The sequence below is a fragment of the Eubalaena glacialis genome, chromosome 1, assembly GCF_028564815.1.
Source record: "Eubalaena glacialis isolate mEubGla1 chromosome 1, mEubGla1.1.hap2.+ XY, whole genome shotgun sequence".
NCBI classification, from domain to species: Eukaryota; Metazoa; Chordata; class Mammalia; order Artiodactyla; family Balaenidae; genus Eubalaena; species Eubalaena glacialis.
In genome coordinates this window covers 127,700,478-127,988,835 of record NC_083716.1, presented here as the reverse complement: position 1 = coordinate 127,988,835, position 288,358 = coordinate 127,700,478, and the positions used below count along the sequence as shown (strand labels likewise).

Genomic DNA, 288,358 nt, shown 5'->3' with positions numbered 1-288,358 from the left:
TCCCTTATGAATGGGGCCCTTGAAGGTCAGTAATGTAGATCCAGTTGTATAATGGAAGCTAAAATATTTAAATTGTATGCATGCTGCCAATAATGGCGTAAATATGACATCTGAGTTATTAATAACATTAAGCCTGTAACTGGGGAGGAAAGTGGATGTTTTTATCTTGCCAAGCCTTTGTTTTCCTAAAATTCCACTTGGCAATTCAGCTCTCCCTACTGTGGGCTTCTCAGCCTCCTTTTGTGGTTATGCCTACATTCAAGTAATCATTCTGGGGTACTCTTTTAAGAGGATAACCTACAGGCTTTACTTTAATAATTTCAACTAAGTGTCTGTGACTTTCTCCAAGCTTACTGTCAGTAAATAAAGGCACCACAAACAGAATTGAGTTGTCATTATTCCCAGGTAGTACTCACTTAAGAGGGTCAAGGACCACTGGAGACAAGATTCACATTACCTTAGAAAATAATCTAGGCGGCCCCAACACTTGGAAATGTGGCACTGAGCCTGGCATTGTGGGGATTTACCCAGCCCACTTTGAGGAGGTCTCCACTTGGCTGCCAAAGTGGTTTATCTGGTCAGTGCTGGAGAGATCCAAAAGTTAGCCAGAGGAATGGCCTAAGAGGAATGTTGGAGCCTCTGGGACCCATAAAGTAGTGGAGACAAATCCTTTCAGAGCAGTGGTTCTCAACTGGGGGTGATTTTTGCCCCCCAGGGAACATTTAGTAAGGTCCGGAAACATTTTGGGTTATCATACTGGGGGGGTGGGTGGGTGGGTAGGAGGGTAGGTGAGGTGCTACTGGCATCTAGTGCGTAGGGGCCAGGGATGCTGCTAAACATCCTACGATGTACAGGACAGGCACCCACAACAATTACCCAGCCCAAAGTGTCAACAGTGTTCAAGACTGAGAACAAGTTTTTAAGGTGAGGGCCATGGGATGAAAATTATTATCAAAATAAGGATACATCCAACCAGCATAATTTCATGAAATTATCACTGGACAGGATCCCAAGGTCTCCCTTTAGCCTCCTTTATTCTGTCTCATTTCAATGCTTTTTTACCCCCACTTTACTCAACTCACACAATTCTCTTTCACCCTGATTTCAGTGTTACTTTGTCATAACGAACATATCTTTCTGTTTGTTTTCTTCTTTCCTGCCATTCTGAGAAGACATCCCACAAAGGGAAATACACGGTAAAGGGTGACTGCTGATGACCCTCTAGTTCCCACCCAATATCTGTCGCTCTAAAGACCACGATGTTTACTCATTTAATCCTCACCACAGCCTGTGACTCAACTAGGAACGCTTCCCATCTTTCTCCTTTTATTTGAAAAATAAACAAGGAGTGATTGAGGTACCAGCCCATTGTTCCATTGTCTGCAACTGATTTGGATTAATTTAAATCAATCCTGTTAAGTCCCATAATTAAAATCTTCTAAAACCTTCTGAAAATCCTTCTTTCAACTGAAAATGCTAAACTGCTTACAGGCTGAGCTGAAGGATCCACAATGTTAAGAAAGCCACAAAAAGGGAAAGAATTTTTCAAAATCAAACAAATAAAGGTGCTCAACCAAACCATACCAGGTGCTGGGTGTTTATCTGGCAGAGCTGGTCCGCGATTAAGTTGATTTACATATTACAGTTCAATTAACTAGAACTCAACTCATCAACACTCTTAATCAAAGGGAATTACTTCCTCATATTTGACTCTGTCAGAAGGAAAGTAATATTTATTGAGAGCTCACTAAATTCCAGGCACTCTCATACATGTGATCCACGCACAAAGGGCCCATCAGTTAGATGATATTGCTATCTGCATTTTCAGGCGAGGACCCTGTCAAAGAGTTAAACTACAAATAAAGGGGTTATGCTCTTTCTGCTATGCATACTATAAATGGCATTCAAACAGAACCACCAAGGTCTGGGGCATGTCCTCATGTTCTCAATATATTCAGTCCAAACATCTCTATCTTTTCTAGGCCGAATCCTATGTGATAACAAAAACAGTTACCATTCACTTTGAGGGTTTCCTACATTAAATAATACATTGATTATTTAATCTCACAGCAGCCCTATATAGTAGGAAATATTATTTTCCTGTTTTACAGATGGAGAAATTGAGGCGAAATTAACCCAATGCCATATATTTAATGAGTGGTAAAGCTTTGACCCCAGGCAGTCTGACACCAGAGTGTGCCTTCTTAAGCATTATAGTAACTTTATTATTTTCTATGACGTTAGCCAGGGTAATAACCATGAGGTCAAAAAGATCCTCCATGCTCTCCAGTCCTCTTTAGGGTTCAATACCGGACACTCGCCTGGTTGTACTTTTTAAAGCAACAAAGCAGACACTGACATTTGAGAAAGGTTTTCACTATTAGTCATTGAAATAAAATGGGTTTCAGTGCCTGGCACATAGCAGGACCCAATAAATACTTGCTGAATGAGCTAATGAATGAACACCCATAAATTTGTATTCCTGAGAGCACACTATGCTCTAAGCATTCTGATTAATGTTTGTGTGTGACTTGACTTCCTTCCTTTACTCTTTCAGCCATTCTTTTTTTCTTTATTGAAGTATAGTTGATTTACAATATTGTGTTAGTTTTAGGTGTACAGCAAACTGATTCAGTTATAAATATATTTTTTCAGATTATTTTCCCTTATAGGTTATTATAAGATATTGACAGTTCCCTGTGTTATACAGTAAATCCTTGTTGCTTATCTATTTTATGTATAGTAGTTTGTATCTGTTAATCCCATACTTCTAATTTATCCCTCTCCCCCAACCCTTTCCTCTTAGGTAACCATAAGTTTGTTTTCTATGTCTGTGAGTATGTTTCTGTTTTATATAGAGAGTCACTTGTATTATAGTTTAGATTCCACATATAAGTGGCATTATATAATATTTGTCTTTCTCTGACTTACTTCACTTAGTATGATAATCTCTAGGTCCATCCTTGTCACTGCAAATGGCAATATTTCATTCTTTTTTATCAGCCATTCTTTTATTGAACCATTTATTGAACAAAACCCTGGGCCATGCAGGTATGAATGTTGCTCATGGTATAGTGGAAGAAGTAATCCTTTGGTGTTCTAGACATGCTGGAAAGTTAGCTAAAGGACTCTCAGACTTTCCGACTTCTTTACATTTTAAGAAATCAAAGTTTTCGCCCTCCCACCCAATTTTTCTATTATTTAATACCCATCCCCCAAGTCCTGCTTCCACTGATTCCCCATTTAGGGGAGAGCAGATCCCTGCCCACCTCACAAGCTGGGTGAGAAGCTCCCAATCCCGGTCTTCCTATTTTACCAGCCCAAGGGAAGCTGTCCATTCACACCACGAGGATAAAAGCAGAAATTCTGCCAAACCATAGGATATGGGAAAGAGCCTCAAAGGCAGTTTCTTGGACTTCTGTCCATAGGAGACAACTTGTTAGGCCCCTGGGATTGAAGAATGAAATCATGACCATCGTTTTGGACAACATCCTACTTCCTCTGGCAAGCCTACTCAGTCTCTATCAGTCCAAAGTGAGCTTTTCCACCCTAAATTCTTAGCTCATGAAGTCTGCAGTTTGTAAGCTAGCACACATAAAAGGCTTTTGAAAAGTTAAAAGCAGCTATTGTGTGTCATTACCATTATTCTTTTCTTTCATTTTTAAACAAATTTTGCTTCCCAACTAGTTTAATGTCTTAAGTGCAGAGACCTTTGCAGTCTAACATAGTTAATTGATAGACTTGATTTGATTTGATCTGACGAGAAACTAATCAGATTCCATAGGTTGTGCCAATGTTGGCTAAAATTACATAAGTTAGCTCAGTTGGTTAGAACCTGATGTTTCTAAAGCCAGGACCAAGGGTGAGTCCCGCCAGGGCCATCTTTAAAGTGATGCTACACATGAATGTAAGCTCTATGAATGCAAAGACTATGTCTATGTTGTTTATAGCTGTATTTCCAGTGTCTAGAACAGGGATCGAAAGCTTTTTCTGTAAAGGGCTAGATAGTAAATGTTTTAGGCTTGACAGGCCATGCAGTTTCTGTCACAACTACTCAACTCTGCCATTGTAGCAGGAAAGCATCCAGAGACAACACATGAATGAATGAGTATGTCTGTGTTCCAATAAAACTTTATTTTTGGACCCTGACATTTGAATTTCATATAATTTTCACATATCACAAAATATTATTCTTCTTTTAATTTTTTCCAACCATTTTATAAAAATGTAAAAACCATTCTTTGCTCCCAGGCTATGAAAAACAGGGACAGGTCAAATCTGACCTGCTGGCTGTAGTTTGCTGACCCCAACTGAACAATGCTTAAAATACAGAAGAAATTCAATAAACATGAATGAATATGTGAAACTCTCAATATGAGACAGTTTACTCTTTAAGTTTTAAGGCACCAAGAACCCCAGTGAACCTGTGACCTTTAAGTATTTGCAAAAACACGACACCTACCATTTATAAGCACTTTACCAGCCACAAAATGCTTTCACAGGTAGGACCTCAGCGTGGGTCTCTGTGCCAATTTGTGCCCTATTGGTTGGCCAAATCCTGCTGCTTTACTGGGTCTATTATTTGGAGAAGAAAGGCTTGGGATAGGAGAGTTGCCTTTTTTATCCACTTTTTGTGCTCTATCACTCTCATCTCCAGGAGTACAGATGAAGGTGGCGTCTCCTGTTATAACTCCCTGTAGCTAGAACAGCAATGGTTCACTCATCAGAGTTGTTGGGATACACACGGACTAACCTTCCTCAGGCGTGAGCAACATGAGATTTGCTTCTCCAAAGTGATAATCACCAGTCACAACTTTTGGCAGCAACTCTCCAGCCAGTAAATAGGACAAAAGAAAAAGCCATAATCCACGGTGATGAATAGTGTTTCACAGCCACAAGCTGAGCCACAAAAGCCCAAGAAAAATCAATGGTGCAGAAAGCCTTTTTGGACCTGACCCCAGCTTTGGAGGGAATGAGGATAATTCTGCTATTCCCTTTTAGCCTTCAGGTGCCTCATGGGAATGTCAAAATTAATCTCCAAGGGGCTGCCGCTATTATGTCGCTTACTAAGAGAGTTTCCAAGTGAACTTCACTACTTTATAGAACATTTTTCCCAAGGAGAGAGGCCCAACTTCTGTCTCAGATGAGAAGGCATGAGAAGACAATGAAGAAACTGCGAAGTGCTTTCTGTTTAAGATGGGCTTTCTGTTACAGCTGTGTGACAGTACAAAAATAATTGATCAGTCACCATGGGTCCTGAAAAAAGGAAGACAAGCTGTATAGGCTAAAGTGGCCCTGGAAAGAAAAACCCTGGCTGAGCTGAAATCCTATCTGTAAGGAGTGGAAAAGAAGAGCAATGTGGAAGAAATAATAAATAAAATGAGAAAGGACACAAAGTGCCAGTTCATAAAAGAGGAAATAAAACTGATAAACAAAATATGAGGACACGTTCAACCCCACTGGCAACCAAATAAATAAAAATCAAAACAACAACACACTGCTTCTCATTTATCAAACTAGCAAACATTTTCAAAGTAACAGTTTCCCAAGCGCAAGGACGCAGTGAGCCAGGCATCACTAAGCACTGCTGGTCAGGCGTAAACTGGCCAAACCCTTCCAAAGCCCTGGCAGATGCCCTGGAAGCTTCAATGTTCATCCCCTTGCACATAGAGAGACCACTTCTGGATATTTAACTTCAGAAAACAGTCGTAAATACTAAAAATGTTTTGTGCGCAAAGCTGAGTTTTTCAGGTAGAATAACAAGAAAATAGGAAATCATCTAAATATCTCGCAGCAAAATGAAGATTAAGGAAACTATGGTGAATCTACACAGTGGAATATTATCTAGCTTCTTCAGTGATGTTTACAAAGGCTACTGGAAAATGTTTATGAGGTGTGACATGAAAGAAGCAGGTTTCATACAACTTCTACTGTACATACTATCTGATTATAAATTTTTTTAAGTCTATGCATATAAAAAAGATAAATAAAAATGTTATTAGCAGTAGTTAAGTGATAGGCCTTTTGATTGATTTTTAAATATTTTTTTTGATTTCTCTGTATTTTCCAAACTTACTATAATGAATAATGAAAAAATAATCAGCTTATTTTAAAAGGTGTAGGGCAGGGAGAAAAGAAGTATATAAGCTCCTTCCTAGGCTATAAACACTCCAAGATAGGAACCCAGTCTTGTTCTTTCTTTTTTTTTTTAAATCGGCTCAGGGCCCAACTAAGTACTAAATAAATGATTGTTGAACTGGACAGAACTAGGCATTTGCAGTGTTAAATTAATTAAACAAGGAGAAAATTAGACTGAGGCTCTAATGCCCTGGCACCCTACTAAGCAAAGCAAAATCTAAGCTTTTAAATGCCTCAAGGTTATAAAATCAAAATGCTAAGGACAGTCAATTAAAAAACAGCCACCGAGGCTTAAAGCTATAGCCAATCAAATTATTTCCTTTCTTTGCTTCTGTGCCTCTTCTAGGTAAGTCTTTTCCCTTGGCTCTTGTGGAGGAGTGGTCCTAACCACTTCCGATTTGGTGCTGCCCAATTCCAGTCAAGTTTGTTCAAATAAACTCTTAAAATTTTTTAATATGTCTCAGTTTATCTTTAAACAGTTTGATATTTTTAAAATATCAGATATTTATATTACCCCGAAGGTATTTACAATGTAGTAGTAGAATTTACCAGTAGCAGAAATCTTAACATTATATTCCAAGTAGAGCCTTTGATAAAGTCCAGTGTTTCTGAACTGAAGGTTATGATCTAACGGAAGCATTCTAGAGAATTCCACAAGTACAAGAGAATGGAATTCAGAGCTGTGTAGTAGTAGCCACAGGCTGGACTGAGCTTATGGTGAGTGAAGCTATTTCAAATCAATACATAGTCATGGCGGCATCTTTACAAAGCTGTCCAGTTAAGGCTCTAGTAGAGGTGATATGGATCTGGGGTCTCTCAAAGGACTTCTCCCAGAGAGGTCAAGTCTTTCAAAACCCACAGGAAAGTAAACATACGAGAAAACCTAAAGGAAATTTCTGAAAGGTTAGGCATTCATACATGACGGCAATACTGTGGGGCCTGAAATGGGAACAATGTGTAAGTGGTCAACCCTAAATACTCCATTTTTGTATTGTATTAGAAAGGAAATGTCATGTTGGGGAAGAACTTCCTTCATTCTAATAAGTCCCCAAAACACAGCCACACACAACAATGGTGGTTTACAAGACGTAACATAATGCAAGTTTCTGAGGTAGGAAATGCCAGGAGAAAAAGACCAATGTTCACTTTTGTGGAGAGGATACCACAAGTTTGTTACTTTTATTACTTGAGATAGGCTGAGGAACCAAGTAGACAAAAGGACTAGAAAGGAAAAAATTAACATTTTTCCTACTGTTAAAATAAAATTAATATTTTAATAAGTAATAATTCAATAATTTTTATTATGTCCTGGGAAATAAATTTTCCTAATGTGGATATAAGTTCAAAACAATATATGTTTTAATGATAAAGATATTATCTGGTCTGATTTGGATTTTTTAATCCACGTAATAAAGAAATCTCCATTGGTAGTTTCAAGCATATGGTCATTTATGAGTTGTAACATTTCTTTTTCAAGATAAATCATGTATCTTGAACATTACAAGTCCACTCAGGAATTACCAAAGCATTTTGGTCTTTTTTTTCTTTGGCTGTGCTGGGTCTTCGTTGCGGCACGCAGGAGCTTCTCTCTAGTTGCGGCGCAAGGGCTTCTCATTGCGGTGCACGGGCTTCTCTAGTTGTGGCACATGCAGGCTTCTCTTCTTGTGGAGCTTGGGCTCTAGAGCGCGCGGCCTCAGCAGTTGAGGCGCACTGGCTTCTCTAGTTGCGGTGCGCGGGCTTAGTTGCCTCACAGCATGCAGGACCTTAGCTCCCGACCAGGGATTGAACCCGTGTCCCCTGCATTGGAAGGCGAATTCTTAACCACTGGACCACCAAGGAAGTCCCTAGCATTTTGGTCTTATACCTCATTGTCTGTTTTTTAGATACACTAATATAACTCTTTGGCTATAAATTAGACATTTGAGGAAGGGTATTAATTCTTTGCCTTTTTAAATATAATTTTTATTTTTCATATTATTTTATTGTATTTTTATTTCTACTTCCATTGGTGTCCAAGACAAGCGAAAACACTTAAAACCAAAGAGTTGCTTTACAGACCTCTGTTTATAGGCTAACTTGTGCCCCTGAAAAATTCATATGTTGAAGCCCTCAGAATGTGACTGTATTTGGAGATAGGTTCTTTAAAGAGATAATTAACTTAAAATCAAGTTTCTAGGGTGGGTCCTAATCCAACATGACTGGTGTCTTATAGGAAGAGAAAATTAGTACATAGGTACATACAGAGGGAAGATCATGTAAAGATACAGGGAGAAGATGGCCATCTATAAGCCAAGAAGAGACCAAAGAAGAAATCAATCAACCCTGCTGACACCTTGATTTCAGACTTCAAGCCTCCAGAACTGTAAGAAAAGGAAGTTCTGTTCTTTAAGCCACCCAGTCTCAGTGCTTTGTTAAGGCAGCTTTACCAAACTAATACAGCCTCTATCTAAAACACTATTATAGTATGCCTTATTCTTGTCTCTTCTATTTAATAGAAACCAAAAAAAAAAAAAAAAAAAGATTGAATATACATCCAATCATTCAACAAATATTCATTGAGTACCTCCTATGTGTCAAGTGCTGGGATACGACAGTAACAAACAAAGTCTCTGGTCTCATGGACCTTACAGACTAGTAACAAAGGAATTATTCTCCTTCTAGAATTATTCTTCATTTCAGAAATAGGCCTTATAAATTGAGCTACTAAACATCTTCAGAGAGAATGAACTGGGAAAGGAACATGGAAAATCAAAATAAATAAAATCCTAACATTTTAATTGCATATCATTATATTACTGGAAGCCCTCTGCATTGGTTGGATTTTTTGAGAAGCAGATGCTGAGACAGAGTTAGGAGTGCTAGAGGTTTATTGGAGGGTAGAGCCCATGAAAGAGCAAAGAGTAAGGAAGGGGATTTGAAAGAGAAAGCTCTTAGACTGTGATTTTGGGGAGAAAGCAGGATTGAGAGAGCCTCAGACCACCGTGCAGATCCAACAAAGTCTTGGCCAACCCAACGGGGAGCTCCAGAGGAAGGGGTGCCTTTTACAGAAGTCCTGCATGAGGCAGAAATGGCCAGGTGCTGGTGCTCCAACGGTGCTCGTCATTGGCTGGCAGCTGCCTGGGAGGCCTCTGCTAGAAAGCTGGGGTGGGGTCCTGAAGGCGCCCACAGCTGGAGACTGTCAGCTTAGGGGAATCAAGGCAGGTTTTCTCCTGAAGGGAGTTCTGAGTAGCACCTTCATGACTATTGCAGCCTTCAAAGGGTAAAATAGGAAGCTGCTTTTGTAGAGATTTTTTTAAATTCCATACAAACAATTTCTCTCCTTTTAAAACATAGGAATGTGTCTCAGCAAGCGCTTTAATAGCCAAAATCTAGGTCTTTAAGGAAATGCATTTTTAACACGTGATATAACTTTAACTTGTCAAATATTTATATAGTGGAAAGAAGACTTAAATTTTAAATTTTTGTTAAAGTGCGATATGCCACTATAGGGAAAAGCAGGTTTGGGGGAAAAACGGGGAGGGGGGAGGGGGGAGGGGGGTGTACTTTTGAATGCAACATTAGGATTTGGAATCAAACATTTGGAGTTATAACTTTCATTCATTCATTCATTCCAGGTTCTGTGCTAGGTGCTGAACACAGCAAAACATACATAGTCCCTACTCACATGGAACCTAGAGTAAGAGAATTAAAGTTAAACAAATAACCAGGGCAACAAATGCATATTTATGAATTGGGCTTAGTGCTCTGCAAGAAACCAAGGAACCTGACCTAAAATGACTTAGTCCTAGGCAGGGAAGAAATCCCTAAGAAGTGTTGACCGTGCTGGCGTCTGAAGGATGAATTTGTGTTTGGACAGAGTAAGGGGTACAGGAAATGACAGTATGGAGGACATGCGCAAAGGCCCTGGGCAGGAAGAAGTCAGCAAATATAAGACTGTGTGGCCAGATCTCCAAGGGCAGGGGGAGAAGTCATACCAGGTGAGGCTTGGAACTCAAGGCAGGGTTAGATCTAGCCAAATCTCATAAGGCACACCACTTTGATCTCTGCCTAAGAGCAATGGAAAGTATTTTAAAGCAGGACTGGGTAACATGATCAGGTTTATGTTTTGAAATGATAACTCTGACTGTAGTGTGGGAAAAAAAAAATTAGAATGGGCCTGAGTAGATTTGGGAAGACAACTTAATCAGAAAGTATGTGGTCCAGGTGAGAGATGAGGGTCCCAGTCACTGGTCACCATTTCTTCGACCTCCACAATGTGCCTTTCAAATTGGGCACACTGGGGAGAACACCGTGGAAGAGGAGACACTACCCTGTCCATCATTAAAATGAAAAGATGATGGGGGCCTCAAAATAGACACATAAAATGACTTATTTCTTCCAGGTTTATTCACCGAAGTTTTAGTTTTCCACTGTCACTTCAAACCCAATATACCCAAAACAAAAAGGTGTCCTCTAGAAACTAGATCTGCATCTAATCCATTTTCTCCCACTTGCCACACCACCAACGTCTCCTGTCTTTTACTTGTGAAACCCGGATGCTACCGGCGGCACTTCCCTCTCCTTTGTCCATATGTCCAGTCTGTTGCCCAGTGACCTGGGCAGGACAGAATTACACCCAGATCTCCTGGCTCCTTCCACCATGTCCTTTGTCCCTCATCCAAGGACAGGGCCACACAGGGGTTCTCTGTCCAGAAGAACTTTGGTTTATCGCAACAAAGACAACTGAACTTTGTTTTTTTCATCATATTTCACAAGTGTGGTCACTAAGTTTAAACCTCTTCTCTTTCATGAAATTTTCCTGTACTACTCTGGTTGCCTTCTCCCCACATTCTTAAATCCAACAGTCCACACTATGCAATTTGCTTCTGAAACACTGTCTTGTTCTTTGACTGACTGCAATTTCTTGATCAGCAAAATGAGAGATTTAGACAAGACGTATAATAAAAACCAATTTTCAACAAAATCTTATGTGGACACCCAGCCTGTGAAACATAAAATTATAAATGTTCAGATTACACAAACGGTAATAGACCAGGAAAAGCTTCCCTATGCCCCCCACTTTCTAGCCACCTCTGAGGTTCCTTATTTGAAGGGTATAAGAAGCTTAATTTGAAAAGCTTTTTTTTTTTTTTAAATTAGAGGCTTTGAATGCCTCTAAGGTCTCTTCCAGCCCTAAAATTCTATGGTCTGTTATTTCATAAATGTCATTTGGTCTTATCCTTTCCTCTTGATTCTCACTGCAACATTGTTCAGACCTTTTTCACCTCCTGCCTGGAATATTGCAAATTGGTTGAATGGCTTCCTCCCCAAAATACTCATGTTCACCTGGAACTTCGGAATCTGAGCTTATTTGGAAACAGGGTCTTTGTAGATGTAATCAGTTAAGAGGAGGTTATATTGGAATAGGGTAGGTCATAAAGCCCATGTGACTGCTGTCTTTCTAAGAAGAGAAGAGATATAGAGAAAGAAGAGGCACACAGGGAGAGGGCCATGGGACAACAGAGGCAAGATTGGAGCAATGCTGCCACAAGCCAAGGAACTCCAAGGATTGCTGGTAACCACCAGAATCTAGAAGAGGCAAGGAGGGATGCTCTCCTAGAGATCTGGCCCTGCTGACACCTTGGTTTCAGCCTTCCAACATCCATAACTGTGAAAGAATGAATTTCTGTTGTTTTAAGGCCCCCAGTTTGTGATAATTTGTTACAGTAATGCTAGGAAACAAATACATCCAGTCTCTCTCCAGCTAAAATCCCCTTTACGTATTTCTTCCAGATAAAGTTTCCCTAATCTCTGCTCTCATCAGATTCCTCTCCTACTTAATTCCTTTGAGGAAGTCTCTCATCAGATTCCTCTCCTACTTACTTCCTTTGAGGAAGTATTAGATTTATTGAGCAACTACTATGTGAAAGTCACCATGATAATACTGAGTGTATGGAGGTGAACAACACCAACATGGCCCCTGCCACCATGGAGCTTCAATCATAGCAGGGAACAGAGCTGCCATCTAATGTATAGTCATAAATTGTGATGTACTATACATGAAAAGATTAGGTTGTTATGAAATACAGTTGGAGAGCTGGGGAAGAGGGGGTTAAGCTGACGCCTGCAGGATGACTAGGCACCAACCTGACAAAGAATGAAGGAAAGAACTTTCCTAGTAGAGACAACACATGATCAAGAGGCCCGGAGTGGGAAAGGGCTTGGGGTGTTTAAGGAACTGAAATGGAAAGATGGCTACTGTGGCTAAAGACTGGTGAGCGAGGAGAAAGTGACACAGGATGAGGTCAGGGAAGAAAGCAGAAACCTAATCATAGTGGATCAAGTTCAGGACTTAGCACTGTATCTTCATAAAAATGAGACGGCACTGAGAGGTTTCAAACAAGAACATGACATAAAGCATTTAAGTTCTTAAAGCTGTCTCTGGCTGCAGTCAGGAGAGGGGTATATGGGGTCAAAACCAAAATGAGGTGATCAGTTAGGAGGTAATGCAGTAGCCATACATGAATTTGGGTTGTAGATGAATTTGAAATATATTTTTTAGGTTCAACCAGTAGGACTTACTGATAATTTGTATTTGAAGAAGAAGGATGGAGGATCAACAGATTTCTGGCTTGAGAAATTAGGTGGATAAAGATACCAGTTACTGAGATGGGGAAGACTAGGTGGATGAGTTAGGGGTACAGTCGAAGCTGCTATACAGAATGGTCTCAAAGCACAGTGGCCCACAGAATATGGAACCATTTCTCTCTCACGTAATAACCCATAGGTAGAGAGTCCAAGGCTGGTAGGACAGCTTTGCCATCCTAAATGCAAGGTTCCTATCTTTGGATCTAACTTAGCTGTTCTGGCTTCAGCCCTCACTATAGCATCCCAGCCAGTACAATTTGGGGACCACCAGCTGGAAGTGGCACACGTTACTTCTGTTGACCTCTCATTGGTCAAAGCTAGCTACACGACCCCACCTAACTGAAATGGAGACGATGAAATGCAGTCTTTGGCTGGACAGCTATACGCCAAGCAAAAATTGGAAAGTTCTTTTACAAAAGGAAGAAGAGTATAAAGGTTGTTGATGGATAACCGGCAGTCTTAGCCACACTGAAGGGTGATTAATATTAAGTAGGAATCATAAATGTGTAAGTGGAAGCTTCCTGTAGGACACCTAAGTGGAGATGTCAGGTAGGTAGATGGGTATGCGGTTCTGAGAAGTTCAAAAGGTAGCATGAGGCCAGAGATATATATTTGAGAGTTATTTCCATGCAGATGGTACTTAAAGTTATGAATCTAGATTAAATCAAGTACAGTACCTAGAGAAAAGGGCCAAGGACTGAACCCCGGGGGCCTCTAACACTTAGAGGTTGGATAAAGGAGGATAGGCTTGTGAAGGAGACTGGGAAGACCAGTGAGGTAGGAGGAAGACCAAAAAAATGTGTGGTCTTATGGGAGCTAAGAGCAAAGAGCATTTCCAGAAGAATGGCCCACTGTGTAACATGCCAATGAGAGGCTTAGTAGAATGAAGATATAGACACTTATAATGTTATCTCTGTTGCCTTTTCTACTTTCTGTTTTCCTTCAGAGTAGTTAGAATCTGTTTTTAGCCTATCTATTCAAACATATTTCTACTTCCCATTCTAAAATCATGTCCATATTCTCAGAGTCCCCAAACATATCAGCTGGTTCCCACTTTAACCATACTCTTCCTTCAACCTGAATTGATATTTCTCCCCATTCTCTAGTTACCCAAGTTATCCTTATTCTTCAAGGTTCCCCATTCATGAAGCCATCTTTGACTCTTAGAGCCCACACTAGGTGAACATTAAACTGTTTTCTCATTACATTTTATGTGCTATTTTTTCTGACTCTTAAGGATGGAGACCACATTACATTTATTCCATAGCCCAAACAAGCTAATAGGGTTAGTGGAGTATGGGTACCCAGTATTTATTGACTAAGGCACAAATATAATACTTTCTGGAATAACTGGGAATACAGTCTTAGCATTTTAGATGTAGAAGGACCTTTGGAATTATATGATTCAAAGCTACAACTTACACATGAAAAATCTAAAGTCAAAGAAACATGAAAATGTTTTCTCTGTATTTAAAACAGAATCCAAGTTCATAGTCACCATCCTCATCGATGAGCATCATTGAACCACTGTGCCTCACTAATTGCAATTTTCACCAACTATCCCCTTGCTTCAGTTCCTTCTATAGATCCCCATAAAGCATCTATTAGACACCTGCTAAGTGTCAGGCTCTGTGATTATGAGCAAGATGAAGTCTTGCCTTTGGGGACTCTAGATATAAAAGCTGGAGACTGCATCAATTTCTCCCTTCCTGATTTCCAGCCATGTGCAGTTTCCCAAGGAACATTGAAGCATATGCACAGGCATAAAAGAAAGCTCCATCTTGACTGATTCTGTTGATGAAAACAACAAGCTCCCCTGCAGGAGCTGACTTTTACCTCCTCATTGCAACCCTTCCATTCATATGCTGTAAGTTATACCAAATTTAGTGTAAACTATTGATATATTGAGTAAATAAACACATTTAACATTTGGAGGTATTTAGTTCTTTTCTAATTCAAGTAGCCCTGTATGAATCTTACTATGATGTGTCAATCACCCATATGATGACTTATAAATGTTTGTGGTGGAACAGAGAGATTCTTAACCGGCGTTTAACCACCTTGGTGTTTGTTTTCAGTACTGTGGGAGGGCCATTGGAGGGTAGGTGTAGCTCAGAGGTGAGAGAAAACTTATTAACCACTGGAAAGGTGCCAAGGAAGGGCCAAGGAATCCTTTCAGGGAAATCTTTATGAACACGTTAAGAAGCTACTCAAAAACTATGTAGTGCCATTTTACACTGACCCAGCTGTGCAGTTCACAGAAAATAGACAAGAGGCTAACAGAGTGGTAGGTCTGAAGTCCAGCATCGCCCTTACACCTGGGCTACTGGAACCCCCTTCCCTGTAGAGGGCCTCACTGGAGAGGAGCCCGTGAGGGGAACAAAAGGAAATGCCCAGCAGAACCTGTGCCTCAGGTGCTCTCAGGATCCAGGTGCTGGTAAGTCCATGGCCTAATAGTCTTAGGCCTACTGCCAGGGTCGTGAGGGCCTATTCTCTGGGTCACCCTCCTAGGGGCAGAACATATCACCAATATGCACCTTCTTGTCCCAAGGGACAGCTTTTTGTGGGGGAGGGGATGGAACTTGGATATGCCAGCTGGGTGTCCCCCGCTCCAAGCAAGAAGAAGCCCTTGAGGTGTAAGATGGAGCTAGAAGTGGAAAGAAAAGGGTGGCTCAAAGCCTCCATTTGCATTTTGCTCAGACCCCTAAAGGTCAGGGGTAGGCCAGCTCAAACTCTTGTAAAAGGAGCTGCATTATAAAAACTCCTCGTGCTCCACACCATAAGACTCTCTGCAACTAATTCCCTGTGGTGATGGTCCAACAGGTGACAACAATGGCAGAGAGTCTGCTGAGAAAAGGCTTCCTGAGATTCACCTGCTTTGGTACCTCCTCACTGGTGAGGGTGGAAAGGAGACTATCTGGCATGGAAACATCTGGGATGTGGGTTTTTGTTCAGGGCTCAAAGTCACACATTGATCTTCACATCCACTCAGCCCTGCCCAACAAGCACAAATCCAACAAACTGGAATGGATCTTCATGTGGTAGAATGTTATTTGTATGTTTAAGTGTTTTCTTTAAAAGTTTTAAAATTCAAAGTTTAGAATTTGAATTAGATGTTTAAACCCTTACTTTCAAAATGAATATAAATTTTGGTCAAGGTGCTTATTCTGCTATACTTGGAGGTAGCACGAGATCGTTAGCCCTCAAAAGCAGCCTTTTAATTGTTCCAGAAAAAATATATATACTTAACACATACATTATATATTTGTTATTACTATTATCTGAAAATTGCTACTTTTTTTCTTTGTTCTTCCCCCAGCCTTCTCCCTCATTTCTTTTCCTCTACTGACTCCGTACAAGTGGCTAGAGTACACATGCTAATGAGTTGCCCCGGCACTTCAGGATCCTAATCCCAAATCATAAAGACCCTAAGAAGGACCTCGGCTGCCATCCATAAATTTTTATTTAAAAGCAAGATAAAAGTGGAATTAATTCAGCACAGAGCCAGCGCAGCAAGGGAGAAAAAAAATTGTGTTGTTTCAAAATACTTATGTGTGTCCCTACCCTTCCTGAGCTCATAACTTGTGCACATGCTTAATAGGTCACGTCATAGTTAATGCTTCTTCCTTCTAGGAACGGCTTCATAAACCCCCCTTAAATCCAGTCATCGCAGATGATTGGGGAATCTAAACGCAGAGGCAACTCCCTACTTTCTCTAATTGGAATAACTAATTTGGCCATAACAGCAGTTCCATCCAGATGCTCAGATTGGTTCAGAGTATGGAAGTCTGTAGTGAGGGGATTTACTCAAGATGCTGAACAAAGAAAGCCATCATTATCTGTGGTCAGGAAAAAGTATTCTAATTAGTGTTAATATCCTCCTGCTGAGCTCCTGTCATCCACATTTTGATCCCTGTCCTTGGGCTTTCCAGGATCTGATGTCCTGGCTACATGCAAGCAAGGGTCAGGGCGCTGATATAGGCAGATGGGAAGCAGAGGCTGGGTGTGCTGTCCAGAGCAAAAGAGTTACCTTAAAAATTCACTTGCATTGATTTTCCGGAATGAGATCTTTATAAAAATTTGCTCAGCAAGTGTCAGTCTAATGCACTCAGTTTACAAACTCATAATAACAGCTAGTAGTTGAATAAAAGCATGAGAAGAATTTGTGGAACACTGTCTTCAAACATTTGAATTACCCTTAAGGCTCATCTGCAAATCAATCTGAAACAACTGGAAATCCATTAAGGTCTGAGATTTCTCAGCAATAAATTTAGACTCTAGGGGAGATTAGGCACAAGTCAGTGCTTAATAAATCCCTTCTGAAGATGGCAGTGACAGGAAGAGATGCAGGTGGGCCTTCCTCCGGATTCCTTTCTTTTCACTCACCCCCTGAAGTCAGTGCCCTGATGGGCTGATTTGAAAGCCAAATAAATGGCCCAGAAACAGACTAAGGAAAAGAATCTTGATGTGCTTAGCCCCATGTGGAAAAGAGGAATGTAAAGAAAGAGCCTAGCAAACCCAAACCATTAATTTCCAAGGGAGACTTTTAAATAGTGAGAGATTTAACTGACCCAGTTGAATCCCTCCATACAAGGTTTTCTGAGCACTGGGCACTCCGCCAGCCACATATCTTATGTCACATATGACATGCGTGGCTCACGGTCAGAGACAGGATTGAAGAGAAGCCAGGACGGCAGTTATCCACCACCAGTAATCCGAGAGGTGAAAAGGAAGTTTCTCCGCCCCTCTACCCCCTTCCCAACCCCCTGCCCCGGCCCTGCTTCTTTTCCCTCCTCCTAAAGTAAAAATGACTATAATCTGTGACAATGCCAAAAGTGTGTGAAATGTCTAATGACGGGGTTCAGCCCATGCTACCCCAAAATACAGCACATTGGCATATTAAATATTTTAAGTAGAAGGACTTTGGGTGTGTGTGTGTGTGTGTCAAACATTCCAAGTTTAATATAAATATTTTAAAATATTTGCTCAGTGCATACATTCAAACATATCCAGAAAACTCATCCAGTAAAAATGATTTATTATCCCTCAGTGAGCTTTCCAGTCTGAGTCATGAACCTCATAAGAGGGACACCTTACCTAAGTGAAAGGACTTTTGAAATCAGCAGAAGCAGGAAGGTCACTCTGATCTCCACCTCCCATTCTCCCCAGAACAGGTCATAAAACCGTCGTGTCAGAGGTGCCCTCCTGTACCCAGAAGAAAGGAGCAACCCTGTCTCCAAAGCCAAATGGACATCAAGAAGGATCTGAACAATCAGGCCTTGCTAAGTTTCCCCCAGTTTACTGTATTTACCTCATACTGTTTGACCTGTCATGTTCCTCCACAACTGTCCATTCTTCATCAAATCTAACATAAAAATACTCAGGTTTAATTATTGCTTTGGGTCTTCATTTCTTTATGAAGGCTCCTGTGTCATGTAAAACTTACATTAAATAAACCTGTACGCTTTTCTCTTGTTAATCTGTCTTGGTCAGTATAATTTTCAGACCCACCCAGGGATCCTAAAAAGATCAAGGAAAATTTTCCTCCCTTGCACTACACTAGAAAGTAATCCATTCACTGACTCCTATTTTTTTTCAACCCTAGAGGTGGAAGATGACAGATTTAAAAGCTTTCTGTGAAAATCGAGATTCATCTCGTAATTCCAACTGCTGGAGTCCCTGACCATAAAGGCAAAAGGAAACCTACCAGATGTTTGGCTATTTTACACTAAGATTCCAACCCAAGTCCAAATCTGCTCATTTATTGTGGTATACTTTTTTTATAATGAAGTTGCACAATAAAATATCAATTATACATTTTGATCCTTACAAAACATAAACGTTAGCTCACTAACAATAGTTGGTGAGAAATAAGAGAAACACTTCACTTCGTGTACATCACATTATAACAGGGTTTTTTTGGTCTTATTATTGATTCAGAAGTGAATAAATATAATTCTGATTTTAAAGTGCAAATCTTGTCTCTGTTATCTTCCGTGTAATTTTTCTGTCCATTGAGATCTAAAGTAGAAGACAAATATAAGTAAATAAAGGAAATGTTTAAGGTAAATACCAAGAGACCAAGACAAATAGCTGAGGTAAGAGCAGGGGAAGGAAGAGAAAGGAAATCTCAGAAACAGAGCTTTGTTTTTGTTGCTGTTGTTGCTGAGGATGCCACAGATGGTGGTGGTGCAGCTGCTCCCTTTCTTTTTTTAATTCTTTTCATTTTTTAATTGCTAAGGATGTAATTGTTAGCACCATGAGGGTGGTCTCCACTATCAGACTCTGATCATCTCCAAAGAACCAGTCTTTAGAATAAGAAAAACTACCACTGTATTCTCTTTTTAATATCATTCTGTAGGGGATGAAAAATTCTTTTTCCTACTGTCCTCCTAGGTTCTCTGGCTGGGGCCCTGAAAATTGGACTGACAAGACATATTAACAAGAGAAAAGCATACAAATTTATTTAATGTAAATTTTACTGGACACGGGAGGCTTTGTAAGGAAATGAAGACCCAAAGACACAGTTCAACTTGAGCATTTTTTATACTAGGTTTGATGAAGAATGGAAAGTAGTGGGAAAATGGGATAGGATGAAAGGGTGTGAGGTAAGTGTAGTAAACTGGGGGAAACTTAGCAAGGCCTGTTTGTTCAGCTTCCTCTGGGTGTACTCTTGTCTTCAGGGATAAGGATGCTCCTTTCCTCTGGGTGTAGGGAGCGCACCTCTCACATGAGGGTTTGATGCCCTGCTTCAGGTGAAAAGGGGGAAGTCAGAGAGTTCTTCCTGCACCTGCTGTTTCTCAAATTCCTTCAGCTTAAAATATTTAATATGCCAAGGTGCCATATTTTGAGGTCATATGTTCTGAACACTGTCAATCCCAGTAAATCTCAGCCATATTTCTTTTTTTTTTTTATTGTGGTAAGAACACTTAACATGAGATCTACCCTCAACAAAATTTTCAAGTGTACAATACAGTATCACTAACTATAGGCACAGTATTGTATGGCGGATCTCTACAACTTATTCATCTTGCTTAACTGAAACTCTATACCCTTTGAATAGCAACTCCCCATTGGTGGTGTTTTTTAATGGAGAAAATCCAAGCAAACCAAAGGCTTTCCTCATCTAAATGCAGATAATTAAAAACAACTGGGGAAGGGCCTCCCCAGTGGTGCAGTGGTTAAGAATCCACCTGCCAATGCAGGGGACACGGGTTCAAGCCCTGGGCCAGGAAGATCCCACATTCCGCAGAGCAACTAAGCCCATGAGCCACAACTACTGAGCCTGCGCTCTAGAACCCATGAGCCACAACTACTGAGCCTGCGCACCACAACTACTGAAGCCCGCATGCCTAGAGCCCATGCTCCGCAACAAGAGAAGCCACTGCAATGAGAAGCCCGCACGCCGCAGCAAAGAGTAACCCCCCCTCGCCGCAACTAGAGAAAAGCCCGTGTGCAGCAACGAAGACCCAACACAGCCAAAAATAAATAAAATAAATTTATTTTTTAAAAAAATTACTGGGGAAGGGAAATAGGGGTCTAAGAACTGAAGTAGAAGAAAGGAAATATAACAATATCTCCACAAATGGAAGTTTCTTTATTTTCATCTGCCAGGCTTCAATTAGTGCTAATTTTCAAAGAATTAAGGATGAAAGGGTTCAGCATACACTACCCCAAAACATGGCACCTTGGTTTATTGAATATTTTAAGCTGAAGAAATTTGAGAAAACAGCAGAAGCAGAAAGGTCACTCTGACCTTTTCCCCTCCCGTTTCTCCCCTGAAACAAGTCATAGAAACCCTCCTGTAAGAGGTGCCCTCCCATACCCAGAAGAAAGAAGCATCCTTATCTCCAAAGACAAAGGGATGCCACAAAGCGATGCCAAGAAGAACCTGAACAAATAGGCCTTGCTAAGTTTCCCTGAATTTACTGCATTTACTTCATACTCTTTGACCTTTCACATTTCTACATGACTGTCCACTCTTCATCAAACCTAGCAAAAAAAATACTCAGGTTTAACCATGTCTTCAGATCTTCATTTCCTTATGAAGGCTCCCGTGTCATGTAAAATTTATATTAAATAAATTTATATGCTTTTCTCTTTTTAATCTGTCTTTGTCAGCTTAATTTTCAGACCCAGCCAGGAACCTTAAGAGTGTCAAGGAGGGACTTCCCTGGTGGTCCAGTGGTTAAGACTCCAAGCTCCCAATGCAGGGGGCCCAGGTTCCATCCCCGGTCCGGGAACTAGATCCCACATGCATGCCGCAACTAAGAGTTCGCATGCCACAACTAAGGAGCCAGTGAGCCGCAACTAAGGATCCCACACGTCGCAACTAAGAAGCCAGCGAGCCGCAAATAAGAAGCCAGCAAGCCGCAACTAAGGAGCCCGCAAGCTGCAACTAAGGAGCCCGCAAGCTGCAACTAAGGAGCCCGCCTGCCGCAACTAAGACCCGACGCAACCAAATAAATAAATAAGTAAATATTTTAAAAAAACAAAAAAAGTGTCAAGGAAAACTTTTTTTCTCCCCTACAAGGAAAACACACAAAGAGCAAAGGACACCTCAGCCAATACATGTGATATCCACTTCCCAAGCTCTTTTCTCTCCTCACCTCACTATGAGTGATATTAATGAAATCCATTTATTCTTTTATTCAACAAATATTTACTGAGAGCCACTGTGTGCCTCATCTTTCATTCAATATATATTTACTGAGAGCCCACTCTGTGCCAAGAACTGTTCTAGGTCATAGGAATTCAAAGGTCAGTAAGATAGGCAAGATCTCTTATCCTCATGGTGCTCACATGATAGTAAAGAAATAAATCAATAAGAGAACAAGATAATTTCTCTTTGTGGTAAGTGTTAGAAAGAAAGTAAAACAATAGTATAAAAGAGGGTGACTGAGCAAGCTATTTAAGATAGGGTAACATCTAATCAATAATCCACCCATCTCTCAAAAATGTACATTGGGTGCTTAATCAATTAGCTTTTACAGCATAACAAACCACCCAAACTTAGTGACTTAAAACAACCACCATTTTTTAAATTCACACTTCTTTGGGTGATCATTTGGGTTGGGCCCAGCTAGACAATTATTCTGGTCTCAGCTAGACTCACTCATGCATCCGTGACCAGCTACTGGCCATGTAGGCAGCTGTACATGGGGGGATGGCTGGTTGTCAGTTGGAGTGATAAGAGTGACCAAGCCCTGTCTCTCTAACTCTCTAGTAAGCCATCCTAAGCTTGTTCAGGTGGAGGTCCTGTGGGGTCCAAGAAGGAGAGAAGTGTGGAAGGCCTCTTGAAGTCCAGGCCCAGAACTGACACCATATAGCTTCCGCCACATTTTATGGCCAAAGCAAAGTCTCAAAGCCAGAAACTACAGAATCATATTGCAAAAGGCAAGGTTAGAGGGAAGGGAAGAATTATTGGGGTTTTTTTTTTTTTTTTTTTTTGGCAATCTAATACAGGTGCTTGGAGTAAGCCAGGCAACTGAGAATGTAGTGGTAAACAACACGGGCATGACCCCTGTCTTCTTGGAGCCTACAGTCTATCCATCTATGACCTGTGCTACAGGGGGAAATGCCTGCCCACAGCTCTAAGAGAACGGACACAGAATGGTTGTTAACCTGTGGGACCTGAATGTTGGTTTCATTAATTGGCACTTGGCACCTGAGACAGGGGATTCTGCCTGCTCACCATGGGACCTATTAACACGTCTTATTGTGAAGAGAACTAATTACTAAAATTGGATTCTAACCAAGCCATTCTCAGTCACTTCTCTACAGAGTGCCAATCCTATTGAGCAAAGGACAGACACAGCTCTGTTGAAATCTTATTTTCTTTTAAGACAAAGTCATTTGCTCAGTTGTTCATGGTATCAGACTCCCTATTGCATCTGGTGCCCCTGGACAAGAATTATTTGTCCAGAAGGTGACCTTCACTGCCGTGGCTTTCTCCTAGAAAACGGCTTCCAATAAACATGTGGTGAGCTTGAGGGCCAGGAGGCCCAGCCAAGTCCTGTTGGTTGTCCACCTTCCAGATGTCAAAGCCCAGAGACAGAAGGTGATTGTCTCCAAATGGCCTCATCCTTTGGCACTGCAGGGGGTCAGCCATGTGGTAGACACGACAGGGTCTGCGCTGCCAAGGCCATGCAGAGCTCGCCATGGGCCGAAATGGAAGAGAAAACTTGTCAAATTCTGGCAGAAAGGCTAAGCAAAGCTCTTCGTGTGCTTTGTCTAATTTTTCTTGCTGGAGAATGGGGCTGCAACCACTTTATTCTTATTCCCAGACTTTTTCAGAATACGTGCCCTGATGTATCTGTTCACATTAGTTGGTCAACGAACTTTTATGAAGCACCATATTAGGGTTACAAAAATAAATAAGACCCAGTCCCTGTTCTCAAGGCGCTTGTTGGCTTAGAGAAGTGTACAAGGAAGCTTATTAATGTCTGAGACTGCTATTATAAGATGGTTGTATTTAGTGTCACACAGAGCAGACTCATACAAAACATGGGTGGTGCTAATTACAATGTTAATACTTGCTGTAACTTAAAAGGAAAGACCTCCTTTGAACTGCAGGTTTTAATGTTGCCATGGCTATCTTGTTGTGTCAAAATTCTTCAGCCAGTGGGTTAAACGTTTTGGAAGAAACGGGCTATACAGAGATTACCCCTCCAGAACTGGAGGAGGGGAACGTTTCATGCAAAGCAATGGAATTCTCATGGCTGAGTGAGATTTTATCCATCCCCTAAGAGATGGGGGAAACGAAGACTGGCCAGCCTCTGTCGGCTCTGACACCTCGACCTCCACCCCACTGGGGATACATACCACGGTCCCCACTTTCATGTCCTTGTTTGGGCTATGTCCTTCACTTCCTTTCTGCATATGCAGATTCCAGCTCTACTGTTAAACTCAGCAGAGAAGACCCCCTCTTCCATGAAGTCTTACCTGATCAACGTGCCTGGTCATCATAGCTCTCCAAAAGTTCCATAGTGTTTATCTAAAACCCTTGGTGGCATTTTTAATTTGTTTTCCCCACAGTGCCTAACACATTGCCCCAGAGGCATAATAGATTCTCAATAAATATTTGCTGGAAATGAAAGGGAAGGAAGAGGAGGGGGAGTGAAAAGGAGAAGTATCAGCGGGATAGAGAGAAACCGAGAGAGAATGGACTGACTACACAACGATTCCTAGGAAAGAGCCAGCACCACCCCAAAAGGAAAGCAGAAGAAGCAGACTCCCTGACTATTTAGGGAACTACCAAACCCCATCTCTGGTGGCACTGCCTTTCTCAGTGAGCAGATTTGAGATCTGGTCATCCAAGGAGGAACTTCATTCTTTCCCTTTTGTTCTGAAATGTGTGATGACCCAGGGACCAGAGATGCCACTGACACAAAACAATCCAGCTCAAACAGCTGAAAACTGAATATGACCACTACCAGCCCCAGAAGTCCCCCAGTCTAATTCCAGACAGTCCCCTAGCTTGCTGATTTCAAAGTAATAGGGACTCGGGTCCTCAACTGCAGCATGATTTCCTCTGGGTCACAAAACATGATGATTTCAGAAGGTCACCCTTAGAGCTGAAGCCAGGAAGAGGAGGGAGGGGACACTACAGTATAGAAGCTGAGACTCTCCCACAGTGTCCCATTTTATCCCCAATCAGCTTTTTTCTCTTCTGTTGGGCAGTAACACACCACAAAATTGCTGCTAGGCTCAGAGGAAGGGAGAAGCGGCAAGATCACCCAAGACACAAGAGAATTGTCATCCAGCAGGCCCCAGGTCTTGCTGCCCTGTTAGTCACTAAATCAAGGCTTCTACTTCCTACTGTCTTAAGGTCAAGTCCGTAAGCTCCTGACAACACTTCTCAAGTGCTAAAAGCATGTCTATACTCGGTCTCGATACGATCTGCAAAACTCACAACCTGTTTAGTAGAGAGAACTGGTAGCGATATTTCCATCATACAGATGGGGAACTGAGAGGCTGAGAGGTTAAATGACTGGGCCAAGGTTACAAGCAAGTAAGTGGGACCAGAACCAGGACCCAGTACCTGCAGGACACTCATCCCTTTCTCCCAAACACCCTCTTCTTCTTCCTTGAGCTCCCACAGTACCCTGTGATTACCTCCACAGCAGATTTCCAGTTTTCAGTCGGTCTCTCAGCCAGACTCTGCCTTACCCATGCTTCATCCCCAGCTCATAGAAAATATTCAGTGACTATTTGTTGAGCTAAACTGTACTAAAGCCCGAGACTTCTGACTCCAAACTCATAGCTCTAGAATCTATTCCTCCCTAAAAGTGTAATTCACTGGCTGCAAAAAGAATTATGTATTCATTGAAGACTGCTTGGAAAATAATGACAAATATTTAAAAAATAGACTAGTTTCATGATCCAGAGGTAATTACAAGTTACATTTTTATTTCCTCCAACTTTTCTTCCCATGAACATACATATTTTATAGATTGAGTTTATAAACAATTTAACACTGGATTGTGAAACTTTTTCCTCATTATCATATTTTGGGGGAAATCTTTATTTCCAATGGTTCTTGAAATTTTTATTCCAATATTCAAATACATTCTAATATTATAATATTCAAACATATAAGTATATGAATTTATTTAGTTTTACTTACTGTTTTTTATTTGTTTCTGACTTTTAAATTATTATTAACAAACCTAAGATAAATGTAGTTGTGAATAAATCTGTTTAAATTTTTGACTATTTCTTTAGGACAAAGTTCTAAAAGTGAAACTATTTTTAAAGTCTTTTATTGATTATTGTTAAATTGCTTTTCAGAAAGAGTATAGCCTGAGGTTCTTTTGTGACATCAGACAATTAGAAATATAATGCTGAAAGTTTAGGCATTCTCGCCCAAAAATCAAGTCACTTTATGGATAGGGAAACCAAGGCCCATGCATGGTTTGTCCAAAGTCATACTGATGATAGCTTAACATCTTTGAGAAGAAATCAGCAGAAAGGTTAAGGGAAATTGACATTCTTAACGACTGGTACAGTCACAAAATATGAAGGAAATTGGTTTAAAACTTGCCCAGCTGGCCAGGGGGCAAAGAGCTCATTCAACAAAGCTCTCCATTGCTAGCTGTACATTTCACTATTATAATTGATTCTTCCTCTGCCTCTGACTGACTCTCAAGGGAGTCCCTTATAGTTTCAATATCCCCACTCTGACTCCTGGCCAATTGTTAGTCAGCAAACATTTCAAGTCAAGAAGACTTAATTGAGCACCTACTATGTGCCAAACATTGTAATAGGTACTGAGGATACAGTGACGAGTAAGGGAAACAGAGCCCCTGCCCCCAAGGAGCTTATATGCAGAAAACAGACCATAACACATAAATAAATGATGAAAGTTTAATTACCAATACATGCCATGAATAAAATCAAAAAGATATACGAGTGTGTGAAGGAGAGAGCTGCTGTATCCAGAGTGGTCAAGGATCACTTTTCTGAGAAAGTGATACTTGAGTTAAGACCCAAATGATGACAAGGAACAGCCAATGAAAGATCTGGAAGAAAGCAGTCTGATCCAATAGCTCCAAGCCAGGAGCAAACAGCCTAACAAATGGACAGAAAGAAAACCAACACAGACAGAACAGAGGGAGAGGTAGGCAGTGGCTATCTCACGTAGGGACTTGAAAGCCACAATAGGAGGGACCTTGGATTTTATTCTGCGATGGAAAGCCGTCAGAGCGCTTTAAGCCCGGAGCTGTGTGCTGAGCTTTCTGCTTTCTGGCCATTGAGATGACCTGTAGAGAGTGCAGATACCTAAGACAGGAGGTCTGAGGACCAAGCCCGAGGGACCCAACCCGCCATGAGAGGTCTTATTGGAGAGAAAGGAGTAAAGGAGACTGCCGTGTGTGTCATTTAGGTAGGAGGAGAACCAAGACAGTGTGGTCTTCCAGAAGCTCGGAGAAGAAAGTGTTGGAAGGAAAGTGTGACCAGCGGCATCCAATGCAGCTGAGAGGCTGGACAAGGTGAGGACATTGACCACTAGCTTTGGCAAAATGCTGGATCATTAACGACTCTGTAAAGAGTGAGTTCCGTGAAGTGGTTGATGTGAAAACCTGAATGGTGCGGACTCAGGAGAGAAAGGGGGGTGGGGAAGTGGAGATAACAAGTAAAGAGCTGACTCTTTCAAGGAGTTTCGCAGGGAAGAAGAGCAGAGAAATGGGGCCATCACTAGCATGGAGTGTGAGTCACGGGAGGTTTTGTAGCAGTGCTGCCCAATAGAATTTTCTGCGATGATGGGACTGTTCTGTATCTGCCATCGGGCAGTTGAGAATTGATGGAACTGAGGAAGTGAATGTTAAATTTTATTTAATTTTAGTTAATTTAAATTTAAATGGCTACATGTAACTCTTGGCTACTGTCTGGGGTAATGCAGTTTGTAGTTGTTCCTTTGAGAAGTGATATTAAGACACATGTGCATGCTGATAGGAATCATTACATACATTAATCAGTTGGGTACCTGGGTAACTCTGGATTCTGGGTCGCCTTTCTACCACCACCTCCCCCATGTCCTTAAATCTACTGGTGTTTGACTCATAGTTTGTCTTTTACAGTAAGAAAAAAAAAAAAAAATCCAGGACTTCCCTGGTGGTCCAGTGGGTAAGACTCCACGCTTCCAATGCAGGGGGCCCAGGTTCCATCCCTGGTCGGGGAACTAGATCCTGCATGCCGCAACTAAGAGTTAGCATGCCACAACTAAGAGTCCGCATGTCGCAACGAAGACCCGGTACAGCCAAAATAAATTAAAAAATAAAATAAATATTTTTTTTTAAAAAGGAAAGAAAAAAATCCATCTCTCATGGTCAATTCTGTGAACCATTATAGTTCTATGTGAGTTACTTTAACCTCTATGTCCCTTAGTCCCTCCATCTAGGACTGAGGTTTAAAATGAAAATAGCTCAGTTCCCATTTTCTAAGGAAAAGGGAAATGAAGTCAATGCTGGGTCTAGTTAGAATGGCAGCATGATAAGCGATTAAGAACAGAGGCTTTGGATATGGCGAGCCGTAGAGGTCCAGCTCTCGGCTCTATGACGTATTAGCTATGAAACTTTAAGTGAATTACATTAACTTCTCAGGGCCTCCGTTCCTACATCTGGAAAATGGGATAATAAGAGTCTAGGGTGAGGATCAAATGAGATCATTTGGGCACAGTGCCTGCCTGGCATATAGGAGGTATTCAATAAATGTTAACTATTATCATTAACAGCAGGCGTGAGAGAGACCAGCCTTGGAAGCACCATTATGCCCCGTATGGTAGTGGTTTGAGGAACGTAATGTCTCTATGGATTTGTTTCTTATCTAAAAAGTAGATACAAGGCTTATATGACACCAGGATAGCTTCATTTCCTAAACCAGGGATCCAGGATTAGGAAAGAGCTTCTCTAACTTACAACAGGTGGCTCCTTCCTGGAAGTGGGTGCAAGGACAGGAGGGTTTGGAGGACTTCTCCAATAAACATTACCCACTGCGTGACTTGTTATTTTTCCCAGACCCTTATCTACCAGTGCTGCCCACTTAAACCAAGAGACTCACTGATAGTTCTGAGCCCAGCTGCCAGGCCAGCAGCCATCTGTTTAAAACTTCAGATGAATGCCCCCCACACCCACCTACTTTCTCCACACAGCATTACAAGATGCCTCCCCTGGCTCCTGATAACGGCTTTGAAGAACATCTTGCCTGTTAACAAACAGCTTTTGATTATGCCTGGGTTTGATCTTTATTTTGTCCTTATTCATCAGACCTCTTTAAATGGATTCTTTCACACTCTTCAGATTAGCCTAAAGGAAACCCCATGAAACAATGGGTCCAATTCTCCCTGGTGCAGCGAGTGGGCTGTCAAAAGACCACATAGGGCCCTGCAGGGCTGTGAGAGGAAAGAGGGGTTGGTGATGTAGCCGGCGCCAGTGAAGAGTGAATTAGGCTAGCTTCAAAAGCGGTTAGATAGGATGGGAGAGCAGAAACACAGCACACAGCCCTCTGGCCCAGGACAATCTTCACTCACTTTCAAAGAAAACTTGCTTCCTTTACACACAGGCAGCTTCTTCCTCAGAAAGCCCCGGATCATCACTAGTGTCCAGAACACCAGAGCTGACCTCCCACTGGCAGAACAGGAAAATAGCCAGTGTGATTTGGAGGGGTGGAGAATATACCGCCCCGGCAAAGCTGGTGTGTTTCTAAAAGCATTCCGTTGAAACACTTTTTTCTTTTGGAGAATTGGCATTCCCTGACCTAGAAGGACTGTGGTCACCTTTCCCACCTTAGTAGCTGATGCACAGCCCTGGCTGGCTCATTAGAATCCCATCCATCTAGACACTGATTGGTCCAGTGAAGAACACATGATTCATGCAGGACCGACCAGAGTTCTGGAGAAACAGAGAGAGAGAGAGAAAGGGAGACTCTCCATTTCTTTCTCCTTCAAAGGTCAAGTAGCCAGGGTCTAATCTTTGCTGGCACACAGAGGGAGTTGGGACTGAAGAAGGACACAGCACTAAGGACATAACTTCAGCCCCTGAATGCAGCTGTGCCTGAATGCCTGAAGTATTATCTACCCCTTTAAACTTCATAGCTATTTCAGCCAATCAATGATCTTTTTTGTTTACGCTAGTTGGAATTCCTGTTCTGCCACTTGCAACTGACAGATCAAAAAGCTAAGATCATTACATCCAAGTCTTGCTAAGAATTTGTAGACAGAGATAGATAAACATGATGAAAGCAGTGTTTTAGGAATATGTGTTTGACAATGGTTTTTAAGATAAATTGGTGTGTAGGCACCATGTTGGGAGCCTGTTGCCGTAATATAGGCATCAGGATTTTTAATTTCAAGCAGTGGAAGTCACTCCAAGTGGTTAAAAGAAAGGGAGTTTATGTAAAGGGTATGGAAGACCCAGGCTCTACAACTTCGTCAAGCCGTTTCTATTATGTAGATGACCTCAACCACAAAGATGTTTTCTTATTCTTGAAAGTATCCAAATCACTATAATTTCAATGAGAATAAAAAATATTTGAACAAAAAACCTTCTACAGACATGTTCATGACGTACAAGCCATATTGAATAACTAATTATTTATACCAAATAAGCTACAAGAGGACTTCCCTGGCGGTCCAGTGGTTAGGACTCAGCATTTCCACTGCAGGGGGCAAGGGTTCGATTCCTGGTCAGGGAACTAAGATCCCACATGCATGCAGTGAGGAGGGAAAAAAAAAAAAAAAGCTACAAGAACCACGTTACTTTACTTATGTACCATAAACATCATAAATATCAGGCAAAGCGAATTGTTAGAAAGACCGGAGAATCACCCTTGAAGTTCAACTTCTAGAAATAATGCCCAACTCACTGCAGAAATGGTCTAATGTGATAATCATGACTGCTACCACTAAGCACCGGGCATTTGTTTGCACTGCCATTTTTGTGCCACTTCTGAGTAACTTTGGAGCCTAGAACTCAAATTAGACCAATCTCTACTGCTTCCAGCCCCACTGTGACTTCTGAACCAAGAGCTCATATGGCCGTGGCTTCTGCCACTGCTGCTGGCATGGGATCCTTCCCTCACTAGGCCCCAATATGGGTGATTGGTAGACTTTTATGGGTTAAGTTGTATCCTTTCAATTTCCTATTTTTACCCCCCAGGGAACTGTATTTGGAGAGAGAATCCTTAAAGAGATAATTTAGGTTAAATGAGGTCATAATGGTGGGGCCTACTCCAATAGGACTGGTGTCCTACTAAGAAGAAGGAGAGACACCAGGGAGGTTCACACACAGAGAAACGACCATGCGAGGACAGAGTGAGAAGGCAGCTGTCGGCAAGCCAAGGAGAGAGGCCTCAGGAGAAACCAGAACTGACAACACCTTGATTTTGGACCCCCAAAATCAGCCTCCAGAACTGTGAAAAAATTAATGTCTATTGTTTAGGGTACTTCATCTGTAGTATTTTTCTAGGCAGCCCTAGCAATTAAATACAGTGGATTTATTCATATGTCTTTCCCTAGCTGCTAGGGAGGATGGGAAGTGGCAGGTGGTAGCACTAAGGATAAACTCAAGAGACTTCACACATGAAGATATAAGAGGATTTGGTGACTAATAAGAAGTGGGGATGAAGGTAGAGAATGAGTCAAAGAGGTCTCTCAGATTTAGAACTCAGTGGCTAGATAATTGATGATGACCTGGTAGAGACAGAGAAGTTGCACGAAAAATTAACTTGGGAGGAACTCAATTCCACACACATTGAAAAGGTGGAGGTAGATAGTGGAAACTGTAAGTGGGAATCTGAGGCAGGGCATACAGCTGCCCTCTAACTCTAGTGTGTGCAGGCAAAAGTTGAAGCTGTAATAAGGATATACTGTTTGAGGGAGAGACAGCAGGAGATCTGGGATCTTGAGGAAAGCTCAGCTAGGGGTGGTGAGAGGGAATATATCAGCTAGATCTGTTAGGGTGATCTCAGTTATGCTCCAGTAACAAACAACCCTAAAATCTTAATGGCAATAAAGGTATATTTCTTGCCCTGATTCACATCCATTGGGTTGGCCGGTGGCTTCAGTCACCATAATTCCTCAGGGACCCAGGCTGACAGAGGTTCCATCTGGACATGTGCTTCAGTGATCACCAACCACATGAGGGAGAAGTGAGTATGGCAAATCAGGCACAGACTCTTGAAGCTTCCACACAGAAGTCACGTCCATTCTCTTTTTATTCGCCAAAATGAAACACATGTCCACACTCGACCTCAGGAGGATGAGAGAGTATAATCCAATCCTGTACCCAAAAGGGACAGAAATGAAATTATTTGGTGAACAGCATTAATGACAATCACAGAGGACAAGAGGATGAACAGGAACCAGTAGAAGAGACAGCGACAAATCATTTAGAGATGGATTGTGAAACAGGGCAATGTAGAATCAAAGAGGCCCATGCAAAATACAAACAGGACCACACACTGCTTTGACTGCTGGAAGAGTAGTCATGGATGTGTGTGTGTGTATGTGTCTTCTGCTATTTTGTTTGTTTTTGGCCCTTTCTGTGTGGGGGGATTTCCCCTTAATGTATAATTTTAGAGAAAAGGAGAGCCTGAGACCAGATTTTCCCTCAGGAATCAAGGCACAGGCAAAGTGGCCTGGCAGGCTCATGACCTTTAAATCTTCACTAAGAAGAGGTGGTAGTGGAATCCACAAGAGTCCAGCAGCCCCAGGGGTGATGTCGGGGCCTGACCATTACTGCTGAAACATCAGCTTCTCAGCACTCAGGGATGCTTTGTTTGCTGCCCACTCCCAAATCTGCACTTTTGGTCCCCTGTTGGTTCTGTAAGCCCTGCTGTACCCCCAATTAATTAAGATAGTTAGAATTGGTCTCAGATTCTTGGATCTGAGAGCATCTTCATTCAAGTCCACACCAGGATGAGGCCTGTAGGTACAGTGGGAATTTAGGCAGTTTTTCTTCTTCTTAGCCAGAGCCCTGATGATGGTTTCATAGTTATTGGGACATAAGAAAATAGAATATAAAGATTGTCAAAATCATTGTTTCTAAAACAGCAAGATAAGACTTCCCTGGTGGAGCAGTGGTTAAGAATCCGCCTGCCAATGCAGGGGACACGGGTCCGATCCCTGGTCCAGGAATATCCCACATGCCACGGAGCAACTAAGCCCGTGCACCGCAACTACTGAGCCTGTGCTCTAGAGCCCGCAAGCCACAATTACTGAGCCCATGTGCCACAAATACTGAAGCCCGTGCGCCTAGAAACCGTGCACCGCAACGAAGAGAGTAGCCTCCACTCGCCGCAACTACAAAAAGCCCGCGTGCAGCAACGAAGACCCAACGCAGCCAAAAATTTTAAAAAATAAAAAATAAAAAAAAACCCAGCAAGATATACAACAATGGGAGTGGAGGTGGAGGGAAAGTGACTTGGAATCACCCAGGAAAGAATTCTGCCTACCTACCCTTACATTCCCTTGGGTTGGGAGTGGAAATATATGTAGTATTATTTCTTTGACCGGCCAATATCTGAGTCCCCTTCCTCTGCTTGGGAAATTCCCCATCACGTGTCTTGGTGGAAAGTAGGGCCTGCATTCCACCACAAAGCTGAATATGCCAGGTGCTCATTGTCTGGTCCCCTGGTAACCGTGGCACATGAACTAGGCTCAGTCCATGGGGTGCTCCTACCTAGGATGTTGAATCTGAAACAAGCGGCAGAGAGCCAGAAACAGTACAGCGGGTTGGGTGTTCAGTGTCCTGGAGCAGTGACAGAGGCAGTGGCAGCTGCACAGTTAGGCATGAGTTGGGAATGCTGACTCCCTAGACTACATCAGTTCCTGCCCAGTTTCCAACCGGGTTCTTCGGTCTTCCCAGGGATCAGGGGAGGTCCGTGATACGCATTCGGGAAGTACCTTTTCTGCTTAAGCTAATGTGATTGTTAATTTTATGTCAACTTGGCTGGGCCACAGCACCCAGATATTTGGTCAAATATTGTTCTGGATGTTTCTGTTAGGGTGTTTTTGGATGAGATTTACATTGAAATCAGTAGACCCTGAGTAAAGAAGATTGCTCTTCCCAGTGTGGGTGGGCCTTATCTAATCAGTTGAAGGCCTGGCTAGCATAGAGACCGCTCCCACCACCCACATGCCGGCAACACGAAGGAATTCTGCCAGCAAACAGCCACCGGACTTGGGCCTCAGCCTTGGCTTTTCTTTGGGTCTTCATCCTGCTAGCACCACCCTGCAGATTTTGGACTTGCCACCCTCTATAAGGGCATGAACCAATTCCTTAAAATAAATCTCTTTCTACATATATACCAGCCCTATTGGTTCTGGTTCTCTGGAGAATCCTAACTGATACAGCTAACCAGAGTGACTTCTATTATTTGCAGTCAGGAATCCTGATCTGCGTATTTTGAAAAATACGCATCCTTAGGGAATTCTAGTATATTATCTGCTTTAAGAGTTACTTTTTAAATTTAATTCTCTACCCACTTTACTCCTTATGTATTCCTCTACAGAACATTCTGGAGGAATCCAGGGGCAGTGGATCCACTCATAGAACTTGCCCGACTTGGGAAATAAGTAAGTCCTCCAACCTCTGTGTTATGGTTGGTAACAATACTTTCTGTTTTTATCATGACTTTTTAAAATTGTGGTATAAAACATAAAATTTACCATCTCAACCATTTTTTTAAAATTTATTTGTTTATTTATTTTTGGCTGTGTTGGGTCTTCTTCCTTGCTGTGCGTGGGCTTTTCTCTAGTTGCGGTGAGCGGGGGCTACTCTTCGCTGCGGTGCGCGGGCTTCTCATTGTCGTGGCTTCTCTTGTTGCAGAGCACGGGCTCTAGGCACGCAGGCTTCAGTAGTTGTGGCACGTGGGCTCAGTAGTTGTGGCTCGCGGGCTCTAGAGCTCAGGCTCAGTAGTTGTGGCACACGGGTTTAGTTGCTCCGTGGCATGTGGGATCTTCCCGGGTCAGGGCTCGAACCCGTGTCCCCTGCACTGGCAGGCAATTCTTAAACACTGTGCCACCAGGGAAGCCCCTCAACCATTTTTAAGTGTACAGTTCAATAGTGTTAAGTATATTCACATTGTGAAACAGATCTCCAGAACTTTTTCATCTCGTAAATCTGAAACTCTATACCCACTGAACAATAATGCCCTTTTTTCTCCCTCTCCCCAAACCCTAGAAACCACCATTCTACTTTCTGTTTCTATGAATTTGACTATTTCAGCTACCTCATATATAAGTGGAATCATATAATATTTATCTTTTTGTGGTTTATTTCACTTAGCATAATGTCCTCAAGGTTCACCCATATTGTAGCACGGGAGTGCCTTCCTTTTAAAGGCCTAATAATATTCCATTGTATATGTATACACCACATTTTGTTTATCTATTCATCCACTGATGGACATTTGGGTTACTTCCACCTCTTGGCTATTGTGAATAGTGCTGCTATGAACATGAGTGTGCAAATACCTCTTCAAGACTCTTCTTTGCATCCTTGTGAAGAAATACCCAGAAATGGTACTACTGGATCATACGGTAGTTCTATTTTTAATTTTTTGAGAAACCTCTATCCTGTCTTTTATAGCAGTCGTACAATTTTATCTACTATGCTTTAAACTCCTCAAAGTGTTTTTACATTTACAGTTTTGTTCTGACAACCCTATGAAGTCCATAGAATATAGATTATTATCTCCATCTTGTAGATGAGGTAGTTGAGGCATACAGAGGTTAAGTGGCTTGCATAATATAACAGCTATTTCATAACAAATTGGCTTCCTAGCCCAATGCACTTGTGACTGACCAGGGACACTCAATCAGAGGTAGGGGGTAGGAATGGCCTATGTGCTAAATCTAAGGAAAGATTTTTTTCAGATTTAACCCCTGACCCTTTCCTAAATAAATGGGGGAAAAAAATCCTTTTAATGAGAGCTGTTACTGATGGGCATGGATTGTGCACACGAGTGGTACAGAAGTGGGGAAAAAACGCAGAACCACTGTTGCAGATAACACTGTCTCTCTGGGACTCTGCCTGGTTTATGCATGTGTTTATTCGGCTTTCACCCAAATCCTCCTCTAAAGAAAGAGTACCTGCCTGAGGATTGAAATAGACCTAATACTTCTCAACACGGGTATTTGGAAATGTGGGAATGACTGGTTTGGTTTTCGCAATGGCTGCCCCCTCTTCCCTGACATTTAGTGAGCAGGGCAGGGAACACTGAAAGTCCTGCAGCACAGGGTGGTCCCCACATAAAGAAAATGGTCCATTCCAAAATGCCAGTGGTGCCCACTTCGAGAAACACAGACTCAGGACAAGGTCAGCTGTGATGTCAGGGGGAGGTTTAGGGGCTTTTGCTTCAATGGTTCTTCAAGCCATTGTACAATCTAAGTGGCAACAGCGTGCCTGCTACACAAACACAGCCTCAAGCCAGGTCCCCCTGCCACCCCTATTCTTACAGCTCTCTGCCCCTACACCCTCCTGTAAAGAAATTCTAGAGATGCTACTGAGCATGCTCAGAACTCAATCCCCAGAAGTTCTGGAATGTCATTTTGACCGCCAAGTGGTGATTTCCCTTTAAACAGCAACAAAAAGACGATTTTTAAAGGAGCAGTTAGAAACAAAACCCACTTAACTTAAACCCACTTGCCGTTCCAATGGAAACGTGAGATTCCCAGTTTCAGTTTAGTCATCTTTCAGACTAAACGAAAGGAATCCCATCTCCTGCCAGCCTTCTCCTTGGTAAAGACGCTTTTATAAAGAGAAGGCCTCTCCCTGGTTGATGGGCATTTTGCAAATAACAAAATCTTTGAAAAGGTAACACAGCCCTTTTCTGAAATGTGCGTTCCCAGGCTTGGAGCTGGTATTTGTCCCACGCTTCCTGTGGCGTTCACTCTGCATCCACTGTGTACAGAGCCTCTAACCTGCATGGTGCTGGCTCTGGGCATCCCGGAGCCTCTCAGCTTGAACAGATCTAACTCCAAGAGGAAAGAAAGGAAAGAGGGGCAAGGTGCTTTCATGCTCATTAGCATTTCCAATTTCCTCTTTCACTGCTCCTCCTCCTCCCTCAAATCCTGCGTGGCACAATGAACTAATTCTTTGTGATTCATCAGGGCCTGTAGATAACAGCATATACTTTCCTGCTTTCATATTCCCTTGTCTGTCACACAAAGCAACCTATATTGCTGTCTACAAGGAAAGCTGGCATAAATCTGAAAAATTTAAATATTCATGTAGAGAGTGTTTGCAGAGCTCAATTTCAAGTTACTTTTTTGTCTCCTGTTTTCGTAAAAGGGGGGGCGGGCAGGGGGGTAGGAGTGGCAGAATCTGACTACTTCAGCCTAACTCTTTCAGAATCGCAGTCAGAAAAGATTGTGAGTTGTTTGGAAATGAGTGCTTAGCCCGTTCCTATCACACTCTGGAAGCTATGAACATTTTCATTGCACGTACACTGGTGATCAATTTCTAAGCACACCTTTGTTTTTCCTAAATAGCCGCATTATTTGTCTGATGTTGTAAATGGCATCTGTACTGTATGTAATTTCCATACTCACTTGGCACCATCAACTGCCTTTGATGACACTCAGGACTGTTTCTTTTTTGTCTCCTTCTTCCCTCCAGCTGCAAGACCCAGATGTCAGGTTCAGGAATGCATTTTCTCTGGCAGAGATATCTGGCTTCTCTCGGCAGTCCCTAAGTTGGTAGCTATTGTGGAACTGCCGGCCAAAGAGGACAAGATCGTACTAAAGACGGGATTCAGATGTTTTTGTGAAAAAGAAAAAGAGTTCGAAACTGGGAGGGAAAAACACATTTCTTATGCCTCTAATTATAAGCCAGGCAAGTGGCAGGCCGTGCCTGAGCAAATTGCCGTTCCCCCCATTTATCTGCTGCTCATCCATTTTCCCCTCTTGACAGTTTTTTATCTCCCCAGCCTGCATCTGAAATCAGCAGCTGGGTACAATGAAGGGTTTGCCTAAGTTAATCAAACCTGGGGTAGTGACAGGGTCAGGCCCTATGTAAAATATGTGGATTAGAAAAAAAGAAAAAAAATAGAAAGTAAGGAAAGAAGGAACAGAGGGAGGAAGGAAGACAGCCTAAAGGAATTGGTAACTGAAGCAAAGGCAAAGGACAGAAGACCACCCAGAACTGCTGTGCCCAAGGAGGCCATTTGTAGCAGCCCTCACGTCACCTGGGTATTGGGATGCCACAATTAGCTTTTCTTTTTTAAGCAGCCTTTGTAAAAAACGAATGGAGATCAAGCTACTACCTGCCCTCTATCCCAGCCTGGCTTCTGCTGAGTCTCACTTCAAAGACTTCTTGAATGAGGCAGAAACTCAAAGAACCACAGCCCAAAGCACCACATACCGGTGGAGGTGCCAGGAGGTGAAGAGAATCTTAAGCCATAAGGGAGACCTGTGGTGTCTAATTATTTTTGTCTTTTCTGAGCTGCTGCTCTAGGCCAAGCAGTTGAGTGCAGGGCAGACTTTGGAAGCTTCCCACGGCCAAGTCAGTCTGCCGGATGCCCACCAGCTGCCCCTTGTTTGCTGCCTTGAACACTCCCGACAGTTCAAAGAAGTTTGCTGAAACTCCGTCAGTGAGAGTCTCTCTCTCAGGCCAAAATTCAGGTTATCCAGTGCTTTTAGAAGTATAAAGCAGTGTTGCATCTTAATGGAATTTAGTTTCCATGAATTCACTCATCCACAGTATGTGCCACGCCATGCATAGCTCTGCCATTTCACTGTGTGGCCCCCACGTGGATCTGGATTATGTCTCTGTTTAAGGGCGGTCCACTCAACTGCAGGCTGACTCTTCTGCTGCCCTCCACAGGCTAGGTCCCTGCGACATCCCAGCTCCTGGAGCTCAAGGCCGTCTAAGTGCGGATGTGAGTCTTTCTCCATCCTCCATCCTTGAATCTGGAGATTAGATCAATGCTCAGGAATGTCAGCCAATCAGAGTAAACCAACACCAGCAGTTTGCCCTGAGAGTTCACACCCAACCACGGCTCCTCCTGCACCTCACCCTCACTGATGGAACTCGAGGGTTATTTTGATTCAGTGTGAACCCAAATGGCAAGCCATTTAAAAGGGTTTTGAAGGCAGGTCATATACTCCAGAGCACAAAATATTGTAGCACATCCACATTAACTCTGCAGGGGAAAGTGGACATGGTGAATTTGTTGAAAGAAGGTACATTCCTGTCACAGGGCATAAATAAGAGCATGGGGACTTCCCTGGTGGTCTGGTGGTAAAGAATCCACCTTCCAATGCAGGGGACGTGGGTTCGATCCCTGCTTGGGGAACTAAAACCCCACATGCCGTGGGGCAACTAAGCCCGCATGCCACAACGCCTGAGCCCGGGCATCTCAACTAGAGAGCCTGCGGGCCGCAAACTACAGAACCCATGCGCTCTGGAGCCCACGCACCACAACTAGAGAGAGAAAACCCACACGCCACAACTAAAGAGAAGCCCACGCACTGCAACAAAGAGCCCTCGAGGAGATCCTGCACGCCGCAACGACAATCCCGAGTGCCGCAACTAAGACCCAACACAGCCAATAAATAAATAAGAGCATGAACTCTACACTAAAGTCTCTTCTTAAAAATCTCATGCTCCCACCAAAAGACACAGACTGGCTGAATGGATACAAAAACAAGACCCATATATATGCTGTCTACAAGAGACCCACTTCAGACCTAGAGACACATACAGACTGAAAGTGAGGGGATGGAAAAAGATATTCCATGCAAATGGAAATCAAAAGAAAGCTGGAGTAGCAATTCTCATATCAGACAAAATAGACTTTAAAATAAAGACTATTACAAGAGACAAAGAAGGACACTATATAATGATCAAGGGATCGATCCAAGAGGAAGGTATAACAATTGTAAATATTTATGCACCCAACATAGGAGCACCTCAATACATAAGGCAAATACTAACAGCCATCAAAGGGGAAATCGACAGTAACACAATCATAGTAGGGGACTTTAACACCCCACTTTCACCAATGGACAGATCATCCAAAATGAAAATAAATAAGGAAACACAAGCTTTAAATGATACATTAAACAAGATGGACTTAATTGATATTTATAGGACATTCCACCCAAAAACAACAGAATACACATTTTTCTCAAGTGCTCATGGAACATTCTCCAGGATAGATCATATCTTGGGTCACAAATCAAGCCTTGGTAAATTTAAAAAAATTGAAATCGTATCAAGTATCTTTTCCGACCACAACGCTATGAGACTAGATATCAATTACAGGAAAAGATCTGTAAAAAATACAAACACATGGAGGCTACACAATACACTACTTAATAACGAAGTGATCACTGAAGAAATCAAAGGGGAAATCAAAAAATACCTAGAAACAAATGACAATGGAGACACGACGATCCAAAACCTATGGGATGCAGCAAAAGCAGTTCTAAGAGGGAAGTTTATAGCAATACAAGCCTACATCAAGAAACAGGAAACATCTCGAATAAACAACCTAACCTTGCACCTAAAGCAATTAGAGAAAGAAGAACAAAAAAACCCCAAAGCTAGCAGAAGGAAAGAAATCATAAAGATCAGATCAGAAATAAATGAAAAAGAAATGAAGGAAACAATAGCAAAAATCAATGAAACTAAAAGCTGGTTCTTTGAGAAGATAAACAAAATTGATAAACCATTAGCCAGACTCATCAAGAGAAAAAAGGAGAAGACTCAAATTAATAGAATTAGAAATGAAAAAGGAGAAGTAACCACTGACACTGCAGAAATACAAACGATCATAAGAGATTACTACAAGCAACTCTATGCTAATAAAATGGACAACCTGGAAGAAATGCACAACCTGCCGAGACTGAACCAGGAAGAAATAGAAAATATGAACAGACCAATCACAAGCACTGAAATTGAAACTGTGATTAAAAATCTTCCAACACACAAAAGCCCAGGACCAGATGGCTTCACAGGCGAATTCTATCAAACATTTAGAGAAGAGCTAACACCTATCCTTCTCAAACTCTTCCAAAATATTGCAGAGGGAGGAACATTCCCCAACTCATTCTACGAGGCCACCATCACCCTGATACCAAAACCAGGCAAAGATGTCACAAAGAAAGAAAACTACAGGCCAATATCACTGATGAACATAGATGCAAAAATCCTCAACAAAATACTAGCAAACAGAATCCAACAGCACATTAAAAGGATCATACACCATGATCAAGTGGGGTTTATTCCAGGAATGCAAGGATTCTTCAATATACGCAAATCAATCAACGTGATACATCATATTAACAAATTGAAGGAGAAAAACCATATGATCATCTCAATAGATGCAGAGAAAGCTTTCGACAAAATTCAACACCCATTTATGATAAAAGTCCTGCAGAAAGTAGGCATAGAGGGAACTTTCCTCAACATAATAAAGGCCGTATATGACAAACCCACAGCCAACATCGTCCTCAATGGTGAAAAACTGAAACCATTTCCACTAAGATCAGGAACAAGACAAGGTTGCCCACTCTCACCACTATTATTCAACATAGTTTTGGAAGTGTTAGCCACAGCAATCAGAGACGAAAAAGAAATAAAAGGAATCCAAATCGGAAAAGAAGAAGTAAAATTGTCACTGTTTGCAGATGACATGATACTATACACAGAGAATCCAAAAGATGCTACCAGAAAACTACTAGAGCTAATCAATGAATTTGGTAAAGTAGCAGGATACAAAATTAATGCACAGAAATCTCTTGCATTCCTGTATACTAATGATGAAAAATCTGAAAGTGAAATTAAGAAAACACTCCCGTTTACCATTGCAACAAAAAGAATAAAATACCTAGGAATAAACCTACCTAAGGAGACAAAAGACCTGTATGCAGAAAATTATAGGACACTGATGAAAGAAATTAAAGATGATACAAATAGATGGAGAGATATACCATGTTCTTGGATTGGAAGAATAAACATTGTGAAAATGACTCTGCTACCCAAAGCAATCTACAGATTCAATGCAATCCCTATCAAACTACCACTGGCATTTTTCACAGAACTAGAACAAAAAATTTCACAATTTGTATGGAAACACAAAAGACCCCAAATAGCCAAAGCAATCTTGAGAACGAAAAATGGAGCTGGAGGAATCAGGCTCCCTGACTTCAGACTATATTACAAAGCTACAGTAATCAAGACAGTTTGGTACTGGCACAAAAACAGAAATATAGATCAATGGAACAGGATAGAAAGCCCAGAGATAAGCCCACGCACATATGGTCACCTTATCTTTGATAAAGGAGGCAAGCATATACAGTGGAGAAAAGACAGCCTCTTCAATAAGTGGTGCTGGGAAAATTGGACAGGTACATGTAAAAGTATGAAATTAGAACACTCCCTAACACCATACACAAAAATAAACTCAAAATGGATTAAAGACCTAAGTGTAAGGCCAGACACTATCAAACTCTTAGAGGAAAACATAGGCAGAACACTGTATGACATAAGTCACAGCAAGATCCTTTTTGACCCAGGTCCTAGAGAAATGGAAATAAAAACACAAATAAACAAATGGGACCTAATGAAACTTAAAAGCTTTTGCACAGCAAAGGAAACCATAAACAAGACCAAAAGACAACCCTCAGAATGGGAGAAAATATTTGCAAATGAAGCAACGGACAAAGGATTAATCTCCAAGATTTACAAGCAGCTCATGCAGCTCAATAACAAAAAAACAAACAACCCAATCCAAAAATGGGCAGAAGACCTAAATAGACATTTCTCCAAAGAAGAGATACAGATTGCCAACAGACACATGAAAGAATGCTCAACATCATTAATCATTAGAGAAATGCAAATCAAAACTACAATGAGGTATCATCTCACACCGGTCAGAATGGCCATCATCAAAAAATCTAGAAACAATAAATGCTGGAGAGGGTGTGGAGAAAAGGGAACACTCTTGCACTGTTGGTGGGCATGTAAATTGATACAGCCACTATGGAGAACAGTATGGAGGTTCCTTAAAAAACTAAAAATAGAACTACCATATGACCCAGCAATCCCACTACTGGGCATATACCCTGAGAAAACCATAATTCAGAAAGAGTCATGTACCAAAATATTCATTGCAGCTCTGTTTACAATAGCCAGGACATGGAAGCAACCTAGGTGTCCATCATCGGATGAATGGATAAAGAAGATGTGGCACATATATACAATGGAATATTACTCAGCCATAAAAAGAAATGAAATGGAGGTGTTTGTAATGAGGTGGATGGAGTTAGAGTCTGTCATACAGAGTGAAGTAAGTCAGAAAGAGAAAAACAAATACAGTATGCTAACACATATATATGGAATCTAAGGGAAAAAAAAAAAAAAAAAAAAGAGGTCATGAAGAACCTAGTGGCAAGATGGGAATAAAGACACAGACCTACTAGAGAATGGACTTGAGGATATGGGGAGGGGGAGGGGTGAGATGTGACAGGGTGAGAGAGTGTCATGGACATATATACACTACCAAATGTAAAATAGATAACTAGTGGGAAGCAGCCGCATAGCACAGGGAGATCAGCTCGGTGCTTTGTGACCACCTAGAGGGGTGGGATAGGGAGGGTGGGAGGGAGGGAGATGCAAGAGGGAAGAGATATGGCAACATATGTATATGTGTAACTGATTCACTTTGTTGTAAAGCAGAAGCTAGCACACCATTGTAAAGCAATTATACTTCAATAAAGATGTTTAAAAAAAAAAAAAAAAAAAAACAATAGCAAAAATCAATGAAACTAAAAGCTGGTTCTTTGAGAAGATAAACAAAATTGATAAACCATTAGCCAGACTCATCAAGAGAAAAATGGAGAAGACTCAAATTAATAGAATTAGAAATGAAAAAGGAGAAGTAACCACTGACACTGCAGAAATACAAACGATCATGAGAGATTACTACAAGCAACTCTATGCCAATAAAATGGACAACCTGGAAGAAATGGACAGATTCTTAGAAATGCACAACCTGCCGAGACTGAACCAGGAAGAAATAGAAAATATGAACAGACCAATCACAAGCACTGAAATTGAAACTGTGATTAAAAATCTTCCAACACACAAAAGCCCAGGACCAGATGGCTTCACAGGCGAATTCTATCAAACATTTAGAGAAGAGCTAACACCTATCCTTCTCAAACTCTTCCAAAATATTGCAGAGGGAGGAACACTCCCCAACTCATTCTACGAGGCCACCATCACCCTGATACCAAAACCAGACAAAGAGGTCACAAAGAAAGAAAACTACAGGCCAATATCACTGATGAACATAGATGCAAAAATCCTCAACAAAATACTAGCAAACAGAATCCAACAGCACATTAAAAGGATTATACACCATGATCAAGTGGGGTTTATTCCAGGAATGCAAGGATTCTTCAATATACGCAAATCAATCAACGTGATACATCATATTAACAAATTGAAGGAGAAAAACCATATGATCATCTCAATAGATGCAAAGAAAGCTTTCGACAAAATTCAACACCCATTTATGATAAAAGTCCTGCAGAAAGTAGGCATAGAGGGAACTTTCCTCAACATAATAAAGGCCGTATATGACAAACCCACAGCCAACATCGTCCTCAATGGTGAAAAACTGAAACCATTTCCACTAAGATCAGGAACAAGACAAGGTTGCCCACTCTCACCACTATTATTCAACATAGTTTTGGAAGTGTTAGCCACAGCAATCAGAGAAGAAAAAGAAATAAAAGGAATCCAAATCGGAAAAGAAGAAGTAAAGCTGTCACTGTTTGCAGATGACATGATACTATACATAGAGAATCCAAAAGATGCTACCAGAAAACTACTAGAGCTAATCAATGAATTTGGTAAAGTAGCAGGATACAAAATTAATGCACAGAAATCTCTTGCATTCCTGTATACTAATGATGAAAAATCTGAAAGTGAAATTAAGAAAACACTCCCGTTTACCATTGCAACAAAAAGAATAAAATATCTAGGAATAAACCTACCTAAGGAGACAAAAGACCTGTATGCAGAAAATTATAGGACACTGATGAAAGAAATTAAAGATGATACAAATAGATGGAGAGATATACCATGTTCTTGGATTGGAAGAATCAACATTGTGAAAATGACTCTGCTACCCAAAGCAATCTACAGATTTAATGCAATCCCTATCAAACTACCACTGGCATTTTTCACAGAACTAGAACAAAAAATTTCACAATTTGTATGGAAACACAAAAGACCCCAAATAGCCAAAGCAATCTTGAGAACGAAAAATGGAGCTGGAGGAATCAGGCTCCCTGACTTCAGACTATATTACAAAGCTACAGTAATCAAGACAGTTTGGTACTGGCACAAAAACAGAAATATAGATCAATGGAACAGGATAGAAAGCCCAGAGATAAGCCCACGCACATATGGTCACCTTATCTTTGATAAAGGAGGCAAGCATATACAGTGGAGAAAAGACAGCCTCTTCAATAAGTGGTGCTGGGAAAATTGGACAGGTACATGTAAAAGTATGAAATTAGAACACTCCCTGACACCATACACAAAAATAAACTCAAAATGGATTAAAGACCTAAGTGTAAGGCCAGACACTATCAAACTCTTAGAGGAAAACATAGGCAGAACACTCTATGACATAAATCACAGCAAGATCCTTTTTGACCCAGGTCCTAGAGAAATGGAAATAAAAACACAAATAAACAAATGGGACCTAATGAAACTTAAAAGCTTTTGCACAGCAAAGGAAACCATAAACAAGACCAAAAGACAACCCTCAGAATGGGAGAAAATATTTGCAAATGAAGCAACGGACAAAGGATTAATCTCCAAGATTTACAAGCAGCTCATGCAGCTCAATAACAAAAAAGCAAACAACCCAATCCAAAAATGGGCAGAAGACCTAAATAGACATTTCTCCAAAGAAGAGATACAGATTGCCAACAGACACATGAAAGAATGCTCAACATCATTAATCATTAGAGAAATGCAAATCAAAACTACAATGAGGTATCATCTCACACCGGTCAGAATGGCCATCATCAAAAAATCTAGAAACAATAAATGCTGGAGAGGGTGTGGAGAAAAGGGAACACTCTTGCACTGTTGGTGGGAATGTAAATTGATACAGCCACTATGGAGAACAGTATGGAGGTTCCTTAAAAAACTACAAATAGAACTACCATACGACCCAGCAATCCCACTACTGGGCATATACCCTGAGAAAACCATAATTCAGAAAGAGTCATGTACCAAAATATTCATTGCAGCTCTGTTTACAATAGCCAGGACATGGAAGCAACCTAGGTGTCCATCATCGGATGAATGGATAAAGAAGATGTGGCACATATATACAATGGAATATTACTCAGCCATAAAAAGAAATGAAATGGAGGTGTTTGTAATGAGGTGGATGGAGTTAGAGTCTGTCATACAGAGTGAAGTAAGTCAGAAAGAGAAAAAGAAATACAGTATGCTAACACATAAATATGGAATCTAAGGGGAAAAAAGAGGTCATGAAGAACCTAGTGGCAAGATGGGAATAAAGACACAGACCTACTAGAGAATGGACTTGAGGATATGGGGAGGGGGAGGGGTGAGATGTGACAGGGTGAGAGAGTGTCATGGACATATATACACTACCAAATGTAAAATAGATAGCTAGTGGGAAGCAGCCGCATAGCACAGGGAGATCAGCTCGGTGCTTTGTGACCACCTAGAGGGGTGGGTTAGGGAGGGTGGGAGGGAGGGAGATGCAAGAGGGAAGAGATATGGGAACATATGTATAACTGATTCACTTTGTTATAAAGCAGAAGCTAACACACCATTGTAAAGCAATTATACTTCAATAAAGATGTTTAAAAAAAAAAAAATCTCAAAACTTGAAAATGATTGGATTTTTAAGGGCATTTTCACACAAAGTATGACTCTACCCCAACTGGTGTTAATGCTGTCCCTCTGGATCACTGCCCTTAGGTCAGATGAAGCACTACTGTCAAGGCCACACAAAGGCAGGGCAGGATGACGATGTCCTTTCTGGCCAGTGTGCTTCCCTAGTTCCCTCATCATCCGCCTTCTCCCTACCGTCTGGTCCTCGACTAGACTCCCCTGCTCACTGCTTCAGCCAGACTGGCCTCCCAGCTGCCCTGCTACTGGCTTATGCTGAGTTAGCTTCAGAGACATCTTGAATCCTTCTCTCTGCTCTGTGAACACAACAAGCTCTTCAGTAACCCAGAGGCTTCAGGTGTCTTCCCAACTGGAAGATGCACACAACCTCTCACGTAAACTGCACCTTGTGCCCCTAGGTACCCACATACTCCAGAAGACTTTTCCAACCCGATCCTTCTTATTCGCGTGCTGTCTCCCTTCCCCATCAGTACCAGTTTTGTCTCCATCGTGCATTTTGACACAATCTCATGCTTCCACGCTGGTATTGAAGAGAGTGAAGGTTCTTACAGGGCAGTGCCTCTTGCTGTTGTATTTCTCCTAGCTGGTTCCAGGGTAACACAGCTGGTGCCAGAGCCGTACCTGACATCTGTGGAACAGGCGGCCTAGCAGCCTCCAATGAGGCTGTCCTGCCTCAGCACATACATCAGTGCTGGGTGGTGAGTTGAGTCTACCCAGCTTGGGATGTCTGGTTCACAGTACCTGAGGGGCTTCTTTAACTTAAGATTTAAGAAGCAGCAAAATGAATGATGTGAGAAGGAAGAGGATGAATGACCTACACATGGGCTGTTTAACAACTTACTGTCCTAGATAAATTTTTCATATGTGTAATAAGGTAGAGAAAATTCCATTTATGGTCCTCTTGTCAGGAAGACTATGTGGGTGCTTGGGAGAAATATTTTATTTGAGTTGGGGGCGGAACCCCTAAGGGCCTTCTCTGGCAGCAATAGATGTTCCCTAAACTGCCATTCGAAGAGGGTCTTTGCTTTGCAGACTGAGTAAGTAGACAAGTTGGGGACTGAACTGAGCTGTCTGGTGGAGAAGGTAGAAGAGGTGGAGAAGGAGAAAGGGATTTGGACAAACTTGTCTGGTAACCACATTTGCAGTTGTTTACTACGTAGTGTGCAATAGAAATTGCTTCTTCTGTTTTCCCTATAGAATCTTCCATAGGGTCCTTTTAAAAATCATAAGATACAAATATGATTAAATTTTTTGGTGTGGAAATGGTTAAGGCACCAGGTCTGCCTACCAGAAGCTATAGTGCCAAGCCTATATAGATGAAGGGGACCCTGTACACCCCAATCATGGGTGTGCCACAAAAGGGATCCAGTTTGTCTGCTTCTGGCTTTTTATGCTAATATTCCTGATGACTATGGGGCTCTTGGGGTCTCTCTGTGTGTTTTGATTTCTAGTGATTATAATGCAAGAACTTTCTCCTTCTACGAGCAAATTTTCTCTGCTATAACTACTGTTGCTGTTGCAGCTGGCTGCTTTTTACACTCTCAGCACATTTGTATGTCCTACATAATGCCATAGTTGGCTGAGTTTGGGGGGACTGCCTTGCCTACTCTGGGCTGAGCTTTGTGTCCAGTTTTGCCCACTTGCTCCTGAAGATGGCTATCAGATTTGCTGGTTCTCCTAGTGGCTCCTCACCCTTAAGCACATGGTCCCAGGGTCATGACCTCACAGATCACACCTTGCTGCCCATCTAACTACATGCCCACATGTCATCCACTCATTCACTTTAAAATGTTTACTGAGCACCTTCTTTGTGCCTGGCACTGTTTCAGTTCCTGCTTCCACAGGGCTTACAATCTAATGGGATAAAAAGACCATCAACGAATATACAGATAGCTAACGTGTGCTAGACAGTCTCTCTTTTCTACTCCAGCTCCAGTCTCCATCCTTTTCCACCTTGCTCTGTGCCCCAGGAGGCTGACCTCTATCTCTTGCTTCACTTGGGCTTCCTTGACCATTGACTTCCAGATGGGTTTGGCCAATGTGGGGCACCAGCAGGAGATAGGAGGTCAGAACAAAAAACAAGGCATTTCTCCCCTGGCCCTTCCTCTATCAGGTAGTCATTTGGCAGTGGCTATGTTCCTCTACCTAAGGCCACAGCTCCATGGAAGGCCTCTCCACCATGGCAACAGCTCTCTCTGGGTTCCAGTATCAGCTTCCTTCCTTGTCCTATAAGGGCCACCAAGCTTTCCTTAAAATAGCTTCCCACTTTGCCAAACCCTGATGCTTAACCATCTCTGGTTGGTTCTCTTAACTCTGCCCACATCCTTGAAAATAGTTCTTTCATTAAATTACCCCAACGAATGTGTCATCTATTTCCTACCAGGATCCTGTTCCATACAAATGTCAAATGATAAGAGCTATTAAAAAAAAAAAAAAATATATATATATATATAAAGCAGGGTAAGGGATAGAGAGTGAGAGAAAATGAGGGGAGGAGAGCTAATTAGTATAAAGTAGACAGTAGTCAGGGGAGGCATCTCTAAAAAAACATTTGAGCAGATGCACAAAGGAAGTAGGGATTTCAGGGGAAGAGCAGTCTTGGCAGAAGGAACAGCAAATGCAAAAGCTTGAGGAGGAGGTTTTCTTAAGAGTGTTTAAAGAGCTATAAGAGGTCCAGGGTGCCTGGAGTAGAGTGAGGACAGGGACAGGGACAGAAAATGAGATCAGAGAGGTGACATCGGCCAGATTAGATAGGGTATTTGTTATCGACTAAATGTTTGTGTCCCCCCCAAAGGCATGTTTTGAAATCCTAACTCCTAACGTGATGGTATTAGGAAGTGGAGCCTTTAGAAGGTGATTAGGTCATGAGGGTGGAACCCTCATGAATGCGATTAGTACCCTTATGAAAGATTCCGAAGGGCTCCCTCACCCATTCCACTATGTGAGAAGTCGGCAGTCTGCAACCTGGAAGAGAGTCCTCACCAGGACTCAACCATACTGTCACCCTGATCTCGAACTTGCAGCCTCAAGAGCTGTGAGAAATAAATTTCTGTTCTTCATAAGCCACCTAATCTATGGTACTTTGTTACAGCAGCCTGAATGGACCAAGATAGCCATGGTAACGACTTCAGAGTTTATTCTGAAAGAAATGGGAAGCCATTGGAGGGTTTGAGCAGAGTGTTAAAAAACAAAGTTCAACTGAGTAAATTTGAAGATCTAAATTGTCTTTATTAGGCAATTCATTAATCAGGCAGTAACCCATTAGCAACTAGAAGGGTGCTCTGAGAGGTTGTACAAAATGGAAGGTTTTTAAAGAAAAAAAGGTGGGGCAAGGGGTCTGTGAGCAAAAGAAAAGGAAGGACTGTTTTTAGGTCAGGACATCTTCTTTTGTGGGGCAAGGAACCTGCAAGGGTTTTAACATGCACCTGCCTCTTATCCCTCTGAGGGATGGAGAGGACCTGCTTGACAGATTACCTCATTGCTGCTGATCAGAAAATTCCAGACTGGTTGATTAAGATTACATTTCTGGGGAAGTAGAAACTGAAATTAAGTCAGGTAATAAGTCTAGGTTTGGTATCATCAGTTTTAGCACAAGTGATGCCATTCTGGGGCCTGTGGTTTTCTCTTTAACAAGAAAGATAACAAGATCTGACTTCATTTTAAAAAGCAAATCTCTGATTGCTACGTGGAGAATACACTGCAGAGGGGTAAAAGCGAAAGCAGGGAAGACCATTAATGGGCAATTCCAATTGTTTAGGCAAGAAATGACAGCAGCTTGGACTGAAATAGGAAGGCAGTGAGATGTCAGAAGCTTGTTTTTGTAAATGTTAATTTGAGATGCTTATTCCGTATCCAAGTGGAGATGACAAGTAGGCAATGGATTTTCCACACTACAGTCTGGAGGAGTGGTCAAGACTTACAGATTATGGAGTCATAGATGGAGGAGAAGGAGTTATCGATTAGGGAGTTATCAGCCTATACATGGCATTTAAAGTCATGCACCTGGATGAGGTCATCTTGTGAGTGAGTGTCAATGCAGATAAAGAGGTCCAAGGGCTGAGCACAGGGCCTACCATCAGAGAGTTCAGAGGATCCAGCAAAAGTGACTGAATGAGGTAGGAAGGGATTCAGAGAGTGTCCCCAGTGGCTAAGTAAAGAAAATGTTTCAAAAAAGAGGGAGTAATCAACCATGTTGACATCAGATAGGGCTGAGAGTTGATCTCTGGATTCAGCAACATGGAGCTCATTGGTGACGCTGAAAGGAGCTGTTTGGTAGGGTGGTATAGATAAAGCCTTGTTTAAGTTGGTTTAAGAGAGAGAATGGGGGGAAAGGAAGTGGATTCAAGGATGAAATATAACTCTTTTGAACATTTTCCTATAAAAAGAAGCTGAAAACTGAGGAGGTAGCTGGAAGGGAACGTGGGGTCAAGGAAAGCTTTCTTTTGTTTTGATTTTCAGGCTAATGGGAAAGTTCCAGGAGAAAGGAAAAACAACAAAAAACTAATAATGTGGGAAAGAGAAAGAGGCCAAATCATGCAGAAGAGAGGGGCTGGCCTTCCTTAGATAGGAGCAGAGTCAGTTCATTCCAGATCACAAGAGGGAAGACAGGGAAAATGAATGCATATAGAGATGGGTGGGGAGTTCGGGTGGTGGAGGCTTATGGAAGTTCTCTTCGGATCACATCTATTTTCTTAGTAAGAAATAAGAAGCAAGGTCATCAGCTGAGAGTAAGGAAGGGGGAGGTGTTGATGATTTAGGAGAGAGAAAGTGTAGAATGGACATCTAAGAGAATAGTGAGTTGACTGGAAATTTATCACCAGGCAACATTAAGTATCCCTTGAGCTTTGTGGTCACACTGACCAGTGAACTTTAACTGACCATACATCTTTATGACCAACCCTCACATATGGCTCTGTGTCCCATCTTTTGTATAACCTGACACTTGGAAAGCACCCTTCTCTCTGCTTTCATCTCTTGGCTTACTGAGAGGCCATTTTCCCAGCACCATGACTTTGGAAAGGATGACTGTCCCCCTGAAAACAACAGAGCCTTCTCTATTCTTCCTATTTCTCTCATTCAGACTGTCTTATCTGGAAGAGATAATGCTGCAACTGTGCTTTCACTCCCCTAGGCATTGTGTAAGGTGCTTCAGGAATACAAAGCCTAATAAGGATCCTGCCTGTTCTCAATGAATGTGTAACTGGGTTGGGGAGCAGAGATTTGTACACAAGCACCTATGTACAATAGCTAAGCCCACTTGATCATGAGCACTTCCAGGCCTGGAGCTGTGAATAACTGAGTAGGGGTGTGTGATTCAGATCAGATGCTAGAGGGGATCAGAAATACAAGAGATCAGGAAGGGCTTGGAAATGTATGGGGAAGCTCTACGGAGGCAATTGGACTTAAGTACAGTCATTAGGCATGCAAATCATCTTGTGGGCTTTCCAGTGTGTGCACTGGAATACTTAATGAGCTCAATTTCCCCTGTGCTGAAACTCTGCTCTATGCCTTTAACTGACACACCCTGTCAAAATATGTGGAAATTAAGTACCTTGAGTCCAAACCTCCCATGGAGAATCTAAAGGGAAGAAAGAAGTACTCACAAATTGGCTGCCACTACCTCACTCCCTCCCAGGCAGCTAGATGTAGGAGCCTTTTCCCATACTTTTCAGCTCATTGCCTTTTCAAGATGACTTTACCGTCAATGTTTGTTTTAACCAGAGTTTACCCATATTTGGGGGTGGGAGAGGCATCAATGGAGAGATAGAGTCCCACCCTCCCAGGACGGCCTCCTTCCAGTTCCTAAGAGTCTGGGATGTGTCCATCATCTGTTTAAAATAAACATAATTCAACTGAGTAATTTTAAATATCTAACTGGCTTTATTTAATGATTCATGAATCAGGCAGCATCCCATCTAGCAGATAGAAAGGAGCTCTGGGGAGCTGTACAAAATGGAAGGCTTTTATAGGCAGAAGAGTTTGGAAAAAAGGAAATTTCTGGCAAAGAGTGGATTATTTCAGGCAAGGTCACCTTCCTTTGGGGGAAGACAGGGGTCTAGCCGGCAGCAGGTCTACTAGGGCTGACCAGGTAATTCCAGATTGATTGATTAAAGGCCACATTCCTGGAAGAAGCTGAAACTACAGTTAGGTTAGGTGTTAAGTCTTGGTGGGGCTTAGCACAGGTGACTCCATTTTGGGCCTCTTGTTTCTTTTTTAACACATCCCTATTCTGGATGGCTACAGTTGGGGCAGGAATTAGCTCATTTTGCTTATTTAAACTAATAAGCTGGAAGAGTGCTGTTTGTCTCAGAGCGACCATGTGGTTTGAGTGACAGATCTATGCCTTTGCCTGATGCTGAGACTCCATGAGAAACAGCATGTATTCTTGCTGAACTCTGATGGAAAAAGATAAGAGCCACAAACCATTTAATTTTAGATTGTACCTGTCATTCACTATACCTTCTCAGTGCTTCTCAGTGATAAGAAATTCACCTAACATTTGTCATTCCACAGACCCTAAAACAAAGTTAGTTCATTTTGTAACCTTAAAGAGGTGGCAGGAACTGCATTATAGTGAGTAATAAAAATACTGGTGCAGAGTACCCTGGGGTAAGCATTAGAGATTAGTGAGAATATGTTTAGGAATATCATGAAAAATAAAATGACTAGCTAATAAAAGAAAAGTGCATAAAATTGATGTGGTTTGGGCTTAAAGGGCAAACGAGAAATACCTGAAATCAGCAACCTCAAAGACAAAGAGCAACAGAAAAGACAAAAATAAATTTAGGTTAAACACATTTAGACCATAGAGGGACTTATTTCCTGACTAATGTCAAAAGCTTATTGTCCTCTGCCACAAGTGGGACAAATAACACCCCCTTCATCCAGTACCCTGCTTTTTTTGTTGCCTTTATAGTGTTTATATGTTCAAAATATATAAAGAACTCATACAAATCAGTAAGAAAAACAGACAACCCAACAAGAATAATGGGCAAAAACACCTGAAGAAGAACCCCATGAAAGAGGGTCTCTAAACAGCCAATAAACATATGAAAAAGCACTGAATCAGTCTTTGAGCATGAGGAAAATTCAAATAAAAATTGTAACGGGAAACCCCAATACACCTACCAAGATGACTGAAGTTAAGACTAACAGTACCAGGTGTTGGAAAGAATGTCAAACAAGTGGAAGTCTTATACCCTGTTGCATTTCATCCAATGTGTTATCTCTGATTTTCCACTTCATTTATGGAGGAACTACAAATGGTTTAAAACATATATATTTTTTTTTAATTTGATTCAACTGTAGTGGGTGAAACAAAAACACCCCCTACAGAAAAAATAGATTTTCTATTGCATGACACTGTCCTGGCAAAAACCAGTCAGCCCACCACATCCAGCACCCTGCTTTCTAATTGGTGTTCTCAGGCCGACGTCTATTCATGGCTAGAGCTGGTTACAAGTTTTTAGTAAAGAACAAAAAAGAATTTTGCTTCTGGCAACTCAGGGAGCAACTTTCTCATTGGAGAAGCATATGTCAGAGCAGGTGGAAGAGGTTACTTGTCTTAGAAAAGGAGAGATCTGTGCGGTTGAGAGGACAGTGGACACCCCAGCCTTGAGGCTCAAGGCTTGGCCAGGAGTGCTACTTGCTTAGGCAGAGCTGGGAGCAGATGGGGTCTTTGGATGAGCTGGGAGTTCAGCCAGTGAGAACTCTGCAGGAGACTCTGACTGGTCTGGGAGTAGAACAAAAACAGGACTGAACAGAGAAAATCATTACTAAACGAGAGAGAAGGCCTAACTGCTCCAGAGTGTGTGTCATCCATACACTCACTTGGCAACTCAGTTCTGTGCTGTTATTTAACATTATTTAGAGTCAATGTTGCCCAACTAGACCGTCATATTCTTGAAGGCGAGTTTTTTATTTTGAGCATTTCATCTCTATGGCAATTTATGCAATAAATACTATTACCGGCTCTATCTCGCATAGGAAGAAACTGAGGCAGCTAGAGATGGGTAAGCAACTAATCCAGGATGACGCAGTCAGGAGTGGCTTCTTACATTTTTGTTGACTAAAACGGTGAATCAATGAAGAGCAATGTATACATTTTCAAAAATATCCTTTTCAACTTCCTTAAGCAAGTTTAAGATGCCATTTGTAATTCATAATTAAAGTACTGGAAGCAAACTGTTTGAAGGGAGCAATCAAAGTGAGTGCACTGAGATAGCAAAACAGTCAAAGGGTGATCTTTAACTAGTTTACTTGACTGTAAAATACAAAACAGTGAAGACTGTTATCTAAAGCAAGAGATAAAAGACAATGCAAAGATAACAAATTTCAGCAGTTACAGATTTCTCTCTCTGGAAATCACAGCTATTTTTTGTATCTGCCAACCAACTGGAACTCATCAGATGACATTTTTTTTAAGTAAATTTATTTATTTTATTTATTTATTTTTGGCTGCGTTGGGTCTTCATTGCTGTGTGCGGGCTTTCTCTAGTTGTAGAGAGCGGGGCTACTCTTCGTTGTGGTGCACGTGCTTCTCACTGCGGTGGCTTCTCTTGTTGTGGAGCACAAGCTCTAGGTGCGTGCACGCTTCAGTAGTTGTGGCACGTGGGTTCAGTAGTTGTGGCTCGCGGGCTCTAGAGTGCAGGATCATTAGTTGTGGCGCATGGGCTCAGATGCTCCACGGCATGTGGGATCCTCCCGGACCAGGGATCGAACCCGTGTTGATCCCTGCATTGGCAGGCGGATTCTCAACCACTGCACCACCAGGGAAGTCCGCAGATGACTTGTTGAAAGCCCACAAGGTCCTGGCAGGGCACATAAGAGCTTGCAGAAGACATGGGCTGTCTCTCTCAGGGCCTTACATTTAAAAAGCTATTCAGGGACTTCCCTGGTGGCACAGTGGATAAGAATCCGCCTGCCAATGCAGGGGACATGGGTTCTATCCCTAGTCCGGGAAGATCCCACATGCCGTGGAGCAACTAAGCCCGTGCGCCACAACTACTGAGCCTGTGCTCTACAGCCCACGTGCCACAACTACTGAGCCCGCGTGCCTAGAGCCCGTGCTCCACAACAAAAGAAGCCACCGCAAGGAGAAGCCCGAGCACCGCAACAAAGAGCAGCCCCCGCTCAGCACAACTAGAGAAAGCCCACGCACAGCAATGAAGACCCAATGCAGCCAAAAATAAAATAAATAAATAAAAATTTTTTAAAAAGCTATTCAGGGGGAATCAGAGAGTTCAAGGGGAAACTGACCAGGTGAGGGTGAAAGGACAAGCTTCGGAGCATGTTTTCACACACCCTAACATTTCTGCCAAGGAGCGCAGCCCCTGGCTACTCTGTACAACAAGGAGGATACAAAGACACCAGGAAGTCTGTATGCACTAAAAGGCTACTATTGATTTTAATATTTATAATTAAGGGTAAATTCATGTTGACAGTCATCATTCAGTCAGTCAACAAGCATTTGGGAGGACCTACTTTGTACTGGGCTCAATGCTAGTGACAGGTTTGCCAGCACAGAGAGTGGTCTCTAGAGTCTGTGCAATCCAAGGAACCTCATTCCTCTATAGAAACCAACAAACTCAAGTTGCATGTTGACTCAAGTCAGCATCAGAGGGCCAGCTGGCTAGCAAGTCATCAGACCAGCTCTAATCCAACCAACAAGTTGCCTCCTTGCTCACTTTGCTGTCACCAAGGCAACAGAGGTAGTCCTGGAACTGTTTGCCAAGTGTTCCCACTCCCAGCCCTCTGTCCCTTTGGTGACATTTCCCTCATCTCCACCACCTTAACAGCTTGTGTCCCTCACAACATTTCTACCCACTGCTCTCCCTAGTGAGACAGATCATCCTGATCAAGGCTGCCTCAGAAGTTTCGTTTTTACTAGGTTTCATATGTCTGCTGCGTCACTGGGGAGTGGATGCAGCCATCTTATTCTCAGAATGAAGCCCTGCAAACAGTTGCTACGAAGTGTGCTAGCTGAGATGAAAGGAAAAATTGGGTTAGTATTTACCGAAACTGGTCAGGCTGAAGTGGAAATCCCCGAAGAGAAAGATGCAAAACACTCTGTTTCTAGTAGTGATAGAGAGATTTGTGGAAGAAAGCGGGAGTGGGGGTGGGAATACGGTGCAAAGTTGCTTATATGGATGGCAAGAGAAAATAAACTGGGGGCAACGTCTCTCTGGGTAAAAGATAAAAAATTCTCAAAAATGCAGAATAGTAGAGACAAGAATCTAATAGTGCACAGATTAAACAAGAGTTAACATTATGCCTTTTTGCTTCAACTCCTTTGCTTTAAGAAATAAGATGTTATAGTCTAATTGAAGCCCCCTTTGTAATCCTCTGATCTCATTTTACCCCCTCCACAAACTGCAGATAATTTTCAAGAATGAGAGCTACTGAGGCATCATATTGGGGTCATTTTTTATAGCCTATCGTTGGTTTTTGCTTCATATGAAGTATAATAAAGCTTTGTTCAACAACTACCAGTTTGTTTAAAATGTGTGAAAAATAAGGCAAATTCTATTCCTTACATACCCCACTGTTCTCAAATGAACCAGACCTGGTTCATGGGACATTTCTTAGAGAAGGTCACTCCTTACAGGTTACAGCCTTAAAGAAATAGAGATCAGCATGTCTTCTCCTAAATATCCCCTATTAGGCCCTGGAAAAGGATCTGTCCCTCTGAGCCCCATTTCTAAAATTCACCTCTTGCAACATACATTTTTTACACGTGGCCTGTATCACTTCTGCTAGCTAGCTAGCTGGTACCTCCTTCGAAGAACATTTCTCCATGCGTGACATATGAACCAACAGGGATTTGTCTAAGCACTTTACATACATAAACTCATTTAATCTTCACAACAACCCACGGAGGTAGATATAGTTATTGTCTCCATTTTACAGATGAGAAAACACATCTGCAGCAGGTACAGGACTTTGTGTACTTCGGCAAAGGAATGATGTGGCAGTCATGAGCTCTTGTGTGCAGAGTAAACTGTAGCCCTTGTCAAATTTGATGTTGTGCTATGTAATTACTGGGGCTTTAATAGCCTAAGGCTTCAATCCATCCAGTCACTATGTCAATGCCTACTGGTATTGTAGCTACTCCCTTAAGTTTCTTCAAATACAGAGTTTTCATTGCTTCCTTGAGAACTCACTAGAAGACAGATGTCTCATTGGACCCAGATCACCCATTTTGCACACAAAAATATGTTAGCCATCCATCTTCTTGGGCCTAAGGAAGGGCTGGGACTTAGAGAGGGCAAATCAGAGGCACTTGGCGGCAGCAGCAGGACACAAGCCATAAACAGATGCAGGGGGAGTGGAAAGATGGTGCCCCTTTAGCCACAATGCCTCTCTGCCCTCTCTTCCTTTCATTCTACTTCTGACCATCCTGCTGGCCTGGCCAAAACACAATCATTCTTCAAGGTCCAGCTTAGTCCTATATCTCCAGGGAAGCCCTCCTGGACAAGGGCAGCCCACACTGGTTCCTCATCACATTGACCCTTACCATTGTATAATTGGTTCACATTCTTCTCTGTCTCTCTCTCTCCTTCTCTCTTTGGCCAATAAACTTCCAAAAGACAGGAATATTTTATACTTATGTATACCTAATAACAATTATTATAAAACTCTTTGGGGTGCCAGTTGTTTCCTGGCTTAAGAATATGGAGGGAAACATATGGAGGAGACTGGATGGAGAAAGAGAGGTTATTATCATGGCAACCCTACCATGATAGGAGGCAGATGGTGTTGCTTGGGGACTGTATGACTACAAGCAATCTTCCAGCCATAGAAGGGGCAATATTCCTTCCTTCTATTCCAAGCACAAAATAATAGGGACATCTAAGAGATCTTCACATGCCTTCATACCCTGGTTTACAGGAAGTTCAGCAGGACCCATTATTAGATTGTATCTGATAAGAGGAATTAAACACAAGGAATTAAACAAAGGTACCAGACTGAGAGGATTAAGAACATGGACTCTGGGGGCTTCCCTGGTGGCGCAGTGGTTGAGAGTCTACCTGCCAATGCAGGGGACACGGGTTCAAGCCCTGGTCTGGGAAGATCCCACATGCCGCGGAGCAACTGGGCCCGTGAGCCACAATTACTGAGCCTGCGCGTCTGGAGCCTGTGCTCCGCAACAAGAGAGGCCGCGACAGTGAGAGGCCCGTGCACCGCGATGAAGAGTGGCCCCCACTTGCCGCAACTAGAGAAGGCCCTCGCACAGAGACGAAGACCCAACACAGCCAAAAATAAATAAATAAAATTTAAAAAAAGAAAAAGAACATGGACTCTGGAGCCAGATTGCCTGGAATTAAAGCCTAGCTCTGCCACTTACTAGTTGAGATACCTTCAGTGAGCTATTTAATCTCTCCATGCCTCTGTTTCTTAAGCTGGAAAATCAGGGTGATAATAATATCATGTGTCCCTAAGGTTGCTATGAGCTTTAAATATACTTCTATTCATAAAGCACTTAGAACAGTGCCTCATACAAAGTGGCACCATACAAGTGTTTGCTACTATTTTTCATGTCCCTACCCTCTCTTCTAATGTTTTTTTTTTTTTTCCTAAAAAAATAGGGCTTTCATTCAGACTGTTTAACTTTAGTTTTTCATACCATGGTTTGGGTCCAACAGGCTTCCTTAATGTATATGAATCATTTTTGCAAAAATGGTTAGCAGAAATGCCTCTCAGCCTGGCATAATGCAAGGAGTCTGGCAGACCTGAGTTCCTATGCCTGTGCTACCCCCTAGCATTTCTGAGTGTCAATTTTTCTATCTGTAAAAGGGAACTAATAATACTTTCTTCATATCATTGTTATAAAAATTAGAAATAATGCTGGATAGTAATCAATTGACACATAGTAGGCACTCAATGATAGCAATTTTTATCATCATTGTCATTATCATGAATTGTGTTTCTCTCATGTTTCATAGAGTACTAAGCAAACTGCTAGAACTTATTTTTAAAAGACAGTTATTACTTATATTCTTGAGGTTTTAAAATTTTCTACAAAAGAACTCACAGCTTCTCTTATGAAAGCTAACAGGGGCTCTATAAACATGTTATCATGTAATTCTAACGCTTCCTACCAATTAACAATGATATGACAGAGAAATCTAAAAATAATTTTTAAACCACTTTACTGAGGTATTATTGACACATTAAAAGCTGTACGTATTTAATGTATACAACTTGATGAGTTTAGGGATAAGTATACACCCATGGAACCATCACAATAATGTACGTCATAAACGTATATATCACTTCCCCCAGTTTCCTCCTGCCCCCTCTAAAAACAATTTTTGCATCCTGTTTATATTTTAAACAAATCTCTAGGTTTCATTATAATATATGCATTGGAACATGATTGTAAAACCATTTTCAAAAAAGAAAGTCTTGATTTCAGTACTATCCTTAAAATGGTTATCATATTATAGGCAGTGGCAGGCATCACTATTTTAAATGAGAAACCAAGTACCAAAGGAATATAGTGGGAGCTTGTTCAGGATGTACATTGCCTACAGAAAACATTGTGGTGAAAAAGCAATTACTCAAAAGCCTTTTGAAGTTACAAGGGATTTGTTCCCTGGAAATCATTTTCAGAGTTTAAAAGAAAATTTTTTTTCCTAATGGAATAGCCTTACCTTTATTTGGAAGACTCAATAGAATCATGGCATGTTAGAGCTGTAAGGAATCATTCTAAAGATAATTTTAGGACAGTTGCCCCACTCTAGATTAGCCACTCAGGCCCAGAGAGGTGATAAAAGTAGCTCAGGATCAGTCTTTTATTATCTTTCCTACAACTGGTCAACCCTGGGCCAGAATTCTTACATTTGCACTAAATTCAAGAGCTACCGCATCTCTTCTCTGACTGCAAATTTAGATAAATGTGGGAACTGACATACACACACCCAAGGGGAGAGAATTTATACCTCTGTGGGTACATGAGATTAGCGAGAAAAAAGGTAAAAGGGCAGCATGATTGAGAAATATTCCTTTAACGTAATTTTGTTTTATCAATGACTCGGACTATCCATCATTTTTTAGACATTATTATCTAAAAACTATCTAGCCAAAAACTCATTTTTTGGTGAAGCTTAAGAGGCTTTGACTAATCAAACATACAAACTCACCAGAAGGCATACACTGAGACCTCACATCAGGTCAGGCAGATTACAGGAAGAACCCCTGAGAAGAGTTGTATTAGTCAATCTGATATATATGGTTATAACGCACGTTTATGGAAAGCCCCGTTATTCACAGGGACTCAAATAGAGCAAATCCTTCACAGATGCTGGGGTACAAATCCTGTTCTCAAGTGGACTTACACTGTCCCTCTCGAAGCTACTGAGCGTTCTGCCTCCCAGAGGCAGCCAGCAAGTACCCAATGTGGGCGGCTTGAAAGTGGCTTTGAACAGGTGCTTCCACAGTCTCTTTTCAATTCCATTTTCTTGGACTTTGTAAAGGGCTATCAGACACCAGGATTAGAGACACAATGCAAATACAAAACCAGATTTATTCCCCCATTGTCCTGATGTGACCTTCTTCACTGAATACTCCATCTTGTGTATGGAAGCTACCCTCCTCCACAGATTATGTAAAAGTTATTTGGGGAAGGGTGTTGTCGTCAAGGCTGAAGTTGTTTTATAGGTTGGAGAGAGTGACTCACTAAAATTCTTGTTATAGTCCTGCTCAGTAGCCTCCTCAGTCTCCTGGGAATAGGGAAGGGAAATGGAAACGATCATCTCAAGGTACCCCAGTTTCCTTGGTGCATTTTCCTCATCATTATTTTCTAGTTATGTTAACTGCGGGGTTTTTTTTTTGAATTTTATTATTATTTTTTTAATATACAGCAGGTTCTTATTAGTTATCTACTTTATACATATTAGTGTATATATGTCAATCCCAATCTCCCAATTCATCCCACAAACAAACACCACCACCCCTCCCCAACTGTGGGTTATTTTGAAATCTTCATCTCCTACTTTTTTGTGTCTCCTATTAATTAGCTCTATTGTTATTTCACTGTTCATTAGCACCTCCACAAGAGAAGACAGGAAAGGAAATGAAACTCCCTGTAATTAGACAATACCAAGAAGATATTTGATTTGGTCAATACTGGAGGAAAAAGAACCATAGAACAAAGTGACTTTAGAAATCATCCCTTTGTAGTGGTTAAGATGGCTTAAGATGGACTTTGGCTGCAAGGAAGAGAAAATCTGACTTTGCTGAAGAGTTAAATTTGACTTTAAGAACTAAAGACATGTGATTTACTTCATATGCACTAAGTCCCCTACATACGAACCTTCAAGTTCCAAACTTTCAAAAATTCAAACATGGAGCCTACTAATGAAGACCTGATGGAATTGGAGGCCCCGAGAAAGAACAAAGAGAGACAAGAGGAAGAAGTAATTGAAGAACTGAAGAGATTCACGATGCAGGAAATGGCAAGGGGATTTCTTTATTTGAGGAGGCACTGTTAGTTTTTGAGGCACAGGACCCGAATGTAGAACAGTAGCAGATTGTATTAGTTGGGTACCTAGGCTAACTTTGTTGGACTTACGAACAAATTGGACTTACAAACGGGCTCTCAGAACGGAACTCGTTTGTATATAGAAGACTTACTGTAATAAGAAGTCCATCGGTGAACAGTTCCAAGGTTGATGCAACAGGCCAAGGGCCAGCCTCTTCCCATCTCCAGGCCCCGCCATCCTCAGAGTGTTGGCTTTTCATCCTCATGCTTGTTTACACATGGAGGCAAAGCAGTTGTCACAATTCCAGGCATCTCCTTCCCCCACAACTGCTTTCAAGGCAGGAAGCAGAAGGCAGGGAACAGGCTTTCTCCCCATGTCTCTGCCACTTTCTCTAGGAAAAGAACCCTTCTCAGAAATGCTCCAGGGCTTCCCCAGTGCCACAGTGGTTAAGAATCCTCCTGCCAATGCAGGGGACACGGGTTCGATCCCTGGTCCAGGAAGATCCCACATGCCGCGGAGCAACTAAGCCTGTGCACCACAACTACTGAGCCCGTGTCCACAACTACTGAAGCTCTTGCGCCTAGAGCCCGTGCTCCACAACAAGAGAAGCCACTGCAATGAGAAACACGCACACCGCAACAAAGAGTAGTCCCCGCTCGCCCAACTAGAGAAAGCCCACGCACAGCAATGAAGACCCAACGCAACCAAAAATTAATTAATTAATTAAGAAAAAAAAAAAAAAGGAAACAGGTCACGTGAGCCAGGCCTAGCTGCAAGGGAGGCTAAGCGAAGTCATATTTCATCTTCCAGTCTCTATTCCATACTGAGAAGTAGACAAGGAAAGGGGGGTTTGAAATGATTACAGGGTTAGCCAATCAATAGTATCTGCCATAGGAGAAAACCATCTGATTTGTCAAATAAGAAAATTGAGATCAAGAGAATTTAAGAAACTTACATTTAACAGTTTTTGAGCATCCAGTGGATGCTGGACCCAAAGCATTTTTTTGCCAAAGCAAAAAGCTGGGTCAGCCTGACCCGCAGTTCTATGCATGTGTATTAGGTCACACCACAGAGGAGAGGACAGTGCACACTGGTGAAAGAAGCAAGCAAGTTTTCTGCATTAGGTAGATGAAATTACTTTTTTAAAAATGGTGAGGTGTTATTTGATTCTTCTTGAAGAGTATAGACACAAACACCTCTAGGGAATCCCCTGGCAGCCCAGTGGTTAGGACTCCACACTTTCACTGCTGAGGGCCTGGGATCTATCCCTGGTTGGGGAACTAAGATCCCACAAGCCATGGATGGCGTGGCAAAAAATAAATAAATAAAAGATATATTGGGGGAAATTTTGAAACTACTGGCTAGTAGTAGTACATTGGGATCTATGATCCCTGTGTATTAATGACCATTGTCAACACTGATGCACCTTTAAGATTTGGAGGAATTAAATGTAAATTTCTTCTGTAACAGGTATCCACAAAAAATTGAGAATCTACCATTCAAAAGACTAAAAAATAAAAATATGAAAACACTCCACTGTTTTGGAAACATTTTTATCAACCCTGATTTCATGAATGAAGAAGCTAAAGCTAAACAAATTTCAATGACTCGTGTTAAGTTTCAAGGAGACTCAATGACACAGTGCAGATCAGTGATCAATGTAATTTTTGTATGATCTCATGCAGTAGAGCTTAAGTCATACATTTAAATAAAAATACATATTTTATTTTTCTGGAGCATGTCAGCTCTGTCTAACTTCCCAGACAACTCAGGCAAAGGCGGGGACATTCACCTGAATCACCTTTGGAATTCATCACAAAGTTGAGACTATTTCCTGAATGACCTGGATAACTATAGCTATTGTCCTATTCACTATGGAACTACAAATAGCTTTACATGGATACTTCTCATGACAACTGTAAATTGTCTAATTTGTAGCTTACATATGGAAATGAGAGTTTCAAAATCATACTCTGGTAAGAATATTAACAACCCCAAATTACCAACACAAGCTTTGGCCTAAATAAATGGTCACAATAACCCTACACATCGAGGGCACTGACACAGGTCCGATGAGCTAGAAGTGTCCTTAGATCCTCCAAGGGAAGAAGGGGGATGGTGTCACAAGGCTGAGGATCTGGGAGCCAAAAAAGACCAAGTCCAGGCCAGATCAGGAGCAAATGGGTGGGTCTCTACCTCTGCTCAGACTACAGGCAGTTCCCAAGAGATCCTGTGTGACTACAAGCAACTACAGTAGCAAAAGCATTGGCCTTCTACTCCATGGAAATTTTCTCCCACCTTGGGCAGGGCTTGGAGGGAAGGGGGATTTCACTCTCTTCACCCTATTCCCCGACTAAGACATTGTCTGGTCTAACCAAGCCCAGTTTTTGGAGAAAGACAGTGACCTCTTTGTTATATCCAGGGGAAATCCACACTAGATTTAGCATGGAGGTCTATTTTTTTACTAATTATGTCACTGTGTAATTCTATGCATATGAAGAAGCCCCAGAAAAATACGAATTTATAATCATGGTCTTGTTCTATTGCATACAAATGTTTTTTGTTCCCTAATTCAAACTATTTACTGTAGAGAGATAGTCAGTGTTAGGGACAGGAGGGGCTCTAGAGATGATCTACTTAGACTCCATCCTTCAACAGAACAAAAACAGATGCCCTAACGGTGCTAAGAAAACAGCCACGCCAGAACTATAATCCAGAACTCCTAACTCTTTGATTTTCTTATGTAAGAGATAAAATGCCGCTTTCTCTTCTGTGGCTCTCTTCCAGATCACCCACCGTGGGAGACATGTCCTTTCCTAGAATCCAGAATGTATCTTACTGTGAACAAACAGTTTTATAAACAGCAGTTGGTAAAGGTGAAATCATACTACTACTTCAGATATGTTGTGGTATTTTGTGGGCTTACTAGTCAACCTAATTATTACTATTTCTATGGGGAAAAAATGTATTTAAGGTTCTAAATAACCAACTTGCACATGCTATTTTGGAATAAGGACTGTTCGTAAATAGCCTAAGACTAAAAGCCCTGTAGTATATAGTTCTTGGAAATTCTTGCGTGTCGCAGACACCCCGTGACTCTGAGGTGGCAGCAATGATTGGTAGGGAGTTCCCCAGGCATCTTCACTGGGGTCTCTTCTACTGTGCCCTTCCAAGTGTCAGAATGGCTGCACCTCCTGCAGCAGCTGCGGCACATCTCCATGCCCATCACGGAGGTTCCCTGAGGTACACAGTGCTGGTGCAGTGGACATGGAGATGCACCACCCAGATCCCCATCAAGGAGGGACTTGCCACCCAGCTGCAAGGAGCGTGGCTGGTAGATGGTCTCCTGCTGTCAGCTTCTCCAAGGCCAGCTTCAGCTAGAGAGCCACTCTGCCCGAGACTGTGCCTTCCTGGCATATTCTGAGTCTAGTGACTGAGCGAGGCAGCAGGATAAAGGCCAGACATGCAGATGGGCAATACTGTCTCCAGAGCCCCCCCAGTGGGCTGGCCAAGGTTCTGTTGGGCCTGCACTGCAGTTCAACATTTTCTTCTGCCCAATGCTCTTACCCACCCCCTGCCCCTTCTTTTGATGGGTGTTTGTTCGTTTTATAAAATACTTCCTTTTTTAGAATAGTTTTTAATGTACGGAAAAATTGACAAGATAGTAGAGAGTTCCTATATTCCCCACACCCAGTTTTCTCTATCACTAACATCTTATATTAGTATGATATAGTTGTCACAATTAATGGACCAATACTGATACATTACTATTAACAAAAGTCCATAGTTTTAGATTTCCTTAGTTTGTACCTAATATCCTTTTTCTGTTCCAGGATTACATCCAGGATACCATTTTAATCCTAATAAATAACTTGCATCCCAAATTCTATTTTATATGTTTCCAGAAAATCTAATCTGTGATAGTTGGTTGCCTATTCAACACTCATTCTCCCTTTTTCTTGCTAATATCATTCCAATTTCTTACCGGCAACAGTGGGCCCAGCCTCAGGACATGAATCACAATGGTTCTAATCCAGTAGGGTAATTCCAATCTAATTTGCTGGTGACTGACCCAGGGGTGGCCATGTGACCCAATCATGACCAATGAAACACAAGGACACTTCTGCCAGGAGCTTTCTGGGAAGATTTTCCACCCTGATAGAAATTATCATAAAAGTTCAAAGAGATGGGTTTGTTGTTTTGTTTTGTTTTGTTTCCTCCACTTCTCTCCCTATCTACTGAAGGTTCTGTCCTGTGAGGCAACAAGGCAATGCAGAGAGCAAAGGCTCCTGGATCTTTCTTGACATCATGAAGCTGCAGAACCAACACTGGAACTGGAATTCTTGTTACATAAATAATAAACGTCCTTACGTTTAAGACACTGCCGGTTGAGTTTTCTGTTCCTTGCAGCTGAAAGCATTTCTAACATGTACTCACTCAGGGTGGCCCTAGAAAAGGCCTTATTATAAGGATTCACACAGCTAACAAGGAGATAGAATCTCATAAAACTTTAATAACAGGTCCAGGCCTCACAGAGCCTGAATTAAACAGTAGTTCTGATAGGAATCCTCCCTTGCAATTTTAGAGGTCTTTATGCCAGCACTTGACTCTATGTATCTTTTCTCTTCCTCATATCTTCTGCTTCCTCACAAATACAGCTCACTTAGGGCATCTTAAGTCTCTCTTAATTTAATGATCTTTCAGCTTCAGCTCCCACTCGAAATTCTCAATATATCTCTGTTGAAAATCTTCATGGAGAGAATATAATTGACCCAGCACATCTTTTTCTGCCAGGTCATACTACAGGTCACGGGCCAGTCTACAGATTGTCTTTGGCATGTCCGATCAACTATGCTTGGAGGAGCAAGGTCACATGGTATAAAATCAAGCCATATAGAGCTGCCCCTTCAAGAGGACTGTGCATGGGACAGTGGGTTGGTCAGGCACAGTGACACATGGGGTCTGGCAGAGCAGCAGCTGGGAGCAGAAAGGTAGAGATATCAATGCCCTGCACTCTTATCCCTCATCTCCGTCCCTCCCCACCAAATTAGTCCAGTTCTAAGATTTTTTGTTTGTAAATTACTGGAAACCTTCCTATCTCACACAAATAAAAGACAAGGTGTCTCCAAATAAACTTTGGTTACTACTATTAGGAAAGCCAGCAAGCAAGCAAGAGGGAGAAGGAAGGGAGGGAGGGAGGGAAGGCGGAAAGAAAAAAGAAAGAACAGAGCAAGGGGCTATTGTCTTTGACAGGCACACACAAGTGTCGATGACAAAGACTTGGCACATTAGCAAGAGAGGGAGACAGAAAGCAAAGCCATGGACGAATGAGGTCCAAGTCAGCTTCCAGCTCAGCCCAGAACCAATGGGAAACAGAGACGGTTTCATGGAAGAGAGAAGTTTTAATGGGTGACATAAACTAGACTAATCCAACAGGCTCCTGCGGTACAATTCTGCCCCATGGAAAGCATTCCATGGATTCAGTCATACCATGGGTCATACCATTCTTCCCACAAGAGTGTCATCTCCTTTCCCTGACATCGGCATTGTGATACATTTTTACTGCACATTTCATCAGAGAGGCCCAAATTAATTCCATTTACAGAAAGGCAAAAGTACCCAATTTACCCCTAAGAATAAGACATACAACAGGAAACACCAGCCCAATGTATCTAAAAGCAGAGAGTGAACTATGAAAATGGGATTTTACTCCATGACTACCAGAGGTTTCTTGCAAGCATTTGCTTTAAAGAAACCTTGGCTTTCATTCTTCTCTTGATTTTTTTAAGCTGGTCTTTGAACACGACTCAGTAGGTAGTTGGCCCTTTTGATGTTTGGCACTGGCATAAAAAGGATGAGTTATTTAATTTTCTGCAAAGGCGACCAAGCCTGTTCTATATGTAAAGAGGCAAGCCATTCAGGCATATGTGACTGCAGGAGTGAAAGCTTTTCCTCTTTGAAGGTTCAAAGTTAACATGTCAACTGAATTCCAAGAAATTGTGCACCAGACCCTGAAATGTAGAAACTAAGTCAGGCAATTTGAAGTACAGCATTAAAGCAATAATCAGGAACATTAAGAGGAACTGAAGTACTGCTCGTGGTAGAAAAATGTTTTTTCTTTTTTGTCCTCAATTATCTAGGTTGGCTGTCTTCTTACCAAAGAGAATACTGGCAATCCAAAGGAAAATCCAAAAGGAACTGGAGTTTGCTATACCCACAAAAGCAAGACAAATTAGAACTCTGGCTTGATTTATAGGATAGAACACAGACTAGTGGGAAGGGTTCCTTTAGCCTGAATGGCCCAGATTGTTCACTTGCATGCAATTGAGTTGATGTGTTGTGATACACAAATTTTTATTTGTGTATAAACAAGGCTTGAGGGGAAGCAAACAACACTCAACAAACATTTTTTTTTTAAGGATCTTTTTGAGGTGGACCATTTTTTAAGTCTTTATTGAATGTGTTACAATATTGCTTGTTTTATGTTTTGGTTTTTTGGCCGCAAGGTATGTGGGATCTTAGCTCCCCAACCAGGGATCGAACCCGCACCCCCTGCATTAGATGGCAAAGTCCTAACCATTGGACCACCAGGGAAGCCCCTCAACAAACTTATTGAATGCCTATATGAGCTAGGTTGTGTGGTAAGTGCCGGGAATACAGAAACGAAAAAGACAAACATCCACCAAAAAACTTATTCCATGAAAGAAGTGTAAAAAGGATAAAGTGGAAATAAATTAAAATAGATGTCCATAGAGTTTATGGGTTTGGAGGATGGTTAGGCACCTTGAGTTTTATGAGCTTTCCAAAGCCTCCAGACTACGTGAATCCAATCCAATCACCTTAACATGAAACTAAAGACCTTCTACAATTTGGTCTCAAATACTTTTCTATTCTTCTCCCCTACCAAACGTCTTCAGCCCCCATCATGCACTTTGGGGTCAACAAAACTGTTTTCAAATGCACTGTAACTCTATAGTTTCAGTCAAGCCATTCTCTCAACCTGGAATATTCTCCCTGCCTGCATTCCTCATGTCTCCCTTTCTCCCTGCCACCGTTCCTTCTGCCTTACCACTCCTGCCGGACTGCTGAAGCCCACTGTTTTTAGCCTAATTAAATGCTAAAGCCTCCATGAAGAATATCACTGATTCCTCTTGATCCAATTTCCATGCACCCTTCTTGGCTCCTATTACATTTTGTTTATGCCTCTAGATTGGTGGATACTGTTTATACCTAGCATTACAGTCATAAACATAGCTACATCCCTCACTAGATTGTTGTTTTTCTGCAGGGAGTCATGGTCTTATTCATTTCTATAATCCTGCTAGACTACAGAAGTAAGTCTCAAACACCAAGTCTGAGTACTTACACCAACTAAGTACTCAAACATGTTCTTTAATGTACTGAACTGAGTTGAAGAAGGACAAACAAGATGCATGAATGGGTTCTTCTTAAATAAGCAGAGCCAGTTTGTAAAGTCCAAATGGCCTATGAAAATTCATGTACGCCTTTTTTTAGTATCTTTTGTTATTTCCCATATCAGCAGGTTGCTTTTTCCATGGGTTTCCCCCCAAGACTTCTGCATTTCTTGATATTTCTCATTTTTAAAACTTATTTTTGTTCTGAACCAGTCTTCCTTTGTGTCTCTATCTGTACCAGGAAGTCAGGCCACTTCAGGAAAGCATGGACCAGTACACACTGACAGAACTTCCTTATCATCAGAGCATGCCCCTGCCCCAGACATGTCAAGGAAATGTACATTCTGAAGGAATATTCACAAGACCGTCAGCTGGACGGGGTTTCTTTATTCCAGAGCATGTCCGTCAGGTACACGAGGCAAGGCATGCAGACAGACAAACCTCAAATAAGGAGCTTCCCATTTGCAACCAAAACTGATTAGATCTCTGCGCTAATTTTAGTTAATTCTTCCAAAGACTAAAAGAGGAAAACAAGGTCTAGAGAGAGGACTGTTTTATGTCAAGAACTGTAAGAGTTCAGGATAGACAGAGGAGAAGGAGAAGGGACAACAGGGAAGGTGTCCCTTAAATGAATCAAGTTGCTTCTGGCTTCATGGACTTTTGAGGTTCCAAGGAGAAGGTGGTCAACATTACTATTGGCAGCTCAGAGACAGGGTCACTCATTCAATCAACCGTTCAATAAATATTTGCTGAGTGTCTATTAGGTGGCAGGACTGTTTATAGAACTGAGGAGAGCAGACATGGTCTCTGCTCGCAATGAGCTTTCAGTCTAGTGAGGAGGCCGGATCTTAAATAAGCAATTGCACAACTAATTGTGAGAAGTAGTACTATAGGAAGTGTAGGGTGCTATGAGAATGTATAATGAGGGTGTGTAATCTAGTCTGTGAGGTCAAGGAATGTGGCTCTGTGGAAATGACACTGAAGGGCTCAGGAAGACAAGTGGATATTTGCCAGGTAAAAAAGTAAAGAGAATGTGTTTCAAGCAGAGAGAATGTGAACATAGATGCAATCAGGCCTGGAAGTCAAAATAGGAAGGGTAGACTTGAGGGATGAGAAAAATGGGGTGTGGACTTATATGTTGGTAGAACCCTTCTCTGACTGCACCCACTAACCAGCCTCCCTATGGTATGTTCTTATAGCACCTTGTCTCTGTCCTCCAGAGTTCATAACTGTGTGTAAGATTTGTGTGTGAGTGTGTTTGTGTGTGTGTGTAAGATCAATGAGGGTGAGAATCATTTTATGCTTTATTCACTATTGTAAGATTGGTGCCACCACAGAACCTAGAACATCGTATGCACTCAATAAGTATTTCTGGAGTGAATGAATGACCAAGTGAATAAATGATTGGTATAGTAGTAAAAACACCTCAGAGTGTTGAGTTCCAATTCTGGTTCCAGCGTTAACTCTCTATTGATCTTGGATATTTCATTTAACCTCTTTAGAATCCATTTTTTTTTCTATGAGCAAAATTAAAATGTTGAATGAGATCACCTACAAACTCTTTTCCAATTCAAAATTCAAATATGCCCTGTTCCCACAGGTTTTATTTTTGTGTTCCTTTTCTTGTTTTCATATTTTCCACTAAATAGTGTATGTTTTTCCCCGTACTTATTATCTGCCTGTTCACAGGCAAAGCCCAGCATTCCAGGTGCTGCCACATAAAGTTAGAATTTGAAAGTTTATCAGACCCTGGTCAATGGAAGCAAATTCTGAAGAGCTGGCCTTTCCTCTACCCCAAATTATTTGGGTTATCAAAAGACTAACATCAAAGCTGATTACTAAGAGGTTCCCAGCCAAGTAGGCCTTTGATTTTCTTTTCCTACTTACACACTAAGATAACGTTAGTTAAAAAACAAAATTCAAAAGCTCTTTTCACTTATATTTTTGGCTCTTACAGTAAAACAGACTATCTAAAACTAATTAACCATCAGAGGGGTACCATTACCCCTACTATATCCTATGCTGAAACACACACTCACACACACATACATAGGCAGGATAGATTCCCAGCAAGGCATTTTTTCCCTAGAATTAACATGATTCAATTTCAGGGGTTTATTAACATTTGGTTTTTAAAATGCCTGTCTTAAAAATAAATGCGTATAAGATAGCATATTTATTTTTATATCTGAAAAATATCCCAATTAATAACCTAAAGTATCCCTAGTGGCAACAGTTGAAATAGCTTATGCTTTCACTCTACTGATTATAACAGAAGGAGAGAATATGTTAAGTGCCTAGTTATTTACACTAATCGTGGTCATAATAATATCAAAAAGTTGAATTATAATATTTTAAATACCTAATCAACTCTACCATTCTTTGGGTATATAAAGCTCCTTTCAGCAGAGAACAAGATTATTTTTTAAATTGGTTTGGAATCCTCTGAAACACTGTTCCTATTTCTCTTGAGTGTTTCCACCCATGAAACTCAAGACATAAATCTACTGCAATTTGCACAAAGAACATCTAACATATAACCGTGCATCAGAAGGAGGAGAGCCTATTCAGGAGAATATGTCTCTTTCCTCTCAGGAAAGAGAGGGGTATATCAGATCTAGTCTTCAAGGCTGCCTCTTAATTATTCTGCCTCAAGTATTTGTTCCTTATGCAAGTAAAGACTACCTTATTTAACTCAGGATGATCATATAATGAACGCAGAAAGTAATGGCTATTCTGGTTACTTGAAAAGACCAAAGACAAGCCTTGGGTGCATAATCTAATAATAGAATAAAAAATATAGTAAAGGGGAGTGCTCAGGTGGAACTTTTATCAATTTTGTGAGAAGCGGTAACATGCCGAAGCTTAATAACAATGTGCTGAAAAGGACAACATCTTAGCAAAATAAAGTGGCATCCATCCTAGTGGAATTCATCTGTTTAGTCCACAGGAAGATTTGTGAGAGCTTAAGCAATTTTCTTCTTGCCAAGAAAACTGCCTTTGCTGTCCAGCTGTTTTCCCACAGAAAAGGGCTTTTATTTTTCATCAAGATAATTTATATATATTGATATTTCATATATTACAAATTTTAAAATTATTTATTTCTCTTTTGAATCTTAATTACAGAAATACACTTCTAAAATAGTTTGAGATATAATTCACATACCATACAATTCACCCATTTAAAGTGTGCAGTTCAATGGCTTTTAGCATATTGAGTCATGCATCAATCACCGCTGTCAATTTCAGAACACATTCATTACCCCCAAAAGAAACCCCCCATCCTTTAGCCATCACTTCACAATCTTCCCATTCCCTCAAGCTCTAGGCAACCACCAATATACTTTCTGTCTCTATAGATTTGCCTATTCTGGACATTTCATATAAATGGAATCATACAATCTGTGGTCTTTTGTGACTGACTGGCTTCTTACACTTAGTATATATTTTTAAGGATAATCCACATTGCAGCAAGTATCAGTACTTTATTTTTTTATATATATAAATTTATTTATTTATTTTATTTTTGGCTGCGTTGGGTCTTTGTTGCTGTATGCGGGCTTTCTCTAGTTGTGGCGAGCGGGGGCTACTCTTCGTTGCAGTGCGCAGGCTTCTCATTGCGGTGGCTTCTCTTGTTGCGGAGCACGGGCTCTAGGCGCGCGGGCTTCAGCGGTTGTGGCACACGGGCTCAGTAGTTGTGGTTCACGGGCTCTAGAGTGCAGGCTCGGTAGTTGTGGCGCACAGGCTTAGTTGCTCTGCGGCATGTGGGATCTTCCCGGACCAGGGCTCAAACCCATGTCCCCTGAATTGGCAAGCAGATTCTTAACCACTGTGCCGCCAGGGAAGCCCAGTACTTTATTTTTATTGGAGAATAATGTTCCATTGTATGGATATACCACATTTTATTTATCCACTCATCAGCTGATGGGCATTTGAGTTCTTTTCACTTTTGGAATATAATGACTAATGCTGCTATAAACATTCATATACAAGTTTTTATGAGGACATATGTTTCATTTCTCTTGGGTTTGTCTATAGCCAGAAGTGGAATTACTAGATCATATGGTAACTCTAGGTTTAGCCATTTGAGAAACCGCCACACTGTTCACCAAAGAAGTTGCATCATTTTATATTCCCACTAGAAGTGTATGAGAGTTCCAATTTCTCTACATCTTTGTCAATACTTTTTATTATCTTTTTTAATACAGTCATCCTAGTGGGTATGAAGTGGTATCTCATGATGGTTTTGATTTGCATTTCCCTAATGACTAATTATGTCAAACATCTTTTCATGTGTTTATTGACCATTTGTATATCTTCTTTAGAGAACTATCTATTCAGATCCTTTGCCCATTTTTATTTTTATTTTATTTTATTTATTTATTTATTTATTTTTGGTTGCACTGGGTCTTCGTTGCTGTGCGCGGACTTTCTCTAGTTGCGTTGAGCAGGGGGACTACTCTTCGTTGCAGTGCGTGGGCTTTTCATTGTGGTGGCTTCTCTTGTTGCAGAGCATGGGTACTAGGCATGCAGGCTTCAGTAGTTGTGGCAGGCGGGCTCAGTAGTTGTGGCGCACGGACTTAGCTGCTCCGTGGCATGTGGGATCCTCCCAGACCAGGGCTCGAACCCATGTCCCCTGCATTGGCAGGCGGATTCCCAACCACTGCCCCACCAGGGAAGTCCCCCTTTGCCCATTTTTAAATTGCGTTATTTGTCTTTCTGAGTTGTAATAGATATATAATTTTAAAGGAAACTCAATATGTAAAAACACAAATTAACAACTCAATACACATATCTTGATCACCTGCTATGTGCAGCTTAGGGCAATGTCACATGTGCAGAAAGCAAGGAAAAGATGCATCAAGAAGCTTACAATTATTAAGTCGGGGGAGTGAGAAAAATCCACTAGTAAAGGAAAATCATATCAAGTTAGAAAATCAGAAAGGGCTTCATGGAAAAGTTGGTGGTTATAATGGAACTTCTAAAGTGAGAATTTTGAAAGACAGAGAAATGGGGAGGGCATTTCAGGCAGAGGGAACAGCACAAGAAGGGGCATGGGGTACTGGTGTTCAAGTCATGATAGGAGAACAGCAAGCAGTTGTTTGGCTAGAGAATAGAATGAGTAAAAGGCTAGATGATGAGGCTGGGAGAAGTTAGATAGGACCACATCTTAGAGGCTTAAATACCAGGTTGAGGCGTCTGTGTTCAAATCCCTAAATCAGTGGTTCTCAACTGAGAGCAATTTTGATCCCTAGGGAATACTGACAATATGTGGAGACTTTTTTTTTTTAATTTATTTATTTTAATTAATTTATTTTTGGCTGTGTTGGGTCTTCGTTGCTGCGCATGGGCTTTCTCTAGTTGCAGCGAGTGGGGGCTACTCTTCGTTGCACTGCGCAGGCTTCTTGTTGCAGTGGCTTCTCTTGTTGCGGAGCACGGGGCTCTAGGCACACGGGCTTCAGTAGTTGTGGCGCGTGGGTTCAGTAGTTGTGGCTTGCGGGCTCTAGAGGGCAGGCTCAGTAGCTGTGGTTCACGGGCTTAGTTGCTCCGCGGCATGTGGGATCTTCCCGGACCAGGGCTCGAACCCGTGTCCCCTGCATTGGCAGGCAAATTCTTAACCACCGTGCCACCAGGGAAGCCCCACGGAGACATTTTTGATTGTCACAACTAGTGGCACTATTATTAGTGGGTAGAGGCCAGGAATGGTGGTAAACATCCTCCAATGCACTCCAGCCCCCTCCAACAAAGAATTACTGGCCATAAATGTCAATAGTGCTGAGGTAAGCCCTATGATTACCTCAACTTACCACTCTGAGAGAGTTTTCATGTTGCAGCACACAGAGAATGATCCCAGCAGAGCCGAGTGACTCCCCCACCCCATCAAGTTGAGAAGATGGAGCTGAAACTCTGGGGGGATCAAGATAGCCAGAGTTCCTAATACAGAAGAGCGGAGAACTACACAGAGAGAGAACTCTAGAGATAGGCAGAGGGTTCCCCTTGAGAATTCAGCTAAGTACTGCTAAGCACATGCATATGAGGAAGACCCAAGTTCAAGCCAGGGGAAAGAGCCACCTGAAAGGATTAAAGAGAACAATGCCTAGTGTTCACATAGGGTAGAGAATAGTGCCTGTTATCACCACCAAAATGCAAGACCTCATGATTCACACTACTCCCACCCAACAAGGTAAAATTCACAATGTGTGGCATCCAGTCAAAAATTACCACACATTTAAAGAAGCAGGAAAATACAACCCATGATGAGGAGAAAAAAAAACCAATCAGTTGAAACACAGATCTTAAAATTATCAGACAATGATATTAAAACAAACATTATAACTGTATTCCATATTGCAGAAAGTTAGGTAGAGTCATGGAAGATATACATAAAAAATAAATAAAACGTCTAGAAATGAAAATTGCTATGTCTGAAATGAAAATATACTGGATGGGATTAAGAGCTGAGGAATGGCAGAAGAAAAGAGTAGTCAACTTGAAGACATAGTGATAGAAGCTATAGAAAATGAAATACAGAGAGAAAAACATTTAAAAAGAAAGAAAGGAATGAAGGAAAGGGAACCAGTGAGCTGTAGGACAATTTCAAGGGGCATAATATACATGTAATTGGAGTCCCTCAAATGGTTTAGATATAGAAAAAATTTTTGAATAATTTACAGACAAAATTTTTCCAAATTTGATAAAAAACTATAAAATCACAGATCCAAGACTCTCAACAAACCCCAAGCATAAGAAACAAAGAAAACTATACCAAGACACATGATAATCAATTGCTCAAAACCAGTGATGAAGGAACAAATCATTTTAAAAATCAGAGAAAAAAACCACATTACACACAGAGGAACAAAGATAAGGGTGGCAGCAGATTTTTCATTAGAAGCAATGCAAATGAGAAGACAGTGAAGCAACATCTTTAATGAACTGGGAAGAAAAAAACAAAAACAAAAACCTGTCAACCTAGCATTCTATACCCAGGGAAAATATCTTTCTAAACAAAGGCAAACTTTTTAAAAAGTTAAACCTAAAAAAACTGAAAGAATTACTTACCAGTTACCCATGAAGTGGTACAGCATTATTTGAAAGTGGACTTAGATTAGTTTTAAAGAAATATTGCAAACCCTAGGGCAACCACTTAAAAAGTTATTTAAGGAAGTATAATTGATATGCTTAGAGAGGAGAAGAAATGGAATCACATTAAATGCTCAATTAAAGCAGAGAAGGCAGAAAAAGAGAAAGATAAATGGGATGGAAAAAGATATACCATGCTAATGCTAATCAAAAGAAAGTTGCAGTAACTATATTAATTTCAGACAATGCAGACTTCAGAACAAGGAAAATTTTCAGGACTAAAGAGGGGCATGACATAATGATAAATCAGTCAATTCTCCAAGAAGATATAACAATCCTTAACATGGATACTCCTAACAACAGAGCATCATAACACATAAGGCAAAAACTGGTAGAATTGCAAGGAGAAATAGACAAATGTGATAGTTGGAGACTTCAACACCCATCTTTCAGTAATTGACACATCCAGCAGGTAGAAAATCAGTGAGAATATAGTTGAACTAAATAGTACCATCAATCAACTGGATCTAATTAACATTTATAGAATATTACATCTAACAGTTAGCAAATACATATTCTTCTCAAGTTCACATGGAATATTCACCGAGATAGACCATATTCTGGGCCATAAAACACATCTAAATAAATTTTAAAAAGTAGAAATCATGTAAAGTGTGTTCTCAGACCACAGTGGAATTAAATTAGAAATCAGTAACAGGGAGAGATAGCTGGAAAATCTGAAAACATTTGGAAATTAAACAAGACACTTCTAAAAAGACTAATCATACCAAGTGTTTGTGATGTGTACAACTAGAACTCTTATACACTGCTAATGGGAAGGTGAAATAGTACAAGCACCTTGGAAAATAGTTTGAGTTTCTTAAAAAGTTAGACATAGACCTGCCACATGACCTACCCGTTCCACTCCTAAATATTTACCCAACAAAAATGAAAGCATATATTTATATAAAGACTTATACATGAATATTTATAGCAGCTTTATTTGTAATTGTCAAAAACTGGAAACAATTCAAATATCCTTCAACAGGTGTATGCATAAATGACTGTGGTATATCCATACAATAGAATGCTCCTCAGCAATAAAGAGGAATGAACTATTGATGAATGGTACAATCTGGGTAACTCTCAAAATAATTCCTGAGTAAACGAAGCTAGACAAAACAAGACTGCATATTGTACGGTAACTTGATGTAAAATCCTAGAAAAATGCAAACTAATCTATAGCGACAGAAAGCAAATCAGTAGTTATCAGGTGATGTTGGGTAGGAGGGTGCAGGTAGAAACTTTTGGGAGTAATAAATATGGAATATGTTCATTATCTTGACTGTGGCAGTGGTTACATGGGTGTATACCTAAGTCAAAATTTATTAAATTTTATATTTAAATATGTGCAGTTTATTATATGTCAATTATACCTCAAGAAAGCTGTTTTTAAAATGTATATAATGCAAAGGTTCGGGAAAAACTGAATTCATATAATGTAATTACTTCTTTTGCCCTGAACCAGATTAAGGCATTTTCTAATCTAAGTGTCTTTTTTTTGGCTGCACCACACGGCACGTAGGATCTTAGATCTCCCATCAGGGATCGAACCCGCAGCCCCTGCATTGGAAGCATGGAGTTTTCTAAGTGTCTTTTACTGGTTAGTTCACCTGGCTATCACAAATCACTGAAATCTAAGAGCATAAATGATAAACCAACTTCATTGCAGCCCATCTCATTCTGTTTTGTTCCATGAATTATTCTTTCAGCAAGCAAATATGTGCTTGGCTGTGAGGGTAGCAAGGTGAGAGTATGTGGAAAGAAGAGTCTCAAAATAAATGATGATAGGTCAGGAACATTATCTTCTTATACAAAAGACAGCACACTATATTTCTACAAGAAGGTATTTTATATCTATACTTTTCCTGAGTATCTTCTTGCAAATGTCAACTGCTAGATACAGAAATCACATTATTTATGAGTGTTTCATACAGCATGTGTGGCTTAAACATACTATTTGATGAGAACAAGGATGTTCCTATCAAACCTTAATTTTGCTCTAAAAATCTGTTTAGTTATTTTGCAGCTGCTTAAAACAAGTGAGGCCTTCTAGGGCTCTACAAAAAGCAAATGAGCAAATATTACCCATTCTCTAAGACACTATCTGAATATCATGAGGTTCACTTTGTGTAACTATGTTTTAGATTCTGGGCATGTGGACCTTTACTTGCTTTCATGGCAGACCTAAGTTCCTTTGCAGGTTTTCCCTGGAGATCTGTTGATGACCTCTTTCATTATGGGATTCTCGACCAAAGGGCAGTTTACCAAGCATTTAACTTGCTTCAGCCTGTCCCCTGTACATAACATTGACTTAATCATATTTAAGTCTACACTACTACATTGAGAAGGAAGAGAGGAAGATTAATATATTTTTATAAATACTTAGTAAATAAGGTGACGATATTAAATAAAGCTATGCTTATAAAAGTTTCTGTTCTTACAGGTAACATGAACAGCATCTCTCCAAAGAACCAGCTTCTTCGTTTCTCTCTTCCATGAGTTGGCTTTTCTTTCTTGGCACCTCTGAAATGAGTGTCCACTGAGAGGTACAATTACAGCCTTGTAGATTCTGTCTATGACAGTGAACATTCTTCACTCTGAACTTGGATTTAACGTGTTGTTGGAACGTCTCACATGGACTGTATCAGTGTACTCAGCATCGTTAGTTCTAATTTTTCATGCATAGATCCTTTCTCCCCAACAAAAATTATGAGTTAACTGAAGAGACTGTATCTGCCTCTTTGAGTCTCGAGATTGAATGTATCTAACACTTAGTATTGTTACTTTAAAAAAATCTTCTTCAGAGGTTACATATAAAAGGGACAGTAGAATTTGAGCAGATTATATCATCTTACACCAACATGTATGGAGCACTGCCCTTGATGCCTAGTACTGTGCGAGATCTGTGGGAAATACAAGGATATGTCAGGTCATCACAGAAGTTGAATGAGGTTAGATTCAAGAGGGCCTCCCGGTGCAAGGCCAAGGGGCTTGGACAGGATAGGGAACCATTAAAGGTCTTTAAGCAGGAGTAAGACAAAATGAAAGACCATTTTCAGGAAGAATGACCTGATAGAATGATATAGGATGAATAAATTCAGGACAAACTAGAGGCAAAAAGACTAATTTGCCTCAAGTTAAGGCAAATAGTAGGTAAGGACTGAAGTTGTTCAGCCGTGGGATTAAGATGGACCGAAATGGAAGCAGTTCAGGGAGAAAGGACAACCATGGGCAGAAGGCTTGATAATGGAAACACAACATCCATTAGTTGAGTCCTAAGTATTTTTCCTCTGTTATTTTTATTTTTTACTTATATATCTCTCTTCTTCCAAAATAGAATTTCAAGGAGTTTACAAAACTTCGTGCAGGATGACATAAAATTTAAAGTAAGTTGGTCACAAAATTGGAACAAAGGAATGATTATGGTTAGAAAATAAGATAAAGCTAAGGGTAAATTTGTTATACAAAATGCATGCTGTGAGGAGGACACAGTTTGATACTTGAATCATTGTGCAAATAAAGGTAAAAAATAAAGATAGAAAAAAACACAATTTCTCAGGATAAGCCCAATAGTTTCTGATACCAAGAACAGAGAAAAATTTCTCTTCGAGGTCTGTAGACAGAAGATACTATTCTTGCTCTTTGGTGAGCAATAACTGTCCTCAACAATATTCTTAGAGTAAAAACATCTAGTAATATAAGCATTGGTATAACACCAGAGGAAAAAAGTCAAAATTAGTGAAAATAATGGCAGTGAGAAGCTCCAAAGCAACAGGACGTGTTTTTGGCTAGTCTGTCTTAATTTGGGGATGGATTCTTTTTAATCTCTAGATGTCATGTTCCCCAAAATATGACCTATATACCATCAATATAAACTGGGGTACTTCATAAAAATGTAGACTCCTGGACCTCCCCCAAGATGTAATGAATAACAATCTTTTGGGAAGAGGTCTCAGGAATTTAATTTTTTTAAAAACTTCCCAAGTAATTCTTTTTTTTTTTTTTGATAGGTAAGAAGTGGATTTATTTAGAGAGACGCGCATTCCATAGACAGAATGTGGTCTGTCTCAAAAGGCAAGAACAGCCTTGGGAGAAACACACTCTACAGAGCTTCCCAAGTAATTCTGATGCACACTGATGTTTGAGAACCTCTGACTAGAGCCAAGCTTTTCAATCTATGGGTAGACACGTTACAGGGTATGAATTCAGCAAGCCATGATAAATGTTTTTTAAAATGAAATACAAAGTAGAACAGACCAGAATATATCAGAGTGCCCCAAGTTGTAAGTATATGGAATTAGAGTAAGTATTCTTCAGGGTAAATTTTTGAATATACACATATTATTATATGAAATAAATATAACTTAATGTAATAAATAAGATATATGTTTGTATACGTATATAAATATATGTTACATATATATAGCACAGTGACTATTATATACATCTATGGCATCATGATATATATAATTGTCTTACAGTCACTATGTGTTTTTTCATAAAAATACTAGTTAGAGGAATTCTTCAGACAACATTCCCTCTGGATTGTTTTCTCCACTCGGTTTTCATTAAGCTCTGAGCAGCAGTGAGTCTGAACTCATACCCGAGAGAAGGACCCTGTAGCCAGGTAGGTGTCATGTGTCCTAAACTGTTAGCCCAGCTGGGCAGAAGTGAGTTACACCCGTGAGGAGTTGAGAAGTTAGACAAGAACTAGAAACTAAATAGAAGGCCAGAGACCTCAACCATCTCCCTAAAGGCCAGACCAAGAGTCTCCTCAAGATATAATTGGGGTCCATCTAAAAACAGAGGTAGAAAGAGCAGGTCTGGGTTCCTCTCTGAGCTGAACAGTTCTTCTCGTATCTGACCTCCTTCTCTTTCTCTTCCTAAGTACAACCTCCCCTCCTACTCAGGAGAGATCTCATCTCTGTGAATCCAGGGCCTTAAAGTTGAGGCATCTATTCCCTGCCATATTTCAAGGCCAAGCTGAAGTTCCACCTTCTCGATGGAAACGTCCCAAACCACAGTCAGGGTTCCTTTCTCTGAATTTCTACACTCATTTATTCATTATCACAATTTGTCTTTTGTGCATTCATGCATTCACTCAAAACAAATGTTTATTAACCACCTATTATGTGTCGGGTTCTGTGAGGATAGAAAATTTACATGGCTTTGAACTCTCCACAGCCCTCAGGACAATGACTTGCATATAGTAAGTACTCAACATACATTGTTGACTAAAATGCATTTTTGCTTCCTACTTACTTTTTTCTTTTTCTTTTTCTTTCTAATAGTAAGAATAGATGCACAGAAAGAACATGAAAATTTGTAGCAAATTGAGCGGCAGGTAGCTGTGCTCACTTTTTCATACCTTTACAATACAAGGCTGCTCTTGTGTGTGCAGATATGACCTTCTTAAATCATATTTAACCAAATTAAAAACATTTATCAGGAATGTATCTGAATACATTCTAAGCATCATTTATCCTAAAAAAGCAAGTCAACTGAATTCATAATGAAATCTTTCATTTGTTTCAATTTGATCTACCTGAGATGCTTAAATGAATACATAATATACTCACTTCTCCCTAGGAATATCCTAAACCAAAAGCTAAGAATGTCTTGCTCCACAGAAAGAGAAAAACAAATATCGTATATTAACGCATATATGTGGAATCTAGAAAAATGGTACAGATGAACCTGTTTGCAAGGCACAGACGTAGAGAACAAACGTACGGACACCAAGGGGGGGAAAGCAGGGGGTGGGGGGTGGAGGGTGGGATGAACTGGGAGATTGGGATTGACATATATACACTAACATGTATAAAATAGATAACTAATAAGAACCTGCTGTATAGCACCAGGAACTCCACTTCACTGTACAGCAGAAACTAACACAACACTGTAAAACAACTATACCCCAATTTAAAAAAATAAATTAATTAATTTAAAAAAAAAAGTGGAGCTGGAAGAACTGGATAATCTCACAAAAAAAAAAAAAAAAAGAATGACTTGCTCCTTTCTTTGTTAAACAAGCTTTAGGAGTGAAAGTATTGCCTTTATGCATTTTTAAGCAATCAAAATATTTTCATGGGATGAAAAAAATTTTTACATAATTTCTATGGTTGAATAATTTGAAACAGCTAGGAAATTGGATCCATTAAACCCACTGACAATAAAGCTTTTAAAATACACAATAATATATGATAATTGTAATTTTTGAAAATGTAGCTTTTATTATTTATTTAAAAATCTAACAAATCACCTATAACCCTGTCACCTATGAATTAGTACTTGGAAAATATCCTGCTAGGTCTGTTTTAAGAAGTCTTTAGCTTATAAGTTATCTAAGAGAAGTCTTTGAATTTACTAGCCTTAAGGATGGGACTTTGTCACCCAGCCTTAGACACAGTAGTAGAATCGAATAGAAGAAAACAATGTGGAACAGGCAGTCTTTCCAAAGAAAATTCATCATACATCTTTCTTAATGAACCTATTAAAATGGGGGAGAGAAACTGTTAACAAAAGGTAACTTTATCACCGAGGCAAGATATGCTATTATTGCCTTAATAACCAAATTACTCTCTGATATTACTTTCACTCGAGAATGTTATATGCTTAATAAGAAGTGCCAGGATGGGATGTGCTCAGCATTTTCACACTCATTTACTACAGTACCTCAGAGCATTATAGAATGTTCACTTGAAATGTAATTTTCCAGCTAAGTTACAGCTTTGCAAAGAGTTAGGGAAACTCAAACTCTAGATTTTGTCCTAGAGATTTTGAAGTTTTATGTTATTATGACTATCTCACATGCCAAGGTAAAGCCAACAGTGTTAACTTACACCCAAGAGAATAGAGTGAAACTACAATCACTGACTGACAACTGACTTACAACAAAAAATCTCCACAGACTTAAACGGCTGCTTTAAAGGAGACATAACTAATGTCAGTACTGGAGAGATGAAAGCAACTCGATCCCTGCGTATTCATGTCAGTATGTCAATGCATATCTATCTGACTATGATGACAATATAAAAATGGAAGAAGGTCAGGATATCTAAGCATGGCATTAAAGTCTAGACCAAATTTGATCGAAGATCAAAGGTATTGTAACTACCAGTCTTAACCGCATTCTGTTAAGTTTAATTACAGTTGAACTCATAATTTATTTCCAAGATCTCCAAGACATTCTGGCTAGTACTCTGGAATTTTTTACGTAACCATACAGGGATTGAGATATTTTAAGATTCTAAGCCTATAACAGTGTATTTGTAGATAATTATATGCTGTGGGATGTATAATATGATTCCCTGTTCTTTTGATAACACAGGCACCCGTTGAATGAGAGCCTGAGTGAAAGCAGTAATTCAAAGTTTCCTTCCTTTGTGATTTTTTGGTCTAAATCTCACCACTACTTTTTCATTGTTTGGACCTTATTGTATTAAAAGGCAGGGCAAGCCTGATAAGAGCAAAGGAAAGGCTTAACACAGTTTGGAGAAGGCAGCATGGATTTCCTCCAGAACAGGGACCCACCCTAGGGGCCTGGAACCATGGGAATTTCCTACTGAAGGATGTAGCAGTCTATAGCTTAATTTTCACCCTAAGATTAATGGGACCTGGGATATGGAACATTCTCCAGCTCTGGGTAAAATCAAATACCACAAGTTAGAAGTTCAGGTGCATTTCTCTTTTTTATGGATACCAGTACATTGTCAAAGAGACTCACAGACTACATGAAGGGAGAAAAAAAATGTTTTTCCTGCAATTCCTATGAACTGTGAAGAATTGAAATTATATGCTTGAGGATAGCAGCAGCACAAAGTCTCAGAAGAAAAAAAAAAAAACTTTTAAGCTACTTCTGAAAACTGATGAATGTCACATATTATGCTCACAGGATATCCTATCCAAAAGGATTTGCTTCTTTCAACTGTCCTGCAACTCACAGCTGTGACTGTCACATTCTTGAGGTGAAGCTATGCTCCATGTCCGCTTAAGCTTGATCTGCCTATGAAAGCTGCCAACCACAAATATGCAGGCACTAGAGCATTCTGTCCTCCCATCACTACCACAAACACTCAGGATAGTGCTTGATTTATTAAAGTGATAAGTGATTCTACTACAGCAGTGGTTCTCAACCGGGGCTGGTTTTACCTCCTCGGGACGTTAGGCGATGTCTGGAAACATTTTTAAGGGTCACAACCTGGGGGGGGTTGGGGGGGGTTGCTATTGGCAACCAGTGAGTAGAGACCAGAGATGCTGCTAAACATCCTACAAGGCACAGAACAGCCCTTCCACAGCAAAGAATTATCGTGCCCAAAACGTCAATGGTACCTAAGTCGAGATACTCTGAACTAGAGTTTTCTTTTTCTCACAACTGATCCATGGAGATGGACATGGATGTGGGTACGTAAGGATGGTAGAGGAATGTATTTGTTCCCTTATTTCTCCATCCCTCAAAACCCTCTTCTCTACCCTTGTGTAACTGGTCACCATTCAGCTTTCACCAAAATCTATGGCTTCTAACTGAAAGACACCAAGGGTCACTTTTAGCACAAAACAAATGTTTCTCTCTTCCAGGAGCCAAATGGTCTGTGCTAACTTTTCAAGAGTCTTCAACTCTTTTGATGAATTGAGGTTCTTCTCTAGCTGGTGAAGAAAAACAACATGGATAATGGTCTCTGCAGCTGTTGGGAGGTTTGTGTGTTGTGTTTTTTGTTTGTTTGGTTTTTTTTGTCTAGATTAGCTGCCCCAGCTACATTAATTCATGCACTTGACCAAGCAAAATGCCTCATTCCTAAAATAGGGTAGTCAAAGAAACCAGATCAACCTGGAAGGAAACACGAAACTGTGGGAAAGAAGATAAGGCTGACCACCCAATCACCTCATTTTCAGAAGAATCAAAGTCTTGCACTGCCAAGGCCACCTGCTAAAGTCCAGAAAAAGAAACACTGAAAGAAGAAAGAAATGCTGATGAGGATGCAATGATATAGGCCAAACTAGAAATAGAGGTTGGGGGGGCCAAGGGAGAGCACATTCTTTTCCCATAACTATTGATACTTCATAACCATGCTCCCAAAGAGAGGCATTTGCATGCCTTCTGTTAAAAGCATTAAAGGATAATCCATGTCCTCCCTTGGTTACAGAGCTCATAGCCCTATTCTAATCAAAAGGAAGATAACTCTACTTCCAGGAATGTTTGAGTCTGGAAGCAGAGTGGTCTAAATGACCAGTAAGTCCCTATCTGTTATCACCCTTGATGTAGAACACATTTTCATTCTATGTGCCTGTGTTGCAGAGAATATAGTGTGAGGGGAAAAGCCAAGCCTTTACCAAAAACCATATACTCTTTTTGGCGGAATGGACTTGAACTTATATTTAGGCCGAGTGACATAAAGGTGGGTCCTGTGCTCCAACAGGTTTTCCAGTGTCTATCACAAAGCCCACCATTAGCCATCCATCCTCCTTGCTAATTACACTCCAGCTACCTAAGGAAGTGTGGTTTTTCACACTTCGGGATTCTGTTTCCTGGCCTCTTTCCTTTTATCACACTCTTCCTCACCATCATCCCCACTTTTGTCTTCCTTTCTTTAAGATTAGGCTCAGGTCCCATTTTTAGGGAACTTCCCTATAACCCTACTCTCACCCTTTTTCTGTGCTTCTATAATAACCAGTTAATATCAGCATCATTCTATATAGGCCATTTTCCCGTCTATTCACATTTCCAGTGGATATCAAATGTTTAGTGCGCAAAATATTCACTTGAGGAATTTGCTAAAAATACAGATTCCCTTGCTCTATGCAGAGATTTTTGAATCAGTAAGTGTGGGGTAGGCCCAGGAGACTGCATCTGTAAATAAAAACCTTCCCTAGTGATCCTGATGCTGGTGTCTACCAACAACACTGGAGAACTCAGCCACGTCTGCACTCCAAGCCCCTTGACAATGAAGCTAGAAGCCATCTTTAATTCTTCTTCATATCCCCAGCACCAATCCAGGGCCAATCCATGGCACAGGGAAAATCCATGTTTCAAAAAGTTGTTGAGAGACTTCCCTGGTGGTCCAGTGGTAAAGAATCGCCTTACAATGCAGGGGACGCGGGTTCAATCCCTGGTCAGGGAACTAAGATCCCACATGCCACGGGGCAACTAAGCCCACGCGCCACAACTACTGAGCTCATGCGCCTCAACTAGAGAGACTGTGTGCCACAAACTACAGAGCCCATGCACCCTGGAACACGCGGGCCACAACTACAGAGCCCACGCACCCTGGAGCCTGCAAGCCACAACTAGAGAGAAGCCTGCGCACCTCAAGGAAGAGCCCGCGCACCACAAGGAAAGATCCCACGTGCTTCAACTAAGACCCAAAGCAGCCAAAAATAAATTAAATAAATAAATAAATCTTTAAAAAAAAAAAACCAAGTTGTTGAATAGATAAGTCCTGAAACATCTCTGGTTAAGAAAAACAAACATCAAATAAATTCTTTATATGGAGTAGTTGTGAGTGTGAGGCCAGGAAAAGAAATCAGATGAAAGGAGTAATGGAAAATCCCTGAAGTCAAATTTCCAGTTGCTCCATATTTTGCCAAGAAACATTACTGCAAGTCTCTTCTTCACTTTTAGCATCAATTCCCATTACTGAGCTTCCCTCTGCCCACCATGCCTTGTGTTACACCAGTCAGCTACCTGTGGACTTTTATATCATCTTTATACTGCATCCCACACCCTTCTAGTACTGCAGTCAGGAAGAATGTGTGCTTTATGTTACATGCCCTCCTGTACTTTCTGATCATCCATTCTTAATCGGTAGTGCCCAACCTGAGATAGAAAGTTTTAAATCTCAATTCGAAAGAAGACAAGGAAAGGGTCTCATAATATCATACCACTTTTAGACAAAGACAAAGAATAGTCTATATTCGAATAACTAGTAAAATCAGGACAGAAATACAGATCTGTTTTGTAAAGAAAGGTTTGTGTGTGCTCTATTTGGTATAGATGTTAGTCATACTAGGAAAGAAAAAAAAAGAAGTGTGTGTGTACATACGTGGGTGTGCAGTTAAAAATGCTTGCCAAGAATTTTCTAGTTTCATATTAGAGCAAAATGGATTTGATTCTTTGTCCTGGTGTCTCCCATCTTGGTTCAATGGGAGTCGAAAATATTCTTCACCCAACCCTCAGGGTCAGAGTTCTCTGTTACTGGAATGCTATTTTGTTTTCAGGCTGTTTTATGTTAACGGCTTGATTGCCAATATGGTGGTGTAGCAAGGATTTTCATTTTAGGAAATCTTAGTACCATATGTCAATAAATACTAAGAAAAATATTCCTTTATGTCTCCTATACACACATGCACACACACACACACACACACACACACACACACACACACACACTACCAACTCTGGTTTACTCCCCCCCATAACAAATCCCTTTCCAAACATTCCATTTAAAAACCTTGCCATTGGGCTTCCCTGGTGGCGCAGTGGTTGAGAATCTGCCTGCCAATGCAGGGGACACGGGTTCGAGCCCTGGTCTGGGAAGATCCCACATGCCGCGGAGCGACTAGGCCCGTGAACCACAATTGCTGAGCCTGCGCGTCTGAAGCCTGTGCTCCGCAACAAGAGAGGCCGCGATAGAGACCCGCGCACCGCGATGAAGAGTAGCCCCCACTTGCCGCAACTAGAGAAAGCCCTCGCACAGAAACGAAGACCCAACACAGCCATAAGTAAATAAACAAATAAACAAAGAAACAAATAAATAAATAAATAAAATTAAATAATAAATAAATAAAATTTTAAAAAAAAAAGCTTGCCATTTAAATACGTCTAAATAAACTTTTTATTTTGGAATAATCTAAGATTTATAGAAAAGTGTCAAAGAAATTCCAGAGAGTTCTCATATACCCTTCATCAATTTTTCCTAACGTTAACATCTTTCATAACCTTGGTCCATTTGTCTAAACCAGGGGATGACAAACTGTAGCAGCCTGCCAGCCAAATCCAGCCTGCTGCCTGTTTTTGTAGGGCCTGCAAGCAAAGAAGAGTTTTTATATTTTTAAATGGTTGAAAAAATCAAAAGAAGAATAACATTCCGTGACACATGAAATTCAAAATTTAGTGTCCATAAATAAAATTTTATTGGAACACGCCCATTCTTGTACATATTGTTTATAGACCTTTACCACTATTATGGCAGAGTTGAGTGGTTGCAACAGGAGACCAGAGAACCCTCAAAGCTCAAGGTTTTACTTTCTGATCTTTTACAGAAAAGTTTGCTGACTCCTGGTCAAATCTAAGAAATTGGGCTTCCCTGGTGGCGCAGTGGTTAAGAATCCGCCTGCCAGTGCAGGGGACACGGGTTCGAGCCCTGGTCCGGGAAGATCCCACATGCTGCAGAGCAACTGGGCCTGCATGCCACAACTACTGAGCCTGCGTGCCATAACTACTGAAGTTCGCACACCTAGAGCCCGTGCTCCTCAACAAGAGAAGCCACTGCAATGAGAAGCCCGTGCACCACAACGAAGAGTAGCCCCCGCACGCCGCAACTACAGAAAGGCCGCACGCAGCAAAGAGTACCCAACACAGCCAAAAATAAATAAATAAATAATTTTAAAAAAAAAGTCTAAGAAATTAACATTGTTACATTACTATTAAATAAACCACAGACTTTTAATCACTAGTTCTTCCACTAATGTTTCACAATGCAATCCAGGATACCACACTGCATTTAGCAAACACTTTTTAATAGTGAGCGTCTATTTACCCACCAGGTGCATGATCCTACTTCGGAAAATATTCCGGCCTAACAAATGGATTTCAGCTGGTCACTGTTTGTTTTTGTTGTTTGTTTGGGATTGTCTACATGCTTTACACAATAGGCAGACAATTTAATGCAACATCTGGGCTAGGAAAGCTGTGAACTCCAAAGTGGAGGAAGAGCTATATTTGTTCACGCGGTCCATGTGCTGGGCCAAGGCAGGGTACCGACTCCGGCCCCTCAAAAAGCAGGCTCCCAATGTTCCCCCTCGTATGGTGTGAGGCCTTCTCCCACGCAATCCCTGCCCCAGCTCCCTGTCCTTTGTTTCCTCTTCCACAAGCCTGGCCTGTGAACAGCGCGTCTCTCCCTTTCACCCGGCTGCCGGGTCTTTCAATGGGCTCCGCAGGCACCGGCGGGCGGCGTCCGGTTGCCGGGCAACGGCCAGAACGGCAGCACACGTTGCCGCCAGGGCCGAGACACATCCGCACTAGCCCGTCTGCGCCGCGAGCCTGTGGCCTGATTTCTCCTCCATTGTTGTAGCGAACACACAAAAGACTACAACTCCAGTATAGTCACGGGGCCTGCATTAAATTACGCGCCAGGCCATTCTTTGGACCACAGCCTTTGTGGGCTGGGATGCGTCCCCGCCCGATGCCAGAACTCCAGGCCTGTCACTCGCAGGCTGAAGCGCTTCGCGACCGTGGGCGAGTTTTCTCCCTCCCTCCCCTCGCCACATCCGCCCACCGACCGCCTTTGTTCCTTTCAGCTGGCGGCCAGGCTCTCGTTTGCCTTTTGGCTGGCATGACATCACTCCAGCGGCGGTCTTGGGCATTCCTCACCACTCGCTTCCTTCTCTCAAGTTAAGCGTCGCATATAAAAATCCCAGGCCTATTTGATCCTCTTTTCTTATCTCTTTCTCAACCATCTCCCCCCGCCCCCACCCCTCTCTCTCAAGTTTTTGAGGCTGCTGTTGCCATGGCACTCAATTTAAGAGATGAAGGGAGCTTTTCTCTGCTGTCTGCCAAACTCTCCAAACTTCAGAGGCTGAGGTCAGTGCTGAGTCCTTGGGATTTGCCAACGCTCCCCTGTGCTACAGTCTGAAGAGAGTTACGTTCACCGCCTCTATTCCCCGATCCAAAATTCGGTGGTGAATGGGGAAGAGAAATTTTAAGTCATGCTTAGGAGCAATTGCATGTAAAAGCTGGAAGGGGTCTCCTCCAAAGGAAGAACATTCCAAGATATGAATTTATTTTTCTTCAACAGTATAAGATGGACAAAGTGCATCCCATTAGCTATTTAATACCAACTCTTACTTGCTGAGGGAGAAGTGCATGAAGGTAATGCTAACCTTTCCGGCTTTTTTTTATACTACTGTGTGAAATGCCTGTTGTTCAGCTAGGGTTCCCAAGCGTGGGTCCCTCCCACAGCACCTTCCCAGGCCAGGAGTGGACGCAGGCACTTGTCCTAAATCTCAGCACACTGGTTAATGACAGTGTGGGGATCCAGATGTACCTTGCACCTGCACCCTCCTGCCATCTTTGTGTTTCTCTCATTATTCCCACTCCCTTCCCCATATTTTGCTAAGACCCAGGCACAATGAAATAAGGTAAGTCATGAGAGGGATTCAACCTATACAGTTACAACTTACTTTTAATACAGAATTCATATTATGGGGGTGGAAGGGAGAGCGCAAAAGCCTGTATGTCTTTAATTTATTTTAACTTCTTCAGTTGGATCATGTCAAACTTCAGCTACCATAAGTTAATCAAGCAGGGATGATGTGCAACTATTAGTCAACTGATGTGGCACAAGCACTGACCCATCAGAACAGACGCCCTAGCAATGAGCACGGACCCCGGCCAGTAGCCTGCATGGGTATGAAGCCACTGAACGCTACTGCTGACACCCACGAGGATCACAAATCCATGCCAAGCAACTGAGTGGGGGGTGAGGGGAGTTCCAAAAGGCAAAGCATTGTCTTTCCCTCCAGTTATTTATTATTTGGTTTGAAAAAAAATGAAACTAGCATACATGAAATGATACCAATTGACAGAAGACAATAAAATTAACTATTCATAGCTTGGAATTTTTCTTAGTAATAATAATAGCTAAATTTTTACAACAGCCCTATGAAGTTATTGGTACTATTATTCTCCCCATTTTACATACATGGAAATATAAAGAATTATGAGGTACTTCTTTCTCCAGAAAAAGAAGAGGGAGACACTTATTAATTGCCTGCAGTGTTTCAGGTATGGTTCCAGGCAATATAGTCATTCATACAGATGACCACACTTTAGAAACCTGGATTTAGTAGCTATGTGCAGGATAAATAGGAGGAAGAAAATGAGGCAATCAAGGTCACTGGGTAGGAGAAGTTTGGAAGAATCTAAGTCAAAGACTGTAAGAAGGAAACCAGGGTGATGGAGTAAACTAGCTCCAGTTACCTAGCAAATTCAGGAGAACAAATATAGGATAAGCATGTTTTGAAGAAAAAAAGAATAGGGATGTCAGGGGTATGGAGGAGCTCTGGGAGGAGGGGCCTCAGGCCCAAGCCTCAACCACAGGCTAGAGGTGGCAGTTGTGTAACAGGGCCTTCAAGACAAGTAGATGAAGAAAAGAAAGAAGTGATGTAAGAGGCACTTGGGAAAGAATCTTAGCCACTGATTTATGTGGGGGATATGAGACAAAGGAGTAAAAAGTGATGGAGGTTTCAAATTTGCCGAAGTTTGTTATAATCAACAGCTCTCGAGTGGGTTCCAAGAGTTAACTCAGCAACTCACAGTGCTGAACTCACCTCAGAGTAGTTTACTGACAGAAAATCTGAGCGAATAAAGAAATATTAAATTGCTTTACATTGTGCAAAGCAGTCCTGGGCACAGAGTAGAAGCTAATTGAATATTTATTGATTGACTGCTTAAATAAATTGAGGAACCAGGGTATGTGCAAATCCTAAACTTTTCTTCAAATCAGTGTGCCCTTGGGACTATTTTCTTCAAATCAGTGTGCCTAGGGCCTTGGGCCCTAGAGTTTCTGCCCTTGGGACTATCTGAAGACACCAAGGCAGGGAGGTGCAAAGGAAAGGACCAGGAGACTTGGGCTCTGCCTCTAGCTTGGATGTAACACCTTAGAAAGGTCATTTAGTTCCTCTGTACTTGGTGTCCTTGCCTGTTCAACACTGAGGCTGGACTAAATAATCTAAGGTATAAACATCCAAATTTTACAAATGTATATCCACCCAAAGCATCTGAAGAAAAACAAACGAAGCATTGGGCACTGAGCAGATCTTGACCGTTTTCTCCAAAGGTAACAGAAATGCATCTCACCAAATAGTAAAGGAGATAATCATGGTATTTCTAGGCTCTTTTCCTATAAGAATCCTGGCAATTTTCACAAGTTTGGAGGGACTTTCCCATTAATTTTGATTCCCATGATTTCACACCCATGGAAATTTCCTCAGAGAAGCAGTTTCTTTGGCAGTCCCATGCTCACGATCATCTTAGTATCAATGGGAATTCTGAGATGTCAGCAGGGGAATAGGCCTCTTCTGGGCAGTGGGAAAAAGGAGTCGTCTCCTTTTATTACCAAAAATAAATACAGAAGACACAAAAGATTTTTACTACACTTGTCACATACGGTGGAGTAAGTTGAAGATGGAACTAAAGTCTCCTCCATAAAATAAAAGGCTTTGTGTGTGTTTCAAAGGCATCTTATGTTGCATAACATGAAATTAGCCCCAGCTCCAGCCCTTTGAGGTTTGCATATTTATATAAATATATTGTCTAAAACGAAGAATTTTGAATTCTTTCTTATATTTAACCCCACCCCCCGCCCCAGGAAATTAGAACACACTGGGGAAAAAAAAAGCTGAAAGGAAACATTGTTTGGGGAGAACTTATCTGTAAACAATGAAGTGCCTTCAACAGTAAACAGTTCCAACAAATTGTACCAGTGGTCAAGCTCACTATGTTTAGTATTTGCTGTACTTTTAAAATCTAGACTTAGCTTTGATTCATGCCTGTTTAGCCCCATGCTCTTCACAGTGTGGTCCACGGATCAGCAGCAACAGCATCACCTACGAGCTTGACAGAAATGCAGAATCTCAAGTGCCACCCAGCCCGACTGCACCAGAATCTGCATTTTATCAATAACCCAGGTGATTCTTATGACCAGTGGAGAAGCACTGCTCTAGTCTACAGCACCCATCCAGTAGAAGTGATGTTTAAAAGTGGTTTGCTTATTTTGAAAGGGCAGTTTTCTGGGAAAAAAGTTGTAGAAATTATTGGCTACATCTGTCAATAATGGGACTAGACCCTCGCTAGTGTCAGAGAACAATAAAATACAGCATGCTATCGGTAGTATAAGAAAATGCCGAGAGACCTACTATCGGTGAGGCTTGCGTTTGAGGCAGTTTTAGGACTCCTCTACCCACATTCTCTTGACACAGCCTTCCTGTGACCAAATACACACTTTTGAAAGATGACTAAGGTTAAGAGTGCAATCTGGCCACAGAAAGGAGAAAAGCTCACTGACCCATGCTGGCCTCTGACCTTGACCTCATTAGCTAACCAAATGAGCTAACCAGGCATGGACATCAGAGAGCATTATGTGTTGATTAAGACAAAGCATAAGAAGAACCAGCAAAAGGTCAGTTACACAGATGTCTCTACCTTGATCACCCATATTTATTAATACTATATACACATATTTTTCCATCTTCTGGTATTTTTCCCACTGTATTGCAGATCAGGGACTTGAAGACAACAAAAGGTTCTTCTCTTTCATAGCTCTCTAGTCTTTTCCTTCAAAGCACTTAAGACAAATTTATAAATTTATTTTTGTGTTTATTCTTTTATGATAGTTTCCACCACTAAACTCCCCAAGGGCAGAGACCTTCCCTCTCTGGTTCACCCAACACTTAGCAAGATCCCTGGCACCTAGTAGAAGTTCAAGAAACATTTGTTGAGTGACTAAGTGAATGAATAGTAAATATGGATCATATCTCTAAAACCAAATCTACCTAAGCTACCCTGTAACATTCAATAAACAGTGAATATTCTATCATGCTAGGGGTTGGATATACAAATTTGCTCTGCCTTTTAGGACCTTATATTCCAGTAGAAAAAATAGATTTATAATAACATTAATGGCTAACATTTTAGTCAGTGTTCTAAAAAATGTTATACTACTAATTTATTGATTCCAACAATTCTAAGAGGTAGATATTATGACTGCCTCCATTCTGTATACGTGTAAACTGAGGCTCAGAGTGGTTAAGTAACTTGCGCAAGGTCACACATCTAGTACAGGGTAGACCTGTATGTGAACACCGGTGGTCTATCTCCAGAAGCCATACTCTTAATTAAGTACTTGCGTAACCACCTTCTAATAAGCCATGAGAAGTGATCAGAGAGGTATGCACAGGATCTAAGGAAGAAGAGGAGGGACAACTAGTTCTAAACCCAGCCTGTGCTCTTCAAACTAATAACCAAAAGCAAGCACTTGCTGCTGATGAAGAATTTCCTGGGAAGGTCTATGTGGCAGATGCAGCCCAGTGCTCTCCAGGGATTAGAGTCAGCCTGAAGTCAGTCTCACCTTCCCTCAGCTTGCTCTTTTCAGCCTTGGTAGCCACAGAGATCCCAATCCAATAAAAACACATATTAACCTATACTGTGAGCTTGGTACAGGAACTGAGCAGAGGCTTCAACGGTTTAATGGATTCAGAGGAAGCCTGAACAGGATATCAATGACAACCAGATTCAGAATTTAGGACACAACAGGATAATCACTTCCCCAGGCACAATGCATGTAACTGTTTTCCCTCTTGGTCATCTCTCCATCTTTATTCTCCCTTTCTCCCCCCTCCAGAGAGGGACCTATCTCCTCCAGTCTTGACATGCATTAGGGTCTTTCAAGTGGAATCACTTCCTCTAATTCCTGATAGGTTATGAGTGTGACCTCAGGTTCCACTTCGTGTGTTTCAAGCTGAGATACCATCAGAACTCACATTTCCCTTCCAGGGCTCCACAAATTACTCTGGTGTGTGGATTACATAAAAATATAACTCTCAGTTCCTCGAAGTAGTTTAACAGAATTTGGAATTTAGGGGAATTTATGCACTCTGGAGCAATCTTTAAATAACGTGATTACACCAGTTAAGTTCTAAAAGGGAAGATGCCCTTTACTTCAAGTCTTCTCTGAGGTAGCTATCTATAATTAGCTCCTTGGTCACTGAACTGATAAAGCAGGTATCTTTTTTAAGGGATAAGTCATAAGAAATAAAATAAACCTTCTACTACATTAAAAGTTACTCACTACAGTCTTTACACACTTTGCCTCTTTCTACCTTCCGCCTCTGTTTTTGGATAACTGCACCTCTCAATATGTTTTTGTTTGTTTGTTTCTCTTTTCTTATTTCTTTTATACTTAGAAGGTACCTCAGTGTTTTATTCAAAGGAAAATCTCTTCTGACAGCGATTCCACTTACTCTTTGGTGTTTGGTTGTGCTTCCCTCTTCTGCTCTTTTTTACTGGCACCTCCCAAATTCTTTTCTTTCTCTACTTCTCCCTGTCTGCATGTTTTCCCACCACCACAGTTTATCTTCTTTCTCCCCCTTACATGCCTGGATGGTACAAAATTGACAGGACAAGCTGAGGGTGTTTTTCTACGTATTGTTACATCTATCCATATTCTTTCCTCTCTGTGGGTATGTTATCACAGAACTTTGTCATTCCTTGGAAAACACAGCCAACGGCTTGCAACTCAGCACGAACCATCTCCATAATCCCCATTGTTTTCAAAAATATAGCTATATCCATTTACAGCCATATCAAATGGAACTGATGGCCAGTGTGAAGGCCAGAGAGTGGTGAGTGTGCTCTCCTCACTGTTCGGCACCCCTCCCTGCAGTGGCCTGGTTGAAGGGGGCCTATCAAATGAGGGCACACTGAGTGGGAATGGCTGCGGGGTGGCGCAGCAGTGGTAAATGTTCGTATTAGAAACTGTTCTCTTTCTCTCATTTGCTCTGCATGGCCTGTCAGCAGAACCTGACAGCTTTAAACCCAGCATGAATAAGTAACCACTTATCTGTGATTTTCCAGCGTTGTCTACTTTCTGTGTACCTGAAACATTTTTTCTCTCCCTGATTTCAAACAAGCAGTATTTTCAAGGCACAAAAGTTGAATATGTAAACCCAATGAAATTTGGTAGAAATATTAGTGTAGTCATACAGTGTTTCACTATTAACCTTCTGCGGCATGGCATGGTTCAAAAATTTTTAATACTTGGGTAAGTATTCAATTTAACTTCCTAATTTTAACATTCTTAAAATACTTTCTTCCTAAATCTAGCTTTTAGCTAATGCTTGCTAATAAGAGTAATCCTAAACTGCCTGGAGTTTTCATTACCTTCCTAACCAACAGCGCTATCACCGTGGTTTAACTCTTCAGCCCACCAAAGGCATAAACAAGAATATCCAGCAATTCTACTTTCATTGTGAAACACCAATTTCATTTACATCCAAAGAAAGTATGGATGAAATATGTCCAGTTGAGTGGCTGGCCGGAGGTGGTGTAGTTCTGACTAATACATCAAGTTTTCTGCTAGTAATATTTCTAAATCTATTACCTTATTAATATAAAATATAATTGATAATCTATGTGTGCTGTAACAATAGAATTCAAGTTGGAAGCATGTTTCTATCGTAGGTCTTCTGCACTGTCACTGTCTCTTTCAACAAAATGCCCACATCCGACGTGTGATGTTGAAATGCTAAGTGATTTGTAATTCCTAATAATAACTTTCATTTTGTTAATTCCTTTCTGCCCTTTAGCATCCTTCAAAGCTTTAATGATCCATATAATTAAATTATAACTCAGAATAAGAACTTTCTAGAAATATAATATATTATACTAGAAATACAGATTTTGTTTAAAATCAGAGCAATGTAATTGGAAGACAAAAGGTTAGATTTGATTGAAATTAGGGGAGCCTGGGCCTGAAACAAGAAGTGCTTCTGATAAAGAAGTGAGTTGAAGATGTGTGAGAGGACAGAGAACCACACCCCAGGGGCCAAGGTCAAGATTAATTCACTTTCTAACCAAGACAGATGAGAATCATTGCACAGGAGCCCACGGAGATGAGGGCCATGCATCAAACCCTGATACCTATGGATCTCAAATGCTACAAATGGCCACTGAAAACTCATCAATTCCGTTTCAGAGGGGGCGGTCTTAATGAACAGGGAGCAGGGCTCACACAATCTCATAGTTCAGACTTGGGGGACTTTCTGTCCAAAGAGTAAATGGTGTCAGACAGACCTACAAGGGACCTACAAGGGAAAAGACCTACAAGGGAAAAGAAAAAATAAAACTGGGTTTCATCATCATAATATGTGTGGCTATTCTGTCATCTGGAAAGAAATAACAGCACAACTGCACAACTAACGCATTTGGATGAGGTTCTGCTGTCCTGGGAGGAAAGGGAATGTCTGACTGAAAAGCGTGGCGAGTTTCAATCTGGATTCACCACTTTCATATTTTAGAAAAGGTAAAAAAGGTGAACGTACGAAGTGAATGTGAGCGGGCGTGTGTGTGTGCACGTGCATGCACCCAACCTCACAGTTGAATATGTTGTGAGGCTTCTTATTTGCTAGACAAAGCAAATCAGCCATGCTGTTCCAGGTGGTCAGAGGACAAAGAGCTCACCCCCCACCCCACCCCCCTACAAGCGAGGAAAAAATGTCTCCTAGCCATTACAGTGCAGGAGGCACTTGAGAGGATGATTAGCCTGGTCAGGTCCATTCTAGCATAGCATTTTAGTAGAGCACAGCTGTTAGAATTTCTGGACTAGTGCCTCAATGTCTTCTCCCCAGACACTTAATTTAAGAACCCTACCAGAGATCAGAATCTCTAGATATTTAGTGCTATCCACAGATCAAAGTATTTGGCCACGTAACAGCTCCAGCTCCATCTAGCAGTTTCCACAACAACTCAGCTCTAACCCATTATCTGCAATGCCAAGAACTCATCTGATCTTGGAATTGTGAAGAAGTAGTCAAAATTCAGATTAGACAGAGACTGCCCTTTGGGTTTCTCTTTCTACCCCTTAGAGACTTTTACTGTATCTTTCTTATATCCCGTTAATCACACTCTTTTGAAATTATAACAGTTCATAGCTCTACGGCACTTTCAAAATATGAGGGAGGAGGTTTTCCTGGACAACTTTGCCAAATGTGGAGAGTCCACACAGAGGGGTAAGTAGCAATTTACAAAGTACCAGCTCGCTTTGGGTTGCTTCATGCTCCCTTTGACCAGCTGCATTTAAGCCATGTGAGGCTCCCTCTCTTAGACTCGAAGCCCAGTCTGAATCATTCTGGTCTGTTCTGATAATGGCAGTGCTGCCCACATAATTGGTCTTCCAAGATGACATATATTGGACTATCTAAGAATTACTGAAAGCCAGTTCACTGAAATTCCAGTCCTGTCTGGAACCCAACCAGGGTTGGAAGCCTCTGGCATCCCAACCTTGTTAGGGCCTTTTCCATACCTCCTAGATTTTCTCCCCTCCCCTCAGGAGGCAGACATTCAAAAAGAAGTGCTGGGAAACAGCCGAGACAGAGGTATGCATGTGCCTGAAGGAGCTTGGAAAAGAAGAAAACTTTCTCTGTGAAGCAGGATGCCAGTAAAGAGCTTGCACTGTGTTTGGAATGCCAACTGAACAGGGTCCTCGGGAGAGGGATTTTTAAAATAACGTTTGTATTTATGCAACCACCATGTGATACTTAAAGTTAGTAGGGAAATGCCAAATGAAAGGCAAATATGCCATACATTCCATATACTCCAATTAAATATTCCCACTGTAACTTGTTTGTCCTATATTTTATACACAGGAATTTAGGACAATATAACCCCTTCCTTTAAAAACAAGCAGTTTTCCCTTCTGGCCACCACACCGTAATACAATTGTAACCCTGGCGTGTGGGATGGGCCCCGTGCAGCCTGCAGCCTCCCCTTCCTCACGGCTCTGGGAGCTTCCTCCGCACACCGTGCGTGCTCTAAGAGTTTGCTTCGACTTTGCCTGTTTATAGCACTGCGGGAGGAAGAAACAAAGCAATTGTGAAGCTTGTTAAGAGGCAGTTCATAGGATATTAAAGGTGACCTTGCCACTTCCAGTTCTATTTATTCCACTTCCTTCCAAACCGGACAAATCCTTCCTTTCAGGGCAAGAGCACTGCTCTGTGGATGCAGTCTGTGGGAACGGAGAAGAGTTCAAGCCCTCAGAGGTTATTCATTACCCAAGTCTGGAAATATAGGATTTCCCATTTGCTCATATGTTAGGTCTGTAAATCACTGTTACTTGGCAGAGGGAGAGGACCTTTGTTTGGTGAAAGGTAGTTTTTGTTGTTGTTTACTGATAAAAATAATTCAGTGAGGCTTAATTTTGCCACACTAGGAAGTTAAAAAAAAAGAGTAATGGTCCCCCCCAAAACTATAAATACATACATATACACATGCATGGATTCATACATACCTATACGGTAGAATCCATACTACATGGATTCTCCATATTTATAAGAATTTTTTGGGACTTCCCTGGTGGCGCAGTGGTTAAGACTCCGTGCTCCCACTGCAGGGGGCCAGGGCAGGGAGCTAGATCCCACACGCATGCCGCATCTAAGAGTTCGCATGCCACAACTAAGAGTTCGCATGCCACAACTAAGGAGCCGGCGAGCCACAACTAAGGAGCCCGCCTGCTGCAACTAAGGAGCCCACCTGCCGAAACTAAGACCCGGTGCAACCAAATAAATAAATAAAATAATTTATTTATTTTTTTCACACACACTGTATTTTATTTTTACAAGACATAAATAGACTGACACCAAGCATTGTACATGGATGACCGCAACAAAAGCAACAATGATTGCAATTACCAAACATGAAACACACTCACACTATGTCATAATATTGACATTCAGTCCAGTAATCCTCCACTGTAACAGCTCCTTTACTTTGCAGTGAAAATTGATTTGTATATTCTTTGCCTCTGAGTCCTTGTGGGATTTTTTCTTTTTTTAAATTCAAACAGAAAGTCACAAAAATTATACTCATCCTCATCAGTTCACTCAGTCCCATGTAATTAATTTTTTTTTTCATCTTGATCTTTTGTTAGCACTTTTATGAGCTCATCAGTTTTTCATTAGAGTTCTGAAAATGCTTATTCATTCAGTTCAGCAGTACAGTCACGTACCAGAAACCTGTACTTGTCAGAGTCTTTTCCATGAATTTCCTGAAGATGAAACCCTTTTATAGGAACATATTTACAAAAGCATCAGAGTACACCCAGAACTGTCTGTAAATGAAAAAAGACTTAAAAATGACCATGGTTAAAGATTTGATGAAAGTTCATAATAATGCAGTTGACAAGAAAATTAGTTATTTCTGAGATATACATTTTAAAGTAATAACTAGGATTATGACTTATAACATTATACCAGAACATATAAGATTTTTAGAAATTTCATGTAATGTCTGGAACATTTATATTAACATATTTCCATACAAATAACCCAATGAAAGTTTAGTATTAGTTGTTTTGTTTGTTTATTTATACTGCAGGTTCTTATTAGTCATCAATTTTATACACATCAGTGTATACATGTCAATCCCAATTGCCCAATTCAGCACACCACCATCCCCACCCCACCGCTGTTTTCCCCCCTTGGTGTCCATATGTCTGTTCTCTACATCTGTGTCTCAACTTCTGCCCTGCAAACCGGCTCATCTGTACCATTTTTCTAGGTTCCACATACATGCATTAATATACAATATTTGTTTTTCTCTTTCTGACTTACTTCACTCTGTATGACAGTCTCTAGATCCATCCACGTCTCAACAAATGACTCAATTTCGTTCCTTTTTATGGCTGAGTAATATTCCATTGTATATATGTACCACATCTTCTTTATCCATTCGTCTGTCGATGGGCATTTAGGTTGCTTCCATGACCTGGCTATTGTAAATAGTGCTGCAATGAACATTCGGGTGCATGTGTCTTTTTGAATTACGGTTTTCTCTGGGTATATGCCCAGTAGTGGGATTGCTGGGTCATATGGTAATTCTATTTTTAGTTTTTTAAGGAACCTCCATATTGTTCTCCATAGTGGCTGTATCAATTTACATTCCCACCAACAGTGCAAGAGGGTTCCCTTTTCTCCACACCCTCTCCAGCATTTGTTGTTTGTAGATTTTCTGATGATGCCCATTCTAACTGGTGTGAGGTGATACCTCATTGTAGTTTTGATTTGCATTTCTCTAATAATTAGTGATGTTGAGCATCTTTTGATGTGCTTCGTGGCCGTCTGTATGTCTTCTTTGGAGAAATGTCTATTTAGGTCTTCTGCCCATTTTTGGATTGGGGTGTTTGTTTCTTTAATATTGAGCTGAATGAGCTGTTTATATATTTTGGAGATTAATCCTTTGTCCGTTGATTCGTTTGCAAATATTTTCTCCCATTCTGAGGGGTGTCTTTTCGTCTTGTTTATGGTTTCCTTTGCTGTGCAAAAGCTTTGAAGTTTCATTAGGTCCCATTTGTTTATTTTTGTTTTTATTTCCATTACTCTATGAGGTGGATCAAAAAAGATCCTGCTGTGATTTATGTCAAAGAGTGTTCTTCCTATGTTTTCCTCTAAAAGTTTTATAGTGTCCAGTCTTACATTTAGGTCTCTAATCCATTTTGAGTTTATTTTTGTGTATGGTGTTAGGGAGTATTCTAATTTCATTCTTTTACATGTAGCTGTCCAGTTTTCCCAGCACCACTTATTGAAGAGACTGTCTTTTCTCCATTGTATATCTTTGCCTCCTTTGTCATAGATTAGTTAACCATAGGTGCGTGGGTTTATCTCTGGGCTTTCTATCTTGTTCCATTGATCTATGTTTCTGTTTTTGTGCCAGTACCATATTGTCTTGATTACTGTAGCTTTGTAGTATAGTCTGAAGTCAGGGAGTCTGATTCCTCCAGCTCCGTTTTTTTCCCTCAAGACTGCTTTGGCTATTCGGGGTCTTTTGTGTCTCCATACAAATTTTAAGGTGATTTGTTCTAGCTCCGTAAAAAATGCCATTGGTAATTTGATAGGGATTGCATTGAATCTGTAGATTGCTTTGGGTAGTATAGTCATTTTCACAATGTTGATTCTTCCAATCCAAGAACATGGTATATCTCTCCATCTGTTGGTATCGTCTTTAATTTCTTTCATCAGTGTCTTATAGTTTTCTGCATACAGGTCTTTTGTCTCCCTAGGTAGGTTTATTCCTAGGTATTTTATTCTTTTTGTTGCAATGGTAAATGGGAGTGTTTCCATAATTTCTCTTTCAGATTTTTCATCATTAGTGTATAGGAATGCAAGAGATTTCTGTGCATTGATTTTGTATCCTGCAACTTTACCATATTCATTAATTAGCTCTAGCAGTTTTCTGGTGGCAGTTTTAGGATTCTCTATGTATAGTATCATGTCATCTGCAAACAGTGACAATTTTACTTCTTCTTTTCCAATTTGTATTCCTTTTATTTCTTTTTCTTCTCTGATTGCCGTGGCTAGGACTTCCAGAACTATGTTGAATAATAGTGGTGACAGTGGACATCCTTGTCTCGTTCCTGATCTTAGAGGAAATGCTTTCAGTTTTTCACCGTTGAGAATGATGTTGGCTGTGGGTTTGTCATATATGGCCTTTATTATGTTGAGGTAGGTTCCCTCTATGCCCACTTTCTGGAGAGTTTTTATCATAAATGGGTGTTGAATTTTGTCAAAAGCTTTTTCTGCATCTATTGAGATGATCATATGGTTTTTCTTCTTCAATTTGTTAATATGGTGTATCACATTGATTGATTTGCGTATATTGAAGAATCCTTGCATCCCTGGGATAAATCCCACTTGATCGTGGTGTATGATCCTTTTAATGTGTTGTTGGATTCTGTTTGCTAGTATTTTGTTGAGGATTTTTGCATCTATATTCATCAGTGATATCGGTCTGTAATTTTTTTTTGTAGTGTCTTTATCTGGTTTTGGTATCAGGGTGATGGTGGCCTCATAGAATGAGGTTGGGAGTGTTCCTTCCTCCCCAATTTTTTGGAAGAGTTTGAGAAGGATAGGTGTTAGCTCTTCTCTAAATGTTTGATAGAATTCACCCGTGAAGCCATCTGGTCCTGGACTTTTGTTTGTTGGAAGATTTTTAATCACAGTTTCAATTTCATTACTTGAGATTGGTCTGTTCATATTTTCTGCTTCTTCCTGGTTCAGTCTTGGAAGGTTATACCTTTCTAAGAATTTGTCCATTTCTTCCAGGTTGTCCATTTTATTGGCATAAAGTTGCTTGTAGTAGTCTCTTAGGATGCTTTGTATTTCTGTGGTGTCTGTTGTAACTTCTCCTTTTTCATTTCTGATTTTATTGATTTGAGTCCTCTCCCTCTTTTTCTTGATGAGTCTGGCTAATGGCTTATCAATTTTGTTTATCTTCTCAAAGAACCAGCTTTTAGTTTTATTGATCTTTGCTATTGTTTTCTTTGTTTCTATTTCATTTATTTCCGCTCTGATCTTTACGATTTCTTTCCTTCTGCTAACTTTGGGTTTTGTTTGTTCTTCTTTCTCTAGTTTCTTTAGGTGTAAGGTTAGATTGTTTACTTGAGATTTTTCTTGTTTCTTTAGGTAGGCTTGTATAGCTATAAACTTCCCTCTTAGAACTGCTTTTGCTGCATCCCATAGGTTTTGGGTTGTCATGTTTTCATTGTCATTTGTCTCTAGGTATTTTTTGATTTCCTCTTTGATTTCTTCAGTGATCTCTTGGTTATTTAGTAACGTATTGTTTAGCCCCCATGTGTTTGTTTTTTACGTTTTTTCCCCTGTAATTCATTTCTAATCTCATAGCGTTGTGGTCAGAAAAGATGCTTGATATGATTTCAATTTTCTTAAATTTACTGAGGCTTGATTTGTGACCCAAGATGTGATCTATCCTGGAGAATGTTCCGTGCGCACTTGAGAAGAACGTGTAATCTGCTGTTTTTGGATGGAATGTCCTATAAATATCAATTAAATCTATCTGGTCTATTGTGTCATTTAAAGCTTCTGTTTCCTTATTTATTTTCATTTTGGATGATCTGTCCGTTGGTGTAAGTGAGGTGTTAAAGTCCCCCACTATTATTGTGTTACTGTCAATTTCCTCTTTTATAGCTGTTAGCAGTTGCCTTATGTAATGAGGTGCTCCTATTTTGGGTGCATATATATTTATAATTGTTATATCTTCTTCTTGGATTGATCCCTTGGTCATTATGTAGTGTCCTTCCTTGTCTCTTGTAACATTCTTTATTTTAAAGTCTATTTTATCTGATATGAGTATAGCTACTCCAGCTTTCTTTTGATTTCCATTTGCATGGAATATCTTTTTCCATCCCCTCACTTTCAGTCTGTATGTGTCCCTAGGTCTAAAGTGGGTCTCTTGTAGACAACATATATATGGGTCTTGTTTTTGTATCCATTCAGCAAGTCTGTGTCTTTTGGCTGGAGCATTTAATCCATTCACGTTTAAGGTAATTATCGATATGTATGTTCCTATGACCATTTTCTCAATTGTTTTGGGTTTGTTTTTGTAGGTCCTTTTCTTCTCTTGTGTTTCCCACTTAGAGAAGTTCCTTTAACATTTGTTGTAGAGCTGGTTTGGTGGTGCTGAATTCTCTTAGCTTTTGCTTGTCTGTAAAGCTTTTGATTTCTCCATCAAATCTAAATGAGATCCTTGCCGGGTAGAGTAATCTTGGTTGTAGGTTCTTCCCTTTCATCACTTTAAGTATATCATGCCACTCCCTTGTGGCTTGTAGAGTTTCTGCTGAGAAATCAGCTGTTAACCTTATGGGAGTTCCCTTGTATGTTATTTGTCGTTTTTCCCTTGCTGCTTTCAATAACTTTTCTTTGTCTTTAATTTTTGCCACTTTGATTACTATGTGTCTCGGCGTGCTTCTCCTTGGGTTTATCCTGTATGGGACTCTCTGCACTTCCTGGACTTGGGTGGCTATTTCCTTTCCCATGTTAGGGAAGTTTTCGACTATAATCTCTTCAAATATTTTCTCTGGTCCTTTCTCTCTTTCTTCTCCTTCTGGGACCCCTCTAATGCAAATGTTGTTGCGTTTAATGTTGTCCCAGAGGTCTCTTAGGCTGTCTTCATTTCTTTTCATTCTTTTTTCTTTAGTCTGTTCCGCAGCAGTGAATTCCACCATTCTGTCTTCCAGGTCACTTATCCGTTCTTCTGCCTCAGTTATTCTGCTATTGATTCCTTCTAGTGTAGTTTTCATTTCAGTTATTGTATTGGTCATCTCTGTTTGTTTGTTCTTTAATTCTTCTAGGTCTTTGTTAATCATGCATCTTCTCAATCTTTGCCTCCATTCTTATTCCAAGGTCCTGGATCATCTTCACTATCATTATTCTGAATTCTTTTTCTGGAAGGTTTCCTATCTCCACTTCATTTAGTTGTTTTTCTGGGGTTTTTTCTTGTTCCTTCATCTGGTATATAGCCCTCTGCCTTTTCATCTTGTCTATCTTTCTGTAAATGTGGTTTCTGTTCCACAGGCTGCAGGACTGTAGTTTTTCTTGCTTCTGCTGTCTGCCCTCTGGTGGTTGAGGCTATCTAAGAGGCTTGATGGGAGGCTCTGGAGGTGGGTAGAGCTGACTGTTGCTGTGGCGGTCAGAGCTCCGTAAAACTTTAATCCACTTGACTGTTGATGGGTGGGGCTGGGTTCCCTCCCTGTTGGTTGTTTTGCCTGAGGCAACCCAACACTGGAGCCTACCCGGGCTCTTTGGTGGGGCTAATGGCAGACTCTGGGAGGGCTCATGCCAAGGAGTACTTCCCAGAACCTCCGCTGCCAGTGTCCTTGTCCCCACGGTGAAACAGAGCCAGCCCCCGCCTCTGCAGGAGACCCCCCAACATCAGCAGTTATGTCTGGTTCAGTCTCCCCCAGGGTCACTGCTCCTTCCCCTGGGTCCCGATGCACACACTATTTTGTGTACGCCCTCCAAGAGTGGGGTCTCTGTTTCCCCCAGTCCTGTCGAAGTCCTGCAATCAATTCCCACTAGGCTTCAAAGTCTGATTCTCTATGAATTCCTCCTCCCGTTGCCAGACCCCCAGGTTGGGAAGCCTGACGTGGGGCTCAGAACGTTCACTCCAGTGGATGGACTTCTGTGGTATAAGTGCTCGCCAGTCTGTGAGTCACCCACCCAGCAGTTATGGGATTTGATTTTACTCTGATTGCGCCCCTCCTACCGTCTCACTGTGGCTTCTCCTCTGTCCTTGGACGTGGGGTATCCTCCTTGGTGAAGTTCAGAGTCCTCCTGTCGATGATTGTCCAGCAGCCAGTTGTGATTCTGGTGCTCTCGCAAGAGGGAGTGAGAGCACGTCCTTCTACTCCGCCATCTTGGTTAATCCACCCCCAATAATTTTTTTAAATAGATTTTTTTTATATAAGAATTTCTTTTGTGACCTTGGCTGTAGCATAACCTGCTATCACCCAAATACGAATCACCCAAGTACCTAACCCTTGACACAAAGGGAACCACAGTTCACAGTTTGGTGTCAGCTGACTGCAGTGGTGTTTTGGGTTGTAGTTTGTTGCATTCTTCAGAAAGTAAAGGCATTTCCTGAAGGCCCACAAAAGCCAGCAGGTGTATTCATAAGTATAAATACAATATAACATGTAGGTATGGGTTATACCAGGCGGGGACAGAAAATGCCTTAGCAAGACTTAATTTTGACTATTTTGAACAGTAGTTCAGCTGCTCAGCTTATTAACTTCCTCACTGACAGTGTCAAGGCATTTTCACCATCAACATGAATGGCATTTATGCTATCTATTGAGTCTGGGAATGTATAAATAAATGTGCATCACTAAAACTCAAATTCCTTTTTCTCCCACTGAAAATATTTTATTTTTATTTTGCCCCTCAATTATCTGGATAATCCTTATCGCTTCATTTTGTTGCAAATGTGCTGTCTTTAAGACCTGCTGATTGAAACAGATGTTATTGGGGATGGTAAAGGAACTGATAACTGATCAGAAGTGCTTACTTTCCTTTGCAAAGGTCTTCATCGATTCCCCTTCCTCCACTAAATGGGGGGCAGGGGGGGTATGTGTGAGGATGGGTGGGAGATTGCAGTTTGCTTTATCATCCTTGACTCCCCTCTCAGACCTCTCCTTTCAGTCCTGGTCTTTACTATTCTCAGTGACGTGGCTCAGATGGAAGACATCAGCCCCCTGCCACACAAAAGGGAGGCACCAAAGAGCATCTTTTGCACTTGCCAAGTTCATCCCATGCCTGTGGAGATCATTGGAATCAGCTCCAAGTGCACTTCTGCATTCACTCACTCACTCAGTCATTCATTCAACAACCATACCCACCATGCTTTATAACTATGGGGGATATAAATCTGAAGAAGATTGGCCCCTGTCCTCAATCTGTTCGAAATCTAATGGGGAAAATAAAATTTATATTCAGATCATTCTAATACAGGACAGAGGGTAAGAAGGGCCACCTATAGCAAGATAACCAAATTGCCATGAGGGTACAGAAAAGGGAATAAATCCTCCGTCTGAGTGATGTAGGAGAACATCATTGTAACATCACGTAAGGCGGCTTACAAAACTGAGTCTTCAACATGTGAGACCTCAGAGATTAAGGAAAGGTCCTCAGACAGCGTGAAAGGCATGAGTAATGGCAGGGAGGCAAGAAAGTATACAGGGTCAGTTCAGGGCACAAAAGCAAGTGGCCCTGTTTGGCAGGTGTACAGAATATCGGAAGAGGAGGAAATGAAGGGAAAGGGATTGACCTTGGGGAGACCAACTTACACTCAGGAAGATTTTTTCCATACCATGGTTTCTAGGCTTCCAGGTGAGTGGACCACCACTATTTCCTTCCTAATATAATGCAATATCGTTTATATATATTACCCTCTTTAGGGGCATTTATTTCTTTACTGGTTCTTTCCAATAGTAAACAAAGCACTGAGGAATATTGTGGTACATGAGTATTCGCACATATCTGTACTGTTTCCTTAGAATATATTCCTAGAAGTACTGATGAGCTGTAGCACATGGACTGTCCTCCAGCTATGATGCACCAAGAAGTACTTCACAGGCAGAAGGAAGAGGCCTGTTCCTGCCATCCTCCCCAACACTTGGGAGCCATTTAAAATCGTTATCGATTTGATAAGCCAAAAACAGTTATTGTATTACTGTTCAAATTTTCATCTTTTTAATCATTAATGAGGCTAAATATTTTTACCAAATATTAGTGGCCACATAGCCAACATATAAAATCCTTTAAATTGGATTTTATTAGTAAGAAGTGAACTAAAAAGAATGCATCAGATTCATTTTCATTTTGCTTCCTAAAATGAGATTGTAAAACTTACTGATCTCGAAACTACACTGCCTGGAAAATAAGGGAGGGTGCCCTGATTTTCACATTGATTGCATCTACCCTCATCTTCTGTCTTCATCTGACTGTGAACAGCTGGCCTTTGAAAATTGGCCATGAAATAATGCATTGCACCATGGCCCCAGTTGTACGCCTTATCTTAGGCTCTTTGAACCTTGACCTCCTTTGCTTCCAGCTCTTTGAAGCCTCATTCAAATTTATTCTCCTCTAAAGGCATGTATCATATTTTGCTTCAAATAGGTACTTATCTTTCCCTTCTACTAGGTTATAAGCTTCCTTGACAGCAAGTTACTTTGTCATATTCAGGTTCTCCCACAATGCCTAAAATCTGCCTCCACTATTTTCAAATGGAAATAAATGTAACAGCTTAAAAAGCATTTCCTTTTCTTGAAAACAATTTTCTTTTGTCGTCATTGGGATCTCTTATTCTTGGAAAAACTCCTCCACACGCACAAAAAATCCCAAAAAAGATATAACCAAATTAAATAGCACAATGAATTAAACAATGCCTTTTAATACATAAGTAACACCTGAGGAGGATATTTTCTCCTTTCTAGAAACTTTCCCCTTTGCGGGTCAGCTGTAACTGAATCACTGAATTATTTTGTATTCCAGTGGATGTAAGTACATACATATTTTTAAGGTACTTATCTTTTGATTCACAAATAAATTCGGATTATTTTACATATTTAAGGAATATTGAATTAGTTTCTAAACAATGTATGTTTTATTTTTCCACTGAAAAGATTCCCCTCTGTTGAGCACAGGGTTTCTGAAAGGGAATCTTAATAGCATACTTAGCAAAGGAATAGTTGCCAGCTGACCAGCTATTGATTTAATGTTCCATCATTTCCATGGTTCAATCACGCCTACCATGGTGAATCAGATGGAGCATCCTCAATGAACCAGTAAATGAGCAATTTCCCCCACCAAAGGGATATGTTTCCTGGGTGGCAAAGGCATACATAACTTATCACAAACAATGCGAGGCTCCACTGCAGCATTGATTTACCTTGGATCATCCAGCCTTCTGTTTTCGGTAATGGTTTATTCTTCTAATTGGCACTCGCCACACACCAGTTTTTTGTTTAAATGTTTGGGTATGTGATCTATCTCTGCTTGAGGTCAGGGACCATTTCTCTGACACTTTATCATTTTCTATGGTATATACAGGGTGGTCAATAAATATATGTCAAAAGAGAATCACATGTGAACACAGAATGGAGACAGAGTTTGCTACATGCCTGTGGTTCTCAACCCTGGATTTCCATCACGGTAACCTCGGGATCTTTTTCAAAAACACCCAGGCCACATGCCAGAGCTGTGGATTCATTTGGTCTGAGGTAGGCTCTGATCATCCTACCCAGACCCTATGTTTTAAAGTTTTCACAGGTAATTGTAATGGACAGCTAGGGCTGAGAATCACTGTTATAAGCCATTGTGATACAAGAAGGCAGGCAGGCAGATCGGCAAGAGGTCTAATCCGTAGGACCATTTTGTTTTCTCTCAGAGCAGTGCTTCTCAAAGCCTGGTCTCAGGATGGCAGCATCAGCATCATCCTGCAACCTGTTAGAAATGCAAATTCTCAGTTCCTCCCCAGACCTAGAGAATCAGAAACTCTGTGAGTGAGGTCCAGCCTTCCAGGTGAATCTGATGCCTGTTTGGGAACCACCACAATAGAGAAATATGTTGAACTAAAAATGACAATGTTGTGAATGTCTTAGGGAAATTGACTTCAAGAATATTCAACTCAAAGCTTCAGGTTATGCTTTATGAAACAACTCTCTGGTCGATAGTTTATCTTAGTATTATTTTCGGCACATGTGAAAAACACTCTGTAAGACCTGACAGTGGAAAGGACTGCAGATGACATTCCTTACAGAGAAACACTTGGCCTGAAGGAGGGAAGCAACCACATCTCAACCAGCTCCTGTCCCACTGCTCTATGCTTTGTGGTGGCCCTCAATGCTTGGGCAAGAGATCTGTTACTCAACTTCAGTTTCCACTCATTGTAAAATCAAAGGCAGAAGGAAATTCAAACCACGGGCCCAACTTTCTAACCAGGTTTGCAGAGCTCCTCAAGAAGCCAGGGTCAGAAGTAGGTGTTCATTTGCTCCCAGACTTGGGATGTGAATGTAGAATGAGAACGTCCTCAACCTGTCTTCCGAAATGTGCTTCCCCATGTGCTTCCTCAAGGGCTCCACAATGGATCTGACTCAGCCTCGGAGGGGGAGTGGCCCGAGGGGTAGTGGCAGTTGGTGATGGCTAAGGGAAGTGACAAAGGGAAACTTGGGGGTGAGTGGCAATAGCAGAAGTGGTGACTGGCAGCACATGATGTGGTGAGGGGTGATGCCTTGACTGTCACACCCCACCATGGCAGGCACCATCTTTGCCACACCTTTATCTGGGATCCATCAAAGGGATAGGCAGATTTGGTTTACTGGTTTTAAAATGATTACAGGCCTGACATAAAATAAGATTGGTAATTTGGACCTGTGAGCAGATTTCTCCAAGTACAATCCTTGTGCTGCCCGCACTGAAATCACTGGGAGGCACTTGCTGAAGTTGTAGCTTCCTGGACCCCACCCCGAACCTACTGAATCAGCATTTCTGAGGGTAGGAGGTCCAGAAACCTTCACATTAAACAAGTCTCTCAGGTGGCTCTGATACAGGAGGTCCTCAAGAGCTGACTTTCACAAAGCTGCCCGAACATAATTTTGTTGACTTGAAATTTGAAGTTACTTAACATTCAATGATGACTCTATGCAAGGAACTACAGAAGATACAGAAATGTCTTAAGGTACAGTCCCTTACAAAGAGGAATTAACCACAAGAGTAGTAGTGGTAATAGTGGTAGCAGTAGCAGTGGAAGTAGTAGTGATAGATAAACAAATACACATTAAATTGTAACAGGGTAGAATGAGGTAGGGAAAGTGCCAAGGAAGGCCTGTGAGCATTCAAATTAGAAAGATTAAAACTCAGAGTTCAGGAAAGGCTTTCGGAAGGAGGTGGCATTTCAGATTTGAATAACTTTTTTTCCTAAAATAGGAATACATGTCTAACGGTAGGTTGTGTTAACTTGTAGACATCTGACATCATTCTCGGGAAAATGGGGAGGATTTCAACAGGAAGGGGAAAGATAGGGATTCCAGGAAAGGGAACAGCATAAGCAGTGCTGTGCATTGACCAATATTTTTGCCTTCTCTGAATTTGCTCCTAATAAGAATCCTCAAGGGCCTTAGAGTTAAGAAGCTGGGTTCCCTTTCAGGCTAGCTGATGCTAATTTACATTTATTGTGTCCAGTGATTTTTTTGGTAATTTTTTCTGGTTCCATAATGTGTATAAAATTGAGGTATCAAATAATTAGACAAATAATGATAAAGCATAATGCTGATTTAAGGGAAGAGTATAGCTGTCTGCAGTTCACTTTAAAATGCATCAAAAAAATAAGGTAGGATGATAGAGGGATGGATAGATGAAGAGATACATGATAAACAACCTTAATAAAATGGTAACGGTAGAATCTAGGTAACGGGTATACGGGTATTCCCTGTAAAAATTCTTCCAACTTGGCTGTGTGTTTGAAATTTTTCATAACAAAACTTGGGGCGGAGGGGTTGGGGTGGGGATGTTCTGCTTCCACAGGTCATGTGACCTTGAGCAAGTTTCTACTTCACTGTCTTGGCTTCACTTTGCTCAGCTATCAAGGGGGTCGAACTACTTAATCTCCAAGTTCTCTTCTGGTTCCCAAATTCTCTCATTCCCTCTGCCTTTCTGGCAGGGAATAGAAGAGTTACTACCACAGAGAGGCAGTCATCTAACCTACCATAACTCAGCTCAACTAATAAAGGTAGTTAATCTTCCTCCTAGCATGGCAGGGCTGACCTAACTCAGACCCAGACAGAGTTACACCGCCGTCTGTGGTTCTAGAGCAGGTACCGAGAGAGTCGGACCTTGAAATGTGTTTTGAAACCGACCACCTGTTACTGTGATTGTGTGGCTGTTTTCCTGGCTTATGGGATTTTACTTCAGCTGTTGTTCTCAGGCGAGAGTTTATTTCCTCTAGGAATCACCTCGTTCACTGGCCCTAAACTTAGCATTTGTGCGCAGGGGTCTTCCGGAGACTGATTCAACTCTGCAACACTGAGTATTCTGCCAAAAGTCCTGAAGTCACTCGCAGACTTGAGTAACAGATTTCTCAGCTGGAGGTGGGGGGGGTGGCGCGGAGGCGTTGAAAGAATTCTCTTTCAAGTCTTTTGTCACAGATAATCATATTTTTGAATTTTGCTTCGGGGAGAAGGATTGAAAGGATCAGATTTATAGTAGCTCCTGACTTTTTTTTTTCCTGCTAACAGACGGCATTGCGCTGAGTCAGCACTTCCCTGGCCTTCATTGCTTCGCTGAAAATTCTTATGCCTATAAAATTTTACTGCAAGTTAAAAACTTGTCAGATGAAGATTCGATTGTTCTCTGACAGACTGAAGGGAATGATACAGTTTTGGAACTAGAATGGACTTTAGTGATTAACTAGTCCAACCCTTCATTTTAGAACTGAGGCACGTGAAGCTCCGTGACATTATTATAAAGAGACTTGCTCAAGGTCATACACCTAGTTAAGGACTGAGCTAGAAATCTACTTATATTACAGAGTGTAGTCTATAAAGGAAAAATAACAACAACAACAACAAAGCTTAAAAAGCCGTGCTTATAAATATTAAGTTATTTTCTTTAAAAAAAAAAAAAAAAGGTCATGGTGTTCTAGTTTCCTATCGCTGCCTAACAAACCACCACAAAACTGAGTGGCTTCAAAGAACAATGTACTATTATCTGTCATGGTTCCGTGAGAGAGAACAACGCTTGGCTCCTCTAGGCAGTTCCCACTTGGGGTGTTCAGTGCTGTTGCCATCAGATGGTGGCCGGGGCCGGATACCTAAGAAGGCTTCTTTACTCACACGTCTGGTACCTGAACTGAGATGGCAGGGAAAGCTGGGGCTGGTCAAACATCTCTTTCTCTCCACGAGGATAGGCTGGGCTTCTCACAACCTGGTGGTTCCAGGGAGTCAGATCTCTTACATGGCAGCTGGCTTCCCCCCCCGAACAAATATTTCAGGTGGACATTGTGAGGCTTCTTATGAACCAACTTCTGCTACATGTTATTGGCTACATAGGACCAGCCTAGATACATGGGAGGTGGATTATAAAAGGGCATGAATACCAGGAGGCAGGGCTCATTGGGGGCCATCTTTGGAGACTACCTACCACACATGATATCACCACTACTCTTCAGAGATAAATGTTTTAATATTTTGCAAACAAAGAGTGAGAAGTCATTCTAAAACCTATGGCTTATACTAGGGTAACTCTAGGGACCACATGGGATAGGTAGAAGAACATAGAGTTTGGAGTTAGAAAAACCTGAATTCAACTCCAAGCACTACCATTTACTAACTGAGACCTCAAGCAAGTTATTTAATTGCTTAGAGACTTGAGTTTCAACATGTACATAATTAGAATAACATTTACTTCAAAGTATTATCTTTAAAAACTAGATAAATAATGGGCGTTAAAAGCTCTTTACACATAATAGTTGCTCAATACATTTTAGTTCCTCTTACCCTCAGCCATGTTTGGAATCCAGAAATCTAGCCAGGTATTCATTGAACGTATGTTTGTTTGTCTGACTGACCAGGTTCTGTGCCACAAGGTGGTGATTCAAATGTTAATAAGACATGTTCCCTTCCTTCAAGGAGCTCATGCTTTGATGAGGGAGAAGAAAGTATAAACATGCACACAACCTAGTGAGAGGGGTACTACAATGAAGGCAGACTACATGCTAGTTTGGGAGCACAAAGGAGGGAACAGTCCACACCAAAGAGGAGTCCTCAGGGAAGTCTTCACAGAGAAGAGAATAATGAGCAGTATCTTTTTTTTTTTTTTTTCTTAACTTTAGATTTATTTAGGGCCATTTGCACATGTTCACAGAAAAGTTAGTTTACCCTAACAAATGACAAGACAGCTCCCCCTCAGTGAGTCCCTGGCCTAAACATCCCACCCACCACCCCCACATGCAGGGGGTGGAAAGGGAAAATCAGTAGAGCAGAGTAGCATGTGCAAAGGCACAGAAGCACAAGACATGATGAAGAGTGAAAGCAGTTGGGTTACACTGAAGCAAGGAACAGTGGGACATGAAGTAGAAGTATAGATAAGGGGGCCACCTTGGAAGCCATCATGGTGGCCTAAGCAAGAGATGATGAAGGCCCGAGGTAGAGCTGCAGTGGAGATGAAGAGGAGGAGAGGGATTAGAGAGATGTAAGGCTGAAATGAAAAGACTGCTTGACTATCCACGGGGAGGAAGAAAGGAATCCAGAGGCAATGCTTAGATTTTTGGCTGGGACATAGACTGTGTCCAGGAGGAAGAATGGGTGACGTGGTAATGAATTTGGTTTTGGACACTCCAAGTTTGAGGAGTCTGCAGGACATTCAGAACAGAATTATTCCACATGTAGTTGAATTTAGGAGTGTGGAGTTTGTGGAGTTGGTTGGGCAGGAGAGAAAGATTTGGGAGTTACCTGACAATTTGGAGAAGTTCATCTTTTCTAGGCTAGCCAGGTAAGTAAATGATGTCTGAGGTTGAAAAAGATTGCTTAAACAGCTGTAGCTTTGGGCTTGAAAATTTTTGTTCTTTTTCTAAAATTTTCTTCTTAATTAGAAGATGTAAGTAAAGGAAAGGAAGCAGAGCAGTTGGTAAAGGACTGCAGGAGTACACCAAATAGGTCATATATCTTACAACACCCTCAGCAGAAAAGAATTATTTTTTAATTCCTGCATCTCAAACTAAAAAACCCCACCAAACCTTAATTGATGGTCCATTTAGCTAATTCCATAATAATCACAACTAAATCATATACCAAAAACAGCCCATTGTCATTGGATTTGATTCTCCCTAGCTTATAAGGGTAGCAAATAGAGTTAGGGTCTAATAAAAGTGACATAATTATTGAGACTTTGGTTTAACTATTTTCACTAAAGACTAACCATTTGTAATTACTCTTCTCAAGACTCTATAACAGCAGCACATTAGAAATGAGGGGTTATGTATTCTAACTCCCATTCCTCTATTCTCTAGCATAATTGGTTATCAAACTATTCGGAGTTTCAGATTCTCCTAGGAAGTTTCTTTCTTTTTTTAAATCAGGATTTCAGAGCCTCAGCCCCAGTGATTCTCATTCAGTAGGTCTGGGGTAGAGCCCAGGTATCTGCAATTTTAACAAGTTCCCCAGATGATTCTGATGAAACCATAGGCAAACGGAATCATTTCTTAGGGCTCAGTTTCCTCATTTATAAAATCTATAAAATGGCAATGACACCTGCCTTGTCTACTTCTCAGGGCTTTACTGAAGTCCAGAAATATGGTGATATATGTGAAAGGGCTTTGAACATTGCAGGTTCTCTATACAGGTAAGATGTTGGTATTTTCTGGGGCGGTGCATCAGAATCACCTGGAGGCCTTGTTAAGCCGGATTGCTGGATTTAACAATTTAATTGTAAGTTGCTGAATCAGGGTTTCTGATTCAGTATGTCTGGGGTGGGGCCTTAGAATCTGTCTTTCTATCAAGTTCCCAGGGGGATGCTGATGCTGCTGGTCCGGGGACCAGGTTTGAGAACCAGTGATCTGGAACTCAAAAACATAGCTGTTGAGTTGGTTCAGAGGCTTCCTCCTCTTACCTTAGAATTGTCTGGGCATAGGTGCTCACTGTTCATGATCCCCAAAACTTTATTCATTAATAAATATTTAGGGGAATTCCCTGGCAGTCCAGTGGTTAGGACTCTAACTTAGGCACTTTCACTGCCAGGGCCCGGGTTCGATCCCTGGTCGGGAAGGTAAGATCCCGAAAGCCACGTGGCACAGCCAAAAAATAAGATTTAAAAAAAATAAAATAAAATAAGTAAATATTTACTGAACACCTTTGATGTGCCAGGCGTTGTTTTGGGCACTGAAAATACAACCCTCAACAAAACAGACCCAAACATGAATTAATAAAATGATTCCAGATAACAATAAGTGCCAATAAAAATATACAACAGGGTAATGGGATAGAGAGTGGCTGGATTGAGGGTGGTTCTTCATATAGAGTAGCTGGGGAAGCCTCCTCTAAGGAAGTAACATTTAAGCTGACACGGCAATGAAATAAAGGAGCTAACCACATACTAAGAGGGGGCAAGAGCACTCCAGGCAGAGGGAACAGTGAGTGCCAAAGCTCGGAGGCCAGAACTGGTGAATGATCAGTAATGTGGGAGGAGACTGGAGAAGCAGGCGGGCTACAGATTGTAGGATCCTGCAGGCCTTGGTGGCATGAATTATGAGTCAGGTCTGTAGTGTGATACAGACCAGCCCTTCCCAAATTTTAATTTGCATGCAAATCACTGAAGATCCCCTTAAATGCAGACTCTGACTCAGTAGTCATAGGGTAGGGCCTAAGAGTCTGCATTTCTACCAAGCTAGCTGCTGCTGCTACTGCTGCTGGAATCCAGACCACACTTTGCATAGCAAGAGCACAGAAGAAAATGTTAGGAAGTAAATAGGTTCTGTCATCCTTCATTGAGGGAGAAGTGGTATTTTCCCTGGGAGTATGGATGAAAGTTAAAGGGAATGGTAGAAGATGGGGAACTGAGGAAAAAATCATGATGTTGGGGAATTCCAGACACTAAAAATTATTCAGAAGGATCTACTGTGTACAGATAAAAAGTTTAAAAGACTGTCACCAAAATAAAGAATCTAGATAAAATACGAGTTCTCTTGGTAGTTTATTTAGAAGCAGCTAGAATAGATTTCCAGGATGAGTTTGCCCAAGTTGAGTGCTGCTGCTCCATCCTAGGCCCCCAACAGCCCTGCTATCCCCCGCTTGCAAAAGCAGTGATGGTTTCCACTACCTCTGCAACGTTCTGCGGCTCCCCGTGACTACTGCCCACAGCCAGAGCTCACAGCTGCCTGCCACATTCTCTCCAACCCTGCTAACCAATGTTGCCAGCCCTTCTCCCTCCATCCACTTGGAAAGGACCCAGGACTTGGCTGGGGTGAGAGGGGAAGCAGAGGACTAAGGACAGCAGGGAGAAGAGGGTACTGAAGATGCCTGTTGCCTCTACAGGACTGCCTGCTGTGTAGCCTTGGAAATAACAGTCAGAATCTGCTTCCCCTCTTCCCCACCACTCCCGCTCTCCCGCAGGGGCGGGAACTGAGTAGTTTTATGTTATAAACCATATGGCTTTTTCTTTTAAGGAATAATCTTCCTCGAATGCATACAGAAGTACAGTACAGTAAAAAAAAAAAAAAAAAAAAAAATCTTAAATAAAATCGGATGCCTCTTTGCGTAAACTTCTATACCATACGATAGATCTCTTGTTATCATAAGCACGTGTTTCCCCCAAATTTCCTGTTTTTTAGATGATTTGTGAATTGAAAATTTTGTCCATGGAAGGAAAGCCACATTATTGAAGCTGTAAACAATAGAATGACTATGGCTTTAATCCTTTGAATAAGGCTTTGTTTCCCATTGACCGAAAACTTCCTAAAGGAAGGAAAGCTAGGAACATTCAGGAAGGATTTGTATTTTATTCTACAACAGCTTTGTGAAAGGGGAAAATCATGTGGAAACCTTAGATTCCCTTTCCTGGTTGATGGGCATCAGAACACACAGCCGTACTGGGCTCTGGTTGCAGACGGTAGCTCCCTGCCCACCAAAGACTTCCTGACCCCAGTGCCAGCTTTGTTTTGTTGTTGTCACACTGACACCAACAGACATTCATCCTGTGCCAGAGTTTCATACATTCCCCGGACACACTAGGAACAGGTGCACCCACCATTTATCTCAACTTATTTACACAGATCAAAAAATGTTTCCCTAACATAGTCTATTGCATACTCCATAATTCATGGATTATCTGTTAATTAAAGACATGTAATAATAACAGTTGCAAAATTAGTCATTATCCATTGAACTCTTAAATTACTTCAAATCCCCTCCCCCAGGACTGTATTTTCATTTACTTTATACACCAACAATCATTTTCTTTAAAAACTAAATTAGAATCAGGGAACTACACTCAATATCTTGTAATAACCTATAAAAGAAAAGAATCTGAAAGAGAATATATATATATTCAGCGATATATATACATATACATATATATATATATATAACTGAATAACTTTGCTGTATACCTGAAACTAACACAACATTGTAAGTCAACTGCAATAAATTTTTTTTTGAAAATTAGGACATATTACAAGAAACGAGCAAACATTAAACTTAATAGTAAAATGTTGACACTTTCTGTATTAAAAAAAAAGTGTTATCAATTAGCAGAATCATCCTTAAAGTTTAGGAGAGAGGGTCTGCAGATAAGAGAAGCTGGCCTTAAATCCCAAAATGCTGATGTGGCCATCTCTGCTTTGTGTGGATTCTGTGCCGGAGGCATAAATTACAGAGCCCAGTGCATGGGCTGTCAGGCCCCATTGCAGAAGCCAAAAGGGCCTCTTGGACACCTGCCCCTTCTGAGATTCTGAGTGATATCGGGGATTTATTAATCCCCACTGAATGAAGAATACCACACACACCCCTTGTGGGCATCAGCCCTTAGGGCTTTGCGTCAGGTATGTGTCTGGGGACGTAATTTAGATATTCGTCATCCTGAGAATTACGTTTCAGGGAGCAAATCCTCATTATAGGTCTGCTCCATAAGTGACTTCCCAGAGACAGAAGGTGCAGCTGAGGTTAGCCTTTGGTCTTTGTCAGCTGTAATTAGAGAAGGCAACACCTCTTCATCCACATGGTCCTGTCTTTACAGCATTACCTGTGGCAGCGGGAACAGCTAGCCTCCCACTCTGTTAGGGACACACTGGGGAAAAGAGACTGGCTGAAAGACGGGATCCATTTCCAGTGCTTTCCAGAGCTGTGCCTGCTTTGTCTTAAGTCAGGGAAGGCCTCCAAGTTACTTTCAGTAAAAGAAAAGATTTAAAAGGCTGTTTCTATATTAGAGTTTTTTAGTCTTTTGTCTAAGCACGGACCCTTCTGAGAGTCTGTTGATAATTATGAATCATTTCCCCCCCAAAAGTGCACATACGTGTAGACACACAAAACGTTGCATACCATTTCAAGGGGGTCATGGACTCTTGGAGACCAGGAAACCTTAGATTAAGAACATGTGATCGAGACTGAGATACTTTTTAAACTTATAGAAGTTAGTTTCATAACCATATATTTCATAACCACTTTTCTAAAATAAATTGTGGCAGTTGTCTTTTTCCTGAGTGAACACTGTATAGCAGAGCATGAAACACCAGCTCCAACCTTTGCAGCTTATACTCCATTCTAAGGCCGCATGGTAGTTCATGGTTATCTACATGTCCGTACATACGGTGTATGGAAATAATAGGTACCCTGATGGTTGCTTGGTATACATGACGCCAAGAACTTTGCCTATAGGACTTATTTATTCCTCATAACAACCACACAAGGTAAATATCACTAATCCATTCTACAGCTAAGGACACTGATGCTCAGAGAAGAAAGCAACTTTCCCAAAGCCACACAGCAGTTAAGCAGCAGAGATGAGGCTCTGGCTCCAGAAACTGTTTGTCTCCAAAGGCCTTCCTCTGAATATGGCATGAGATCACAGACCTACCCAATTTTATAATTAGCTTTTTTATTTCCCTCAGAGTTCTTGAGGCAGTTATCAGGCAGACAGGGAGGAGAAGGACTTTAAGGCTATGTGAAGCAAAACCACACCCCTTCCTCGCAGTGCCATCTCTAGAACGGCTGCCTAGGAGGAACCTGAAGGCGGTCGTCCAGTTGGAAAGTGGCACTGGGAGCTCATCCTAAGGCTGCAGTCACATAAGAAACTCAGAAGCTTCTTCCCACTTTAAGGCTGGCTGGCACGGCTTTGGCTGCCCCTGGCCTCTGTTATAAGGAGAAGTAGCTGTTCCCTCCTTCACTCTGAAGGGTGCTGAAGGACTCTGTGCTGCACTCCCATGTGGCTCTCCCCATCCGAATGTAAAGAGCTCCGCCCCACGCCGGCACCGCCTAGGTCCTCCCCGCCAGCTCTGCTTCTCTGCCATCTCCTCAGGGTCGCTGCCTGCCTGTCACTCTGCTGCCCTCTCTGGTGGCCACATGGGGATGAGGAACCTGTGAAAACTGAGCAAATAGGCTATCCTACCTTGAATTGTGAATGTAGAAATAGTCAAGCATTTAGACTTTTCTAACATTACGCTTTTCCAAGTGTAAGTGGCAGCATGGGGCACAGCCCAGAGTCTAGTATAAGTGAGTGAGGCAATCAAAGCCTGAAAGGACTTTCTTAATTAAAGTACAAGGATCAAGTAACATAAGTGAAAGAAACTCCACTCACCTAAGTCACGTTAGGGATAACCTGATGAGCTTGAGGCACCATTTGTGGGAGGCAGTATATCACAGTGGCTAAGTATGCGGCTCTGGAATCTGATGCTTGGGTTCTGCTGGTGATTCCATCACTTGCTGTTGGACTTTGTACAACTTACTTCACCTCTCTGTGTCTTGCTTTTCCCATCTGTAAAATGGAGATAATAATAGCACCCAGATCAAAAAGTTTTCTGGAGGTTAAATATATTAATAAATATATTATACTTAAGACAGTTCCTGGCACATGATAAGTATTCAAAAAGTGTTATGACTATTATGATTATCATTTGGCCATTTTCATAATCAATGAAGGGTGAACTATTTTGTCCATAGAGCCAAAAGGAGATTGTGAAGACCCAGAAAGTAAGTTATACTTCTTGCAGAGGTCTGAAGGTGGTGAGGTAAGCAAATGAACTTGGTGCAAGGCCTCAAAACAAGGTGATTAGAGCCCCAGTGGTCCAGTTAGGTACTGCTGCATTACAAACCACCCAAAAATACAGTGGTTTAAAAAAGCAACAATTTATTATTTCTCATGTTTCTATGGGCTCATCAGGCAGTTCTAGTTCAGAGCATTGGCTAGGGTCCTGAGATGGCTGGAATGTCCAAAATGGCCTCATTCACATCCCAACTGGGAACTCAGCAAGGGTTGTTGGTCAATGTCTTTGGTTTTCCTCCAGGAAGCCTCTTCTCATGGCTTCTTGGGCTTCCTCACAGCATGGCAGCTGGTTCTAAGAAAGAACATTCCAAGACATGAAGGCAGAACCTGCAGATTTCTTAAGGCCCAGCCTTGGAGGTTGCGCAGCATCATTTCTGCTGTATCCTATTGGTCAGAATAAATCACTGGCCAGTCTAGATTCACAGGGAGTGAGAATAACCTCTACTTCTTCATAAGGGAGTAAGTAGCACAGTCACACTGCAAAAGAACATATAGGATGAGAGATACTGTCGCTGCCATCTTCAGAAACATGATCTACCACAGCTCAGGGAATAGGAACTAGATTTTCTTAACAACGTTTGGATTGAGTGACTCAATTAGGAAGACCAGTCTGAGTTTGGATCAGAGCTACCCATTGAAAGGAGAAGTAAATGGAATTAAGTGTTTTAATTTAGCGTAACTTGTTTATAAGCTACTTAAAGTTCCTTTGGGTCTAAAGTCATATTCAGAAACATTAATGAGAATAGATAAAGGACATTAGGCTAGAGAACATAATTATCAGTGAAGAACATTTTTAAAAGAAAAATATTTTCCTTAAAGAAGAGGTAGATGATAAAACCACATGCTCCCTGAATAGTGACAACAGTGAACTTATAGTGAAAAACTGTATTATGTTAAAGTGAACAAAGCAGAAAACAACAAAAGGGCACCTGAATAATGAACAGGAACAAAGAGCAAGAGGCCCATGAGAATTCTATAATTGCCATTACTGAGAATTTGATTGTTTCCCCGCCTCCTACCTCATGTACAGTTCTTTTAAAAGTGCAATATACTTTATAATTGCTTTGTATTTTACATTTCACTTTATTGCAGGGAGGGAGTTTAAGGCCTTTATAGAATTTCTGGATATTGCTACAGTCAAACATGGAATTACAAAATAAGATTGGAGATAATCTAGCCAAATGAATTATTATTTACCCTGAACTCTCCAGTTCCACACAATTGTACAGAGTCTGGTCTTTGAGATAATGATAATGGATAATGTGGAAAAGGCAACAGCAGAAAGATTTTGGTAGATTTTTCAATGTTGGGGAGAAGAGAAAGCAATAAGGAATGGCACCAAGATTTGGGGCCCAGACGATAAATGAATGGCTATGTTTCCTAGAGTGATTAAGAAGGAAAACAGAAGGGAAAGTGAATTGTGTACTGCAGGGGAAGATTACAAAAATAAGTTTGCGACTGAAAGAATATTTTAAGGCAAAGTAGCAGCTAGCCAGCATTTTCAGAACATACTGATATCCCTGGCTTACTTCTATTTGGGAAAGGGCTCCCACTCATTCTCTTTATATGGGACTATAACTTTTTATTATTCATTTTACTGTTTGTCATTTATTGAGTTGTTTCTACCCAGTGTATTTACAACTCACATAAAATACAGAAGACAATCAAATATACAGAAACAAGATGGGGAAATGCAACTCACCCAGTGAAAATATCATTAGTATCTAGTGGCAGCTGCACACCATAAAACAATTGGAATCATCTCAGAAGACAAATGAAAAACAAGAGAAATGTGTATCTAGATGCCTCAATGGAAAACTTTTTTTTTTTTTAATAGAAGCTAGTTTTAAATGGGCCGTCAGGGAAAGAGGATAAGTTGTCTAAGTGAGAAACTAGACAATCCATCAAGAACAGAATGCAAAGAAGAGAAAAACGTAAAGTTCTCATGGGAACAGGATATAAAATTGATGACAGTGGGCCATCATAGAGGATGAAGAGCAACATAACAATGTGTGCTATGTATTATTTGCATAAACTCCAAAGAACTTGGCACCATCTATGTTTTTCACATCGTAATCATAAACCAGTAAGTAAGAAAAAAAGGGTTCAAGCAGCCAAACTAGGGGTGGGAGTATTCAACTTTACTCAAGGGAGTCCTCAGGTCCTCACTCTACAAATAATTCCAATAAGCTTGGCTACTATCTTTTCCCAAACCCAACCATTTAAAATGAGATTCAGATTCAACATCTACATGTTTTCCACTATAATAATAGTTCACACTTCTTGAGCATTAACTATGCACCAGGCACTGTTCTAAATTCTATCTGGATGGACTTATTTATCACTATAGCAACCTCAGAGATAAGGACTAGGATTATGCCCATTTTACAGATGAGGCGATTAAAACACAGACAGGTTTTTTAAAGTACCCCAAATCACACAACTAGTAAGTGGTAGAGTTGGGATATGAACCCAGGCTAGTCAGGTTCCTACATCCTGAACAACTAGGCCAGCCCCTCTCAAAGTTGAGTGCACATCAGAATCATCCAAAAGGCTTTTAAAACACAGGGTGCTGACCTCCACCCTCAGAGTTTCTGATGTTAGAAGGTCTGAGATAGGGCTGGAGACTTTACATGTCTAACAAGTTCCCAGGTATATTAGTTAGCTTGGGCTGCCAAAATAAAGTACCACAAACTAGGTGGCTTACAAAATAAAACTTTCGAAGACGGCGGACTAGGAGGACATGGAATTCGTGTCTCCACACAACTAGGGCACCTACCAGGCACTGGTGGGGGACCACAGACACCTAAGAGGACGGGAGGAACCCCCGGTGACCGGTTTGCTGGATCTTGGTTCCCAGGCCAGAGGTCGGGCCTGAGCTCCTGTGGTGGGAGCTCTGAGTCCCAACCACTGGACTAGCAGAGAACCTCAGACCCCAGGAAATATTAATCGGACTGAGGCCTCCCAGAGGTCCTAATCTCAGCACCAAGACCTGGCTCTATCCAACTGCCTGCAAACTCCAGTGCTGGACGCCTCAGGCCAAACAACCAGTAAGACAGAAATACAGCCCCACCCATAAAAAAAACAAAACAAAACAATGAAATGACAAAAAAATATGTTACAGAGGAAGGAGCAAGCTAAAAACCTTCAAGACCAAATAAATGAAGATGAAATAGGCAAACTACCTGAAAAAGAATTCAGAGTAATGATAGTAAAGATGATCCAAAATCTCGGAAACAGAATGGAGATAATACAAGAAACATTTAACAAGGATCTAAAAGAACTAAAGAGCAAACAGTGATGAACAACACAATAAGTGAAATTAAAAATACTCTAGAAGGAATCAATAGCAGAATAACTGAGGCAGAAGAAAGGATAAGTGAGCTGGAAGATAAAATGGTGGAAATAACTGCCAGGGAGCAGAATGAAGAAAAAAGAATGAAAAGAATTGAGGACAGTCTCAGAGACCTCTGGGACAACACTAAAGGCACCAACATTCAAATTATAGGGGTCCCAGAAGAAAAAGAGAACAAGAAAGGGCCTGAGAAAATATGTGAAGAGATTATAGTCAAAAACTTCCCTAACATGGGAACGGAAATAGTCAATCAAGTCCAGGAAGCACAGACAGTCCCATACAGGATAAATCCAAAGAGAAACATGCCGAGACACATATTAATCAAACTATCAAAAATTAAATACAAAGAAAATATATTAAAAGCAGCAAGGGAAAAGCAACAAATAACATAAAGGGAATCCCCATAAGGTTAACAGCTGATCTTTCAGCAGAAACTCTGCAAGCCAGAAGGGAGTGGCAGGACATATTTAAAGTGATAAAAGGGAAAAACCTACAACCAAGATTACTCTACCCAGCAAGGATCTCATTCAGATTTGACAAAGAAATTAAAACCTTTACAGACAAGCAAAAGTTCAGAGAATTCAGCACCACCAAACCAGCTTTACAACAAACGCTAAAGGAACTTCTCTAGGCAGGAAACACAAGAGAAGGAAAAGACCTACAAAAACACACCCAAAACAATTAAGAAAATGGTAATAGGAACATACATATCAACAATTACCTTAATGTAAATGGATTAAATGCTCCAACCAAAAGACATAGACTGGCTGAATGCATACAAAAACAAGACCCGTATATATGCTGTCTACAAGAGACCCACTTCAGACCTAGGGACACATACAGACTGAAAGTGAGGGGATGGAAAAAGATATTCCATGCAAATGGAAATCAAAAGAAAGCTGGAGTAGCAATTCTCATATCAGACAAAACAGACTTCAAAACAAAGACTATTACAAGAGACAAGAACACTACATAATGACCAAGGGATCAATCCAAGAAGAAGATATAACAACTGTAAATATTGATGCACCCAACATAGGAGCACCTCAATGCATAAGGCAAATGTTAACAGCCATAAAAGGGGAAATCGACAGCAACACAATAATAGTAGGGAACTTTAACACCCCACTTTCACCAATGGACAGATCATCCAAAATGAAAATAAATAAGGAAACACAAGCTTTAAATGATACATTAAACAAGATGGACTTAATTGACATTTATAGGACATTCCACCCAAAAACAATAGAATACACTTTCTTCTTAAGTGCTCATGGAACATTCTCCAGGATAGACCATATCTTGGGTCACAAATCAAGCCTTGGTAAATTTAAGAAAATTGAAATCGTATTAAGTATCTTTTCCAACCACAACGCTATGAAACTAGATATCAATTACAGGAAAAAAACTGTAAAAAATACAAATACATGGAGGCTAAATAATACGTTACTAAATAACCAAGAGATCACTGAAGAAATCAAAGAGGAAATCAAAAAATACCTAAAAACAAAAGACAATGAAAACATGACGACACAAAACCAATAGGATGCAGCAAAAGCAGTTCTAAGAGGGAAGTTTATAGCAATACAATCCTACCTTAAGAAACAAGAAACATCTCAAATAAACGATCTAACCTTACACCTAAAGCAATTAAAGAAAGAAGAACAAAAATACACAAAGTCAGTAAAAGGAAAGAAATCATAAAAAGCAGATCAGAATTAAACGAAAAAGAAATGAAGGAAACAATAGCAAAGATCAATAAAACTAAAAGCTGGTTCTTTGAGAAGATAAACAAAATTGATAAACCATTAGTCAGACTCATCAAGAAAAAAAGGGAGAAGACTCAAATCAACAGAATTAGAAATGAAAAAGAAGTAACAACTGACACTGCAGAAATACAAAGGATCATGAGAGATTACTACAAGCAACTCTATGCCAATAAAATGGACAACCTGGAAGAAATGGACAAATTCTTAGAAAAGCACAACCTTCTAAGACTGAACCATGAAGAAATAGAAAATATAAACAGACCAATCTCAAGCACTGAAATTGAAACTGTGATTAAAAATATTCCAACAAACGAAAGCCCAGGACCAGATGGCTTCACAGGTGAATTCTATCAAACATTTAGAGAAGAGCTAACACCTATCCTTCTCAAACTCTTCCAAAATATAGCAGAGGGAGGACCACTCCCAAACTCATTCTACAAGGCCACCATCACCCTGATACCAAAACCAGACAAAGATGTCACAAAGAAAGAAAACTACAGGCCAATATCACTGATGAACATAGAGGCAAAAATGCTCAACAAAATACTAGCAAACAGAATCCAAAAGCACATTAAAAGGATCATACACCATGATCAAGTGGGGTTTACCCCAGGAATGCAAGGATTCTTCAATATATACAAATCAATCAATGTGATACACCATATTAACAAATTGAAGGATTAAAACCATATGATAATCTCAATAGATGCAGAAAAAGCTTTTGACAAAATTCAACACCCATTTATGATAAAAGCTCTCCAGAAAGTAGGCATAGAGGGAACCTACCTCCACATAATAAAGGCCATATATGACAAACCCACAGCCAACATCATTCTCAATGGTGAAAAACTGAAACCATTTCCTCTCAGATCAGGAACAAGACAAGGATGTCCACTCTCACCACTATTATTCAACATCTTTTTGGAAGTCCTAGCCACGGCAATCAGAGAAGAAAAAGAAATAAAAGGAATACAAATTGGAAAAGAAGAAGTAAAACCTCATGTGAGAGAAATACCATTATCCTCATTTTCTCGAGAAAACTGAGAATTAGAGATGTTAAATGATTTTCCTCAAATCACACAGCCGGTGTAGTGGACACTATTGGCTGTACTATTACTACTATGATCTGTTTCTACTCACAACACTTCTGACACCAAATGTATGGGTTTGCCATACCAAGCAACTTCCTGCAGACACCAGTTGGGTGTCCTGCAATTCAATTCAATTCTGACACTATCTGGAGTTAGCACAAGTTAAGGGCTCAGTTTCACAAGGCTGCCCCCGACTTCAGATACCAGTTTTAAGTAGTGGGTTCCCAGGTTACCCACACTTCTGTCTCACGACTACAAATCAGTGGTTCCTATGACCCCTTCCTCAGTTTTTGTTTTCGTTTTTTAAATTACCCTTCACATTTTATATATTTTTAAATTTATTATTATTATTTTTTTGGCTGTATTGGTCTTCGTTGCTGCATGCAGGCTTTTTTTTTACCTCTAGTTGCGGCGAGCAGGGGCTACTCTTTGTTGCGATGAGTGGGCTTCTCACTGCGGTGGCTTCTCTTGTTGCAGAGCACGGGCTCTAGGCATGTGGGCTTCAGTAGTTGTGGCACGCGGGCTCAGTAGTTGTGGCTCACGAGCTCTAGAGTGCAGGCTCAGTAGTTGTGGCGCACAGGCTTAGCTGCTCTGCAGCATGTGGGATCTTCCTGGACCAGGGCTTGAACCCGTGTCCCCTGCATTGGCAGGCGGATTCCTAACCACTGTGTCACCAGGGAAGCCACCCCCTCCTCAGTTCTGATAATTTGCTATAATGGCTCACAGAACTCAGGGAAGCATTTTACTTACTATTACTGTTTTATTACAAAGGATATTATAAAGGATCCAATTGAACAGAACCGGATGAAGCAGTACATAGGGCAAGGTCCAGAAGGATCCTGAGCACAGGCGCTTCTGTCCCCATGGAGTTGGGTTGCACCACCCTCCTGGCACATGGATGTGTTCACCAAGCCTGAAGCTATCCAGACCCCTTCATTTAGGGTTTTTATGGAGGTTCCATTAGTAGGCATGATTGATTAAATCACTGGCCGTTGGTGATTAACTCAATCCCCAGACCCTCTCCCCTCCCCAGAGGTCAGGGATGGGGGTGAAAGTGAGGCTGGAAGTTCCAACCCTCTAATCACCTGGTTGGTTCCCCTGGCAACCAGCCCCCATCCTGGAACTACCTAGGGGCTTTCAGCCACCAATCACCTCATTAACATACACTCAGGTGTGGTTGAAAGGGGCTTGCTATGAGTAACAAAAGACACTCCTATCACCTCTATCACTCAGGAAATTCCAAGGATGTTAGTAGTTCTATGCCAGGAACCAAAGATGAAGATCAAATATATATTTCTTACTCTGTCACAATATGACAGCTGTCTACTCAGCATGCATTCTCTCCTTCCTCCTTTCTAACAGAATCTGATTTTGTTTAGTATCCATCTCTCTCCCATCTATCCATGTGCTTCCACGGAGGCAACACTCCCAATCCATCCCAGTAACTGGTTCAGCCATGTAATCTAATTTTGGCCAATTAGATGTGAAGGAAAGTTTCATGCAGAGATTTTGAGGAAAGGTTTCTGTGTTTAAGAGAGAACAAAATCCGATGCTGTCATGACTGGATGTGATGCCTGAATTAGCTGCAGCCATCCTGCCATCAGGCTAAGGATGAGACCTGCAGAACTGAGAAAAAGAAAGAACTGCTCAGTCCTTGATGACATTGCTGAATGGCTGGATCAACCAAACCTGAGCCCTCCCTTCCTCTAAACTCTGTACTATGTGAGCAATATGTTCCTTACCATTGGAAACAGCCTGAGTCAGAGTTTCTCTTCCTTGCAGCTAAAGGCATCCTATCTGATTCAGGTGGGAAAGAGGGGTGCTAAGATTTGAATTACATGTAGTCATGAGAGAAGTAATAGCAGAAAGAAGGACAGCAAGGCTGGAGCCAGAATAAATTTGCAATACAAGAACTCAAAAAGCTTGGCAATTCACAAAAGGACAAATATTGCATGATTCCACTTATATGAAATACCTAAAATATTAATAGTTAAAATCATGAAAACAGAGACTAGCATGATGGTTTCCAGGGAATTGGGGAGGGGGAAATGGTGAGTTGTTTTTTGATGAGCATAGAGTTTCAGTTTTACAAGATGAAAAAGTTCTACAGATCCATTATGCAACAATGTGAATATAGTTAACACTACTGAACAGTACACTTTCAAAAGGTTAAGAGGGTAAATTTTACATTATGTGGTTTTTTAATCACAATTTTTAAAAACAGCTTAGCAAACTGGAGTCATTTAGGTCACACTTCAGAGGCCCTGAAGACATTACTCTGTTGTATAGAACACTGGCATTGTTCCTCTTACCTTAAATCCCACTGGCTGTTCCCCTGCTTAGAATGCTCTTTCCCCAGATATGTTCATGGCCACATCTCTCATTGCCTTCAAATCTTCAAATGTCACTTTCTCAATGAAGCCTACCCTGACCACCATATTTAATATTGCAACCCACCCCATCCTCCCACCTCTCAGCACTCCCATTTCCCTTACCTTCTCTACTTTTTCTTTCTTTTTTTTTAAATTAATTTATTTATTTATTTATTTTTGGCTGTGTTAGGTCTTCGTTGCTGCGCACAGGCTTTCTCTAGTTGTGGTGAGCAGGGGCTGCTCTTCGTTGTGGTGCACAGGCTTCTCATTGCGGTGGCTTCTCTTGTTGCAGAGCATGGGCTCTAGGCGTGTGGGCTTCAGTAGTTGTGGCACGTGGGCTCAGCAGTTGTGGCTCGCGGGCTCTAGAGCACAGGCTCAGTAGTTGTGGCACACGGGCTTAGTTGCTCCGCAGCATGTGGTATCTTCCCGGGTCAGAGCTCAAACCCATGTTCCCTGCATTGGCAGGCAGATTCTTAACCACTGTGCCACCAGGGAAGCCCCTCTTTCTTTGCTATTATCACTTTCTAACATGTTATAGAACTTTTTTTTTTTTTTTTTTTTTAATTTATTTTTGGCTGTGCTGGGTCTTCGTTGCTGCACACGGGCTTTCTCTAGTTGCAGTGAGCGGTGGCTACTCTTCGTTGCGGTGCGCGGGCTTCTCATTGTGGTGGCTTCTCTTGTTGCAGAGCACAGGCTCTAGGTGCGCGGGCCTCAGTAGCTGTGGCTCGCGGGCTCTAGAGCACAGGCTCAGTAGTTGTGGCGCACGGGCTTAGTTGCTCCGCAGCATGTGGGATCTTCCCGGACCAGGGCTTGAACCCATGTCCCTTGCATTGACAGGCGGATTCTTAACCACTGCGCCACCAAGGAAGTCCTAGAACTTACTTTTTATAATTATTTTTTATTGTCTGCCTCTCCCCTCCAGAAGGTAAGATCTACAAGACCTGGGATCTTTATATTACTTTGTTCCCTGATGTATCCCAAATGCCTAGACTAAGGCCTAGCACACAGCTGGCACTCCATAACTATTTGTTGAGAGAACGAATGAACATTAGTCATCGGCTAAAAGTCTTATATGCATTGAGTTTTAAAATAAAATGTGAAAAATGACTTCTGTGCTAAGATGGCAGATCCAGCTTTGTTCCTGCCCCTAGTCCTACAGAAACTAGAATCAAAAGGATGGGAAAACAGAAGGGGAAACCATGCCCCCAAAATTCAGGAAGCTGGAGAGCAGACAGAGCAGTGGTAACCAACTTTGTAGATGTGAAAAGCTGAATCCTAAGGTAGTAGTCAGGATAGCTGAGAATCAACCTAATTTATATCAAAGGAACCTCAGAAGACTCAGGACAAGCAGCACCAAGTACCTCTGCAAATGGAGGTGGGGAGGAGAAGTTACAATAAGGAAAACTACATGAGAAGTATGATTCCTATATCCCTCCCTACTCCACTCTTTTGGCAACAGCTCTCTTCCATTCTGACATGATGTATTCTCTAGAGAGGGTGAAAGAGTAGGTCCTTGGACTTTAGGAACTGGGTGCTGCACCAAAACTAGGGGGATTCAGTGACCACATGCATGTTGAATGCTGAATATTCCCAGAACATTGGCAGACCTTTACTCTTCAGGCAGGAGATTAGAAGAGTTTTATCCTGAACAATCTGACCAGCGAGGGGGAAAGATCTAAAGATACTGACACCTAGGGTCGCCAATCAAATGGCCCAACCAGATCATTACACAGTAAAACCTGAAATTGGCAAACCCCAGTCAAATGCTCAGAGCTTCTAATTAGCTTTTTAGTCCCCACTTTTAACATGAGCTGACAATCAAAGATTCACCCATAAACAAATGAGTGAATGAATGGATGGATGTTAAAACATCACAATATACAGGACATATAAATTAAAATAAATAAGGATTCACCAGACAGCTAACGTGGGTCTCTAACATGGAAGATAGAGACCAAAATCAAACAAAAAGCAATTTGTAAGAAATGGGCTATGCAGAAAGAATACTTTAAAACTTACCCCCAAAATCACCTTATTAATACACTCAGAAAGATGAGACATTGCATTCATGTAAAAAGATCAGGATTCTATTCTTTTAAAACAATTTCAGAGAACAAAAGGGTACTTTGGGAAATTATATACATGATGGCAGAAATGAGAAAATCTCAACTGAAAGATTAGAAGATAAAGCTGAAGAAAGCTCCCCAAAAGCAGTTCAAAAAGGCAAGGAGATGGAAAATGGAGAGAAATGATAAGAAAATAAGATGACCAGCTCAAAAAGGTCAATATTTGAATAATAAGAAGTCAAGAAAGAGAGCAGAGAGGAAATGAAAGGGAGAGAATCATCAAAGAAAATTTTCAAGAAAATGCCCCAGAACTAAGTGACTTTTCAGATTGAAAAGCCAGCTGAGTGTCCAGCACAATGTTGAATTTAGACCCACAGGATGGTATACACTGTGAAATTCCAGAGAATTAGGAACAAAGCAAAGGACCAGTGGTAATTTACATAGCAGATATCCTGCAAACTTCTTTTTCCCAGGGGAAAAAGAATCACATACAAAGGATTAGGAATCACAATGGTGCTTGAAACCTTTTAACAGCAACACCTAGAATGGGTCCATGGGTCCCATAGTCATTTTCCTGGTCCCTAAGTGCATAGTTCACAATGGACACATTTGGTAGTTGGCAGAAGCCCACACTGGTTCCTGACAACACAGGAACACACAACACAAGCAAGGCCAAGTTCAAACCCTGACTGATTTGCTCAGTAAAGGTATGACAACCACTTTTAGATTTAAACAGTTTGCTACTTACTTACAGTAAAAAGAATAGCCAAAGGTGCCACCCCAACTTGATCCTTGTCCTACACACCAAAAAAGGACAACACTGAAACAAAAGGGACCAGATGATTGCAACGTGACTCATGGGACACCCTGTTGCTGAGGAGGCTGGACTTCAGCTATGCAGTTTTACATTGTGTAGCTCCACTGGTGAGAGGCGGGTGGCTGAAAGTCCCACACTTGATCAGACAGCCTCCCAGAGGAGACAGGGAAGCCAGTGGGAGACGGCTCCTCATCCCCTTCTGTTATAGGAGGATCACAAGGTGTTTTTCCAAGACAGATTAGCTGCACTTCAAGTCAGCCCTTGCCTATGTGGCTTATTTGGATACCTGCAAGGAGGTCAGGTGACAAGGCAGAACTGTTCCCTTACACCTCCTTGGCCTGTGGGTTAAGTAAGGCTATCATACTGCAGAAAGCTAATAGGAAAACTCTTTAGTCTGCTTCCCCTGTCCCCAGCTAGGACAGTAAATCATAAAGAGTATCACATCCCCAGGGGGAATGGCAGTCTCTGAGTGCAACCCTTGACCTGATAGCTGACAGTCTCCATCATATTCCTGTTTTCACCAGTCTGGCTCTGGCAAAAAGCAGACCAATCCAGGAGGTTGACAGTTGACTACTGCAAATTCAACCAAGTCGTAGCTTTAGTTGCAGTTGTATCTTCACTAGAGCAGATTCACAAGACCTCAAGCACATGGTATGTGGCCACTGATCTGGAAAATTTTTCTCTCCCATCACTGTCAGGAAGGAGAGCCAGAAGCAAGAGTATTGCCCCAAGGCTATGTCCTAAATAAGAATAATCTATCAAGGTAAGGGGACCAAAGTAAGGAAGAAGTTCACACAGAGGCTTCACGGGCAATGGAAAGATGGAAAGTTAAGATTCCTACCCTAGCTAAGGGACACTATATGGGATTTTTACTCAGATTTCTGACCATCAGTTCATCTATTAGGACTATACCTAATTGAGGGAATAAAAGCTTTAAAAAAAATCCCAAGATGGAACAGCTTCACAGACCTCCTTCTATGTTGGAATCTCATGAGTATGATAGAATGTTTCCTTGATCACAAAGATTCAGCACTGCTCCCTGAGGAATGAGTAAATTATCCTGCCCTGTTGAACTGAAGAATGGCCATGTGACTTGTGTGGCCAATGAAATAGGAGTAGAATGTGAAATATGTCACCTTCAGGCAGCCACTTTAAGAAATAGGTTCTCTTTTACCTGCCTCTGTGATCACGGAAGCATGTGTCAAGACGGAGCATCTATCAACCTAGATCGCTAAGTGACTACAGGAGCACAGCCCCTTTGCTAACCTACTACAGACATAACATGAGCAATAAATAGGTTTTGTTTTAAGTTGCTGAGATTTGGGCGTCAGTCTGTTAGTAACGAACACAGCATGTCCAAGCAATCCTGACCAGATAAGAGGAGGCTCTCCTTTAGAGTCTGCTTATCTGCCCAAAGCCCAGATCTTCTTGGCCTTTGCAGTGGACATTTGTAGTTGCCTTTCCAGGATCCATTTCCCTGTCCCATAGCTTCTGACAGTGGTTTCCACATGATTCCAGTAAAGCTAACTCTGTCCCAAGCTCCAGGAGAGATTCTACCTAGGCTAAACCAATCAGAACATTCCATTTCCCTGACCATAAGGATTGGGTCAGTAGTGGACATGTGCCCTTAACTGACCCACTCAAAGTGGGTCTTAGGGCTCTTTCTGGGAATGCACATACTTACCAATATTACAAAGATTTTCACATTTCTTTATCATTAGTTACACACTGTCTTACTAAGCGGACTATGTATTATTATTGAGAACCAGGATCCTAATTTATCTTTTTATTGTCAGAACCTGGCATAACGGTTGGCACAAAGTAGATGCTTATAAATAATCATTGATCAATTAAAAGGGGAATAAAATTTACTCCTTTTCTTTAAACTACACTCCTCAAATTTCAGGGCCACCTATCTGTCTGCATAGCCACATTCAATTATTTGCATCTCTGTCCTTTCCTCCATCCTGATTTAAGAATAAATGATATGCCCAATGTTGGTCTTTCAAAAAACTACAGGTAAAAATTTCCTTCTCATTTGCCTGGGATATGTATGGCATTTGTATGGCTACTCGGGGCAGATCTCTTCTGGGCTCCCTTCTGCTGAGCAGTGTCAGCACCAAAATCCCCACACTGACTGAAGTAACTGTCTGCCTCTCTGTGACTGTACCATACCAGCCACGTGCTACTGCAGAAGTCTCAGTTCCATTACCGGTTCATGGGTTCTTCCTACATGGGTCCTTACAATGCCCAGAAATAATACCAAATACCAAGCAACCTCCAGGACGATTCTAACCTTTCCCGTTCTCCTCAAATCACCAATCTCCCTTTTCTCCCTCCCCTCGAACCCCTAACCCCAACATTCATAACTTAGCCTCCTCCAGGGAAAACAGAAGTCATCACATGGGAGTTCTCTCATTTTCCTAAAAACAAGTATCTACAATATCCTAGCCTCCTCACCTCCAGTTGTGATAGAGGAAGCGTCCCTCCTCCCCTTGTCCCACCTCCTATGTTTTGAATCCTATCTCTCCCTTATAAAAAAAAACTTACACCATCTCTCAATCCTTCTCTCTCATATATTCATCTACTTTTTCATGAATCCTTCCCATTAGTTTTTTTTTTTAAGATTTTTTTGATGTGGACCATTTTTAAAGTCTTTATTGAATTTGTTACGATATATCTTCTGTTTTATGTCTTGTGGGGTTTTTTTGGCCCTGAGGCATGTGGGATCCTAGCTCCCTGACCAGGGATCGAACCCACACCCCCTGCTTTGGAAGGCAAGGTCTTAACCACTGGACCTCCAGGGCAGTGTCCCCATTAGTTTTTAAATGCACTCAAGTCTTCTCTTTCAAAAAGCTTCACTTGACTTATTCCCCATTAGCTACCACCTATATTTTTCCTTCCCCTCTCATCCAATCTTCTCATTATCTCCTGAAGACAGGAAAGCAGTGAGGTATAGTGGTTAAGAACATGGATCCTGGTACCACACTACTTGATTTGAAACACATCGTTTAATGGCTCTGCGACCATGGGCAAGTTACTTCACCTCTCTCTGCCTCAATTTCCCCATATGCAAAAAGATTATAATATCATCTCTCTGGTGTAAGCATTAAATGAGTTAGTATTGATATATGTGAAACACCGACAACAGTGCTTGACATACAGTAAGCACTATATAAAGGTTTGCTATAATCCTTTTACTTTTATTTCTTCACTTTCACTCACTTTTCAGCCCATTCCGACCCCATCACTTCACCATGAAGTGTTTACTAAGAACACCAATGACCTCTATGTTGCTAAATCCAACAACTATTTTTCAGTCATCATCTTACTTGAGGTCTAGGCAGCAGTTGACAATGTTAACACTCTCTTCTTAGAACATTCTCTTTCCTAGTCCAGGGCTTCAACTACCACCTACCCGCCAGTGTCTTGCCCATCTTTATCTGGAACCCAGACCTCTCTTCTATGCTCCAGATCCCACAAAGCCAGAGGTTACCTGGACATTCTCCCCTTGAAGGTCTCAAGGGCATCTCATATGCACTACATCCAAAACTGAGCCATGGCCTTTCTCTCCCTAACTCCCTCTGGCTTAAATATTCTTTAGGCCCCTCTTCATTTGGCTGACCCCTACTCCTACTTTAGAGTTTAGATGAAGTATCACTTCCTCAGAGAAGCCTGAGGTGAATGCCCTAAAAGAAACTTTCATAGCACTTGCTACCTCTACTTCATACCTGCAATTAGATGATAAGCTACACGAGTGCAGGGACCATGCCTGTCTTCTCATTATTGTATCCCAGGACCTGAATGCAGTAGCCTCCAGAGCCCTTTCATTTGCACTAGGGTCTATCTGCACTCCTGGACAAGTATAAACTGTGCCACTTTGTGCCAGGCTAAGACTACTAGTATAGTTAAAACGTGACAAAGTGCAAAGAAGTATAGCAGAGGAAATAGTATTTAACCAAGCCCCCAAATTACTTTCAGTTGCAATAAGAGGCTCATGGATGGCAATTTTTTTTTTAAAGCCTAACTTGGGGAGATTCATCCATTGGACAACCAACATTTTGCATCGCCTCTAACAGTGCAACAGGTCCAGGCAATCAGAGCAATTATGTGTGGGTTTCTGCCATTGTGTTTACACCTCACTATCACTTGGGTACCAGTACCCAAACCTACCTTAGCAAGCCAACTGCCTATAACTCAGCACTCCTGTGTCCCGGTACATAGCAGCTTTTTGCGACGAGGTCTGCCATGAGTCCAGGCAGCTACACTGTCACTGGAGAGTCTTGAAGGCGGAGACGTTCAAGGGAGGAAAAGTCGAGTTCTGAGCATGGGTTTATGTTTTAGTGAACAGGCCGCTCTTAAAGCGGGGAGGAGTAAATTATAGGGTTGAAAGACAACACAGTAGATTTCGCAGGTGTGACAGGGCTGAAAAGTGAAGGCGTGCAAGGCCTCGCCTACTGGTACCCTGGGACCTGATCCCTCAGAGTCAATCCCGCGAGACTATAATTCCCGGGGATTCCCTCTAATTCGAAGCAAACACCCGTAGGGGCGGGGAAAGAAGAGGAGACGTCGGCGCGCAGCCGTCCGCTTCACAGCGCTCCGGGATCTCGAGAGAACTGCGGTTCTCGCGATCTTTCCGGAGCCGATCCTCCACACGGAGTCCGAGCGCGTGTGCTGTAACAGGAGGGCAGGGAGGGTTCCGACTCTACGGGAGGGAGAATCCCCTTTGGCCTGCCCTACGGAAGCCTGCGAGGGAGGGCGGCGTTCGCTGCGTAGTCCAGTTGCCCAGATGCCCAGCGCCAGCGCCTGCCGCAAGAGTCAGGAGAAGCCGCGGGAGATCATGGACGCGGCGGAAGTGGGTTTCCTCCTTCCCTGGGCCTGGGAGGACAGACCCCTGGGCCGGACCGCGCTGAGGGAGGGAGTATGGTGAGCGGGGCCCTAGCCTCTGGATCCCTGTCGGCACTTTGCGTGCAGGCCGCGAGCCTGGGATCCGGGCGCCCAGAGCCCTCACCGGGCCTCCAGGGTCCTTGTCCGAGCAGCGTGGCCAGACCCACTCCGGATCGCATTTCTACTGGGGCGCCTGGGAGACCTGGCCTACAGGAAGCGTGTCCCGGGACTGGGGGGTCGGGGGGCGCCGTGAAGTACCAACTGCCCCGGAAGTAGGAGCGGCGGGGTGACACTTAACCTCCCTGGGTTAGGCACGTCCTTCACGTAATCCATCTCTTCCCCGGAAATTTTTAATGTCCACTAGTAATCGATTTTTGCGCAGCCCTCGTGTTCCTAATGTTTTTCAAGTAATGACAGTACTTCGTAAAACGATCTGCCAGCATGTTTAATGACCATTTTCCATGTGACAGCTTTAAAGAACACTTGTCATTTTTATTCGCTTTCTTCCCCTAAGTAACCCAAGTGAGGTAGGTAGGGAAGTTTGCAGAGAATGCGTTTGAAGTCTTTGAGATGATGTGACCCAAAATCATCTATGTAATTCATAATACCCTGTGGTCCTTCAGTGCTTTTCGGAAATGAAAGTTTGAAACCATTCTACAAGTTATGTGTGCTCTTAGTGAAATTGGGATCCCTACCTGGCTCCTAATTTTTCTTTTGAGGAAATATGAATTTGTGATAAACTGTGTAAGGTCATTTTAAGAACATTAGATGGAATGAGGGGTGCTGAAATATGAACAGTACTAATAAGCGACCCCCTTTTTTCTGTTCACGTGCTGTAACCTATTTATGCTGCCCTGTTGCTACATTGTGTGACTGTATCTTTCTGTTAGGACTGGAGTTATCTTCGTCTTTAAGGTGTATTTTTTTTAATTCGCAAAAAAAAAGAAAAAACTGTTCATTAAACACCTTAATATGTTGTCTGGTTTGTTTTGGTATAAACACAAAATCTAATATCCTCCAAATCTAAAGGAGAGGATTCCAACAAATAGCTGTAGTGACAGAAACTAATTGTTTCATCCACATCCTAAGTTACCTTGTAAATTTTAAGGAAACCATTTTTGTGTATTCTTGATCTGATTAGTTATATAAACCACCTTTGCAGATAGTGTACGTCTATGTATAAGGTAGACATTGTGGCAGAGTTATGTCACTTTATAGCTAGAAGGATCTTAAGAGATCATTTTCTAGATAAAGTGAGATTAAAATAAAAGGCCACTTAACCAATTTAATAAATATAGTTTGTTAATAATAGTCTGGACTCTAGGTCTCCTTTTTCCTGTTCCTGACTTAAAATCTGTAACAAGAATTTTGGTGTCATACTGTCAGTGTTGAACCACTTACAACCTGATATCATGAAGATGGTTTTTAGAAACAGGAAGCTGGTGAATTTTTTTGATGATGTTTTACAAAAGGAAAGTTGTAGTTAGCTTATATCCAGCATCTCTGATTTCTAAAAACTGGACATCTGCTACTCAGAAAGCTTACCCCTAAATGTTGGTTCTCTTTGAACATCTTTTCCTGTAATAGGAAGTTAATAAAACTGTGGTACCTCATCCGTCTCCCTTCACAGAGGAAATTTATAACTCTGCTTTGAAGTAGTTTAATCTCCTTTTTGAAAAAAGTAGTTAAGATGTGTTGTACATGTGTGTAAATTTTATTTGAGAGTGCTATTTTGTATGGTATATCGATCCAGGAGTGGTGATCTCCAAAACAAATTAACCAGAAGCTGGGTCTGTGGAGTGCATATGTAAATGATATGACAGATTTCCACACTTTAAAAATACTACTCTGAATTGATAAAATGGTCCTGAAAGTTTAAATGAATTCATCTTTTTCTGTTATTTGTATTTCTGTGTTTACTATGCTATTAGTGTTTAAATAAAAAGTCATAATGTAAAAAAATTTTTTGTAGGATTATGCAAAAGAAAGATATGGAGTATCTTCAATGATACAATCACAAGAAAAACCAGGTTAGTAGTTATGTGATAAAAAAAAGTTTTTTTTTCTTTCTAATTCCAGGAAAGTTCTTTATGAAGTTTTAAGTAAGGTTGACATAACTGAAGGCATAGTTCTGAAAAGCTTAAATGGCAAGCATATGCCATAACCCTGCTCAGACATTGTCAGTTTAGGGTCCCTAATCTCGATAAGGAAGAAAATACATTAAATTAGTATATTTTAAATGGTAAATTATATTACAAAGATATTCCTAGGTGGTCATGTAAAAGATTTGACTCTGGCCTAGGAGATAAAAGATAGTTAATAGTAGCTGCCTTCATCATATGCAACCTTTTTTGCATGCTTTGTGAAGCTACCTCCTTTACTTTCCTCCTTGACTTTATTATATTTCTTTGAAATTGACTTGTTAATTGTTTCTCTCAGACCTGTAGGTTTTCTATTTGTAAACATTTGTCTTCCTTTTGTTTCTATTTTATATATGCAATTTCAACAAAGTTATCCTACTCAACTATTTAACAATCATTTTTCTTTTGTTAGACACCCCAAATTATGTCTTTCAAACTTTGGTACAACTGCAGACCTTTAAGCTCTGGCCCATTGGAAGCACTAAGTACTTCTAATTTAGATGCCTGCCTGTGAATTTTATGCTTTGAAAATAATATACCCCAGGTCAAATTTAATTGTTATTTTTGGATTTAATTTATTGCATGATCACAAAATCACTTTTCCTTCCCAACTTTGTTGGAAAAGTGTGCAGTGAAAGGGCAAAGTAGGTTGCTAAGAATAAACCATTTCGAAAGATAAAGATAGTGAAGTAAAGTAATTGAGTATAAAATGGGATACAAGCAATATAGTATAGGAGAGGACTACCCCTGCCAGAACAAGCAGGAGGGGTCATATGAGACTCTTTTTTGGCTTAACTGTCTTCCTGAACTGGACTTCCTTGATCTCTAACGCAAAAAAATCTTATTGGAATTTGTCTCTTACATAAGCCCCAGTCACCCTTTGCCATGATTACTATTCCTATTTAGCTAGCAAATCCAGACTACTTAGTGTCTTCCAGTTACAAGCTCTCCCCACCAAAAGGAGGATAAACTACCTACGTAATCTGATTACATTAAATAACAGTAAAATTCTACCCTTTGTTTTACCTCTGTTAAAATCATAATACATTGTTCAACATAAAGTTTTCTTTCCTGTCTGCTTCCATTTCTCCAAATTCTTTCATTCTAATACCAGTGACTTAACCGTGGAGGAGGTAGTAGTTTTTCAAACTGAAACCCTACTGCCACTGATCTTTGCCTCGGCCAGTCATACTGGTGGGAGTGTGACATGCGCCTCAGGTATGTGTGGATATGTTACAGGTTGAGAACCCCTATGCTAATTAATTGGAATGCCACATGAAAGAAGGGCCATTACTCTTTCTTTTCCAAAGTACTATTAAAATTACCATAATCGTGACGCTTATTTATAAGTCTATTATTTTAGACTTATGTTATTCTGTTTTGTTTGGTTTTGAGTTTTGATTGCCTAGTAAGTCGTTTGCTTTTTCAATCTTGGCATTTTCAGATCTGTCTTTTAAAATTGCTTTGTCTGTCTTTTCTCTTTCATACTTTGTTTTGTCTGAGTTTACACAGCAGACTTGGAAGTTGGCTTAACTCATAAGGTCCATGGACAGAGTTTTGCAGAAATCCTCTTGTGATGCCTAATGCTTCAAAATTTCTCCTTCATTCTCTTTGCTTTGGGCGATGAGATCTATGGTATTCTCCTGTAAATCAGGTTCTCTCTAAGCTATATCTTTACTTCAAGAGACAAATTATAAATACATTTAGACAAAGTAGGTAAAATATATTTATAATTTGATTTCATTATAATATCCCCCACAAAGGTATTTTTAGTATTATAGTAACTAGGATTTACTACATGTGATACTGACAAATTTGGTTACAATTAGGCAACATACCCTTGAGAATAGAGCTCTTTTATCATTCATGATGTTGTAGTATCATTTCTATTAAAATATTTTAAATTAATACTTAGATCTTTTTCTTTAATATTCAAATTATTGCATATTTAGAACAATAATAGAATCATTTCTGGATCATTTCTGGATCATGATTGCCTTGTATCACTATCTTCACATCATAGTTTTTTCACAGTTTTCCTGTTTGGGGGATGCTAGGTAGATGTAGTACTTTGTTATTAGCATTGGGGGGCATAATTGTTGGGGTTCACCGATAGCCAGAAGGGGAATTTATTTGTTCACATACCTGTAGGAAACAAAGTGTGAGATGGCATAAGGCATGATAGGATTTAGAGATTTGAGCATTATCTATGGGGCTTTCTGTCTCTACTTCTTGGCTTTGCATCCATTAGGCTGTTGACCTTATTCTCTCATCCTGCAAATTCAGGTAGTAGGAAAGATGGTGGCTGCAGCCCTGGGCCTACACCATCTCAGCTCAGCGACCCCAGGGAAGACAGATTCATTCCCATTATCTGTATATTAAGTACCAGAGAAAGACTTTGATTAGCTCAGTTTGAGTAACATGCCCTTCTCTGGATGAGTCAGTGTGTCCTGGGGAATGGGGTACTATGACTGTCCAGGCCTGGCAGAGAATTCCCCCATGTGGCTAGCTGACTTACACACTATGGCAGGCAAGCAAAAATACCATGTCCACTTAGGCACAGGCAGTTCAACACAGGCTGTATTTGGCTTTATAAGTCATTGAAATGTTCAGGAGATTTGCATTTTGAAATTATCTCTTTGACTCCAATGTAGACTGAATTAGGGGGTCAGGGGATTGCCAGTTAGAAGGCTTTTGCTATAGTTTAGGCAAGATATAACAGTACTTTTCTTTGGAATGGTGGCAGTGAAGATGAAAGAGAATTGGATAGATTTTAGAGATATATTTAAGATGTACAATTCATAAAACTTGAGGCAGACTACATATGGAAGGTGAGAGAAGGTGTTAACCCTCATACAATGTGGGTAGGAATGTAAATTGGTGCAGCCACTATGGAAAATAGTATGGAGGTTCCTCAGAAAATTAAGAATTGAACTACCATATGATCCAGCAGTTCCACTTCTGGGTATTTATCTGAAGAATATGAAAACACTGATTTGAAAATATATGTGCACCCTTATGTTCACTGCAGCATTATTTACAATAGCCAAAATATGAAAACAACCTAGGTGCCTATCAACAGATTAATAGATACAGAAGATGATGTGGTCTATATATTTAATGGAATACTACTCAGCCATAAAAAAAAAAAGATGAAATCTTGCCATTTGCAACAACATGGATGGACCTTAAGGGTATAATGCTAAGTGAAATAAGTCAGACAGAGAAAGACAAATACTGTATGATTTCACTCATATTTGGAATGTGAAAGTAAATAAGTAAATAAATAAATGAACAAACCAAACCAAACAACAAACATATAGATAAAGAGAGCAGAGTAGTGGTTACCAGAGGGGAAGGAGCATGGGGGGAGGGTGAAATGGGTAACAAGGTCAACTGTATTGTAATGGATGGAAAGTAAACTTTTGGTGGTGAGCATGCTGTAGTGTGTATAGATGTTGAAATACAATGTTATAAACATGAAACTTACGTGATGTTATAAACCAATTAAAAAGAAAAGAAAAAGAAAAAAATGTTGCTAGACATTGAGAATCATTTAAGATAATAGCAAGTACTATGCTAGCTATCAAATCAAAATAATTTTGATCTTGATCTCTTTGTAAATTCTGAATTACAAGATTGTTTCATTTATTTGCTGCAGATCGAGTTTTTGTTCGAATTAGTGACTTGACAGTACAAAAAGCTGATGAAGTTGTTTGGGTGCGTGCAAGGGTTCATACAAGCAGAGCTAAAGGTAAGATTGATTAAATGATTACAGCTTTTTTTTTTTTTTTTTTTTGATTACAGCTTTTTTGGTAATCATTGAATTTTTTGTTTTGCAAATTTCTCACAGATCAAAGTAAATCTTTAAAAACAAAACAAAAACACCTGTTTTCCCTCTTAAATCACTATAAAGTATTAGTCCATGGTTAGTTAATTTTAGGTTCTTATAAGACATCCTTAAAAACAATTTAGCCTTAAAACTCAAATGAAATCTAAGACTCTAAGGTACTTTTCTAGCACCTCTCAAAAATTTAATTTTTTGAAGTAAAGAGTGTTTTTGAGAAGTTTTTCATTTGTTAATATTCTTACATTTGTAATATTTAGATAGGGAGAGAGGTAGAAGAAATATAAGGCTAAGACTGGGTTGTCTAGTACTCACTGGCTACATTTAGCTATTTAAATTAAAATTAAAATTCTGTAGCTCAGTCACCAGCTGTATTTTGAGTGCTAGTGGCTCCCGTATTGGACAGACAGGACAAATACAAAATATTTTTATCATTGTAGAAAGTTCTCTTGGACAGTACTAAGAATTTAGCATTAACAACAAAGAAGAAATATTAGGGGAGTTTAGACAAACCTCAGTTCCTTATGGAAAATTGTCCTAGCCTAGTGTTCCAAATTGTCTGAAAGTATTAGTGACACTTATATTGGTTTATAACTTTATACTTTTCACACAGTTTTTCACACTTGATCATCCCCACAAATTTGTGAAGTAGGCAGAATAAGCACTGTTATTCCACTTTATAAATGAGGAGACTAAGGCTCAGAATGATAAAGCTCCTTGCCCAAATTCTCATTGTAATTGGTGGAATATGAAAAGAATTCAGAAGCTTTTTAGGACACCTTCTGTCTCCCTAACAGAGTTAATTACTTCTGTACTATTTAATACATTCTGTGGTACAGCATTTCTTACTTTGTGTTTTAAAATATTTATTATAGAATTAATACAGGCCCATTATTTTTTAAATTCCAACATTTTATACATATATATCTTAATCTCTCAGGATCACTACTGTTAAGAGTTTATTGGGAATTCCCTGGCAGTCCAGTGGTTAGGACTCTGCACTTTCTTTTTTCTTCTTTCTTTTCTTTCTTTCCTTTTTCTTTCTTTCTTTCTTTTTTCTTTCTTTCTTTCTTTCCTTCCTTCCTTTCTTTTTTTCTTTTCTTCCTTTTCTTTCTTTCTTTCTTTCTTTTTTCATGCATGCACGCATGCTGTGCCAGTTCTTAGTTGTAGCACATGGGATCTTTGTTGCCATGTGGGATCTTTTAGTTGCGGCATGTGGGATCTAGTTCCCTGACCAGGGATTGAACCTGGGCCCCCTGCATTGGGAGCGCAGAGTCTTAACCACTGGACCACTGGGGAAGTCCCAGGACTCTGCACTTTCACTGCCAAGGGCCCAGGTTCAATCCCTGGTCAGGGAACGAAGATCCCACAAGCCACATGGCGTGGCAAAAAAAAAAAAAAAAAGAGTTTATCTCTTCTTCCAGTATCCTCCCCCAAATAGATGAATACTGTTGGACTTTGAGAAGAATGCTAGTAGAATTTTAACTTTTTAAAAACTGTTGATTTGCCTTCCTGAAAGGTTGGGCCATTTATTCAACCAATAGATAATCACATTGTACTGTAATCCTTCATTTACTTGTCTTTCTCCCATTGGATTAGGAACCTTTGTTCTCTCCAAACTGGCACCTTGTTTCCTAAACATAGTTATTTAGCAAACTAAAAGATAGAATGCATGCTACATGTAAGCCTGAACCAAAAATACTTCCCTTCACACTCATCCAAAAAATGGAACAGTTTGAACATGAGTAAGGACAGCTGCAGTGAGTTGAAACACATCAGGTATGTTTAAATCCATAAGTTTATAATAATTCTAAGGCAAACAAACAGAAAACCTAGTTGGTCATCAATGGAACAAGCTCATTATTTTCAAATCTGGTAAATACTAAAGTGGCAGTATCATTTCTGTATGAATTGTATATCACTGGCTAACCAAATGGTAGATACAGGGAAGTATCTCTTTAGAGAATTGTCCAGCTAATAAAATGAAGAATATTGGAACATCATCATTTTGCCCCCAGTGAATTATCTAGACATTGATCATCAGTGATTGCTAACGACATAATAGAGAGACAACCAGAAATATTTTATGTTTATTTATGAAAGAACACAACACCACCCAATGAAGTAGTCTTGCCCAAATAATTGTTCCTGAATCTCATTAAGCCTTTAGCAATAACCAGCAACTTACAGGACAAAGGAACATGTTAAATGACAATGGAGGTGCAGTCAGCACAATCTAGTAGTAAACTACTGGGCAAAAACGACCTGGTCTCTTCAAGAAATAAATTGAAAGGGAAGGGGGTACCTATGGATTAAAACAGATTTAAGATGTCTCTCAACCAATCACTTATTTGGATCCTAATTTAAATCTACAGTAAAAAAAAAAAGACACTGAGACTTGGATATTTGAACATTGACTGGATATTTGGTGTTAAAAAATTGTGTTTTTTTTTAGTTGAAATAATAGTACTGTTGTAACATTATTTTTAAAAAGATCTTCTCTCTTAGGGATCCTTACTGAATTATGTATGGATGAAATAATAGAGGGTTTGCAGGGGTTTGCTTCAAAATAGTACAGGAATTGAGGGATAAGTGGATTGGGGCAGAAGTTGAGGAGTGAGTGGATTGGAGCAAAGCTGAAACAAGAATGGCCGTGAATTGATAACTGTTGAGGTACGTGAGGATTGTAGGTAGGTGTTGATATCATTTACAAATAACGATCATTTTGTCCTTTTCTTTCAAATGTTTATCTTATTTCTTGTTTCTCTGCAATAATCAGTAGATTCTCCAGTATTGCAGGGTTTCTCACAATGAAGAATTTTTTAAACAGTGGAGATATAAATTCCTGCTGAGTTATTTCATGACTTTAGGTGTTCTGCATAAAATGTCATTACAAAACAATGCCAAAGTTTAAAAAGTAGGTCAAAAGAAGTTTTCTTCTAGTCCCAGTTTTCTGTTATCAGGAGTGGTATTAAATTTTATCAGACCTTTTCCAGAAATTATTTCCCTCAAAATATCGTGCTGAATATACTTATACAGAGATTCATTATACTATTCTCTTTGCTTTTGTGTTTGTTTGAAATTTTCCACATAATAACAAATTTAAAATACAGTTGATCTTCATTATTCACGGATTGTATATTTGCAAATTCACCTACTTGCTAACATATATTTGTAACCCCAAAATCAATACTTGCAGTGATTTCACTGTCATTCACAGACATGCCAGACATTCGCATGAGCAGAGTAGTAAGAAATTTGAGTCTCCCAGTGCACACATTTTCAGCTGAGGTTAAAAACAGTGAAGCTCTGCCTTGTATCAGCTCTCATAAACAAGTGTCCTTTTCACAGTCGTTCTAATGCCACGTTCTTCACAGCCTTGTGCTTTTTGTTGGTGATTTGACTGTTTAAAATGGCCCCCAAGCATAGTGCTGAAGTGTTTTCTAGTGTTCCTAAATGCAAGAGAGTCATAAGATGCATTATGGAGAAAATACTAGTTGTTAGCTAAGCTTTGTCCAAGCATGAGTTACAGTGCTGTTGGCCGTGAGTTCTATGTTAGTGAATCAACTATATATACTTTAAATAAGGTGTCTTTAAACAGAAATACATACAGAACAAATTTGTGTATTGATGGACTGATGAAAATATTGTAACCAGACGTTCACAGAAACCTCACCCTATATTTCCCCTAGGAGCAATGGCTCAATATTTGCTAATTTATTGTTCTGGTGACTTTATGTTTTAACATAACTACCACAAATAGCAAGAATCAGCTCTATGTAATTCTAGTGATTTACAATAATGGATTTCTTAACGTTGAACCATTTTTGGATTCTTGGAATAAACTGAATTTGGTAAAGGTGTGGGTAGTATTCTTTTAGCTAAGTTTCAATAATATGTTTTTTTGGAATTTTGCATTAATCTGGTTTTCATAATTTTTACTTGGAAAATCCTACTTTGTTTTTAAGTTTGTATATATGTGTATGTGTGTTTAAGTTGTAAGTTACCCAAGTAATACAAAGTATTTTCACATGAATTTTTCAAAGAGTACAGAAATTATATTCCTTTTTCTTCTCTACTGCCTATCTTTTGCCCCAGCCTTTTCTATTAATTCTTAATAATTTGTTCATTGTCTTTCCAAAAATCTTTCTTTTTAATGCACATATATGCACACACACACACACACACACAAATACATACAGGTTTTTTGTTTTGTGTGTGTTTTGTCTTATTTTATGTAGATGATACCATATTTTTACATGTTATTCTGCAACTTTTTTTATTTTCAATTAACAGTGTTTCTTGGAGATACTTCTATGATATTAGTTATAGATCTACATAAGGCAGTATTTCTCTAGGATAGATATCTAGAAGTGAAATTGCTGGGTTGAAGGGTGGGCATACGCATATTAAAATTTTCCAATACCAGATTACCCTCCAAAAAAGCTATACTCAGTGATACTCCCACAAGTATGTGACAGTACCACTTTCTCCACATTCTTGCCAGTAATGATTGTCAATGTTTTTTATTTCTGCCAAAGAAGATTATCTGAAAAAATGAATAAAATCTTTGAATTTGCAGAACCCTGATTGCTGCTACTCCCTTCTTCCTTACATGGAAAATATTATACCAATAAATATGACTTATTTGGAATCATTCATGTGTTCTAACTCCAGAAGTAGTATCACATTAAAATTGGACTTGGACAGACAACCTATGCTGGCAATTTCAAGTAAAGCAAAGTTCTGAAAAAACCATGAATAAGGAAATGAAACTGTCAAAATCATAGTGTCAAAAGTATGACAACTAGAATCCTGTTAAGCAAAAAAACCAAAACCTAGTCTGTTTATATAACAAATATCTGTATATTTCTCCTCAAATTAAGGGCAGTGTTTTACACATTTTTAAAGATTAAAAATCAGATTTCTTACAATAGGTTTATGCTTCACACCCCTAAAATCAAGAGTTTTATATAGGAGCAAGGAGAAATTTTTAACTCTTAATGATATACTTAACATTAGTTTCTTTCGATTGTGAAAGCTTATGAGCATATTGAAAAAGTAATTGAAATATCTATGGTTCCTTTCAAATTTTATACATACTACATGGAAGTCATTGACACAAGATAATTCTATTTCAATATTATTCTTCCTAAAAACTTAACATATACTTCCAAAATAGCTACTTTATTTAGGTAGTCAGATAGTTTAGGATTTTTAATACCAAAGGTCAGAACATCAACTTAGCCATACAAGAATATTTCAGGGAAAATAACAAATGGAAACTACTTTAAAACATTTAGGTCTTTGCTGTTTATTCCATAACTGATTAACATAAGCGATGAAGGAAAATGTTAATCTTGGTTATTAGGAAGTGAAGGTACATTATCTAAATAATAAATTCAGGAGCTTGGCAAGCTAAAAGACAGTAGGAAGATGAAAACATAAGATTGCCTCACATCTTTGATAACTAGTTCTCCCACCAAGGCTTACTTCCTTACTGAGCCATCACCAAAATGGAGATGAGAGTAAACTTTTTTGTCCTGGCAACCTACCATGTTTATTCTTCAGCTTAGAAATAAAGATTGCACCTGGTGCTGTAAAGGAAGGTTTCCAACTTTACATTTTTCTAAAACAGACCTCTTGCATAAATTTAAGAAATAAACTGCCTCTTCTAAAAACTTGACTCAAAATGCAACACAAAGTTTTAACTATTAAATTTAAAATACCTAAAAGCAGTGAATTCATTCAGCTGTTTTGAACATTGAGTTTCATTTCTTTTCTATAAACTCTCTCCTGATTGGGGAGTTCCATGAAGAAAGATGAATAATATGTAGCAGTTGATTAATGTGTCTTATAAAGTTCCTTTACTAACTTAAGCAGTGAGAACTCTTTGCTAAACTGAGAAATTACATAATTGCTTCTTAGAATAAAAAATAATATATGGCTATAGTAAAAATTAACTTCCTATAGTATAGAAAGATATAAAATGAAAAATATAGCTACAGTATGATCCAGCAGTCCCACTCCTGGGCATATATCCAGAAAAGACAAAAACTAATTCGTAAAGATACATGCACCCCAATGTTCATAGCAGCACTGTTTACAGTAGCCAAGACATGGAAGCAACGTAAGTGTCCATCAACAGATGAATGGATAAAGAAGATGTGCCATACATATATATATATCAATACATACACACACACACACACACACACACACACACACAAAACGCATACAATGAAATAGTACTCAGCCATAAAAAAGAATAAAGTATTACCACTTGCAGCAACATGGATGGGCCTAGAGGTTATCATACTAAGTGAAGTCAGACAGAGAAAGACAAATATATCACTTATATGTGGAATCTAAAAAATAATACAAATGAATTTATTTACAAAACAGAAACAGACTCACAGACATAGAAAACAAACTTAACAGTTACCAAAGGGGAAATGAGAGGAGGGATAAATTAGGAGCATGGGATTAACAGATATACACTATTATATATAAAATAGATAAACAAGAATTTATAGCACAGGAAACAATAGTCAATATCTTGTATATAACCTATAATGGAAAATAATCTGAAAATATATACATATAACTGAATCAGTTTGCTGTACACCTGAAATTAATACAGTGTTGTAAATCAACTATGCTTCAATTTAAAAAAAAAGAGGACAAATAGAAGTCTCACAAATCTAGCTCCTCTGTCAGATCACAATCTGTTTCCCCCCAAAATAGCCACTGTTGTTTCTTGTGTATTCTTTCAGGAAAAAAGTGCATTTACAAATATGAGCATATCCTTTGTTTTTTAAATTTACATAAAAGGGATCTCACACACACACACACACACACACACACACATTGCCCCTTGTTATCACTCACCAATGTCTGTAAGAAAATGCCTTGCAAGACATTGAACCAAGCAGATCATGCATTGCAGTGTATCACCGACCAGAGACAAAGAAAGAACAATTTTGTTTACTAACACCTTTCAAGAACTTGGTGTCAAAAATACTTGATAGAGGTAATTTGAGTGGACAGCTCTGTTTACCAGGAAACCAGTACTGATTTTTTAAGTCTTTTAAAAATCTTTCTGAGTGTACCATCGAGGTTCTAGTATTTACTTATTTATTTATTTTTGGCTGCGTTGGATCTTCGTTGCTGCGCACAGGCTTTCTCTAGTTGTGGTGAGCGGGGGCTACTCACTGCGGTGGCTTCTCTTGTTGCGGAGCACCGACTCTAGGTGCACGGGCTCTAGAGCACAGGCTCAGTAGTCGTGGCATACGGGCTTAGTTCCCGTGTCCCCTGAACCCATGCTCGAACCCGTGTCCCCTGCATTGGCAGGTGGATTCTTAATCACTGTGCCACCAGGGAAATCTCAAGGTTCTAGTATTTAGAAGTGCTTTGAACACGGAAAACTTGGGACCATAGCATTAGAGTCACATGTAGATCTGTTGCAGTAGTGAAGACTACATAAATAGGGAGTGATAATAGAACCTCAGTTCTTTTATTTAAATAGTGCTTTTATGAACATCTTTGTCACTAAGACTTTCCATACTTAATTTCCTTAACATATATTCTAAGAAATGTATGTCTTGAATCAGAGAACATTTTAAGCCCATTTTTAATGCCCACTGCCAAATTGATCTCTGAAAGCATTGTACAAGTTTACCTTGTTATCAACAAGTTATGAAGGAACGGTTTTCACTTAATTCTCCCAAGCATTGTATGATATTGTATATTTTTAAATTTTTACTAGTATGAGTGGTATAATGTGTCATCATCATTGTTTGCTTCAACTTGCATTACTTTCGTTTCCAGTAATATTTTTCTCCTTATGTTTACTTACTAGGTTTTTTTCTTTTTCTTTCAGAGTATTTGTTCTAGTCCATTACCCATTTATCTATTGGGATCTCAGTGTTCTTTACTCATACATCTTTAAGATCTTTATGTATTAAAGATATTAACTCATATAGGTTATGTGTCATTCAGCAATTGTTTTTCCCAGAGTGGTTTTTTTGCTATATAGATGTTCTATAATTTTGAAACTTAGAAAGTCCTCCCCTTTTCTATTGTACAGTTTGATATTCAGTTCCGGTTTTTACTCAGTTTTTTAGTTTATCTCCTGAATTCCATCTAGAATTAGAATCTCTTTGCTCTAATAGGGTCTGTTCTCACTTCTTTCTTATGCTGCATTAATGTGGCTGTTTCTGTACATTTTTACTTACTGTAGGTTTATAATATAATATGCTGATGGTATTGGTCTCACCTCTCCACCCTTTTCCTCCCATCTATTGGCTTTTTTAAAAAATAAGGTTTAATTTTTAGAATTACATACAATAAACACATTAAACATTAAAAGAGAACAGTGAACATTCTTTACTTTACCCATAACCATTGATTTCATGATTTCTTTTCCCTAGCAGACATGTCAGATCTTAGGAGTGCATTTGCTTCTATATTTAGCCTCTTGAACTTCCCAGGTTCTACTTACTGTTTGTGTTGAATCTGGAACATGGCCACGATTCTCTTTCAACCCTTACGTTTCTTTTGTACCTACCTCTTTGATTGTATTGTTCTCTTAAAAAATATTTTTTCTGATTAGGAAAGTAGTACATGGTTATTGTAGAATGTTCAGAAAATATGAAGAACAGAATAATTCCCTGTGACCTCCCCACCCATTAGTGGCCACATTTTGATGTTTTTCTTCCTATACCATCAACTTCACATTTTGATGTTTTTTTCTTACACAAAGTTATGATTGTACTCTTTCTATGGCTTTATCACTATTTTCACATAATAGTCTATCATGAGTGTCTAACAAATATTTACTTTGTGTTCCCAGCACCCACCATAGTTTTTGGACATAGTAATCCAGCTGTGAAACAGAAATGGTCATCAGTCTTCACATAAGTAGGTGGCAGTGGCAGTGGCAGTGGTGCTATTAGTAATAGTAATAACGATTAATGTTAATTAATAACATTAATTCATAGTTAACATTAATTGGGTCTCTGTCACAACTCTAAACTTATTACTTATTTAATCTTCAATATTATAAATGAAAACTCAAGAAAACCCCATGAGTAATAAATATACTGTTATTTTCTCCCATTTTGCAGATGAAGAACTGAGACATAATTAGTTTAATATTTTCCAATAGGCCCCTTCATAGGAAATGATACGATATGATCCTATGTCTTTTGATTAAAAAGATTTTACTCTTTACCAAACCCTTACACTAAATGTCACCCCTTAATGCTGACCTAAAGATATTTTCCTGTGCTCACCCTTTATAAGTAAGTACTATAGAGCCCTCCATTCTCTCTCAAGGTCTTTGTGTAGCACTGGAGTTCATCACAAGATTGCTTTGTAGTGCAGCCAGGTCAGTGCTTCCTCTGTCTGCACTATTAGAGCAGCTAAAGTACTTACTAAATCATGCACATTACCTTCCATTTCATGCTAACATTCTGTTCTAAGTGGGCTAATATCTGGCTGTGGTTTCAGTAGTTCTTGGTAGTTCAAATAATGTCATTTGATTCATTTGCAGATTTCTCCATCCATACAGCATCTTAAAATCCCTTTGAACTTGTTCAGTTCATGTAACTTTCTTTTTTAAGATTTTACTTAGCGACTGGATCATACTCCATAGGAAAGGGAAAATAAAATCTACTTAGTGGTAAAAATATGTCAATCACATATGACTTGGAAGTCCATAGATTGTGTCTATCTTGGCACTCTGTTTGCAACCTTTTTTTAACCTCACAATTGCTGTCAGATTTGCATTTCAAAACTGTATGTTGAAAGTATTAACTATAAGTTTGCTTGCGTTTTTGCTTTTTTTTGGTGGGACCAGGGGAGGCAAAGCTAATTCTCAGTGTAAAAATAATTCTCAGTTTAAACAACAAAACCTTTTGACGTTTTGAAAGACAATCTGATGAAAAAAGTGGTCTGGAAAAGATTTAACTTGTTTTATGAGGAAGTAGTTTCCTAAAACTTGATCAGAGACTTTTAAAAAGGATCAAGTTTAGAGAAAATACCTGTCACAAAGATGGTGAGTGACTGGATCTGTTATGAATATTATTTTCAAAAGGTTAAGAATAAGGAATGACAGTTGCTTATGAAAGGAGGGGGAGTCAAGAGGCCCAGTATTATGTAGAAATAAAACTGGTTGTAGGGCATAAAGGGAATGATCTTTTATAGAAAAAGTAAACTACTTGGAGTTGGGCTTCCCTGGTGGTGCAGTGGTTAAGAATCCGCCTGCCAGTGCAGGGGACACGGGTTTGAGCCCTGGTCTGGGAAGATCCCACATGCTGCGGAGCAACTAAGCCTGTGTGCCACAACTACTGAGCCTGCGTTCCAGAGCCCACAAGCCACAACTACTGAGCCCACGTGCCACAACTACCGAAGCCCACGTGCCTAGAGCCCGTGCTGCGCAACAAGAGAAGCCACCACAATGAGAAGCCCGTGCACCGCAACGAAGAGTAGCCCCCGCTTGCTGCAACTAGAGAAAGCCCGTGCGTAGCAACGAAGACCCTACACAGCCAAAAACATAAAAATTTTTTAAAAATTAAAAAAAAAACTACTTGGAGTAAAAAAAAAAGTGGAACTATTATAAAGGATGAAGAATTAGGAAGACGATAAAGGAAAAATGAGAAAAATAGAACAGGAAATAAGCTAGCCTGTTATTCTAAATGCTCTTTGAAATGTACTTTGGTAGGAAATAAAATGAACCACCCCCGTAGAATGTTTATGTTCTTGTGACTAAGCACTTTATTAGTACTTTTATGGTTGCATCATTGAGGCTCTTATGATGGTTAGCATAGTACCTTTGCCTGTAGAATATACTAGCTATTGAATGAATGTTGAAAGTGATCTGAAGTTACTTGAAATTTGTTTAATAAGTCCATACAATGACAAAATAATTTTCTTGGTTGATAATATTTTTTGAAATTGGTGCTTTGCCTACGTCCTCATAACAAGCATTTTAAAAGCGTAGGAGAAACTTGGGTTTCTTTAAAGCTTGTCAACTGAGTATGGGAATTTTGGCTGTCAAAGCCAGATACCTATGTGTATGTCCCTGTTGGGGATAGTAAATTTGGGCCCAATTATAAAGTAGAGAAGCATTTTTCTTCTTTGTAAAACCTGAAGTAGCATGTCCTTAATACACTTACGTACTTTCTGTCTTCTTCAGGGAAGCAGTGCTTCTTAGTCCTACGTCAGCAGCAGTTTAATGTCCAGGCTCTTGCAGCCGTGGGAGACCACGCAAGCAAGCAGATGGTAAAATTTGCTGCCAAGTAAGTAAGCAATTATATCCTGTTGTCAGAATAAACAGTGGTGGGAACCGGGGCTCCCAGGGCTTTGGACCATTTTCATGCATTAACATCAACGCTTCCTTTGTTTAAAAATGTAGTTATTTAAATTGTCAGTTCAGTGTTGCTGAATACATTAAACTTATAAAAGAAAATATGGAGCACAGACTTGAAATTCATTTGGAACTGCTGAAGCAGCACTCTCTACAGACAAGTCACATTTACTTTCAAGTAGAGTTACAAAAAGCCTGGCAGCGTCAACACTGCAAAGCAACTTTATTTTGTTGTGTTTGTTGAGCTTCATTTCCTCTCTCCCTCCCCTAGTTTGAGATTTGCATATTAAGCAACAAGTTTTCTAACTAAATAATAGAAGTGTTTAAAATAAAAGAATGTGATTTTGCAAATGATTCCGTCCTGAAGAAGTAAAACAAATGCTCTAACATGTTACAGCTTTTTACTTTGACACCAAAAAGGTTTAAAAAAAAAAAAAAGTAAAGTTTGCTTTTTTTCCCCCATAAAAGTTCTGGCTCAGGGTTCCTATAGAAGCTCATTGTTTTGTTCAATTTACAAGGGGCAGGATACAGAGATAGTGTAGTGGTTGGGCCTGCTGGAGCTCTAAGGTAATAAGAGTTGGTGATGTGGCTAGTTTTGTTTGCATGTTTTTCTCAATTTAATTGAAATTTTATTTCCATGATAATGATCAAAGAAGACTCAGAAAAATGGACAATTTTAAGTAGTAGAGTACTTCATAGGCATAAATATTTTTTAAAAGAAATTCAGTTGAGTAAATGTTACATTTTTTCTATTGATTGTTTTTAACATCTTTATTGGAGTACAATTGCTTTACAATGGTGTGTTAGTTTCTGCTGTATCACAAAGTGAATCAGCTATACGTATACATATATCCCTATATCTCCTCCCTCGTGCATCTCCCTCCCACCCTCCTTATTTTCTATTGATTTTTATCTCTGTTCTTTATATATATATATATGCTTTCAAAGATGAGTTAATATAGATAGAATTATCAATTTTAGAACTAGAAGGAGACTAAAAACTGATCTAATTTAATATCTTAATTTATGTTTGGGCCTTCCCTGACTCCTTCAGCACAGTGGTTTACATATAATGGATGCTTAGCAACTGGTTTTGGTTAACAGATTTATTTATCCAATTTAGTTTTATTGTATCATAGCAATACCTGCCCTCTGGTTTAAAGACTCCAGTGCCATTAATTACATCAATTTACTGATGTGCTCAGAGGTCTCAGTACCACTAGCCCTACCTCTCCCTATCTCGCAGTCCTGCTGCCCAGAGACTGTCACTCGCATCTCTTCTACCTGTATCATTTGGTGATTAGGTTTGCTGTTTTAATACCTAGTCCTTAAGGGTATATGCTTGTGGGGTGCATTTGTCACCTAGCCTTTTCAGGTCAATCTGTATCCTATGAAGTGGGACATAGTAAATGTGGTCCCTAGAAATAAACTTTGTCTACACAGAGAGCCCCTGAAAACCACAGACATATATGCTAAATTATATTTAATATACTGGAGAATACTGGGGAAAAGTCAACTTCGAGTCAACAAACTTTATGGCTTCTTTTATATAGTAAATTGGTTCTGAAAACTAATATATTAAGCTGATAGTTTCATATAGAATATATTTGTTTGTTAAACTGCATTATAACCTCAGTATTACATTCTTAAAGGATTATAGTCTGAAAGTCTTTTGGAAATCCCATTTACCCTTAATCACTAAGAGGCATTCTACTATCAAGAGAACAGTCAATTCATTTGATATCTCTAGAGGTAGACACGTTAAAGTAGTCCACAAATAGTCATTTCTTATTTTGGATCTTCTCAGAAACTCCTGGGACTTGACTGACAGCAATTGACCATATCAGATGTCAACCAAAGCTTACCAGCTGGAAAAGATACTTGCACACAGAACTTAGTTCACTAATGCCCTTATAATATATGTTAAAGAAAGGTTTTCATCTAAAAGGGATAGTGTATGGGTGATCTTTTTTTTAGAATAAGGGAAGAATTTAGATAATTTAACCTGGATTTCATAATCCTGAAGTGGATGGAACTCAATCAAGATCTAGATCTGATTTTAATCTTTTTGTTTTGTTTTTGTTTTTGGCTGCGCCACTTGGCTTGCGGGATCTTAGCTTCCCAACGAGGGATTGAACCCAGGCCCCGGCAGTGAAAGAGCCGAGTCCTAACCACTGGACTGCCAGGGGATACCTGAGATCTGATTTTAATCTTAATTCAGGTTTAACAATTAAGTTGTGACTTTGATTTCTTTTTTAAAGCAAAGAACATGTAGCTATTTTTAGTCCATTTAAAAAACTGGACTTTATATAATTAGTAATGTGTGGGAAAAGGTGGTTTCATAATAGAGCGGTTGCATATTATAAAGCCTTTGACTGGTTATATACAGGCGAATGGACCCAATTTTATACAGTAGGTTTAACATGTGGAACTTAAGTTACAATTATTTAACTTTTGGCACTACTCATATGTTAAGGTATCTATCCTGAGTAATTAACAATAAATGTGTTAATAGTTTTTGCTACCTTGTGAAAAAGGAAAATTCTCATGACTCTCTATGGTGAAAAATGATGAGTTTTTAATTTTTGTGGCTGGTTGATAAGATAATTTTCTTGGGAACATGATTTATTGCTCCTGGTATGTCAGTCAGCTTGTCTTTATGTGATTTTGCTATACTTCTAAGGTAGTTCAGAAATCCTGATCTTCCTTGGTAACAAGTCTAAAGCACATGTCCTTTCTGATAGAAAGGCAGTAGTATGATCTTATATTCAAAGTACCAATTTTTAAAGAAGAAAATCAAGAACAGAAAAATTTTACTTTGAAAATTACCTGCTCTATTTATAAATATAATAAATCAAGTGAAATTGTAATATAAATTCTATAGAACTTTTAGGAAAAAGATGTGTTGGTTTTTTTCTTCATCCTTCAAAATCCTTTTCTTAAAAAGTCCATACTTGCCAGAAGTTTCTTTTTAAGTGCTATTTTTATCTAAAATCTTTAATGGCTTCGTATTTCCAACCATGTTCAATATTAATTCTACCTGCTGGTTCCCCCTGTTATTTCCCACTATTTCTCAATATACATGCTTCAGATTGGGCAGTCTCTCCATGTCTACAATGACCTCTTTTCTAATTTTACTTCTTATTTTAAAGGCTTTAGTTTTATTCATTAAATCCTCATTCTTTGTCACTTAGCTTATTAAGCCCATGTTCTTCATGATCCTCACTGATTGGTTTCTCTTTTCATTTCTCTGGGGTCCACAAATGTGTTCTTGGGAGATTGGAAGTTTTAAAGTTACATAAGGATACTATGCCATATCATTTTATAGGCTAACTTACAGCAGAGAACTGCTGTGTAAATTGTGTTCATGCCAACTGAAGCCGATGATATCCATGTTCTGTACAAATGAAGATCTCACTGTAGTTTGAATAGTGACATGCTGACAAGTTGGGTTACTAGGTGGTACTTGGTAGTTAAGAAGTACTATGAACTTTAAAAGCCTGTGCCACTCAAGCATATTTATTGAATCCTGTTTTCATCTGTATAGGGGCAGCATATAACTAATAGTACAATAGTTTCCATACAAGGAAAAATGTTTCTATTTCCAGTTCTAGTATTTATCAGATTAGATACCCATTTGATTCAAATTTCAATTAACAATACTACATTATTAACTTCCACTGGAATAAGATAGTTTTATAAAATTATCAACTAATATTTTATTTAAATTGTCATTCTTGGTTGCTCTTTGCAGAACTTTGGTTAATTATGAGGCCTAATTATCCTGAGTCAACTTCGAAGTTAATGTTTTATGGAATTATGAACAAGCATTCTTCATATTACTAGTATTAAAATAAAAATACAGAAAATTAAATCTAGAACTGGTTATGAGGCTACAGCTTTATACAGTAAACCAAATGTCAGCAATTTAGTTTTAACAAACCTTAAATTAATATTGTTAATTTGAATTTTGTTGTTTTTAATATTTGTTTCAATTTTCTTTAAAAATTCGCTTTGAGGAGAGTTCCCTGGCTGTCCATTGGTTAGGACTCCACACTTTCACTGCCATGGGCCCGGGTTCAATCCCTGGTCTGGGAACTAAGATCCCGCAAGCTGAGCATCATGGCCCAGAAAAAAAAAAAGACTGTAAAAATTCGCTTTGATTTCAAGTTAAGGGCTATAACCATAAGGCATTTATTTCTACTAGTTTTATACTTGTAGGTATTTGAGTAACATGATAAAACTAATTTAAGTGTTTACTGAGGGTCCCTGATACTGCCAAGAGAGGCCACTGATCTATGCCATATTTAGTTGTGCTTAATTCTTACCAAGCTTATTTTGAACTTAAAATTCTTGGGGTTTTGGTGAAGAAAACTGAGTTCACAAAATAAGTCATCATAGAACTACTAGGATGATTTAAACCTTTAATTTCTACAAAGTGCCAATGGGCAATGGAGTGTAGTAGTGGGCCAGAGAGCCCAGAGAGTTGGCTCCTCACTAACTAGGCACATGACTTCATAAATTGTTTACTGTATGTTAGTCTTACTTCATTCTTTACAGCTAAGACCCTTCTTTGAACATTTTTATTTCTACTTGCCTGGGAAATATTAAAGTCTGAGATTGGGTGTGGCACTAATTCACTGTAATTGAAAGAAGTTACTTGACATATAAACCAAGCTTGTGCCTGTCTTGGAATTGGGATACAGATTTTTATTGTGAAAAGGTGGTTTATTATTTCAAAAAATATTTACACAATTGATGTTTTTTGGGTGCTGTTTTGATTTAACTGGCAAATATATGGTTTCTCATGTTTGGGCATTTTGAGTTCTTTGCCTCAATGAATTGTTAGTTTATATCATCAAAGCATTTTATGTTGGTACATTACTTGAAAAACTAGTATGTAGCAACTTTATAGCCTGTCCTCTTTTCAACTAATCTTTTATTTTACCTTGCCCAGGATTTTAAAATTATTAATTTGAATATGGGTAGCTATGTAGATCTGTGGAGCACATTTCTCATTGAGTACAGTAAGATTCAACAAATTATTTCTGACAACCAGAAAGCTAATAAGTTTGTTGCCAGTTTTGCTGAAAACCTTTAATACTCAAGTTTCTGTAAGTGTTTAAATTTTAATAGTTTTTGTTGCTATTAGAATATGTAAATATGAGAAAGAAAAGCTTAGAATATGTCTTTTTCACCGTTATTCATTTTTGAGGGGGAGAGGAGAAGGGGGTAAATAAGAATCAAATGGAAATCATTTTGAAATATATGAGCTATTGACTGCCTAAAATTATAATTTTATAATTATAAAATAAATTCTTATTTTATAAGAATTTATAATTTATAATTTTGGTCATCACCTAGCTTTCACCAACTCTCAAGTTTATCTGTACTATTAATAATAACAGTCAGCATATATCAATATAGTATAGGATTTCTTACATATTTTAGGCATTTATTGTGACAATCTAGCATAAAAAAGCACTTTGAGGGGCTTAAAACTGTGGTGCCTAAAACAATGTAAAATAAAAGGTAAAAACCACTATTCATACAAAGCTTATGCTGCTAACCTTCCATCATTATCTTGTGTATATTGAGTAGATTATATAAATTATGATGGGGTACTCTTCAGTGACCCCTGTAGAAGGTGCCTTATATTTTTTAAATGAAAGGCCATGGAAAAAAGCTCCCCCACACACACCTACACTTGGACTTTTATTGCATGTGAAATATTATTTTTAATATTTAAGAAACTTAATCTACAAATAAAATTTAGTATGATGATTGCCCTTACTTTATCTTGCCAAGCTTTCCAGTATCTACCATGAATTTTTATATTTATGGGGTGCACCCCAGTAAAGGTTCAGTGCAGTGGTCACCAGTAGCTTCCCTATCTCATGTACAGGGGAAATAACAGATTTGATTGTAACAGTAGCAGCAATAATAGCTAACTATTACTGTATACTAAGTATGGAGCTGCAGAGTGCCGTACTTGCATTTTCCCCCTTGGTCCTCATAGCAGTACTGTGAGGTGTGGATACCATTTTGTCTTTTTTTTTTTTCCTTGTCTATTCATTTTTTACAGATAAGAACATTGATACTTAAAATACTAAGGTCTCTTTGACTCTAGGCTCATGCTTCTGTGTCATCCTGCCTCTCTAAGATTATATAAGGATATTAGTTCAAAGCCCTCCACATTATATGTAGCTCACTTAGAATACAACCTTAATGTCATTGAAATACGTTGGTGACTGGGAAAGGGAAACCCTGTTGCTTTTTGCCTCAAAAGTATCTTTTCTAGAGTGTGCAGTTTATTCTGGTATATATCCTCAAGGAGTAGACAGCTATTTTTTTTCTTGAGGGTGATAATGACTTTTAAATACTGTCCCCAAGTTATTGAGAATGAAAACTGGTAAAAAATAATAATTTTGGTTTTAAAAAGTATAGCTGATTATAAAGTAATAAAAAAAGATTTTTGTGTTGTCATAAATTGATGCTAAAAACGGTTCCAAAGAAGGAATGAAATGTTTTTCTAACCATCAGTAATGCTAATGAGCTTGTCTCCTCTAGCATAAAGCAGTATTTGCCTTCCTAAGAAATCACCCCATTGTTAAAAAGCATGCAATAAAAACAGTGGGGTGGAGGGAAGGTAGTTAGAAAGTAGAGTTTCATGTTTGCAAAGACAGTTATTTTTCTTGAATAATTTTAATATAAAAATATTTGATAGCTATAATTATAAATATGAAACCTAAAACTCACTAGGCAAATTTACATCTTCTTTTGCTTAATCTGTTGCCTTTTCCTTATCATCATCAGCACTGCCACACAGGTCATCTTATACATATTCTTATCACTCTTGCTGTGAGAAGTAAAACACAAAGTCACTCAGCAAAGCAGCTGTGTGGTGTATGCAAGTGATGTGGAAATAAGACCACACTCAGAATTTAAAATAAGAATTTATCCTTTACCAAGATTCTGGACTCAGGAAGGAAATGAAAGAGTTTGGCTGGATAACTGATGCTGTTCCTTAACATATCACGCTCTTTGTAACACACTTGTACAAACTAAACTTCTGTCTGCTAGAATTGCTCTATTGTCAGCAAAGGAGGAGATCTTAGACATTGAGGTATGGGTGTCCTTTTGGGTTAACTTTTTGTAGAGTGGTGCTAATATTCAGTCATTTCTGTTACTGTAATAAATGCATTCCTAAAAAAATACTGTGCTGTGCAAAAGTATGAAATAAAAACCTGAAGGTTTATGCAGAAAATAGGTAAATAGCACAACAGTCAAAAACTTCAGGGACTTACCTGGCGGTCCAGTGGTTAAGACTCTGCGCTCCCAATTCAGGTGACATGGGTTTGATCCCTGGTTGGGGAACTAAGATCCCGCGTGCCACACGGTGCAGCCAAAAACAAAAACAACTTTCATCAGTGACATAGTTTTGTAAAAAGAACCTAATTTTATTAAAAACATAGAATAGTTTTATACATATTGAATGGTTGAGAAATACATGAATACAATAAATCTTTCACTTTATCTTTACAAAGACATACTGTTTCTGAGTGGAAGTGGGTATCAGAAGAGTTGCAGCTTGGAAATTATTATCAGGTGGTACAAGGAAGGCTGTCTGAAATTGGAAGGAAAGTTGGACCACCAGATGGGGATGGGTGTGGCTTGTAACGCAGGTCCATGTCTGAGGTGTGTGTGTTTTATGTATTCCTGTGTGGCTAAGTTCACCTGAGTACAGTTGTCTGCATTGACCTAGTGTTTCTCACAGGTGAAATCTGGTATAGACAAACACAGAATTCTCATTATGCTCAGATTGATACCTGATATATCAATTGTGTTGGAATTAATTCACATTTTCAAAACAAGTGTTAAAGCAAAACTCTACTCTTAAAAGAGATAATGATGCTTGCGCAGTGAGTGGGTCCAAATATAAGAGTCTTATCTGTTTGCTGACTGCTTATGTGTGGAGGTGAGGAAAAGAAAGAAGTGGAAAATGACTTCAGAGTTTCTAGTTTGAGAAACTGTGTGGAAAAGACACCATCAATCTGCAGTAAATTCCGAGGATGGGCTGGGACTAAGCACAGCTCACTCTCTGGAGCTGGATGGGCTCACCTTCCATTAGAGCACTTGGCCAGGGGAAGTGTGGATACTGAACAGGGGTGGGGTTCTGTTAGCAATGAAGAAGGGGAGAGGGATTTGGATAGACAGCTGTAGTATCTCCTAAACTTGCTTACTATGTTGAGTAAATTGGAGAGAAGTTCCAACCTTTTGAGTTCATGAAAAGCCCAAAGATTGAAATAGGTTGTTTTACTGAAACCGTTTTATTTTTCTGGCTGATAGGATTCTGCTCCTCCTATTCCAAGTCATCCTCTCATTCTAAATGTTTTCAAGTGACTATATGGAACAAGTTGGCCTTAAAATTCCTTACTTTTCCTCCCCTATCTTCACCATTGCTTCACTTTAACAGCTCACTCCTGTGGCCACAGCTTGGATTTTGCCCCTTCGAATTTCGTTTTAAACTCCAGTAGCCATTCTCTCTAACCATAATTTCCACCTTTCTACCTCTAATGCCTCCTAATCTTCTGTTGGACCTCATCAAGACTTGTAGTTTTTTAATCAATCTCCCCATTTTCTCCTAGTTTTTTCTGTCCCCTTTTGACCTCACACAACGCCAGTTCCATTCCTACAACTACTCTCACTGCATCCTTATCCACTGTTCTCTGTCTCTTTGTTTCTTTTGCCCTGCAGATGCCCTACTAACTCCCTGCCCCATATACTCTTGATCCCATAATCTAACACCAAGCTTAAAGAGTGTATTGTGTATTTGTGGCAGAACAGTTGATTTTTATTCCTCAGCTGGGCCCAGTAGAATATATTCCACTTTTGTAATGAAAATAGAGGTTTATAGGCCGCCTCTTTTCATTGTTTCACTGAACTCTTCAGGATCTCATTCCTCTTTATCCCTTAGTTTCTGAGTATAATTATAATAAGAAAATAAAAATTTGGAAAATTCTGTGAGTTTCATTGCTTAATATATTATCAGCCTTCTATTATGATTAAAAACAGCATATGAACAGCAACATATAAATGCTAGTGGCTTCTATTACTTATTAAATAAAGCAAAAATTCTTACTTATAGATGTTTTTAGCTTACTTTAGAAATTTGAGGATCAGTGAAACATGAGATAATTCAAATGAATATTTAGTAACACATTCACTTTGGGAGGCTAGCAGTTTAGTTAGTAAGCCAACTAACCATTCTGCTAGAATCTTTGGTTTGGAAAACAGCATAGCTAGAAATATGTTCGTGAGGAAAAGGCCATTTCTAATCCTCATTTAATTTTCATTCTGTCTTAGATCTTTTTTTATATTAAATGCTTGTAATTATCTTTAGTGCTAGGGGAGTGCCCAAGGACTGTTTATTTATTCTCAAGGTATTTCCGTCTTGAAGGGCAACCCAAAGAGACTGGACATTTAAAACATGTGAACTCCTACACAAAAAAGTGGGAGAAATAATGGTATTTATATGTTAATTCCATGAGGCCCTACATTTAACTCTATTCCCTCTGGCCATATACCAGGTGGAAAAAAGCAAGGACTCCACTATTAAAAATATCAAATCAGATAGTTCCAGCTGGGGTTTCCTAATCATTTAAGAGGCAAACTATGAGGTCACTTTTAATATCTTAAATAGATAACTATCTTAGCATTTACTTTAGATATTAAATCTGAGGTATTTATCTTTCCCTTACTGACTAGATTGTACCACTAGCAGTTTCTAGCTTTTTAGTATTTTCCTTAAGAGCGACATTAAAGCTTAATATAGGGTCAATTTTCCCCAAATTATCTTTCCTAGGAATATCCAATTCATCAAAATACTAATCCGAAAAGTTGACTCACTAATTGGATTTAAGTGCCACAGGACTCTTCAACACATTATTTTAATCAATTTGTTGGAAAGATCAATTTTCTCATGGTTAAATGCATACAGAAATGAAACAACTAAATGAGTTACATGGGAAGGTTGGCACATCTCATTCCCTAGAGATCTTTAAGAACGGATTCTTAATTGTGTATCTGAAATGGTTTGAGGTCTTTAAATGAAATTTGTCTAGAAGCAGGAAGATGGGATACCTATCCAGGCCAGTGTTTCTGGATCCCCATCTTATGTTGACATTAATGTTCTATCTAATGTTTAGTAGCTGGTGTTTGAGCTGAGGCAAGAAGTCATCCCTTTTTTCCTTTTAAAATTATTGTTTCTTTAGTGCCATTTAAAAATAATGAGCAGAGTAGTTTGTGTTAGTTATGGTTGAGCCTTGAAAAGACAAGTTTTTTTAAAGGTGGCCCTGTAGGCCTTTTTGTATTGACTGTTATTAAGGACTGTAGTGAATGTAAACTGTATTCACTATAGTGAATGTAAACGCAGGTTTTTAAGTTTAAAATTAAAGCGTTGTAAAAGGCTACAGTTCATTTGAAGAGCAGGTGTTAAAAACTGAATTTTGCTATTCATGCTTATGTAACACCTCCCACCCCTAGCATAGTGATGTTCGGATTCTGAATAAAAGGCTTATTCAGGCTTTAATATTTGTATATGTATGTATTTTTTTTCTTCATATTAGTCATTGTGGTTAGGTTATTTATTGGTAGCTTGTGAGTCACAAGTATGTTTCTCATTCTCTAATGAGTCACCTAGCTATATACAAGTTTATTTTCTTTCCTTTCTAGATCTTTCACCTGAAAATAACTATTTTACTTACTTGGTAGGTTAAATTTTCAGTTTGCATGTTAATTTTTAGAACTGTAAATATCAAAATAATACTCAGAAGAAGGTTCATTGATTTAGAAAACTTTTATTAGCACCTGCTCCAGTCTAGACACTGCTAGGCTCGGGTATTCAGTGACTCTGTATATCACATAAGGAACTTAATTTGGGAACAGGACAAAAAATAAACAAACAACTGCATGCAGAGGCATGTTACAGGTCCTATGATGGAAGTATATGTATATATCATCCACAATTGAGGCCCAGAGGGTGGTGGGCATTTGGGTACCCCTTGAGCATCATGTGGATAAGTTGGTGAACATAGGCGAGGTTATTATAGTGTTCTGGATTGCAGCTCTTTGAACAACTGTACCTAGATAGTTTATACCTCTTTGTTGGAATGAGGTACTTATCTATTGGATCAGAAACAGAACTCCTATATTGGCCCTGTCCAGTTCAACATTTGTATTGAAAACTTTGATAAATATGTGCTTTAAAAGTAGGTCTAGGGCTTCCCTGGTGGCGCAGTGGTTGGGAGTCTGCCTGCTAATGCAGGGGACGCGGGTTCAAGCCCTGGTCTGGGAGGATCCCACGTGCCGCGGAGCAGCTGGGCCCGTGAGCCACAACTGCTGAGCCTGCGCGTCTGGAGCCTGTGCTCCGCAACAGGAGGGGCTGCGATGGTGAGAGGCCCGCGCACCGCGATGAAGAGTGGCCCCCACTTGCCGCAACTGGGGAAAGCCCTCGCACAGAGGCGGGGACCCAACACAGCCAAAAATAAAAATTAATTAATTAATTAATTAATTAATTAATTAAAAAAAAAAGAATTTATAAAAGTAGGTCTAAAATCTGGTGTCAAAAGTTCCTAGTTTAAAAAAAAAAAGAAAAGTTCCTAGTTTATGGGATTAATTCTTCTAAGTTAAATATAACTTTAAGTAATAACTTTATTCTCTTTTATACAAAGATTCTGATGTATATATGTTGAGGCTGGCAACAACAGAACATCAAGATACATCAGCGTTACCGGAGAAGGCAGTATGATTCTTGGGCATTTTGAAAACTATTTGTGAAGGGCCTGTTATTTTCAGTTTCTTTCACATAAGCTATAAAGGAATCTGGCAGCTCATGAGCTTCTAAAAATAAGAATGCATTATTTCAAAGTGTGCTGATGTTGCATTCTGGAGTATTTAAAATTTGGTGCTAATTTGTGAGTCTGTAACAGAACTGTCGAGTGCAGTAATCAGTACATGATCTTACTAGCTGTGTGATCTCGGCCTAATTACTTGACCTTTCAGAGTCTCAGTTTTTCAACTATAAATTGTTAGTAGCACCTACCTTGTAGGCCTTTGTGAGGTTTAAGTGAGATGATATATGCATAAAGCACTTCACACAGGAACTGGAACATAAAAGGAAATTGCCAGAGTGACATGGGAATAATAATACTTTAGGTATTTGTATATATTAAGATCAATTTCATTTGAGCTGTAAAAATAAAACTGCTTCTTCAACCTTAAATACAGAGAACATGAACAAAACTAATGTAGAAGAATGACACAAAATTTATGATGCATTCCATATTTTTTGCAAATGAGAAAAAATGTGGAGGAGTGTAGTAAACAGTGATTATAGGAAGAGGGGCTTGGGTATATGATGGGGAACTTAAAATTTTAAATTTACACGTTATTTAACATTGGAATTGTTAACAATAAAAAAGTATACTCTTTTACAATAAAAAAATAAGTTTTTGAAATAATGTTTAGAAAACACTGTTTAAAAAATAACTTAAAAATATAAGAGCAAACCTTGCCATTTTCCATCCCTCACTGGTGAGGGGTAGTGTGAATTGGGGGTGATTATTCTTTGTTCTCCAAGAGGACTTGTCAGAGTCAGAACCTCACACTGGGACCCAGTGACAAAAAAATAGATGAAGTACTTCTTTCCCAGATCTATTTCTCCACCATTTATATGCAAGATGGTGACCTCTTTGACTAGAGTCCCATACTGTTAAATTCCTTTTCACCTATAAATCAGCTACCCACACCAACAGCCTTTTCTCAGTCATTGTGATTCTTATGCCCTATCCCAGTGTTCTCCAAAGTGTGATTTGCTCAAGATTACCCACTGAAGGAAAGAAAATAATCAAACTTCTATTTCTTTCCTTTCCTTCCTTTCTTTTTGATCTAAAAGTGTAAGAAAAAATTTGAGTTTTTCTAATAGTTAATTTATAAACACTGGGCTTATCACTTGGATTGCATCTCAGAAGGTCACATGTCACCTATAGCATGTGAGGCCTCTGAAGGAAGACTGCAGGAGTCCAGTAACACAAAGGAGCTAACACTGGTACCCCAACCCTCTGGTTCACTTTCAGCATATTGTAGCCAATTGAAGCTTACTGTGCCTGGCTAACTGGTTTGGGGGGATTATATTTATTTATATTTATTAAAATAACAGACTGACCCTCAGAAAATGGACAAAGGATTTCTATCAAGAGACTATAGAATGAAGATAAAACTTAAAACATACGCGCAACAAGAAAATGTTAACACTGACACTTACAGTGTGGGATCTTTGTATCAGCCATATTATGAAGTGGTGGTGGTGGTGGTGTTGTTTTAATGATAATCCAATCAGATCTGACAAGATTTCAGTACTCCCCTAGCTAGATAGAAATTATCAGGAAAACTGTGTGAAGTATGGATTTGCTATTGCTAATTATGGATCATTATTGCTCATTATGAATCTCTCCCCAAGTTTATATTTGCCTAAAGGTAATATTTACGTTTAGTATTACATGTATATAATTTTAAAATAAATAAAATATGTATATTGAGGTGCATACTCCCCATTTTTTTTACTGGTAAAGTAAATCAAATTATCAAAAATGTTTGTAGATAGCTGCTCAACCCTATAGTTGATATATTAACTATAGCTATCATTATTAAGCCTATATATGAGGTTAATGTCTATCTATTAACCCTATAGTTTATATATTTAAATATTCTCTCCTTTTTGAAACATGTTACTTCCTTGGACCGCTAATGCCATTCATTTAGTTTTTTGGGGGTTTTTTTTGTCTCTTCTTCTCTCCCACCTAGAGTTCTGTCATGATCTTCAGCATTTCTGAAGGATAGTAAACAATAGGTATAAGTGAGATTTGCCCCCCAAAAACTGATTTGTGTGACAAAACCAAGAAGTAATTCCAGATAAGTTGTTTTAAGATTGTTTCAGGCAGTGCTGATTTTGAAATGTGTTTATAACCCCTACGTCCTTACCTTGAGTAGTCAATTTGAAGAGGCCAGTATTGGATAAATTCTGCTGTATTTGATAAGAAACGGATGAATTCTGCTGTATTTGATAAGAAATCAACCCTAATGTTTCATAGTCAAATTTTGTGCATCTGTTTTTTTTAAATCTCTTTACAGTGCATAATACCCACTAGGTTTGCAGTGTGTATGTGATGATATACGACATTAAAGAATAAGGCAGTACTCAGTAGTGCATTATTTTAGACTATGAAGCTTACTTCCTTCAAGTACTGAAACTATTTTGACAACTTTAACAGAATCTTTGAAGCCTGTTTTTTTACATTCTTCCTTTTTCTTAATGACACAAGGCCACTATTGTGAACGTCTATTACTGTGCTAGATTATAATGTGTTGTTTGCCACTTTCATGTTTTTGTTTGTTTTGCTTTGTTTTTTAATATATATTCTTCAGCAGTCAACTGTTACTTAATATAACAGTTGTGCCTACTTCTAATAGTTCCAACAAACTATTTTTTAGTTTGTTGCTTCTTATGTAATATAGACATGAAAACTTACAATCAAGATTGATAGAACTACAGATAACGGAAGTATCCCTGTGGTTATTAGGGAGGCCCTAAATAGTAAACCGTATGGCACTCGTGTTGGAAAGATGGTATTTTATTCCTTCAGATAACTGAGTACTGTTTGTTTTTTTCCCCAAGTTGCGTGTTTTATAATTGCTTCAGTAATTCATACATTATATCATTTGCTTAAAAATTGAAAAAGCCCACAAACTTGATAGCCCACTCAAAATCTTTTTATAATATACTTTATATAAAGAATGGTGATTTTACAATTTTTTATCCCCTAAAGGCAGTTTACGTTCAAAGTAAACAAATGAAATTGAACGGTTGACAGTTCCTAATAGATGACATAAAATCTTTTGTGCTTATTAAGGCATTTTTAATATCAAGGTTCTACTAATTTTATTTGTAGAGTGATTCCTTATATGCAGGGGGTAAAAGGGTGGTTGGAAAATGAAAGAGGTGTAAAAAAACGCTGTGACAGTGTGTTTTGGGAGGTGTTGGTAGTAATAAAAATAGCTGACTCAGCTCTTGAAAAGATATGTTTAATTTACTTCATCCATTTCTCCTACTATAAAGTAGTTCCCAGGAAGCTCCCAGGAGCTTCCACCATGGATTTTTTTTTTTCCTGCCATATCGTCTATAAAAACCGAAGGCTTTTAGTTGCCTGTTAGACATAACAAGACATAGTGACATGTTAGTTTCAAAATGTAAAGCAGACTTTAATAGGATCTTTTTATGGCAGCAGTCAAGCTGTAGTCTATACACAATATAGTATTAAGCCATCTTAACACACAGTGTCAGTTAAAATCATGTTAGACTTTTTCTACAAAGTGGAATTTTATCCTTCTATTGGCAGTTAGCTTATTCAAGTATTCCAATACCTCTTGTATTGAGTCTAATTATACACACACGTATACACATAAAGCCCGCATAATCTTTTACTAGTTTTAACTAACAAGTTCTAGTCTGACCCTTTTTCATAAATTTGACTCTTTTTAATTTTGTTTTAATGTTTTCTTTTCTGAATTCATTCACATCAACAATAGGGATAGATAGATATAGATGAGGATATAGAGATAGAGATATTAGAACTAAATTATTTTACCAAGATCTAAGTCTACTATTCTATTAATAGTATATAGCTGCTAGAAATAATACAGAGAAATACTGAGATTGGAAGGGCAAAAAAATTAATTATAGGAATCTTCTATATCTAGTTAATCCTACCTTCTTTCTGATTTATCCAGTAGAGCAATTTGTGATAGCAGAAGTTTAGCTTTGGCCCTAGCTTAGAAATATGTCAGGTTTTCAGAAGTTCTTTTGTGAGTTGTTCAGTACGGGAAACAATGTTTAAACTAGTGGTAGTTTTCTAGTCTAGCTGATCACGTATTTTGGCACATAATATTGAATTAATGAACTAAAGGTAGTCTTAGTTTCAAGTTTCAGGTTCTGGATAAAAGGCGTCATCTGGTTACTTTTGAGAGAGGAAGAAAAGAAAATTTTGTTTTCTTTGATTGGACTGTTAGCTAGCCTTGGGCAGTGTATTTGACCACATTCCAGCTTTTTGGAAGGACACTCGCTTAGTGCTCAATCCTTAAGAGTAGATGTGTTTAACGTGAAGTTGGCTTGAAGAAAACTTCCTGATAATGGAAGGCCTCTTAATAGGGAGTCCAAGGGGGTGAGGTAAGAGAACCAAGTGGGTCAGAGACATAGCCAGACTGTCTCAGGGTGGGGCTCTAGTAGGGGCAGGTCAGGTTACTCCATGAAGTAATACACTGATCAGTAAGGAAGAGAAAACCTTCCTCATAGAAACATGTGAGATAAGCAACAGAATTCTCACAAGGTCTGAATTATATACTCAGGTATCAAGCTTACCCATGCAAACAGATGAAGCAATGGTAGGTGGCAGTCATACTGAAGAAAGATACAACGACCCCAGATTCCCAGTATTAGAAGGCCCTTTTATCAATAAACTGAAGCCTCTTGATCCCCTCATGTCTCAGAGGAGTCTTATTTTTAGTTCACCAACCACCTCTTTTACCATAATAAATTTTGAGTTTCTTCAGTACACAAGATTTTTAGCTAGATATTAGGTGATAGGTCTAGTGCAGAAGATTTATGAGAGTGCAAGAGATATGTGTACTGTTGATTTTTTTTTTTTAAGGTAGTTGGTAACAGACATAGAACTCCAGGCAGTGTAGCAAAGTGAAAATTTTTCTGTCTTAGTTCACTATTTTTCACCTATTATCTTCATTATGATCCTTTAACAACCCAAATGTTTGTTGAAATGGATTGTAGTGTTCTCCTGTGTAAAATAAGTATTGTTAGATTTCTGGAATCTTGTCAAATCGCACCACAACTACTAAGGACCCAGTTCCTTATCAGAATGAATAGACTTTTTCTTAGGAAAGTTATATCTTGTTGTTGCTTTGCTTTGTTTAGATTCTGGTCATCCATCTTGCAGGATTTTAAGTAAGGACTTGAGCCATGAGACCATAACACAAAAGTTAACTGGGGCTTATGACAGCAGATAAACAGGGAGTCCAGGACAGATTTTCCTAATCCATTTTTGCCCTTTCTGTTATGCCAGCTGCCGCAGGAAATCCACTCTCTCCCAGTTGTCACTTCGGCATTTTTCTTCCTTCCGTCTCTTTTCAACTCACTTCTACAGCTCCAGTTACCACCTGAGAGTTTTTTTTTTTTAATAAATTTATTTATTTGTTTGTTTGTTTATTTATGGCTGCGTTGGGTCTTCGTTGCAGTGCGCAGGCTTCTCATTGCGGTGGCTTCTCTTGTTGCAGAGCCCAGGCTCTAGGCGCATGAGCTCCATTAGTCATGGCACGCAGGCTCAGTATTTGTGGCACACGGGCTTAGTTGCTCCGTGGCATGTGGGACTTCCCGGACCAGGGCTCGAACCCGTGTCCCCTGCATTGGCAGGCGGATTCTTAACCACTGTGCCACCAGGGAAGTCCCTGCGAGTTTTAATTAATAGTTTTACATGGGGTTAGGCCAATTGAGCTGCCATCATACCGACATCACTCTCCAAGATCTGAAAGTTAAATCTTATCCTTTTCCACAAATGTACTATGACACAAGTAATGAATTATCTCAGAATTTGAGTGTCTGGTGTTCAAAATTCAAGTTTGTTGTAGAAAAACTGGTCAGGAGATGCATTTATTTTATTCTTAGTATATATTAAGCTTCATATAGATATTCTTAAATAGAATTACACAATCCAATAGGCTATCTGTCACAAATCCAATGACAGTGTGTACTCAGAAACTATAGGCAATGAGGATTTAATTGCAGCACCCTAATGTCCTCTTATTACCTTGAAATCTTTTCAGTTGACCTTCTTCTATTATTTAATTCCGTTACATACCAGTAATTGCATTTACTGAAGCCAGTGTTTCTCCTTATAGGAAATGCTGATCTTAGTAAATTTCAACTATAGACAGGGAAATGTTCTTTAATAAATAATTGAGGACTTCCCTGGTGGTCCAGCAGTTAAGACTCCAAGCTCCCAATGCAGGGGGCCTGGGTTCGTTCCCCGGTCAGGGAACTAGATCCCACATGCATGCCGCAACTAAGAGTCTGCATGCCACAACTAAGAGTCTACATGCCACAACTAAGATCCCACACATGGCAGCGAAGATCCTGCGTGCTGCAACTAAGACCTGGCGCAGCCAAATAAAATAAATAAATATTAAAATAAAAATAAAATAAAAAAATAATTGAAAGACCTTTTTCACAGTTCAGTGCTGGTCCTGTTACCTCTGATGTCTAGCGTATTTTATACATGGTAACTAAATTATGGAATCTGGAAAATCATCTCAAGAAATCTCACAAGGTGTGCTACATAGTAGCTTATTGTAAATAGGTTAAAGAGACTGGCTTTATCTCAAGTGGCTTACTATGTTAAAGAAGAGTTTAATATATTCAGCTTTACTGTTGCAACACCAAATGAATTCTGACACCTCTGATGAGATGATTAAAGTTGGACATTTTTTTCTTTCGACAGCATTAACAAAGAGAGCATCATAGATGTGGAAGGTGTTGTAAGAAAAGTGAATCAGAAAATTGGAAGCTGTACGCAGCAAGATGTAGAGTTACATGTTCAAAAGGTAACTTTTTTCAAAATATAAAATTGTATGCAGAAATAGATGAACTAGTTCTTATCACTAGTCACATCAAGTCTATATGTTCTTTTTTTTTTTTTAAATTAATTTTTGGCTGCATTGGGTCTTCGTTGCTGTGTGCAGGCTTTCTGTAGTTGTGGTGAGCGGGGGCTATTCTTCGTTGCGGTACACAGGCTTCTCATTGCGGGGACTTCTCTTGTTGTGGAGCACGGGCTCTAGTCTAGGTGTGCAGGTTTCAGTAGTTGTGGCACACGGGCTCAGTAGTTGTGGCTTGCGGGCTCTAGAGCACAGGCTCAGTAGTTGTGGCACACGGGCTTAGTTGTTCCACGGCATGTGGGATCTTCCCGGACCAGGACTTGAACCCGTGTCCCCTGCATTGGCAGGAGGATTCTTAATCACTGCACCACCAGGGAAATCCCTATATGTTCTTAATAATTAGAGTTGATACAAAATATTGAGATTTATAAATTGATTACTGACTCAATTAGCTTTTGTTATATAACAAACCACCTCAATACTTAGCGACTTAAAACAATAAAAACATTTATTTGCTCATGATACTGTGCAGTTTGGGAATGAGGGTCAGCCTATCTGGGATGGCTCATCTGCGCCACATGACATTGCCTGGGGTCACTGATATTTCTGGGACATCTCCCCGTGGCCTCTCCTCATCCAGCAGGCTTGCCCAGGCTTGTTGACATGGTACATCTACCATAGTCACATACGGAAAAGTATAAAACACATCTAAAAAGCTTTATTCACTATTATGAACCTATTTTGCTGTGAACTTTCTTTTAATGATGTACTTCTGAAGGTTGGTTAGTTATACTAACTCTTAATCATTATATTTCCTTATAATCATTGTATTTCTAATATTTTACAGTATAAAGAAGTCAAGAGACTATACTATATTGGACTTACATTCCAGCAATAACTTTTTCATACAAGATTTATCCCACATAATTTTCTTAGACATAAAAACTAAAAATGCTCACCATCATTGACTTTTAAAATCTTATAAGTGAACTCACATGTATTTAATACTATTGAAATAATCCTGCAATTTTGAACCTGCAGTCTCAGATCCAGGTCTAGTTTATATCTACAATATTCATCATTGAATTTCTCTTACACAGTAGTCCTTTCCCATCCTTACCCCTGTGTGTGTGTGTGTGTGTGTGTGTGTGTATGTGTATAGGCGCGTGCGTGAGCGCGCACGCATATATGGGATAGAACAGACAGACAGATGCAGAAAGACAGATTCATCCATACACAGTAATTTGGGAGTAAGGTTGTATTTAATTGAAATTGACTGTCATGGAACTCTTCAAGACTTAGAAAATCTTGTAGTTTTTACTGACCTAACTTGCCAAATTACTTTGTTCTCTTTGTGTAAGTCTTATTTCAAACTAACCCCACCAGGAAGTCTGCAACCTAGTAAAGGCAAACTGACCTAAAGGTGTGCTGACCAAAAAAAAAAAAAAAAGACCCTATCTTCGAATAACATGTTTTTCAACACTTGAATAAATAAGATTTTAGTGAGTAGAGCAAGTAAATGTATTTTTTAAATATTCTAATTATCTAGTATTTGGTTCAACCTTAATAAACGTTAAATATAAAGCCTAAAGAGCTTACCCACAAATTTTGCCTGAATAAAAATAAAGTATCTCACAAAGCATAAAATATTGTATACTAAATAGAATTTTATAATAAGCAGTGACTCTCTTTTATCATTTATTTATTCAGCCAGCATTTACTGAGTGTATACTTTGTGCCAAGCACTATGTGAAGTTCTGGGGATGAAAGCGTTCACGACCTAATGAAGGAGATGATGAATTTCTAGTAGTTAGAAAAATGAAAGAGGTAGCTGTCCAGTTCTCCAACTTTGCATTGGAGATCAAGTTTCTGTTAACTCATCAAAGGGAAGCATGACAACTTGGGTATAGGGGGGTGGTGACAAATAATTCTATTTTAATGCTATGAAGAGGACTGGAGTATCCTTCTGATACTTTTTCTTGAAGTGTCTGAGCTGAATGCTAAATGTGATTTACCAACTGGAAGAATAATTTCCTTTCTGGAATTAACTAAATAAGGTCTATTTCCCTCTTGCGCTTTAGCAGGTTTTCCAGGCATAGTTGGGAATAGCTAATAGGGTAACATGATTTTTTAAGAGTGGCTAAAAAAACTCAAGCTCATTCTTTATGACTTAACTGCTTTTTAGCACTAAAATGTGCAGTTAGTGTGAGTGAATATTGAGAGATTTTAACACCATAAAGGAACACCTTCTACAGCAGCTCCCAACCAGGAGAGCAGCAGGAAATGAGCTATAACATACTTGATGAAAGAAAGCAGTAAGGGATATTTAGAAAACGAATGAGGAAAGGAAAGAGAGGTACAGCAGAATTGAGCTGACTTTGGTCCTAGTGGTAGAAATGGCCAGATGCTGTTAACAATTATAATAACTTATTTGTTAATGGCTCCTCAGACGAGCAAAATGTTTTCTTATTCATTATTCCATTTGATTCTTACCTCAGACCTTATTTTACAGAAGACTGTTGAAGCACTAGGTAAAGTGATTTGCCTAACAACAGCTTTTATGTGACAAAGAGAGGCCTTAAGCCAGACCCCTCGACTCCAGTTATTACTTATTTAAGACATTGGTATGCACCTTAGAGTTTACAAAGTATTTGTACCTATGTTATCTCATTTGACTATTCCAGCAACCCAGGGATGTACACAAGAAATATTATTATCCCCATTTTATACATGAGAAAACATGTACCATCTTTGATTTTAGCAAGTAGTTTCAGTTAAAGATGTATGCAAACATTGTTTCTCATGTTAAGTCAACTGTAGATTTTTTTTAAACAAAAGATAACAGGTTTTGTGTGTTTCTTGATATTTTTGGTGATCTCTCACTTTCAGATTTATGTGATCAGTTCAGCTGAACCCCGCCTGCCCCTGCAGCTGGACGATGCCGTTCGTCCTGAGGTGGAAGGAGAAGAGGTGAAAATTACACTTTTGAAATAATGTGTTTCCTCTGTATGTTTAGTTTGCAAAACGTTGAAAACTTGATGTGCTACTTTTGTAGGAAGGGTACCTATGATTTGATTTGAGCTTCATTTTTATTTAAACGTACTCTTACATTAACAATTCTCAAACTTTTTGGTCTCAGGATTCCTTTACATTCTTAAAAATAATTGACCCCACAAGCTTTTGTTTTTGTAGGTATACCTATCAATATTTGCAGTATTAGAAGTTAAAACAAAATTTTTAATATTTATGACATTATTAAAAATAATATAATTAGATTATGTGTCTGTGTATTCCTATATAAATAATAAAAACAGTAACATTTTATGAAAAGTATTTTCAAAAACAAAAAATAATTTACTGTCAAGAGTGACATTGTGTCACATGTCTACATTGTTGGTAATATCTGGTTCAATACACAACAATTAGATTTTCATATCTGCCTCTACATTCATTCTGTTGTGATAGCACACATCATGAAGCCTTTGGAAAATTTCTCAGTATAGTCAGGAAAAAATGAGAGTGAAAATGTATTATTATGAAAAATAGATTTGACTTAACAGACTCCCTGAAAGTGTATCGGGTACCTTCACTGGTGCCCTGAACATACTTTGAGAACCACTGTTCTATGTCAGCTTTTATCTGTTCTTTCACTCTTCAACCAGCAGGTAAAATCCAGGGATCAGTGAAGGTGCCGGTTGTTAATTATTCTGATATCCCAGTAATGAGTCAAGGGGTTTTGGGGCAGGAGGTGGAAAAAAAGCATTAACCTCACTTCATTCTCATTTCTCTTCTTTCCAGCTCTTTCTTTTAACAATAACTTCTCTCTGGCTCCACTTCTTGTATCTTGGATCTTTGATTTGGGGGTATAACATGAACACACATGAACACACCTGTTCTTACTTAAAAATTAACATGGCTTCTGCAAGTGTTGTTTGTGTCCTTAAAAAAATTAGTAAAATCTGTTTTTTCATCTTTTTTTTAGGAAGGAAGAGCTACTGTTAACCAAGATACAAGATTAGACAACAGAGTCATTGATCTTAGGGTATGCCTCATTTGTTTATTTAGTGAGATGATTGTGCTGAAATCAAAGCGGGCAAGGATACCATACCTGACTCAGGTTTATAGAAAAAATCGGCATTTGCCCGTATGCAATATGATAATACAAGAAGTAATTTACCTTTCTGACTGACCCTTCCCCTAAAAAGAATTGTAGGCAACAAGGACAGTTGAGTAATAGTTCACAATATACTGACTTGCTTCATGTTAAAATGACAAAGGAACATGAAGCTAATCAATGGTCTTGCTTCCAGGTAGTACCTGTTTCAAACAAGGTAGTCAGCAAGTGAAAACATAACCATTAATATCACTACAAAATTGTGAAAGAAGTTATGTGTACATTTTAGAACGACCAGGTGGAGATTAGTAGTTAATTCCTCAACTCTTTGAATTTGATCTGAGCACAGAGTTAATAATAATAACAAAGAAGTTGTTGTCCCTGATGGTTTATATAGTAATCTCATAGGTCTTCTGTTTCCCTTTCTGGTTTGGTTGGAAGTGAAAGAGTTCAGTGGTTTCATCATTGTAGTAAAACCAATGTCATCTCTCTTTCTTTCTTTTTTTTTTTTTTTAAACATCTTTATTGGAGTATAATTGCTTTACAATGGTGTGTTAGTTTCTGCTTTATAACAAAGTGAATCAGTTATACATATACATATGTTCCCATATCTCTTCCCTCTTGTGTCTCCCTCTATCCCACCCCTCTAGGTGGTCACAAAGCACCGAGCTGATCTCCCTGTGCTATGCGGCTGCTTCCCACTAGCTATCTATTTTACATTTGGTAGTGTATATATGTCCATGCCACTCTCTCACCCTGTCACATCTTACCCCTCCCCCTCCCCATATGCTCAAGTCCATTCTCTAGTAGGTCTGTGTCTTTATTCCCGTCTTGCCACTAGGTTCTTCATGACCTTTTTTTTTTTTCCCTTAGATTCCATATATATGTGTTAGCATACTGTATTTGTTTTTCTCTTTCTGACTTACTTCATTCTGTATGACAGACTCTAACTCCATCCACCTCACTACAAATACCTCCATTTCATTTCTTTTTATGGCTGAGTAATATTCCATTGTATATATGTGCCACATCTTCTTTATCCATTCATCCGATGATGGACACTTAGGTTGCTTCCATGTCCTGGCTATTGTAAATAGAGCTGCAATGAACATTTTGGTACATGACTCTTTTTGAATTATGGTTTTCTCAGGGTATATGCCCAGTAGTGGGATTGCTGGGTCGTATGGTAGTTCTATTTGTAGTTTTTTAAGGAACCTCCATACTGTTCTCCATAGTGGCTGTATCAATTTACATTCCCACCAACAGTGCAAGAGGGTTCCCTTTTCTCCACACCCTCTCCAGCATTTATTGTTTCTAGATTTTTTGATGATGGCCATTCTGACTGGTGTGAGATGATATCTCATTGTAGTTTTGATTTGCATTTCTCTAATGATTAATGATGTTGAGCATTCTTTCATGTGTCTGTTGGCAATCTGTATATCTTCTTTGGAGAAATGTCTATTTAGGTCTTCTGCCCATTTTTGGATTGGGTTGTTTGTTTTTTTGTTATTGAGCTGCATGAGCTGCTTGTAAATCTTGGAGATTAATCCTTTGTCAGTTGCTTCATTTGCAAATATTTTCTCCCATTCTGAGGGTTGTCTTTTGGTCTTGTTTATGGTTTCCTTTGCTGTGCAAAAGCTTTTAAGTTTCATTAGGTCCCATTTGTTTGTGTTTTTATTTCCATTTCTCTAGGAGCTGGGTTAAAAAGGATCTTGCTGTGATTTATGTCATACAGTGTTCTGCCTATGTTTTCCTCTATCATCTCTCTTTCTTAACGTTTGACCATATCATCCTCCTTTACTTAAATAATCTACCTAAAACTTAAATGCTTTGTCACGTTAAGAGTTCTTTCCAACCTTTCTGCCCTTATTGTACGCTCATGTTTCCCCTGATTATTTGCTTTTTGTCTGCTTTTACCTTTTCCATTTTAATTTATAGTATATAGAAAAGGCTAGCAATAATCAAGTCCTTTTGGTACTGCCTAGAAACCTCAGGTTTTTCATAATTTTGGCCACAGTACTTAGACGTCCTACTGTATTTGCTGTTTGCTCACACAAGTTATTGGTTGTGCCTCTAGAATTTGGCCTGAAGAGTATTTTTCTTTGACCCACATTTTTTTTTTTAATTTAAATTCATTGCAATCATTGAAAAACAGAGGGTTTTCGCATTAAATCTAGATGGCTTTTCTTAAAAAGTTGGAGGTGAACCCATCAATAACTGGGCCCATGTAGCAAAATTAGCTAGTGCTCTATATTGAGCATTCTGTTCTCTACCGTGCCCTGCACCACCCAGGAAGTACCATTCATTCATTCCATTTGTTATTTGTCTGGCCCTTGTAAGCATTCACCTTTTTAACCCCTACTTTGACTTTACATTTTGGGAAGCATTCTATACATAAGTAACTTGAAAGCTTTTACACACCTTAGATTATGTCTAAACTACTATCTAATTTAACCCCAAACCAGTTTTTTTAATAGACTCTCAGTTTAGCAAAGTCAAGAGTTGGAGAGGTTGGAAATAAAGGGCAAAATTTGCATTCTCCTTCTATAATATGAAAAATTCCAAGATATATCCTTATACTGATTGTCATGTAACCTAACTTTTCTCTCATATAATGAATTGTTTTCTCTATGAACTTTCCAGGCAGGTGGCCTGATTAGAAAATACTCCATCTCAGTTAATGTGTCAAATTGATTTAATTAGGTGTTATTATTGTCTTATAGACATCAACTAGTCAGGCAGTCTTCCGTTTCCAGTCTGGCATCTGCCATCTTTTCCGAGAAACTTTAATTAACAAGGGTTTTGTGGAGATCCAAACTCCTAAAATCATCTCAGGTATGCTTTAAGATATTTCTCCTAGTTTTCTAAAATAAATTGCTTTCCCCCAAGTTGATTCATATTAGGTTTTCGTTTTGGTTTTGGTTTTTTAATTTGAGAATCCCAAGTGTCCCTTGAGGTTTATTGCCATGAGACTATTTTGAAGACTATGCTATATAGCAGCAATCACACATCACTAACACCAATAATACCAAATCCCGTTATTTCAGGAGTCATTATGTGATAATGATTATAAAATGAGGCAATAACACATGAAGCAGTATTTTTATTAATGTAAGGTACACCAGAAACTACTTTCCTTATATAGGTTTCTTTCTAATTGGTATTGCAGTTGTTTTTTGTATAAACTACATTGTAAAATTACTAAATACTACAGATGGGAAAATCTCATTAATTCTCATTCTTACATGAGAAACTTATATTAATCATTCTTAACCATTTAACCTTTTTAGAGTTACTTAAATAACAAGAAAAAATATGTTATAATTTAATTATAAATTAAAAATTGAACATTGCATTATTGATAATTAGAAAATTATTAAGAATATCATATCTTTTTTCCTTTAAAAAAATTTTTTTACAACTCCAAAGTAGCTGTAATAGATTTGAAATTGATGCAGAAAGAGAGCATATATATCCAAAGAAGTAAAATGGAGATATAGCCAAAGAAGTAAGTCTGTCCTAAATATAAACTGTTTAGAATCAGGTATAAGACATATATAGATTATGGTTTCTCTGCAATTCTTGATTTTCCAGTTTTTTTTGTTTTGTTTTAGTGAAATACTTGAATCAGAAATATAAACTTTTTACTGGAAGTTTGCGTTGATAAGCTTACAGTTAATTATAACATGTTTGCATTTCAGCTGCCAGTGAAGGAGGAGCCAATGTATTTACTGTGTCATATTTTAAAAATAATGCATACCTGGCTCAGTCTCCACAGCTGTACAAGCAAATGTGTATTTGTGCTGATTTTGAGAAGGTTTTCTGTATTGGACCAGGTAAGGTTTTTGGCAGTTACGGTTTTCTCAAAATTCATTAATTGTACCATAGTAATGGTTTTAGAAACACATTTTACATAAAAACATTTTGAAAGCTTAAATCCTTTTATATGCTGACTACATAAACACCAGACTTTGAGGTAAAAATGACAAGGTACTTAGGTAGACATTGTAAATAATATATTTTGTTGTCCTTGATAGCTCCTTTACTACTGTTGTAAGTTTACAAATGTGCCACTGTTTACTTCACTACCAATTTTATTGCAAAGCTGTTCTGTTTTACTATTACTGTTTATACTGTTCTTAGTATTGGTAATATGCTAAAGTCCATTAGAAATTGCTACAAACGTCTGATATTTAATAGATTATATTAACATGTTTTTTAAGATATAGTTGTTACAAGTCAAACATGGACACATAATCATGTGGCAAATTCTTTTTTTAATTAATTTATTAATTTATTTATTTATTTATTGGCTGCATTGGGTCTTTGTTGCTACGCACGGGCTTTCTCTAGTTGTGGCAAACGGGGGCTACTCTTCATTGCAGTGCGTGGGCTTCTCATTGCGGTGGCTTCTTTTGTTGTAGAGCACAGGCTGTAGGTGCGTGGGCTTCAGTAGTTGTGGCTTGCGGGCTCTAGAGCACAGGCTCCGTAGTTGTGGCGCACGGGCTTAGTTGCTCCGCGGCATGTGGGATCTTCCCAGACTAGGGCTTGAACCCATGTCCCCTGTATTGGCAGGCGGATTCTTAACCACTGCGCCACCAGGAAAGTCCGGCAAACTCTTTTATGAAGCTAATTATAAGCAAAAACTAGCTTTACTTCATTCTTTAAAACTTACCAAATTACTTTATATATGTAAGTTTTTTGATAGCTTAATAAAAAAATACCTGCTAATAGAGAAACTGAGAAGATCATTAAGTTTCTTAATTTTCTGAATTCATTAAACAATTATATGTTGAACACCTGCTGCATATACAGCCTTGCTCTAGGTTCCATGTACATAAAAGAAGAATCAACCAGCACTTCTCAAATGTTAATGTGCACATGAATCACCTGGGGACCTTGTTAAAATGCAGATTCTGACCAGTAGGTCTGGGGTGAGGCTTGAGATTCTGCAATTCTCACAAGCTTCCAGGTACTGCTGATGCTGCTGATTTGCAGACAGACCATGCTTTGAGTGACAAGGGAATAAACATTGTCCCTGCTTCCAAGACAGAATAAGACATGCATACATATAGCAGTCACAGGGAGTAATCAAGTGATTTTCACAGCAAAAAATCAGATTGTGCTGTACAATCAGCAGATTGGCGTTAATTATATAGTGTAGATAGTGTAAAAAAAGGGAGAAGATGGAATTTGCTAGAGTCACCATAAAAGAGAATTCATACTGAAGTAGGTTCTAAGGACAGAGTGGGAGATATAGACAATGGAGATGACATTCTAGTCAGAGGAAGCAGGATGAGTAAAGTGCATGGGAGAAAATAAAAATAAGACTAGTTAATATTAAGAAATGGGAAATACAGGGTAGGACTAAATTATGAAAGCATAAAGGTTTTAGATATTTTGTCATTTTATGTCTTGTTACAGTAGTCATTTGGGAACCATTGTAAGTTACTGAGCAAGGATGTGTTATAGGAATATCAGTCTTGCAGTGATATGAAAAATGGAGCAGAGCTAGAGTCAGGAAGACTGGAAAGGAGGAAAGTGCAGTGAGGATAATAAGAACTGGACTGAGGTAATGGCTGGAGTGTGTATAATGTTACTTCATTTGCACAGATTTCATTTAGCTTGAGTCCAGTTTTAATAAAATTGAGAACTCACTATATTGAATATTTTAATTATTGAGAAGGCACTTCAGGATCTTGCATTCCCTTGGGATTTTCACGAGCCTCATTTATTAATTTACATTTGTTACAGCTTTTGCGTGACTGTAGGAATTTGTAATGATCTTGCCGTCCATGAGAATGCTGAAACAGATGTCTTATCATAGATTTTTCCAACCCTATAATGATAATGAAAATAGTGCCATTGGAGTACTAGTAAATAGGATTTGATGTTTGAATCCCAAGTTCTCCAAAATTTAAAACAACATGTACTATGCATTTCTTTTATTAATGTTACAGTATTCAGAGCTGAAGACTCTAATACCCACAGACATCTAACTGAATTTGTTGGTTTGGATATTGAAATGGCTTTTAATTACCATTACCATGAAGTTGTGGAAGAAATTGCTGACACTTTAGTACAAATATTCAAAGGACTTCAAGAAAGGTAAAAAATATATATTTTATAGCCTTAGATGGATATAATTTTCAAATCAGTTTAAGTTCTTCAAAGTAAAGCAATTCTGAAATATGTAAACTAAGTTTTTATTGGGAAGAGGTAAAAAAAGACTTGCCAGTTAGTTGATCAGTTAATTAGTGGAAAAATCCACACTCGAAATAGTAACTTCTGAATCCTAGTCAGTTGGGACTACAGCTAGTTAACCTAATCTTCGTGGAGAAGTTTACCAGATCGTGAACTGCCTAACTATATTTGTTTTTTCCTCTATATTGACATCCTGAATTTCTCAGAAATAGAGCATACGTTACTTCTATAGCATTTTATTATTTGGGAGGTAGTATGGGGTTCAGAGCTTGGATTCAGCTAGATCCAGGCTGTGGGATCAAATCCCAACTCTGCTATTATCTGTGTGGGTGTTGTGCAAGTTAACTCTGTGCCTCAGTTTCCTTTGCTGTTTTAAGTGACGATAATATTACTACTTAACTCAGAGATCAAGAGTCCCTTTAGTCTTTCAGTTTCTAATCTTTACTGAATCTATGTAAATTAAGCCTGTGTCAGGAATGTTAATTCTTAGATCAATTTATAATTACAATGAGTGCTCAGTCGAGATTAGAAACTAGTATACTGAAGGGACTTTCAGCTTATTTGGGCCTGGTGAATTGACACATTTATAGAAAATTATTAGGCATGTTCTGGGTGTTCAGAAAATTGAATTGTGTAAAATGTTCACTTCAGGTACACCCTCTAAACTGGCAGATAGTTTCTCACTCAAAAGGACATTGAAAGTTGTTTACTTGTGATAATGTTTACAATAGAGAAAATAAGAAAAGAAGATGGAAAGCAAGTTAACTAGGATCAAGAGTCTTTTCTTTTTTTTTCTTTTTTGCCATACTTGTGACAGTACTGCAAGTATTAAGTTGGATATAACAGATTTATCTAGCACTTTGATAGCTGACAAAGGACTGTATTTGAAATTTCTATTTGAAGACCACTGATTTAACTATTAGTTAATGTATTTGGATATGCTTCATTAATACTTAAAGAGTTCAAAAATATTTTGAAACTTTTTACGCCATTGCAAGTCTAATGAATAATGAATAATTTCAAGAACATAGAAATTAATCATTGATCTTATAAAAATACTGTAGCATAGCACCAGTATTTTCCAATTTTAATTGTAGACAGCCTTTTTTTTTCCCTAATGACATTTATTGTTTTCTTTCTGATTTTATTAATACAAGCAATACATATTTATTGCAGACAGCTAGGAATAAAAGCATAAAGTAAAGATTAACAGTCACCCATAATCCCACCCCCCAGAGATAACCATCATTAACATTTTGATGCATTTTTTTTTTTTTTTTTTTAAAGATGAGATTTACAAAGGATATGGGACTGGTGCTTTAAAGCAGATGGTTCTGAGTTTTACTTCTTTTTTTTTTTTTTTAAGTATTTATTATTTTATTTATTTTATGGCTGTGTTGGGTCTTCGTTTCTGTGCGAGGGCTTTCTCTACTTGTGGCAAGTGGGGGCCACTCTTCATCGCGGTGCGCAGGCCTCTCACTATCACGGCCTCTCTTGTTGCGGAGCACAGGCCCCAGACGCGCAGGCTCAGTAATTGTGGCTCATGGGCCCAGCTGCTCCACGGCACGTGGGATCCTCCCAGACCAGGGCTCGAACCCGTGTCCCCTGCATTGGCAGGCAGATTCCCAACCACTGCGCCACCAGGGAAGCCCTTGATGCATTTTTTAAAATTGAGGTGTAATTGACCTACATCACTATGTTAGTTCCAGTGCACAACACAGTGATTCCATATTTCTGTACATTACAAAATGATCGCCATGATATGTCTAGTTACCATCTGTCACCATACAAAGCTTTTACAATATAATTGACTATATTCCTCATGCTGTAGATTTTATCCCCATGACTTTTTTTTTTGGAACTGGAAATTTATTCTTCTTAATCCCCCTTACCTATTTCAGTCATCCCCCAAACCCCCTTCTTCCACTGTGGTCTGCTAGTTCTCTGTGACGTCTGTTTCTGTTTTGTTATGTTTCTTAATTTCTTTTGTTTTTTAGATTCTCCATATAAGTGAAATCATATGGTATTTGTCTTTCTCTGTCTGACTTACTTCGCTTAGCATAATACCCTCTAGATTCATCCATGTTGTCGCAGATGACAAGATTTCATTCCTTTTATGGCTAAGTAATATTCCACTGTGTATATATATACTACATCTTCTTTATTCATCTGTCAATGGACACTTAGGTTGCTTCCATATCTTGGCTATTGTAATCATAATGCTGGAGTAAACATAGGGGTGTATATATATTTTTGAATTGGTGTTTTTATTTCATCAGAAAAATATCCAGAAGTGGAACTGCTGGATCGTATCTATTTCTAATTTTTTGAGGAACCTCTATACTGTTCTCTATAGTGGCTGTATCAATTTACATTCCTACCAACAGTACACAAGGGTTCCCTTTCCTCCACATTCTCACCAAAACTTATTATTTGTTGTCTTTTTGATAATAGTCATTCTGACAGGTGTGAGGTGATATCTCATTGTGGTTTCGATTTGTATTTCCCTGATGTTTAGCAACATTGAGCATCTTTCCATGTGTCTGTTGCCCATCTGTGTGTCTTCTTTGGAAAAATGTCTACTCAGATGCTCTGCCCATGTTTAAATTGGGTTTTTTGGTTTTTTGATGTTGAGTTGTATGAGTAATTTGTATATTTTTGATATCAACCCCTTATCAGATATATCATTTGCAAATATTTTCTCCCATTCAGTAGGCAGCATTTCCATTTTGTTAATAGTTTCCTTCACTGTGCAAAAGCTTTTTAGTTTAATGTAGTTCCATTTGTTTATTTTTGCTTTTGTTTCCCTTGCCTGAGGAGACAGATCCAAAAAAATATTGCTAAGGCCAATGTCATTGAACATACTGCCTATGTTTTCTTCTAGGACTTTTTTGGCTTCAGGTCTTACATTTAGGTCTTCAATGCATTTTGAGTTTATTTTTGTATATGGTGTGAGAAAGTCCAGTTTGATTCTTTGACAAGTAGCTATCCAGTTTTCCCACCACCATCTATTGAAGATGCTTTTTTTTCCCCATTGTATATGCTTGCCTCCTTTGTTGTAGATTAATTGACCATATAAGTGTGGGTTAATTTCTGAGCTCTCTGTTGTCTTCCATTGATCTGTGTGTCTGTTTTTGTACCAGTACCATACTGTTTTGATGATGGTAGCTTTGTAGTATAGTTTGAGGAAGCATGATACCTCCAGCTTTGTTCTTCTTTCAAGGTTGTTTTGGCTGTTCAGGTCTTTTCTGTTTCCATGCAACTTTTAGAATTATTTGTTCTAGTTCTGTGGAAAAAATGCCACTTTTATTTTGCTAGGGATTGCATTGAATCAGTAGATTGCCTAGAGTAGTATGGTCATTTTAACAATATGAATTCCTCCAATCCATGAACATGGTATATCTTTCCATTTGTTTGTATCATCTTCACTTTCTCTCATCAGTGTCTTATAGTGTTCTGAGTACAGGTCTTTTACCTCCTTGGTTAGATTTATTCCTAGATGTTTTAATCTTTGTAATGCAATTGTAAATGGGATTGTTTTCTTAATTCCTCTTTCTGATAGTTAAATATTATTGTATAGAAACACAACAGATTTCTGTATATTAATTTTGTACCCTGCAACTTTACTGAATTCATTGGTGAGTTCTAATAGTTTTCTGGAGGCATCTTTAGGATTTTATATGTATAGTATCATGTCATCTGAGCCGGTGACAGTTTTACTTCTGTCTTTCCAATTTGGATTCCTTTTATATCTTTTTCTTGTCTGATTGCTGTGGCTAGGACTTTTTCAATTCAATTTCAATTTCAAATTCAATTTCAATTCAATTCTGTGTTGAATCAAAGTGGCAAGAGTGGGCACCTTTATCTTGTTCCTGATCTTGGAGAAAATACTTCTGGCTTTTCACCATTGAATATAATATTAGCTTTGGGCTTGTCATTATGGCCTTATGTTGAGGTATGTTCCCTCTGTACGCACTTTGTTGAGAGTTTTTATCATAAATGGATATTGAATTTTGTCAGAAGGTTTTCTGTATCTATTGAGATGATAATATGATTTTTATTCCTCAATTTGTTGATGTGTTGTATCACATTGATTGATTTGTGGATGTTGAACCATCTTTGCATTCCTGGGATAAATCCCACTTGATCGTGATGTATGATCCTTTTCATGTATTGTTGGCTTCAGTTTGCTAGTTTTTAAGGATTTTTGCATCTATGTTTATCAAGGATATGGGCATATGATTTTCTTTTTTTGTCTGGTTTTGGTGTCAGTGTGATGCTGGCCTTATATAATGAGTTCGGACGTGTTTCTTCCTCTGGAATTTTTTTTGAATAGGTTGAGAAATATATGTGTTAATTCTTTAAATGTTTGATAGAATTCACCTGTGAAGCCATCTGGTCTTGGACTTTTGTTTGTTGGGAGTTTTTTTTTATTACTGATTCAATATCATCATAGTCAGTTGGTCCATTCATGTTTTCTGTTTCTTCCTGGTTCAGTCTTGGGAGATTTTATATCTCTAGGAGTTTGTCCATTTCTTCTAGGTTGATCATTTTATTGGCATATAGCTATTCATAGTAATCTCTTAACGATCCTTTGTATTTCTGTGGTGTCGATTGTAACTTCTTTTTCATTTCTGATGATATTGATTTGGGTTCTCTTTTTTTCTTGATGAGTCTGGCTAAAGTTTTATCAAGTTTATCTTTTCAAAGAACCATCTCTTAATTTCATTGATCTTTCCTTTTTTTTTTTTTTTAAGTCTCTAATTCATTTATTCTTCACTCTGATCATTATTACTTTTTTCCACATAGTAACCTTGGGTTTTGCTTGTTTCTAATTTCTTCATGTGTAAGTTTAGCTTGTTTGAGATTTTTCTTATTTCCTGAGGTAGGCTTGCATCGCTATAAACTTCCCTCTTAGAACTACTTTGGCTGCATTCTGTAGATTTTGGATTGATGTGTTTTCATTTTCATTTGTCTCCAGGTATTTTTTTATTTCCTCTTTCGTATCTTCGTTAACCCATTGGTTGTTGAGAACCATATTGTTTAGCCTCTATGTATTAGTGGTTTTTGCAGGTTTTTTTCTTGTAGTTGATTTCTAGTCTCATTGCATGTGGTCGGAAAAAATGCTTGATAGGAATTTAATCTTCTTAAATTTACTGAGACTTGTTTTGTGGCCTACCGTGTGATCTATCCTGGAGAATGTTCCATGTGTACTTGAAAATAATGTGCATTCTGCTACTTTTGGATGGAATGTTCTATATATATATACATCTATTATTATTAAGTCCATTTGGTCTAATGTGTCATTTAAGGCCAGTGTTTCCTTACTGATTTTCTGTCTGGGTGATCTGTCTAGTGATGCAAGTGGGGTGTTAAAGTCCCTTACTGTTTTGTGTTATTGTCAATTTCTCCCTTATGTTTGTTAATACTTGCTTTATGTATTTAGGTGCTCCTATGTTGGATGCATATATATTTATAATTGTTAGATCTTCTTGTTGGATTGATCCCTTTATCATTATGTAATGTCCTTCTCATTTCCATTTGCATGGAATACTTTTTTCCATCCCCTCACTTTCAGTCTGAGTGTGTCTTTAGATGTGAAGTGAGTCTTGGAAGCAGCATATTTGTGGGTCTTGTTTTTTTATCCATTCAGCCACTCTGTGTCTTTTGACTGGAGCATTTAGTCCATTTACATTCAAAGTAATTATTGATAGGTATGTTCTTACTGCCATTTTGTGACTTGCTTTCGGGTTGTTTTTGTATTTCTATTTTGTTCTTTCTTCTTTTTGCTTTCTTCTTCCCTGTGATTTGATGACTATCTTTAGTGTTAATATGAATTCCTTTCTCTTTTGTGTGTGTGTATCTGTTATAGATTTTTGGCTTATGGTTACCATGAGGTTTATATATAGCAACCTATGTACATACATTATTATTTTAAGTTGATGATCTCTCAAGTTCAAATGCATTTCAACAACCCTGTGTTTTTACTCTCCTCCCCCACATTTAATGTTTTTGACATCATATTTTATATCTTTTTATTTTGTGTATTTCTTAACTACTTTTTGTGGATATAGATGATTTTACTACTTTTGTCTTTTAACCTTCCTGCTAGCCTTATACGTGGTTGATCTACTACCTTTACCATATATTTGCCTTTACCAATGAGATTTTTTCTTTGTAATTTTCCTGTTTCTAGTTGTGGCCTTTTGATTGTTTTTGGCCGCTCTGCGCAGCTTGCGGGACCTTACTTCCCTGACCAGGGATTGAACCCAGGCCCCCACAGTGGAAGTGTGGAGTCTTAACCACTGGACCGCCAGAGAATTCCCTAGTTATGGCCTTTCTTTCCCCACTTTGAGAAGTCCCTTTAACATTTCTTACAAAGCCAGTTTAGTGGTGCTGAACTCTTAGGTCTTGCTTGTCTGTAAAACACTTTATCATTCCTTTAAATTTGAATGATAGCCTCCCTTGCCAGATAGAGTATTCTTGATTGTAGGTTTATTAACTTCAATTACTTTAAATATATGGTTCCATTCCCTTCTGGCCTACAAAGTTTCTGCTGAAAAGTCAGCTGACAGTTTTATAGGAGTTCCTTTGTATGTATCTAGTTACTTTTCCCTTGCTGCTTTTAATATTCTCTATCTTTAATTTTTGCCTAATTACACTGTGACTTGGTGTAGACCTCTTTGGGTTGATCTTATTTGGGACTCTCTGTACTTCGTGGACCTGGATATCTGTTTCCTTTCCAAGGTTAGGGAAGTTTTCTGCTATTGTGTCTTCAAATGCATTCTCTGCCACTTTCTTCTCCTTCTGGGACCCCTATAATGTGAATGTTAGTGTGCTTGATGTTGTCCCAGAGGTCACTTAAACTGTCCTCATTTTTTTAAATTCTTCTTTCTTTTTTTCTGTTCAACTTGAGTGGTTTAGACTACTTTGTCTTCCAGTTCACTAATTTGTTCCTCTGTATCATCTAATCTACTGTTGATTCCTTCTAGTGTATTTATTTGTTACTATATTCTTCATCTCTGTTTGGTTCTTCTTTATATTTAATAACTCTGTTAAACTTCTCATTGTGTTTATCCATTCTTCTCTCAAGTGAATTGAGCATCTTTATAACCATTACCTTGATTTTTTTTTTTTTTTTTTTTTTTTTTTGGTCACACTGCATGGCTTATGAGATCTTAACTCCCCAACCAGGGATTGAACCCAGGCCCCCATAGTCAAAGCACCAAGTCCTAACCATTGGACCACCACCAGGGAATTCCCTACCTTGAACTCTTTATTGGGTAAATTGCTTATCTCCACTTCACTTAGCTCTTCTTCTGGGGTTTTATCTTTTTCCTTTGTTTTGAAAATATTCCATTGTCACCTTATTTTGCCTGATTCTGTTTTTATTTCTATATATTAGGTAGGTCGATTATGTTTCCTGATCTTGGAGAAGTGGCCCTATGTAGGAGACATCGTATAGGGCCCAGCAGCACACTCACCTCTGTTCACCAGAGCGATATGCTCTAGGGGGTGCCTGCTTTATGAGCTGTGTAGGCCCTTCTGTTATGGCTGGGCTGACTTCTGTGGGCATGCTGGTAGGCTTGGCTGGCCCCCAGCCCAGTTGGTTGCCAAGCGCTGCCTAGTGCAGAGCCTGCTGGTTACTGGTGGGCAGCACAGGCCCCAGGACTGGTGCTGGCCCACTATTTGGCAGGGCCCAATCCTGGGCCCTCTTGTGGGCAGGGCCAGATCCTAGGGTGGCTGTGGGCTTGGGAGGAAAGGGGTCTACAGCTACCACTGGCCTGCTGGTAGATGGGGCTTTATCCTTGTGTGGTTGGCTGCTTGGCCTGGGGCTTCCCAGGACTAGTGCTGACTGGCTGGTGGGCCGGGCCTGGTCCCTGCGCTAACAGGCTAGAGGGAGGATTCCAAAATGGCGCTTGCCAGCACCAGTGTCCTCACGATAGAATGAGCTCCCAAAAAAGGCTGCTGTTAACACCTGTGTCCCCAGGGTGAGTCCCAGTTGCCTTCTGCTTGTTTAGGAGGCTCTCCAAGATCAGCAAGTGGGTCTGACCCTGTCTCCTTTCAGATTACCACTTCTGCCCCAGGTCTCGGAGCATGTGAGATTTTACATGCACCCTTTAAGTGGATTTTCTGTTTCCTGTGGGGCTTCAGTTCTCCCAAATGCAAGCCCCACTGGCCTTCAAAGCCAGACATTCTAGCGGGCTTGTCTTCCTGGTGCAGAATCCCCAGCCTGGGGAACCCGATATAGGACTCAGACCTCTCACTCCTTGGGGGGGAATTTCTGCAGTTGTTATTATCCTCCCATTTGTCGGTTGCCTACATTGGGAGTATGGTTGTTGACTATGCCACATCTCTGCCCTTCCTACCCGTCTCTTTGTGGTTCCTTCTTTATATCGTTGGTTGTAGAAGATCTCTTCTGCTAGTCTTCTGGTTGTTCTCATCGATAGTTGCTCTGTAAATAGTTATTTTGGTGTGCCCATGGGAGGAGGTGAATTCAAGGTCTTCCTACTCTAGGATCTTGGCCACTCCTCCCAGCCTTTTCTTTTAACCTTTGTTCTCTGAAACATTTCAATGGAGTTTATTTTAAGCAGCTTTCATTCAGATAGTCAACAGAATGACAGATGTTACAAAATATCTTTTGAAACTATAATGAAGGAATAGAGCTTTTTTCATTTTCTTTTTACATTTATAATTCAAGGAGGTTTGTGAAACTCATTTATTTTAGGTATTGACATCTTCACTACTTAATACTGGAATATGAAATTTCCACTTTGGTTTTTGTAACAACAGACCAAGCATGAATTGGGCCCTTGGGATTAAAATCAAATCTCTACTTAGAAATTAGAGATTCAGACACCATTATCACTGGGCTTTATCAGTAGACTTAACATGGCAACTTGGAAATAAAAGCCTTCTTTCTATCTTCTATATAGCATTTAGGAATTTTAAGTTTCTATGTCAGTTGTAAACTGGGTTATCTGGCTTTTGTCCTATCCCTCCCCTGTTTATCATTAGTGCTTATCTCTCACAGAAGAATATACAAATGTATTTTAACACATTATTGACTCGGGGATTTTTGCAGAAACGAATGCCTGTGGCCAGCGATTTGTTATGTAAGTGAATATTGAAACACCCACGTTTGAGTAAATATCAACTTTTTTTGCACTTAATGTATTTTTTTAAATAAATTTATTTATTTATTTGTTTATTTTTGGCTGAGTTGGGTCTTTGTTGCTGCGCGTGGGCTTCCTCTAGTTGCAGCAAGCGGGGGCTACTCTTCGTTGTGGTGCACGGGCTTCTCACTGCGGTGGCTTCTCTTGTTGCGGAGCATGGGCTCTAGGCGTGCGGGCTTCAGTAGCTGTGGCTCGCAGGCTCAGAGTGCAGGCTCAGTAGTTGTGGCGCACGGGCTTAGTTGCTCCACAGCATGTGGGATCTTCCCGGACCAGGGCTCAAACCCGTGTCCCCTGCATTGGCAGGCGGATTCTTAACCACTCTGCCACCAGGGAAGCCCTGCACTTAATGTATTTATTTGAAACTTTGTACATGTCTTACTAAAGCATTCTAATATTTCATTAGAGTGTGATAGGCAGTATAGCAGTGAACTCTGTTCAGGGGAACAGAACATCTATTACAAATATACTGTGTTTCACTGCACTTTCCCCTAGAAGAGCAGACTCTACACTTTCTGGCGGCATTTTTTTTTTAGTCCTGTGGGTATTATTTCCTCTAGAATATGTGCTTTTACCTGATAGTCAACAAGGTGGATCTTTGTGGAGAGCTCTTTTAGAAATGCCACAAGAAAGACCAGGTGCAGGACTACCACTACATTCACCAGAATGGTCACTTACCCATTCTCTAGCTACTGCTAACAAAAATTGCTTGTAAATCATTTTATTCTGTGCATTAATGCTACAATTGATTTTAAATGCATTGAGTAAACCACAATTACTCAAATAGAAACCCACTTTCTTATACCATTTTTGAGTTTTTCAGAGGATATTGAAGTTTGCCAGATACTGACCAGATTGATCAACTCCTTTAATATATTTATTATACTCTAATATTCAGGTGGGCTTAGTTATCTGATGGCCAGTCCTCCTGTCTTCCTTTCCTGTAGATGCTGTGGAGGCATCATGAATAGTTGTCACCGTGTGGACTAGCCTCTTGTCTTTCCATAAGAAGAATCACTTCTCCTGTCCATAAGAATGTCATTTCTCCCCCTGTAGATTTTTAGATTTCTCCTTTAATTGGTTTGGTAGACCACGATTCTCTCTTATAATCCCACAAACGCTGGTTTTATTTTTCAACAATATTTTAGATGGGCCACACTGTTTTAATAATTGTCTTGGTAAATATGGTGCCATGAACCAAGGTGATTGTAGGACCAATAATAGTTTCTTGCAGTTTCTTTCCTTCACCCATGTAAATCGCAAGGTTGCATATATATCCAGTTTCACTTTTGCTAACCATCCTGACCAAAATTCCATATTTTGTAAGTTTTCCATGATTATAGGTTTTGAATCTGAGTCATTCTATCCATTTTATCATTGCCTCCTCAAGTGATAGCTCTTGTTTGGGTATATAGATCAATTGAAATTTTGGTAGAAAATAATCCAAAAAAGTTTTAACTTTTGAAATTCTGTCTGCAGGAAGTAGAGTTTCCGAGTTATCGTTAAAGTGAAGAAGTATCATTATTTGTTCGAACCTTCTTCTTGTCATAATCTTTGGAAAGATAGGTGTTTCAAGTAAGGGATCAGTCGACCAATATTCTTTCCAGTGTGACTTTCTTATTTGTCCCATCAAAATTATTAATCCAAGAAACTTCATCATGTCACTATTGGTTACATCTGTCCATTTTAAAGCCTTATACTTTTTATATGATTTTTCATTCTGTGTACGATACAAGTTTGTTTGAGAAGCGACCAGCTTGAAAAAGTTGTTACCAAAAATTAATTCTGTTATTTCACTAACACTTTGTGGGTTGTTACATTAATAGTTACATCTAACACATCTGTAAAACCTTCTAATTTTCGTGCAATGTTGTCTTCAGTCCACTCTTCTGTAGAAGCAAAGGAGCATTCTCTAGCACCTTGAGTTTCATTTTCACTTTCCTTATCAGGATCAGTCACTAAGGTTTTTTGTCTTTTTGTTGGTCTGATATTCGCATCATCTAAATCAGAACTACATTCTGAAGAACTGTCATCTTCTGAGACACTAGTATATATGTCGCTCGGACAATCAGAAAAAGTATCTGCATAAAATTCACTGAAAAATTCTTCTTCACTCAAAATTTCACGATGCATCATTTTTGAAAATTTTATGGTAATAAACATGCATTTATAATATACACAAAGTTGGAACAAAAACCTAATGGAGCAAAATGTGAATGATAATGACAATCGTAAGCTGTCCTTGATCAATTTTAAGCTCTAACAACTTCGCATGGTGATGTTAATCGTATCACTCTCTAAAAACGTATTGATACGTCTCTGGTCAATGACATTCGGGTAACAAAAGACGTATTAATACATATCCAGTCAATAATGTGTTAAAATATTGATATTCATATTTTTGTATTACCATTGATTAACATGAATAGGGGTTAATATCCAAAGCAAAGCAATTTAAAAATTAATTATTGGGGTCATCTTAACCCTACTTATATCAAGATTTGAATGAATCAATGGCTAAAGTTTATTACTTCCATTAAAGCTTTAAGACTAATCAGGAAGTAGTAGTGTTTTTATTTCTGCTGTTTTCATAGAATGTAAACATACATTTTTCAATTGTGTTAATCATGGAAAATTCTAAATGTCTTACAAAAGTAGATAGACTAGCCTAATGAAACCCCATATACTCATCACCCAATTTCAACCATTGTCAACCCATGGCCAATTTTGTTTTACCCATTTCCCCCCTGCCCTCTTATTTTGAAGCAAACCTCAGCTATCATTTCATCTATAAATACTTTAGTAAAATATACCTTTTTAATCTTACCATCTTCCACAGCAGCAGTTTAGTGCAGTAAACATTTGTCTTGTGCCTGTTGTTTAGAAGGTAGACAATAAACATACTATAGTGGTTATTAAAATGAGAAAGAAATAGGCACTCTCCTAAACAAACTTACGGTATAATGGGAATGGGGGAAGATAAGTGTTCATTAATTTGGTCTTCCTTGATGATAACAAGTGTTATTAAAGTATTAAAAAGTCAGATTTTTTTAATGCCTCATAAAATGGGTATTTTATGTTTCTAACAATGTGAGCTGATATGAATTATAAAGAAAGTTTTTTATCCTTTAATGCCACTGTGATGACAAATGAGATTGAGAAATGGTGTTAAATATTTTTTAAGTATTTAAATTTCCTTATTTAACTTAATTTCTTGATAACAGTTTTTTTCTGGTGCATACACTGTTTCAAAGAATGATTTTATGTGACATAAACAGATATTCAATACCTACCAGATATTTTTTCTTAGCTGCTGTTTCTACTAATGAAGAGCCTAAAAGTCCCTGAGGCAATTTCTATACTGAGGCTGATTTTACATGAAAGAGCTTTGCTCTAAAAGCATTTCCTTTTGAGTTATCTCTGAATTCACCACTGTTATCAGTGGAACCATGGAACTAATATTATATAGGCTCTTGGGTCCATGTCAACTGGCCGCTTGAGTACAGGCTCCCCGGACAGCTAGGAGATCTGTGGCAATGAGCAGGTTCAGCTGGAAAGGGCATGTTTCTACCCCAGAACCTGTTCAAGTTGCCCTTTCCTCATCACTGCACATATAATAACTCCAATGAAATGTTAAAAATGTTGCTGCTTTGTTTAAGAAAAAAATGTGTATGGTGTGTGTGGAAGAAATAAAGCTGTATGTTCCTTATTTCACCAGTATTGGTTAAAAATTTTTTTTATATTTATGTATTGCCACAGTGACCTCATGTGGGGAAAACATTTATTTCATACATTTTTATTAACTCTTAATCATTGTACAAATAGGTTTCAAACTGAAATTCAGACGGTGAATAAACAGTTCCCATGTGAGCCATTCAAATTTTTGGAGCCAACTTTAAGACTAGAGTATTGTGAAGCATTAGCTATGCTTAGGGAAGCCGGAATTGAAATGGGAGATGAAGAAGATCTAAGGTTTGTTTCTCTTTGTGATTTTTAAAACTTTAGTAATTAGATTTAAGATACAAAAGAATAAATATATTGATGAATGATGTTTTTTTCACCCAGTTGATAAACTTCAATTTTATTAATTTTGGTATATAGTATGATGCTTGTTTTGTTCAATGTGTGATCTGAAATAAAATGTTACGTTTAATGTGGTTTGCCTAAGCTTCAATATTTTTGTTTATAAACACCATTTTTGTGCATTTTCCCCCCTGCTTCATATTTGTAATGCTTTAAAGAAAATATAGGGCCTTTTGCCTGTGATTTTATCATCTAATATGTGAACTCTCTTTCTAAATCAGTGGTGTTAGAGGGGATAGACAACAGCCTAAATCTGTCCCCATACAGGATTAGGGTATGAAACTTTTAAAGATCTCTAAAAGTTATACAAGTCACTGATCTTTGATATAACTGTATTATATTATCTAAATTCAGGTCAAACAATTTATAATTTTGAAATTAATTATATAGTTTAATAAAGATTGGAGATTTCTGTCTACTTATGTTTTATTCAAGGGTTCTTAAGTTAAAATATTTAAGCCAACACAATAATTCATATCAATATAGTAAGGAAGAGAGGGTTATTATTTTTTTTTAGGGTTTTTTTAAAAACATATTTCACCCAAAACCCTTCATTTACTTTTATTTGTTTAACAAATATATATGTGTGTGTGTGTACACATATGTATATATATTGTTTTAATCATCCTGTACATTGCTAGATGACATTTTAAGGAAAACCATAAATTCTATAATTACTTTAAGTTGGATAATATTTTTGTAAGTATTTTGGAAATTTTTCTTAAATAGGATAGAACTTAAAGTAGCAAAGTCCTGGCTATAGAAATGTAATTGGTTTCTATATACACTGTTACATTTTACTTGGAAATACTGATTTATGTTTTATAAATCTTTGATAAAGAGTAAAAAAGGAGAGACCGTTTTGAAGTAGAACCATTTAATGGCAAGAGAAGCCTATGTTGGTGTAGTAAACTTTCATTATCTGTAATTGCAGGAAACTACTTCATCCATGCTATTTGTGAATCAGTGAATTGCTAAATTCTATTTATACTTTTATTTAAATATTATTGAGCAGCACCTACTAACTGTACCAGGTGCACTCATAAGTGGTTTCCAGTAGTAGTTGCCTTTTTAAAAAGGAGCAGAATAGACAACTATGTATTTTGGCTAAATTTTTTATCCTTTGAGAACTTCAAATAGAAGAGGTTCCTTATTAACTTAAAACTCTTTTAAGTTGCTGTTTGATCTTCAAACATCTGATTTCCTGTTTCTTTTTCAGTACACCAAATGAAAAACTGTTGGGTCGTTTGGTAAAGGAAAAGGTAAGGACTCTTGTACATGCTGGATTTCTTTTTATAAATTTGAAACATACCCTGGAACTAGAGAACAGTTGCAAGGGGGGCTAATCTTCCTAGAATGGTAATATTCCAGAATAAATAAAAACCAAGGGGGATAATATATTTTTTTTAATTCTTAGAAAAATAAAAAGTATTCAGACAGGCTTTGCCCAAATGGTATGATTAGCTCAGTATTTGATTTTTGTATGAGTTGTACTGAGGTACCTCTAAAAGTGATGTCTAGATCTGATTGTCAGATTAGTTAGAGAGGACCTCAAGATGATTTTAAATTATTTAGAAATGGTCTTCCCTGACTACCCTTGCTAATTCATGGGACTAGAGGGTGAATGAATTTCCTTTATGCCTCTTACATGAAAGCTACTTTCCTATCTCATTTTCTAAAATTCCAAAGAAGAGAAAAGCTAAACTTAGTGTGATCTTTAAAGAAATTAAGAAAATTGTGTAATTGAATAAAAACAGTCCTTGAGCTCCTCCTGCTGGTTGCACTCAAAACTGTTCAACTGACTGGGGGACTAGCCTGTTTGTGAAACCGCATAGTACTGAGTTTATACCTTTAAAATGATGTTTCAGTGGGGCCATTTCTAATTTGTCAGCTCTGTTGACATTCTCTCTATGCTCCAGTTTTAGGAAAAATGTTTAACATCAAAAGAGTTGAAACGTGACTGGTTTAACTAAATGTAGGTCACATATTCTAACAAAAGTGTCATAATTTCATGTTAATGTTATTTCAATTGTAGTTTTCATCTGAGAAAAACTACCAAATTAGTATCTAAAATATTAGATATCTAAGTGAAAATTTAAATTATTGGGGGGAATAATCAAGGTTTTTTTAAGATGAATGTAGTAAAAGACGTCAGTTTTCCCAAAATAATTTATAGATTTAATGTAGTTTTTGTAAAACCCAATGAGATTTGGGATAATTTAACAAAAATAGTTATAAAATGCATCTGAAAAACTAAATGAGCTAGAATTGCAATGGAAAAAAATGAAAATCAAAGAAGTTTATCACAGCATAATTTTCAATGGAGGAGAAATTGGAAAGAGATTACATGTCCAAAAAAAGAAAACGAAAAATGCATATTTGAACTATGATCGAATAGTCAACAGCTCCTAAAAATTAAGTATATTGGAAGAATTTATAACATCGTGGCAAAATACTGTAGGATACAGGTGTTACTTGAAAGAAGCAGAATAGTTATTGTATATAGAGTATAATTACAGTAATTTTGAAGAACAAAACTTATGTATAAAAAAAGACAGTTAATTGAAATGGTAACCTTTTTACTTTCATTAAACTTCTTAAAAATCTGTTTTAATCATATTTATTCTTTTTATAGTATGATACAGATTTTTATATTCTTGATAAATATCCATTGGCTGTAAGACCTTTCTATACCATGCCTGACCCAAGAAATCCTGTAAGTAATTTGATTTTAAATAACCTGTTTGGGGGAAGAGGGAAAACTTTATTGTCACTGTGTCAAGTTGTACAATGGGAATAATGGTTTTCATTAGTAACTTGCAGTTTTGATGGACACGTTTTTATATGTATTGCTACTAGTTTCTGTCAGGTCAAAATGATACTGTGAAATTTGAATATTCTAGCAAATTAGTCCCCAGAACCTGTATTAAAAATAATTTTCATGTGTTTTTTTTAAAAATTTATTATTATTATTATTTTTGTGGGGGGCTGTGTTGGGTCTTCTTTTCTGTGCGCGGGCTTTTCTCTAGTTGCAGAGAGCGAGGGCTACTCTTTGTTGCAGTGTGTGGGCTTCTCAATGTGGTGGCTTCTCTTGTTGCGGAACACAGGCTCTAGGCACGCGGGCTTCAGTAGTTGTGGCACAGGTGCTCAGTAGTTGTGGCACACAGGCTTAGTTGCTCCGCGGCATGTGGGATCTTCCCAGACCAGGGCTCGAACCCGTGTCCCCTGCATTGGCAGGCGGATTCTTAACCACTGCGCCACCAGGGAAGTTCCTCGTGTCATTTTTAAAGATATATGAGGAAGTAACACTATATAAACAACAAATAGTATTAATAGATTTGAAGACTTTACCAAATCATTTTATTATTGACCTTGAACTAAGAATTCACATTCTATCCTGGTAGTTAATCTAAATAATGTCTTGTGGCTTTTCATTGTTTTTCCTCTGCACTGGTTCCCCAACTTCAGTGGGCATCAGAATCACTTGCAGGGCTTTTAAACCACAGATTGGTGGGCCCCATCACCAGACTTTCTGATTAGCTGGTCTGGGGTGGGGCTTGATAATTGGTATTTCTGATAAGGTAATACTGAAGCTACCAGTCCAGCAATCACACTTTGAGAACCATTGGTTTATTGAAAGACAAGGAAAGTAAGTTAAAACCTGATAAGGAATAGTTTGAGCTATGGTAAATTGATGTTCAATTTACTTTCCTTAAAATAATGGCGTTTTAAAAGTTAAAAAGACGAACACTTGTTGATAATTTGAAGTTCCAAAAGTGATCTCAAAATCATATCACACTTAAAAAATTCAGATGATAAAGTGAAATAAGAATCAGCACTACTTCTTAAAAGAAGATATAATGTTCTGATTTGTTGTTGGAAGGTGTGGGAGAAGGGGAACATAAAATCTGATAGAGGCAAGGAAGAACTTATTTTTCATCCCTCACTAGTTTAATCCTGTTTTAGAGAAACAAATGTTTATTGGAGCAGGTTCCATCATTAATTGTAGGAAAAAATGGACTTGCTCTTCATGCAACAAAGGGTGTTTTTCCACATATGTATTATAGGGTGATAGCCACTTGAGTGGTATTTTTTTGTTTGTTTTTCCTGCAGAAACAGTCCAACTCTTACGATATGTTCATGAGAGGAGAAGAAATACTGTCAGGAGCTCAAAGAATACATGATCCTCAGCTGCTAACAGAGAGAGCCTTACATCATGGAATTGGTAAACAACTTAAATATATTGAGGAGGGCCATGTATATTCTGAAAACAATAAATTTTAAAACCCTTTAAAGACTTTTCAGAAACAGTCATTTGTTTTAATCTTCATTGTACAGTAATTGCTTTTGCAATTTTTTTAAGCTAAATAAGATGATAAATTATGTGGGGTTTTTTTATGTTTGTTTTGTAGATTTGGAGAAAATTAAGGCATACATTGATTCCTTCCGCTTTGGAGCCCCTCCTCATGCTGGTGGAGGCATTGGTAATATTTCTTTATATTATGACAGTATTTCCAACCCAGATTTCATTTGTCAAAGTGTTCATTCAGTTCTAACGAAATTTCTTCAGCATTAGACTCCAAAAAGTAAATTCTGTATGTTGTTATTGCTTACAAATAAGTTCATAACTGCTAAGTGTAATACAAATATGAATTATAAGAATTTTTTAAGTGAGTTACGACTAAATGAAAATTTGATTTTGAGTATCCTCTTTTCTTTCTGTATCCATGAGTTCATTCAGATTAGCCCAGATTAAAGCTCTCTTTCCGGTTAGTTCAGATTGCTGCTAAATGTTTTTGTTGAAATGTAACATTTCATTGGCTTTTAGAACCACTTCTAGAGTATATGTAAGATGCTGCTCTGTGATTGAAAATGAGTAAATATTTAACTTACTCAACTTTTGGATGTCCGTATCAAAAACTCTTAAGTTTTCTGTTGTTTGTTTTGGGGTTTTTGGTAAACAGGTAATATACTTACAAAAATTTCAAATTCAAAGCATATGGAAGAGTGTACATTCACCTCCCTACAGAAAACTATTGTTTCTAGTTTCCTCTTTGCCTTTGCAAAGATAATCTTTGCATATGCAAAGCTACATGCACTTTTTAAAATACATTTTTTATACTATATAAACCATTCAATATCTTGCATTTTTCACTTACTATATTTTGTAAGTTGTTCCTTATCAATACTTAAGGAGCTTTTTCATTCATTTTTAATCACTACATAGAATCCATTGAAAGGGTGCATGGTAATCTTGTTAACCAGCTTCCTATTGATAGACATGTAGGGTATTACCAGCCTTTTGTTATTACAAACAATGCTACATTGAATATATACATAGTTTAAATTTCAATGGGAAATTTATGACTATTTTCTCTTAGAATATTGAATGATGTGCATTTTGCATGATATTTTACAAACTTTTGTAACTGACAATGTAAATTTTCATCGTGCTTGTGAAGAAAGACACTTGAATGGTTATCAAAATACTACCTATTTTTGTTAATTAATGTTTGAGTGGAAGATGGGATATGGTGATTTTTTTTTTTGATTAGTGTTAGGTTACTATAATACAAGGTTCAAATTTACATCTGTAGATGTTTTTTAGTAAGGAATAGAAATAAAAATAGTAATTCTTTTATTTATATTACTTTTAGATGTTAAATGTATTAAACTTAAAAGTTGTTGATATATAAAAGTATTCTTTGACTTTGCCTTCTTTGTGGGATGTATTAGCCTGCTACAATTCAGTGAACTAGATATATCATATTGCACACACAAAGTTTCATTTGCTAGTTTTGCTGTGTTTCTTAGGTGATACTTGTTCTTAATTCTTGTCAGTAATATAGTATTTAAGTCACATGTCAAAATCAGACTCTTCTACATTCAGAACATTTAGTACAATAATGTATTATAGAGTCTTTTATGCTAGGAACCACCATGTTTCATGTGTATTGAATTATAATAAATTTCTGGTAACTTCCGTTAAATCAAATTTCCGTGAACAAGTTTATGACTTTCATCTTACACTGATGGCCTGGACTACATAAGTAAAATATGGTCTCATTTGAAAACATAATAATAGGCTTATAAAATATTTTTTGTTTGTTTAGATCATAAATTTTGGATATTTACATAGATTTTTGTAGTTCACATTTCACAGAATCCATACAGCTTAAGAATATCTCATTTAGTCCTTCCCACATACAGCATCATCTGTTTCTGAATCAGACCCAAAATATTCCATTTTAAACTCAAAATAATAGAAGTCATTTTTTTCCTAACAAGGAAAAGCATTTTGTTGATCAGTGATATTATTTTGGTAGTTTTCAATAGGTAAGACCCTGGGAGATTTTCAGAAAATGAATTAATGATTATTTTGTTTTCTCCAGGGTTGGAACGAGTGACTATGCTGTTTTTGGGCTTGCACAATGTTCGTCAGACCTCAATGTTTCCCCGTGATCCCAAACGACTTACTCCTTAAGGAAACTGTTGCTTTTTATTCTTTCCAGTACCTGCTATTAATCAGGCTGTACCTTAGGTACTTAAAATATGCAATAAAATAAATGTCTTATCCAAAGTGCCACAATTACTTTTGGACTAATTCAGTATAGGTTACTTTAAAAGAGAAGATTTTTATAACTTTGGACATGCTTCAGTAGGAAATGGTTGAACATTTTAATGAAAAATTCATATTGTTATGTTAAACGTTCATATATTGCATTACTACAATAAATGTTAACAGCAATTTTAAACAGATAATATTGTGTAAATTTTCTTTTCTATATTGCAGTGGCTACAATATTAATGTCTTACATTTTCAATATTTGGTCTTATTTTTTTAAATTCTGACATTGAGGTAAGAACAATTTTAGGGGAGTATCTGAGATTTTAATGAATGTATAATTGGCATATCATGGAAAATTAGGCAGAAAATATCAATTCTTAAAAATTGTGCTCAGAAATCATGTAAAGCAGGTGAGAATACTGGTTAGAAAATATACAATATAATATTATATTAAATTGTTAAATAATCTAAACCTGAATTTCAATAAAATTTTAAAGCTAATTATAGTTGTTTCTGTGTAACTTCATGGCAATGTGATTTTATAACTGGTTCTTGGCATTTATAATTTGGGAGAAGAAAAAAAATAGACATCCAGTTTATGTAAATGCTTGAAAGCAAATGAAAACTGATATATGCATAACATGTATTAATCAAGAGGTAAATTCAGATGGGTGTAAGGATACAGTTCTTAAAGCTGAAAGCTTGGGTTGCTTTAATAGTTTATTTCACATAGATTAAAAAATATTGCAGAATTTTCTGTTTTTGTTTTTAACTGGTACTGGCATTTAGTGAATGTCACTAAAATGCACTCCCACTTCCCTCCCAAAATGAAATTTCTGTTTAAGAATTAGTTAGAAACACTTTTCCTCTAGATTTTTAAATATGTTGATGCTAATGTTAATTTTATGGTGAACCACACATAATGGTGAGGAACAAAATAATGTAATGCAGATATTTCCTACAGGAAAAGGAAAAATAATACAGAAAAAAGTAAGAGGGTCAGAAAGGTAGAACATTACCCTTGGATCATATATATCTGCCCATTATTTTTTAAAGTTAATTTATTTCACCATCTAGATTATGAGCTCTTTGAGAGTAGAGACTCAATTTTTATATCTTTCTTTCATAACCTACCAAAGTATCTTGAGTTTGGTAGGCACCCCAGAAGTGTTAAATACATTTAAGCTACACCAAGAATAAAATGAACTATACCTGTTTTTTTCTGTATTGCATAATCCCCAAGCCCCAAAATAGTATAATAATAACAGCCCTAGATCTATTCTTCTCAAGTTCATAGAATTATAGCTTCTTTCAAAATAAATGGTTTATAACGTCTTAGAATGATGTAATCTTTGTATGTAATTTTTTTTTATAAAGTATTTCAAACATGTCAACCAGATTAGAGCATGATAAAAAGGACACCCCTATACTTGCCACCAGGCTTTATCAAATCTTAACATTGTCATATTTGCTTCAGATATTTTATTTTCTTTTTTAGAGAAAAAGTAGTGGATACAGTTAAGGTTTCCCATTTACCCACCCTGATCCTGTTCCTTCCTACCTAGTGATAACTACTATATAAATTCAGTGGGTTTTTTAAAAATTCTTTTCCATGTTTTTATATTTTAACTAAATATTTGTTTCTATAAACATTGTCTAGTATTATTTTGCAGATTTATTTGATATGTGTATTCTGGGATTTTGATGGAGTTATCTTGAATTTATAAATAATTTGAAAAGACTTGGAATTTTCATCTATTCAGTCTACTAATGACTGAACATGGTATATCCCTTCCTTTTTTGGTATTTTTTCTTTAATTGTGATGTTCTTTAATATCTTTCAAAATTACTTTTTAATTGGGAATTCCCAGGCGGTCCAGTGGTTAGGACTCCATGCTCTCACTGCCCAGGGCCCGGATTCGATCCCTGGTCAGGGAACTAACATCCCACAAGCTGCACGGCACAGCCAAAAATAAATTACTTAATTAAATTAAATAAATTACTTTTTAATTTTTCGTTTATGCTAGGAAACCTTACCATTTTTTTTCTTTTGGAAATGGGACCTTTTTTTTCTCTTTCATTTTTAAATTGTTAGGCATAAGAACACTATCGGTTATCAGTTTTTATCTGTTACTTTTTTTATGCAGCAACATTCCTGAACTCTTATTAGTTCTATAGTTTCTATTGAGTGTCTTGTATTTTCAAAGGAGACAACCAGATGCAAGGAAGGATAGCATAGTAGTAAAAAGTATGGATTCTGTGGCTGTACTACTTGGATTAGGGTTAGGGTTAAGGTCCTGATTTTGCTGTTTACTAGCTATGTAACCTTGGGTAACTTGCTTATCCTCAACTTTCCTTATTTTCATAATCCTATCTCATGGGACTACTGTGGGAATTAAAAAGCATGAAACTCTTAGAACAACACCTGGCGCATAGAATAGTCTGGAAAATAAAGAGAGTTTTAACCCTTCCTGTCTAATTCTTGTGTCGTATTTACTTATTGTATTAGTTAAGCCCTTCAGTAGAATGTTGAATAAAAGCAGTGATGTGGGTGTGCTTTTCTTGTTTCTGAATTAATTTTTTTTTTTTTAAGTTGAAGCTGGGATCCATGTTCTTTTATTTATTTTTTTTTTTCTTTGGCTGTGTTGGGTCTTCGTTGCTGCACGTGGGCTTTCTCTAGTTGCAGCGAGCGGGGGCTACTCTTCGTTGCAGTGCATGGTGCCCTTTATCAGGTTAATGAGTTTCTGTTAAGAATGAGTCTTGAATTTGTCAAATACTTTTTCTGTATTTGCTGCAATTTTTTTTCCTTTAGTTTTGAATAGGACAGATGATAGTAATACAAATTCCTGATATTTTTCTGGAATAAATACTACTTGATTATGATGTCTTATTTTGTGTATGTACTACTGAATTCGACTTGCTAATATATACAACAAAATTCATTCACCTTAAGTGTGTAGTTTGATGTATTTTGGTAATTTTATATAGTCAGGTAACCTCCACCTTAATCAAACTACAGAATATTTCCATTGCCCTAGAAAGCTCCACAGTGCATCTTTATAGTTGCCACCTCTGGCAACAAAGATCTTTTCTAGAGTTTCATATAAATGGAACAATATATAGTCTTGTGTTTGACTTCATTCTTTAAGCATGATGTTTTTGAGATTCATCCATGTTGCGTATATTAATAGTGTACTTCTCTTTATTGATCAGTAGTATTCCATAGGATGGATATGCCATAATTTGCTTATCTGTTTACCAGTTGATATACATATAAGTAGCATCCAGTTTTTAATCTGTAGTGAATAATGGTGCTATGAACATTTGCTTGCAAGTCTTTGTGCAGGTCTGTTTTCATTTCTATTAAGTAGATACCTAGGAGTGAAATTTCTGCAAACTATAAGAAGGTATATTTAGCTTTATAAGATACTGCCATACATTTTCCAAAGTAGCTGTAGCATCTTGCATTTCTGCCAGCAGTGAATGAGAGTTTAAGTCCACCAGCCTTGTTTCTCTTTTTCAGGATTATTTTAACTATTCTAAGTCCTGTGCCTTTCCATTTAAATTTTTAAAGGAAGTCTTTTTTTTTTTTTTAACTTTGGGTTTATTTATTTAGTTAATTTATTTATTTATGGCTGTGTTGGGTCTTCGTTTCTGTGTGAGGGCTTTCCCTAGTTGTGGCAAGTGGGGGCCACTCTTCATCACGGTGCGCAGGCCTCATTATCGCGGCCTCTCTTGTTGCGGAGCACAGGCTCCAGACGCGCAGGCTCAGTAATTGTGGCTCACGGGCCTAGTTGCTCCGCAGCATGTGGGATCTTCCCAGACCAGGGCACGAACCCGTGTCCCCTTCATTGGCAGGCAGATTCTCAACCACTGCGCCACCAAGGAAGCCCTAAATTTTTATATCATCAGTTTCTTCAGAAAAGCCTGCTGAGGTTTTGATTTGGATGGCACTGACTCTATAGATCAGTTTGGGGGAAATTGCCATCTTAACAGTATTGACTCTTCCAATCCATGAATATAAAACATCCAATTTTTTTTTAGGTCTTCTTTAATTTCCTTTTGTAATATTCTTTTTTTAGTTTCCAGTGTACTAGTTCTGTGTACTAGTTCATCATACCTCTTTGTAAGTCTAACCATGTGCTTTTGGAAAGAATGTGTATTCTGTCCTTGTTGAGTGTAGTGATAGAGTGTTTATAAAAAGTATTACTGGGTTTTTTGTCTAGTTCTTTCAATTGCTGAAATCAGACATGATTTTGGAATTGTCTTATTTCTCCCTGTAACTCTGTAAATGTTTGATTCATGTATTTTGAAGCTTTGTTATTAGGAATATACACTTATATGATTGTTATGTCTTCCTGATTAAGTGGCCCTTTTATCTAATGAAATGCCACTTTATAACTCCAGTAATGCTCTCTCCTGAAATCTGTGTTATCTGATATTAATATAGCCATTCCCATCTTCCTGTGGTTATTGTTTACATGGTACATCTTTTTCCATAATTTACCTTCAGCCCACCTCTGTCTTTAATGAGTTTCTTATAGACAGCATATAGTTGGATCTTGTTTATCCATTCTAACAATCTACATTTTAATTGGAGAGTTTATCCCAAAAGTTTTAATGTAGTTATTTATATGGTTAGATTTGTATCTACCATTTTTTGTTTCCTCCTTGCCTCTTCTGTTTTTTTTTAATCTATTTTTCCTTTCCTGTCTTTTTTTTAATGACTATTTCAATAGTTTTTAGAATTTCACTTTAGTTTTCCTGTTGGCATTTTAAGTAAACATTTCTATTTTTTTTTTTAGTGACTGCTCTAATAATTATAATATACATTCTTAACATTTACAGTCCACTTAATAGTTGCTAATTTTATATTTAAAGATTTTATATCTATGTTTATATCTGTGTTCTTTTTCATGTTGTTCTCTTTCAGTTTGGATATCTATGGCGTATCAGTCTCTGATTTTTGAAATAGTTTGTTTAAGAGAGAGTTGTTTTTGTTTTGTTTTGTTTTTTGGCCAGGCCACACGGCTTGCGGGATCTTAGTTCCCCCAACCAGGAATCGAACCCGGGCCCCCTGCAGTGGAAGCACAGAGCCCTAACCACTTGACCGCCAGGGAATTCCCAAGAGAGAGTTTTATATTTAATGGGATAATGTTCATAGTATTCTCAAGGTTTTTAAAAAAATTAATCTCATCTTTTTGTGCCTTTTCTCTCTAACTTTTTAAAATTATTATTAGACATTTATCTATTTTTAAAATCTCTTCAGCTGACATTTTGAACTTTTGATTCTATTGATCCTCTCTATTTTTTGTATTTTAGTTCATTAATTTCTGCTCTTGTATCATTTTTCTTCTTTCTGCTTTCTTTAAGTGTTTTTTTTTTACACCATTAAATCCTCTTGTTGCCTACAAACAGTTCGCTGTCAGTACCGTATAGTTGTTTATCCTTTGTAGATAATCTGGCCTCTTTCCCTGGTAGCATCTAAGTTGCCTCTTTATCTTTGATATTCTACTAATTCCTTATGATCCGTTTGACAGTTATTCATCTTGTTCAGTATTCAGTGTGCCTTTTGTCTAGGACCCATATCTGTTTTCAATTATGGAAAATTCTCAGCAAGTCTCTCTTCAAATACTGCTTCTTTACCATTTTCTCCATTTTTTTTTTTTTTTGAAACTCTAAACAGCTAAATTTGGGCCTCTAACCATTCTATTGTCTCATATTTTTCATCTTTGTCTCTAATCTGTGTATGGATGAATTCCTTGGTCCTGTCTTCTGATGTATTTAATTATTCTTCAAATATGCCTTGTCTAAAATTAACCTCATTTGTTGTATTTTTTTATTTCAGTGACTATATTTTTCACGTCTAAAGTTTCTAATTAGTTTTTATCTCATTTATGTCTATTTTTGTTCATACATTCTTTGGTGACAATTATGCCATCATTTGTGTCTTTCAGTTTTTTATTACATTGTACTACAAAATATTTTTGCCTATGTCTAATTTTGTTTTTGTCTCTTCTTGACATGTGTTCACATAGAAGGGGTTATCACATGTAAACTCATTGGACCATCTTGAGGAAGATGACTATAATATGAAAGAAGAAAATAATGCTTAAACAATGAGTAGATGCTATCTCCTAGCACAGTAGTTTTTTTTGTTTTGTTTTTTTTTTAGAAATTCACGTTCTTATTTATTGATTGATTTATTGATTGATTGATTGCTGTGTTGGGTCTTCGTTTCTGTGCGAGGGCTTTCTCTAGTTGTGGCAAGCGGGGACCACTCTTCACCGCGTTGCGTGGGCCTCTCACTATCGCGGCCCCTCCCGTTGCGGAGCACAGGCTCCAGACGCGCAGGCTCAGCAATTGTGGCTCACGGGCCCAGCTGCTCCGTGGCATGTGGGATCTTCCCAGACCAGGGCTCGAACCCGTGTCCCCTGCATTGGCAGGCATATTCTCTGCCACTGCGCCACCAGGGAAGCCCAGCACAGTAGTTTTTGTACTAAGTTGTTACCAGTTGATATTTGCAGTGGCTGAGTGTAGCAGGCTCCACAGGAAGTTCTGTCTAGCTGTTGCATGGAGCACAAAGGGTTCTGCTAGAGTAGAGTCAAATTTGTAATGAGGCTTTTGTCATAGACCCATCTCTTGTATTGCATGACTTCCTGCATTTCAGATTTTTTTCTTTTTCTCTTTAACTTATTTATAGTAACAGTACTTTCTGAAGTCAAACTTTGTTAACTCAAGCTGAAACATGTGTAAGACTTTTAAAAAATATTTTTCCTTTAAGTGACTGTTATATACAGTACGTTACTGTATAGGTGGATCAGATAGGAATATATTTTTCAGCACAGAAGCTCCTGTAAGCTCTGGAAGGTTTGGGGGTTTTTGTTTTCATTTTTTACCAGCTTTATTGAGATATAATTGACATATCTGGAAGTATTTAGACCATTACAGTTGTCTTGCCCATGGGTCAGCCTTCTTTTATAATTAAAATTTTAATTTTAAACTTTTTAATTAATAATTGACTTATAATACTAGATTCAGATGTACAATATACTGACTTGATATTTTTATACATTACAAAATGATCACCAAGATAAGTCTAGTTACCGTCTGTCACCATAGTTATTATAATATTATTGACTATATCCCAATGCTGTACATTTCATCCCCATGACTTACTTTACAACTGGAAGTTTGTACCTCTTAATCTCCCTCACCTGTTTCACTCATCTCCCCACCCTCTCCCCTCTGTCAACCACCAGTTTGTTCTCTCTATCTGAGTCTGTTTCTGTTTTGTTTGTTCATTTGTTTTGCTTTTTAGATTCCACATATAAGTGAAATATGGTATTTGTCTTTCTCTCTTTCACTTATTTCACTTAGCATAATATCTTCTAGGTACTCATCACAAAGGGCAAGATTTTATTCCTTTTTCTGGCTGAGTAATATTCCATTTTGTATATATACCAAATCCTCTTTATCCATTCATCTACTGATGGATGCAGGTTGCTTCCGTATCTTCCTTATTACAAATAATGCTGCAGTGAACAAAGAGGTGCATATATCTCTTCAAATTGGTGTTTTTATTTTCTTTGGAAAAATACTCAAGAGTAGAATTGCTGGATCATGTGGTAGTTCTATTTTTAATTTTTTGAGGAACCTCCATACTTTCCATAGTGGCTATATTAGTTTACATTCCTACCAACAGTACACAAGGGTTCCCTTTCCTCCACATCCTCGCCAACACTTGTTATTTGTTGTCTTTTTAATAGTAGTCATCTGACAGGTATGAGGTGATAGCTCATTGTGGTTTCGATTTGTATTTCCCTGATGATTAGCAATGTTGAGCATCTTTCCATGTGTCTGTTGGCCATCTGTATATCTTTCTTAGAAAAATATCTATTCAGATCCTCTGCCTATGTTTTAATTGGGTTTGTTTTTTTGATATTGAGTTGTATGAGTTCTTTGTATATTTTGGACATTAACTCCTTATCAGATAAATTGTTTGCAAATATCTTCTCCCATTCAGTAGATGGCATTTCCATTTTGTTAATAGTTTCCTATTCTGTGCAACGCTTTTTAGTTTGATGTACTCCCATTTGTCTTTCTTTCCCTTGCCTGAGGAGACATATCACAAAAATATAGCTAAGGTCAATGTAAAAGAGCAGACTGCCTATGTTTTCTTCTAGGAGTTATGGATTCAGGTCTTGCATTTAAGTCTTTAATCCATTTTGAGTTTATTTTTGCATATGGTGTGAGAAAGCTTGAAATCTCATCAAGCATCTTTTCCGACCACAATGCTATGAGATTAGAAATCAGTTACAGGAAAAAAACTGTAAAAAACACAAATACATGGAGGCTAAGCAGTGCACTGCTAAGTAACCAAGAGATAACTGAAGAAATCAAAGAGGAAATAAAAAAATACATAGAAACAAGTGACAATGAAATTATGATGACCCAAAATCTATGGGACACAGCAAAAGCAGTTCTAAGAGAGAAGTTTATAGCAATTCAGTCTCACCTCAAGAAACAAGAAAAATCTCAAACAATCTAACCTTACACCTAAAGCAACTAGAGAAAGAAGAACAAAGAAAACCCAAAGTTAGTAGAAGGAAAGAAATCATAAATATCAGAGCAGAAATAAATGAAAAAGAAATGAAAGAAACAATAGCAAAGATCAATAAAACTAAAAGTTGGTTCTTTGAGAACATAAAATTGATAAACCTTTAGCCAGACTCATCAAGAAAAAAAGGGAAAGAACTCAAATCAATACAATTAGAAATGAAAAAGGAGAAATTACAACTGACACCAGAATTACAGAGGATGATAAGAGACTACTACAAGCAACTATATGCCAATAAAATGGACAACCTGGAAGAAATGAACAAATTCTTGGAAAGGTACAACCTTCCAAGACTGAACCAGGAAGGAAATAGAAAATGTAAACAAATCAATCACAAGTAATGAAATTGAAACTGTAATTAAAAACCTTCCAACAAACAAAAGTCCAGGACCAGATGGCTTCACAGGTGAATTCTATCAAACATTTACGAAGAGCTAACACCTATCCTTCTCAAACTCTTCCAAAAAATTGCAGAGGAAGGAACACTCCCAAACTCTCTCTACAAGACCACCATCACCCTGATACCAAAACCTGGCAAAGATATCACACAAAAAAGAAAATTACAGCCCAATATCACTGATGAACATAGATGCAAAAATCCTCAATAAAATACTAGCAAACAGTACCCAACAGCACATTAAAAGGATCACACACCATGATCAAGTGGGATTTACCCCAGGGATGCAAGGATTCTTCAATATATGCAAATCAATCAATGTGATACACCATATTAACAAGATGAAGAATAAACCACATGATCACCTCAATAGAGGCAGAAAAAGCTTTTGAAAAAATTCAACACCCATTTATGATTTAAAAACTCTCCAGACAGTGGGCATAGAGGGAAACTACCTCAACATAATAAAGGCCATATACGACAGACCCACAGCAAATATCATTCTCAGTAGTGAAAAACTGAAAGCATTTCCTCTAAGATCAGGAACAAGACAAGGATGTCCACTCTTGCCACTCTTATTCAACATAGTTTTGGAAGTCCTAGCCACGGCAATCAGAGAAGAAAAAGAAATAAAAGGAATACAAATAGGAAAAGAAGAAGTAAAACTGTCACTGTTTGCAGATGACATGATACTATACATAGAGAATCCTAAAGATGCCACCAGAAAACTACTGGAGCTAATCAATGAATTTGGTAAACTTGCAGGATACAAAATTAATGCACAGAAATCTCTTGCATTTCTATACACTAACAACGAAAGAACAGAAAGAGAAATTAAGGAAACAATCCCAATTACCATTCCAACAAAATGAATAAAATACCTAGGAATAAACCTACCTAAGGAGGCAAAAGACCTGTACTCAGAAAACTATAAGATACTGATCAAAGAAATCAAAGATGACACAAACAGATGGAGAGATATACCATGTTTTTGGACTGGAAGAATCAATATTGTGAAAATGACTATACTACCCAAAGCAATCTACAGATTCAATGCAATCCCTATCAAATTACCAATGGCATTTTTCACAGAATTAGAACAAAAAATTCACAATTTGTATGGAAACACAAAAGACCCCGAATAGCAAAGCAATCTTGAGAAAGAAAAATGGAGCTGGAGGAATCAGGCTCCCTGACTTCAGATTATACTACAAAGCTACAGTAATCAAGACAGTATAGTACGGGCACAAAGACAGAAATATAGATCAATGGTACAGGATAGAAAGCGCAGAGATAAACCCATGCACCTATGGTCACCTAATCTATGACAAAGGAGGCAAGAATATACAATGGAGAAAAGACAGCTTCTTCGATAAATGGTACTGGAAAAACTGGACAGCAACATGTAAAAGAATGAAATTAGAACACTCCCTAACCTCATTCACAGAAATAAACTCAAAATGGATGAAAGACCTAAATGTAAGACCAGACACTATAAAACTCTTAGAGGAAAACATAGGAAGAACACTCTTTGGCATAAATCACAGCAAGTTCTTTTTTGATCCACCTCCTAGAGTAATGGAAATAAAAACAAAAATAAACAAATGTGACCTAATTAAACTTAAAAACTTCTGCACAGCAAAGGAAACCATAAACAAGAGGAAAAGACAACCCTCAGAATGAGAGAAAATATTTGCAAATGAAGCAACTGACAAAGGATTAATCTCCAAAATATACAAATATCTCATGTAGCTCAATATCAAAAAGCCAACCACCCAATCAAAAAATGGGCAGAAGACCTAAGTAGACATTTTTCCAAAGAAGACATACAGATGGCCAAGAGGCACATGAAAAGATGCTCAACATCACTAATTATTAGCAAATGCAAATCAAAACTACAATGAGGTATCACCTCACACTGGTCAGAGTGACCATCACCAAAAAATCTACAAACAATAAATGCTGGAGATGGTGTGGAGAAAAGGGAACCCTCTTGCACTGTTGGTGGGAATGTAAATTGATACAGCCACTATGGAGAACAGTATGGAAGTTCCTTAAAAAACTAAAAATAGAACTACCATATGACCCAGCAATCCCACTACTGGGCATATACCCTGAGAAAACCATAATTCAAAAAGGCACATGTACCCCAATTTTCATTGCAGCACTATTTGCCATAGCCAGGTAATGGAAACAACCTAAATGTCCATCAACAGATGAATGGATAAAGAAGGTGTGGTACATATATACAATGGAACATTACTCAGCCGTAAAAAGGAACGAAATTGGGTCATTTGTAGAGACGTGGATGGACCTAGAGACTGTCATACAGAGTGAAGTAAGTCAGAAAGAGAAAAACAAATATTGTGTATTAACATATACATGTGGAATCTAGAAAAATGGTAGAGATGAACCTATTTGCAAAGCAGAAATAGAGACAGACATAGAGAACAAACATATGGACACCAAGGGGGGAAAGAGGGGTGAGATGAATTGGGAGATTGGGATTGACATAGATACACTACTATGTATAAAATAGATAACTAATGAGAATCTGCTGTATAGCACAGGGAACTCTACTCAATGCTCTGTGGTGAACTAAATAGGAAGGAAATCCAAAAAAGAAGGGATATATGTATACATATAGCTGATTCACTACATTGTACAGCAGAAACTAATACAACATTGTAAAGCAACTATACCCCAATAAAAAATAGTAATAATAATAAACATTGATCTATCAGGAATTTCCTGGTGGTCCAGTGGTTAGGACTCTACTCTTCCACTGCAGGGGTCACGGGTTCAATCCCTGGTCAGGGAACTAAGATCCAGCATGCTGTGTGGTTTGGCCAATAAATAGATAGATAGATAGATAGATAGATAGATAGATAGATAGATAGATAGATAGATAGATGTTTCGGCCAATAAATAAATAAATAAATAGGTAGATACATAAATAAATAAATAAATAAATAAATAAATAAATAAATAAATAAATAAATAAATAAATAAATATTGATCTAGCCAATTGACTATACTGCAGGGTATTCAACCCAAAGAAATCTATATTTTCTTACTATCAAGACCACATGGATTTGCACTTAATTTTTCTCTAAAATTCCTGTTACTCTTCATTCCTGCTGCTTCTTCAACTGGATTTTTTAAACAATTTGGTGTAGCAATGTGGAGTCAAAAAATGGCCGGACAATAATTCTGAGTCTCAGATCTCCTCATCTGAACAGTGGAGTTAATGCCTACCTTGCAGAATTGTGAGGATTAAATGAGACACATAGGTAAAAGGTCTTTTACAGGTCCAAGATATAAATTGTATTCACTAAACAGGTATTGTTGTTAATGCTAAGGGCAGGCACCTGGTCTTAACCTTTTTGTAGCCCCATATTCAGAGCTTGGTTCTTTGGGACACTAGTCCACCATCCTCTCCGTCTGCTGGCTTTCCAAATAAAATCGCTATTCCTTGCTAGAACAACTTGTCTCTCGATTTATTGGCCTGTCATGCAGTGAGCAGTGCAAGCTTAGACTCAGCTCCCAGGTCAGCCAGGAGGCTTGCTGCTCATAGCCAGCCAGCCCTGGTTGGGGAACTTTGGGGGTAAGGTGCTAGCAGCTGCCAGGACCACTTGTCCTGAGGATCTTTCCTTCAAAATTCCCCAAAGTGACACCAGTTGCCCCAGTGTTTAGCAGTTGGAGCAAGGAATAGACCAACAGGCTCATTACAGTATGGTCTGCCTATCCAATTGAAGTAGCCTTACATCCTTTCCAACCCAGAGACCAAGTCCTCCTTAAAACCAGGAGAGAACAAGGGCCTGAACTTCAGCTGACTGCAAGAGGGACACATAATGTTACTTACCATGCACTCATCTGTCACGTTAGCTGGGCTCACAGGAAACATCCTGACCAGGCTCGCCTGTGAATGGCTGCAGGAAGGAAGAAATTAGCACATCCCCTCCAGGACTTTACCACCTCCCCTTTTAGTATAAGAGAAGCCTGAATTCTAACTCAGGGAAGATGGTTCTTTGGGACACTAGTCCACCATCTTCTCAGTCTGCTGAGAAGACCTTCCAAATAAAGTCACTATTCCTTGCCCTACCCCTGCCCCCCAAAATGACATGTGCCTGATATTAGTTATAAATTGGCTGGTTAATTTTGACAGTTCAGGGAAGAAGATGTTAATAATTAACCCAGGATAAAGAGGAGTTTTACACAGGAGTTTTACCTTTATATTCACCTCTGACAGTGTATTTTGTTCATTTAAATGTGAAAATGTATATATATATATTTAGTTAAAACACCAAAGTGTGACCCAAAGGCCTTCTTTAAAAATAAGCCATCTATGACAGGGAGCAAGAAAATGGGGACCTTACTCCTATAACCACAAGGAAGTGATTTCTTCCAAAAACCTGGGGAAGCTTCAAGGTAGATGCCTCTCCAAGGGTTTTCAGAGAAGAGGCCAGCTTGGTTGGTATCTTGATTTCAGCCTTATGAGACCCTAAGCAGAGCATCCATCCAAGCCCCCCAGATTTATGATCTACAGAATGGTGAGCTAATGAGTGGATGCTGTTTTAAGTCCCTAAATTTGTCATAATTTGTTATGTAATAGAAGAAAACTAATACACTAGCTGACTTGGATTCAAATCTTAGCTTTGTCCTTTCTTCAATTTGTGATTGTGGACAAGTTACTTTATCTCTTTGTTTTCCCATCTGTAAATGGAGATAATAATGCACAGCCCAGAAAGTTGGTGGGAGGACTGGATTAGCTGCACTCGTGCTGGCACCTAGAAGCTGACATCTGCTGCTTGTGAGGAAGAATCAGAATAGCCGAAAGAGTCCCCTAAACCGGCCACCAGGTGGTGCCACCAAACAGGAGCAGCTGAGTTTTCATTCTGAACCCCAAGCTGGACTAGGAAAGGGAAGCAGTGGAGGGGACAATGGGAGTGAGGCTGGCTGGCTCTTTATACCTATGACTGTTTACAACTCAGGTGTACAGAATCAAGAGAATTACAAAGGTAAACTGCAGAGAGATGCTATGCAATATGTGCAGAAGTTGTAAAATGTAATGATTTACTTAAAACCTATGTCATTCCAAATGTATTTGAGGTAGTTTACAAAATAAAACCATATATCAAAATAATAATAAGTGAGAAAATTGGTGAAAAGAAAAGAAAGGAAAACCGGGGATATACAAACTGTGTGGTATTAAGATCTTTTACCCATGCTAGGGATGGTTTTTGACCTTCCCAGTAATCACTGAAAACAAGGACACAAGGACAGTATACAAATCACAGAGAAATTTGCTCAGAAAAAGCAGAGACCTGGGAGAGAGTCCTCATGTGGATCCTTACAAACCAGGCACCACATCATATTGGGAAAGATTTCTTGGAAAATACACCACAGACATTTATAGTTCCTTCTTGATGTTTTTTTGTGTGTGTGTCTTTTGCATATTTTAAATTCAAATTTTAGTATTTTTCTTCATGATTTTTATGGGTTTCTTACACGATAAGAATAGCATTTTGTCATATTTGCTGTCTATCATATTGCAACAAAAACACTGAAGAGTTAATATCACAAATGTATTTATTTAATTTTGTTTACATTTTGACAGGAGTTTTAAATTTTTATGTAGTCTAATATATAGATATATATTTTCTTATATATATGTGTGTGTAAGGAATATGTATACATATGTACATTTATATTATACAATCTCCTATTACTTTATAGCTAGAATGCATTTTTCCATCTAGAGACCAGTTACATTGCCTTTATTTTCTTCCAGTTTGTAATGGCTTAATTTTAAAAATTTCTGTTGCCTAAAGACTACTGAATTTCAAAACGCATCTGAGGTTCAGGCCAGCATTCATAAGAACTGGAATGGGTAGTATTCCTTAAGCAAATAAAAGGAAACCTTTTCTAAGAAAAAAAATTTTTAATAAAAAATAAATTTAAAAAAATTAAAACAAGCCATATAGCTAAGAGTGGTAGCCACCAGTTTGCGAAGTCTTGCCATTTTTTTTATATACTCTCTTCAAATCATTGTTTGTACCTTGCTTAATTAAAATAAGCCAGACTCTTAATTGCTGCCCGGAAAGTTGGACTAGTGGCTGCCGCTGTTTTTCATAGATTAAGATGTCATTATGTCCCTAGAGCAAGTAAATGCTCTGTCTACTTTCAATGTAGTCTTTAGGGAACTCTTTTTCCAGATAACTTTTTAAAACCTTATCACTTAAAAATGTTCAACTTCCCTGGCAATCAAATTGAAACACCAGTGAGATATCAAACTGGCAGTGATGATAAGACACGCTTATTGTTTGCACCAGGATGGGGAATTGGGAACTTTGAGGCATTGTTGGTGGAGTGTAAACTGGCCCTCAGCCTGCCTTTCCGGAAGGCAGTTCAGCCGTATGTATCAAAATGTGAATGTGCACTGCCTTTGACCCTGTAAACCTTCACTCTTAGAATTTATCCTAAGAGTACAGGTACTCAAAAAAAATGTTATAAGAATATTTACTGCAGCATTGTTTATACCAGTGGGAAGAAAATTGTTATCAACCTAAATTTCCATTAATAGGTCATTAAATAATGTTTTATCCATATTATAGAATGTTAATCAGTCATTGAAAAGCACAATACAGGCAGTCCTTGCTTTGCATAGTTGTGCAGGACCCTAAAAATGACCATACAAACCCAAACTGTGCAAAGCAATGTCAAAAATCAAAGGGGGAAAATATGATTGTTCTGTGACCTTAAAAATTTGTCAAGTGTTAAAAATTCTCTTAGTGTTAGTTACAAGTGTATAGGGAAATTAAAAAATAGTAAAATTAATATTTACTTAATTGTACATTGTAATTTAAAATATTAGAAACATCAAGAATTAAAATTTTAGTCCTTTGTAAAAAAAATTTATTAAGAGTAATTTGGACAGTGTTTCCCTTCTTCTTGTTTAGTATGGAGTGGCCATCTCTCCTATGTTTTGGTGAATTGTCATACTACTTCTTAAATTCAGATAAGCTTCTGACACTTTACCCTTTGTACTTTCAATGTCATGAAATATCTCCAAGAGTTGTTTTACTGTGAAGTTTTTTGCTGTTGTCACTTCATCTGAAATATCTTCATCCTCGCCATCATAGCCACTTTCTTTGTTTATGTCAAGAAGTTCATCTAGCTGCATATCGGAGTTTCTCAAATGCTGGCAGTGTCAACACTCCCATGTTCTTATTTCCTCTATAAAGCCATTTATGTTTGATTCAAATTTTACTCTGTTTCTTTGCTACACTTTTATTTTTGTTGGACAATTCCCACTTTCAATTATCTATTTTTGTGAAATATCACATGGGTTCATCAGTAGGAGACAACATAACTACCGTGCTTTGCTCTCTGTATGAACTGAATAACATGTGCAGTGATCAGTCACTGACAAACTTTGAAAGAAGTGACATGATTGGTCACAGATCATGACAAACATCTGTTATTTACGGAGTGATATGTGGACTAAATTGCTAGTAATCATGTTTGTATTTTAAGGTAACTGAAATTTGAACCATGTTGTTAGGGGACTGGTGTGATTTAACAAGACGGTTGAAACTGAAAATCGTACTTATCAGAACCATGCAAAGCTAGGACTACATATATATGTGTATTCATTGTCATTGAAAACTCTTCTTGTGAGCTGGACATTATTTGCCCCTTCTCCTCTCTGCTGTGTGCCCAGGGAAGCCAACGTCTATGGACTACATCAACCAGGTAACCTTCCCAATGTCTTCTAATTGGGTTTGGTCATTGGAAGGCACCAACAGGAGATCAGGTGGAGGGAGAAGAGAAAGATCAGGATATTTATTTTCCTTCTCTGCTGGGCCACATTTTGGCCTTGGCTGTTCTCCTCTCCTGAAGGCTACAGCTTCCATGGAGCAGAAGGTCACAGCTTCCTCCCTACGACCACAGCTTCTTCTCAGGTCCCATTGCTGCTTCCTCTCTTTGCCCCTTCAGGCCTAAAGGGGGTAATAGCTTCCTACGGTTGCTGGCTCTCGGGTGCTTCACTATCCCTTCCTGGTTTCCTTTAAAGCTTCCCAAACCTTTGTTTATGGCCTCTTCACAAAACTCTCTTCAAGCATACTCCTGCTGAGTGTGCCATGTTTCCCACCAGGACCCTAACCTAGATACCACATCACACTGTTTATGGAAAACTGTATGTACATATCCAAATATGTATATGCACTCCGAGAGAGGTCTGAAAGGATATAAACACAACATTGTTTTTAGCCCTTTGCCTTTTTCCTATCTGCTTTTAAAAATAAGTGGATTACATGTATTAATGGATTATTTGAGCTTCAAAATAGTTATTCATTTCTCTAATTTAGTCAAATCTTTATACAAGTTTCCAAATTAACCACTCTACTTTTTTAACATACTCAGCCAGACATATCTTTGTATGAGTGTTCTTTAAAGCTGTTCTAACAAAGAAGAGCTGATCATGCAGCAATTCATATGAAGAAATTGCTGAACAGAGACAAGTTTTAGGAATTAAATGAGATTAGTTGTCAGTTTTCTTAAATAGCGTAACTCAGAACATGCTTTATGCCCTTACAGACTCCTGCACCTGGGCTGTGACTGGATCTAATTTGGGATAGCTAACATGTTCCAATTTGCAGGAAAACCGTAGACATGCACACATAGCTTTATTGCTGCTCTGACTGGTTATTAGCCACAGCCTCCATATATCCAACTTAATATTTCCTTCAGAACCAGACGTAATTGAATTTTCCACCTGTGAGAAGCATTAAAATGCTAATTCCAAAGTTCTTTTGTTTTCTTATTACTGTCACTCGAATATTTATTTATTTATTTATTTATTTATTTTTTATTTATGGCTGTGTTGGGTCTTCGTTTCTGTGTGAGGGGTTTCTCTAGTTGTGGCAAGCGGGGGTCACTCTTCATCACGGTGCACGGGCCTCTCACTATCGCGGCCTCTCTTGTTGCGGAGCACAGGCTCGAGACGCGCAAGCTCAGTAATTGTGTCTCACGGGCTTAGCGGCTCTGCGGCATGTGGGCTCTTCCCAGACCAGGGCTCGAACCCGTGTCCCCTGCATTGGCAAGCAGATTCTCAACCACTGCGCCACCAGGGAAGCCCCCACTCGAATATTTAAAAAGGCAAAGCAGACATTCTGGGGTTAAACATATACACAAAATGGATTTTGAAAATGCCTGTGTGACTTTATCATTCGAAATGCTGAAGGTTCTGTGTGTTTGGGTCTTTTTTTAATTTTTATTTTAGGTGATGAGAAAGTAAAACATTTCTTGAATGTTTTTAAAGAAACCTATCATAGGGACTTCTCTGGTGGTCCAGTGGTTAAGAATCCGCCTGCCAGTGCAGGGGACACAGGTTCGATCCCTGATCCGGGAAGATCCCACATGCCATGGAGCAACTAAGCCCGTGAGCCACAGCTACTGAGCCCACGTGCCACAACTACTGAAGCCCACGCGCCTAGAGCCCACGCTCCACAACAAGAGAAGCCACCACAATGAGAAGCCCGCGCACCGCAACGGAGAGTAGCCCCCGCTCACCACAACTAGAGAAAGTCCACGTGCAGCAATGAAGACCCAGTGCAGCAAAAAAAAAAAAAAAAAAAGAGAAAGAAAGAAACCTATCATAGAAGAGCATCCTAAAAGAAGATCTGTTCCCTGGAATTGCTTCCCTTTGCCCTGACAGTTCACACAGCAGTACTTGCAGAATGCACCGTGCTGGTCTTATGATTGTGGATTAAAGAGATATTTCCTCCATAACATTTTTATGTTTGCCCCACTTTTTATAAGACATTCAAAAAGTGTAATAATAACAATAATATCCTAATTTATTTTTACTTTCTAAGTCTAGTATACATGGAACTAATAACTGTTGAACAGAATACTTCACACTTCGCTCTGACCTATCTATATGGAATGCTATCAGGTTTGAGTGGTGCCTAGAACAGGAGAGGGCTCTTAAGCAGGTCCAGGCTGTGGTTCAAGTAGAACCTGCGGTTGTAATAGTATCAGTGGTGAGAAAAGGTACCATGTGGAGTTTATAGGAGGCCTGAATAGGAGAATCACAACATAGACCCGTTAGCTTTTGAAGCAAGGCTATGCCACCTTCAGCAGAGAACTATACACCATTCAGTAAACAGCCCCTGGCTTGCTACAGGGCCCTGGTGGAGATAGAGCATGTGACTCTAGGACATCAAGTGATCATGCAGCCGGACCTTCCCATTATGTGTTCTATCAGATCCACCAAATTATAAGGGTCAAGGCAATCCATCATAAGATAGTGGTTGGTATGTCTGAGACTGGGCATGAATAGAAAAGGGCCCAAGTAAGCCAGATAGGCAGGACTCCCAGAGTCCCTTGTCATCACCACTGTTGCTTCAGTGCTTCTCCTTGCTGAAACTTATGGCCGTGTATGGGGGACAAGGAGACTTCCTTAAGACCCGCTGGCAGAGGAGGAAAGGGGCCATGTTTGGCTCATGGCTGGGCTGACTCGGCAAGTAGCTGCTGCTGCTGCACTACTACCACTCAAGGGTGGCCTTGAAAGGCTTGAAACCCGCCCAATACACTGCCTCTGGCTGTCTATTTTGTATGGAAAGAGAAGTGGTCCAATGTAAGACCATATATAACCTTTCTGGGCATCAGCGAATGGCTAGGCTGATTAGTCAGAGGCCAGGAAAAAGATTGGAAATTTGACAATAAGGAGGCTTATAGAAAAAGCACATGGATAGATCTATGGGCATAGGCACAAAATGTAAAGATCTTAGTAACACATGTTAGTACCCACCAGAGAATATCCACCACACAAGAGGCACTAGTAGACAGAATGTCTTGGCCAGTTGATGTCAGCCAGCCTCTGTTGTCAGCCATTGCAAGCCTGGCACAATAGCCTCGTGAAAGAGTAGCCAGGTGGCAGAGAGAGGCTTTGAGCCCAGCATTTGTTTCCACTCACCAAGGCTGATCTAATTACTCCCACTGCTAAATGTCCTTTAGGCCAGCACAGAAATCAATGCTGAGCCACAGTATGGCACCATATCTTGAGGAAACCAACCTTTTACTTTTAGCAAGTTGAATACATTTGGACCTTTCCACCCTGGAAAGAACAGCAATTCACCTTAAGTTGACTCAATGCATACATCAGGTCATGCGTTTTCCTTTCCTGCCCACATGGCATCTAGTAGCAGTCCAGGGGCTTACCAAGTTTGATCCACCAACATGGAATCCCACACTAAAACTCCGACTAAGAGTCCCACTTTATAACAAAGCATTAGGCACTATACCATGGGATCTACTGATTGAGGAGTCTGGCTTCTGGTTAAAAATCTATGGGTGATTTTTCAGACCCAGTTACAAAAGCTTTACCTGACAGAGAAAGCTGCCCTCCCTGCACCAGCGTTGGTGCACAGTGAATGCATTGCCATCTCTGAAGGGAGATGCAGTCAAGGACACGGACCCCTTTGGCTGGTCATACTCCACATATTTACATACCTAGCCCAGGCACCTTCATTCCTAAGTCTCTTTATCTGAGGCCTTGGGCAGAAGTCTTCTTTAGGCGGCTTTGCTGAGACCTCCTAATAGAAGATGGGTTGGGGGGGAAGTGGCAGGCTGGGGGGAAGGAGGGTGGACCTTGAAGATGCCTTTTCCCATTCCAACTCAGTACCCAGGACTTTTTCCCTCCGAGCCCTTCCCTCTGACCCCACCCTCCACCTCAGGATCCTAAAACCATCATAGCCTTTTGTTCAAGGCTCCCTCAACAATGAGATGACCCCCACATCTGCATGGATCCACCACTCATCATTCCATGGGGGAAAAGGAACAGAGGAGTTTGCTTTCTCTGGGTTTAGCCTCTTGCTTACACCATTGCAATAAGCGCTTAAAAGTTTAGCTCTTTCATTTTTGGCTTATTTCATTAATCAGCTACTCAGACACTTGACAGTTTAGCTCTTTCCCAACTCAGCTGAGCTCCTGACACTGATCTATTACATACTGCACGCCCCCAGAAGCTTCAAGTCTTACAGAAGGATAGAGGGACCTTTTGAATGCTCGACCAAGGTGCCAGTGTGGAGATATTGTACAAGGAAGGGGTACCACCTCCAGCACATGTTATACACCTTAAGTCAACAACCACTGCAAGATGCACGGTGCCCATTAGGTAGAATACAAGGGTCCGGGATACAAGAGGTGTAAGGAGTGGCCCTGTTCACCATCTCTTCCAGTGGTCCACTTGGGAAATTCATGCCCTCTTCCCCACAGAATGAGACTGTGTGGATCTAGAGGTCCTGGATTCCAGAGAGTTAGCACTTCCACCAGGAGACACAATAGAGCCCCATAAACTAGAAACTGTAACTGCTGTTTAGCCATTTCAGGTTCCTCATGCCAGAAAGCAGGAGACAAGGAAGAGACACAATATTGGCAGGATTATTTGATCTGATTGGCAGGAAGAAGAAGGGCAGCTGGGACAGAAGAAAATGTTTGACATCAGATAATCCAGTAGGGCTTCTCCTCATACATCTGCTAACCAGTTTTAGCCATGACCTGAGAAAGGTATGGTGACCAAAAGCTTAGGCCCCTCAAGTACAAAGTTCTCTGTCACTGCACCAGGTAAGCCACCTACAGCAAAGGTACTGGCTGAGAGTGAGGGGAATCAAGAATGAGTGGTAGAGGAGGAGTCATGATGAGTATCAGTTGTAGCCTCAAGATCAGCTTCAGCTGCAAGGGCTGTCTTTCATCCTACTAACCTTCCTCTTGTAAGTTTCTCCAGGAAAAGAGCCAACCAGGATCCTGGAGATGCTGTTCCCAGATGCAGAGTTACTTACCATACGAAGCAAGTGGATCTGAGAGGTGCAAGCGTGGGCTGTAGTGGATGCTGTGATGTGCCACCCAGACACCCTCTTCAGGACCTCATTCACCACCAGCCACAGGAGTGCCGGCTGTTGAAAACTCACAGCCATATCCCTTTCTAGGAATTGCCCTTGACCGAAGGAAGGTGCTCCACTTAAAGTTACACTTCCTCCCCAAGGGCAGCCTGCATCCAATGACTGCTTGATGCTGGGGTCAAAGGCCCAGTCCCCTACCTCGATATGGGACAACTCTGAGGGGCCATCTGACCTCCAGGGCTATCTGTGGGATCAGCTGAGGTCTCTGTTGCAACTGCATCGCAGTTCAATTTCTCCCTCTACCCGGTTGTGCTTTCCCTAACTCCACTAGGTATTGATCCCAAGAGCACTCCCCCATAAATCTCCTGCACAGAAATCTCTGTCTCAGAATCCATTTCTGAGGACGAAGACAACAAGGAAGATGTAGTCTCAGAGTTTCACCCTCTGTGTGAAATGCAACAGTAGAGCATACCCTTGTATAAGCCACAATGGAACAATCAAAGAAATCCAGATTTAGTGCAATCCATTGAACTGTATTTATTGAAAGCTGGTGAGGTGCCCCAGGAAATCGTTAGAATACATGTAAAAACTAAATGTGGTCTCATTTTTTCTTTTTAAATTGGCAAGGAGGGAAAAAATGGCAATGGTACTTCCACAATGCTGGAGAGAGTGTATCATTTTTCTGGAGGACAGTTTGAAAACACGTATCAAGAGTATTAAAATGCTTTCCCCTTTGACTCATTAATTCCTCAAAAACATTATCTAAAGATTTAAATTAAATTTGTAAAAATATACTACATGGGTGGACTTTATAGTAATCTAGATAGCCATTAAAATAATACTGAAATATATTGGGTTGGCCAAAAAGTGCCTTCCCTTTTTAAGTAAAAATAAAAGACACATTTTTCACTTTCACCAAGAACTTTATTGAACAACGTATTCACCCTTTTGTTCCACTACCTTCTGCCATTTTTCAGGCAACTTCATAATTCCATCTTCCCAAAACTTTTAATCTTTTTGAGCAAAGAACTGTTCCAGGTGCCTTTTACAGTCTTCTAGGGAATTGAAATTTTTTCCATTAATAGAATTTTGTAACGACCTAAATAAATGGAAATCCAAAGGTGCAATGTCTGGTGAATACGGTGGATGAATCAGAATTTCCCAGCTAAGCTGTTAACAGTTTTTGCCTGGTCATCAAAGAAACGTGTGGTCTTGCATTATCCTGATGGAAGATTATGTGTTTTCTGTTAACTAATTCTGGATGCTTTTAGTCGAGTGCTGCTTTCAGTTGGTCTAATTGGGAGCAGAACTTGTTAGAATTAACCGTTTGGTTTTCCAGAAGGAGCTCATAATAGAGGACTCCCTTCCAATCCCATCATATACACAACATCACCTTCTTTGGATGAAGACCAGCCTTTGGTGTGGTTGGTGGTGGTTCATTTCACTTGCCCCACGATCTCTTCCGTTCCACATTATTGTACAGTATCCACTTTTCATAGCCCGTCACAATTTGTTTTAAAATTGGAACATTTTCATTACATTTAAGTAGAGAATCGCATACAGAAATACAGTCAAGAAGGTTTTTTTCGCTTAACTTGAATGGAACCCAAACATCAAAGCGATTCACATAACCAAGCTGGTGCAAATGATTTTCAACACTTGATTTGCATATTCTGAGTATGTCAGCTATCTCCCGAGTGGTATAACGCTGATTGTTCTCAATTAATGTCTCGATTTGAGCGCTATCAACTTCAACTGGTCTACCCGACCGTGGCGCATCGTCCAGCGAGAAATCTCCAGCAAGAAACTTCGCAAACCACTTTTGACATGTTTGATCAGTCACAGCACCTTCTCCATATACTGTACAAATCTCTTTTTTGCGTTTCAGTTGCGTTTTTACCTTTCTTGAAATAATAAAGCACCATATGCCAAAAATGTTGTTTTTCTTCCATCTTCAATATTAAAATGGCTACACAAAAATTCACCAATTGTGAGGACTCCCCTGGTGGCGCAATGGTTAAGAATCCGCCTGCCAATGCAGGGGACACAGGTTTGACCCCAGGTCTGGGAAGATCCCACATGCCGCGGAACAACTAAGCCCGTGCACCACAACTACTGAACCTGTGCTCTAGAGCCCGTGAGCCACAACTACTGAAGCCCACATGCCACAACTACTGAAGCCTGCGCACCTAGAGCCCGTGCTGCACAACAAGAGAAGCCACCGCAATGAGAAGCCCGCGCACCGCAACGAAGAGTAGCCCCCGCTCGCTGCAACTAGAGAAAGCCCGTGTGCAGCAACAAAGACCCAACGTAGCCAAAAAAAAAAAAAAAAAAAATTCACCAATTCTGATAAGTCTTTTTTTAAATGCACGCTGATATGACAGCTGTCACATACAATCTAACAAAATTGTTTCGAATGAAGTTAAAGACACCTAAGTGCTACTAGAGCCATCTCATGGAAAAAACCGAACGAACCTTTTGGCCCACCCAATATTTATCAAAATATTAACCAATAATGTTTCTGTGTGATACATTTGGGGTGGTTTTTATTGTCTTTTCATTTATCTGTATCCCTCTGCCTTTATTTATCTGTATCCCTCTGAATATGTATTACTTGCAATTGTTAAAATTATAATATACTATAAAATAAGGAATGAATGATTTTTTCCCTCCCCATAGGTTATATCAATTTACAGAAAATATCCTAATTAGAATCCTCCATTTCAACTTTCTACTTTTATATCACTTTATATTTTATGTATTTTGGTATACTTGCATTTTCCTGCAATTTGTAGTTGCATTCATATCCTGCTTCCATCATTAGGTTGTAAGTTTCTAAGAGCCCTATCTACAGAAATGTCTGCCCCTTGAAGGATACCCCAACACACTGATGACTGAAGCACAGGATTCATACACCGAGCTGTAGCACAGAAAGAACCAGTAGCAGCACAAAGCACTACAGCCCTTTGTTCCTGTTAATTAAAAATATAACAACAACAAAACCCACACTCTCAGATATTCTAGTTGAAGCCATGCTAGGAATCAGACTAGCTGTCCTTATTGCCTCCCACATACTGTGCAATGCAATGCTTTCTAAGCATTGCTATGTCATACAGTCCTCTATAACCGCTGAAAGGAGCACGGGCTCTTTTTGGTTTTGTGTTTCCTTTTTGTTTTGTTTCATTTAATTATTCACAATAACCTGGTGGACTTGCATTCAGATCAGAAAAATGTTTCATTTGGTTGCACCTGAGCTGCTTGTAAGTGCCTCTTTTTCTGAGCTGCCTGTCAACCCACCAGTCTTATAGGCCCAGGATGAGTCTCCTGGGGCTGATAAAAGATGGATGATTAGCTCCTGATGCCGGCACAGCCTGCCACAACTGCACATGAAAAGTACGAATCTCTTTTTGTCTTGGAGAATGGGTTGTAAAATTTCCTTTTTCAATTTCAAGCCAAGAAGATGGGTTTTATCTCTTTATAAAACACTGGGTAATTATTGGGCTAACTGTAACAGAAACAGTTTACCTGGTTGAGGCTCAATAGCAAGAAGGAATGAATTCTATCCAAGTCTTCAGTGTGCTCCACTTCAGCCTGGCCCCCTAGAATGTAAGCTACACAACAGACAGGCACTGCAGTATCAGTAGTACCTTAGTACTGATGCATAGTAGGTACTCATTAAATATTTGTTGCATGATTGAATAAATGAATGAATGGAGCAAAGTTTGGGGATTGCTGAGACTTTGGGGTACCAGGTAGCTTCTATTACCCAAATAATCATTTCTCACTGACAGACTGCAACCTGTAATTCTAAGCTCAGAATTTAATCCATTTGGCTTAAGGTTCTTATTTCACTTAAAATGAAAATGCCCTGTGCATTGGTAAGAGAATAAATTGGTACAACCTTATTGAAAACCGATTTGGCAGTTTAGGCAAATCGAAAATATTCATTCCCTTTCACCTAGGACCAGCCCTTCCAGAAATTTATCCTCCAGAAATACACACATACAAAGAGGTTTATTGCACTGTTGTTTCTAATGGGGGGCAAGGGGAAGAAGGGAGGGGGTAAAACCCTAACCTAACTTACATACCCATATGTAGGGGATTGGTTAGGGGAAAGCAATTTAACCACTGACTCTCCTCTCTCATTGATCAAAGATTCTCTGTGACCTTGCCTCCCTCTCTCCTCCAGGGTGCTTCTAAGACACATGAGCCAGTTCCTCTGTGGTGACAACAGGGAAACCTGAGAGGCACAGAGGGCAGCAGATGCCATCAAGTGGCTCAGAGCCCTCATGGAACTGGAACAAGAGACAGGTGAGGACCTGAAGGGGTACATAAGAGCATCTGATATAGTGGCTGTATGTTTTTTTACAGGAATGCTTGTCTTTTAGAGATTCATACTGGACTATTTACAAAAGAAATTATACAACGTCAGAAATTTCCCAAATAATTTAGTGTCAGGAGAAGATGGTGGGGTTATAGATCCAATAAGATTGAACTAGGTGATGGATACTTAGGGGTGCATAATTCTATTCTACTTTTTAATATATTTGAAATTTTCTATAATAAAAATTTTTCTTAAGAAAATGTGCCCTTTGGTTTCTTAGAGATGTTAAGTCTTCCCAAGTTCCCAGTTTTAATCAGTAAATAAAAATGTTTGATATCAAGCCAAAAGATAACAGCCTGAAAAGAAAACCAACCTAATCACGCAGAAAACTACGTGTGCCAACTGGGAGATGGAATGTTTCCAGAGTTCAGAGAAAGGAGAGAGAACTGTAGGCTGGGAGGCCAGAAAGTCTCACGGCGGAGGTGGGACAGTAAGGAGACAGGTCTAATCATAATGGACACATATCCCATGTCGCCAAGGGGTCTCCGGGTCCCTGCAAATGGGAATGCCAGCCACATCAGCCCTACTTGGGTCCTCATAGCACAGTCCTTAGGGAAATGCATTCCTGGAACACTGGCATTTGCTCTTGGATCTCCTCAATAACTCTGAAGTTAAGACATGCCTTGGGCCAAAGTTTCTCCCAGGCACATGTCATACCATTGTTGGTCTTTCCTCCCAAGTGGCAGTGATGTTTATGAAGCCCTTCATAACATCCATCTTCCACCCATCTCCAGCTGGTAGTCCTAATACAGTAAGTTGCAGAGCACACTCACTTCGGCAGATGGTGATGTGCAGTTCTGCGGTGTGGTGGGCTAACCAACCTTTACTGGTACAGAGTACACAGTACAGCGGGCTACAGTGGTTCTCTTTGGCTGAGCACTCATAAGAGCACTCAAAGGAAGGTTACACACACCACACACACACACACACACACACACACACACACAAGCACAGACATATGTTATACCATAGTGTATTTATGTCATCAAGTATATATATATATATATATATATTTTTTTTTTTTTTTTTTTGGTCTGGCCACACCACGTGGCATGCGGGATCTTAGTTCCCCAACTAGGGATCAAACCCGTGCCCCCTGCAGTGCGAGCACGTAATCTTAACCACTGGACCACCAGGGAATTCCTCTACAAATATATTTTTATGGAAAATATTTCAGAGATAAATAGCGTTATAATGAATCAGTACTGAGGAGGGCTAAATAGAATATGAGTATGATATCTAATATGTGCCAGGCATATTTGCACATATTATGAAGCACTTTATACATGTTATCTCTGTTAATCCTTACAATGACAGCCCTATTAGCAGGTTCTATTATTATCCCTCAGATAAAAACTCATTATACATATTAACTTATTTACTCTTTATGACAATAGTGCTGTTAACAGGTTCTATTATTGTCCCACAGATAAAAAACCTATTGCACAGAGAGGTTAAGTAACTTACCCAAGATCACTTAAGTAGTGGAGCCAGGACTCAAATCCAGAGCCCATGTGCTTAACTGCTGAAGCTATGCCAATTACTCGGCATACAAAACATCCTTCCAGGTACAACTGGATTCTGGTGCAAGGTTCTGAGTGAGTACTCTACTTTACAAAAGTACACACTTTTGTAGAGCAAAAGACTTCCCCATATTTGCCTTTTGGGGAGGACAAGTAGGATTAGCTAAGGCCAATTTTCTTGGAGAAGGGCTATATGCAGGGAAACTGCTAGCCCATCTAGTAACTGTGCAGTCTGGAACAAAGCTCTCTACCAGGGCCATTGGCTGGGCTGGTTGAGTTTGACTGGGTTTCAGCAGCCTTGCTACCATAGGTGGTAACCCTGGCCATATGAGTGCAAGAGGGTGTAACAGGAGGCCTCTGTGGAGTGAGATAACCCCTTCCATCGCAAATGTTGGGGGCCACGTAGTCTCCCCTCTTCTCCTCACTTGCCAGAGGGAGAGAGGAACTGCTGACTGGCTCTCTCTCCCTGCACCTTTGCTCCAACAGCCAACTGTTTCAAAAGCACCAAAGCTTGTGTCAAGGGCCTCTCAACCCAGACAGAGCAGAGCACGTCCCTTACAATCCACTCTGTCTTTGTAGCCCACCTTAGGAAGGAGTGGTCGCCACTCACTCTGCGTCCTCTGCTCTCTTCACTCCCCTGCAATCTAACTTCCACCCCTCCACATCACTGAGACTCCTTCCGCCATGTTTAGTCTCTGTTCTCCTTGACCACTCTGCAGCCTTCACCACTGACAATGACTAGTTCCAGAGTCTTCTCTTTTGGCTTTTCAGATTCTCCTCCTATTTCTTTGGCTGTTCTTTCCCAGTCTCTCCCATGGCATTTTCCTCTTCAACTTCCTTTTTTTTTTTTTTTGGCCATGGCCTGCGGCATGTGGGATCCTAGTTCCCTGACCACGGATTGAACCCAGGCCACCTGCATTGGAAGTGCGAAGTCTTAACCACTGGACCACCAGGGAAGTCCTACGATGCCCCCTCAGCCTCCTTTTAAATGCTGGTATTCCCCAGGGTCTCATGCTTGGACCTACCTTCTTCTCTTTCTTCAGATGCTCTCTGGGTGATCACATCTATTCCTAAGGCTTCCCTACCGTCTCTTCTGAGGATTCCTCACTCTGTTTCTGCTGTCCAAATCTTTCCTAAACTTGAGAAGAAAAAAAAAGTTAATTTCAACAAACCTTTGCTTATACAATTTTTTAAAATAAACTGCTTTCATTTTATAATGTTCTTTAGATACGTGTTGGCCAAAACCTCAGAGCTCAAGATTTAGGTCATTCAATGTCCAGAAATATCCACCCCATAACACTTAGCGAAGCCTGTCCTCATTGTAAATGAATCAGCTAAATCACACTTACTGTTCTGTTAGAAAAAAATCCAACTTTGTTTTTCAATTCAAACAAAAATGTTAATATTGTTTCAAGAAATAGTCTTAAAAACCACTGGGAGAGAAAATCTGGAAGACATTTTGTAAAATTAATGATTAAAAGCAGTCAAATTGATATTAAAATAATACCAATATAATTAAATTACCCATTTTCATAATAGCTATAAAAACAAGAATAAATTTATATGCCGTTCCTCTTTTCTTGAAGTATAATAATGTAATGTAAGTATAGTCAAAATGATGTTATAATAAATTGAGAAATATAATGAAAGTTTTAAATATTTTTGCAGTAACTGCGTGTGTGTGTAATTATGGCATTCACCTTTGGAAAAAATTAAATAAGTATTATATAAAAACAGGTAAAAACTGTCATCACTACCACTGCCCTCACCACTACTTTTGCTACACATCATGACCAAACTTCTCATGTGTAAGTAACTAAAGTGGAAGGCAAATGACTAAAAAGGCATTTAATCATGTACTGCTAAAAATGAATTGATCAGCAGCTAACATCTAATTCTCTTGTTTTGTTAATAAGAGGTAATATATATTACATATTTTATAACATGAGGATTGACTTTATTTGGAAGAAAATATTTCATAATCTGATTTGATAACTATATTATTGAATATTGTACACCACCTAAACCATGTAAAAATTTAATCTGCTGGTTTTATTCAAAATATATTGAAGTGTTGGTAATCCAGGAAAATATTACAATTAGCTTTAAAAGAATCAGCATCATCAACCTGTACTGTTACAGCCCAGCCAAAGATATGTCTCAGGAAAAAGAGCCCTTATCTTTTAGAGATGCCTTCTGACATATCTACAGATGAAATGATATGATATCTAGGATGTGCTTCAAAATCATAAGGGAGTGAAGAGAACTGTACTTTACCTCTATGGTCTTCCTCCCAAACCCCCTAACTACAGTCTAAACATGAGAAAAAATATCAGACAAATCCCAACTGAGCAATATTTTGCAAAATACCTGAGCTGTATACCTGAAAACTATCAATGTCATCAAAACCAAGAAAATTCTGAGAAACTGCAGACCAGAGGAGACTAAAGAGATAGGACAACTCAATGTAACATGGTATCCTGGGTGGGATCCCGGAAGAGAAAAGGGACATTAGGGGAAAACTACTGAAATCGAAATAAAGTATGGAGTTTAGTTAATAATACTGTACTGAAGTTCCTTCTTTAATTGTGACAAATGTACTGTGGTAACGTAAGATGTTAACAATAGGGAAAAATGGGCATAGAGTATATGACAACTCTATCCTACCTTTTGCAAGACATTTTAAAAGACGATTCTAAAATAAAAAGTTTAAGATAATCATTATGGAGAGGGAAAAGCAGATGGGGTGTGTGGTTGGGACAGGACTGGCCACATTTTAGTGCTTATCGGGGTTACATAATGAAAGTTCATTATACTATTCTGTCTACATTTACGTGTTTGAAATTCTCTATTATAAGGTTAAAAAATACATACATTGTGTTGGGGGTTCCTCAAAGCCATCCTCAGGTTCAATGATTTGCTAGGAGGACTCCAGACTCAGCATATAATCATACTCATGGTTATGATTTATTACAGTGATAGGATAGAAAGTAAAATTAGCAAAGGGAAAAGGCACAGGAGGCAAAATCCAGAGGAGACCAAGCACAAGCTTCCTAGAGTCCTTCCCCTCTGGAGTCATACAGAATGCACTTAATTCCTTCCCAGCATTAAACTGTAATCACACACACGTGTCTACCAGGGAAGCTCATTAGAGAAGCCTGTGTTGTCACTGGGGGCTGGTCACATAAGCACCGTCTACCGAGCACATGTCAAGATTCCAGACTCTCAGAAGATATTCAGTATCAACCACGTTGTTTGTAAAAACATTTCAGGCACAGTGAGCCATCCTTACCATTTAGGGAAAGTGTAATATCAGTGTAGGGAACTGTTTACCAGTCAAGTTCCCAAATGCCAGCCAAAGGCCAACCTTGCAAGCAGGCCTTTCTAAGGATAGCAGTCTCAGGCTTACACACACACAGAGGCATACTACTCTCTGGGATACAGCTCAGATATGTTCCATACCTCACATCCTCCTCTTCTATGGAAGGTACCTCCACTACCCTCACTAGGAGACCTCATCTCCTATTCTGGTCCAGAGGTGCATGTCTGAAGCGGGAAGGGAGGGCCTGTGAGGTGTAGACAGCCGAGAAGAGCAAGTTCCAAGTTTCTCAGTGGGCACAGCCGTAAATTAGCCTGGAACTCTGCACTCCTGTTCTTTGCTTTTTTCCTTCTGTACACGGTGCTTTAGTTCTGGGAAATCTACCTTGAGGATAGAAGAGAAAGAGAAGGGGAAAAAAGAAAAATGGGAAAGAAAAGAAGGAGGCCTTTTGAGAGAATGAGACAGAATCTGGTCAGCAAACTGCTCCTAGATAGCTCCTGGATCCATTCTTGTGCCAGTGCAGAAGGGCTGTGAATATCATCAAACAGGTGAGTTTGAGGTTCCTAAAGTATATACAAGTGGTGATGTCCTGTAGGCAGGCAGATCTGGAGCTGGTGAAGGGCTGAGGGGTACAGGTCTGCAAGGGTTCCCATCCCCTTCAAATGAGGCAATACACACATTAATACACTACAGCACACAAGCAATGAGTTTTTGGTTAAACCTTGTAAATATCTTGTGAATAGTGTCTTTCTCTATGTGTGTGTGTTAAAAGAATTACTGTAGCTTCTGTCATCCTGTTTGGCATTTAAAAAAAAAATTTTTTTTTTGTGCTTGGAAGCCTCAAAAAATGGAATTGATCCAGGCTTCTTGTAATTTCTTGGAGCCCCAGGAAACAGAACTGGTTGGTGATACAGATTCAGAAGTCATCAGCACCAAGGCCTTGGTGAATTGAAAACAAGTGAGTGAAGGGGATCGCCCAAGAGAGCTCCTTTATGGGAAAAGAGGGCTCTGGGACCAGAACATTTAAGGGACTCCCTAAAGAGGCGCCTACAAAGGAGGCTAACCAGGAATGACCAAAGTGATAGGAGAAAAATCAAGTGAAACGAAGCCGGGAAAATATGGCCAAAGAGAGGGTAAGTCAAGAGGACGCAAGCCAAGAGTGCGTTTGAGAGAGGAAGTAATCAACAGCGTCAAATATTCGCTGATTTTTCCCGGTCAGCACCAACCAGAATAATTCTGCCAACTCCCCTCTCTCCCCTCCCCCTAGTACTGTTACTACGTCACTTTTGACTCTTACAGGATTTCAGCCGGTGGTTTACAGTTTATGTCCTCCAATTAGATGGTTCAAGCAGGAGGTCGGAATCTTACTTTCCTCTTCCATAAGGCATTACGCCTCTTGCTCAATTAATATAAGTGAAACGATTTGAAGAATATTAGAAAAACCACCCCCGGGCAAAGATCTTATCTTTTAACTCTCTCCAGCAGCAAAATTCCCCCGCACACGACCAACTGCGCAGGCGCAGAGGCCGATCACCCGGCTTTCTCGGGTCTTTGCATTTGGCGCGAAATCTCCGCTCCGTGGGCGGGGCTGAGGGAGAGGCCGCGCTCATTGGACAGGTTTGGCGCGAAATCTCCAAGCTCCTGCGCCACGATTGGCTCCAGCCTTCCGGCGAAGGGGCGGGGCAGAGGAGGTGCGCGCCGAGCGGCAGCGTCCGGGGAGAAGCAACGCTCTGCGGTCCAGCGTGGCGCCGGCGGTCCCTCAGCATTAGGCAGCGATGGACCTCGCGGCGGCAGCGGAGCCGGGCGCCGGCAGCCAGCACCTGGAAGTTCGCGACGAGGTGGCCGAGAAGTGCCAGAAACTGTTCCTGGACTTCTTGGAGGAGTGAGTCGGAGGGCGCCCCTTACCCGCGGAACTTCCCCTCCCGCCCCTCGCGGCTTCCGGAGCCCGGGAGCGCCGTGGGCCCCGCGCGTGTTCGGGAACTGAGGGGTCGTGCGCCTCGGAGAGCGGGCCGCGGGGAGGAGGCTGGGCCGGGCTGGGCTGGTTTCCGGGGGTGAAATCCATCTGGAGCCCTTCCGCAAACTCCTGCCGTGCGCAGTGCCCTGGGCCGAGCGATATAGGCCCGTCGTTCAGTTCTCACAGCCTGTGGGGCTGGTGGTCGCGTAGCCCCCGGTTCCCTGTTCGGACCTTGAGGCTGGGTGGGGATGAGTAACTCGTCCAGTTAGGCCGCGCGTCCGCAGGGTCGCGGGGGAGGCCGAACTGGCGTATGAATCCTGGCGGGGGCCTGACTGGGGTCCACCGAGGGCCTGGCAGCCCTGGAGCCCGTGGAGTTGAAAGGGCCGGAGTGAACCCCGTGGTTGACGGATGCTCGGGCGAGGGGCCGACCTGCTTATGGCGCTGAACGCACTCCCTCCGTCTCTTCCTTTCCTTCCAACCCTCCAAACCCCACTTTTCTTTTTTTCTGTTGCCTTTTTTAGGCTGCAGGCATCTCAAACCCCCTCTCCCTGGCTTTCAGCCACTGCCACCAGTTACTTTTCTTAGATCGTGCAGATATAGCTCTGCTTTCCCTGAGTATGGACTCTACCGCCTCCAGGAAGAAGTGGAAGCACTACGGAATGTCTTAGGAAATTCTTTTTTTTTTTTTTAAGAGCTCAGTTTTTAAATTTGATCATTTCTTGCATTTGAAGTTCTCCTCGATGACATCTTGGCCTGAGACTCTTTGCCATAGTCCTAAAAAAAAAAAATCTTATGCGGTTTTACTAATATTTAGAAACTCCACTAAGTTGTTAGCACTAGTTATAGTGAAGCTTTAAAAAATTAGCACATGTCTTACGAAAATGCTTCCCATCCTTAAAATTTCTTTTAGCTATTCTCAGGGGCCTTAATGACTTCCACGTCTTCTTTTTTTTTTTTTTTTTTTTTTAATTTTATTTATTTATGGCTGTGTTGGGTCCTCGTCTCTGTGTGAGGGCCCTCCCCAGCCGTGGCAAGTGGGGGCCACTCTTCATCGCGGTGCACGGGCCCCTCACCATCATGGCCTCTCTCGTTGCGGAGCACAAGCTCCAGACGTGCAGGCTCAGCAACTGTGGCTCACGGGCCCAGTCGCTCCGCGGCACGCGGGATCCTCCCAGACCAGGGCTCGAACCCGCGTCCCCTGCATTGGCAGGCAGACTCTCAACCACTGCGCCACCAGGGAAGCCCCTTCCACGTCTTTAAGGCTCATAACATGGCAGGAAATTTTTTTTTTTTTATTGTGGTAAAACCTTTACCATTTTAACCTTTTTTTTTTCTTGGTCGTGCCCTGTGGCACGCGGGATCTTAGTTCCCCAACCAGGGATCGAACCCATGCCCCCTGTATTGGGAAGAGAGTCTCAACCACGGGACCACCAGGGAAGTCCCCATTTTAACTTTTTAAACACAGAGTTCACTGGCGTTAAGTACATTTACCTTGTTATACAGCCATCACCAACATCCATCTCCAGACCACTTTTTTTCTTCCCAAACTGAAACTCTGCACCCACTAAACAATGATTCACCATTCCCCCCACCCTCCTGCCCCTGACAACCACCATTCTATTTTCTGTCTATGAACTTGACTACTCTAGGTACCTCAGACTTGGAGTCATATAATATTTGTCCTTTTGTGACCCGCTTACTTCACTTAGCATAGTGTCTTTGAGGTTTTCCATGCTGTAGCATGTGCCGGAATTTCCTTTTTAAGGGTGAATAGTATTTCATTGTATGTCTGTACCACATTTCGTTTGTCTCTTCATCCATCCGTGGATATGTAGGTTGTTTCCACACTTTTACTACTGTGAATAATTCTGCTGTCTTACGAAATTCTGATAGAGTTAAAACCATAGTTTAATTTATATTTCCCTACTTTTGGCAATGTTACTCTCTTCCTGACAGCTCTTCATCCTTCAAAGCCTAGCTAAAGATTCATACCTCATTTGTTAAACCTTATAAACCTTTTAGGCAGCACCAATCCTTTCTTCCCGTATGTTCCCAACCTGCCATTTTCTGTCATGTCTGGTAATATATCTACCTGTCAGCCGTTTCATCTGAATGTAAATCCCATCCTTAATCCCACCTAGCCACCACACCACATTACACAGGTCCTCAATTATGTTTGATTTTAACAAATAATGTAATTGCCTTTGCTTCCTTGCAGTTTGCCATGCAGCTAACTCCTGGGCACAATGATGAACAAGGCAAATAATCCCTGTATTTGTTGGGAAAAAATGTTAACTCCCTCTCAAAATACCAACTTTGATTTGCCATTGCTTATGGAATAAGATCCAAATTCTTCACAGCTGCTCTTTCCAGTTTGATCTTCCACAGCCATTCTGTCATTATCCACACTCCTCCCATACCCTTCCTGACTTTGCCACATACTTACGAACATCTGTAGCCAATCTATCCACCACTCATTTTTTTTCTTTCAAATTTTAAAAGTCTTTCAACACTGAATTCCAGTGCTACCTTTTATATGCATGAAGCCTTTCTAGATGTTCCTGTTAGGCAAAATTAGTTTATATTCCCCTGCCACATTTCTTTTACCTCCTTTTTTTTCTTTTTCCTTTTTATTTTATTGTGGAAAGAACACAACATGAAATCTACCTTCTTAACAAAATTTTAACTGTACCGTGTTACTGTTGTACAGTAGATCTGTTAGAGCTTATTCATCTTGCTTGACTGAAACTTTATGCCTGTAGTACCTCCACATTCTCCTCTTCCTCCAACCACCATTCCACTCTTCGAGTCTATGAATTTGACTTTTGGGGGGGTTTTTTGGCCGCTCCCAGTGGCTTGTGAGATCTTAGTTCCCTGACCAGGGATCGAACCCCGGGCCCACGGCAGTGAAAGCGTGGAGTCCTAACCACTGGACCGCCAGGGAATTCCTGAATTTGACTATTTTAGATACCTCATATAAGTAGAATCATGCAATATTTGTCTTTCTGTAATTGGCTTATTTCACTTAGCACCATGTCCTCAAGATTCATCCATATTGAGACATTGCAGAATATCCTGTTTTAAGGTTGAATAATATTCTATTGTATGTGTATACTACATTTTATTCGTTCATTTGTCATGGACATTTAGGTGTCTTGTCCCTCTCTTTAGTAGAAATGTCTCCTATGAGAGTGTCAACCCTAACAGAGGAACAATGCTGTCATTTCCAGCCTGTGGTACCTCTGGCATAGTGCTTTGCAGATAGATATTGTTCATTAGGTATTTAACAGTTAGAACATGCTGTATTTGAAGGAGAAATTGATTTTTTCTCAAAACTAATCTGCATGGTTATGTTAGAAGAACAAAAATCAAATATGTGCTTTTGGAAAAAACACACCAGCTTTACTTTGTGTGTGTGTATGTTTCCATTTTCCTGAGGTCTTAGGTGCTGAAGCACCTCATTTCTGTGTATTTATTTGTATTCTGGTTCTTAAATCAACAGCTAATCTGTCAGTTTTCCCTTTAGAAATTAAATCTTTGGATTTTAACCTGAATTTCTTTCTTTTTTTTTTTTTATATCATTAATAGAGTTGGGTTTTTTGAGGTTTTTTTTTTTACTTATCACTTTTTTTAATACACAGCAGGTTCTTATTAGTTATCTATTTTACACATATTAGTGTATATATGTCAATCCCAATCTCCCAATTCATCCCACCACCACCAACAACAACAGCAACCCCCTGCTTTCCCCCCTTGGTGTCCATACGTTTGTTCTCTACATCTGTGTCTCTATTTCTGCCTTGCAAATGGTTCATCTGTACCATTTTTCTAGATTCCACATATATATGTTAACATACAATATTTGTTTTTCTCTTTCTGACTTACTTCACTCTGTATGACAGTCTCTAGGTCCACCCACGTCTCTACAAATGACCCAGTTTCATTCCTTTTTATGGCTGAGTAATATTCCATTGTATATATGTACCACATCTTCTTTATCCATTCGTCGGTCGATGGGCATTTAGGTTGCTTCCATGACCTGGCCGTCACAAATAGTGCTGCAGTGAACATTGCGATGCATGTGTCTTTTTGAATTATGGTTTTCTCTGGGTATATGCCCAGTGGTGGGATTGTTGGGTCATATGGTAATTCTATTTTTAGTTTTTTAAGGAACCTCCATACTGTTCTCCATAGTGGCTGTATCAGTTTACATTCCCACCAACAGTGCAAGAGGGTTCCTTTATGTCCACACCCTCTCCAGTATTTGTTATTTGTAGATTTTCTGATGATGCCCATTCTGACCAGTGTGAGGTGAAACCTCATTGTAGTTTTGATTTGCATTTCTCTAATAATTAGTGATGTTGAGCATCTTTTCATGTGCCTCTTGGCCATCTGTATGTCTTCTTTGGAGAAATGTCTATTTAGGTCTTCTGCCCATTTCTTGATTGGCTTGTTTGTTTTTTTAATATTGAGCTGCATGAGCTGTTTATATATTTTGGAGATTGATCCTTTGTCTGTTGATTCATTTGCAAATATTTTCTCCCATTTTGAGGGTTGTCTTTTCGTCTTGTTTATCCTTTCCTTTGCTGTGCAGAAGCTTTTAAGTTTCATTAGGTCCCATTTGTTTATTTTTGGTTTTATTTCCATTACTTCAGGAGGTGGGTCAAAAAGGATCTTGCTGTGATGTATGTCATAGAGTGTTCTGCCTATGTTTTCCTCTAAGAGTTTTATAGTGTCTGGCCTTACATTTAAGTCTTTAATCCATTTTGAGTTTATTTTTGTGTGTGGTGTTAGGGAATGTTCTAATTTCATTCTTTTACGTGTAACTGTCCAGTTTTCCCAGCACCATTTATTGAAGAGATTGTCTTTTCTCCATTGGATATCCTTGCCTCCTTTCTCATAGATTAGTTGACCATAGGTGCGTGGGTTTATCTTTGTCATAGATTAGTTGACCATAGGTGCGTGCGTTTATCTCTGGGCTTTCTATCCTGTTCCATTGATATATATTTCTGTTTTTATGCCAGTACCATGTTGCCTTCATTACTGTAGCTTTGTAGTATAGTCTGAAGTCAGGGAGTATGGTTCCTCCAGCTCTGTTTTTTTCCCTCAAGATTGCTTTGGCTATTTGGGGTCTTTTGTGTCTCCATACAAATTTTAAGATTTTTTGTTTTAGTTCTGGAAAAAATGCCATTGGTAATTTGATAGGGATTGCATTGAATCTATAGGTTGCTTTGGGTGGTATAGTCATTTTCACAATATTGATTCTTCCAATCCAAGAACATGGTATATGTCTCCATCTGTTGGTATCATCTTTAATTTCTTTCATCAGTGTCTTATAGTTTTCTGCTTACAGGTCTTTTGTCTCCCTAGGTAGGTTTATTCCTAGGTATTCTTTTTGTTGCAGTGGTAAATGAGAGTGTTTCCTTAATTTCTCTTTCAGATTTTTCATCATTACTGTGTAGGAATGCAAGCGATTTCTGTGCATTAATTTTGTATCCTGCAAGTTTACCAAATTCATTGATTAGCTCTAGTAGTTTTCTGCTGGCATCTTTAGGATTATCTATGTATAGTATCATGTCATCTGCAAATGGTGACAGTTTTACTTCTTCTTTTCCAATTTGGATTCCTTTTATTTTTCTTCTGTAATTGTCATGGCTAGGACTTCCAATACTGTTGAATAAGAGTGGCAAGAGTGGACATCCTTGTCTTGTTCCTGATCTTAGAGGAAATGGTTTCAGTTTTTCACCATTGAGAATGATGTTTGCTGTGGGTTTGTCATATATGGCCTTTATTATGTTGAGGTAGTTTCCCTCTATGCCCACTTGCTGGAGATTTTTTATCATAAGTGGGTGTTGAATTTTGTCAAAAGCTTTTTATGCATCCTTTGACATTATCATATGGTTTTTATCCTTCAATTTGTTAATATAGTGTGTCACATTGGTTGATTTGCATATATTGAAGAATCCTTGCATCCCTGGGATAAATCCCACTTGATCATGGTGTATGATCCTTTTAATGTGTTGTTGGATTCTGTTTGCTAGTATTTTGTTGATGATTTTTGCATCTATATTCATCAGTGATATTGGTCTGTAATTTTCTTCTTTTGTAGTATCTTTGTCTGGTTTTGATACCAGGGTGATGTCCTCATAGAATGAGTTTGGGAGTGTTCCTTCCTCTGCAATTTTTTGGAAGAGTTTGAGAAGGGTGGGTGTTAGCTCTTCTCTAAATCTTTGATAGAATTCACCTGTGAAGCTATCTGGTCCTGGACTTCTGTTTGTTGGAAGATTTTTAAGCACACTTTCAATTTCATTACTTGTGATTGGTCTGTTCATATTTTCTGCCTCTTCCTGGTTCAGTCTTGGAAGGTTATACCTTTCTAAGAATTTGTCCATTTCTTCCAGGTTGTCCATTTTATTGGCATAGAGTTGTTTGTAGTAGTCTCTTATGATGCTGTGTATTTCTGTGGTGTCCGTTGTAACTTCTCCTTTTTCATTTCTAATTTTATTTGAGTCCTCTCCCTCTTTTTCTTGATGAGTCTGGCTAAAGGTTTATCGGTTTTGTTTATCTTCTCAAAGAACCAGCTTTTAGTTTTATTGATCTTTGCTATTGTTTTCTTTGTTTCTATTTCATTTATTTTTGCTCTGAGCTTTATGATTTCTTTCCTTCTACTAATTTTGGGTTTTGTTTGTTCTTCTTTCTCTAGTTCCTTTAGGTGTAAGGTTAGATTGTTTATTTGAGATTTTTCTTGTTTCTTAAGGTAGGATTGTATTACTATAAACTTCTCTCTTAGAACTGCTTTTGCTGCATCCCATAGGTTTTGGATTGTCATGTTTTCATTGTCATTTGTCTCTAGGTATTTTTTGATTTCCTCTTTGATTTCTTCAGTGATCTCTTGGTTATTTAGTAACGTATTGTTTAGCCTCCATGTGTTTGTGTTTTTTAAGGTTTTTTCCCTGTAATTGATTTCTAATCTCATAGCGTTGTGGTTGGAAGAGATGCTTGATATGATTTCAGTTTTCTTAAATTTACCAGGGTTTGATTTGTGACCCAAGATGTGATCTATCCTGGAGAATGTTCCGTGTGCACTTGAGAAGAAAGTGTAATCTGCTGTTTTCAGATGGAATGTCCTATAAATATCAATTAAATCTATCTGGTCTATTGTGTCATTTAAAGCTTGTGTTTCCTTATTAATTTTCTGTCTGGATGATCTGTCTATTGGTGTAAGTGAGGCGTTATAAAGTCCCCCACTATTATTGTGTTACTATGGATATTCTCTTTTATAGCTGTTAGCATTTGCCTTGTGTATTGAGGTGTTCCTATTTTGGGTGCCTATAAGTTTATAATTGTTATATCTTTTTCTTGGATTGATTCCTTTATCATTATGTAGTGTCCTTGTCTCTTGTAATATTCTTTATTTTAAAGTCTATTTTATCTGATATAAGTATTGCTACTCCAGCTTTCTTTTGATGTCTATTTGCATGGAATAACTTTTTCCATCCCCTCACTTTCAGTCTGTATGTATCCCTAGATCTTAAATGGGTCTTTTATAGACAGCATATATATGGGTCTTGTTTTTGTATCCATTCAGCAAGCCTGTGTCTTTTGGTTGGAGCATTTAATTCAATCACATTCAAGGTAATTACCAATATGTATTTTCCTATTACCATTTTCTTAATTGTTCTGGGTTTGTTTTTGTAGGTTCTTTTCTTCGCTTGTGTTTCCCACTTAGAGAAGTTCCTTTAGCATTTGTTGTAGAGCTGGTTTGGTGGTGCTGAATTCTCTTAGCTTTTGCTTGTCTGTAAAGCTTTTGATTTCTCCTTCGAATCTGAATGAGATCCTTGCTGGGTAGAGTAATCTTGGTTGTAGGTTCTTCCCTTTCATCACTTTAAATATATCGTGCCACTCCCTTCTGGCTTGTGGAGTTTCTGCTGCGAAATCAGCCGGTAACGTTATGGGAGTTCCCTTGTGTATTATTTGTCGTTTTTCCCTTGTTGCCTTTAATAATTTTTCTTTGTCTTTAATTTTTGTCAATTTGATTACTGTGTGTCTTGGCGTGTTTCTCTTTGGATTTATCCTGCCTGGGACTCTCTGTGCTTCCTGGACTTGGGTGGCTATTTCCTTTCCCATGTTAGGGAAGTTTTCAACTATAAGCTCTTCCAATATTTTCTCAGGTCCATTCTCTCTCTCTTCTCCTTCTGGGACCCCTACAATGCAAATGTTGGTGCATTTAATGTTGTCCCAGAGGTCTCTTAGGCTGTCTTCATTTCTTTTCTTTTTTTTTCTTTATTCTGTTCTGCGGCAGTGAATTCCACCATCCTGTCTTCCAGGTCACTTATCCGTTCTTCTGTCTCAGTTATTCTACTGATTCCTTCTAGTGTATTTTTCATTTCAGTTATTGTAATAACTGAAAAAACATCTTCGTTTGTTTTTTACTTCTTCTAGGTCTTTGTTAAACATTTCTTACATTTTCTCCATCTTTGCCTCCATTCTTTTTCCGACGTCCTGGATCGTCTTCACTATCATTATTCTGAATTCTTTTTCTGGAAGGTTACCTATCTCCACTTCATTTAATTGTTTATCTGGGGTCTTATCTTGTTCCTTCACCTGGTACATAGTTCTCTGCCTTTTTATTTTGTCTGTCTCTCTGTGAATGTGGTTTTCGTTCCACAGGCTGCAGGATTGTAGCTCTTCTTGCTTCTGCTGTCTGTCCTCTGGTGGATGAGGCTATCTAAGAGGCTTGTGCAAGCTTCCTGATGGGAGGGACTGGTGGTGGGTAGAGCTGGGTGTTGCTCTGGTGGGCAGAGCTCAGTAAAACTTTAATCCACTTGTCTGCTGATGGGTGGAGCTGAGTTCCCTCCCTGTTGGTTGTTTGGCCTGAGGCGACCCAGCATTGGAGCCTACAGGCTCTTTGGTGGGCAACACCAGGAGGGCTCACGCCAAGGAATACTTCCCAGAACTTCTGCTGCCAGTGTCCTTGTCCCCACGGTGTGCCACAGCCACCCCCCGCCTCTGCAGGAGACCCTCCAACACTAGCAGGTAGGTCTGGTTCAGTCTCCCCCGGGGTCACTGCTCCTTCCCCTGGGTCCCGATGCACACACTACTTTGTGTGTGCCCTCCAAGAGTGGAGTCTCTGTTTCCCCGAGTCCTGTGGAAGTCCTGCAATCAAATCCCCGTAGCCTTTAAAGTCTGATTCTCTGGAAATTCCTCCTCCCATTGCCAGACCCCCAGGTTGGGAAGCCTGACGTGGGGCTCAGAACCTTCACTCCAGTGGGTGGATTTCCATGGTAAAATTGTTCTCCAGTTTGTGAGTCACCCACCCAGCGGTTATGGGATTTGATTTTATTGTGATTGCACCCCTCCTACCGTCTCATTGCAGCTTCTCCTTTGTGTTTGGATGTGGGGTATATTTTTTGGTGAGTTCCAGCATCTTCCTGTCGATGATTGTTCAGCAGTTGTGATTCCGGTGCTCTCGCAAGAGGGAGTGAGCACACGTCCTTCTACTCCGCCATCTTGAACCAATCTCCTAACCTGGATTTCTTGATTTGATATTTTCTAATCAACAAATACTAACTATTCTTTTATTGTTGGTATGTACAGTTAAGGTTGGAAAGTGTTAAATCAAGAAATTCAGATTTAAATCTGAAGACGTGGTTTTCCTATGTTCCCAGCTTTGTACAAAACATTTTAAAGGCATTCTCTCATTTAATCTTCACAGTTATCTTAGGAGATAAGATGATGTTCTAATCTTTTTTATTATTATTATTTTCAAACAGAAGAGGGACAGGTTTAGAATAGGTAAGTAACTTGCCTCAAGTTATACAACTACTAAAATGGGCCTGTCTGACCCTAAAGCTGATGGTCTTTAACCAATATGCTGAATTATCAGGCATTCACATTCTTCTTTTTGCTGCCTAATTCTTCGGTTTAATCTGACTTGCATGTATCTACAGGTTCCAGAACAGCGATGGAGAAATTAAGTACTTGCAGTTAGCTGAGGAGTTAATTCGTCCCGAGAGAAACACATTGGTTGTGAGTTTTTTGGACCTGGAGCAATTTAACCAGCAACTTTCCACCACCATTCAAGAGGAGTTCTATAGGTTTGGTGTATTAATCTTTACTTTAAATAGACATGGAGCCTGGGAAGCCAGCTCTTCTTAGAATGGAAGTGTTCATTTGTGAGGCAAAAAGGCAGCTGTCACAGAGGCCCTTTGATACAGCCAGTGGTCATTTTATTGCTGCTCTGAACTAATTTAGGCCTTTGTGGAGTTGACTATTTTTCACATGCGAATGTTGAAAACTTTTGTTTTCTATGTAGTTTTTCCAGGTGTTAAGAGGATTGCTTACTTTGTGTCAGGCTTCAGTGCTATTGCTATGTCATTCATTTAATCCACTCCCCCTCCCCATATCATATAAAATCCCTTGAAACATTTTAAAAGCTGAATGGTATTTTTTTGGCAGAAATTAGACATTAGGCTTTTGTTTTGCTTTCAATTGCTATATAAAGCCAGAAATATCTTTCTATACAAAACTTAGTTTAAATAAAATCAGGTTAAAATAAACACTGTGGACTGTTATGAAAGAGAAATGAAGACCCAGGAGTAAGCAGTCACAGTCTTGTTCTTTTACCTGGTATATTGGGAGATGGAGGATTTGTCTCGGTGTTTCTAGTCATATATGGCTATCAAGCTATCAAGAATGGTTGGAGGGATAAGCAGCAGAGTTTATTGTGATAGTATGTAGCAGGAAAAGTTGTACTGACAAGTGAGAGGGAGGTAGAAAGTCAGGGCTGTTGGTGGAAACACCTATGCCTGTACCTCATGCACAGACCATGCCGCAGTTCTGTGTCCTGAAAGTAGCTGATTTTTCAGAGGACTTCCAGATCCTACCACTTAAACCAAGCTGCCTCAGCTATTTAAAACTTAAGAGAATGTGCACACTTCCATCTAACCAGTCAAGTGAAACGTTTCTGCCAACTTGCTCTCAAATCAGTACACAAATTCCTTCCCTGCCCTTATCTACTTCCTATCAATCAAGAATTAAACCTGGAAGAAAATAGTAGGCCTTGACACCAAATGGGAGGCTGCCTTGCTAGGTAGTATACTGCCCAGGTGGTTCAGGCAGAGTCATCTTGGACAGAGGAGTGACCTGCCATGTGCATGCTAAATGATTATTTAAAAATAATTCAGGAACAGCATTTTATCTTTGGTGTTTCTGTTGTCTTAGATGTATTTATGGTGGAATAGGAGAGGATTGAAGGTGCTCTAAACCCAGACCAGATGATAGAAGTGTCCTGCAGAGTTAAATTCTAAAGCTTGGTTGTAACCAGATGAAATTCCTTAGTTTCAGCTGTTGGGAAGCATAAGGGGAAGGAGCCCTTGGTAAGCCTCTTGAAGTTGTCAGTTGATTTACTTTTTGTTTGTTTTTCAGAGTTTACCCTTACCTATGTCGGGCCTTGAAAACCTTTGTCAAAGACCGTAAAGAGATCCCTCTTGCCAAGGATTTTTATGTTGCATTCCAAGATCTTCCTACCAGACACAAGTAAGAAACCCTTCTTGGAAAAAAAAAAATTCCCCAAATAGTATAGGCATCACTTAATTGGCAGAAAGCTCAGAAGGTTGTAGTCTTAGGTCTATAAAGAGTTATATCCAGGTCTATAAAGAGTTATGTCCAGTTATCCAGAAGATTTAGTTTTGGAAAATACGTATTTCCAGGAAAACGGGATGGGAAGTATGTTAAGTGAAGCAATTTCTGGGGATTATAGTATTTTAGGACACCTTTTAAGGGATGTTGAGGTGAAAAATTAGTTCAGTGAGAAAATATGAAAACTGAGAACAGTCACAAAAATTAATGAATTGTCAAGAGCTTAAATAGCATAGCTTTTAAACTGTTTTCCTCTTTAGCAGTTATTTAAAGAATAAATTTGTTGGAGGAAATTGAAGTGATATTTTGAAAACTTAAACTACTAAAATTACTTATAAAATTACTAAGTTATTTAATATAAAATGGGTTTGTGAAATACAGTGTTTTCTAAACCTTCAAGTTCAGAAAAAAATTTGTCCCAATGATAATTTTTCCCAAGGATAACTTTACTGTGAAAATGCTTATTTAGAAATGTAGGTAAGAAAAAAATATATTTGCATATAAAACAAAAATGGGATCATTCTGTTTTATAATTGTAATTGCATTTCTTTCACGTCCTTTACTTAGTTTTTCTTATTTATTCATTTATGTATTTTGTTGTAGATGCATGTACATTATACTTCAGGAATGGGCATGTTGATTAAATTATTCTTGTAGGAGAGTCCAAAGAATACCTTGTCTCTTATTTTGTTGTTGTTGTTATTTTAAGCATAAATTATCATTGAATATCCTCTCATTAAAAGTGAAAATTTTTAGTTTGAAAATGAATATTTACTAATGCAATATCTGTCTTTAAACAGAATTCGAGAACTCAACTCATCCAGAATTGGTTTGCTCACTCGCATCAGTGGGCAGGTGGTACGGACTCACCCAGTTCATCCAGAGCTTGTGAGCGGAACTTTCCTGTGCTTGGACTGTCAGACAGTGATCAAGGATGTAGAACAGCAATTCAGATACACCCAGCCAAACATCTGCCGAAATCCAGTTTGTGCCAACAGAAGGAGATTCCTGCTGGATACAAATAAATCGAGATTCGTTGATTTTCAAAAGGTGCTTATTAATTTCTCTTTAGGTCAGATTCAGCCTATGCTAATAATTCACTTCTAGGCACTTGTAATTATTATTATAAGCTTACTTAGGCAATGTTAAACTCAGTTTTTATGTAAGTCAAGGTTCGTCAAGTGTGACTACAGATTTAAGCTAAAAATTTGTAATGCAAATTTCAATTATCAGTATATAAATGTGTTCTAACCTTTAATAACTTGGATTGTAAGCTCCTTCAGGCAAATAAAATGTATTTGTCAAAGAATAAACAGTAACCATTATTATTATTACTGTTATTATTATTATTACAAGCTAGAGTTAGGAAAATTTTTGAAGAAGTAGAGACTTGTTGGTGTAAGACTTGGAGTTGGTGGTTAGGAGGGAGGAAGGCATAAATAAAAGGACAGGTGAAAATGAACATACTTGTCAATAGCAGTGAGGATTATCATGATTAAAGTAGAGGAACCAAATTGGAGATCATCTGAGAGATGATTTGGTATGAGGCATGGAAGTACTTGGAGCCTTAAATCTCAGATTGAGAAGCTTGGACCTATCTTGATAAGCAAGGGGAATACGTTTTCAGATGATGTGAATTTTTCTTTGTTAAAGGAAGATTGATGAGACAACTGTGCGTGGTATTTAACAAGAGACTAATAGGCAGTTGTAGTTAACTGGGCAAGAGTTGGATGGTAGCAGTAAGAATGAAGGGGCTAAAGCTCTTCAGGGCTTAGTAACTCTGGTATATGCAAAGAGAAAAGTTGCAGCAGCTCAAGCACTGGAGAATGAGTACCAGACTAAAATAAATAATTTATATTAAATTCAGTTTTTAGTCCTTACTTAGTTTTCTTGTTTTATTCTGATACTTGGTTTATAGGAAACATGTGTTCTTACCAACAACTTTGGGTAAAAGATGCTTTATATTTGATAAAGAACATGATATAACAACCAAATACAAAATATGAATTTAGGTTGGGTCTTGGTTTGGGGAAAAAAAAACCAGCTGTAATAAAGGACATTCTTGACAACTGGGGAAATTTGAAGACGGACTAGATAAAGAAGTCATTATGGAATTAAATATTTAAATCTCTTGGTGTGATTGATGGTATTGTGGTTACATAGGAGATTGTCTTTATTCTTAGGAGGTGAGTGCTAAAATATTTGGGGGTGAAGTATCTTGATTTTTGCAACTTCTTTCAAATAATACAGTAAAAATATGTGTGTCTTAAGTAATGTTAACAGTTGTGTTGAGGTGGAGGGTATAAGAGATGTGAAATTTTTCATAAAATTTCCCTGACAATTTAGAGGAAGATGGAACACATTTATTTGTCTTTGTTATAGGTTCGTATTCAAGAGACTCAAGCTGAGCTTCCTCGAGGGAGTATCCCCCGCAGTTTAGAAGTGATCTTGAGGGCTGAAGCTGTGGAGTCAGCTCAAGCTGGTGACAAGTGTGACTTTACAGGGACGCTGATTGTTGTGCCTGACGTGTCTAAGCTTAGCATACCAGGTCGGTAATCTGTGGCTCAAATTTAACAAATTCTCAGTTACCTGAACTGCAGAGTATCTAGCTTCTTGCATCTTCCTTGTCTTATTTTTGGCTACCAATCAGAGGGTGAGCGAGGAACTATGATGAGAATAAAAACAAATTGGTTTGCTATAAAAGCTACTGTTCTGAAAAATTTCAAAGCCTAAATGAAATTTTTGCATTTATAGGTTTCGTTTATCTGAGCAGTTTTGATTCTCAGCACCCTCAGTATTTGAGCTGTGAAACAATCTATCATTCAATGTTTCAGGAGCACGTGCAGAAACTAATTACCGTGTCAGTGGTGTTGATGGATATGAGACAGAAGGCATTCGAGGGCTCCGGGCACTTGGTGTTAGGGATCTTTCATACAGGCTGGTCTTTCTTGCCTGCTGTGTTGCACCAACCAACCCGAGGGTGAGTCTTCTTAGTAGAATGGCAAAGCTTAAGAAAGGCATCCCCTGAGGCTGCCGCAAACTCAGTGTTAAAGATGGGGTTGGGTTGAGATTTGTTCTTTAGTTTTAAAACCAGATTTTTTCATGTCTGTCTTCCCGATCTTAAGGAAAAGTCTTATTTATTTTTGTACATAAGAGCTCAGTGCTTTAAGAGCATTGGTACTATTATTATTCACGGTGGTTTTTCTGTTTTTAATTGTTCCTCTGTCACGCTCCTCGAGATAGTACAAGTAGAAAAATTTAGTAATCTGGGAAGTACAGTATATTGCTCTTTCTGAGTGTGATTGACCCCTGGTATTGTAGTTGTTCAGAGCTTGATTTTGTTCCAGGTGGGGAAAGCAGTGAGGAACAGTTTGGAAAATGAGTGGTGAACATAATATTCTGTTTCTTCATTTTCATCTTCATATCAGTGATTAACATTTTATTATGGCTCATCTCATGAGCATCTAGATTCATTTAGATAGCAATACAAAACAATGGTGGTAGCTTTTTTTGTTATTTTTAAATCACTGGACAAATGACAAGCTCTTCAGTATCTTAACTTAGGCCATACTGGTTAGGAGATTTTTTTTAAAAACCTTTACAGTCAGCAGATTCTGAAGTTGACCTCCCAGGCTATATTTCGTTTGTGGTGATGTTTCTTCTCTTTCACATTATTTTGACTGTTTCTATACTACTATTTTTTTCCTTTCTTCTCCACCCCTCAGTTCGGAGGAAAAGAGCTCCGAGATGAGGAACAGACAGCTGAGAGCATTAAGAACCAAATGACTGTGAAGGAATGGGAGAAAGTGTTTGAAATGAGTCAAGATAAAAATCTATACCACAATCTTTGTACAAGCCTGTTCCCTACTATACATGGTAAGAGTTCTATCCATTTGTGGCATAAACTTGAAATCAAAGTAATGATTATGAAACAGCAACATGTGACTTCTTAAAACACACAAATCAGATTATGAAAGTTTTTTAGTGCGTTTAGAAGGGGTTTTAAAAAGTCATTTGTAAAAGGACAGATATTATACAATTCCACTTAAAATGAGGTACTTAGAACAAGTAAATTCACAGAGACAAAGTAGAAAGAGGTTACCTGGTGGGGAGGGAAATAGGGAATTGTTTAATGGATAGAGTTTCTGTTTGGGATGATGAAAAGTTCTAGAAATGGATAGGGGTGATGGTTATAAAAGATGGTGAATGTACTTAATTCCACTGAACCACTTAAAAGTTGTGTATATTTTACCACAATTTTTTTTTTTTCTGAAGGTTACTATTTTATTTACACAGATAGTTAAGGACTGGAAGAGAATAATGTTTGTTTTTTTAATTGAAGTATAGTTGATTTACAATGTTGTGTTAGTTTCAGGTATACAGCACAGTGATTCAGTTATATACATACATATATTCTTGTTCAGATTCTTTTCCTTTATAGGTTATTACAAAATATTGAGTATAGTTTCCTGTGCCATCCACTAGGTCATTGTTGGTTATCTATTTTATATATAGTACCGTGCATATATTAATCCCAACTTCCTAATTTATCCCCCCCACCTTCCCCCTTTGGTAACCATAAATTTGTTAGAGAATAATGTTAACTTAAACATCATTGGAAATAGATTATTCTTGACATGACTCTTACTAGGAAATGAACCTAGCAGAATTCTTAAATTATATTAAATTTACAAAAAAGTTCGGACTGCCCACAGCAAATTCTATACATGAAAACATTTTTATAAGTGTCTAACAACTGTAATCTACTTTTAACAAGTATCACTACCACAGGCAGGTAGTCAAATAAGTGCTCACTTACATTTTCTTTGGCTTGTTGATGCCCCTCTCCCATATTTCTTAAACTTGCCAAATACAGTTTTTCCAAGTTCTTTATTTTCTGAGTTTGTGATTCCTCCCATTCTGTCCTTAGTTCTTCTGCCAAACGAGTGAGTTGCTGATTTCTCCTGTTTTATATCTTCTCTTATTTGTAAAGCAATATCTCTTTCTTGTTCTTGAACCTGTAGCAATCTTAGTTTTCGTCTTCTTTCATAATCTTCCTTTAAAATGAAGGCTTCCTCATTAGGACTCAATCTCAGCTTGCCGGCGGCATTCATCACCTTTCTTTTCGTTTTCATGTAGTACTTTAAATATTAAGGTTCCAGGAAACGGGACCCCGGACTCAGGAACCGCGGCTCAGACAGAGAAGGTCTGGGCGGCCGCCACACAGCAGCCTCCCAACAGCTGTTTGTGCGCCTGCAGGGCAGCCATCACCGAGCCCCCGTCACTCTACCACAATGTTTTTTAAAAAGAAAAAAAAAAAGGTCGTTTAGTCTTCTTTTTTTCTGGCTTTAGGATAGAACTGCACTTAAGTATATTCTAATATGCCAGATTAATATCCTGATCTTGTTTTTCTTTTTAGTTTTCATGGTGGAGAGAGATTTCTTGATGTTTTTTGGTTATATGTACTATGCCTATACCTTGTGGTTTCTTTCATATTTTCTTAGCTCTTGGTTACTAGCTGCTCACTGTCATTAAATCCCCTTGTGTGTTGAGGATTTGACTAAATTTTCAGATCTCATGCTTTACCCTTGTTTTTTCCATCCTTATCTTCCATTTTCAGTTGGAGTTATGGCAAGAATTCATAAGATTATGGGTATTTCTCTTACGTAGAGACATATATTTTTAAGCTATTGGGATTTTTACAAGTATTTATTTATTTATTTATTTGCCTGTATCGGGTCTTCGTTGCGGCACGTGGGATCTTTCATTGTGGTGTGCGCGCTCTTCATTGTGGTGCCCGGGCTTCTCTCTAGTTGTGGCACGCAGGCTCAGTAGTTGTGGTATGCAGGCTCTCTAGTTGTGGTACACGGGCTTAGTTGCACCGCGGCACGTGGGATCTTAGTTCCCTGACCAGGGATTGAACCCGCGTGCCCTGCATTGGATGGCAGACTCTTAAGCACTGGACCACCAGGGAAGTCCCTAGGTATATACTTTTAATCATTGAAAGTTAACCTTTTTTTCTACTTAAATATTTGGTCAATGAAATTGAACTGAAATTCTTTATGTTAATAATCCTTTGTGGATTTTAGAGTGTCCTCCCTTACAATGAGTAGGTGTCAAATTTTATGTTGCTCCATTCCCCCGTAAATTAATCTGTTGCTACATAACAAATTATCCCAAAACTTCATGGCTTGAAGCAACAAACATTATCTCATACAGTCTATAGGTAAGAAATTTGAGAGAGACTTAGCTAGGTGGTTCTGGCTTAGTCTCTAATGAGTTTGTAGCCAAGACGTCATCTGGGGCTGCAGTCATCTGAAGGCTTGACTTGGGCTGGAGAATCCACTGACAAGGGAGCTCACTCACTGCTTATGTTAGTGCTAGTTGTCAGCTGGAAGCCTCAGTTCCTTGCCACATGAGTCTCTTCCATTGGGCTGGTTCAGTGTCCTCACAACACAGCAGCTGGCTTCCCCCAGAGCCTGCAATCCAAGAGAGCAGAGCAAGGAGGAAGCAAAGGGCTTCTCAGGACCTAGTGTCAGAAGTTACACACCTTCACTTCTACCATAGGCTATTTGTGGGAAGCCAGTTGCTAAGCCCAGCCACACTTAAGGAGAGGAGAATTAAGCCCCATCTAGAAAAGAGGATTATCAAATAATTTGTGGACCATTTTAAAACTACCACATCTCTAACACATTTGTTTCATATAGGTTATGAGTCAGAGAAATTTTGTTTATGGAATGGATTTTTAATTTTTTGCTTTTAAGGAGTGTTTTGTATAAATGTACCTAGCACTTTGTTGATGGAATTCACAGAAAGTCACAATAATTAAAACGGAAAAATGTTTCTTCCCGTATCACATTTCTAAAAATCTGGTGTTGTCTTTTTTTTAAATTGTGCATTTCCTTCTTATATTGCATTTATAAACAGTTCTTAGAAGCAGCTGTAAATCGCATTTAGCATCTTATCTAATCCATATCAGTTCAATTAGCTTGTATTTATATTCAGCACGGGTCACTGTACCTGATACAAAAGAAGTAAGTCATGGACCATTTCCTCAAACTCTTGGTAGAGCTGTAAGACTTGCCTTTAGAAAGAACTAGCAAATGTGGTAGGCTGTAGTGGACATAGTTTATTTATGGGGAGAGATATTTGAGGACTGTGACATAGGGAAAGGCTTTGTTTAGGAAGTAGGACTTACGGACAAGGAGAGGCTCTTAGAATGGTGAGCATTGACATCTATGATTAGGTGAAGACATTAGGACAGTGACTGGGTGACTTTACGTTCACAGGACAAGAACCAGATATTTTTACTCTAGTCTTAGCTTTGCTTCAGCTGTCTCTGCTCTTTTGGTTGGTAAATATGCCTTTGTAGTTTCCTGTGAAATTGTTTAACCTCATGTTGAAAAATACCTTGGGTTTTCATTTCAGGCAATGATGAAGTAAAACGGGGTGTCTTGCTGATGCTCTTTGGTGGTGTTCCAAAGACAACAGGGGAAGGAACCTCTCTTCGAGGGGACATAAATGTTTGCATTGTTGGTGACCCAAGTACAGCTAAGAGCCAGTTTCTCAAGTAAGTGTTTGCCTGAGATAGTACAGCAGAGAAAACAATATGCGTAGTTCCAGGCTTTCTGTGCTACCAAGAATGCAGTCAGTGTGCCCTTACCAGAGCAGGAGTATAAATTATGACTGTTGAATATATAACTCTCTTAGGTTAAGTACACCTTAATTTGTTAAGTAGAATGTAACAACATTTTACAATTTTTTGGAATAGGGAAAAATTGTAATTCCAATCCCACATAGAGTTCTTTTAATCTTTGTGTAAAAGTCTTTGAATATATGAATATATATTTTCATGGTTATAAGTCACAGCATGCATATTTTTAATTTTAATTTACCCTAAATATTTTTCCATGTTTCTTTATTTTCACGATTGTTGTTTTTTGTTGGTATAACTTACAAAATCATTCCCCTAGCCTGATATTAGACAATTTAACAGTAATTTATTTTAATGGTCAAATACAGTGAACATCATAATGTGTATAAGTTTTTATTTTATTATTTTCCTTTGGGTAAATTCCTAGGCATAGGATTACTGAGATTAAGAATACAAACATCCTTAAGGTTCTTAAATAGGACACTCTTTCCAAAAACAGTGTGATAAAGATGAGACATTTTATGCTCAACTTATCAGTATGAGTACTACTTTAGCAATTTTTGCTTATTTTTAAAAGCTATAATAAAATACTTGCTTACTTTCAAACTTTTAAGAAACTTAGAGGTCAAGATAATAGCAACCAGTTTTTGAGCACTTGCTGTGTTCTTGGTGCTGTGTGTGTGTGTGTGTTAAGTCTTATCCTACCAGCATCCAGACAGGCATGTAATATTATTCTCTTTTTTTAGGGAGGCAATCAAAACTTCTCTGAGCCTCAGTAATTTCCCTAACTTCATAGAGCTGACAAGTGATTCTTAAGCCATGAATATTAGAACTCAGCATTTTGACTGCAAAGCATGTGCTCTTCATATTATATCAAGCTGCCTTTCCTTTATTTATTTGGGAAATTTTTAACATGGCAATGTTCTAGAACCTGAAACATTTTTAGTTGAAGTTTTGTAACTAAATACTATTTCCTTCAAGTATATCAGGGACTGAGTTCTAGATTTGAAGGTAACAGTCCTGTGTTAAGAGAATTCTCTTTTTTTTCTCCTCATTTCCTCTGCCCCGCCTCCCACCTCTCCCACCACCACCACGGAAAGATGTACTGCATTGTTGCCTCTGAGCAGTATTATACACGATTATGTTTGCTTTTTAACAATATTAAGTCTTTTGATCCATGAACATGGGATATCTTTCCATTTATTTAGGTCTTCTTTAATTTCTTTCAATAATGTTTTGTAGTTTTCAGGGTATAAGCTTGCTCTTCTTTTATTAAATTTATTCCTAAGCATTTTATTCTTTTTGATGCTATTGTAAATGGAACTGTTTTTGTAGTTTCATTTTTGGGTTGTTTATTGCAAGTGTGTAGAAATACAATTATTGATCTTTTATCTTGCAGCATTTCAAGAACTGACTTATTAGTTCTAACTGTTTTAGTGGATTCCATCGGATTTTCTGTTGACAAGATCATGTTAACTGCAAATGGTGATAGTTGTTGTTTCTTTCAAATCTGGGTGACTTTTTCTTGCCTAGTTGCCCTGGCTGAACCTTTCAGTATAATGTTGAATAGAAGTGGCAAGAGCAGACCCCTAAGTCTTGTTCCTGCTCTTAGGGGGAAATCATTCAGCCTTTTACCATTAAGTATGATGTTAGCTGTGGGTTTTCATAGATGCCCTTTACCAGATTGAGGGAAAGTCTCTTCTAGTTAGTTGAGTTTTTATCATGATGGGTGTTAGATTTTTTGACATGCTTTTTCTGCATCTGTTAGGTGGTTCTTATCATTTTTTAATATGGCATGTTATTGATTCTTAGATGTTAAACCAGCCTTGCCTTTCTGGAATAAATCTCCCATCTAGTTTTGTTTTCATTTTTTTGTTGTAGTTGTTGTTGTTTGTTTGCTTTGTTTTGTTTTTGTTGGTTTTCATTTTAAGTGCAAGGCCTTCTAATAGATCATTTTTGCTGAACTCTTTATTATTGATTGTTTTTGCCATGTATGAACTTCATCTTCCTTTAACAGGAATGGATTTGACCTATTTAAAAGACCAAAGGAGAAAAGGCTTTCTATTTGGTCTACGGCATGTGTCTTTATGAATTGCTTATTTTTCTTAATGCCTCTTTCAAATGTTCTTTTAGAAATTTAAATTCTTACCTGACATAAGCCATAACCAGCTGATAATCCTGAAAAGGATGCTTTGTAGTCATATGTTAATGAATATGATAACCTTGAACAGGCACGTGGAGGAATTCAGTCCCAGAGCTGTCTACACCAGTGGCAAAGCATCCAGTGCTGCTGGCTTAACAGCAGCTGTTGTGAGAGATGAAGAATCTCATGAGTTTGTCATTGAGGCTGGAGCTTTGATGCTGGCTGATAATGTAAGAACATTTTACCCTCTTGGGTATAAAGAAATCAGAATATCCCCTACCCTATCAGTAAAGGCCTATAAGTTCCTATTAAGGAGATGTCCTCTTTTTAATAAGTACTTTTAGTAAATAATTCATGGTTTTATTAATTTAGAAATTGAGATTGTCATCATTAATCAGCACTTTCTGAACTTCTCTAGAACGTATTACGTGCCCTGAGCTTGTGTGTTTGCTGTGACTAGTACTTCTCAGCAGTTTTCCTTTCTAGACTGTGACACATCTATGAGTATATCTATTGCATTTCGCATGTATTTGTCGCAGATCAATTAGCTCTGTGAATGCGTGTAAATTGTAGCTATAAACATTATGTTCCAACTCCATCCTTCACCTTCCCAGTCTAAAGTCAACAATGAGGTAACCCAGAATATTTTGACCCTGAGATTTACACTAGGTTTTTATGTTGTATAAAAGTGCAGTAAGTAACTGCATGTTTTTAGTTTCACTCTTGGTTTAAAATGAGTCAAAAGAGTATGGTTCCCTCGAGCTCTGGGAACTATTGTACTATCTTACTCTAGTAGAGGGAGTTAGGATTGCTTACTCACCTATCTTAGTTGTTTAAAAGAACTGAAAGGTCTCTGTGGTAGCAAACTTTGAGTTTCCTTGCCGTTTGACATCTGAAAGGCAGTTTCTTATGCTAGGTTTGTTTGGTTACAGGGTGTATGTTGTATTGATGAATTTGATAAGATGGAGGTGCGGGATCAAGTTGCTATTCACGAAGCTATGGAACAGCAGACCATCTCCATCACTAAAGCAGGAGTGAAGGTATGTGTGTCCACTTCTGTTCCATTGCATCATGCCTTAGCCTTGTAGATTAATGTAGCTCTAGATGATCACTTGGATAAAATGCATTACTTCAACATGAAATGCAGTTTACTGAAACGGAAAACACAGCCTTGAGGATTATTAATCAAGTCGACGGATTATTTAAATGAAAATAATAAGTACATTATTGTAACTAGCATTAGAGAGAAATCAAACTTTAAAAATAAAAGTAATACATTCAAATAGTTAAGAAAAATGTAAGCAATACATTAAAACATAAGTTAAAAAGAGAAATCTTCCCCTCCAACTCCTAGCACCAATAGATACTCAGAAGTATCTGCTGAGTTTATGTCCCTTTTAGGAATATTTTATCATAAATAAGCATAATACACATACAGTTTTGTTCCTTGTTCATTTAACTTCATAATTTTATTTTGGTAATCTTTCTATACCAGTATATATTAGATCCACTTGTCTTTTTATTACTCCATGATTTTCAATTGTACATACCCCCGTTTGGCTCATTAGACTCTTATAAGGAAGAGTGACATTCAGGTCATTTCCAGCCTTTAGTATTGAAAACAATATTGTAAACATCCTTGTACACATCTTCCTGTACCTAGCTGCAAGGTAAATTCTTAGTAAGAAATTGCTGGCTTAAAGGGTGTGCACATCATACCATCAACATCATATGGGAGTACCTGTTGCTATATATTATCAGACTTTAATTTTGATGATTCACTGGGTGAAAGATGATATCTTACTCTTTTGGTTTGCATTTAGTTAATTATGAATGAGGTTGAGCATTTTGTCATATGCCATTACAGTTGTCTTTTTAAACCTGTCACGATTTTTCCTTTTGTGGTCAGGCTACTCTAAATGCCAGGACATCCATTTTGGCAGCAGCAAACCCAATCGGTGGACACTATGACAGATCAAAATCATTGAAGCAGAATATAAACTTGTCAGCTCCTATCATGTCCCGATTTGATCTCTTCTTTATACTTGTGGATGAATGTAATGAGGTAACTACATGAGCTATCGCTCTGAGCTTCCTTTATTATTTCCAGTTTGAGTAATTGAGTGAGACAAGCCTGGAGGATGTACTCCTGAAGAACTGGTGCATGTGTTGGCACTGACCTTTCATTTCTGTCAGAGTGGCACAGGATTGGACAGAGGTTTATTAAGCAACTGAAAATCACTTGAATTGCTGGTTCTGCTTAATTGTTTTGAGGAATATCAAGTTTTTTGGTTTTGTTGCTGTTTTTGTTTTGTTTTTTTGTGTTTTTTTTAAAGATTTATTACTTATTATTTATTTATGGCTGCACTGGGTCTTAGTTGCGGCATGCGGGATCTTTCGTTGTGTTGCGCAGGCTTCTCTCTAGTTGTGGCATGCAGGTTTTCTCTTCCCTAGTTTTGGTGCACAGGCTCCAGGGCACGTGGGCTCTGTAGTTTGTGGCACTCAGGATCTCTAATTGAGGCTCACAAGCTCAGTAGTTGTGGCGTGCGAGCTCAGTAGTTGTGGCGTGCGGGCTTAGTTGCTCCATGGCATGTGGGATCTTAGTTCCCTGACCAGGGATTGAACCTGTGTCCCCTGCATTGGAAGGCAGATTCTTAACCACTGGACCACCAGGGAAGTCCCCTTGTTACTGTTTTTTAATTCTCAAATAAAAAGTATTTCAGTTAATTCCCAACCATACTCTTTAAGATTTTTATTAGATTTTTGTTTTTGTTTTTGTTCTTTCATTAAGGTTGAAAAGAATTGGGGTACCAAACAAATTTCTTTTTTTTTTTTCAAATTGAGTCATTTGTCTTCCTCTGTCTTCCTATCAAATTATTGCATGTGTCACATTTTTTTTTCCTAATTATGTAAGAGTGTTAAGATTGAATATAAAATTGCAGATTTAGGGACTTCCCTGGTGGCGCAGTTGTTAAGAATCTGCCTGCTAATTCAGGGGACACAGGTTCGAGCCCTGGTCTGGGAAGATCCCACATGCCGCGGAGCAACTAAGTGTGCCATAACTACTGAGCCTGTGCTCTAGAGCCCGCGAGCCACAACTAGTGAGCCCATGTGCCACAACTACTGAGGCCCGTGCACCTAGAGCCCATGTTCCACAACAAGAGAAGCCACCACAATGAGAAACCCGTGCACCGCAATGAAGAGTAGCCCCCTCTCGCTGCAACTAGAGAAAGCCCGCGCGCAGCAAAAAAGACCCAATGCAGCCATAAATAAATAAGTAAATAAAAGAAAAAATTTTTTTAAAAACTGCACATTTACTTACTTTCTAACATGTTAGTATTAGAGTTATTTATACTTAGACTTAAATATTTAACAACATTGCACATCTCAGATGTGCACAGAAGTACAACACGACCTTCTGTAGAAGGTCGTGTTGTACTGTACTTTTAACTGCTGAGCATGGAGGTCCTACATTACATTAGGTACAATGCATACCTCTTGCTTACAGCAAAATTTTAAATTTATCTAGATAAAATTTGCCTTCCATTAATGTGAATGTTTAGAGGGTTTTCGTTTTTTATGTTTGGGTTTTGTTCTTTTCCTTCACAAATCTATATAAATGTTTAACCCAGTCCCTTCCCCCCCATTGTTGGGCATTGTCTGATTTTCATATATTTCTGTCTATACATAATTTACTAAATTAGTTTTTTAGCTTTTTAATTAGAAATAATTTCAAACTTACAGAAAAGTTGCAGGAAACACAATAGTGCATATAATACTCATATACCCTTTATTCAGTTCACATATTAACTTTTTGCCCCGTTTGCTTTACCATTTGCTCTGTATCTCTATTTTTCTGTACTATTTGAGAGTAAATTGCATATTTTTAGTATGATTTTATTTTTTTCAATGTTAACGGTTCTATGATGATCATCATTCGTATGTTCATAAGCGGCAATGTAATGTAGTAGCTAGGAGGATGGACTCTGAAACTAGACTCTTCAAATCCTTGCTCTATTACTAACTGTGTGGACAAGTTACTTAATCTTTCCAGGCCTCAATTTATTCATCTGTAAAATGGGGGTAATATTATCTACCTAATAAATTTTTTTGTGAGGGTTGCATGAATTAATGCTTCTAGACACACTTAGGGCCCTAGAAATCTTATTTCTGCCATATTAAAGTCAGTAAATTCCTTCAGGAATAGTCTTAGAATAGGGCAAAGGTATATATTTAAACTTTTGATTTTGGATGTGGTACTAAATTTTCGTCAGAAACTTGAACCCATTAATACATCTTACGGTGGCATATTAGAGCTTGTTGTTAGCTATAAAAAATTTCTTAATGCCTGGGATAGTCTGGAGTGGATATTACTATAACTGATTAAAATGATTTTCTTATTTTGAATTAGGTTACAGATTATGCTATTGCCAGGCGAATAGTAGACTTGCATTCAAGAATTGAAGATTCAATTGATCGTGTGTATTCCGTTGATGATATCAGGAGGTATCTTCTTTTTGCAAGACAGTTTAAACCCAAGGTAACCTGCCCTTTTGTACTGTAATTGGGCATAATGAGTATATGAAAGTGGCATTTAAACAAAAGCGTTGTATGGAAATTAACTGAACCTGACTTGTTTGGATGTTTCTTTAAGGTCGTTTGGTTGGTTGGTTGGTTTGATTTCGGTTTGGGTTTTTTTGGTTTGTTTTTGGTTTTTTTGAGAACAGTTTGTTTCCTCAGAGAGACTTGAGAAAAGGGAATTTTTTAAAAGTCTGAAAAATTCCATTTCTTTTACTTTTTAGGTACTAATAAAAAGATTTTTATGGGTGAACAGTTTTGAATAACCAAATAAAGTAGGATACCCTTTTATTTCAACCATTATTCCTAAGAATCTTAAAACTGCATGTGCTTAAATCAGTAGTCTACTGAATGCTCTCGAATCTGTCTTTGAGGAAAGCTTGGATTCCTCTAGGTTATTGTAATGAACATGAGTAACTGTTTTACAGTACAGGATCCAGGGTGCTCACTTGGACATTTATTCTTAAGATAAACCTCCAAAATGCATATTTTTTTTGACATTTTCCTAAAGTAGAGTACAAAAAAAAAATTTGTTTGATTCTGGTTGAGGTTTTTACACTCTTTCTGGCTTGACTTTTGGGAGTTATGCTTAGATTTTAATTATCTATCACCTTCACTTGATTATCCATAATATTGGGATTGACTCTCACTGTCCCAAGGGAAGGGTAAAGCACTTTTGTTTGCAGAGGCATTTGTTCTCCATGACTACGCTGGTCCCTCTTGACCTTGGCATGCTTCCTTAATATGCTTAGTTCCTTGCTCTGAAAAACAGTATTCTTTAGTATGCCTCATTTTGTTGTTATTATTTAACTAATAATAAGGTTGTTATTATTTAACTAGTAATAAGGTATATATACAGTAGGGGATATGTTCCAAGACCCCCAGTGGATGCCAGAAACCACAGACAGTACCAAGCCCTATATGTACGATGTTTTTTCCTATACGTACATACCTGTGATAAAATTCAGTTTATAGATTAGGCACAATAAGAGAATATCTGAATTGCCAGCATTACTACTCTTGCACTTTGAGGCCATTATTAAGTAAAATAAGGGTTACTTCAACACAAGCACTATGTTACCCTAACAATTGATCTGATAACCAAAATGGCTACTAAGTGACTAATAAGCAGGTAACATATACAGTGTGGATACGCTGGATAAAGGGATGATTCTCGTCCCAGGTGGGACATTGGACAACGTAAAATTTCATCACACTTCTCAGAATGGTGCACAATTTAAAACTTATGAAATTGTTTATCTCTGGGATTTTCTGTTTAATATTTTCAGACTTCAGGTGACCGCAGGTAACTGAAACCACAGAACGTGAAGCCACTGATAGGGGGCAGTATTATATATATTGACTTCTCTTTTTCCCAAAGACTGCATAAGTTAATTAACTGAGCCTCAAGAATAGCCTGAGTAGTAATTTGTTTAATGAGCTTTGGCATCTTGGGTATAAAAGTATACATTGTTTAGAAATGGTCATTTGCTTAAATACTAACTCTACTGTCTTCCTATTCATAAAATTAGTACATGGAATTCATAGTCCTCCTTTGTGTTAGTTTCTTTTGAAAGGCATTTCAGTATTAATTTCTTGTCATTGGTTTCAAAGTTTTGACCTTCTCAGTTCCCCCAGAGTATCTTCACCTGGGAGGCTCTTAAACTTAATGTTTAAAGCCGCTCCCATTAAGTAGAGAAATGGTCTGACTTCACTGATATTCTGAAACAGATTTCTAAAGAGTCAGAGGACTTCATTGTGGAACAGTATAAACGCCTCCGCCAGAGGGATGGTTCTGGAGTAACCAAGTCTTCATGGAGGATTACAGTGCGACAGCTTGAGAGCATGATCCGTCTCTCTGAAGCAATGGCTCGGATGCACTGCTGTGATGAGGTATCAAAGTCACTCTAACATAATGGGAAAGAGAAATTGATTTGTTGGCTTACAAGCTGTTTTTATGTTTGGTAGAGGACATACTAGCATTCGCTGCAGATTTATTTTTATATAACTGTTGAGTGCTCATAGGATACATGACCCCTGACCCTGGGGTTTTTCCCTTGAAGAATGTTGCTGTCAACCATTTATTGAATGTAATAGTTAGATTAATGATAATGAGATAATCGTGACATAGATTATAGAGTACATACATATAGAGGTGAGTTCAAGATTAATGCCATTCATTCAAGGAAAATTTGTTTAAACCCTACAATGTGCTAGGCCTGTGGGCAGGGGATACAGATATGATAATGTAGCCTCCAGTCTCCTAAGAAGGGAATTCTCCTCCTTTGTATAACATGTGGATATTAAATTGTTCTTTGAGCCCTGGGTTCTACAGGTACATGTCAGTGGGTATTTAGGGAGTAAATGGGGAGCAGAATGGAAGGACGCCCTCATCTCTGCTTCAGGCAAACAAGCCCTGCTTTTATCTAGCTTTATATTTTAGACAGTGTAAGATTTTGTTTGAGGAAGGAGTTTGGCTATTTTTCTTAATAGTATGATTGAGGTATAATTCACATAGAGGAAAATGTACAGCTTTGACTTTTTACATACACCCTTGTGGCCACTCAGCTCATAACATAGAAGGTTTACATCATCCTAGAAAGTTCCCTTGCACCCTTCCTTCCCCAGAAGTAACCACTGTTCTTACTTCATTCACCATTTCTATCCCATAGATTTCATTTTTTGGCTTTTTTCCTTTTGTCTAATTTTTCAAATTCTCTGATGTGGTGCTTTACTGTTTACAAAATACTTTCACACTGTCTTACTTGTTATTCTTTGATTCTCCTGACATTTAATGGACATCTTTGTAAGTTAGGAGATGAATAAAAGAGCCCCTGTCTTCCATTGCTGATAGTTTGGTGGGAGCAAGACATATGTTTAATTAAGCATGTGAAATATGAGAGAGGATATTATGATAGAGTGTCATCAGCAAAGAGTACAGAGATCAATGAATTCTTTCATAACAAAGGTGGAGGGTTTGGGGAGATGCCAACATTTAAACTGAATCACTGAAGGGTGTATAGAATTTTGATAGACATTTTTAGAGTGAAGGTGGAAAGTTTAGCAAGAGTGTAGGGTATTGGGAAGAATGTAGTGGAATCTGTAGAGAAAGAATAGGCCATGATGGAGGGGAATTCTTAAAAACCACGCTAACATTTGTACCTTTTTTTTTTTCCTTCATTGTAATGTTTCTTAAAATGAGTTTCACAGAACTGACGTGTCTTGGAGAATTTCTAACAGATTTTTCTTTCCTTTTTTTGGTTTTTCAGTAGGTAGCAAATTCACATGATATGAAATAAATATACATATATATGCATATATATATACACAGATACAGTTCCTGAATAAAATCGAGTGTTTTTCCATATATTTAAGAGCCATTTCTACTTCCTTTTATGATCATATTCTTTGTTCATTTTTTACTTATTGTTTTATTAGAAAGGCCTTCCCCACTCTAAGATTATAAAAGAATTTTCTCAGGATTTCCTCAAGCTTTTAGATGGTTTCATTGTTTGTATTTAAATCATTCAAACATTTGGTATTTATCCTGCTGTAAGATGTGAGGTGTAAATCAGTTGATTCTTTTTCAGCTAGTTTCCTAGTTGTTCCAACACCACTTACTGAACAATCCATCTTTTCCACACTGGTTTGGTACACTTTTATTATATATTAAATTCTTGTGCTTGTTAGGATCTTTTTCTGAATTCTGTTCCTGTGCTGTCTCAGCCTCCTCTTGCATTAGTACCACAATATTTTAAATGTTCTCTTTTGTTCCACTGCATTGTTGCACTTTTGTTCCAATGCATGTTCCACTGCATTGTTCTCTTTTGGCTGTTGTGAACTTAATAGCCAGCTGGCTTTGTTTTGTTTTGGTTTTTATTGATTATTGATATTCACTGTTTGAGGAAAGCATCCTAGGAACTTGTTTGGAAAACCCAGGAATTTTTGAACAAAGCACTAACCATTCTGTCTCTAGACTGCTGTTCTAATCTACAGATTCTGAACTTGAGCTACAACATTTCCAGCCTCCAGCCACCTCTGCTCACTTCAGACTGGCCCACATAATCCTGATTGGCAAGAACCAATTCCTTAATACCTATCCTATTGCTCCTGAATTCAGTGGTTTTTGCATACTGACAGACTCCTTGGTTTGTCTGAAGTCAAGGGGAGATTCTGTTGGCATTCAAGGACCTCTCTGTTCAGCCCTGAAATGGGTTTTTCCTCCAATTGCATGGCTTGTCCCTATACTTGTGCTACTAAATGTATAAAGGTATATAATTATACCACCCCCTAGATTTTCCCTGATTGTTGAATATATTGTGAAATGTGAAATACATTCACCCTTAAAGCTATCTGTCCATTTATCTTTATTTCAAAAATCTGAACATAGAGCCAGCATATACTTGAGCTCAGTATTTGAGGTGGAATTTAAATATGAATAAAATAAAAATAGTACACCCCCCAAAAAATTGTTGATATTGAGAGTATGTTAAATTTATATGTTAATATGGAGAATTGACTTCTTTATGATGATTTTTCCTGTCTAAGAAAACATAATAGCGGCTAGAATCTAGATTATGCCACTATAAAAATCTCAGCTGTTTAAAACAGAAACAATTACATTTTTTTGCTCATGCTTCATGTTCATTTATGTTAGCCAGAGGCTCTCTGCTTCACATCGCTCAGAAATTCAGGCTGATGTAAAGGCTCTTTCTTGACATACACTTCTATGATCACAGAAGATAGAGAAAAGACAAGGTGAATCATATGCCATTTCTTAACCTTCTGTCTAGAAATGACATGACACTGCTGGTCACATGTCATTGGTCAGAGGAATTAACATGGCCATGCCTAAGTTCAAGAGGTTAAAGCAGTGCCTTCCTTTCAGGTGTCTAGAATGAGAAAAGCAAACATTCGTTAACAGTTCTGAGTACCAGAGACCTCATTATCTTTCCACTTATGTCTTTTGTTTCACTCAATAGGTTTTAAAGTTTGTATGATTTTTGCATGTTTCTTGTTGAATTTATTTCTTGATATTTTGTTATTTTTGTGGGTATTGAAGGTAGACTTTTTTTCATTTTATATTTTAACTGGTTGTTGCTTGTATATATGAACTATTGATTTCTGTATGCTAGTTTTGTACCATACTGATACCTTTTGTTTGTAGTAGTGTTTCAGTTGAGTCTGTTGATTTTCCAGATTTTTGTTCTTATTTGCAAATGATAAATGGTGTATGTTTTTCTTTCTATTCTTATTGAAAAGTAAACTTAATCTTTTCCCGTATTCTCCACTAATTTACTTTTGCTGTTGCAATACAATGTCTAATAATTATGACATTGGACATTTTTTTCTCGTTCCTAATTGGCTCTGTGGCTGAGATACGATGTGTTTTTATCAATAGGAACTATACATTTATTATTATATCTTAAATATTTTTATCAAGAAGATTGATTTTTTTTTTTTTTTGGCCAGTTGTCTTTTTAGTGTGTATAGAGTTAATCATGATTTTTTTTTTCTCCTGGATCTATTAAAATGAAAAATAATTTAATAGACTTTCTAATGTCAAGCCTTCCTGGAATAAATCCCACTTTTTTAATGCATTTGGCTTCTGTTTGCTGTTATTTAGAATTTTTAAAGCAGTACTCATAAAAAACATTGATTTCCATTTGTTTTTGCAGTCTGTTTTATTATCGTGGTTATTTCATTTAAATTTTTGAAAGTTTTCCCCTTTTTTCTCTATTCTAGAATGGTTTTCTATTGCATTAAAATCATCTGCTGTTTTACTGATATGAATTCTCAAGTAAAACTCTCCGGGTCTAGTGTATACAATTTGGGTGCATGGTTCTTAATTTCTGCCATGGAAGTCAGTCTTGTTTAGATTTTCTATCTCTTCTTGGGTCAGTTTTGGTAAGCTACATTTTCCTAGAAAAGTATCCACTACCAAGAGTTGTTTCAGAGTTTAATAATATCCAGTTAGAACGTGTTTTTTTGGTTGCTTGTTTTAATTTTACTGCATTGTGATTAGAAAATGATGTCTATGTTTCTCATTTAGTTTTTTGGTTTTTTGGAATTTGGTTTTTTGGATGCTTTGTAGCCCAGAGCCCATTTCCATAAGTGTTCCATGAGCACTTCAATGGAAGGCCTAGTCTCTGTTTACAGTGTATATAATTTTATATATATCTGTGAAGGGGGAGGTTACCTTATTATGTTACATAGGTCTTCTATTTTTTTGTGGGGTTTTTTGGTCTACTGTATCTTCTCTAGATTGAAAGTTAAAAGTCTCCTATGGGGACTTCACTGGTGGTGCAGTGGTTGAGAATCTGCCTGCCAATGCGCAGGGGACACGGGTTCGAGCCCTGGTCTGGGAAGATCCCACATGCTGCGGAACAACTAAGCCCGTGAGCTACAGCTACTGAGCCTGCGCTCTGGAGCCCGCGAGCCACAACTACTGAAGCCCACGTGCCTAGAGGCCGTGCTCCGCAGCAAGAGAAGCCACCACAAGGAGAAGCCCGGGCACCGCAATGAAGAGTAGCCCCCACTCACTGCAACTAGAGCCTGCGCACAGCAACAAAGACCCAATGCAGCCAAAAATTAATTAATTAAAAGAAAAGTCTCCTATGAATAGTTTTTATTTCTCTACCAACATAGTTATTGTCTCTTTGTATTTATCCTTTTTTCTCCTGTAATTTCTATTTTACTGATATTGTTGTTCTCTTAACTGATACATATAATTTCATTGAGATTTGTACCCTCTAACTTTGTCTCATTTATGCTTTTTGGCCTGAACTCCACCTTGCTTTCTTTGTTTGGTATACCTTTGCCTAACTTTTTAGTATTTTTCGGCATTTCTGAGTAAGTTTAAGTGTGTCTTATATACATATACAGCATAGAGTCGGATTTTGTTTTGTGATGCAAACAAAATTTTTTTTAGTATGTAAGTTAAACCCATTTACATTTATTGGTATGAGAGATAGGTTTATTTGGGTTTTTGTTTTTGTTTTTGTTTCTTTTTATAGTTGACATGATTTTTCATTTTGTGGTCACTTTGCTTTTGCTTGTAGGTGTAGTTCTGAGATTCAGAAAGTTATTTTATTTTAGTGGTTACTTTTATTATTATAACTTTATATTATACCCTTAGTTCTTTATTGGTTCTCTACTATGAAGTGATAAAATTAGCATGTTTCATCTTTCTTCTTCCCTTCCCTCCCAACCACCTGATTTTAGTAAATAATATTTTACTGTTTACCTTTGCACAGTCAGATATGCTTATCCATGGCTTGATTTATCATCTGTTACAGGTGAGAGGCAATCAGCAAAATTTTTTTTTTAATTGGGGTATAGTTGTTTTACAGTGTTGTGTTAGTTTCTACTGTACAGCAAAGTGGAGTTCCCTGTGCTATACAGCAGGTTCTCATTAGTTGTCTATTTTATACATATTAGTTAGTGTATATATATGTCAATCCCAATCTCCCAATTCATCCCACCCCCCCCTTTCCCTCCTTGGTGTCCATACGTTTGTTCTCTATGTCTTTCTGCCTTGCAAAAAGATTGATCTGTACCATTTTTCTAGATTCCACATATATGTGTTGATATATGATATTTGTTTTTCTCTTTCTGACTTACTTCATTTTGTATGACAGTCTCTAGGTCCATCCACGCCTCTACAAATGGCCCAATTTTGGTCCTTTTTATGGCTGAGTAATATTCCATTGTATATATGTACCACATCTTCTTTAACCATTCATCTGTCGATAGGCATTTAGGTTGCTTCCATGACCTGGCTATTGTAAATAGTGCTGCAATGAATATTAGGGTGCATATGTCTTTTTGAATTAATGGTTTTCTCTGGGTATATGCCCAGTAGTGGAATTGGTGGGTCATATGGTAATTCTATTTTTAGTTTTTTAAGGAACCTCCATACTGTTCTCCACAGTGGCTGTATCAATTTACATTCCCACCAACAGTGCAAGAGGGTTCCCTTTTCTCCATGCCCTATCCAGCATTAATTGTTTGTAGATTTTTTGATGATGGCCATTCTGACTGGTGTGAGGTGATACCTCATTGTAGTTTTGATTTGCATTTCTCTAGTAGTTAGTGATGTTGAGCATCTTTTCATATGCGTCTTGGCCATCTGTATGTCTTTGGAGAAATGTTTATTTACATCTTCCCCTCATTTTTTGGGCTATCAGCAAATTTACTCCCATCTCTCAGGTCTCCCTGTACCCCTCTATCTTCAGGACATATACCATTTACATTTTGCTCTGTCACTCTTAATTCCCACGTTCGTTTAAGTCTTAGTTTTGTAGCTAAATATGTGCAAGGCATGGTCATTGGAGATAAATTTGTTACGATTTCTAACTTATCACTTTGCTGATTGAAATTTGGCCTTTTTTCAAGGGTTTGATGAAAAAGATGAGTTCATGGGAATAATATTCCCTGAGTGTTATGTTCAACAGGGTTATTTGTAGTCTTTACCTGAATGACATCCAACCTCTGGCTCATATTTTCTTTTCTTATAAATTTTTCTACTGTATCCTGACATCACTTGTTCTTTGGGAAAATCTGAGGCCAGCCCTTGATTATTAATTTTTCCTCCATAAGTAGTTTGATATTTTTCTCTTTCCAAAGTATTCTTTCTTATTTTTATAGACCAGTAAGTTTACTAGGATATGTCTTGATATTGACTGTTCTCAAATGGCTTAAAGTTTCATTGCAGGTGGTAATGTATTTAAAGAAAAAAAAAAAAAAGGCTGCTCTGCTGGGTTTATCTGTTGTTAGGGGCTCAGCTCGTTAGGAAGGGAGTAGATTTAGAGAGACTGTTGGTTATTTATACAAGGACTTAAAGCAATCTCCCCCCGCCCCCAAATAGACTTGTAATTTTTCTTCTAAGTAAGCTTTTTTTTTTTGAGGCAAAACATATGTACAGAGAGTGCACAAATCACAAGTATACAGTTCTGTTAACTTTCAGTGAACATATCTATGTAATCTATACCCAGATCAGGAAGCTCTCTAAGAGCTACCCTTTCAGTTTGTTTACAGTCACTGCTACCATTCTCTGAGGATAACCTTTTTGTTTTTTTTTTTTTCTTTATGGTTATATAGTATTCTAACCATACTTTTCCTGATGGTTAGTTAGGTTGTTTTCACCTTTTTTCCCCTCCCAGTTGTGGTTAAATACACATAACTATCAGTGAATGTATCACAGTGATTGGCTCATTCTTCTATTAATGGACATTTGGATAGTTTCCAATTTGGGTTCTTATGGGATGTGCAGGTCTTTTAGTTCATCTGGTGTATTTATATGTACATTTCTGTTTGGTGTTTACCTAGGAGTGGAATCATTGGGTCATAGATTGTAGGTGTGTGCAGTTTAGTAAAGCCTGAAAATCAGTTTTCCATAATGGTTGTAACAATTTATATTCCCAACAGCAGTGAATGAAAATTGTCTACATTCTCAATATTGTCAGTCCTTTTAACCATTCTGGTGAATTTATGGTGTTCTCTCATATTTTATGTTGTGTAGAGGGAGAGTGTGAGAAAACCAAAATGCCACTGTAATTTCGTATGGAGAAAGTCTGTTTGGTATGTCAAAAAGACTGGCTTACTGATTTACTTAATCTTGATTGGCTTAGGTCCAGCCTAAACATGTGAAGGAAGCTTTCAGGTTACTGAATAAATCAATCATCCGTGTAGAAACACCTGATGTCAATCTAGATCAAGACGAAGATGCCCAGATGGAGATAGATGAGGGCCCAGATGGCATCCATGGTGAGGTGTCTGTTCATGACTGTTCTAGAATTAGGGACCAAAATGTTCTCTGAGATGTCATGGTAAAAGTGCACTTACTGATGGTTGTGAAGTCTATGTAGCAAAAGGGGAAAAAATGGATATTGAATTTTATTAACTTTCTAAGTTAAAATATAATTAAATAGTTGATATAAAATATATATGCTTGAAAGACAGAGAAAAAACACCAAAATGGAGATAGTGGACTTAATATTGCAAATGCACTTTCAGATCATGAAATCCTTTTATCTCCCAATCTTCCCATCCCTTCCAAATGGGATTTTGTCTTCACTGGTAGCATTTATAAAGTTTCTAATTTATTTGTACAATTACTAAATACTGAGTATAACTATATGGTTGTTTTAAAATTAGTATTAAAATATAAGTAGTATATTTGTAAACATTTAATAGGGGAGTATTGGAGGCACAGAAACAAGATTCAAACAGTTAATATTTCACTTAGGTCGTGCTGATAGCCCTGCTCCTGTGAATGGAATTAACGGCCACAGTGAAGACATGAACCAAGATTCTGTTCCGAAAGCCTCCTTAAGGCTGGGCTTCTCCGAATACTGCCGAATCTCTAACCTTATTGTGCTTCACCTCAGAAAGATGGAAGAAGGTGAGGCCATACTTAGTGCTGCTCACATGCTGAGTCATTTACATAAGCTGTATTCACATAAACAACTTTTTTTTTTTTTGTCTAACAAATCTTTTTTTTTTTTAACATCTTTATTGGAGTATAATTGCTTTACAATGTTGTGTTAGTTTCTGCTTTATAACAAAGTGAATCAGCTAACAACTTCTGATTCCTAAAGATTGTGTTATTTTGTCAGAAGAGATGAGAAACTGTTAGACAAGCTCACTTTGGCAAACAAAATCTACTAGGGAATGTCAGCATATCTACCAGCCTAGACATTTCCCCACAAGTTCATTGTCAAAGGTTTATGACTCATTAATGTCCTTGGCCTATTTTAATATTTGTGAAGCCGAATTTGGGATCTGATAATATATAAAGATGCACTTAACAAATGTTTTTACAGATGCAAAGTCACTTTTCCTTACAATGGGTTTGTTTAAAATGGATGGACTCCTAGGGTATTTATATTTCATAGACAAGTAATTGAACTCAAAAGACTATTAGCACAAGTATATCCCAGACTAGAAATGAAGTAAAATCCTCTTTTCTCTGTAGGTAAAGTGTGATATCTGAACATTAGTACCCTTCCTGTTCTTAACTGCTTTACCATGCTATCCAAGTTTTCTCAACCTATAATTAGCCACAAGGCAGAGGAAAAGTGATTAAATCAAGGGGTTGAACTTAAACTTCAATTTGGTGATTAACCATCAGAAAATTCTTATTTGACTGTCAGTATGCTGGCTTCCGGACATATTCTCATCACAATGTCCTAACTGTGATGGAGGAAGAGAACACCAGAGATTGTCTTAGCTTACTAAAAGATTTAAGCCCTTTAGTTTCTGCCCTCATTCCCCTGGGAACTGTGGACCAGTGGGAAGGAGGAAAGAAGGCAGTAAAGAGGCCACTAGGACAGACAGGTTTTAGTTCCAATCCCTTCTCACATAAAAAGATTTGGGAGCAAACATTCCTGTGTTCACATTGTACTTCATTATTTTTTCTCTCTCTCATGCAACTAAGTTTTAAACATGGCCAACCATCAGTGGAGCAAAGATATGATTAGCACCCACACAGTGCATTCCACAGATAAATTCTAGGTCTTCCTCCTTTCCCTAAAAAAAGAAAAAAGACACTATTCACCCAGCCAGGTAAGTTATTAATTCGCAGTCTTCAGATAGACAGCTGTTTTCTAGCAAAACTTTTTTCTTTTTTTAATTCATTTATTTATTTAGGCTGCTCTGGGTCTTCGTTGCCACGCGCAGGCTTCTCCGGTTGCAGCATGTGGGCTCTAGGGCACGTGGGTTTGTTGCGGTATGTGGGATCTTTGTTCCCCAAACAGGGATCGAACCCAGGCCCCCTGCATTGGGAGTGCAGAGTCTTAACCTCTGGACCACCAGGGAAGTCCCCTAGCAAAACTTTAAACTGTAAACCAAGGAGGTTACTTACTCAAAAGCATTTGGACAAACCACTGAAATTTGAGTACAACCATAATAAAACTTTTCAGAGGCATCATCAGTAAAGCTAAAATTTTCCTATTTTGATTTTGTATTTTATTAGCAATTTCTAAAATCAAGACAAATGAAGTTTTCTTTTATTATGCTTTATATCTGTGATGGTTTAAAATATTGCCAGGTTCCAACTTTTCTTGTGAATTTAGAGTTCTGGGCTCTAAAGGGCAGGTAGTTCAGTCGATAAAGATAGACCTTGCTGGAATAAATTGGTAATTTTTTATTTTTGAGTGAACGCCTATGGATTTCACTCCTTGGTTGACCTCAACTCCATAAAGTGTTCCTCTTTCCAAAGAGGAATAGTTATATTTAAGCAGTTTTGCTTGCTGTGACTTCATTCCTAATTTGCTTTCAACTGCTGTTGAAAGATTGTCATAGGTGGTGAAGCATGAGAAGGTGAAGGAAACACCTTCATACTTTGAAATCATTATAGCTTTAAGAAACTTCTTATAATCTCTATTTTTTTAGGTTTTTCTTTTCAGGATAAAGTAAGGCATACTTTAATTCAAGTAATGTAACACGTTATTTCAGGCTTATGCTGGAAGATTGCAAATCTTATTTCAGCAGATATGTTTTCTGACAGATTGAAGGTTATCTATTCTGTACATTATCTTGTGCATGCAGACTCCAAGAATTGGCAATACAGTTTGCTACAAGGATAATTTAATCCTTTTTAAATGTATTTTTTGTTGTTGCAGAAGAGGATGAGTCGGCATTAAAGAGGAGTGAGCTTGTTAATTGGTACTTGAAGGAAATCGAATCAGAAATAGATTCTGAAGAGGAGCTGATAAATAAAAAGAAAATCATAGAGAAAGTCATTTATCGACTCACCCACTATGTACGTATAGAATTAAGCTTGCTGAGGTATTACGGAGGGAGTTCATGCCTCATATCTGTGTAGGTTCATTAGATGTTCATTTATTTTGAATCATTAGGATCTAGTCAGAATTAGGAGTTGTATAAAACAAGAGAGAATTATTAACAATTAATTGACTTATTTCTTCTGCTAAAATAAGCAGAACTTAAAGCTGGTAAAGTGAATTTAGGGTCTTATTATTTGTGTGTTTTTAACCTTTGTTTTCCACTCTCTTTACCATAAACCTTCGAGCGTCCTGACCACTGTCACCTATTTTCTGCATTTTATCCTTCCTCATGTTCTTATCTCCCCCATTACCCAGCTTAAAATCTATCCCATGATCACTTTTTTCTTATACTTTCAACTTCATTCATTCTCTTTTTATATTACTTGCTTGGCAAAACTCCAGATTTGGTTCAATCTAATTCGTTTTCTATACCTATATCTAAGCAGTTAAAAGTATCTGGAGAAAAGCATACAACCATGTGCCCACTCTTATTTTAAATTCATGACCACAAATCTCAAATGGACAATTCTTTACTTCTGTCTTATCGACGTCACAGTAGCACTGACCTCACAGTAGCACTGACCTCACAGTAGCACTGCCTGATGCTATTACTTTTCCCTAGGCAGTTCATTCTCCCACTCTCTTAAAGGACCATTACATACATACCTTCTCACTACTCCAATCAGTTGATTATTTTCAGTATTCAACTTGTCAGCAGCATCTGTCAAAGTTGATCACTCCTTCTAGAAATACTTTGTTCACTTGGCTTCTGGGTCACCATGTTCTCCTGGGTCTTCTCCTTCTCACTGGTTATTTCCTTTTATTCTCTTTTCCTGAGTCTTTCTTGTCACTTTTTAAATGCAGTATTATGCTTAGTCCTCAGACCTCTTTTCTATTTATATTCATTGCCTCAGTGATCTCATTTGGTTCTATGAATTGAAAACCATTTGTGATGACTCCCATATTTATATCTCCAGCTCTCACCTGTCCTCTAAATTGCTAATGTATGTAGCTAGCTGCCTACTTGCAAAGGCGTCTCACACTTAATGTGTTCAAAACAGTTTTTCCTTGCAGTGTTTCACTTACTCAATTGCTTTAAGCCAGGCACCTTAGAATTATCCTTGATTCCTTGATTTCTCTTTCCCCTCACAACTTCTCCTTTTATAAGCAAATCCTGTGAGCCCTGCCTTCAGTATCAGTATTCTCTGTTTTCTTCTCACCACCGTCACATCTACCCAAGCCACCATGCCTGGACCTCCATGGGTGCCTCCTAACTGTCCTCCCTTGCAGTGGCTCTCTGCCCAGCAGCCAGACAGATCTTTTAACAAATCAAATTGTTTTAGTGCCCTTCCTTCTAGTCCTTCCCTCACATTTAGAATAAAATCCAGTCGCCGTACTGTGGCCTGCAGAACCCTGCACAAGCAAGCCCCTGCCCACCTCATTCACCTCATTTCATAGCCTCTTCCCCTTGCCCATTCTGCTCAGTGACACTGGCCTTGTCACTGTTCCTTAGACACACCAAGCATGAAGGCCTTTGTACATGCCCTTTGTTTCTTTGCCCATATTCTGTCCTCCATTCTGAGGTCTGCTCAAATGTTACCTTCTCAGAGAAGTTCTTGCCTGGCCAGTCAAAATAGCCTCCTCCTTGCTGTCACCCCCTTACCCTGCTTTGTTTCTTCATAGTGCTTATCATTGCCTGGCAGTATAGTCTTTATTTGGGTGTTTATTTTGTCTCTCTTATTAACATGCAAGCACCATGAGGACAGGGACTTTGTTTCTTTAGCCACTGTGTCCCCAGAATCTACAGTGGTGCCTAAGTCATAGAGGGCTCAAATACTTGTTAAATGATTGAATTTTTCTGTTCAAATGGCAGAGATTGCAGTTGACTTCACAGTGCTCACTATATAAATATTATAGTTGTCACATATCAGGGTTTGTCATCTGAAAAACTATTTCCCTATAGAACTAGATGAGTCTATGGCTACAGGTATGGGGGTGTGGGAAGAACTATTCCATTCAAAATTTAATGAAAAATATGTATAAAAATAAAGCTGAACTGGGCTGGCATTGTGCTCAGAGTTGTCTATCTAGTTAGTGGTGGGCAATGTGTTTGCTTCAGGCCAGCCCTTCCCTCCCTTGTGGCCCTGAGATCAGTGTAAGATAAAATGGTCCACACAAGAAATCCACATTCGGACACATTGTGAAATTAACTGATCTAAATTGGGCTTACCTTTTTAAGTTTGACTCACCGCTTGAGCCAACTCAATACAGAAGACTAAGGAACTTACACTGTGCTAATCAAATGTGCTTCCTATGAAGGTGTGTTAGTACATAGAGTGAGTGCTTGAAAGTGTCCAGTCCCTCTTAGTGGAATTAGTGCTTATACTGTGGGACTTTTCCACCTTCTTAGGATCAAATCACTGTTTCCTGAGTTCCTCTATATGGGCCTTCGGTAGGAGTCCTTCTCATTTGTGGACATGTTAGACTGACTTATAGTTACATCATGGCTTCAAATCTGTCATCAAGTTTATTAAGCCACATGGCATGTTCTGCTTTTTTTTAATTAGTTAATAGGTCAGAGTGAAAATTTTTTCATGTTAATTATCTTTAGATTCTACTTCTAACTGAATTATGAATGGATGGTATATAAAAGAGTTCAGTGGCCAATAATTAAAAATTAACAATGTTAAGCGAAATTAAACACTTTTATCAGAGTCATAAACAGAATCATAAACATACTTATCAGAGGATTGTATATAATTGCATGATTGTAAAATTCATATGTTCTTTTTTGAAGTTATAAGTAGTTGATGTAATATGCTAGGGAACCTGATTAAAATCACAATGTCAATCTTACTGATATATTTCTTAATTTTTCAAAAGAAGTTTATGATATGAAAAAGTCTATATCCTAATGGGAAGGTGACTTAGCAGAAACTTGATATTGACTTTAAGATATAGTCCTTTTTCTGAGAGAGTTTCTGGGGGGAAATGAAAGAAAATGTTAGTCACAAACATTCAGAAGAAGGGTCAAGTCCTGTGTATCTTAGCATTCTTATAATACTGCTGGAGAACTGAGGACAAACATTTGTGTTTCATAGGATCATGTTCTAATTGAGCTCACCCAAGCTGGATTGAAAGGCTCCACAGAAGGAAGTGAGAGCTATGAAGAAGATCCCTACTTAGTAGTTAACCCTAACTACTTGCTTGAAGATTGAGCTATTGAAAGTAACCAGAGAAACTGTGGCCCTCCACCTCTGGCATGGAGTCTGGGTGGAGCTCTACTAGCCAGAGAAGTGCTTCTGGGAGTGATGATTCAGGAAGATTTACTCTGAGGAAGAAGAATCAAGTTGATTGTCTTATATGTCACATTCCTTTTATACCAACACAGGTTTTATCCCTTTGTTTAGTGTGCTTCTTGCCTAAAAAAAGTTGGATTGCAATAGTGTGTCATTTCTATAACTAAGACCTTTGTTTTCATGTGTAGGAAAAGGTCTGTTTTTATGTTATGTGGTGTCTTACTGGAGAAATAACTTTTTTCAATTGCCAACTACTTTTTTTCACCAAAATAACTTTTTCTGCACTTGTCTATTGGATTTATTTCTATTATAAATTATTGCTTCCATTTATTCATGAATATGAGTCTTTCCCTTTTTGCTTGATTCCTGGGGCAAAGGGGTAGAAATACGGCATTATGGTAAACATTTAGGTGTAGGTTCCTGTGGGGAGAGTCCTTATAAGAATTTGTTAGTGTGAAAGCTAAGAGGCCTTGGAGATGACTTTCCAAGGTTAATTCCAGTTCTCTTTGGTTTTTTTTTAAAGAGAGTTTATGAAAATACAAAGTTTATTATACTTTTTTCATTACTCTTTAATAACTTTTTAAACTTATATATCCTAAGAGTAAGGTCTCAGAATTATTTTCTAACTGCTTTTTTAAGGGAAATACATCATTTTGTTTTGTTTTGTTTTTTAAGATTTTTTTTGATTTGGACGATTTTTAAAGTCTTTATTGAATTTGTTACAGTATTACTTCTGTTTTTTCCTTTGGTTTTTTGGCCACGAGGCATGTGGGGTCCTAGCTCCCCAACCAGGGATCAAACCCACACCCCCCGCATTGGAAGGCGAAGTCTTAACCACTGGGCCGCCAGGGAAGTCCCCAATATGTCATTTTCTATATTACAGACCAACCTTAAATTTTATGGCATTTTTCCAGGAAAAGAGTTATTGCTGTTTATGACATTAATAGTCCCTGAGGCTTAGCTTTGATCAGTATGTTCATCATGTAGCAGTTCCTTTTGCTGCAGCTTTTGTCAACAGATGGCATTCTGGGGCCTGCAGGGCCAGTTGGGGAATGTTTATATGTGGTATTTGAGTTCACTAATACAAACCTCTCTCCACTGGTTTGTGTACAACAGGGTAAGGGAGACTGGAAATGGATAGAGAAGTTGCACAGTTAGCAGATGCGGGGTATAAGCTCCTGTGAAAACTATGTTCCTAATTAATGGAGGTAGGAGAGCCTGTTGGGACAAGGAAACTTCAGTGTACAGGATCTCAGACTTCCTGTTGAGACAGGAGAGTCTAGGATAAGGCATGGACTAAAGCAGGACGTTCAGTAACAGGTGATAGGAAGAACAATGAGTAAAAACTCAGAAGACAGCAAGAAAGAGTTCCTTACATGCACTGATTCCTAACTTGATAAAGAAAATGGGGTGAGGACATTCTTAAAGAGAAACAGCCTGACAGAAATTTGAACTTCAATTTGATCAAATACTGAACCAAAGCAAAGTGTGAAGCCCAGGGAAGATGAGTTCCTTTATGGTGAGTCTGTCTTCTCCTCCCCAATTCTGTCGTTAGAGAAAGTAGGAGCTCTAAAGCCAAGTGAGGCCATTAATACAACTAAAATCAGTTTTTACCCATCTGAATAAGTGTGTTTACATTTTCACACACCCCCTTTCTCTACATGTTACTTGTTAGGGAAATGAAGTGGCTAATGGATGATGGGGCATGTACAAGATCTTTATGAAGAAAATTAGACGAGTATTTAGTAAGCAGATGTAACTTCTTTCTGAATAGGACGTCTTGAATACTGTAAGTTGTCAACTGATCCATAAATTTAATGTATTTTCAACCAAATGCCAACAGATGTCCATCAATAAGGAAATGACTACATAAATTGTGATATAGCAATGCTCTGAGTTATGCAAACTAAAATGAGGGAAATGAAGATGTTTGAAATGGAAATATCTCTAGGACACGTGGAAAAGAAAATGTGCAAATAAAGCCGTGGAGCACCTAAATATATAAAGCAAGTATTAACAGACATAGACAGCAAATATTAACAGGATAGACAGCAAAACAATAATAGGGGACTTTAGTACCCCACTTTCATCAAAAGGATAGATCATCCAGTCAGATTATCAATAAGGAAGCACTGACCTTAAATAACATGTTTAGACCAGATGGATGTAACAGACATGCAGAACATTCCATCCAAAAGCAACAGAATACAGACTCTTTTCAAGCACACGTGGAAAATTCTTCAGGATAGATCATATGTTAGGACACAAAACAAGTCTTAATAAGTTTAAGAAGACTGAAATCAATATCAGGCGTCTTTTCTGACCATAATGGTATAAAACTAGAAATCAACTACAAGAAGCCTGAAAATTTCACAAATATGTGGAAATTAAGCAACCTACTGAACAACCAATGGGTCAAAGAAGAAATCAAAAGAAATTTAAAAATAATGAGAAATGAAAATGGAAACAACATACCAAAACTTACGGGATACAGCAAAAACAGTCTAAGAGGGAAGTATATAGGGATAAAAGCCTACATCAAGAAACAAAGATTGCAACCTAACTTGATATCTCAGGGGGAAAAAAAAATGAAGCCCAAAGTTAGTAGAAGAAAGGAAAGAGCAATGAAACTAAGAGCTGGGTTTTTTCTTTTTAAGATAAAATTGATAAAACTTTAGCTAGACTCACAAAAAAAAGCCCTCAAAATCAGAAAGGAAAGAGGAGGTGTTACAAATTGTACCATGGAAATACAAAGAATCAGATGTTACTGTGAATGATTGTTGGCCAACAAATTGGATAGCCTAGAAGTGGACTGCTAGAAACACACCTACCAAGATTGAATCATGATGAAATGTGAAATCTGAGTAGTCTGGTTAGTAGTGAGGAGATTGAATCAATAATCAAAAACCTCCCAACAAACAAAAGTCCAGGACCATATGGCTTCACTGATGACTTCTACCAAACATTTAAAGAAGAATTAATACCAGTCCTTCTCAAACACTTCCAAAAAATCAAAGAGGAGGTACCACTTCCAAACTCATTTTATGAAACCAGCATTACCCTGATAGCAAAGCCAGACAAGGACACCTAAAGAAAAGAAAATTATAGGCCGATATCCCTGATGAACAAAATAGATGCAAAAATCCTTAACAAAACTTTAGCAAAGTTAATTCAACCGTATGTTAAAATGATCATACAACATGATCAAGTGGGATTATTCCAGGATGCAAGGATGATTCAACATCCGAAAATCAATGTATTACACCAGGTTAACAAAAAAGGATAAAAATCACAGTCATCTCCGTAGATGGGGAAAAAAGCATGTGGTAAAATTCAACATCCATTTATGATTTTTAAAAACTGTCAACAAATTGAATATAGAGGGAAAGTACCTCAACATAATAAAGGCCATAGAGACTTCCCTGGTGGTCCCCTGGTTAAGACTCTGTGCTCTCAATGCAGGGGGCCCGGGTTTGATCCCTGGTCGGGGAACTAGATCCCAAATGCCGCAACTAAAAAAAGATCCTGCATGCCGCAAGTAAAGATCCTGCACACGGCAACAAAGATCCCATGTGCCACAACTAAGACCTGGCACGGCCAAATATTAAAAATAAAGACCATAAATGGCAAACCCACAGCTAATCATACTCTTGGGAATGAGACAAGGGTGCCCACTCTCACCTCTTAATATAGTATTGGAATCCTAGCCAGAGCTAGGAAAGAAAGGCATCCAAATTAAGGAGAAGTAAAATTGTCACTATTTGCAGATGACATGATGTTGCATATAGAAAACCCTAAAGACTCCACCAAAAAACTGTTAGAATTGATCAACGAATTCAGCAAAATTGCAGCATACTAAATCAATATGCGAAAATCTTCATTTCTATACACTAATAAAAACTACCAGAAAAAGAAATTAAGGAAATAATCCCATTTACAGTTGCATAGTAAGAAAAAAAATACCTAGGGATAAATTTAACCAAGGAGGTAAAAGACCTGTACACTGAAAACTATAAGAGTGGTGAAAGAAATTGAAGAAGACACAGATAAATGGAAAGATATTCCATGCTTACAGATTGGAAGAATTAATATTGTTAAAATGCCCATACTATCCAGAGGAATCTACACATTCAATGCAATCTCTATCAAAATTCCCATGGCATTTTTCACAGAAATAGAACAGACAATCCTAAGACTTGTATGGAGCCACAAAAGACCCTGAATAGCCAAAGCAATGTTGAGAAAGAATAAAGCTAGAGGTATCATGCTTCCTGATTTCAAGCTGTATTACAAAGGTATAGTAATTAAAACATTATGGTATTGGCATAAAAACATACATATAGATCAGTAGGACAGAATAGAGAACCTAGAAATAAACCCATGTATATATAGTCAATTAATTTACAACAAAGGAGCCAAAAATATACAATAGGGAAAGACAGTCTCTTAAATAAATGGTGTTGGGAAAACTAGATCACTACCTTACACCATACACAAAAGTTAATATGGATTAAAGAGTTGAAGATTAAACCTGAAATCATAAACTTCCTAGAAGAAAACACAGGTGGTAGGTTCCTTGACATCAATCTTGGCAATGATTTTTTGGATTTGACACTAAAGCAAAGGCAACAAAAGCAAAAATAAATAAATAGGACTACATCAAACTAAAAAGCTTCTGCACAGCAAAGAAAACCATCAGTCAAATGAAAAAGAATGGGAGAAGATATTTGCAAATAATGTATCTGATAAGGGCTTAATATCCAAAATATGTAAAGAACTTATACAAGATAACAATCTAAAATGGGCAGATGATCTGAATAAGCATTTTTCCAAAGAAGATATTCGGATTGCCAACATATACATGAAAAGGTGCTCAACATAACTAATCATCAGGGAAATGAAAGTCAAAACCACAATGAGCTATCACATTACACCCATGAGAAAGGCTATTATGAAAAAGACAAAAAATAACAAGTGTTGGCAAGGATGTGGAGAAAAGAGAACGCTTGTGTAATATTGGTGAGAACCTCTATGGAAAACATATAGAGGTTTCCCAAAAAACTAAAAATAGAACTGCCATATAATCCAGCAATTCCACTTCTAGGTATTTATCTGAAGAAAATGAAAAAGCTAACTCAAAAAGATATATGCACCCTCATGTTCATTGCCACATTATTTACAATAGCCAAGACATGGAAGCAACCTAAGTGTTCACTGATGGAAGAATGGATAATGAAAGTGTATATATATGCACAATCAAATATTATTCAGCCCTAAAAAGAAGGAAATCTTGTCATTTGTGACAACATGGATGAAACTGGAGGGCATTATGCTAAATGAAATAAGACAGAGAAAGACAAATAGTGTATAATCTGTGTGGAATCTAAAACATATTTTTAGAGTAATTTTAAAATTTTTTTATTTATTCGTTTTATTTTTTTGGCTACATCGGGTCTTAGTTGCAGCATGCGGGATCTTTTTGTTGTGGCACATGGGCTTCTCTAGTTGTAGTGCACAGGCTTCTCTCTAGCTGTGGTGTGCGGGTTTTCTCTGTCTAATTGTGGCACGAAGGCTCCAGGGTGCATGGGCTGTGTAGTTTGCGGCATGCAGGCTCTCTTGTTGAGGTGCGCGAGCTCAGTAGTTGTGGCATGTGGACTTAGTTCCCCTGCAGCATGTGAGATCTTAGTTCCCCGACCAGGGATCGAACCCGCATCCCCTTCATTGGAAGGTGTATTCTTTACCACTGGACTACCAGGGAAGTCCCTAAAAAAATATTTTTAATAAAATAAAAAATGAACTCATAGGTACAAAGGATAGATTGGTGGTTGCCAGAGGTGGAGGTGGTAGGTGGGTGAAATGGGTGAAGGTGGTCAAAAGGTACAAACTTCCAGTTACAAAATAAATGTTATGGGGATGTAATGTACACCATGATGACTATAGTTAATAACACTCTATTTGAAAGTTGCTAAGAGAGTAGATCTTAAACGTTCTCACCACACACAAGAAAAAAATTTGTATCTATGTGTGGTGATGGATATGTTAACTAGATTTATTGTGGTGATCTTTGTGCAATGTATACAATCATGTTGTACACCTGGAACAAATATAATGTTATATGTCAATTGTATCAATTTTTAAAAATTAATTTTAAAAAGGAAAAATATGAGCTTATAACTTTGTAGAAGAGGCTTTTTTTTTTTTTTTTTTTTTTAGTGACATAGAGAGAAAGTCTTTTTATTTATTTATTTATTTATGGCTGTGTTGGGTCTTCGTTTCTGTGCGAGGGCTTTCTCTAGTTGTGGCAAGTGGGGGCCACTCTTCATCGCGGTGCGCGGGCCTCTCACTGTCGTGGCCTCTCCCGTTGCGGAGCACAGGCTCCAGACGCGCAGGCTCAGTAGTTGTGGCTCACGGGCCTAGTTGCTCCGCGGCATGTGGGATCTTCCCAGACCAGGGCTCGAACCCGTGTCCCCTACATTGGCAGGCAGATTCTCAACCACTGCGCCACTAGGGAAGCCCCAGAAGAGGCTTTTTAAAACTATGTATAAGCAGAGACGCCATAAGGAAAAAAAATTAATAAATTTGACTACACCAAAATTTAAAAATTTAAAAATTAAAAACCAAAGCTACAAATTGGGAAAATGTTTTCTCAACCTATATACGAGAGAAAGGATTAATGTCCAGGATAAATAAGCTGCAGACGAGAAGAATATACTATATATATGTTTCAATAGCTATATATTTTCTCAGTTTATAATGGGAAAAAGATTATTTCCCAAAATGGATACAGAGCTGATACAAATCAATTTTAAAAATCATTCAAAATTATAAACACTAATAATTTGATAATATTATAATAGCATTGGTGGGTTTGTCTGGAATTTGATGTAATGCACTGCTAGTAGGAGTGTAAATCAGGACACTCCTTTTAGGGAAAAATTTGTCAGTACCATTAGAAGTTAAAATATAACTGACTACCCTATTACCCAGCAGTTGTACTCTTCAATATTTTCCCTGAAGAAATAACCTATATATGTATAGAAAAAGGCATATACAATGACATTCATTGTGACATTGTGACACTGAAAATGGAAAATAACCTAAAACCCAATCAACAAAATAATGATTATGCAAGGTCACACAATGCAGCTCTCAAAAAGAATAAGATATATCAATATTTGCACAATGTGAAGATCTCCAGGTTGTGCTATATGGTAAAAATACCAGTTGTAGATCAATACTCACATTATAGTACCTCTTATTTTGTAAACTTGTTAGGTAAAAGTATATTCTTTATGTACATACACATGTAATAAATGGTGAATACTTTTTAGGAAGTAGCTGGGATTAGGTATAAGGCAAATGGAACTATTATCTAAATTTGGGGGATATTTATGAGAATGCATTTATTTAATATTTCTATAATTAATATATATATATACTTTTAGAGAGATAACAATGATTATAAACACAGGAATCTGAAAAATGATACATTTATATGAAACTGTCAGGGCCACCTTGAAAATTCCACTAAGCGAAATAAAACTGTTTCTATTAAAATGAATACATATATACAACATTTCCAAAACAATTCTAGGAAAAAGAATGATAGGAGAGGCCATGTCCTATCATAAAGTGAAAAGTACTATACAGGTATAAAAATTAAAATACTGTGGTACTGGCACAGGAATAGATAGACAAGGAGTAGAAAGTCTAGAAACATATGTCTAGATAGATATTTCATTTCTGATAGTTGTCATTTCAAATAGTGGGGAGAGAATGGCCTATTCAGTAACCCATTAGAAATTGATAAACCCTACCACACAGCACAAACAAAGTTAAAATTCAAGATGGGCTAAAGATCTAAAGATTAGAAACAAGAATATTAAATAATACATTTGACACGAGTTTTCAAAAATATGGTACCAAGTAATGTATTTTGAAGGACACTATAAACCAAATTTTAAAACTAACACTAGGGGGAAATTTTTTTTCTATCACATTTTAATACATGATATCCAAACTCTATTAAGAGTTCTTATATCAATAATAAGTTAAATGATAAAAATGTACAAAGGATATAAACATAAATCTCAGAAGAAAAACGAGTAGCCAGTTAACATGAAAAGCTACCCCTCTAAACAGAAACAAGTGTCCAAAATATGAAGTTTTATAATAGGTGTGAGCAAACCAGAGAGATTTAGACACACTTCTAACTGTAGGTAGGATTTAAATTTGAAGAAGCCTGTTTTGGAAGACTTTGGACTACAATAAAAATTCCAAATGGGCATGCCATTGAGTCAGCAACTTAATTTCTAAGAATCTATCTTAAAGAAAAGAAATGTGGACAAAGATGTATAACTAAAGATACAGATATTAATTTGCAACATATTAAAATTAAGAACCAACCAGTGTTCAATATGCAAGAGGTTAAACTGTGGTACAACCTTACTGTGGAATGCTATGCATCTGTTAAAAAGAAGTGGGTCTACATATTCTGGTATAAACAGAGCTCCAAGCACTATTAAGTGCAGGAAAAAAAAAACTGAGGAACGCTACATAAGACATAATTCCATATATGTTAAATTATATTATATATTTTAAATGTTATACACATGTATGTTTGCATTGTATATATGTAATAATAGCTATCATTGAGTTGCATTGTTCTAAATATGCTAATGAATGACCTCATTTAATTCTCACAACCTATCTATCACCATTATACAGATGAGGAAACTGAGGCACAGAGAAATTTAGTAACTTTCGCCAGATGAGATTTAAACACTGGCATTCCGACTCCTGAACAGCCATTAATATGTACAGAGAAAGGAAGCTGGAAGGAAGCACAGTGTTGAAAGTGATTACCCTACGAAGGGAAAGGAAGAGGAGAATTAGTAAGTTTTCATACATATTTCTGTATTGTTTGAATCTTTTACAAAATGTGTTCATCATTTACTTACATGTTTTTATTTTTATTTTTTAATTTTATTTATTTATTTTTAAGATTTATTATTTATTTATTTATTTTTGGCTGCGTGGGGTCTTAGTTGCAGCACTTGGGATCTTCACTGAGGCATGTGGGATCTTCCGTCGTGGCACGTGGTGTCTTCATTGCGGCTCCCAGGCTTCTCTCTAGTTGTGGCATGCAGGTTTTTTCTCTTCTCTAGTTGTGGTGCGCAGGCTCCACGGCATGTGGGCTCTG

General features: G+C 38.9%; 2 protein-coding genes across 2 annotated transcripts; both read left to right on the top strand.

Annotated features, from left to right (window-relative positions):
* The first annotated feature begins 137,364 nt into the window (after window positions 1-137,364).
* DARS1 (aspartyl-tRNA synthetase 1) lies at window positions 137,365-204,447 on the top strand. Its single transcript, XM_061199516.1, has 16 exons — window positions 137,365-137,639; window positions 139,644-139,701; window positions 143,474-143,566; window positions 154,860-154,962; window positions 173,651-173,753; window positions 176,694-176,774; window positions 177,787-177,846; window positions 180,642-180,753; window positions 181,620-181,754; window positions 183,879-184,026; window positions 197,121-197,267; window positions 198,598-198,640; window positions 200,014-200,094; window positions 201,492-201,603; window positions 201,791-201,862; window positions 203,771-204,447. Exons 1-16 carry the CDS (start codon window positions 137,574-137,576, stop codon window positions 203,860-203,862), a joined length of 1,506 nt encoding a protein of 501 aa, XP_061055499.1. The 5' UTR covers window positions 137,365-137,573; the 3' UTR covers window positions 203,863-204,447.
* Window positions 204,448-236,788: 32,341 nt separating this feature from the next.
* Window positions 236,789-279,454, top strand: MCM6 (minichromosome maintenance complex component 6). Its single transcript, XM_061199507.1, has 17 exons — window positions 236,789-236,979; window positions 247,002-247,148; window positions 248,479-248,589; window positions 249,492-249,741; window positions 251,074-251,239; window positions 251,526-251,671; window positions 252,417-252,567; window positions 256,120-256,261; window positions 258,577-258,718; window positions 259,421-259,528; window positions 260,398-260,553; window positions 262,900-263,028; window positions 264,798-264,959; window positions 272,699-272,834; window positions 273,316-273,471; window positions 275,693-275,832; window positions 278,959-279,454. Exons 1-17 carry the CDS (start codon window positions 236,873-236,875, stop codon window positions 279,073-279,075), a joined length of 2,466 nt encoding a protein of 821 aa, XP_061055490.1. The 5' UTR covers window positions 236,789-236,872; the 3' UTR covers window positions 279,076-279,454.
* Window positions 279,455-288,358: the final 8,904 nt, after the last annotated feature.

Coding starts and splice junctions, on each gene's coding strand:
- MCM6 (XM_061199507.1), top strand. CDS start 236,873: ATGGACCTCGCGGCGGCAGCGGAGCCGGGCGCCGGCAGCCAGCACCTG. Junction 249,742..251,073: donor GATTCGTTGATTTTCAAAAG/GTGCTTATTAAT, acceptor TCTTTGTTATAG/GTTCGTATTCAAGAGACTCA. Junction 251,672..252,416: donor TTGCACCAACCAACCCGAGG/GTGAGTCTTCTT, acceptor TCCACCCCTCAG/TTCGGAGGAAAAGAGCTCCG.
- DARS1 (XM_061199516.1), top strand. CDS start 137,574: ATGCCCAGCGCCAGCGCCTGCCGCAAGAGTCAGGAGAAGCCGCGGGAG. Junction 177,847..180,641: donor ACAGAGTCATTGATCTTAGG/GTATGCCTCATT, acceptor ATTGTCTTATAG/ACATCAACTAGTCAGGCAGT. Junction 201,863..203,770: donor TCATGCTGGTGGAGGCATTG/GTAATATTTCTT, acceptor TGTTTTCTCCAG/GGTTGGAACGAGTGACTATG.